Source organism: Felis catus, chromosome A2, assembly GCF_018350175.1.
Source record: "Felis catus isolate Fca126 chromosome A2, F.catus_Fca126_mat1.0, whole genome shotgun sequence".
Taxonomy (NCBI): Eukaryota; Metazoa; Chordata; class Mammalia; order Carnivora; family Felidae; genus Felis; species Felis catus.
Window position 1 is genome coordinate 124,505,367 of NC_058369.1, and position 288,358 is coordinate 124,793,724.

The 288,358-nt window shown below is 41.4% G+C and overlaps 1 protein-coding gene and 3 long non-coding RNA genes across 8 annotated transcripts in view; 3 read left to right on the forward strand and 1 right to left on the reverse strand.

Moving 5' to 3' along the window:
- Positions 1 to 4,042: 4,042 nt before the first annotated feature.
- On the forward strand, positions 4,043 to 186,695 carry LOC123383939. The gene is made up of 6 exons (XR_006594375.1): positions 4,043 to 4,103; positions 6,387 to 6,492; positions 8,314 to 8,358; positions 122,346 to 122,444; positions 166,309 to 166,406; positions 183,668 to 186,695. It is a non-coding gene; the product is annotated as an uncharacterized LOC123383939 (long non-coding RNA).
- Positions 186,696 to 215,643: 28,948 nt separating this feature from the next.
- Positions 215,644 to 219,004, forward strand: LOC123383940. Its single transcript, XR_006594376.1, has 3 exons — positions 215,644 to 217,724; positions 217,838 to 217,903; positions 218,513 to 219,004. It is a non-coding gene; the product is annotated as an uncharacterized LOC123383940 (long non-coding RNA).
- Positions 219,005 to 221,758: 2,754 nt separating this feature from the next.
- LOC111557292 lies at positions 221,759 to 225,687 on the reverse strand. The gene is made up of 2 exons (XR_002737249.2): positions 225,488 to 225,687; positions 221,759 to 221,863 (listed from the first exon to the last, which is right to left on the reverse strand). It is a non-coding gene; the product is annotated as an uncharacterized LOC111557292 (long non-coding RNA).
- Positions 225,688 to 264,278: 38,591 nt separating this feature from the next.
- The window catches only part of BMPER (BMP binding endothelial regulator), a 251,830-nt gene continuing 227,750 nt past the window's right edge, over positions 264,279 to 288,358 (forward strand). Inside the window, exons 1-2 of one of the 5 annotated variants that reach the window (XM_045052595.1) lie at positions 264,279 to 264,417; positions 268,218 to 268,303. In XM_045052595.1, the coding sequence (XP_044908530.1) occupies positions 268,289 to 268,303 (15 nt within the window). In that variant the 5' untranslated portion in view covers positions 264,279 to 264,417; positions 268,218 to 268,288. Of the gene's footprint in view, positions 264,418 to 266,894; positions 267,181 to 268,217; positions 268,304 to 288,358 lie in introns of those variants that run through there. The other 4 variants (XM_006929299.5, XM_019825682.3, XM_019825681.3 and 1 more) reach the window with 4 other exon arrangements.

Below are 288,358 nucleotides of genomic sequence, written 5' to 3' on the forward strand. Positions count from 1 at the left end.
TCTGTTTTTGTGCCAGTCCCATACTGTCTTGATGATTACAGCTTTGTAATACAGCTTGAAGCCAGGATTGTGATAATTCCTGCTTTGGTTTTCTTTTTCAAGGTTGCTTTGGCTATTTGGGGTCTTTTCTGGTTCCATACAAATTTTAGGATTGTTTGTTCAGGCTGTGTGAAGAATGCTGGTGTTATTTTCATAGGTATTGCATTGAATATGTAGATTGCTGTGAGAAGTATTGACATTTTAACAGTCTTTGTTCTTCCTATCCAGGAGCATGGAATCTTTTTCCACTCTTTTTGTGTGTGTCTTCTTCAGTGACTTTCATAAGCTTTCTATAGTTTTCAGTATATAGATTTTTCACCTCTTTGGTTAGGTTTATTCCTAGGTATTTTATAGGTTTTGGTGTACTTGTAAATGGGATCAATTTCTTGATTTCTCTTTCTGTTGCTTCATTTTTAGTGTATAGGAATGCAACCGATTTCTGTGCATTGATTTTACATCCTTCGACTTTGCTGAATTCATGGATCAGTTCTAGCAGTTTTTTGGTGGATTCTTTTGGGTTTTCCATATAGAGTATCATGTCATCTGCAAAGAGTTAAAGTTTGACCTCCTCTTGGCTGATTTGGATGCCTTTTATTTCTTTGTGTTGTCTGATTGCTGGGGCTAAGACTTCCAATACAGTGTTGAATAACAGTGGTGAGAGTGGACATCCCTGTCTTCCTGACCTTAGGGGGAAAGCTCTCAGTTTTTCCCCATTGAGGATGGTTTTAGCCTTTGGTCTTTCATATATGGCTTTTATGATCTCAAGGTATGCTCCTTCTATCCCCACTTTCTTGAGGGTTTTTATCAAGAAAGGATGTTTTATTTTGTCAAATGCTTTCTCTGCATCTATTGAGAAGATCATATGGTTCTTGTCCTTTCTTTTATTGATGTGATGAATCACACTGATTGTTTTGCAGATATTGAACCAGCCCTGCATCCCATGTATAAATCCCACTTGGTTGTGGTGAATAATTTTTTTAATGTATTGTTGGATCTGGTTGGCTAATATCTTGTTGAGCATCCATGTTCATCAGGGAAATTGGTCTATAGTTCTCCTTTTTAGTGGGGTCTTTGTCTGGTTTTGGAATCAAGGTAATACTGGCTTCATAGAAAGAGTTTGGAAGTTTTCCTTCCATTTCTATATTTTGGAACAGCTTCAAGAGAATAGGTGTTAACTCTTCCTTAAATGTTTGATAGAATTCCCCCTGGAAAGTCATCTGGCCCTGAACTCCTAGTTTTTGGGGAGATTTTTGATTACTAATTCAATTTCTTTACTGGTTATGGGTCTGTTCAAATTTTCTATTTCTTCCTGTTTCAGTTTTGGTAGTTTATATGTTTCTAGGAATTTGTCCATTTTTCCAGATTGCCCATTTTTTTGGTGTATAATTGCTCATAATATTCTCTTATTATTGTTGTTTTTTCTGCTGTGTTGGTTGTCATCTTTCCTCTTTCATTCTTCATTTATTTGGATCCTTTCTTTTTTTTTTTTTCCTCAAACTGGCTAGAGGTTTATCAATTTAGTTAATTCTTTCAGAGAACCAGCTTCTGTTTTCATTGATCTGTTCGACTGTTTTGTTTTTGTTTTTGTTTTGATAGCATTGATTTCTGCTCTAATTTTTATTTCCTGTCTTCTACTGGTTTTAGGTTTTATTTGCTGTTCTTTTTCCAGCTCATTAAGGTTTAAGGTTAGGTTGTGTATCTGAGACCTTTCTTTCTTCTTTAGAAAGGCCTGGGTTGCTACATTCTTCCCTCTTATGACCATCTTTGCTGCATCCCACTGATTTTGGGTGGTGGTATTATCATTTTAATTGGCTTCCATGTACTTTTTAATTTTCTCCTTAACTTCTTGGTTAGCCCATTCATTCTTTGGTAGGATGTTCTTTAGCCTCCAAGTATTTGTTATCTTTCTAAATTTTTTCTTGTGGTTGATTTTGAGTTTCATAGCATTGTGGTCTGAAAATATGCACAGTATGATCTCGATCTTTTTGTACTTGTTGAGGGCTGATTTGTGTCCCAGTATGTGATCTATTCTGGAGAACATTCCATGTGCACTAGAGAAAAATGTACATTCCACTGCTTTAGAATGAAATGTTCTGAATATATCTGTTAAGTCCATCTGGTGCAGTGTCATTCAAAGCCATTGTTTCCTTGTTGATTTTCTGTTTAGACGAACTGTCCATTGTTGTAAGAGGGGTATTGAAGTCCCCTACTATTATGGCATTTTTTTGATGACTTTCTTTATGTTGATGATTAATTGAGTTATATATTTGGGTGCCTCCACATTTGAAGCATAAATGTTTACACTTGTTAGGTATTCTTGGTGAATAGACCCCTTAATTATGATACAATGCCCTTCTTCATCACTTTTAGAGTCTTTATTTTAAGGTGTAGATTGTCTGATATAAGTATGGCTACTCTGGCTTTCTTTTGTTGGCCATTAGCATGATAGATGGCTCTCTATCCCCTTGCTTTCAATATTAAGGTATCTTTAGGTCTAAAGTAGGTTTCTTGTAATCAGCATATAGATGAATCTTGTTTTCTTACCAATTCAGTTACCCTGTATGTTTTGATTGGAGCATTTAGTCTGTTGATGTTTAGAGTGAGTTCTGAAAGATATGAGTTTATTGCCATTATGTTGCCTGTAGAGTTGGAGTTTCTGGTGGTGTTCTCTTGTCCTTTCTACTCTTTGTTGCTTTTCCCCCCCATCTTTTCTCCCCTCAGAGTGTCCCCCTTAAAATTTCTTGCAGGGCTGGTTTAGTGGTCACGAACCCTTTAATTTTTGTTTTTCTGGGAAACTTCTTAATCTCTCCTATTTTGAATGACAGCCTTGCTGGGTAAAGAATTCTTGGCTGCATATTTTTCAGATTCAGCGCATTGAATATATCCTGCCACTCCTTTCTGGCCTGCCAAGTTTCTGTGGATAGGTCTGCTGCAAACCTGATCTGTCTTCCCTTGTAGGTGAAGGACTTTTTTCCCCTTGCTGCTTTCATGATTCTCTCCTTGCCTGAGTATTTTGTGAATTTGACTATAATATGCCTTGTTGATGGTAGGTTTTGGTTTAATCTAATGGGAGTCCTCTGTGCTTCCTGGATTTTGATGTCTGTGTCTTTCCCCAGGTTAGGAAATTATGTGAGCTATGATTTGCTTACATAACACGTCTACCCCTTTTTCTCTCTCTTCCTCTTCTGGGACCCCTTTGGTTCTGATGTTGTTCCTTTTTAATGAGTCACTGATTTCTCTAATTCTTAAATCATGCTCTTTTGCCTTAGTCTCCCTCTTTTTTTCTGCTTCATTATTTTCCATAAGTTTTCCCTTTGTATTGCTGATTCTCTGTTCTGCCTCACCCATCCTTGCTGCTGTGGCAACCATTCAAGATTGCAGCTCAGTTATCACATTTTTTATTTCATCCTGACTAGCTTTTACCTCTTTTATCTTCGCAGAGAGGGATTCTAATCTATTTTCAATTCCAGCTAGTACTCTTATTATCATGATTCTACAATCTGGTTCAGACATCTTACTTGTATCTGTGTTAATTAAGTCCCTGGCTGTCGTTTCTTCCTACTCTTTCTTTTGGGGTGAATTCCTTCATTTCATCATTTTGAAGGAAGAAAAGGAATTGATAAGGTGAAAAAAAATAATATTAAAAAATTAAAAACAACACACACACACAAATCAAATAAGTGATGCTAGATTATAGGTGTGTTTTGATCTGGTTATTGAAAAGAACTTGATAACTTAGAGAAAAAAGGGGAAAAAAACAAAAGGAAAATGTTTGAAATTTTGAAAAAATGAATACAATGAAATAGAATAAAATGAAATGATGAAAATAAAATAGAATTTGAAAATTTTACAAAAAATAAAAATATTTTTAATAAAAATTGGAAAGAAAAATAATTTTTTTCCCTTTCTGTATTCAAGATAAAGGAAAGAAACAAAAAAGAAAAAGAAAACAAAAAGAAAATTAAATAGATGGACCAGCGAACAGCCTGAAATACGATTGAAATTACATCCGTTTCCCCTAGAAGTCAAACTATGAAGCACTTTATAGTCCATAAACTAAGCAGGTGAAGAGATTTGCTGTGTTCCTGAAGAGTGAGGTTGGCCCAGTTGGGTGGGGCTTAGTGTAAGGGCTCTGTTCTCCACTAGATGGCGCTGCTTAGCTTACTGGGGTGCATTGTTGTGGCGCTTGTAGGTGTGAATGCGCATGCGCGGGAGGAGGGAAAATGGTGTCTCCCAGATACCCAGTCTCTTGTACGGCAACTCTGTGCTCTCCATGACCAGCAATCGCGCACCCGTCCTTTGTCTCCAGCTTCTGTCTGCTCCTTGCTTCTACATTGTCTGTGATCAAGCTCTCATGTTGCCAGTCGGCACCTCCCTCCTGAGTTGTATCTCAGATGTGGCTCTGTTGCCCGACCCCTCACTTCTGAGGGACTATGGATTTGACCCATTCAGGTCCTCTGGGGGAGGATCCCTCCAAGCAGTGGCCAGGTGCTGGCCACCCCCAGGAATGTTCGCAGGACTGTGCTGCTGCTGCTGCTGCCCAGAGACTGCGGCTGGGCACCAGTCCACCCAGAAAAAGTTCACACAGTTGTGTACAGCAGCGTTTCAGAGATTATGGAAAATCACAACACACGTCTGGCACCAGGCTTTACCCTTAACGACGTTGATCAGCACCAGCGAATGTGGTTGTTCTCTGGGATCTGCTTGGACCGGGTGGCTGAACAGCCTGTACCGAATGTCCTAGCAGTGGAACTGATTCTCCCCATGTGGCCCGAGAACCTCCCGAACCCCAGTCTGCTCTTGGGGATTCGCCCTTTCTACCAGAGCACCACCAGGTATTGAGCTGCGGAGTTTTAGACTCTGCACTCCCCCTGTTTATAGAGTCTTAATGGAATTTAAACCCTCTCCTTTCTCCTTTCTCCCTTTTTAGTTCAGTCCCTGTGGCTGTTTCCACTTTTCTACTTTCTCTCCAGATGCTTTTGGGTGGGGGGGAGAGTGCTTTTCCCAAACACCCCCCCCCCATCTCTGTCCTCTCTCTGCAAGCAAAAACAGCTCCCTACCCTCTGCAGCTTCTGTCTCCCCCAGTTCACCTCTGTGCCGTGTACCCGCTGAGTTCTGTGGTTCAGGTTGTGCAGATTGTTGTGTTAATCCTCAAATCAGTTTTCTAGGTATGCAGGATGGTTTAGTGTTGATCTGACTGCATTTCATGGACGCAAGATACAAAAAAATACCTTCCATGCTGTTCCTCCATCTTGGCTCCTCCTCTGGGACATCCAATATATTTATAAGTAAAGTTGTTTGCAGTGTATTAAGGCAACAGAAAGGTGTTCTCTAGAGCTCAGAAATTTTTAGTACCCATGTATCTGATTTTAAATATTTACTTCAAGATGGCTTTAGCCAATTGAGACATGAATTAGTCAACAATTCAGGGGATTCATGATGTATTGATTTCTCCACTCACTGAATTTTGATCCCCCTCCCCCAAATTATGCCTTTGCATGGATTATTTGTTGTCAGATAGATTCTGCTCTTGCAGGGAGAAGTTGGTCCCATGGTGTCTCAAGTAAACATTTTCCTTCTACCTTTGTTTCTTTTCCCACTTGTGAGGAATGTGTTTTTCAAGCTCTGTCCTTCACCCTTGAAATTCAGAAGCAGCTTCTTTCCTCTATTAATGATTGCTTAAAACAATAATGGTGCCATTCTGTTCTAGCAGTAGCTAAAACTGGCTAAATATTTTGCAGAAAGAGAGATGGAGAGAGACAAAAATCTCCTGCCATTAGCTCTTTCTAGCAGAGTTTCCCTCTTCCCGCTTATTGCTTTAGAAGTACTTCATTATTTTCCTTCCACTTCCTTCTAGTTTGAAGTAACTTAATGCCTCTTCTGTCTCATTTTTCTTGAAGAATTTGTAGTATTTTCAGTTGACCAAAGCTAAAAACTATTTGAGAACAATGGAAGGGCTAAAGTTGTATTTTTAGTTTCTGGTACTGAGAATGTGAATAATTAAAAAAAAACACAATCTGAATTTGTTTTTAATGAGATAGATACAGTTTCGACTTTGTCCCTAGCAGAATACCAGGAGACAGAACCATGAGCCACAAAATAAGGCCTCAAGCCGAGAATAACAACGATTTTGTTATGTTGTCCACTCCATCCTCAGTGCTGCCCATTCCAGGATCTCTTCTGCTATTTTCATAACACTGGAAATGATTTCACATCTGCAAGTAATTAGTTGCAAAATAATCTATCTTGGGACTGTGGGCTAGAGAAGGGTTGAGAAATAGGAGTTCCAACTGTGGTATAACAATGTGTAAATCATGTATTCCTTCTGCTTTTGTCTACATATACAGATGTAAATATATTACATAGATATAGTCTGGTCTTGCAAAATTATGAACATGGCCCTTTGAGAAGCTCATCATTGACAAGAACAACACCAACCACCATACCTTACAGGTGTATATTATCTCTTATTTTACAAAGCTCTCTCTCTCAACATTCTTAATTCTTTTCCACAACAACCCTGAGAAATAGGAGAGGGTAAGATTTCCATCTGATACATGAGGAACTGGTGGCTGTTAAGCTAAGTAGTCAATAGGTGACATGATTTTGCCAACATGTTATTAACAATTTATTACTCTAGAAACACATGTAAAAAGAAGTAAAACAAATTGTACCATCATGGCTTGATGAATTATCACAAAGAGAATACTCATGTAATGAGTTCCCAGATCAAGAAGCACTATCAGTAGTACCTCCATACCCCTTCCAGTCACTCATTCACAAAGGTAACTACTAGTCTGACTCATAGGTAGGTGACAGGCTTATTTGGATTAATTTTGTATGGCATGTGAATCAGGACCTTGCAAACCATGGATGCATTATATATGTGTACTTGATATATTTAGAAATATGTCTTTACACGATGAAATGCAATGCACATGAGGAAATAATAAAGGAATGAGGATGATCCAACCTGAAGAAGTTTCATCTGAGTTGGAACTTCATAGCTCCAATGTATGAGGGATGAAAGTCCAGAAAAGTACAAGAAGCTTTCTCCATTTCTATCAAGAACTTAGAAAAACTCAGTTTACATAGAAAGAGAAAAATATCTTTCTTTCATTCTTAGAACTTTGTGGACAAGGAGGAATCCATTTCCTACGTATATTTAAAAATTGTAGGCTATACGTGCTAACTCCAAGTGACTTTGGTTCTATCTTAACTAGACGCAAGGAATGGACAAAGTAATTTTTCAGAAGGGTTCCTTTCCTTCCTGATATTTGGCTGAGCATTTCTATCAACATCCATGGGAGGATCAGCACTATGTTCTTTTAAAGGAAATGATGTTTTGCTGGAAAAGGGAGGGAGTGTCTAATTTGCCTCTCTCCTTTGGAGGTAGGAGAGTCTCCAGAGATGAGGTTTTTGCTTGTGAATGTGCTACATCTCCTTCAGAAGGGCAGAGCCAACGACTGACAGTAATTGCTCCAGCTGGTATCCTTCATCAGATGAATTTTGGAAGCTTCCCCTCCCATGTCCTCACCACTATTCTCTCATTTTTCTCTGCTGTCTGGAGAATTAGAAGCCAACGGGCAACCAGTGACTTGTTTGAATTGGTTTAGGGCTCACATACAGGAATACAGACTAAGACTGAACCCAGGTTCTGTGCTGCCTTGAAATGGAATCCTAGACTTTGTTTAGCAAGGGCTTTGTTGATGTGGCCTCCATTAGAAAAGATTTGCTTTCTCTTTGGAGTCTGTGTGTGTCCCTCTCCTTCACCCCCAGACCCACTGAGCTCAGAGCAGAGGAATGTTTACATGAAAAGAGACTGCCAAGGTTTTAAATTGCATCCATTAGGAAACGAATTATCCTCTTAATCGTTTTTTGTTTCATTCCTGAAAAGATTAAAATGCTTTTAATTTAATAAAGTTTTGAAAAATAGGTAAGTTTATAATTTTACAAAAATGTGTTCAGAGATGTAAGAATACCCAGGGAACTCTAGAGGATATTGAAAATGACCTATTTAGGTCTCACTCATCTGTTATTTCTATAGTACAAGGATACTGCCTAATTTTGATCTCTGTTCTCCTTTAGAAGCTCTTGGGCTATTTTTTTCCCTATCAAATCAATTAAGTCAGAGTGTTCATCAGAATTAAAAAAAAAAAAACCACAACAACTGGCATTTCTGCCCCTCAAAATGTTGATACTATTCTCTAGATAGCCATACTTGCTTAGAGAGAAATGCTATTTTTTATTCACATTCTCATTTTTATCCTGCAGATATGTGAAAATATAGACCGTATTTCTGCAGTGTGGCATTACAAGGTAAGTTCTGAAATGGATGAACATAAGAATAAGGACATATGTATTACTCTGATTTGATTATGAATAAATATTGTAAATTTGCTCAAGTTCAGAAAGAAGAATAGCAGGTCCTGGTGTTGGTGCTAACCTAATTTCTTTGTCCACAGATTTCTGGGTATGGCAGATTATTACTAATCTGAAAACAGAGAGCTTGTAGAAAAGCAAATGCTCACACACAATAACCACTTTGACCAAATAGTACAAACAATTTTTCAATAAGCCATTGTTTAATCGCCAGGAAGTAATGGTCATTTATCTCCAAAGAAAAATTTTTAGAATGCAAACCTCTCTTGTTATTACAAGATGGTACCAATGGAATGTTTGTGTCCCCCAAATTCATATGTTGAAACCCTAACTCCCAAAGGTGATGGTGTTAGGTGGGTCCCTGGGTAGGGGATTAGGTCATGAATGTACAGCCCTCGTGAATGGAATTAGTATCTGAGAAACTCCCTTGCCCCTTCCATCATGTGAAGATACAGCTAGAAGGTGCCATCTATAACCAGGAAGCAAGCTGTGACCAGACACTGAGTTTGCTGGTGCCTTGATCTTGGCCTTCCAGGCTGCAGAATGGAGAGAAAGAAATGTTTGGTGTTTATAAGCCACCCAGTCTGTGGTGTTCTGTTATAGCAGCCCAGATGGACTAAGACACAAGGTGTATGCGTAAATGTAGTGAATTACATTTGATAAGCGCTTATGTCAACCCTTCTCTGAATAACAGGAAATAGTATCTGGACACCTTGTTATAGCTTAGACTATTCATACTCTCCTGCATCTCTGAAGAGGAAAAGGAAGATTTAAACTTTACAAAATTCATAAGCATTTGAATAAGAGCTAATTAACTGAAATTTTGAAAAAGCATACAAAAGAAAGTAACAAAAGTTTCTTAGCCTGATGACTATTGCCTTAAAAAAAAAAACCCACTTTTTATTGAGGCGTGATTCAGACAGAAAAGTTAAATTGTATGTTTACAGCTCTATGAATTTTCATAAAATGAACACCCCTGTGTAACCAACATCAAGAAAGGAAACATTGCCAACCCCTCAGAAATCTCCCCCAGAAGTGCCCCTGCCTCCTGCCTGGTCCCTTCTCCATCCCACCTCCTCAGGTCATTGTTAGCATGGTTTCTCTGCTAGTTTTGTCTGTTTTTCTTTTTTCCATATTTTTTTTATTTTGAAAAATGTCAAACCCACAAGAAAGCTGAAAGAATGGTACAATAAACATTCATATTTCCATTACCCAGATTTCCTTATTGTTAACATTTTGCCATTTTTAAAAATTTCTGTGAACCATTCTAAAGTTGAAAACATCATGTTTCACCCCTAAATACTTTACCAGATATTACCTCCAAATAAAGACAATTCTCCTGTTTAACTCCAATACCGTTTTTACACTAAAAATTAAACATTGATGAAGTAATTTGAACTAATGTATCCAAATTTCCCCCGTTGTTTCAATTATTTTATAGATTTTTTAAAAATCCATGATATGTATTATATTTTAATTGAGTTACCTCTTCAGGTATCCTTTAATCTGGAATGGTCCTTTTGCTCTTTAAATGATATTGGCATTTTTCAAATGTCCAGGTTGGTTGTTTTGTAAAATGGCCTTCAGGTTGAATTTGTCTGATTGATTCCTAATGATTCTATTCAGATTAAATATTTTTAGCAAAAACATCACTACTGACATGACTTCCTCTTTGATACATCTGTCAGGAGTCACATATCAGTTATCACATTACTGATGATGCTAAATTGGAAAAATTTGGTTAAGAAGGTATCTGCCAGATTCCTTCATCGTGAAGATATTTTTTACCTTTATAATTCATAAATAATATGTAGGATAATATTTTGAGACTATGTGAATGCCCTGTTCCTCTCAGAATTTTTACTTAATGGTTTTAGCATCCACTGATGATCTTTGCCTGAATTAATTATTACATTAATGGTTGCAAAATGATGGTATTAAAAATTATATTATTCCTTCTACATCGATTCCTGCTACATCATTAGCATTCTTCCGTAAGGAATCTTTCAGTCCCCCTCTCACTCTTTTCCACTTCTCAATTTCACCATAGACTCAGATTCCTGCTTACTTTTATAATTATCATCATTTATTTTGATGCCTCCAAATCTGGCCATTGATAGTCCCTTCAAATAAGCCCATGAGTCCTTTTGATGTTCCAGAAGTTTCTGAGCACATTTTTCCTTCTGGCATGAGACACTTTTCCATTTATTTAAAAATAATTTTGCATAATTTAAGAGGATTTTAAATTTGTTCTCATAAAGCTTTTGCACATTACTTTTTAAGTTTATTCCAAAGTATATTATTGTTTTCCTCCACTATTATGCCTTCTAACTGTGTGTGTATATATGTGTATATATATCAATAGTATATATTCTGTCAATTTTTTGTATGTTAATTGTATGACTATCTATTTCATTGATTTCTTGGTTGAATTAGTCATTGATTTATTTGGACTTTCCACATATATTCTACTATCTGAAAATTAAGATTGTTTTGTATCCTTTCTAATTCTTAAGTTCTGTCTTTCTTTTTTCTAATTGCATCAATGAATACCTCTAACACAATGATGAACAGATGTTTTTCACATTGGTGAATATGCCTCTAGTGTTCCCCATGAGATACTGTCTTCAGAACTGAAGTATGTATATTATGTATTTGTGAATTGGTATGTATTATGTATGTGCGTGTGTGTGTGTGTGTGTGTGTGAGTGTGGTGTGTGTAAAATCATATAAAAAAGTATCCTTCAATTCCTACTAATGTGGGCATTTTCATCAGGAATGGGTTAGATTTCTTCAAACACCTTTCTATATCTTAAAAAAAGTTATAAAAGTTTCTTATTAATAGTAATATGGTCAATTAATAGATATCCCACTTCAGATTTAAGGACAGAGATAGTCTCAAAGTGAAGACATGGAAAAAGATATCCCATGCAAGTGGAAACCAAAAGAAAGTGGAGGTAGCTATACTTATATCAGACAAAATAGACTTTAACCCAAAAACAATAACAAAAGACAAGGGCCATCATTAAATAATGATAAAGGAATCAATCCATCAGAAAGATATAACAATTGTAAATATGTGTGCACCCAACATTGAAGCACCTAAATATATTAAGCAAATACTAATAGATATGAAAGGAGAAATAGACAACCATACAATAATAGTAGGGACTTCAATATCCCACTTGCAACATTGGATAGATTATTAAGACAAAAATCAATAAAGAAACAGTGGATTTGAACCATACATTAGACGAAATGGAGATAATGGACATCTATAGAACAGTCTATCCAACAGCTACAGAATACACATTCATCTCAAGTACACATGGGACATTTTAAAGAATAGATAAGTGATAAGATACAAGTCTTAGCAAATTTAAGAAGATTGAAATCATTCCAAATATTTTTTCTAACCACAGTAGTATGAAACTAGAAATTAATAACATGAGGAAAGTTGGAAAATCTACAAATATATATGACACTAAACAGTACACTCCTGAGTAACCAATGGGTCAAAACAGAAATTAAAATGAAACGAAAATACATCCCAAATAAAAATAGAAACACAAAATCTATGGGACATTGCAAAAGCAGTTCTAAGAGGAAACTTTATAGTGATTAATGTACATACTAAAAAAATGAGAAAGTTTGCAAATAAACAACATAAGTTTACAGTTCAGTGAAGTAGAAAAAGAAGGGCAAATTCAGAACAAAGTTAGCAGAGGGAAGGAAATAATAAATATCAGAGTGGAAATAATGAAATGGAGAATGTACAAAAAGCAATCAAAAAGATCGATGCAACTAAGAGCTATTTTTTCAAAAAGATAAAATTGACAAGTCTTTAGTGAAACTAGGGGGAAAAAAGACAACTCAAGTAAATAAAATCAGAAATAAAAGAGGAAAAACAATAACTGACACTACAGAAATACATAGGCTCATAAGAGACTACTATGAGCAACTATATGCCAATAAATTAGAAAACCTAGAAGAAATGGATAACTTACTAGAATCATACAACCTACCAAGATTGAACCAGGAAGAAATAACAAGTTGGGACAGACCAATAATGAGTAAGGAGATTGAATCAGTGATAATTAAAAAAACCCTCCTAATGCAGAAAACCCTAGGACCATATGGCTTCACAGGCGAATTCAACCAAAAATTTAAAGAAGAATTAATGCCAATCCATCTCAAACTCTTCCAAAAAATTAATGAGGAGGGAAGACTTCCAAACTCCTTCTATTAGGCCCTCATTATAGATACCAAAGCCAGATAAGGACACTACAAGAAAACTATAGACCAATACCCCTGATGAACAAAGTCAATGTAAAAATTCTCAACAAATTGTTAGGAAACCAAATTTAAGAATTCATTAAAAGGATACACACCATGACCAAGTGGAATTTATCCCTGGGATGCAAGTATGATTCAATATACACAAAATAAAAGAAAGATAAAAGTCATATGATTATTTCAATAGTTAAAGAAAAAGCATTTGACAAAATACATCTCTTCATGACAAAAACCCTCAACAGATTGATATAAGAGGAACATACCTCAACATAATAAAGGCCACATGTGATGAACCCACAGCTAACATTATACTCAATGTAGAAAAATTGAAAGTCCTCCAATACCAGGAAAAAGACAAGGGTGACCACTGTCTCCACTCTTATTTAAAATAGTGCTGGAAGTCCTAGCTAGAACAATCAGACAAGATAAAGAAATAAAATGCATCCAAATTGGAAAGGAAGAAGTAATATTGTTGTCATTTGCTGGACATGATTTTATATATCAAAAACCTCAGGCTCAACTAAAAAAAACTGTTGGATCTAATCAATGAATTGAATAAAGTTGCAGGATATAATATCAATACACAGAAATCAGTTGTTTTTCTATACACTAACAATGAAGCACCTGGAAAAAAAATAAAACCGATTCACAGTAGCATCAAGAACAATGAAATGACTCAAAATAATAATATGACTCAGAATAAAATTACCAAGGAAGTGAAAGATATGTACAATGAAAGCTACAAGATTTTGCTGAAAGAAATTAAAGAAGATGCAAGTGAAATGACATCCTGTATTCATGGGTTGAAAGAGTTCATATTGTTAAAATGTCCATAATACCCAAAGCTATCTACAGATTCAACACAATCTCTATCAAAATTCCAATGGAATTTTTCATAGAAAATAGAACAAACAATTCTAAAATTTGTGTGGAACCACAAAAGACCCTAAAATAGCCAAATAGCCAAAGCAATCATGAGAAACAACAACAAAAACTGTACACCTCACACTTTCTGATTTCAAACTGTACTACAAAACTATAGTAATTAAAACAGCATGACACTAGTATAAAAATAGACAATGGAACAGAATAGAAAGCCCAGAATTAAACATCCACATATATATATAGACAACTAATATTTGATGAGGCAGCATGGAACATCCAGTGGGGAAATGATGGTCTCTTAAAAAAATGGTATAGAGAAAACTGTATAGCCACATGCATAAAAATGACATTGGGCCTCTATCTTATACCACCCATAAAAATTAACTTAATATGGATCAAAGACTTAAACATAAGACCTGAAACCATAAAGTTCCTAGGTGAAAACATGGGGAAGAAGCTTCTTGACATTGGTTCTTGACCATCCCTTTTTTGGATATAACACCAAAAGCACAAACAAAAGAAAACATCAACAAATGGGATTACATCAAACTTAAAGGCTTCATACAACAAAAGAAACAAAATGAAAAGGCAACCTACAGAATGGGAGAACATTTTTGCAAACCATGGATCAGATAAGGGGTTAATACCCAAAATTTATTAAAAAAACTCATACAACTCAGTAACCCAAAGCCAAACAATTTGATTTAAAAATGGGCAGAGGAAAAAGAAAATGGGCAGAGGAACTACATAGACATTTTTCCAAAGAAGACCTTAAATAGTCAACAGTTACTGAAAAGTTGTCCAATATCGCTACTCATTATGAAAATGCAAATCAAAACCAAGAGGAGATATCACTTCACACCTGTAAGAAAGGCTATCATCTGGAAGATAAAAGATAAGTGTTGATAAAGGTGTGGAGAAAAGGAAACCCTTGTACAGTGTTGGCGGATTATAAACTCGTTCAGCCACTATGGAGAGTAATATGGAAACTATTCAAAAAATTGAAAATATAACTACTATATGGTCGATACAGCAACTCCACTTCTGGAGATATATATCTCCAAAGGAAATGAAAACAGGTTACCAAAGAGACATAATGCACTCTCCTGTTTGTTGCAGCATTATTCACAATAATCAAGATATAAAAACAACCTAAGTGTCCATCAGGGGATAAATACATAAAGAAAATGTGGTATTTAGGGGCTCCTGGGTGGCTCAGTCGGTTAAGCAGCCGGCTTTGGCTCAGGTCATGATCTCACAGTCCGTGAGTTCAAACCCCGTGTCGGGCTCTGTGCTGACAGCTCGGAACCTGGAGCCTGTTTCAGACTCTGTGCCTCCTTCTCTCTCTGACCCTCCCCTGTTCATGCTCTGTCTGTCTCTGTCTCAAAAATAAATAAACATTAAAAAAAAATTAAAAAAAAAAGAAAATGTGATATTTATATACAATAGAATACTATTCAGCCATGAGAATAAAAGGAAATTATGCCATTTTTAACAGCATAGATGGACCTCAAGGACATTGTGCTAAGTAAGATAAGTCAGACAGAGAAAGACAAATACTTAAACATAAGACCTTATGGAATATAAAACTGTAACCTTAAAAGCAGAGAGTAAAATAGTGGTTACCAGGGCCTGGGAGGAGGGAGAATGGGAGAGATGTTGTTTAAAGTTACATACATGCAACCAGTAGATAAATAAATCCTAGAGACCTAATACACACTGTACTGATTATACACAACAAAACTGTATTATAAAGATTAAACTTTCTAAGAGACTAGATCTTTACTCTTCCAAACACTAGAAGAAATTATATTATGGGAGAATGGTAGAGGTGTTAGCAAACACATAGACAATCATACTGCAATACAAACGTATCAAATCAATGTTGTATACCTCAAACTTACACAATGCTGTATGTCAAATATATCTCAATAAAAAAGGTTTTAAATTTCTAGATGGAAAGGCTGTTTTGTTTTAACAAATTTGTTATTAATTTATATTTTCATTGCATTGTAATGAGAGAATGTATTTTTTTAATTTCCCCTTTAAGTTCCTCTTGTGGAACTTACTGAGGCTTTCTTTGTGAACCAACATATGATCAAGTTTTGTGAATGTTTCATGTATATTCTATGAAAGTGGAGAGATCAAGAAATATACATTAAGTCTATATTACTATTTTGTTTATGTCTTCTGTATTCTTATGTTTTTTTCCATTTGATCTTGGTTTATTCCTTCTTTCCTCAAATCTCTTGAAGTTGCTAATCTGCTATTCTCTTGTTTTCTACTATTTCTACTGTCGAGAAATCTGATGCCAAACTGATTTTCTTTCCTTTGTAAATGAGTTGGTCACTTTGCTTGGAGGCCCAAAAGTTTTGTTTCTGTTTTGTTTTGTTTTTAATTTTCTTTAAAAATCTAATAGCCTTAATAGGATATGTCTTGAAGTTGACCATTCTGTCAGTCTTACTAGTTACACAGTGGATCATTTCAATATGTAAATGATGATGTAAATTTAAGTCTTTTATCTCTAGGGAGTTTTCTTGGGTTATAGTTTTAAATATTCGTTTGATTCCATTATTTTGTTTTTAATTTTTCAGTGACTTCAGTTGTCCATACATTGAATCTCTTATATTCTACCTCAATCACTTTCTCTCATTCTTGTTATATGTTGTAATTTTTTCATTCTTTTGTTTGTTTTTATGCCTTTCCTGGGCATCTTGTAATTTAGTCATAATTTCTAAGATGACTTTGTATTTTTCTTTGATTTCCTTCCTAATTTGTATCCATTTATATTTTGAGTTTCAAAATTTCTGAGTCAGGATGTTTATTCCTTCTTATCTCCAAATGCTTGTTTAAGGATACTTAATTCACATTAGGTTGTTGACATTTTCTTCTGCTTGTTGTTTGGGAAGGGAAAATATTCATCAACTAAAACATTTTGATGCTTATGTTGTATTTTCTTCTTTTTTAAATATAATTTATTGTCATATTGGCTTCCATACAACACCCAGTGCTCATCCCAATAAGTGCCCTCCTCAATGCCCATCACCCACTTTCCCTTCTCCCCACCCCCCATCAACCCTCAGTTTGTTCTCTGTATTTAAGAGTCTCTTATGGTTTGCCTCCCTCCCTCTCTAACTTTTTATTCCCCTTCCCTTCCCCCATGGTCTACCGTTAAGTTTCTCAAGATTCACATGAGTGAAAACATATGGTATCTGTCTTTCTCTGACTGACTTACTTCACTTAGCATAACACCTTCCAGTTCCATCCACGTCACTGCAAATGGCATGATTTTATTCTTTCTCATTGCCAAGTAGTATTCTATTGTAGATATAAACCACATCTTCTTTATCCATTCATCAGTTGATGGACATTTAGGCTCTTTCCATAATTTGCCTATTGAAAGCGTTGCTATAAACATTGGAGTACATGTGTCCGAATGCATCAGCAATCCTGTATCCCTTGGGTAGATTCCTAGTAGTGCTATTGCTGGGTCATAGGGTAGTTCTATTTTTAATTTTGTGAAGGACCTCCACACTGTTTTCCAAAGTGGTTTCACCAGTTTGTATATTTTCTTTTTTTTAATTTTTTAATGTTTATTTATTTTTTGAGAGAGAGTCAGAGCATGAGTGAGGGAGGGACAGAGAGAGAGGGAGACACAGAATCTGAAGTAGGCTCCAGGCCCTGAGCTGTCATCCCAGAGGCTGACATGGGACTAGAACTCACCAACAGTGAGATCATAACCTGAGCTAAAGTCGGACACTTAACCAACTGAGCCACCCAGGTGCCCCTGTATATTTTCTTCTTATAGTTACTTTGGTAGACAAAGTGAAGAGATGAAGATTTAGGCAGTGTATGAGATTTCTTAATTCAAAAGCTTCCTCTTCTGTTTGTTTATAAATTAGTTTCTGTTAAAAAATGTTTATTTTTGAGAAAGAGAGAGAGAGAGAGAGCGCACAAAAATGGGGAAGGGGCAGAGAGAGAGAGGGAGACACAGAATCAGAAGCAGGCTCCAGGCTCTGAGCTGTCAACACAAAGCCCCATGCAGGGCCCAGACTCAGAAGTGGTGAGATTACGACCTAAGCTGAAGTCAGATGCTTGACCAACTAAGCTATCCAGGAGCCCCTATAAATTATAGTTTCTTAAAAATTGCTCCCTCTTTGGAGGGTGGTGGTGGTGTGTCTTCTGATTTTGTGATTCTCTTATTTTTGAAGTGCTCTTAATTTCCAGTTCTTTCTCATTGTCTAAACACCAAATATCTGAAGGCTGCTCTTTCCTTTTCCTCCAGGACTGGTGCTTTCCCAAGATTTCCACTCCTGTTCTTGCAAACTCTGAAGCTCCTTCCTTTTGATTCATCAGTTACCATAATCTACCATGTCTCATACCTATTTTTAGTATTTAAATAGGGGAGACATTCTCTTTCTGGAGGTCATTGTACCTGTGTTTCTGTACCTAGACCCCTGATTTCCTTTTTTCTGAACTGGCTTTTCTTCTCTCTCTTTCTCTCTCTCTCTTTTTTTCTTAATACTTTATTTATTTTTGAGAGAAAGAGCCTGAGTTGGGAGGGGCAGAGAGAGGAGATGGAGGATGCAAAGCAGGCTCTGTACTGACAGCAGGGAGCCTGATGGGGGGCTTGAAATCATGAACCATGAGATCATGACCTGAGCTGAAGTCAGACGCTCAACCCACTGAACCACCCAGGCTCTTCTGAACTGGCTCTTCTGAATTGGGTCATTTATGTACCTATTTGGATATACTTTGAATTTGTAGTATTTTGCGTTTCATGGTCGTATTACAGGTGTGGGTTCAAATGGTTTTAGTGGCTCATCTTGTTGATCTCTCTGGTTTCTTGGAATATTTATGGAGAGATTCAGAATATACAATATTTCATTTTGATATTTTCTTTTCTATATTTTGTATGTGTATATGTGCATAATTTTACATGGTTACCACTTGGGTCTATTCAATTTTGTTTCTTTTTAACTTAATAATATCATCTTAATTTCTCCAGTTTCTTCCCAATCCTATAGATGCTATCATTATCTGTGAATAGACCCATAATATTTTGCCAAGTGGATATGTCATGCTATATTTCATTACTTTTTTATTGTTGGATATTTACATTGGAAAAGAAAGATTACAAGTGTGTTTGGCATGAACAAATTTAGCTCAGGCCATTTTGAGGGATGAGCACTCGGCTTAGAATAAGCATATAATCAATCTTTGTGGAATCAATGATTCAAAAGAAAAATAAAACTGGACAAAACATGCCCATATGGGAAGAAAACTGAAGTGTCCTTTAAAAAGTTCATTTAAAATATATAAATCTCATATTCTACAGAAATTTTATTAACTGCTTAGGACTTCACTTGGGGTACACCAGAAATAAATGCTCTGGGAATGTCATATTGAATAAACTTTACATTAAGTTAGGTGTGTGGTAGAGTCAAATGCAACAACTGTGCCTTAGAGTAAAGGTCATGAAAAAGTGCTTCAATCTGAGGGTAACTTATTCAGGGTGACTCCTGGGGATAAGTAACTGTATGACCTTGTCATTTTGTTCCCTCTCCTTCACATGGGTGGTGATGATTGAACAAGGGAAATGAATGAGGCTTGCAGTTCTGGATGTGGTCAGTCTCCATAAATCATTTCTTCCATTGTCTGAATACATTTGGGCATCCACAGTAGTTTATTTCCAAAGTATATAAAGAAGCAGAGGCCAAGGGTGTAATCTTGGAGCTATTTAAATAGAGTGGTTCCAGTCAAGACAAGCAGCTGTTCCCAATTATTAGTCCATATATTCTAGGTGCCAGGGAAAACCCACAAGGGTGTCACTAAATTGAATTTTAAAGTGACCTCCTGTTCAGATGAAAATCTCCTAGCTGTTGTTTTTTTCCCCAAAGACTGGTCTCCTATTGAACAAGTTAGCAACACTCTTGTTATGAATGAATCATTGCTACTGCCTATAGAGGAAATCTGAATTACTTCATAAGGCTTCCAAGGAACGTGAATATTTTTTATAAATGCTGTTAGGCTAAAAGCCTGAACACAAGGACAAGGACAAGTCAGAAATCTGCAAAAAGAGCAAACTCTAAGGATGGAGAGTGGTTGTAATATTTTAAACTTACGTGAGTTGTGCTAAAGCATGATTTCAAGGGGTGTCTGGTTCCTGACACACATCTTGATGGTCCCTGTGGGAACATGGGACTTGTGATCCATTTCTGCTTTGGGAAACAGGCCTTTCTGTCTTTCTCTCTTACCACAGGTTATAGGAGAAACTTCTGCCAGAGCAGTCCATGAGAAACATGAACCCCTACAGAATGAATGGCAAGGCACTCTTTCAGCACAAAACCTTACCACAGAATGCCTTCATATCCATTCCACCTAATTCCATAAACTCTAGGGTTAAAGAGCACAAGCTCTGGAGTCCTAGTACCTAGGTTTAAGTTTTGGCTTCCTCACTTACTATGTAGTGTGACCTTGGGCAAGTTAGTTAACCTTTTTTTTTTTTAATCTCCATTTTTGTATCTGTAAAGTGGAGGTAATAAACTACAAACTTAACAGGATTGTTGTGAGAATTTAATGAGGTTATCCATTTAAAGTGCTTGCCAAATGTTTATGGCCGATTTCCTCCTCCTCCTCTCCATTATCATTGTCTGTTGTCATCCCTCTCAAGGGATATATACTTGAAATTAAAACACTGCTTCCATTTATCTGACTCCCTTTATTGAAGTTATCCATGTGCAGAACATGGACTATTTAAGTTATTCAAAGCCAACTATTTTCCTTTTCCTCCCTCCACATGTGTAGACATTACAGAGAGAAGTCTGAGCAGCTATTTCACAATTCACAAAGCTAAAGGTGTCCTTTGTTAGGCTAATGGAAATATCTCCCAGGGTCACTGGCCAAACCAGAACATCACCCCATACAGGTTTTGAAAGTGACCTCAGGTCAATGAAAAATTCCTCATTGTGCACATTTTCCCTTGGTGATTTTAAGAATTGAAGTTTGAGGAAAACACATTTAGTGCATGTCAACGTAAAACATAAAAGCAATGTATATAATTCTATATGCCTCAGAGAGATATATCAGTAGAATATTTATTTCACAAATATGAAAAAGGACCATTTAATTAGTTGTCAGAGTTAGTGAGTTTATATTTTAAAGCACATATGAAAGCTCTTTGAACAGCAGCATGGTTTATTTAGTTGTTCTGTTTTACTGCGGTGAGGTGCCAAGTTGACTCCAGAGAAATCTTGCAATGTGGTGCCTAGGAGTCTAAGACCTAAATTGAATGCCTAGGCTGCTCTCTGTCCTTGCCATGTCAAGAGCAAGAAAGCAACCTCAAGAGCAGCGGGCCTTTTATTTCACACAAATGAATTCTTAATAGTTGATGTTTATGATTGTTTTTACATACAGTTTTTATGACTTACTTTATGTCTACAAGTTTCCTAGATTATATGTCCCCGAGTTCAATATTTCCCCCTTTATTCTCTCAGGCCTAACTGTGTTTGATATGCTGCATTTGATATGCTATCTTTTATTATGCAGAAGCTCTTTGATCTTTGCAGAGGAAAGGCGCCATATAAATGCAGAAATCCATTATAATCATGCAGAAGAGTGGCTTTATGGGTGAAGTCCAGCTTAGCGATGCTGTTGGATGGAAGAGTATATTAGGCTCTGGAATGTTAATGCCAAAGTATATATTCAGATAAGAAGGTTTGTTTAAGAAATTTATTTTTAAGTATGCTTTTTAGTGAAGTAAACATACATACACAAAAAGGTACAGATCGTAAGTGTTCAGCTTGATGAATTTCAACACGGTGAATATACCCATGTAATCAGCACCCAGATCAAGAAATAGAACATTACAGTATCCCACATGCTCCTTCTCATTCCCTACACTGCAACAAGGTTACTACTATTCTTTTTATTTAGTTTCACCTGATTCTGAACTTTACCTAGATCAAATCACGCACAATATACTCTAGGGTCTAGCTTCTTGTTCTTAGCATAGTGTCAGCAAGATTCATCCATGTAGTGATTTTTCAGTTCCGTTTATTGTACCAGTTTTATTTGTATGGCTTTTACTGTATAAATATACCACTATTCACCCATTCTGCTATTGAAGGGCATTTGAATTGTTTCTAATTTTTGGCTATTATGTGTAGTGCTGCTAGACATTCTTTCAGATGTCTTTTGATGAACATATAAATGAATACATGCTGGATGTGCACTTAGGAATGAAATTCCTGGCTCATAAAGTATGTGTGCAAATGCTTGGCTTTAGTAGATATTACCAAACCATTTTTCAAAGTGGTTGTACCAATTTTTACTTCCATAGGTGGTGTGCGAGTGCTCTGGTTGCTTCACATCCTTACTAACGTTGGCATGGTCAGTTTTGTAAAAATTTAGCCATTCTCTTGGGTGTAAACTGGCATCTTACTGTAGTTTGATTTTCTCTCCCCTGGTAACTAATAATATTGAACATCCTTACATATGTTTACTCCATTTTGTGATGTGCCTCTTCAAGTCTTTTGTCCGTCTTACTGTCAAGTTGACGTTTTTATGGGTTTATGGCTATTAGTCCTTTGTCAGATATGATATATATATTGCAAATATCTTCATCCATTCTGTGGCTTGAGTTCTCTTTCTTCATAGTGTCTTTTGATATCATCAGTTCTTAACTTTAATGTATTTCAGTTTATATATTTTTTTTTCCTAAAGGAAAAATTGTTCAATACTTTTTGTGACTTAAGAAATCTTTTCCTGTTCAAAATCATGAAGCTACTCTTCTGGGGTTTTGGTGTTTGTTTGTTTGTTTGTTTGTTTTGTTTTTGTGCTTTTGCTCAGAAGATTTGTTTTATATTTTATATTTAGATCTACAAACCATTTGGAATTAATTTTTTGTTTGTGGCTTAAGGTGGATGTCAAGATACGCGTGTTTCTCCCCCGATATAGATTTGCAATTTATCCAACATCTTTTTTTTTTTAAAAGATCATACTTTCTCCACTGAAATTCACTTTTGAATTCATGATTGGAATTCATAACAGGGGGATCACTGTCTTCTCATGCATAGGTTTTCAGGCTGTTGTGCATGGGAATCACTATTGGAATGTGGTTAAAATGTAGATTCCTAGGCCACACTTTCGGGGATTCTGATTCACTGCAGTTGATTCTCATACTTAGGGGTCTGGCCCATACTCTAAGGATTGGTGTTTCTCTCGTACCACCCCGAACTAATCAGACCCTGCATCTCTCTGCCTCATATATCCAGGTATACACATTTGTACCACCTATAGATTTCTGTGGCAGGGAAGACCAGTTAACAAATCGATTTGGGGGGATCCTATTTCTCCTACCAACTCTAATGTTTTGATTAATATTTTCTCCCTTCATTAGTCATTCATCAGTATCTATCAGTTAGTGATTGTTGATTTGAATTTCATATGGGCACACGACACCATTCTGGAGCTCTGTAAAGCTCATTGCAAAAAAAATCATTTGAGACAACAGCTTTTCTCTTAATGTAGCTTAAAACAGTTGTCTTCCTTTTGTTAGGATCCATAGCATTCAATTAGCCTTTTTTGAACACCTACTAGTTCACACCAAACATTATCTTAGAATCGACTGTTTATCCTCAAGGTTCTTATAGTCTCTAGTGGGGGTGAGGGAGGCTGACCAACTTCTTAGAAGATGTGAAGCAACTTGGGATGGTTGAAGAGCTGCATGTAATCTCATGTGTGCAGCCCCTTCAGTATCTTGTAAATTGGGTGGCAGGAGCACTGTACCATCGACTTTTAAACAAAAACCGATCCAAACTGCCAGACAAAATTACAATTTAAATTAGTGAAGTTTTGGGTAACGTGGTATGTAAGCCACAGGTGCCCATGGTCCTGGAGGTCAAAACCCATCTCCCCTCAGAGGATAGGCATAAGGACAAATATGGAAGAGGAGACCTTGACAATGAGTGTATTACTCCCTTGCTCAGTGCTTGCTGCTGATTTTCCTGGCCTGTCAGATGACACCACCCAGGATTGTAGGGTGCTGCTATCCATCTTCACCCTCCTTTGCTGAAGAGGCTCAAATACGGGGAAGGGGAGCACCCTTAATGAGCCGTGTAGGTGGTGGAGGGACACACAAGCCTCCTGATGACAGCTGCCTTACCCGATGAGATCATGAGGACCTCGATACTCTATAATATGATGGGGAAGGATATGGCTGCTTTTGTATCATAGATAGTCAAGAGGAGAAAGCCCTGCTAATTCGGTGTAAAAATAATTCAAAGTCATAAATATCCCAAACTGAAAGCAAACACCAGAAAGGCTAGTTTTGAAATTGGAGGTAATTAATTCCTCATGCAATGTGCTGAAATTCAAGCCAGACATGCCTTTTTCTTGTTTCTTTCAGACAGTTTACAGTCCGGTGGAAAGTAAAACCATGCAATCCCTTGGTGTGGTACAGTTTTACTGTGTGTCTCTTTTTATTATTTTGCTCATTTTGACCATTTTTTATGTGAACGTGCATATCATGAATTCAGCTCCTCTTGTCCATAAGATTATTTTACCCTGAGGATCTTTTTTCCTCTTAATCAGTGGTCAATGTATCCCTCTATTGTTACTACATTTCTTGATAAAAGAAAAAGATCTTGAATTTAAAGTCAGAAAAACAAGGTTTAAATTCCATTTCCAAGGAATTGTAAGCCTCAATACTGTCCTGACAGGACAGAGGTCCACTTGAACCCTCTTCTACAGTTAAGTTGAAAATCCTTTTAGTCCCTAAGTGTATTTTTCATTTTCCCAACTCTATACCTTTGTTTCCTTCATTCTCTGAGCCTGCCAGACCCTTACCACCTCTTTCTTTCTGTTTAGTGGGGCTGCCCACTGCAACTCAGATGCACGAGAGAAAATATATTTTATTTTTCTAGAACTGTCTTGCACTCCATAGGATCCTTCACCATTTTAGGTGAGAAGAAAGTAACTAAATACACAATGTACCTCAAACCTTAGACCCAATCAGTAATTTAGAGTGTCTCTAGTTAAACCTGTCTTTGGGGATGCCTTGCCCCCATGTGCTTTGCTGGCCTCATTCCCTGATGTCTGCAGCCAATAAATGTGTCATCTAGTGTTTCTCAGGTTGGCCAGTGATGGATGGCCTCTCTCTGTTGATGAGACCTTTCCTTGGTCCTGCACCCACCCTCTGACTCAGGCGCTCTGCTTAGGCTGTGCTAAGAGTCACAACCTGCTTAGGCTGTGCCAAGGTCCCAGGGCAGGCCTGGCGGCTCTCAATCAATAGTGTCTACTCTACTTAGCCTCTGGAGTAGGTACCAGCCCTCTCCACCTGACTGCATGCTCTGCCCTCTTTGCTCTGCTGGGTTGCTCCATGTTTCAGCGGGACTCCCGAATTGCATTTTGCCCCTGATTCAAACAGGGAGGAAAGCAAGAGCCCATTCTGCCCCTGGTGTTCCCTACAACTTACCTGACAGTGCCTCCTACAAATTCTCATTTGGATCATGTTTAAAATAAAATGATTTCAGAGTTTGGTCACTGCATGTAATTAGTCATTTTAACATATTTGGAGGCAAAGGGAAATCACTATTGTTAATTAAGTCTGGTGAATGAAGAACTGAGTATCCCCAAAAGTAAATTTGTGTGTCTTGTTATAGCTATTTGTTTATGTCTCTCCTGTGGACAACTTCTCAATCATTTCTGGCTGTCCATTGCCTGGCATAGTGTCTGACACTTGCATAGATGCTCCGAAAGATGCTTTTGGAATTGAACTGTATTGTGAATTCCTTTTGGTGAGCGAGTGCATACTTGGATTGGCCAATAGATGCCAATGACTGTTATTTTCTCAAAATTGTATTAAGTTCATTATTGCTGCTCTCAGAGACAGAGGGGTCTTCTGATCCCAGAAGCCTGGCTTTGTTTGTTGTTTTAACTTGCTAAACTCTCAAGTCTCTCCAATAAAACCCTCCTAGTCTGAAATGCCAGAATTCATACCTTCATGGAGTGCTGATACCTACATTTTAAGGAATGCAAAAAGAAAAAAAAATGAAAATAAAAAGTCCCCCAGGGTGGGGGCGCCTGGGTGGCGCAGTCGGTTAAGCGTCCGACTTCAGCCAGGTCACGATCTCGCGGTCCGTGAGTTCGAGCCCCACGTCAGGCTCTGGGCTGATGGCTCAGAGCCTGGAGCCTGTTTCCGATTCTGTGTCTCCCTCTCTCTCTGCCCCTCCCCCGTTCATGCTCTGTCTCTCTCTGTTCCAAAAATAAATAAACGTTGAAAAAAAAATTAAAAAAAAAAGTCCCCCAGGGTGTACCGGAGGTTTTGTTTTGTTTTGTTTGAATATATTTGGTAGGAGAGAGAAATGAGTTTATGATTTACTTACTTTCTGATTTCTCCTTCTTTGTTGTTGTCAATTGAATCTCACTACTTGTAGAAAAAGTTCCAGACAGCACTCCTATGTGGAGAAATACCTAGTTTGAAAGCCAACCCAATGAGTTATCTAGATGGTTTGAGCAGAAATTTCCAGAGACTCTGGGGAAATTAGCTTTCTCCTGCTGATTGTAAGGCAAGGTGGAAGAGATACCCTGGAGATGTGGGGATGTTGGCTAATTAACTAATTCACAAATATTTATCAAGTGCCTTGTGTGTGCCCACCACTGTTTTAGGCTCTGAGGCAGAATTATCTTCAGGAGAATGATCTCTCCAGGTGGCAAGGATGACAAAGGGAGGCTGTCATGGGGGAAGGATGAAAACAGATCCCGAATATTTGCTAAGAGGTCCACACTTTGAACTTAGACCACAATCAAGCTGACATCTTGTGACATAGCAGTCAAAAGACAAAGTGCATTGGTAGCACCATGCATGTATTAACTAAGTGTTTCTGGTTTTTGTTGTTGTTGTTGTTTTAACAGAGATTTCCTTTTAGAAGTTTTATACTCTGGCATTCTTTGTCAAGAGCAGCGTGCTCCTTTTATCCATGAGTTTCTTTCTGACTTGAGACCATGGATGGTTTGTTTTAGCATTTTGAAGTTCAGTCCTAGATAGAAAACTAATATTGAAATTGGAAGCTGATCTAGAAGAATCCTTTTGAATCATATGTGCTTTGTCACTTTTAAATTTGTGTTAGTTTCTAGTAAAGGAGGTAAACGTGATTTATCATCATCACTGGGATTCCAGACCAGGCTTGGACATTCAAAATAACGTTCAAAATTAATGATGTCCTCTCATAACAACAATGTCTTCCTGACTCTGTTTATTTTAGGGGTATTTAATTTTTAGGAATGATATTCTTTCCTGACTTTATAGCAGTTTAAGTGGCTTTAAATATGAACACTTTTATTCTTTTTCAGCATAGTATTTCAAAGTTTATAGTAAGCTGAGTTTTTAAACTTTCAATTTTTGTATGCTTAAGCTTTTTATAACCATGGTGAAGAAAGAAAATATAAACATTTATGTTTGATTTTCTTCCTGCGTAGTATTAGTATAAATTCTCACATCATTTTCATTCAGAATTATAATTTTGATTAGAAGCTCGTGTATATAGATATATCCACATATTAGTACTTTTTGAGAAAGAAAATGAAAATAAGTAGGATGGTGGAAAGATAGGGGCAAGATGGTAGGATCTTTTTTATGAGGCAAGAAGGTAGGTGGTCCAATTTGCTTCACTGTTGGTACCCCGCTAAAAAGGAATTACTATTCATGGAATAGTAGATCTTTTGTATCCATTTCATCTTTATTATTTCAATTATCTAAATGCACATGGTAAATGACACTGATTCATGAGCTTGGCATGGGCAAGAGTTCAAAGGCCTCATCAGCAAAAGACCCAGGAGCTGAAATGGAACAGCACCCCGCCCTTACCCTACCACGCATTTACTATATAATAAATTAATTGCATCAAGTAACTTCATAACTTATGGGGAGAAATCGGAAGACTCAATTAACATTGTTGTCTTCCTCCTTTGATGGAAGTCACTTTAAAGCATGGCAAGCTTAGAGATTGGGTAGATGGAATAGAATTTGTGGTTAACAAGATTGCTGCTGTTGAAGGCAAGCAGAGTTTGCAAGAGAAGTATAAATCATGATCACTTGAAAAGTCAAGGAGTAGAATTGGTTTATTTCAAGGTAGAATGATGTGGGAAAATTCTATGGAAAACTTTAATTGCCGGTGTCAAGCCCTAAATGCCCATTCCAGCTCTGCCACAGATCGACATGGCTGTCCACTCCCCACGCTGGACCTCAGGAGATAGTTTGGTAAGTTGGTTTCCAGCTCAGGACGGCTGCATCAGCAGTAGATGCATTCCATGACAGGACAGTAACCAATTGGGCACTAGATGTTATTGCCTCACAGGAAGCTTCGTGAGGGTCCCCATGTGTTGTTAGTTCTTTCGGCAGGAGGGGCCAAAGTCACGTGCTGACTGGTTGTGGACCAATCAGGTACTAGCCCCTCTCCTAACTTGGATGTCTGTTATTTGGGCCTATTACTTGTTCATAAGGGGGACTCTGGGATATAGAGTCCATCGGTCAGAATCCAGTGCACTCGAATCACTGTAAACAACATAATGCAACTGAACTGTCAACAGGCACCATCTCCCCACATGAAAGACACCATGGCAGAGTACTGGCATGGAACTTGTACCAACATCATATGATGTCAATAGACTTTAAAATCTGCGGGAAGAATTTTTTTTAACAAGAATTTATTGATATACCTTTACTAATCAGTTTAGCTGTTATATTACCTATTACAAATTTTTTTTTCCTTCAGGATTTTCTCCTTTTTTTTATTTGTGGAGTTTTGACTTCAATTATTTTAGCTGTATCTTATATTACTTGAGGTTTTTAAGAACTTTGGAAATTATTTTTAAAAAAGGGCCTTAACAATGATCTAGTCTGAATACGTATCCACTGCTTGGGTCCTGTACACACACAGCTCTGACAGGGAGTTCCTCCATCCTCTTTGAAAACCTCCAGTGAGGAAAATAGTCTCACTTTCCAGGAGGTTCACTGCATTTTTAAAAATGACTTTACTGTTTAGAGCAGTTTTAGGTTCATGGCAAAAATGAAAAGAATGTACAGAGATTTCCCATATATCCCTGCTCCTACTAATACATAGCTTGCCACATTATCAATCCCCCCCCCCACTATTATGATGCGTTTGTTACAATTGATGAACCTACACTGACACATCATTATCACCCCAAGGTCCATAGTTTACTTAGGGTTCACTCTTGGTATTGCACATTCTATGGGTTTGGACAAATGTGTAATGGCACATAACCATTTCGTGCAGAGTATAGTATCAGATGTGCATCTTGTCCTAAGACTCCTCTGTGCTCCACCTTTTCATCCCTACCCAACTTCCCCTACCCCAACCTCTGGCACCTATGGATCTTTTTACTCTTGGTTGTGCCTTTTCCAGAATGTCATATAATTGGAATCACACTACTGTATGTAGCCTTTTCAAATTGGCTTCTTTCACTTAGTAATAAACATTTAAGTTTCTTCTGTGTCTTTTTATGACTTGATAGCTCATTTTTTTTAGTATTGAATAATATTCCATTGTCTGGATATAACACTGCTACAGCTAATTCATTCACTCACCTACTGAAGGACATCTTAGTTGCTTCCAAATTTTGGCAATTAGAAATAAACCTGCTGTAAACATCCATGTGCAGGTAGCTGGAAGAATTTAAATTTGAATTTTAGCAGTTTCATTCCAGACCTTCTAATTACTTTCTTCTATTATTTTAAATCACGAAACAATAAACCTTAAGTCTCAAATTTTTCTAAAATGTTTTGGCATCTTGAGCTTGTTTTTCTCAATAAAGTTATGAGATATTCTTTGCCAAAACAGACACTGGGGTTTGTTGTGAAAGTTGTTAAAATATAATTGAAGCCTATTACTATTTTGAGTCATTTGGAATTTTTTTGCATTCCCCCCGCCGAGTGGTCTCGTTTCAAATTTAATTAACTTGGAAAACTAGGTTGCCATCACCTATGTGATCTTGAAAAATACGTTTGAAAGAAATAATTTCCTACATATCTTATACAAATAGACCACAAAATGGGGTTAATAACTCAAAAATTTAATAGGAAAATCATTCTATTTTAAGTGTTAGTTAATATACTCTGACCATTGGTAAGTAGACAGGAAAGAATATGAAACACCAGAGGGGAAAAGTCATACTGCGAGCTTCAGCTAATGCCAGAGGGGAAGATCAAACAGCAGGCTTTCAGTCTTATGCATGATCATCTCATACTGCCTCCTTTTAAAAATAGATGAGGGTGAAGATCTAAATAAAAAGGTATGAAAGGCAAAAGCAAGAGAATATAGGAATGCTGTATATTGATTTAGGTCTAACAAATACAAAACCAGTCATTGGTGAGGAAAGGATTTTGGACTGGTCTTTAGAATTCTTTTTAATATATGTTTCTGTAAAGTTGGCTGTAGAAAACTTTTTCCTGTGGAATATGGTGTTAGAGGTGTACATTTTCAAAAAGAAGGAAGGAAATGGTCCCACTATGCAATAAAAATCAGTGTTGAGATTGAAGCAACTTTTATAAATCACATATTTTAGGATATATACTATACTTTCCTGACAAATAGTCCTAATGGTCAGATAGGTAGAAATGCAGGCATGGAAACTGAAAATATTTTATAATCAGTTATATTCTCTGGAAGCTTAAGTTTTGGATTTCCTGATCTTCAATGTGACCTAGAATTTTGCTGAATTTAGTCTTTGAGATAAATAAATAGCCCCTTGTGGGGATTTCTAGCTTTTAGCTGCCTTTTGGTTCTGATAGGATTCATTTTGTACTCTTTGGGTACTATGGAGATGCGTGTGCATTAGTCTCCAGGAGCCATCCTTGCTTCCTTTTAAAGAATCGACTTATTTCTGTAAACTGAAGAAGAGGTTTCTGAAGAATGGGTTTCTCCTTTTAAGCAAGGGTCACTTCACACACAAAAACTGGCTTCTCGTATTTACTCATATTTTTCCTTTTCTCACTGCCAGGAAACAGGGAAGAGTGGTAGAGGGTCATTCATTCAACAAAAATTTGTTGAGTGCCTATTTGCACCAGGCACTGTGCTAGGTACTATCACACAGTCCTGGCACTCATGGAACCTTCTGGAAAATGTAACAGACCTTTCCCAGATGGCCTACAAAACTTAACAATTTTTCTCCTCAGAACACCAAAACAAATATTATCAGTGTAAATGGCTTAATGTTACACATAAAGCAATTTTGCCAGTTGGTCCCTAATTGTTTCGTGCAGTACACTGATATTAAACTAAATGTATTTATTTTGCCCTATTAACTGCATAATTTACCTAACATTTTTTAAAATTTAAAAACAAGAGACAATTTAATGGGGCTTATTGGATACATACTTGTTATGTTAACTGCTGTCTTTAGAGCTTCTTTGCCCACTGCAGGTAGCTATGATGTGGTGTTGGCTCTGGTCTTAGATACTTAGAATCACAAACATTTGTGGACTCTACAGTCTAATAACAAAGGAGGGAAGAGATTTCTCCCATGATGTAGAATTCTGGGCATTTCTAAATTAAGTCTCACAGCCCTTAATATGTTTTAGAGACAGGTATATGATCCAGTCAACTAAATTAATTGTAAAAAGGATAATAACAAGAGCTGCTTCATTACTAGGTGTGAATATGACCTGAGAGAACACATACCCAGAGCCTGGCCAGGCTGTGTACCCAGGGGCAGGCCCAGGAACGGTAAGGGCTGAAGCTTTTGCAATTGAGGTAAAAGCATAAGAAAAAATACAAAACTATGAATTAAAAATATATTAGAATGAAACAAATCTCAAATTAAAATTTTTTTAATCTTTATTTTTGAAAGGGAGGAAGAGAGAGACAGAATCAAGCAGAGGTGGGGCAGAGAGACAGGGAGACACAGAATCTGAAGCAGGCTCCAGGATCTGAGCTGTCAGCACAGAGCCTGATGGAGGGCTCGAACTCATGAACCATGAGTTCATGAACTGAGCTGAAGTTGAATGCTTAACCAACTGAGCCACCCAGGCACCCCTAGAAAATCTCACATTAAAAAATGTAAAAGCCAACAATTGTCATAAATAGCATAAAATCCAGAATAACATAATTTTTAAATTAATTAACTGCTGGATCTTTGACTCCATGCTACTTTTTCTTTTATTTCTTTGATCTGCATACTGTTTGGCTGCCTCTTTATATGACATTTTGTGTTACACTTTTCTGTGGAGAAAAAAGGTAGATAATTTTGTCTTTCCTCTGGCATGGTTGATCAAATTAGCCATCCTCTTTTTTTTTTTTTTTTTTTTTTGCTATTCAAAGTTTTAAAAAGTATATTTTTGGCTTCACAACTTGCTATTGGGATTGTTGTATAAAAGTTTAGAAGTGTCAAATTTAGGGAAGACACCATTAAATTTATTTTAGAGCTTTTCGAATTTTCTTTTGAAATAATGAATCCTAATTTTTTTTGAACTGACAGCACTCATTTACCAGTTGGTCACTGATGTTCTCATTTCATTTGAACATTATTAATTTTATGTGACCTTCATCCATAGCAGTAATTTCATGTGAATGGACCAAAAAGTGCAACATCTTTTTCTAATCTGATCTTCTGATTTATTCTTCATTAGATGGATTATCAAGAAATTTAAGAGCCTGTTCATTACTTTGGTTCAAAATGTATCTCTCCTTGTAAAAGAATTAATGATTTTTTGCATGTTTGGAAAAATGTTTTAATTACAATTTGCTTCTTTATGTCAGAATAGTTTCTATTTTGATGAAGCCCCAATAGTTATTTTTGCTTTTGTTTCCCTTGCCTCAGAAGACATACCTAGAAAGAAGTTGCTTTGGCTGATATGTTTAAAAGGTAACCTGTCTATGTTCTCCTCTAGAATTTTTATGGTTTTAGGCCTCACACTTAGGTCTTTAATCCATTTTAAATTTACATTTGTGTGTGGTGTAAGAAAGTGGTCCAATTTCATTCTTTTGCATGTTGCCATCCCATTTTCCCATCACCGTTTGTTAAATAACTGTCTTTTTTTTTCCATTGGATATTCTTTCCTGCTTCGTTGAAAATTAATTGGCCATATAGTTGTGGGTTCATTTCTGGGTTTTCTATTCTGTTCTACTGATCTATGTGTCTGTTTTTGTGCCAGTACCATGCTGTTTTTATAACTACAGATTTGTAATATAACTTGAAGTCCAGAATTGTGATGCCTTGAGCTTTACTTTTCTTTTTCAAGGTTGCTTTGGCTGTTTGTATGTTTGTTTGTTTTCTGGTGGTTCCATACACATTTTAGGATTGTTTATTCTAGCTCTGTGAAAAATGCTGTTGGCATTTTGATAGGGATTGCATTATTAAATGTGTAGATTGCTTTGAGGAGTATGGACATTTTAACAACATTTCATTTGTCTTCCAATCCATGAGCATGGAATGTCTTTCCATTTCTTTATGTCATCTTCAGTTTCTTTCATCAGTGTTTTATAGTTTTCAGTGTACAGGTCTTTCACCTCTTAATCAAAATAAAAAGCTTCTGCACGTGAAGGAAACCATCAACAAAACTAAAAGGCAACCTACAGAGTGGGAGAAGATATTTGCAAATGACATGTCTGATAAAGGGTTAGTATCCAAAATATAAGAAAGACATGTAAAACTCAACACCCCCAAAAATGAATAACCCAATTAAAAATGGACAGAAAACATGAATAGACATTTTCCCAAAAAATACATACAGATGGCCAACAGACACGTGAAAAGATGTTTAACATCACACTGATCATCAGGGAAATGCAAATAAAACTACAATGAAATGTCACCTCACACCTGTCAGAATGGCTAAAATCAAGAACACAAGAAACAACAGGTGTTGGTGAGAATGTGGAGAAAAGGGAACCCTCTTGCACTGTTGATGGGAATGCAAACTGGTTCAGCCACCCTGGAAAACAACATAGAGGTTCCTCAAAAAGTTAAAAATAGAACTACCCTGTGATCCAGCAATTGCACTTCTAGGTATTTACCCAAAGAATACAAAAATACTAATTCGAAGAAATACACACACCTTGGTGTTTATAGAAACATTATCTACAATAACCAAAATATGGAAACAGCTGAAGTATCCAGTGACTGATGAATGGATAAAGAAGATATGGTATTTATATACAATGGAATATTACTCAGCCATAAAAAATAATAAAATCTTCCCATTTGCAATGATATGGGTGGAGCTAGAGAGTATTATGCTAAATGAAATAAGTCAGAGAAAGACAAATGCCATGTGATTTCATTTTTCATTGTCATGACTGAAGAGGTAAGGCAGTACTAGAGACCAGGGATACTGCTAAACATCCTTCAATGCACAAAATACTTCTCACCATGAACAATTATCCAGCCCTAAATGTCAACAGTGTGGGACTAGTAAAGTCTGACTAAATGGATCCCTCAGAAGTCACAGCCATTCTAATGCCACCTGATGTGAGCACCAGTGTGACAGAGGGGAAGTCAAAGTGGAATCAACTGCTGTCATAACTGTGGTTAAAATATTTTACTTCTGTGAATGTTGGGAAACAATGACCATGTGAACACATTCCTTGGTCTTGGAAGGGGCTGGGGAAAGTGAGGTGCCCTGAAGCCTCAGCTTCATTAGTTTCATGGTAAAGTCTCCTCTTTGGTGCTTTGTGTTGGATCCTTTTTTCTCTCCTCCGTGCCCTGCAAAGGTAGGACATCTGTTTTGCAGATAAGATGGGCAAAGTCCACAAGCATTGAGCAGTGAGAGTTTGCCATTTTTCTAATCAAATAATGTTCTGCTGGAGACAGGAGGTACCAGTGGCTAGCCTTCAGTTTTCACCTGAAGTCCTGGCCGATCTCTCACTGATTTCTCATGGGCTCCACTTCTCAAGGACGATACAGGTTTCTTTGGCTGGGAAGATATTAGCACTTTATATCCTTCCCTTCACCAGATGTTTCCTCAAAGGTATTGTCTTTACTACATCTGAACCCACAGTAGCTCTTTAAAATAATGCTTTTCCCTGTCTGATGGTAAAAGCAACCCATGTGTATGGAAGAACATTAAGAAAGTACAGAAAAGATAATGAAAAATAAAACATTGAAAAACACCACAACTGCTATGACTGATCAATGTTTTGGTTTGTTTCTTTCTAGTCATTTCCTGTGGGATGTGTGTGTGCATGTGTGTGTATTTAATTAGTATATCATATAGTTTTCTATCTTTCTCATTGTCTTCTTTTATATTTTTTAATTTATTGTATCTATCATACTTTCCTTGTCAGATATTTTTGAAAATGTGTTTTTTCATGACTATAAGACATTTTATCTTATGATTACCATAATTCATAGAAGCATTTTTTTTTGTAAACATATCTACACCCACCCCTAGTGTTCCCACTTCTATAAATGATGTTGCAATGAATATCCTTGTACATAAATCTTTGCCTATATCTTGATTCTTTCTTTAAAATAGATTCCCAGCATTGGAATAACTGGGATAAAAAATGAACATGTAAGGTACTTGAATTGAAATGATCAAATTACTTTCCAGGGCGCAGTGTAATTTAAATTGTATTCCTAATGTCATCTTGATGATTAAGAGGAGGAATCTAAGCCTTCAACATCCTAGTTTAATGAGAAAATCAGATCTCAATAGAAATAGCCATTATTATATACAATGTATGAAACTGCCCTGCAGAGAGCATGTAATTTGGGCCCGAAGATGACTTTAGACACTGCCACATTTTATTGTGGGTCTGTACTGAGAGTCCTACAGAGATGAAGTTACTCACCTGAGGATGCACAGTGGATTGGTGTCGATGAGGTGAGAGTCTGTGGTGCTAATGTCAGCACTTAAAATTTATAATACATACATTTTATGTGTTTTTCAACTTAACTAATGTAAACATAGTGACCCTGTAAAACAGGACAATCAAGAGTTCTGATGGCCAATTCACAAGTGAGAAAACTGAGGCCCCAAGACATTGAGAGCCTTGTGCATAGCCCTATAGCGATTATGGTCCAGCTTGGACATTCTGTTCCACTCAGCCAGTGTTCTCAATCTTGGTGATGCATTAGAGTCACTGGAAAAATACTTATTCCTGGACTCTATCTCAGACCAGTTGATCAGAATATTGAGACTGAGCACTCATATTTTTAAAAGCTCTCCAAATGATTCCATTGTATAGCCAAGGTTGAGAATACTGCACTACCTCTAGGACAGCAAAGTTTCATCTCTCCTGCTATCTCTGATATTTTGATTATCTTGCTTCAAGCCTGTGTTAAGAAGGATTCTGAGGCCTCCTTGTCTTGGGAGCATCACTATAGTGTCTGCCATAAGCTGGGACTGGACTTGGAGGGACATCACAGATGTCCTTGCTATCCCGACATTATACCATGTTGCCATTCAACTCATAGTTTCTAGAAAGTATACTATCCATAGAGATACATGAAGATTAGGGCACAAACAAGAGTTAGTGTTAGGGTGTAAATTACAAGCAATCACAAAAGGTGTAAAGCAAATTGCTATGGCATTGTACAGGTTCAAAAGTATTTTTCTCACAATGGTTATGCCCCTGCCTGTGAAAAGAAACATGGATTATAAACAGCATTGTCCATGAGTTAACCTTTTATTCTGCTAGGCTTAGATTGGATTCTGAAACCTTCTATGGTATGTTCTAAACGAAATGGGAGAATAAGGGCAGAAAGCTCAGTGTGGCTCTTTGGAGCTCGTGTTAGTTTTCCAGGGCTGCCATAACAAAGTACCACAGACTGGATGGCTTACACAACTGAGATTTATTGTCTCATACATCTGGAGGCTGGGATTCTAAGATCAGAGTGTTGGCAGGGTTAGTTTCTTCTCCTCGGCTTGCAGATGGCCGCCTTCTTCTGTGTCCACACGCGGTCTTTCCTCTGTGCATGCATCTTTAGTGTCTCTCTGTTCCAAATTCCCTCTCTTAAAAGAACACCAGTCAAATTGGATGAGGAACCATCCTAATGGGTTCATTTAACTTAATCACCCTTTCAAAGGCCCTGTCTCCTAATACATTCACATTCTGAGGTATGAGGATTAGGATGTGGGGGGATACAATTCAGCCCATGACAGGGCTGGTCCTTATATAAAGTATTGAAAAATAATGCCTATCCTTGTTTATTGGGTGCTCAGGCTTCGAGTTGGAGCAGTCTTAACCAGGGGCAGTTCGCTTCCCAGAGGGCATTTGACAATGTCTGGAGACGTTTTTGGTTATCACACCTGGAATGAGAGGCTGCTCATGGCATCAAGCAGGTAGAGACCAGGGATGCTGCTAATTGATACAACACACAGAACACCCCTCAATAACACAGAATTATCTGCTCCCAAGTGTCAATGGTGTTGAGACTTGAGAAATCCTGAGTTAGAGAGACCTTAGTTGGAATCCCTGTTATGATATCTAGTAGATGTGTGGTCTTGTAATACGCTCCATCTTTATGAATATCCTGATCTGCACAGTCATCATAGTGGGTTAAATGAGATAATCCATTACATCTTCTAGCACAAGACCTGACTCCTGGAAGCTCTCAACAACCTTTAAGTGCTTTATAGATTTCTCCCCCAATAGATGCCTCACTGGAATTAGAACTGGGAGGTGTCCAGCGTGAGGCAAGAGGTAGGGCCACGCCAGGCACAGGTAAGTAATCAGGCCACAAGAAGGCAAAGGCCAGGACTTGCAGAAAAATATTGAATTCCATATTTTCTTTGGATGTTTTCCAGTTTCAAATATGTCTACTTATGTCTGGGCGAAATATGGCTTGAATTAGGGACAGCCTTTTCTCTGAATATAAAAGGTTACATCATGCATTTCCAGTATCTGTGCAGCCTGCTTCTTCTTCCTCGAAATCATTTAGAAAGATGTGTCGGGCACATTAGATTTCCTGCTCGCAGTGTCAGGTCTGGAAGGCCCCAGAGGGGGAGGAAGGAAAAGCAGAGGTGTCGAAAGCAGTCTTTAGAGGAGGGGACTGTTTGACCCACACCAATACCCTCAGAGTTTTCTGCAAATTAAAAAAATATTAGAATGCATTTTTATGTTAGGACCCACACTGCATTTCACGAAAAAGTTTAATTACCTGGGCACTAAAGTAATATTTTTATGCTCTTACATTAGCTTCCTCCAAACTTCTACATAGAGTGTGGTCCCTGGGCCAGCTGCATTTGCTTCACAGGGTGTTTGTTAGAAATGCAGAATCTAGGCTCTACTCCTGAGAAAACGAGTAAAGCCGAACGAACACTGTAATAAGGTCCCCAGGTGATTCTACAGTGAGAAAAGCATGTTCTAGTCTCTTTGGTATGGTTCCCTCTCCCTTTTACTGGAATTTTGTCTTTCACCCTGCTTTAGCGGCTCCACAGACCTCTTGTGCACTTGTCTTTCATTGTGAGCCACTTCAATCCTTTCTGGGCCTCAGTGGGGTATAAATATTTAGTAAATGTAAAGTGTCATCTGTCCTCCAAACCAGGGTCTGGTATAGAACTAGTCCTAACTGTTCTTCTCTCCATTTTATGGGTGAGGAACAGAGGCTCACAAAGGATAGCCCTGACTAAGGAAGGTACTGCCATGCTACGGCTTTAAGGCCTTCATTAGCTTCCTAGTATCACCCCAAGCTACTATTCAGAATTAACTAATTATAATAAAAGGGTGAAAATTGCACATAATAAATAAAGTTGTACAAACCCTGCAAATCCATTTCAAGACATTCCCCTGTCCTCCACCCCTTTCAACTCCCTCATGGTCCCTCTTGCCCTTCCAAATGGAACTTGGAGAGTGACACTGCCCCCAAAGCCACGTAACTTCACCACATTGCCCCAAGGTTTCTTCTGAAAACTAAGGAAGAAAAAGTTTTAAGTAACTTGCCAAACACTTTGAATCAGAAAGGATTTTGGAAATTTCCTGTAGCTTTATGAGGGACCTTCCAAAAGAAAAGTGTCTTAACTGGCTATTCTATAGTCCCTTCCTGTCCAGTTCCTTTAAACAGAAGGAATTTGACTGGCTGTCCTAGATCAAGTTATCCCCCTTCCACACTGTCCCACAATGTATCAGATAAAGAAATGAGGGGAAGTGCACGGTGGAGGAAGACTTAACTCTGTGTCAGCCATGAAGACAGTCCTTTAAAACATGATGCTGTCACACAGGCTTATTCTCTTTCTGTCATACTCTGAGGGTCCAGTACTAATTTCTGTGACTGAAGAGGGGCTGTGAGGATCTCAGATACCAAGAAGTCAAGGGACCAACAATGGGAGTGTAGCAAGGAATTGCGAGGAGAGCTGGGGCAGGAGTGTTGCACAGTCAGATTAGAATCCTGGTTTTGCGAGCTTACTGGAAACCAGGTCGTGGGTAAGTTAGTTCATCTCACTGAGCATTCTGTTTGCATTCATCGAGTGTGGATAGTTGTGCATTGTGGGTTTTGTGTGTTTGTGTGTGTGTGTGTGTGTGTGTGTGTGTGTGTGTGTGTGGCTGTGTAATCAAGGACCTGGCGCATAGTGCAGGCTTAGTAAATGGTAGTTCTGATGGCAACCATGAAGATGATGATGGTGGTGATGGTGGTGGTAGTAACTTGAAAATCATCTGAATTGGGGCGCCTGGGTGGCTCAGTCGCTAGGCGTCCGACTTCGGCTCAGGTCATGATCTCGCGGTCCGTGAGTTCGAGCCCCGCGTCGGGCTCTGGGCTGATGGCTCAGAACCTGGATGGAGCCTGTTTCCGATTCTGTGTCTCCCTCTCTCTCTGCCCCTCCCCCGTTCATGCTCTGTCTCTGTCTCAAAAATAAATAAACGTTAAAAAAAAAAAAAAAAAAAAAGAAAATCATCTGAATTAAGAAACATTAAAGGCCTGGGGCACCTGGGTCACTCAATGGGATAAACATCTGACTCAATTTTGGCTCACATCGTGATCTCACTGTTCATGAGATCAAGCCACACATGATAGCACAGAGCCCGCTTGGGATTCTCTTTTTCCCTTTCTCTCTGCCCCTCCCCTGCTTATGCTCTCTCTCTCTCTCTCTCTCTCTCTCTCTCTCTCCCTCTCTCTCAAAATAAATAAACAAACCTTAAAAAAATTAGGGTGCTTGGGTGGCTCAGTTGGCATCTGATTTCAGCCCAGGTCATTATCTCATGGTTCATGAGCTTGAGCCCCGCTTCAGGTGAGTCCTGCTTCTCTCTCTCTCTCTTTCTCTCTCCTCGCTCCCTCTCTTTCTCTCTCTCTGCCCCTTGTAGGACTCTCTCTCTCCTTCTCTCTCTCTCTCTTTCTGCCCCTTGCTCACTTGCGCCCTCTCTCAAAAAAGAAGAAGAACAACAACAAGAAGAAGAAGAACAACAAGAAGAAGAAGAACAAGAAGAAGAATTAAAAGCCTGTGATTCTTCATCCATGAGGAGAGAAGTGCCTTAGGAACAGTCTTAATTCAACGAATTTTCATACAGGAGTAGTGCTGGCTTTTTCCTGTGTTCTTATAGATCAAGTGTGGAGACCATGGAGACCAGCCAAATGCAGTGGATAAGAAAATGTGCCTGGAAATTAGACAGCCTGGGTTCAGTCTGGGTCAATCATACCCTAACTCCAAAAATAATCAAATTGGCCAATCCAAGTCTCAATTTCCCCATCTGTAAAATGGGGATAATAATAATAGGGGACTAAAAACTTTTTTGAGGAATGTGTTTAACACAGTGCTGGGCACAAAGTTAGATTGCTGTTATTTGCATTTTCATTTAAATACCAAGCCAGTTTTTAATGAACATTAGTGAGCATTTAATGAGCAAGGAAGGTTGTCTTAGTGTGGAATGGTTCAGATGGATTCCTAACTATAGTAGAGACTCAGAGAAAGAAGCTACCTGGCTAGCCTAGTACACCATGGAGACAGGAAGCATTTCTTTCTTGCTTTCTTGCTTTCTTTTTCTTAAGTTTATTTTTATAGAAAAGAAAGAGCAGGGGAGGGGCAGAGAGAGAGAGAGAGAGAGAAAGAGAGAGATTGAGAGAATCCCAAGCAGGCTCCACGCTATCCCATGAACTCCAAGATCATGACCTAAGCCTAAATCAAGAGTCAATGCTTAACCAACTGAGCCATCCAGGTGCCCCAGGAAGCCTTTCTTATGAGCCTGAACTGCAGGATTTATCAGCAGATCTGTTGCTAAGAAAACTGGTAATCTACTTTCTAATTTTTCTTCTTGCCAAAGGACTATACAGTGATCATTATGGGCTAATCTGGGTAATTTCCATGTACAGTATTTAAATACTTTCAAGTTGGTTTCCATTTTGATAGCATGCTGTTCCTTCATGTTTATCAGCCTGTGTAATCAGAGCTTCTTATACAGGGAGATTTAGGATGAGCTCTTACAAAACAACCCTATGAACACATAGGTATCATATGAATACTACGATTCTTTTTTGCTTTCCCCATTGTGTCAGATACAGGAATAGAAATAAGACCTTTATTACTACAATTTAATATTTTTCCTCTTTGCTTCTATGGTTTATTACCCATTTGACATGTTTTCTGGATTTGGGGGGATATTGTAATTTTCTTTCATGCCTACCAAGTAAAGACTAAGCATTCTGTTGGAGGGGGACAGATTATGATCAGAAGTAAATAAACTCTGTAGCAATTAATACCTTGTTTTTCTAAAAATAGTTTGGGAATAAAAAATAAAAAGAGAATGCGGAAAATATGATCTGTAATCTCAGATGGTTTCTAAAACAAACTGTTTTCCAAACTGTAAAGATGAATTTTTTTTCTATTATGCAATTACTCTGGCCTACATAAATCCAGTGAACACTTTCAGCTGGGCATAAAATTCCCAGTTCGTATAAGTTGCAAGAAATACTGTCTTCATTTCTTTCTGGCACAAAGGCCACTTATTCATTGATTTGTGAACTGATTCAGTCATTCATTCAACAATATCTATTGAGCATCTATTGTACAGAGATGAATGAATCCTGGACCCTACATTAAGGAATGCACACTCACAGGGAGGACAGACCTGTGCATCCACTATAACCAGTGTGGGGATTATGAAGCACAGGTTTGCAAACACGGAGTAGAGATCCCCATCTCATTTGGGACCCTCAAGGAAACTTTCTGAAAAGTGAGTGTTGAGCTCATTCTTGACGAATGAAGAATAATCAGGTAAATTTTGGTGAAGTAAATGAGAAGAGAAAGGGATTTTGAAGGGGAGAAAGAGCACATGCAAAGGCACAGAGATCAGAAAATGTGATGGGTTCATGGAGCAAAACGAAAAGCAAAGCTATTCCAGGAGGCAGTGGGTGCCCTTGAATGTCGTGAACTGAATGCTGGTTAGTGCTATTGAAAGAGAGGGAAGAAAGAAACATAGTTCTGTGACTCCTTAATAGATCCATGCTTCCACCAGATTTCAAGACATGTTTTCATATGTGTTTAATCCTATATTGAGAAGGGTCTATTGTTCTCTCTTCTCCAGGAAATGCCCATAGTCAAAACATCACTTGACATTCCATCCTCTTGCAACAAGCAGGATGACTGAAGCTATACTTTGTCTTATAGTTATGATCCATGACAATTACATTACCAAGAATAACAGTCTTTAGAGCAAGATCCACAAATTTATCACTAGTGTTTAAATCAACGGCCAGTCACTTAAATAAATATCCACTTTGCTAAATTACTTTCTCTGTCCATGTCAGGGAGAAAAAGAGTGCCTGAGAGCTTTTGTTTGATGTTAGAAATGAAGACCCAAGGAGCAGGGATGGGCAAATTGAGAAATAAATTTCTCAAATAGTTAAAATATCAATGCTATGAAGTAAGAGGAGTATTTCTGAACATCTTTGTGAAAAGTATTTGGCTCCGGGGTGTGAACGAGTGCCCTAGTCATCTGGAGGTAGAAATCAGAAAAAGAACAGTTTAAAAGCACTAAACCCATTTTGACACATGTCTGTTTGGAGCAGTTGGGAGTTTTGTGAATACCTCGCCAGGTGGCTTTTTAAGCTCTCCCTAATCTCTAATGAGTCTGCTTTCTTCTCTCACCACTGGGGCAGCTGTTGTTCCTCTCAGACTTGGCAGAAGGTATTGTGGCTAAAGGAACCAATGAGGCTGAAAGATCTTATGAGCGGCCCTTTTCTCCTCTGTCTCCTAGGACGGTCTGCCCTTTAATAAAAGGAATAGCCAACTTTATGTTGTGGCATCTCAGGCATTTTATAGATGTGATTTCATTTCATTCTGTATCAACATTATTACATAGCTATTGTCATCTCCGTCTTCACAGGAAAAAACTGTAGTTCAGAGGAGTGTAACTAACTTGCCAAAGTCACCTGGCCAATAAGTGGTAGAACTGGGCTTGAACCCAGGAGTCTGATGCCCAAACCATGTTTTCCCAACATAGCATACATCTCCCTGTGGTATCTGGACTTGTAGCGTAGGATTTGTGTCCTAACCTCTTAAATTCCTAAATCAGGTTTCTTCGAGCATACTCTTTCCCACTGAAACACGAGTTATCCGCAGGGAGAGGATTAGAGATAAAAATTTAAAGCCCTAAGACTTATGCCTAAGATGTTGTGGCTATAACAGAAAGTATCCATGAATCTTCCACTACAGACAAAGAGGTTTTGAAAAGGTCACTTAACTTCTCTGGTTCTACATCTGTAGGCTGAAGGAATGGGGTCAGATGTTCTCTGTGATTCATTTAGTCTTCAAATCTATAAATCTGATTTACTCAGCAAACAGAGGCTCTTTAGGCTGCAATTATAGAAACTCAACCTGAACTAAGCTGCTCATGTTCAAGCCATGTGATTTTATTAATTTCGTGATTGAGGAATACCATGCACTCTGAAGAGTGGGAGGCAGCTGGCCTTCAGGAAGAGACTTTGCAGTTGGAGCACTGAGAACTGCCAAGTCCCTGCCTTCTTGGCCTCTCTTCTCTGCTTCTCCTGGATACTTATTTCCTCTTTCTTGCAGAATAGTCTTCCCTGTTTAGCTGTCCAGGTGCCAGAAAATCACTGTCTTTTAGATCTGATCCAAATTTTGCAGAAACTGATTTCCCTGGCTTGGATTTCATTGGACCAATCAATAGCAGCTAGAGGGTGGAGTCACATAGAGAGACAAGTTGCTCCCATTCATTTTAGAGGGTAGAGAAGAGCTATAAGTTGATAATCAGCCAGGTTGAATCACTCCAGAGGATGAGAACCATGGCTCCCACTTATTCAAGGTGATGGCTAAGATGAAGAGATCCTGGAAGACTTACACACTCTCATATAGCAAATGACAAGATGGATGAAGACCAGAACACAGATTTTAGCTTTTAGTTCTCTCTGCCTACTTGACTGTATTTCGTTAGATCACATGACGGAATCTACTACCTTATTTGAGTTGATTCTGTAACTGCTTTGAGAGGTAATTCTAAGTACCAGAAGAAGGAATCTAAAAAATTATACCCCCTTCCCTCTCTAAAACATACGTCTTTTCTTATGCACATTCAGTTGATCCAAAGTAAAGTTAAATTGAAATTTTCCCCTTCCACAGTAAGCTTTCATTCAAACCCTAACCTTCTAAGACTGTTGGGAAAGATTTTATCAAACCATTTCAGAGGTGAGCAATAAATAGATCCCACATTTCTTATAAAGCTTGAACTTCATACCTCTTTAGTCCTCAGAGCATGACTGCAAGGTATCATTGTGGCTTTCTTGAAAGGCCTTACGTCTCTACCAGTAGGATGTGATCTTGTTTGAGGGACCCAGGCACTTGGAACTATGGAGGAATTTCCTTTGTGTGAAACTTAGCTCAAACATGCTCTGTCACGCTTGATGGAGTTGTTTATGGGCTACTTCCTTTCAACCCCAACCAGCAGGCTCATGGCTGCATTTCACAAGCTATTAAAAACATGAGCGCTCTCTTTTTTTTGTGTGTGTGGCATCTAACCATTTATTTTGAATATTACATATTCGGAAAAGCATTCAAAATAGAAAATGACGGCTTTGGGGGATTCTGACTATGCCCTAAGTAAACTAGATCTATAATCTGAAACATATTCACATTATGCAGGAATGATGACCATAGTCTGTTGCCATGATTTTTTTCAATACTTGAAAGCTTCATTTTTCTGTTTTCAGGGAATTATGTTTTGATTTCTGTTTTCCATAGACAGTAGCAGACACTCACCTCCCTTAATGATTCATGACCTTCCCTTACTGTTTTTATTTTGGCTCCAAAGAGTTTCTCCTTCTCCAAAAATACCCTCCAGAGCACTCAACATTTTTCTCAGTTATCACTTAAACCAATACAATCTTTTGTTAAATTAAATTCTTACAGTTTATGAAACACTTTTAGGAACATTTTATCATTTGATCCTCTCCTAAACCTTGTGAAATAGTTATCGTTCTCATCGCCATTTTACAGGTGAGGAAACTGAACTTCAGAGAGTCACCGAAGGTCACACAAAATGGGATCTGTGCCCAGACCAGGCCACTGTCTATAGAGCTTGTGACTCACCCATTCATTCATTCATTCATTCATTCTTAAAGCAATAGTTTAGTACCTTTAATATGTAAACAGATAAACAAGCATATCCCTGCCTCTAGATGCTCAAGGAAATTCAATGGAATACGATAGATCTTGCGGTAGGGTTAGTACATCAGGTTTGCTTAAGAGGCGTTAGCTGTGTTGTGTCTGATAGCACTGCACTTGACTATGTTGTGGGCTATTCCCACAAGTACTTGATCATGTGTTGCACTATGCCTGTTGCTTGTTTTCCAATGAGGGCTAAAACCAAGTAGATGGCTACAGAGCTGAGAGGGGAGGGGACTTGTTAGCCCTTCCGTTTGGCTCAGCTGACAGTCTTAACCACAATATCATGCTGATAACAAGACACACACTCTGCTTTCATCTTTCTCTGCCTTTCCTTCAAGCTTATTCTCAACGGCTGCTGCTTTTATTTCTCACTAGAAAGACAACGTGTTCAGCTTCTCCACATTGTAGCTAAGGGTTGACAAACTTTCTGTAAAGGGTGATAAGAGCAGGACCAGGTGAGTGAGGCACTTGACTGGGTAAAAAATATAGGAGGGAGTAAAAAAAAAACTTGGTAATTAAGATAAATAATATTTCAATACAATATTTAAAAAAATCAAAGTTCATACAAAAAATCCATGATGAACAACATATCAAAAACTTCAACAAAGATGAGATGAGTTACAGTGCTGCGCAGAGCCATGTGGGAGCCTGGGGCAAAAGGAACGATTAGTGATACAGATCCTTTGCTAGAGCATTGAAATTCTATGCAGGTTTTGGCCTTCATTTGGCCTTGTTGTGCCCAGGACACCTCAAAATTCTTCTTATGCTTTTCCTCAGTGGGTCTCCTTGGGAAATCTTTTTTCTGTTAAGCATGTCTCACTGCTCGTAACTATCTCCAATTTTGGAAAACCCAACTTGTGATTTCCAAGAAAACCTTAGAGTCTAGAAAATGTTTCTGAGGTTTTCCTATAGGAGTGGTCATTTCTGAGAACTGGAAAGACAGGAGCACCCATGGCTTCCTGAACCTTAGAAGCCTGCTAGAGATCTCATTATACTCTGGATATGGCAAAAAAGAAGGCATTTGGGCATCTATTCCCTTATGAATTCTTGTTGTTGATCCCAAAGTTAGAGTTCAAAAGGTGATCTTCATTCCCACAACTAACATTTAACCTATTTTTGATTAATGACAAATATGTTTAGTTTGTTTACAACATCCTTTTAATAGATTTTGAAAGGTATTACAGATATTATCACTGACAAAACAAGGTGAGGGTCACTTCATTGATATGTTTGCTATGGTCCCTGTTCTGTTGGTTGTTAATTAGATAGAAGAGGAGTGCTATGGTCTGAATGTTTGTATCCCCCTAAAATCCATTTGTTGAAGCCTAACCCTGAAGGTGATGGTATTAGGAGGTGGGGTTTTTGGGAAATGACTAGGTGTTGAGGGCCCTAGGATTTGTGCCTTTATAAAAGAGGCCTGAGAAAGCTTCCTTCCCCCTCCCACCATGTGAGGTTACAACTAGATGGTGCCATCTATGAACTGATGTCATAGAGAAGCGGGTCGGGTGTCCCATTTCCCAGCCAGGTGAGGTGAACAGAAGGCTACATGATATATGCAAATGAGGGCTTGGCTATTTTCCTATAAATTCACATCTTTATATGAATCTACATCTTTATGTGAATAACTCTTTTCAGCCATCCTCTCTGCCTGGCAGTAGTTTCCCGTGAACCCCACCACACTATGTGTGGCCTCTTTCATGTATCTGCTGCCTGTGCTCTGAGCCTCATGCCTGACCTTCAACATGGAAATCCACTCCAGGCATGGTGGATGTAGGGGCAAGAACTGCATTCCTGTCTTCATTCTCTAGGTTGGCTTCTCTTGGTTCATATCTGGGTGAATAGCATTTTGCCTTCTTGGGAAACCTGTGGTCCCACCGCTGCTTAGAGAGTTTCAGCTGTTATTCTATATAGAGGGACCACATTTTCTAAAATAAAAATTTGTTGAACTATAGTTCATGCACTGTGATCTTGCACACTAGAAGAGAGTGCTTTAAAGCAGGAGTCTCTAGTAAATTCAGTATGAAGCTCTATATTTTTGATAAATGTGTGGATTTAAAAATTATTTATTAATTTTTATTATGGTATTAGGACTTAAATATTGATTTTATAAATAACAGTGATATATGATACCTGCACAAATTTCCATAATCATGTTAATATATAACTCATTCGGGGGGCAAGGGGTGGGGAATAAGCATTTTTCCTTGATCCTGAATATCATATTCAATATCTTCTCCTTTAGAATTTAACTGTCTTTGAGTTATGTTTCAGAGCTAAATCTGATTGATTTTACAAAAGGAATCAGCATACAAATGTGCATTTTTAATACTTACAGGGGACTCTTTATTCTCTAAAATGTAACAGTATTATAGTTAAGCTAAGTGAATCAGATTCTGCTCATGGTTAGGATGATTTGAAGGACTGATCCAGTTAATGCCTGAGTTCTAAGGAGGTTCCCCAAGAGTAATATACCATGAGAGGGACAGGGTTACAATGGGAGGGAATGGCTTCTCCTATAGACCCTGGTCAGCCCAAAATAGCAGTGCAATAAGTACTGTCACTAGTTAAAAAAAGTAAAAACAACAACAACAACAACAACAAAAAACAAATGCTAGATCTCCTCTCAAACTCATAGCCCTTGACAGTTTCTGTCATTCTTTATTAAACCTGTGTGACTTGAAAAATAAAACCAGTGCTATCTTGTGAGATGAATCCTGGTTTTCTGTTTGCCCTTTTTTCTTTCTCTGTTAAAATAAATGTCCCTTTCAAGTTGTTTTGTACCCATCTTAAGAATGACTCCTGAAAATTGCCCACAGATAAAGCAAGAAATGGCTTTTTTTTTCCCCCAAACCAATTCTTTGGCACAGAAATCTGAATTGATATGTGTCTGGTTTGAAATGCACAGCAAACAAGGAAAGAAAAGCTACTGGACAATTCTTATGAACTCCCCCAACTGAGATGCACTGCATTTTCTCTCTGAGAATTAGGACTGGAGGGGGAAGCTGCCAGAATCAGGCAAAGAGAAGCTGTAAGAAGATCCACACTGAGTATTTCCTCCTGTGTACTGGATAGGAGAGGCAATTAGTGGGACATGTCAACGTTTGTTTAACTTTTGAAAAGGTGACCAAAGGGTAATGCAGTATCCAATCAATACAATTGAGATGGTCTTCCAAAAGGGGAAGTAGACTGGGTTCCTAGGTTTCCTCCCACTTAGGGGGGGATCATCTCAAGGAAAGACTGATGCATTTGACAAGATCGCTGCATTCACAGAGAGATGAAGTGAACTTTAGTCTTCATTCTTTGTTTTTAACATGAGTTTCCCCTTGAGTTAATTTTTCAGAGACCTTAGGGTGTTTGAGAATCAATCTTTCCTTCCTTGGGAGATGGTGCTGCATGCTAAATAGAACGGGGACTTTGGGATAGCAGACCTGGCCTCAAAGTTTGTTCGAGCACTTACTATCTGTGTGACCTTGAGCTAATTACTTCATTCCTTTGAGCCTCCACTTTTCCATCCCATCTATAATATGGGTAGAACAGTCCTCTGTTCACAAGACTGTTGTAAGACATAATGATTGACATTCACTCATTCCCTTACACCCATCCTTTTAAATGTTTCTAAATGGTATTTCTGAAGAAAAAAGATAAATTAGCCAAATATGAATTTTCAAATGAGGTTTGTTTACTAGCATTATGAACAAACACATATTTAATATTTTAAAAGAGGGAAAAAGATGGAAATAAATTAAGCCACAAATCTAACTTGCTTTATTTAAAGATATTTCAGTTTTTATTTGTCTATTTATATCTGGATTTGCTCTGTTAGCCAGTGTCTTCCTCTCTCTATCAAGCAGGTGCCATTGTGCCAAATATGTACTATGTTTTGTATTTATAACCTTCACACAGCTAGAACATTAGGGAAACGAGCTGGTTTCAATTAAAATACATTGCCGATTTTAAAAAATCTTTCTGATTTGATAAATCAAGAGGAGGTCCAAGAAACGTGGATGCAGCTTAGCCTTTTTGGAAAGAAATCCCTATTCCACTTTGGAATCGGGTATAAAGAAGACACTTATCCCAGATAACACTTCTTTTCTCATGCCTGGCCTTGACCACAAAGAAAGGTATGGCTTTGGGGGTCATATTTTCCACAATAGTCAAATCTTAATGATTTAGGATCAGGAATATGTAAGGTATAGATGAAATTTATGTAAAATCTCAAAGTTTCATTATTAACCACTGATTCCAGTTTCCTACCACATCAAGGTATTTTTAAAACTCAAAGGGAAATGAAATACTTAGGCATGAGATTTCCCCCCTTTACTTTCTCTTGATAAGCCCTCTGGAATCAGGTATTAACAGTACCAAGCAGGGAAGAAACAGAGCCAGGAGATAAACCCAGTGAGGGATAGCTGTGTCAACAAGAGTCAATGGATTCATATCCGGGCTCTGTTCTTACTAACTCTATGCCAACTGACAAGTTATGTAACCTCTCCCATCGTCAGTTTCCTCATCTGTAACCTGACAATAACAAAAGCAACAGAAACGGATTACTTACTTGCCAATTAATATGTCAAAATAATTAACTGGCTGAACATTGGTATTTTCTGCCTTTGTTCAATAATCAGTTGTTTGTAATGTTTAGTGTACTTTGAAAGCATTTTTAAAAGAATGTTTGTTTTAAAATCTTTACTTTGTGACTTCTAGGATGATTTAGCAACTTTTAATGTGCTCTAATGCTTTCTCTGCTTTAGAGATTCCTTATGTTTCTAATTTATTTTCAGTCATTTATGGAAATGAAGTTAGAAATAAAAGACAAAGCTAATAGAACAATAAAGACAAAATTAATAAAAGCAAAATTTTTAAAAAGCAATAAAAATAGAGTCCATTTTTGCCTCTTTAGCCAGTATTTCTGCACACTTTAAAAAATTTTTATAGTTTTGCACAATTTTTGCTAGGTATTACTGAGGTCACTCATGGGTTACTTTTAAAACCGGAATGTGAAATAAAAAGCTAAGGAATATTTGTTTGACTATTTCTTACTGTTGGAGCATTCTAGTAGGCCTTGTTGTGCCTTTTTCTCAAGATCATTACTATACATCTAGATGGTGCAGGTCCTTGAATTTTTTAGTTTCTAAAAAGGCAAAGTTGGCATAACGGCCTGAAAATGTGTTTAAATTATTTGTAAAGCAAAATACTTAGAAAGTGGTACAATATCTAAGGAAAATTAATTAAAAATTAAAAATCTAATTAAAATAAAATCATGGGGTGCCTGAGTGGCTCAGTCAGTTTAGTGTCCGACTTTGGCTCAGGTCATAATTTCACTGTTTGTGAGTTCAAGCCCTGTGTCAGGCTCTGTGCTGACAGCTCAGAGCCTGGAACCTGCTTCAGCTTCTATGTCTCCCTCTCTGTCTGCCCCTCCCCCAGTCATTCTCTGTCTCTCAAAAATAAGTAAACATTAAAAAAAAGAAGAAAAAAGAAAATCATTTTGGGATGCATAGACATCATCAATATATGAATTACTGATCAGATACTTTCAATCAGTTCACTTAGAATTGGACATAAAATTTTTAAACTCACAAAAAATATTGCTGGACAAATAGAGCAGACAGAATTGGGTAAAAGTAAATAAAATATTTGAAAACCAATGATCTGGATTAGACAAAAATGTAAAAATGCATGTATAACGTTGGAGTGCTCTCCAAATTAAAAAAAAAAACCTACAAAATGCATGAAAACCCATAAAAAGTACCCAAACTGCTTAATGATACACCCAAATGAATGATATATACCCAAAAAAATCTATATCTAGATTTTTACCAAATTAATCCCTTAGCCAAGTTATTTCAACCAATTCATTTTAAGCAATTCATGTATAATCCTAATTTCCTACCTTGCAAGATGGTGAATGAGAATGAAAATAGATGTTTGTAAAGTAACTGGCTCAAAATACACACATAATAAAACTTAGCTGTCCATATTTTCTGAGGCTCAAAAAGCTTAATGCCAAAAAAGTATAACAAAAGTTAGTGTAATAAATTAAAATAAGCTTTAGGATTTGAGGATTGTTGAAGAATAATTTCTCCAAATTATCTTTTATTCATCATGTGTGATGTTTGCATACTTAATGAAACTCCTCTTGGGCAGAAAGAGAAATACATATAGTTGATTCAATTTGAAAACTCACTGATTTGTCAGTTTATGCAATGAGTATTTGGTAAGCCTTGTTAGCGGAGGTATATATAACCAGAGGCCTACCAGATTCAAGGCTGTTTTCTGCATTCTCATAAGATACTTGCCTTTCTCTGACTGATTAATTTCGCTTAGCATAATACCCTCCAGTTCCATCCACATAGTTCCAAATGGCAAGATTTCATTCTTTTTGATTTCTAAGTAATACTCCATTGTATATATGTACCACATCTTCTTTATCCATTCATCCATCGATGGACATTTGGGCTCTTTCCATACTTTGGCTATTGCTTATAGTGCTGCTATAAACATGGGGGTGCATGTGCCCCTTCAAAACAGCATCCCTGTATCCCTTGGATCAATACCTAGTAGTGCAATTGCTGGGTCATAGGGTAGTTCTATTCTTAGTCTTTTGAGGAACCTCCATACTGTTTTCCAGAGTGGCTGCACCAGCTTGCATTCCCACAGCAGTACAAAAGAGATCCTCTCTCTCTGCATCCTCGCCAACATCTGTTGCTCCCTGAGTTGTTAATGTTAGCCATTCTGACAGGTGTGAGTGGTATCTCATTGTGGTTTAGATTTGTATTTCCCCAATGATGAGTGACGTTGAGCATTTTTTCATGTGTCGGTTGGCCATCTGGATGTCTTCTTTGGAGAAGTGTCTATTCATGTCTTTTGTCCATTGCTTCACTGGATTTTTTGGTTTTTGGGTGTTGAACTGGATAAGTTCTTTATAGATTTTGGATACTAACCCTTTATCTGATATGTCGTTTGCAAATATCTTCTCCCATTCCGCCGGTTGCCTTTTAGTTTTGTGATTGTTTCCTTTGCTGTGCAGAAGCTTTTTATTTTGATGAGGACCCAATAGCTCATTTTTGTGTTTGTTTCCCTTGCCTCTGGAGACGTTTTGAGAAAGAAGTTGCTGTGGCCAAGGTCAGAAAGATTTTTGCCTCCTTTCTCCTCGAGGATTTTGATGGCTTCCTGTCTTATATTTAGGTCTTTCATCCATCTTGAGTTTATTTTTGTGTATGGCGTAAGAAAGTGGTCCAGGTTCATTCTAATGCATGTCGCTGTCGAGTTTTCCCAGCACCACTTGCTGAAGAGACTGTCTTTATTCCATTGAATATTCTTTACTGCTGTGTCAAAGATTGTTGGCCATAGGTTTGTGGGTCCATTTCTGGGTTCTGTATTCTGTTCCATTGATATGAATGTCTGTTTTTGTGCCAGTCCCATACTGTCTTGATGATTACAGCTTTGTAATATATCGTGAAGTCTGGGATTATGATTCCTCCAGATTTGGTTTACTTTTTCAAGATTATTTTGGCTATTCAGGTCTTTTCTGGTTCCATACAAATTTTAGGATTGTTTGTTCAGGCTATGTGAAGAATGCTGGTGTTATTTTCATAGGTATTGCATTGAATATGTAGATTGACGTGGGAAGTATTGACATTTTAACAGTCTTTGTTCTTCCTATCCAGGAGCATGGAATATTTTTCCTTTTTTTGTGTGTGTGTCTTCTTTAATGTCTTGCGTAAGCTCTCTGTAGTTTTCAGTGTATAGATTTTTCACCTTTTTGGTTAGATTTATTCCTAGGTATTTTATGGGTTTTGGTGCAATTGTAAATGAGATCAATTCCTTGATTTCTCTTTCTGTTGCTTCATTTTTAGTGTATAGGAATGCAACCGATTTCTGTGCATTGATTATATATCCTGCGACTTTGCTGAATTCATGGCAGTTCTAGCAGTTTTTTGGTGGATTCTTTTGGGTTTTCCATAGAGAGTATCATGTCATCTGCGAAGAGTGAAAGTTTGACCTCTGCCTGGCTGATTTGGATGCCTTTTATTTCTTTGTGTTGTCTGATTGCTGAGGCTAAGACTTCCAATACTGTGTTGAATAATAGTGGTGAGAGTGGACATCCCTGTCTTGTTCCTGACCTTAGGGGGAGAGCTGTCAGTTTTTCCCCAATGAGGATGATATTGGTTTGGTCTTTCATTTATGGCTTTTATGATCTCAAAGTATGCTCCTTCTATCCCTACTTTCTTGAGGGTTTTTTATCAAGAAAGGATGCTGTATTTTGTGAAATGCTTTCTCTGCATCTACTGAGAGGATCATGTGGTTCTTGTCCTTTCTTTTATTGATGTGATGAATCACATTGATTGTTTTGCAGATATTGAGCCAACCCTGCATCCCATGTATAAATCTCACTTGGTTGTGGTGAATAATTTTTTTAATGTATTGTTGGATCCAGTTGGATAATATCTTGTTGAGGATTTTTGCATCTGTGTTCATCAGGGAAATTGGTCTATAGTTCTCCTTTTTAATGGGGTCTTTGTCTGGTTTTGGAATCAAGGTAATGCTGGCTTCATAGAAAGAGTTTGGAAGTTTTCCTTCCATTTCTATTTTTTGGAACAGCTCCAAGAGAATAGATGTTAACTCTTCCTTCAAATGTTTGGTAGAATTCCCCTGGAAAGCCATCTGGCCCTGGACTCTTGTTTTTTGGGAGATTTTTGATTACTAACTCAATTTCTTTACTGGTTATGGGTCTGTTCAAATTTTCTATTTCTTCCTGTTTCAGTTTTGGTAGTTTATATGTTTCTAGGAATTTGTCCATTTCTTCCAGATTGCCCATTTTCTTGGCATATAATTGCTCATAATATTCTCTAATTATTGTTTATATTTCTGTTGTGTTGGTTGTGTTCTCTTTCATTCTGGATTTTATTTATTTGGGTCCTTCCCTTTTTCTTTTTTATCAAACTGGCTAGAGGTTGTCAATTTAGTTAATTCTTTCAAAGAACCAGCTTCTGATTTCATTGATCTGTTCTGTTTTTTGGTTTTGATATCATTGATTTCTGTTTTCATCTTTAGTATTTCCTGTCTTCTGCTGCTTTCGGGTTTTATTTGCTGTTCTTTTCTAGATCTTTAAGGCATAAGGTTAGGTTGTGTATCTGAGATCTTTATTCCTTCTTTAGGATGGCCTGTATTGCTATATACTTCCCTCTTATGACCATCTTTGCTGCGTCCCACAGGTTTTGGGCGGTTGTGTTATCATTTTCATTGCCTTCCATAAAATGTTTAATTTTCTCTTTAATTTCTTAATTAGTCCATTCATTCTTTAGTAGGATGGTCTTTAGTCTCCAAGTATTTGTTATCTTTCCAAATTTGTTCTTGTCGTTGATTTTGAGGTTCATAGCATTGTGGTCTGAAAATATGCATGGTATGATCTCAATCTTTTTGTACTAGTTGAGGGCTGAAATGTGTCCCAATATGGGATCTATTCTGAAGAACGTTCCATATACACTGAAGAATAATGTATATTCGACTGCTTTAGGATGAAGGGTTCTGAATATATCTGTTAAGTCCATCCTGTCCAGTGTGTTATTCCTAGCCCTTGTTTCCTCGTTGATTTTATGTTTGGATGATCTGTCCATTGTTGTCAGTGGGGTGTTGAAGTCCCCTACTATTATATTATTACTATCGATGAGTTTCTTTATGTTTGTGATTAATTGATTTATATATTTGGGTGCTTTCACATTTGGCACCTAAATGTTTACAGTTGTTAGGTATTCTTGGTGGATAGACCCCTTAACTATGATATAATGCCCTTCTGCATCTCTTGATACAATCTTTATTTTAAGGTGTAGATTGTCTGATATAAGTATGGCTACTCTGGCTTTCTTTTGTTGGCCATTAGCATGATAGATGGTTCTCCATCCCCTTACTTTCAATCTGAAGGTGTCTTTAGGTCTAAAGTGTGTCTCTTGTAAACAGCATATAGATGGATCTTGTTTTCTTATCCATTCAGTTACCCTATGTCTTTTGAATGGAGCATTTAGTCTGTTGACGTTTAGAGTGAGTTCTGAAAGATATGAATTTATTGCCATTATGTTGCCTGTAGAGTTGGAGTTTCTGGTGGTGTTCTCTGGTCCTTTCTACTCTTTGTTGCTTTTTTTCCTCATCTTTTCTCCCCTCAGAGTGTCCCCCTTAAAATTTCTTGCAGGGCTGGTTTAGTGGTCACAAGCTCCTTTTATTTTTATTTGTCTGGGAAACTTTTAATCTCTCCTTCTATTTTGAATGACAGCCTTGCTGGGTAAAGAATTCTTGGCTGCATATTTTTCAGATTCAGCGCATTGAATATATCCTGCCACTCCTTTCTGGCCTGCCAATTTTCTGTGGATGGATCTGCTGCAAACCTGATCTGTATTTCCTTGTAGGTTAAGGACTTTTTTTCCCTTGCTGCTTTCATGATTCTTTCCTTGCCTGAGTATTTTGTGAATTTGACTATGATATGCCTTGTTGATGGTCAGTTTTTGTTGAATCTAATGGGAGTCCTCTGTACTTCTGACCCCTATGATTCTGATATTCCTTTTTAATGAGTCACTGATTTCTCTAATTCCTAATTTGTGGTCTTTTGCCTTAGTCTCCCTCTTTTTTTCTGCTTCATTATTATCCATAAGTTTGTCCTCTATATCTCTGATTCACTCTTCTGCCTCACCCATCCTTGCTGCTGTGGCATCCATTTGAGACTGCAGCTCAGTTGTAGCATTTTTTATTTCATCCTGACTAGCTTCTACTTCTTTTATTTCTACAGAGAGGGATTCTAATCTATTTTCAGCCCAGCTAGTATTCTTATTAGCATGATTCTAAATTCTGGTTCAGGCATCTTGCTTGTATCTGTATTGATTTAAGTCCTTGGCTGTCATTTCTTCCTGCTCTTTCTTTTGGGGTGAATTACTTCATTTCATCATTTTGAAGGAAGAAAAGGAATTAATGAGGTAAAAAAATTAAAATTAAAAAAACAACACACACACACACACACAAATCAAATAAATGATACTAGATCCTAGGTGTGTTTTTGTCTGGTTGTTGAAAGGAGCTTGATAGATTAGAGAATAAAGGGAAAGATAAGATAAAAAAAAGGAAAACATTTGAAAATTTGAAAAAATGAATACACTGAAATAGAATGAAATGAAATGATGGAAGTAAAATAGAATTTGAAAAATTTACAAAAAATAAATATAGTACAAAAAAATTAAAGAAATATTTTTAATAAAAATTGGGAATAAAAATAATTTTTTGTCTTTATTCAAGAATAAGAAAAGAAAAGGAAAATAAAAGAAAATTGAACAGATGGACCAGCAAACAGACTGAAATATGATTGAAATGACATCCATTTCCCCTAGAAGCCAAACTATGAAGCACTTTATAGTCTGTAAATTAAGCAGGTAGAGAGAGTTGTAGTGTTCCTGAAGAGTGAGGCTGGGCCAGTTGGGCAAGGCTTAGTGTAACGGCCCCATTCTGCACTAGATGGCACTACGTAGCTTACTGAAGTGGATTGTTGTGGTACTTGTAGGTGTGTATGTGCATGTGTGGGAAGGGTGAAAATGGTGTCACCTAGCTACCAAGTCTCTAGTATAGGAACTCTGCTCTCCCCGATTAGCAATTGCCCACCACCCCTTTTTCTCTGGCTTCCATCCACTCCCTGCTTCTACACTGTCCATGACCAAGCCAGTCAGTTGCCAGGCGGCCCCTCCCTCCTGAGTTTTATCTCAGATGTGGCTGTGTTTCCCAAACCCTCACTTCTGAGGAACTGCAGCTTTGACCGGCTCAGACCTTCTGGGGGAGGGTCTCACTGAGCAATGGCCAGGTGCCAGCCGCACCCAGAAACGTTCACGGGACTGTGCTGCTGCTGATGCTCAGAGACCGTGGCTCAGTACCAGCCCATCCCAGAAAATGTTGACACGATCATGTAGCAGCAGTGGTTCAGGGATTATGGTAAGTCACAACACACATCTGGCACCAGGCTTCCCCCTTAACATCTTTGTTCCAGCACCAGCGAATGTGGTTTTTTTTCCAGGGTCCCTGGGACCTTTGGCTGTGGGGTGGCCATACAACCTCTACTAAATGTCCTCCCAGCAGGGGAACTACCTCTCCCCATTTTGCCTGATGACCCCTCAGACCTCACTCTCTGCTCCTAGGGATTCGCCCTTCCCGCCAGAGCACCACCAGGTATCGAGCCACGGAGTTTCAGACTCTGAACTCCCCCTGTTTATAGAGTCTTAATGGAATTTAAACCCTTTCCTTTCTCCTTTCTCCCCCCACCCTTTTTTTTCAGTCCATGCATCTGTTTCCACTTTCCACTTTCTCCTCTGCTTTTGGGGTGGGTGTGCTCTTCCTGTACTCTCCCCCCCATCTCTGTCTTTTCTCTACAAGCAAAAACAGCTCCCTGCCCTCCACAGCTTCTCTCTCTCCCAGTTCACCTTTCCATGCCATGTACCTGCTGAGTTCTGTGGTTCAGGTTGTGCAGATCGTTGTGTTCATCCTCAAATCAGTTTTCCAGGTTTGCAGGAAGGTTTGGTGTTGATCTGTCTGTATTTCATAGAGAAGAGACACAAAAGAAACTTCCATGCTGTTCTGCCATCTTAGCCCCTTTAGCTATTGGATTTTTAGTATCGAATAACCCCTTCTTCTTCTCTGATTATTCCCCTTATATAGCAACCTGTTCTTGTTTCATGGTTTCTTTGAAATTCTTTATTGCTTCAAGCAAGGTCTCTGTTATCTCTGAGTTCCCTTTTGTTTGCTCATTTGTTTTTGTCTCCCTTGTTCTTCTTGGAAGCTTTCCTCAAATGCCTAGCATCCTTGGATGTCTTTTCATATGTTAAAGATGGGCCACTAAAATGATGATTGGAAATGTATATGCACGATGTCTCACTGTAGTCTGGTCTAGTTGCTAATTGGTCTTTTCACTGGTGACTCAGATGTGAGTAGCTATAGATCTTTTTGATGGGATGGTACCTCTGGGAAAAATCCTCTAATTTCCTACCTAAGAGTTTTAAACTTGGCTGCTGGTGATCAGAGGTGGGTGGGAAAGCTTGGGCGGGGGTGGGGGTGTATCATTATTCAGTATTCAGAGTTTCACTTAACTGCTATGTTTTTAATCTGGTATCCTTCTGAATGTCTGAGTCCTTGCTTCAGGAGCTTTTCTAGTTCAATTTCTCCAGGGACCACACGACTTATCTCTGGTAGAGGGAGGATTTCAGCCAATAATGGTGGAACCTAGAATTATAACTGACTCTAAAATAGACTTCAGATAACCTCCCTGTTCTCCCACCCTCCTTGCCCCTGCCTTCTTGGTGTTTCCAATGCCCCAGCATTTCTAAAGTTTCACAGAATGACTCAGCTTGCTTCTTATCAACAGAGCCATCTAGATGGAGGCATTTGGTCCAGCCCCCCGTTGGGGCAATCCTCTTTCTGTGTATATTATGGAATAAGGTTATAGATGTCTCCTAATACTGTTAAAGATAGTTTATGTTTCTCCTTACTTTCTGGGGGATGATTTTGAAAAAGACAATGAGATAGAAATGTCTTTATTATATCATCTTGAAACATTAAGATTCTGGTGTTAACTTCTATGTCAGAACATATTAGAACATTGCTCTCTGCAACTACAAATTAATATCTGAACACTAAAGAAACTGACCAAAATTTCTTTCTTCTTTTTATAATAATTGGGTTTGATTTTCATGGAATTTTGAACTTGTGCTGAATATTGACTCTATATTAGTTGCCTCAGATCCTCAACATCAAGTTAGCCAAATATCCCAGGCATTTCTTGGAGGAGAATTGGCAATGAGGTAAACAGAGCCTCCTGGTCAATGGGCCTTTCACTTTGTGGGTCTCTTTTTAAGACCAGTGCCACATGCTGCTTATGTCCATTTGAAAGAGTTCATGCTCTTCATCTTTGCTTCCAATTATCTTAATCTGGTGCAAAGGAAAGATAATTGGCTCTCTAATTATTTCACAGTATGAATCCTGATTGTTCCTTATGAACTCTGTGAACTTGGACAACTTAAACAATTTTACAAGCTCAGTCTCTTCTCTCATAAGCTGGGGAAACTAATACCAGAGTTCTGGATAATATTAAGCAAATTAAGAAGTTAACTCATTTATTAATTTAACAAACATTGCCTAGATTTCTTTTAAGGGTCAGGCATTATGCTTGCCATTGTGCAAAGATGCAATGATGAGTAAGCCAGAAATCTTTGATGCAGCAGAGCAGGGGAGGGAAGCACACAATTGGTTGTAGGGTGCAAAGTGGTGAGTGCTGGGATAGATTGTAGAAGCACAGATGATGAGGAAGCAGCCCAGTCCTGGGGGTGTAAGAGCATGTAGGGATTTTTCCCTATATAGTGATACCTGAGATTGAGAGGCAGATCTTAACAGAAAAGCAGTAACTACCCAGATGAAGAGGAAGTAAAAGAATATGTTACGGAGACAGCATAAACAAAGATTATAGAGGTGAGAATCAACATTGTTTGTACAGGAAAGCGAAAATGATTTAGTATTAATGAGCCACCTAACAAAGACTCCTACACTCCAGAAATGTTAGTCACCTCCCTCCCTGCAGCCCTAAATGTGGTCTTACTAAAATTTCCAGAGGTTCTCAATTCTTGGAGTCAACATATAGAGATATCTGTCATATAAATCAGGTATAGCTGCTGCAAGATGTGTGTATGTGTGCGTGTGTGTTTATACACGTGTGTGCGTGTGTCTGTGAGTGTGTGTTGTGTATGTGTGTAGGTGAGCTTGTGTTTTGTTGTGTATGGCTGGTTTCACAGAGGTTTCATTAGGGAGCCAATTTCTTCCTCTTAGCAGTTGAGTTTGACCCCTGCCATTAGTATATTAGATTAGAGTATAATCTAATATGCATGTATATATAATACACACAACATATACACTAATGTGGTCTATTAGGTTACACTCTGCTGTACTTCTCTATGAACTCTCTGTGTAATTCTCTATGAAAACAGCTGTCATGTTTGATGAAAATCCCTGTGCACAGACTGATACTACAAAGGGGACTTTTTCCTAGCACTGAGTTAGGTTTGCCTATTCCTGAATTCCCTGAAAAGGTATTCCAGCCAACGACTGCAATGGAATTGAGATATAACCCTCTCATGTAAGGCATTTGGGGAATTCCAGTTCAATATTAAAACTCTGCTGTTGAGGTTAACATGCACTTTTCTAATTAGATCATTCACCAAAGGGGTTGCATTCACCACCTATAAGTTCTCAATCTTCTCCTTAGAATCAGGGACAAGTTGACATGGACATCATACAAGTTGCTCTACTCGTTTTTATAGCTTTGCTGATATTTTATATGGGAGCATAGTGCAGCTTTACTATTGCTGAGCTTAGCTTATGTCAAGATAGTGGTTTTCTCCTATTAAATGTGTCTAGAAAGGGATGGTAAAAATCATAGAGATGAATATGGCCTCCATCGTGGTATTCCCTTGGGAAGGTGGATTCTGAAGTCAATGCTGCCTTAAGATCCTGAAGCACAGTAATTAGATATTGTCAATTAATTTCATCCTTTTAAGGAAGAATTCCACTGTGGAAACCACACAATCATGTCTTATGGATAAAGCATGGAGTATAATTTTAATTTGTGCATGTGGTGTCACTATGAAGTAATGAGAACCATTTTCTTGGATGCCTTGTAAAAATGGTTCTGAAGGTAGTTTTAAAAGAGTTTCAGAAAGAAAAATTTAGCATAATTGAATAATTTTTAGTTTATTCACTGGCTCACTTATTTATCTAATATCTGTCATGGCCTATTATTATTATTCTGATACCCTATTAGGTACTAGAAATGAAAATGATGAGACAGCCTATCCTTTGATGAGTGATCCATCCACTTTGGGTGGTGGGAATGGGGGAGGCATGCAGGAAATACAAGAAACAGAGTATGATAAATGCTATAGTGTTCATATATTCCTATGTCTTATATATATTATATGTTATTCAATAGTGAGCAGTTCCTTGGTTGTTAGAGACGGCTCCATAGAGAAAATAAGGATGTCCTCCCAAGCTGAATTCCCTGAAGAACAAGACTGTACTGGGAATATTTAAGTTCTGCCTTTCTTTTAAAAGGCAATAAATACCATCACTTTGTAGATGTATTTACAGTGACATATTTGTACTGGATATTTGATTTCAAGTGGTATACCTATGGAAAGAAAGATTTCTGAACAAATTACAACAGAAAGTCATCTGCTCTGTTTCTTTTAGAAGTAGTAAGTGCTATGATTATTTTGCTAAGACAACAATAAACATGAAAATCCTTTTCATATTGTTCAAATAAGAGTTGCAATTATTATTATTATTTCTACCCATATCCATTTGGCTTTAAATCAGCTATCAAACACAAAGTTATCAAAATGACTAACAGTGGCCCTTGAAGTCTTTTTTTCTTATGGCAAAAAATTCACGAGTTGAGATGAAAGAAGAGAGAAAGTAATAGAAATTATTGAAAAACATATTTTACCGCATATTTTGGGGGAAATGCTATTTTATTACTTTAGGGTAAGACAGAGAAGCCATAATCCATTTGCCAAGTGAAAAAAGTTTAAACCAGTTCTAAATTCTTTATTTACTTCTATTGATCTTGTTTTCATCATTTCATGTCTTTTATGCAACTTTCTTAGGAAGAGATGAGTATCTCAACCTAAGATAAATGTAACAAAATTCATAGTATATTTGTTGATCATGGCATTTTGGAGGTGAAATATTGCCTTCTAACCAACAGCAAGATAGGTTGCAGCTAGTGCAGGTCCTAGAGGCATTAAAAAGACAGATAAGGCTTAGGTCCTTTCTTAAAGAAAGAGAAGTCAAATGAGAGTCTCAATAATGTAACGATACTTCCAGATTCATGTTAAAAGCTGTGGTATACCTATGCTCTCTCATGCAAAAACTCTTAGAACTGAAACCTTGAAGCCTTTCAAGATTGACTCACGTTAGTATGACATATTCATTTATTCACTGCTAAGTACAGATCTAACATTTACCAGGCACCGAATTCTCTGAATTCTGCCCTCATGAAGCAAATGTACTAGCAGATTAAAGGAATAATTGTCTTAGTCATGGTATATACTTCTTGTTGATGAAGCAACATACATTAAAATTCAGTTTAAGAGAAGGGTGATTTCTAGGGCATGTGGCACAGAAAACAGTAAGTATAATGGTCTTAAAGTTCTAAAACTAGACTCAGTTCATCATGATGATTGGGTTTGAGTCTGGAAACCTCTTAGGAGGGGACAGCTAAGTTTGCATGTCAAAAAACTGTGTGACCACAGCTCTGGAGTCGCCTTCCGACATGTTATTGAATTTCAGGGCCTGGACTCTGGCCTGAGAAGTGAGTGTTTATAATTACATGTTTTCACATATGTTTTCCTGACTGCTGTATATTTTGGATGTTGTTTATACACACACTGCATAGGAAAAAAATACGCTTGACAAGAAAATTAACTAAAAGATTTTGATGTTAAAAATGACAGACTTGGGGCCTGAAATCTAGTGAGAGATGTGGGTAGTGAAGGGTTAACCCAGCCAGTCTTCAACATTAAGGGAAAAAAATCTCCTTAGATGTGTTCTTAGGTGTATAGACTAGTCCTTCCACAAAGCCACCACACATACGAACCTAACATTCTTTGTAAGTCCCAAACAATAGACACTCTAAGAAGATTACATCACACTGCATGTTTTTGGTCAGGAGAAGGCATATTTGTGAATAGGTTGGCCTGCAGCAGTCTTCTGCCGGTTTAGTCCTGTGATTGACATGTACAAATAATTCCTCTAGTGGCTACATAATCAGGTATCACAGCTGCTGTGTGTGGTGCGCGTGGCTGAGAGCCCAAGTGAGATATTTGTGAGGCTAGGGATTGGTGAGGCTGATTTTTAAGGTGTTCCTTCTTTTGTTCCCGTTAAACCTCTTTCAGAATCTGTCAGAAAGACAAGCTTTATATTGAGAGAGATTACGCTGAATCCCATTCAGTAAGCAACGAGGTGGTAACGTAACAGTCTTGCCACATGCTTTGGACTTAGCTTGCCGATTCCTCACTGAATGATGTTTGGTAAATACCAAGAGACCGAAAGAAGTCCAGAATGCTCCCCAAGTCAGCCTGTAACTTAACTCTGCTTGTAGCAAATCTAGATGAAAGACCCTGAGTTGTTAAATTGTTTTTCTCATGCCAAACACTCCTCAGAAGTTAAAGGTAGAAAAGTGGAAACAGGAGCATGGACCATAAAGCCCAGGAGAGCTGGAAGTTTTAATAGCAGGTAGTAGGGCCATGCCAAGGCAACCATTCAAAGAATTTTGTTGCAACTCCCTGCTATTATTTTTTTTCCTTTAAACACAGATCCAAAATTTGAATTCCTTCATAGCTACCTAAGTTACCTCTTCTGCCTTGTTTAGAATCTTCTCTCGTGGGTAAAGATTAATCTCCAGGAAAAAAGGGTGGTCATGAAGTGACTTTACCTTAGAGTTGTCTTTATTTTCTGCATGTTTGGCCTCTGACATAATTACCTTTTCTAATTTAATAAACATATGGAATTACTTTTTCTAAAAATGACTAAAGGGTCAGAGTTTATGTTGCCTTTAATAAGATTACAAAACTTCTTAAAGTTGAGAGAGAATTTTTTTCATGTGATAAAAAAATTCCTGAGAGATTCTTGATTTATTATTATTTTTTGAACGCAAAACCTTGAGCACAATGTTTTAATTCTCATTAAATGCCTGTGTATAATTTTAACTGTTCTTCATTTGATAGTTTACATCCTTAGGAGACGTTACATAGTGTGCTGGTCCCAGATCCCCAAGTTAAAGGTGGGGAACTTTATTTATAAATATTCTGGCATTTGTTTTTAGATTTTATTTTACCCAAATATCCCAATATAATTGTATATTTGAAAGTACATGTAAAAATGCAATATGAAAGTATCTCCTCAAATTTGTTTTATTAGAATAAGATAAGAATCCCAAATATGTGTGTAGAATTATAAGCCTGCAATAGCAGCTGATTTGCAGGTGATTTTTTTTTTTTTTGCAGAATTCTTTGCTTTATAAAGTAACTTTCCACAGAGTTGATTTAAGTAGCATTCCCACCCAGTTTGCTTTACCAGAGGATTATGAATATGAAAAGTTCCAAGGCACTTTGATGTACATTTAACTACTTAAGAACATTTCTATGGAGTAAAGTAAGGCATTTATATATTTGTCTTTCATTCAATGAATATTTTTTATGTACTTGCTATGTGCTGAATGCTGGACTAAGTGCTAAGTGTGCTATAATGGCACACCCTTGTATTTAGTCTGGAGGGGGAGGTTGGCATGTAGGGTGAATTTACCATTCAGCATGACAAGAGCCATGGTAAATTATGCATACGGTGTTGAGAAAGCACAAGAAAGGAGCGTCTAACTCAAACTAGAAGAGAAAGGTGGACTTCTTAAAAGTGATATTTGAAATTAGTTTCGAAGGATGAGAAGGAGTTAACCAGTTGAGAAAGGAGCAAAAACTTCTACTTACAGAGATCAGCATGTAGGAAGCCTCCTCAAGGTGTGACATATCATGACACTGACCAGGACCTTGATATGTTATTGAGAAGGTAAACATGGGAGAATGATAGAAGATAATAATAATCTTTGGGTTTTATTTCTACTCTTTGGTTACTTCTCTGTCTCCTTGACTGGTTCCTATTTTTTCCCCCTACTTCCTAACTTCAGACTTTCTGAGAGCTCAATTCTTAGTCCTCTGCTCTATCTACATTCACACCTTTAATTTCATTCAGTCTCATGGCTTTCAAAGCCATCTCTGTGCCAAGAACTCTCAAATATTTATGTCCTAGCCTCAGTGCTCTTCCAAACTAAAAAATTGCATACAAACTATCTTTCTGACATTCCTATTTGGGTGCCTAATAGACCTTTCAGAATCCACATGTCCAAAACGAAACTGTTAATCTTCCCCCTCCTAGGCTGCCACAGCCTTCCTCACCTCCACTTATGGTCACTTCATTCTTCCAGTTGCTCAAGCCAGAATACTACAAGACATTTTTCCTTTAATTGAGGTAAGATTCACAGAATATAAAATTCATCATTTTACACCACTTTAATGTGGTCAATTCCGTGGCCGTTAGTGCATTCATAATGTGCAAGCATCACCACTATTAATTCCAGAATATTTTCATCATCCACAGAAGTAATCCCTTAACCATTACCAGTCATTCCTCATTCTCTCCAGCTCCCCAGCTCCTGGCAACCACTAATCTACTTTTCTATAACAATGAATTTGCCTATTCTGGACATTTAATGCATATAAAATTATGTAATTTGTGGCCTTTTGTGTCTGGCTTCTTTCACTCAGTGTAATGTTCTCAGGGTTCATCCATATTGTAGATTAGGAGTATTTTTGATTCCTCTTTTTCTCTCATACCTCAAATCCACTCCATAAGTAAATTCTATTGGCTCTATATTCAAAATATACCTGGAATCTGAACACTTCTAAATTCTTCCAGTGCCACCACCCTGCTGTGACACACTGCCATGTCTCCTCTGCGTTATTACTATCACCCCTGTCTCCCTGCCTTACCCTTACCTCCCCTCAGTGGACTCCCCACATAGCAGTCAGAAGGATACTGTTAAAACCCAAGTCAGCCAGTGGTATCTTCTTGATCCGCTGGGGTCTTATTAGTAGTTGAAAAATAAAAAATAAATAAAATGATTGAGTGATAATATACATCTGATATTCAACTCTAATTAAAAACTACATTATTCTGTACAAATATTCAAAGATGAAGCAAATATTGAATCAGATCAATAATTAGTTTTTTCCTATAAGACATTAATTAAATTAAATTAAAATGCAAATAGTATTTATCTAGGTCACAAACTAAACAGGTGATGACTTTGAGGAGGGCACCTGTTGGGATGAGCACTGGGTGTTGTATAGAAACCAATTTAACAATAAATTATATTTAATAAAAAATAATTAAAATAAACAAGTGATGACAAAAAAAGAATCTCTGTAATTCAAGTTTAAAAGAAAAGTCTATTAATTAATGGCTGCAATTTCTTCTCTGCAGACTCTTTGTTACTGAGAAAAATTTTTCTGATAGATGAATAACTATTAAATAATTCTTGGACATGTTTTTTTCACCATTCAAAAAATTTCAGTTAATAGTGTCAGTTCTCTAAAGAGCATATCACCAAGAAAATCAGAAGTTACAAATTAGGCACTACATAGGAATGCAAGCTGGTGCAGCCACTCGACAACAGTATGAAGTTCTTCAAAAAACTAAAAATAGAACTACCCTATGACCCAGCAATTTCACTACCAGGCATTTATCCAAGGGATACAGGTGTGCTGTTGTGAAGGGACACATGCACCCCCATGTTTATACCAGCACTATAAGCAATAGCCAAAGTATGGAAAGAGCCCAAATGTCCATCGATGGATGAATGGATAAAGAAGATGTGGTGTGTGTGTGTGTATATATATACACACACACAATGGAGTATTACTCGGCAATCAAAAAGAATGAAATCTTGCCATTTGCAACTAAGTGGATAGAACTGGAGGGTATTATGGTAAGTGAAATTAGTCAGAGAAAGACAAAAATCATATGACTTCACTCATATGAGGACTTTAAGAGACAAAACAGATGAACACAAGGGAAGGCAAACAAAAATAATATAAAAACAGGGAGGGGGACAAAACAGAAGAGACTCATAAATATGGAGAACAAACTGAGGGTTACTGAAGGGGTTGTGGAAGGAGGGATGGGCTAAATGGGTAAGGGGCACTAAGGAATCTACTCCTGAAATCATTGTTGCAACATATGGTAACTAATTTGGGTGTAAATTTAAAAAAATAAAAAATAAAAAAACAAATTAGGCACTACAAAGGATCACTGTGTAAGATTTCTCAAGCTTTCGACCCTGTGATTAATCTATCTCTATATCTATCTATCTATCTATCTATCTATCTATCTATCTATCTATCACTACAAAGGATCACTGTGTAAGATTTCTCAAGCTTTCGACCCTGTGATTAATCTATCTCTATATCTATCTATCTATCTATCTATCTATCTATCTATCTATCTATCTATCACTACAAAGGATCACTGTGTAAGATTTCTCAAGCTTTTGACCCGGTGATTGATCCATATCTATATATCTATATATCTATATGTCTATATGTCTATCTCTCTCTCTCTCTCTCTATCTATCTAATTTTTCTCTGCTTTTCTATGTCTCCTGCCTATTTTCTAAGATAAATACACCAACAATAGGGGGAGGGTGCACTACATTAAAGTTTTTTGTTGTTGTTGTTGTTTTGGGTTTTTTTTTTGTAAAATTTGGTTAGAAAATGGTAAGCCATATTAGCGGCACCTGGATGGCTCAGTTGGTTAAGCACCCGACTCTTGATTTCAACTCAGGTCATGATCTCACTGTTAGTGAGACTCAGCCCCCACATCGGGCTCTGCACTACAGTGCAGAGCCTGCTTGGGATTCTCTCTATGCCCTTCCCCTGCTCTCTCTTTCTCTCTCTTTCGAAATAAATAAATAAACATTAAAAAAAAAAAGAAAATGGTAAACCATATTAAACCTGAACCAATTTGATATGGTTGAAGCTAGAGATTAGGTATAAAGATGTTTATAAAGTAACATAAAACTTCAATTTTGAGCACTATGGCAAACATGACACCTAGAAATGAATGTCTTTAACAACAACAACAACAAAATAAACAAGCCAACAAAACCCCCAAAACACACACAAAAAAATTCAGAGCATGTCACTATTTTGCGCAAAACATGGCAGTGGCCTCCATTCCATTCAGAGTAAAAGCCAAAGTCTCTACCATGTCTATGAGGCTCTTGGGATCCTTATAACTTTCCAAAGAGTTGATTTGAGTAGCATTCCCATCCAGAGTGGCTTACTCTCACCCTTTCTCCCTGGGCCATTCAGGCCTGCTTGCTGTTCCTCAAATGTGGTCTTCATCTCCCACCTTACAGACTTGGCACTCACTCTTTCCCTTTCCCTCTGCCTAGAATGTGAACTCACTCATTTCCTTCAGACCCTTGCTCATGAGTCACCTACTTCATGAGGCTTCCACTGGCCCCCACCCTTCATCTGTAATTGCAATAGGACCTCCCATTCCAGCACCCAATCGCCCTAACCTTGCTCTTGTAAATTTTTCTCAAACATGTATCACTCTCTAACTTGCCCTTTTCTTTTTTCTTTCTTTCTTTCTTTCTTTCTTTCTTCTTTCTTTCTTTCTTTCTTTCTTTCTTTCTTTCTTTCTTTCTTTCTTTCTTTCCTGCCTTTTCTTTCTTTCTTTCTTTCTTTCTTTCTTTCTTTCTTTCTTTCTTTCTTTCTTTCTTTTTCTTTCTTTCTTTCTTTCTTTCTTTCTTTCTTTCTTTCTTTCTTTCTTTCTTTCCTGCCCTTTCTTTCTTTCTTTCTTTCTTTCTTTCTTTCTTTCTTTCTTTCTTCCTCTGTCTTCGTTTCTTGTGTTTGTTTATTTCTCACCAGAATGTGAACTCTACAAGGGTGAAGTATTTGTCTTTTTTTTTTTACTGATGTATAATATTTTTAGGACTAACTACAATCTATTGGTCCTCTTTTATGTGCCAGAAACTCAGCTAAAGGCTATACTTACATTATTTATCTCATTGAATCCTCACCAGTAACTCTGTAGGATAGATGATCATTTCTCCCACTTCTAGATGGGAAAATAAAACTTATAAAGGTCAAATAACTTGCCTTTAGGTTTTGTAGCCCCTAAAAACCCATATTGCTAGACTCTGAGTATGTAGTCTCAGTAGTTACATTGAACTGCTAGAGAAGTAAGCAGGATGGGGTCATGAAGGGTGCTGGGAGTTCTTGAACTCTATCCTGAAGTACAAGGAGAGAGCTAAACATTTTTCATCAGAGGTGTGATGGAATAAACTTGTGTTTTCCATAGAGTATGGTAGAATGAATAATGGTACCCCCAAAGATGGCCATATCCAAATCCCCAGAACCTATGATTATGTTATCTTTCATGGTAAAAGGGATTTTGCATATGTAATCAAGTTAAAGATTCTTAAATGGAGAGATTATCCTTGGTTATCCATATGGGCTGTATATAAACACAAGAATGTTTTTTAAGAGGGAGGCAAGAGGATCAGAGTCCTGGAGTAAGGATGGAAACTGAGGTGGAGTGATACACTTTGAGATGGAGGAAGTAGTCATGAACCAAGGAATGTAAGCAGCTCCTGGAAGCTGGAAAAGGCAAGAAAACTGATTGTCCCCTAAAACTTTTAGATGAAATTTCAGACCTGCTGACACTTTTCATTTTAGTCTAGTGGAATTGATTTTGGACTTCTGACCTCCAAAACTGTAAGATAATAAACTGAGTTGTTTTGAGCCATTAAGTTTTTGGCAATTTGTTATAGCAGCAATAAGAAACTAATACATGGAGTTTCCCCTTATTTCTTGAATTTAATAGAGAACTGATAAAGAGTAGGTTGATCCAAAATAAAAGAATAGCTCATCTTCTTCATGGACAGAGCCTTGCTCAGTGGAATGATTTGTAGAGCTCACAACAGTATTAGTAAAGGTTAGGATAGGCTACGGGGGTTCAATGAAAGGGTGGGAGGGGGTGGTGGTCTGAAGGGGTTCAGGTCTCAGTATTCTGATTGCACATCTACTCTTGACACTATCCTCCATGGAGCAAAATAGGGATTTGTCTGTACTGCAGTGGACTAGCATGTTAAATAACAGCTGTCTTTTCTTCTCCCAAGGTGAAGGCTAGATAGCTTAGCCCCAGAACAATGCATATATGGAACCAAGTGTATGAGAGGTGAAGGGAATCCTTTTTTTCCCCTCAAGTGCTTAGAGTTCATCTGATGAAAATGCCACTGAATAAGGAAGTAATTTTGTAATGTTTCCTTTCTTCTGCAATTTGAAGAAAGTTGTCAAACTAAGACTAATTTAGACTCTTTATGCAGAGCACATCGTCATGGGATCCTGGAACACCTCTCTGAACTTCTTTCCATTGAATTTGAATTTGGATACAAAGGTAGCTCAAGAAGACACTTGAAGACAGCACTTTGGAAGGCAGTTAATTCAGAGCTGCCACAAGTTCAGCCACATGCTGAGATAGTTCAGAGATGGGAACCCAAATGGAGTCAACTTTTCCCTTCTTGGCATCACTTATAGTTGATAAGGAGTTAATATAAGTTTTCCTGTTGCTTACTGATCCAACCTTAACATGCGAGAAAATTTAGTTTCACAAAAGCAAATTTAGAGAAAACAGAATTGTGTTAATAAAATAACAGTCCCTTTAGACTTGGGTCATTTCAAAGATTCCATTTCAAGAGTGTTTTAGTGTAAACACATTTCTAAAGTTTCCTAATACCAGCTGATATAGTCCTTTTGGGAGAAACCAAATGTGCCCAAATAAAATAGGGAAAATGCCACAGAGATATTCTCATAAAAGATAAACTATTGCCAAAGATATATATATTCTTTTACTATCTGCTTTGGCCAGAGATTCAACAAAGATAGCTCAAGATAAAGGAGGACAAAGATTAAAACATACTACTTTTGATTAAAAGAGACTCAAAAACTATTTAAAAGAATCTTTCCATCTTCACAAGGGGGTCAGCTGTGGTCTGTGCTCTCTGATATGTCATTTGTGTTCCTCCCAGCAAGGGATTGGTGCAAACAGCCAGCACCAAGCCCAGGATGAAATACTTTCTGCTTATTCCCTCTGTGGTGTCTTCAGGAAAAAATGAGGACTGGCCATTCCTTTCTATAAAGTAGGGACACCCAGGTGTACACAAACTCTAGCAGAGTCTGCTATCTTAACTCAGCAGACACTTACTGAACTCCTTTCATTTAGCAAATGTTTACTGTATTCTTCTTTAAATTGTGGCTGTAGAGATTAACTATGGTCTCTTTTCCTCAAAGATTTCATAATCTTCTGAAGGAGACATGTCAGTAACCCAAGAATCATCATGCCTAAGTGACTCAGGGTGCTGGGGAGGCCAGAAGAAGGCAGGTAACTCAGCTTGGTAGTAGGCAGCAGAGGGAGGTTTCTGAGGAAAGTATCCAGAGAATGCCACATGAGACTGACTCTAATAATCTGAATTGTAAATGAATTACATAGAATAAGCCCCAAACCTTTGTTCCCGGTAGGAAATATTCATGTCTTAATAATGGATTGTGACTCCAACAGAATAATGTGTCTACATGTTATCTTACTGGTTTCCCATCCCCAGTCCTGCTGCTTCTTCCTTTTAGTTCCAGATGTTAGATACTCTCCAAAGCAAGGTAGACATCTTAAGTGTCAGGGTGCCATTTTGGAGCTCATGACTATACTGGCTGGGAGTCTGTTTGCTTAGAGGAAATAATTTGTGAAGAGATGATAGAGACAATACCACCTACTTTTGTATAATAATTAGCTCTTAGAAAGTATGTTAATGGGCATGATATTATTTGGCTAATACTTCACTCATCCTCTTAGTGACTAGAACTAACTTTTGTCAGGCAAAATTTTAGAGCCATAATTCAGTGTTATGGATTGAATTGTGTCTCCCCCAAATTCATATGTTGAATTTCTTACCCCACACTGTGATCTATTTGGAAATAGGGTAATTGCTGATGTAATTAGTTAAGGTAAGGTCATCTTGGTGGAGGTTCCTAATCTGACGCTATTCTTAAAAAAAAAGGTGACGTTTGGACGCAAACACTCCTGGGGGGAAGGCTATGTGGAGAGGCACAGGGAGAAGACGGCCATCTATAAGCCAAGGAGAGAGGTCGGGAACACATCCTTCCCCCACAGCCATTGGAGGGGATCAATCCTGCCACAACCCTTACTTTGGACTTCCAGCCTCCAGAACTGTGAGACAACACATTTGTATTGTTTAAGTCTCCCAGTGTGTGCTCCTTTGTTGTAGTAGCCCTAGTAAACTGGTATGCCCACCAACTCTGGCATCATGGCTTCCAGTAGAGGCAATGAGTCTACTGAAGGGCTGCCTCATTCGGTCAGAGCTGCTCACTTTCCTCTGCACCTGCCAGGAGGGAACTTGAGTTTTTCCCCAAGAGATGCCAAGCATGAGTTGTGAATTTAGTATGGCTCAGCATGGGGACCTTTTGTCTTTAAAAATGGGATTGGAAGAGAGTAAGACCTCACAGATTAGCTTTCTTTTATTTTGTGGAATGTTGGACAAGAAAGAAAAAGCCCTTGGGGCACTTTAATAATACTAACTTTTAACCAGCAGTGAAAAGAATTCACGAGTTATTAATGGGATAGATATTTTTAAGGAGAGAAGGTATTTTTGTGGATTTATTTTTCAAATAACCAAAAACAAAACAAACAACCAAAAAAGCCAAAAAAAAACCCCAAACCCAAACAACAACAAAAAAAACCTCATAACCCCAAACCAAAACCTTTCACTTTATTTTCTTGCAGATTTTATAGAACTCTGTGATCTTCATATCAACTCCCTGACTTGGTTTTTATTTTTTATCTGAATTTCAACCCTTAATGATGATATTCTTAATTCTGTGCTTAATTGTCACTAGTTGCTTTGAGGCACATAATTTGCTTTCCCTGATTTGCAAAAGCATGTGTATTTGTCTAAGGGACAAATTATAATATGATTCCACTTTTTAAAAATTTATTTTTAATTTTTTTAATTTTAATTTTTTATAATTTTTTTTTGAGAGAGAGAGCGAGCGAGCACATGAGCAGGAGAGAAGGGCAGAGGAAGAGAAAAAGGGGGAATCTCAAGCAGCCTCCATGCTCAGTGCAGAGCTCAACATGGGGCTCCATCCCACGGCTTTGGGATCATGACCTGAGCCAAAATCAAGAGTTGGATGCTCAACCAACTGAGCCACTCAGGCACCCCTCCACTTTTTATTTTGTAATATTATAAGCCATTATTAGTATTAATAAAGTCTACTCATACAATAATCTGAATTTTGAATATAACCAAGTAGGAATTAAGTGTCTAGAAAGAGTATGGGCTTGAAATAAGAAATTTTGAGTTTAAATACAAACTCTGACACTTCCTACTTTGCAACTGTGAGCTGATCATAGAACCTCATGGAACGTATCAAGGCTCCAAGATAGATGTCTCCTCCAAATGTTTATACTGAGAATTAAAATTAGATAATGAACATCAGATTATCTGGCATGATGCCCACACATAGGTACATCCTAAAAAATAGCTGTTGGGAATTCGTCAAATTGAAAGCTCTGTTAGAGTAATAAATGGATGCTATTTTCATTCCAGTTGTTCTGTTTTTTAAATAGCATGTTTTTGTTCAAATTTGAAAGCTTCTTAAAATAAGTAAAAAGGACCTAATCTGTAATCTATTTTTCAAGGCACCTAGTTTTAGGATGTCATTTAATATTTAATGAGGGTTTATGGTATACCAGAAACTCTTTAGTACCTATTATCTCATTTTGTCCTTATAAAAACCTGAGGAGGATGACACTAGCATTACTCCCATGAGGAAACTGAGCCTCAGAGACTGACTCTAAGTGCAGAGCCCCCCTGGGAAGGGAAAGAAGTAACTAGGAAGGGGGTTCAAACCAAGGTGGCATGGGGCCAAGACCAAGCTTTTAACCTTGGCACTCACTGCCTCCCTGTAGTGAAACAATTATCCCAACCAAGCCCTGTCCTCTCAGTATCCAGAGGACAGGTTATGGATAAAATGGTTTTCATTGAGAGAGATAACCAGCAAAAGGGATTAGATTTATTATTACCACCGCATAAAGAATGAAGACTTCTCAGAGATCACTGCTGTCTTTAATCTCTTCTTGAAAGAAAAATCTTGGGAAAGATTAAATGAAAGTGAATGATGCCCAGCCTTGGGAGAGAAATGGTTTCCCACATATGAGATGACTCACATCTTAACCTTTTTGCTCTAATTTCTCTCTTTGTACATATCCTGTGATTTACTCTCTGGATGATGGCTCTGTAGCAAATTCCCGGCCAACGTATGCAGTCATTATGCATTTCAGAAGACACATGCACTCTGCTTTTAAGTGGTCACTTTCCCCTGGCTTCCCATATTTCTTTTCCCCCAAGAATACATTGTCTATCATGAAGCAGGTTAGGAAGCAGAGCCATTTCATGCAATAAAAATGGCAGGTTGATTTTGTAGAATTTTGCAATGTTGGTTACAGCCAATTGATCCTAGGTAGCAGAGACTCTGGTAACTTCCTCCTGGGACTACAGTGGTGCTTATGTGATGCTGGTTTTGTAATGCAGCTTCGTGTGTTGTGTACCTGGGCTTGATCACTGCCTGATAATTAGGGACTTATTCCCTTGATTTTGTCTCATCAATCTGGTTCATTTTGCCTCAGACACATTTTTCTCCCTAAGATTATCTCCACAAAACGCCAGTGCTGAGAAGAATGAATTCCAATAAAACCCAATAAATCTGACAGAAAAATGTGGAGTTAGAGATCCACACAGACCATGAGGACTGTCGCATTAAAGGCTCCTGGGGATTTTTTTTATGACTTCTTTTCCCTCCCTCTAATGCTTGGTCTCTTGCTTCCATAAATTCTGCAGGCTGGCTTTTCATTAACTCAGAAAGCTGAAATAATTCTTTGTAAAGAATTCTTTAGTCACACATGATTCAAAAGTTCACCAAGATCAAAGCCAGTCGGCTTTGTGGCGGGCCCAACACCGTATATTTCATGTAAATGGTGTGGCTTGCTGCATTCTCAGCTGGAGTTGTTCCAATTTCACATCCCTTCGGCAGATAATGGGACCCTCTTATGCCGTCCCCAGCACAAGGGGCTGCTCTGTGTCTGATCCTGTCTCCCTCAGGAGCCCATACAGATGCTGTCTGTACGGGCCAGCGAAGTCATTCTGACATTCCCCTCAATATTATCTGAAATTTCACGAAGCATGGGAGTCGTTCGTGGCCCTAGGGGGTCTGGGGCAGTGGGGTGGGGGAGGTGGGGAATGGAGCAGAGAAATGCTTCATTGTTCAAGCCTCCTCTGTCTCTCTGACTTTCCCTATAGGAGGGTGGGATGTATTAAAGAGACCCAAAGGTGAGATTAAAGTAAACCAAAAACAACAAGAACAGACAGTCTTCCTTCTTGGGGATATGACTCTCTTGTTCTTAGACTGTCTTATTGTCCTTACATTTTTCATTTAAAATATATGGGCACAGGAGGAAATGATGTGTGAGAGATATGGGAGAAAGAGCTTGACAGTTGGCCTGTAACAATAATAGCCCCGGGATAATAGAAGACCTTTCAAGGGGCTGACCACTTCCATGCATACCCTCATCATGAGCAGAGAGGCTCAGAGCCATTAAAAGATTTGCTACACACTCAGGTGGAAGCAAGGATAGAGAGCCATGAGGACAGTAAATTCTTCATGTTGCAGAACAGGGAAAGGGTGTCCTGGCAGGCAAACTTCTGAGGCTTCACACAGTAAACAGGGTGCCTGTTGCCTGTTGTACTGATTAACTGATAGCCATCTAAGTCAGTTTCCAGATGAGACCATGGGAAGCATGAGCATCTGGTCTTGTGCATGGTCAGCAGTGGCTGTGGTATCTGAGAGAGCACTTCCAGGGGCTTGGTGGAGACCCAGAGATGAAGGGCAAGCACAGGAAATGATGGAGAGGCAAGGGATGTGCCTGAGACAAGGAGAGCGAGAACTCAAAGAGGAGAGATGGGAAGTCAGCCAGTGGCAGAAGGGTACAACTGACATCCACATCCAGCACATCAATCACTGTGTGCTGAGTGGAACTGGCAGTCCTGATCCATTTGGTAGTCTGGGTAATTTCTGGAGGGACTTCAGTAGCCTAGCTAATATGGCCTTTCCATGATACCACAAAATTCAAGCCCTAAAAAAATGTCAAGTTCTGGTGCATCTCTCCCTTAGTTTGCATTGACCCCTTCTGCCTTAGTTGTCACATCTCCATTATAGGATCATGGTAACTACACCTTAGCCTATTTCATCAGCATGTTAATGAACACAATAATGTAGAGAGTCATTTGAACTTGTAGACAAATGCTCTGTTTGCCAACATGATGGAAATATTGACAGTGAAGTTAGAAGAAAAAAACCTGGTGTTCGATTCCTTCAACAACAGCCCATACATCACAGAAGTTGAAAGTCAGCCTCCCCTCCTTCCTCCACAAGGAGCAAAATATATTTTCAAAAATGGAAGCATCTGGTTAAATATTAAATAGGAGAGTCATTCTTCTTGAGGTCTTGCATTGCCAGCACTTAGGTAGTAGTTAAGTAAGATGGCCGTTGGCTTTGACAGCCACGCATTTATGATGCTGTATAAATAATAACTGACAGCAACTCCATGGTACTCTTTTCACCAGGCTTGCCTCTTTGCTCTTTCTTTAGTGGTCTATGCACACACACACACATGCACACATACATACGCACACTTTGCCCGACTATCATAATAGCTATTGTCTTCTCCCCTCCCCCTTCTTTCAACAGATGTGTCCATTTTTAGTTAATGTGAAGGAAATGGCAGCTCTTAAAGGTAGCTTTTCTCACTGGGAAAGAGCTGCATTAACTGTGAAAACCTTTTAGTTGCACAGTTTTTATATTCAGACTCCCCTCCCCAGACATTGCTTCCCCAGGTCTGTATTTCCCTTTAAGCTTGCTGGCTGTCAGAAGGGGCTGCTAAGGGGCTGCAAAGGAGCAGCTCGAGGTTCCTGGGCCAGGGAATAGCAGCATTTAAAACTTCTGACAAAGTAATATTTGTGTGTTCAAAAACGTTTTATGGAAAAGTTTGTTGTGCCAACCTGTGCTCGAAATGCTAATGGTATTTGTCTAGGCCACTGGCCAGATAAAAACAGATTCACACGTCTGAAGTAGAAGGACACTTGAAATAATAACTTACATTTTCAGACTATCTCAAACTGTGGTTACTATATGGGCTCATGACACTGTGAGATCCACAGGGCCACTGTGGGGAGAAGCTTCAGCCATAAACTGACCTCAGGTGAGTCCATACAAGAGAGAAAACTTGCACACTTGCTGTGTGGGAAAATCTCCCGTTCGAGTTTTCAACTGGAGTCACTAGGAGAGAATCCACACAGGGGCAATCTCAGGTGTTTGGAATGTGGGAAATACTTTCCAGGCCACGGAGAATGACGGGTCATCGTGCCTAAGTCAGAGGTAGCAGAGAAGGCCCAAGAATGCAATTCACGTGGGAAAGATTCTGAAAAGTGATCACACTGAACCCACCTGGTATCTAAGGACTCACACTTAAGCCAACAAATGCATCTTACAGGCTTTATTCAACAGAGTAGGTCACCATAAAGACAAACGTCCCTCCCTTCCACCTTGTTCTGATAACCAAGTATTAAGAATGCACAAAGTACTGTGAGGATTCTAAAACACTCTCTGGAAATTCATAAATGCAGGAAAGCCAACTATTAGCCCACGTTGTAGAATGTCAATTCCATCATGGCTCAAGGACTTAAGGAAAAGTCTGGCCACAGACAGTCTTTCCACACTACCCTCCTCCCCATTTCTGAGAAAAACCTTCTCTGTCCTCTTAAAGGCTGCTCCCAGAAAAGGTGAGCAGGGGGCCTTTTCTTTTGTGAATGTACCTGATTCTTACATTAGGAAACTTTGCAGTGTTTCCACACTCCTCCAAGTGGAACTGAGAATCACTGACCGGATAGGATCTTCATAAACATTTTGAGCACCAACTATGTGCCCTGATAAATTCTGGGGGATACGAAAGTATTCAATACAGATTATGTCTGCACATTTCTCTGTTGAATAATCCATGTCAACAATAGAGATAAACCCATCAAAACAACCTACCAACACCTGAATATGAGTTTTTGTTCTTGAGCATTTTCTTTGAGTTCTACCAGGAAATGAAATCTTCCCCCAACTAGTCAAAGTTTATTCTACCCTCATGTCTAACCATGGTGGTTTTCAAATTTGGCTTTCACTGAAATCACTTGAGAGGTATAAAGCACATTGACTCTCACCTTCCTGAGATGTTGATGTAATTGGTCTGGGATTTGGCTGGTGAACGGGGAGTGCCTAGGTTAGTGTTGGATTCAATGCCCGGGATGAGAATCTTGGAGGACATCTTAGAATTCTGTCTACCACAGTGGTAAATTATTAGAAAGGACAGGGAACTCCTTTGTGGACAGTAATTTTCTAGAGGTCAGGGCCAGAGTCAACCAGTAGATGAATGTTTTGAAATGATTATTATTTTAGCAGTGACCATAAACATCTACAGATGATGAACCATGTAGCTCATAGAGCAAATTGGGGACAACAGACCCATGTTTATCACAGGCTTTGCAGTTAACAATGACTTTTCTAGAGTTGGCTTAGGTGTATGAATGCTGGGCTCTGTGCAGAGTGGGGTGGGAGATCTCAGAGGTGCCTCAGGGACAACTGAGATGTCTAGAGGGTTTGACTATCAGAGGTTAAACAGGCAGAGCTCTGTGCTCTTCCTTGGCACTCAAACTGGAACAGCTCTGTTCTGATGTATTTTGGGTATTAGACTAGAATACACATGACTTCTGGAGAAACGTTTCTTCATGAAATGGCCTTCAGGGTGCCTTGTGGGGCAGGTAGTTCACCTGTTAATTTCCCTGTCTTACCAGTGAGGAAACAAGTTCCCTCCATTTCACAATGTCCCCAGAACCCATTTAGCTAGTGATGCTTCATTCTGCTCAGAATATGTTGGCCCTTGCTGCCCTGAAATAGTTTGCAGGGCCCACCTGTAAGGCATGTGATAAAAATCAACTTATTTTTTCTCTAGTACAATCTAATTTTGACCCTCAAATGGTATACTCCAGGTTGATTATTTTTTTTAAGACATCAGACATGGCACTCAGCTTCTTGGACTTTTCCCACAAATCATACTATGCAATCATAAAGGATATTCAAAGAGATGAATGCAATTGCAAAGCAATTTCTCACACCAATAGATAACTGATTGTGTGTGTGTGTGTGTGTGTGTGTGTGTGTGTGTGTGTGTGTGTGTTGGGGAGGAGTGGGGAGAGAGGCTTCACTGAAATAAGTCCAAGTCCCATATAGTAATCTGCGATGAAGAGAATAAGACTTATTTGGATGCATATGCTTTTCTAGTGTACTTTTTTTTAGAAAAAAAGTTACCTAATTTTATCATATTTAGGTTTAATAAAGACCTTTGAAATCACTGGAAAAATAACAAAAAGGAAATGGAAAATACTGAGTCCGTGGCATATCATCAACCAAAATATTAAAGTTGTGCGTTGCTAAGCTTTCAGACTTTTCTCTTGCTGTTGGAAAGGGATGGGTTTTCCTCCTTGCTGCACAATTTTTACGGTGTTTTTGAGGCTGGCTAGTATTGCAGTAAGAACTCTGCTGTCTATACGAACAGCATTAGCAGCGAGAAGTCAGCGAGGTGGTTGATTTGCCAGGTATTTCCTAGAGAGAAAATCATGCTCATCTGTCTTTTCTTCCTTTGAAGTGTCCCTCGTGTGGTCTCAAAGTGGGGGGGGGGGCTTTCAGTAGGAGGGGATGCTGGTGGGAGAAAGGGAAGTCAGGCCAGGGAAACATATCTGGGAAGAGCAGCCCCGGGCTGCCGCTCTCAATCCCCTTTCCTCTTGCCGCACACACACAGACACACACACATTAGCAGTCAGTTGAGCTGCAATATTCACAGCACATTTGCTGGGGTTCAATTGATTGCTTCAAGCAAGAGATAGCATCAGCAAGGATGTGGTGCGGAGAGGCCTGGGGCTTGGGGGCTTCCGCTCTCACACATCATCAAGCCCCATTTTGAAATGGTTTGAATTAATGACACTTATTCAGACAGACAAAGTAGATAAATGGAAATGTTAGACAAGGCTTTTCACCTACTTCGCTCAACATTTCCCGTTACCTTGAGTGCTGGAAACTCTCTGTGGTCTTGCTCAGCCCGAATGGGAGCTGCATGAGCTCACACCCCACACCGCCTGAAGCTGGATGTGCATATGCCCATGCAGGGAGGGTCAGAGGAGGGTAAAGGAGGTTGACTCTGTTGGGGCAGATGGGGCCCAGCATGGAGAACATGCTTGGGACATAAATCCTTCTTCTCCAGCATCAGGGTTACCCCTTGCAGGGTGCCATTCATCCTGTAGTTTTTATAATGATTATGACAATTTCCTGGCAGTTGGCAGGAAGGTGTCTGGAGCAAGGGCACCTTTGACAAATTTGTACAAAGTGGCCTTTGAGGCTGGTGGCCGGGCTGCCGAACATCACCAGGCAAACAAAATAAGGGCTTTGGAGTCCGAGCCCAGCTCAAATCCCCACTCTGTTATTGCCTGCCTCTGTGACTTTCAGCACGCTACTTAAACACTCTGAGCTTGGATTTCACCATCTGTAATCATGGATTTTATGTGAGGCTCAAATGAGGTGAGCTGGGAAGATGCTTATCATGGTAAGAATTGTGTGAGCTCATGGTAGGTGCTCACAAATCATCAGGTCTTTGCCTTCCTGTTCTACTCTCTACTTCTTCACTAGATCAAGTAAACCACAGACCACATGACCTGACAGGGGCACCAAAGCACTGAGGCCTAAACATGACTTGTCAGGACATTGTTCATTTGCAGGGCTGGAGTTTGACAGTCTGCAAAGCCATCCTTGCGCTGGGCCCAGGAATTCGTTTCCAGGGAAGCAGCCAGCTCCCTTCTCCTGATGGAATGTTTGAAGTTATCCCATTATACCCTTTACCATAGGTGAGGGGCCAGAGGCCCCCAGTTAAGGCAGGCCAGGAGTTGAGTTGGGCAGTAAAAAACAAGTGGGATGGAGGGCCCCTTTATTTTAGAACCTTGTCGGGGTATGGATGTGGGGTTGTGAAGAGAGGGGAAAGGGAGTTGGTGAATTTTGCTTCATCTGCTCCTAGGACTTGCTCTGGGAAACTGCTCTGGGTTTCTGTTTGTCCCCTGTCTTGCCTTTTTTATTTACATGGGAAAGCAGGGTAGAGCATGATCTGGAGTCAGACACCCTGGGTTCCAAGTTAGGCTTCATGTACTTTGTGTACTTCATGTACTTAGGCTTCATGGCTTTGTGACCTTGGGCAGGTTATTTAACTGTTCTGTGCTTCAGTTTCCACATCTGTTAAATAGGATTAATAATAAAATACCCACCTCATAGGGTGGTTGCAACAATTACACAAGAAGGACTTAGTTTAGTAAGTGTTCAGTATATGTTGACATCTTTTATGTGCTATTTATTACATCATGTCGTCTTCTTGCATTTCTAATTTATGTGATTTTAAGATGCATTCAATGGATTTTACATGCAAAGTGATATTTTATGATACCAACAGATTATTCATTTGGTTCTAGCACCCGTTGTTGGGACAGCGAATAAACCCGTCTGCTAGGCTTGGGTTCCCCAAGAGCCCCCTCTGTTCCCACGTCAGTTGAAACTTTGGCTGACTTTCTTCACGCTAAAGTGTAAAACTCCTTTACAGATTGAAGGATTTTTATCCTGAAAATATTATTTTCATCCTCCTTTCCAATGGGGGTTTACTCTTCTCTAATGGAACAATCCAAGTTCTTTTTCAGATTACATGTTTTTAGTGTAACTATTCTAAGGGGGAAAATGTATGGTTAGATGAAAGAGCTCAGTCCAAGTTCCGTGTGTGTTGGTGGAGGTTTTCAAACGCAAATATTTGATAAAAATATGTGGTTTTGTTTATTTATGTAGATCTATATATTAGAAATGTTAACTTGAACTGAACCGTTTAACATGCTTAATCCAAGGCAGATGGAATGGTCAGTGAATTATTTTTGTAAACCACTTCTGTTGGCATTCAGTGCTTCCTTTCGTATTGATTCCATTCTGGCCGGCCATTCGAGGTTTCACCAGAATAAGCTGGTGCCAGACTCCACTTCAATGACATATGTGTTCATTCCCCTGAAATACAACACAATTGCAAATTTCTTCAATCCACAGAACCACTTTTGTAACTAATTAGACCAGACAGGGTGCTATGGAGAAACCCCCGGACACAGCATTGCATCCTGATAGATATTCATACAGGCCAGCCCCTTCACAAAGTGAACAATTGTCCAAATAATTATTTCCTGCTGTGGACTCCTTTTTTTAATGCTTTGTTTGTGAAATCCTATTTTTCCTTCCTACTTTCCTGTTGACTGCAGCTAAATTGAATTTGGTCCAACTCATCTCACACCAGGTCAGCAAAATGCTTCACTCTGTGGGGGAAAGGGGTTAACCCTTTGAACACTGCCTTTCCCATGGGCCCAGGATACCACCTCTGGTTATCTTTTATTCACTAGTAGAGCAGGAGGAGAGGAAGAACTGTACTGATCTGGGAAGGGGGTGGATGGGAAAGGAGGAATGAGATAGACATGAAGTATGTTTTATTAGGATCATGACCATTTTTGGTAAAGAAAGTTCATGTCACTTTCCCTATTGCCATCCAGAATATGCAATTATGAGAAGGCAGAGAAGACAGCGTGCACATATTTGTAAATACAAGGAAGGAGGACACTTTCGACCAAAGATCTTCTCTAGCTAGAAACATGGAATAAATTTGAAGTGAAGGGCAAGCTATTAAACAAAATTTAGAAAAATGGGGGTAATCATCCCTGTGTAACAAAATTAATAGAGAGTTTGAATTAAAAAGCGGGGGAGGGTGACTTTAATTTATATCACATCTTAGGCCAGTCTGTGGTGGGAGCACCTGTCTCATTTGTGTTTTTTCACCATTTGGATTCAGAGGTGCTGTGTCATGAGATTGAATAGCGGGGTCTGTGGAGAGGTGCGAGATCCTGAGGAAAGAGAACCAGCTGTGAGAAATATTCTGGCCAATATCAGCAAGTGTGATTTTGTCAGCACGTTGTGGCGCCTATCCTCCATTGTGTGAAAACTGTCCCCATCCGTTGAGAGTTTGTGGAACTTGCTGGAAGCAGAGATGGTGTCAGAGGCTGCATTTGCCTGTCAGTTCTGAAAATGTAGCTTGTTTCTGCAGGTGGAGTGTCCGGGTCAAAGCATTTTCCTGTTTGATGGGGAGACTCAAGTTTTACTGCTTAGATATTGTATGAAATTCTACCTCCACCTGTAGTATATGCAAGTACCTGTTTTTCCCAGCCCACCCCACAAAGAGTATGTACTGAAACTTGTGGATTTTTCCAATATATGTTTAAACAATGGTATTTCGCTTATGTTTTAATGTGCCTTTCTCTTATGAGCGAGGGAGCATCTGTTCCTATGTTCAAGAACCATATGTAATGTTTTTTCCGTCAGATCCTTTGGTAACTTTTCTATTGGATGTTGGTCTTTTCCTTTGTATTTACAGAAGCTTTTAAAACTCATCTCATACATTTATAAGGATATTAATTCTTGATTTATTATGTAAGTTACAAATGTTTCCCCAATTTGTCGTCATACTTTTGACTTTGCTTATAGCAATTTTTGCTATGCAAGGATTTTTTAAAAAATTCATGTGGCAGAATTTACCAATTCTTTTATTTTTTTTATTTTCAATGTTTTATTTTACATTTGAGTGGGTGGTGCACACAGGAGAGGGAGGGAGAAAGGGAGATAGAGGATCCAAAGCAGACTCTGTGCACAGAGCCTGATGTGGGGCTCAAACTCACAAACCCTGAGATCATGACCTGAGCTGAAATTGAATGCTGAACTGACTAAGCCACCCAGGTGCCCCTATATCAATTTTTTTTATGCATTCTGGATGTTAAGTCATAATTTAAAAAGTTTTTGGCTTGTACTCTAAAGTTAAAGGATTTTTCCTATTTTTCTACATAAATGTGAAATAATAAAGGAAGATAAGAGAAATAGAGCAAATATGAATCATAAAAGACTGTATTGTTCAACCATATGCAAACAATTTAGACACTGGATGAAATGGAAAATTTTCTAGGAAAATGTAATTTTCCAAAGCTGACCCTAGAAGAGAAAGAAAATCCAAACCAATCAATTTCCATAAAGTTGTCAAAGAGTAATCCCCCACAAAAGAACCATGCCTGTATGGTTCCACTGGGCAATCCTACCACATCTTTAAATAAAAATAATTCCATAGCATAGAAAAAGCATAAATCATAGAAAAAGAAGAAAAACTTCCAATTTTGTTTGATAAAATGCATTACATTGATACCAAAACCCTAAAAAGATTGCAAAAAATAGTTAAAGAATAATCTCTTATGAATATATATTCTAAAATCTTAAATTAAATATTAAGAAACATGATTCAACAGCACATTAAAACAATGATGTATCATATCTAAGTAGGTATTCTAGGAATGCAAGGTTCGTTCAATATTTAAAAATTTACAAGTCAATTCATCATATTAAATGTAAGAAAAATAATTTAAAAAATATTTTCATAGATGCTGAGAAAATCATTTGACCTGCCACTTCCATTCTTAACAAAACACTCTATAAATTAATAACAGATACTTCATTGACATATATCTCAAACCCCAAAGCTAGTACCATACTTAATGCCAAGAACATTCTCACCAAAGTCAGGAATAGTATATAGATATTGTTATTATTTATCACTGTACTGGAGGTGCAAACTGATATAATCAGACAAGAGAAAAAGGTTATAGCTACAGGGGCTCCTTGATGGCTCAGTTGGTTGAGCATCTGACTTTAGCTCTGGTCACCATCTCACAGTTTGTGAGTTAGAGCCCCGCATCAGGCTCTGTGATGACAGCTCAGAGCCTGGAGCCTGCTTCAGATTCTGTGTCTCCCTCTCTCTCTGCCCCTTCCCCGCTCATGCTCTGTCTCTCTCTGTCTCTAAAAAATGAATAAACGTTAAAAAAAACTCACAAGATTATAGCTACAAAAACTAGAAAGGAGGAAAGACAACTATCACAATTTGTGGAAAATGTTATTGTAACTCAAGAGCATAGCTGAAAAACCATTGAAAGTGAGAAAGTTTAGTAATATATCAGGGTACAAAGTTAATAAAAAGAAAAAAATAGCTTTCAAATAAAACAATACTCAGAAAGCATAATTGAAAAAATCACGTTTCATAGTAATAGAGGAGATAAAATACTTAGAAATAAACTTCATAAGAGTAACAAAAACTATATGAAGAAAACTTTACAATCACTTTTGAAGAGCATGCATGCATGCGTGGGCACATATACACCCACAAGCAAATGGGAGACTACTGGTTCTTGGATGGGAAGACAATATCATAAATATGTTAATTTTCACTAATTATAAATTTAACATGATCATAACAAAAAATAACCCATAGGACTTTAAAACAATAGCTGAGTTAATTCTAAAGAAGATCAGGAAACTTCCAGTTATAAAATAAATAACTCTCAGAGATTTTAAGTACAGCATAGGGAATATAACCAATAATATTATAATAACATTGCATGATGCTAGATGGTAACTACACTTATCTTGGTGAGCATGAATAATGTATAGAACTATGGAATCACTACGTTGTGCACCTGAAACTAATATAACACTGTGTGTCAGCTCTACTTTAATAATAAGTTTTTAAGAAAGAACAAGAAAAATCTGAAAACAATAGAGCAATAGGGGAAATTTGTCATATCAGATATTAAATTATATTATAACTACAGTAAAATCTTGGTTTGTGAGCATAACTCATTCTGGAAACATGCTTGTAATCCAAAGCACTTGTATCTCAAAGCAAATTTCAAGGACCATTGGCTCATTTGTGATCATGTGACATTTGGCATCACATACTGCTCGTATCGCAAGACATCGCTCATTTATCAAGTTAAAATTTATTAGAAATATTTGCTTATCTCGCAGAACTTTGCAGATCAAGTTTAGGGCCCGACTGGATAACCTAGGAGAATCTCCCCATCTGAAGATCCTTAATCCCATCTGCAAATTCCTTTTTTTTCCTTTTTTTTCCATATAAGGTAACATTCACAGGTTCTAGGGATTAAGACTCAGACATTTTGTTTTGGAGGGGGAGGGGGCATTATGGCATTATTTATGTTCTTAGAAGTTTGTAGATCATTTTAACCCTGGAAAAATTTTTAGCAATGTTAATTTCTATGCAAATTTTAGGCACTTGCCAAATGACTGGGCTCCTCCTTCCTCTTTCCTCCTTCTCCCTCCTCCCAGTGTCCTGCCCCAAGCCTCTCCTGTTCCTGCTCATGAAGGATGCAGGGCAGCTGAAGCCTGTCTTGGTCTTACTCTTAGGCCACCTGCTCATGCCCTGAGGGTGATTTTTCCAGGGGCTCATCATAATGTCATGTTTATCTCTTCCTTAAGAGGATTTCTTTTTGGTATTAGACGTTTCCTCCCCGCTGCCCTTGGTATGTAGCTATTCATTTTATAATCATCACTTTGCTAAATGCTCCAGTCTAATGGTACTTTATTCATTTCTCTTGCAGTTTCTAGCTAAACAAACTGTATTATCTACAGTAACAATAGCACCGTCTCTCCCTTTCCCAACTTCAGGTCTTGGCAACTTTAACAGAAAGGAAAAATAAAAACTTTTTGCAAATCATATGTCCTCCACTCCTCCAAAAAGTCTCTGGCTCTGTTTTTCATGCCAGGCAGTCCTTCTCTACTTATCACGCGTGCTCTTTTTTTGCCTCCACAAAGAGAGAGACCGGAGAGCACCCTGACCCTCCAGAGCTGAGTGCTCTGGTGGAAATCTTGCTGATCATGCTGTGGGTGCAGGTATCTGCCGGTCAACTTCCTGCTCACTCCATGTTCTGTCTTGGCAGCCTTCAGGTTTGTCAGCAGAGACGTTTGTTTAATAGGTCAGTGATGCAGTCCCCAGCCCTGGGACAGATTCTGAGAGTAAGCAAGCAGGACATTCAGTGGTAAGCCCGGTCCCAGATATTGGACGGTGGCATGCAGTACAGGTCCATGTCGCCCTGCTTTTCTGTGCAACCTCCTCCAGCATCTGTACGGAACCTTCCTTTATTTCTTCATTTCTGAATTCAATGTGCTCCAATGTAAAGAAGATGGACGTGCTTCAGACCAGCAGTGATTCAGATGCTAGACTTTCCATTGGCAGATATAATCATTTTGTCCAAATTATATGATGTGATTCAATCTCCATTTCCCAGTCAGTGAAATGGGCCCAATGAAATCATGTCAAAGATTGCCCTGGGATTCAATGAGACAAAGTATGTCATGCACCTAGCACAGTTCCTGGCCCATGGGGGCATTTCAATACATATTCCCCTTTTAACTCATGCTCAGCCTGAAGCCTTGTTTTTCACTCTGTATTTTCCCTCCTGAAGTTCAAGTTCCCCTCTTTTTCTATACTTAGGCAGCCACAGTATGCACTAAATAATTAACTGATGTTTCTATTTATTAAGCCAGTTACTATACCAAGTGCCTTTTATGCATTTTCTCACTTAATACAACCTTTTTTTAAAAAAATCATGGAAATAGTTGAACCCCCATTTGTATCCCTTTCCAATCTCACCTGCTTCCCTCAAACACAGGTTTAAAATTGATGAAGAAATTTTCTGGCCCTTTAAAAAAAATACCTTTGCTGCATTTCTGTGGATAATACATATCTATTAGATAATTAGTATTGTTTTCTATGTTTTAAAAATATACATAATTTTTAAAAATTATACTGTACATTTCCTTCTCCAACCTTGTCTTTGGAACCAACAGTGTCTTTTAGCTTTAGTTCATGAATTTTATTTAACCAGTGCAATAGCTTATTGAATGACAACACTACTATTTACCTAGACATTCCTCTATTAACGGGCAAGTAGTTTGTTTTCAAATTTATAAGCAATTCTGCAATGACTATTGTTGTGTCCGTCTCCTTGTTCTCAAATTATCATTTTTAAAGACTATTTTATTTACGTTTATTTATTTATTTTGAGAGAGAGATGGAGGGAGAGCACAAGTCAGGGAGAGGCAGAGAGACAAGTAGAGAGAGAGTCCCAGGCAGGCTCCGCACTGTCAGTGCAGAGCCTGACACAGGGCTCGTACCCATGAACCGTGAGATCGTGACCTGAGCTGAAGTCAGATGCTTAATCAACTGAGCCACCCAGACTCCCCTGAAATTCTTTTTTTAAGACAAATCCCTCATAGTCAAACTGTTTGCCACACTTTATTTTATTTTATTTTTTTTTTCAACGTTTTTATTTATTTTTGGGACAGAGAGAGACAGAGCATGAACGGGGGAGGGGCAGAGAGAGAGGGAGACACAGAATCGGAAACAGGCTCCAGGCTCTGAGCCATCAGCCAGAGCCTGATGCGGGGCTCAAACTCACGGACCGCGAGATCGTGACCTGGCTGAAGTCGGACGCTTAACCGACTGCGCCACCCAGGCGCCCCTGTTTGCCACACTTTAAAGACTTTTGTTATCTACTGTCAAATTTTACTCCATCTCCAAGCCATCATTTATGCTTTCACCAGTGGAGAATGAGAATGCCCACTTCTCTAGATTGTCACTAACATTATGTATTCTGACTCATTTAAAATTTTGCTGCTCTGATGAAAACAAAGCCAAAACAAAAAGCCATCATCTCACAGATTTAATTTTCATATCTGAATATCTTTCCATATACTTAATGGCCATTTGTTATTTTCATTTTGTGAATTGCCTATTCTTGTCTGGCCCATTATCATTATCTTCCACATACTTTGCTAATTTGTTGCCCAATTTGCCATTCATCTTTTTGCCTTTATGGTGATTTTTATTCTGTAAAACTTTAAACTCAAATGGTCAAGCTATCAACATTTTCAACCAATCCTTTCTATTTTTAAAATTATTGAGTTTTGTTCAATTAAACTTTATAATTATACCTGCTATGCGAATGACCCCAAGGGTTACAAGCTATAGTTACAATTTAGGGGGAAACTGTAATTTAGTTGTGAGACATGATACTCATAAAGCCATAGTCAATAATACAAGCTGTCTATGATGAGAGTCAAATACTTGGCACACAGAAAAGGTGACTTCCCTGAAACTGAGGGCAAAAAGCACGAGTGAGTGCTGAATCACAGTGACTTGATTAGCTTAGGTGACTCACAGAAAGGCAGCACAGTAGGGCCGGAATAGCCCTTAGGGCCATCTAATCCAAAATAAAAATATATGCCTTTCAGAGTTGACTGAATTCCCACCAAGGTGTCCCACCAGCAAACCCAACAGCAGCGCCAGCCCCCACCAAGTGTTCTCCAAAGTGCTCAAGACTGTGCCCTCTCCAGGCTTTTCCTGCTGTGTTGCCAGCTCTTGAAGCAGCTGCCACATGAGCTGCCACACGCCCCCTAGAGATCTCACCTGACTGCCATGAGTGGGGCCTGTGGGTGCTCTGGCTGCTCCCCAGCTCTTGGCCCCACAAACCACAGAGGAGCAGCACTGAAGAAGAGGTCAAGGGCGAAGGACCTGTCCCAGCCTTTGCTTCCCTGCCCTCGCTCTTTTCTCTACTGCCTGGTACTGACAGTCCTTGTGTTGATGGGTGAGTTTTCCACACAGAACTTTGTTGTATCTGAAAACTCAGTGTTCATCATGAATCCTGATTTCTTCTTTCTTTGTCTCTTACAACTCATATGACATCCTCACCATTGTCAGATTATTGCCCCCCATATAAACCTCCAAAGCCCAGGACCCTAATATGCTCCTCTTTAAGGGAAAGCAGAAATGATGAAGTGGTGAGCCAGTTAGGCAGTACTAAGGAGGCCACCTTCTTCTTGTTCTTGTTCTTCTTCTCATTCTTGCTCTCGTTCTCCTCCTCCTCCTCCTCCTTCTCCTTCTCCTCTTCCTCCTTCTTTCTTCTTTCTTCTTTCTTCTTCCTCCTTCCTTCTTTCTTCTTTCTTTTTCCTTCTTCTTCCTTCTTCTTTCTTCTTCTGTTTTTCTCTTAACTTTTTCTTTTGAAATAATTATAGACTCACAATTAATTGTAATAATAGCACAGAAAGGTCGCATGTACCCATCACCCAGCTTTCCCCAATGATGCCCTCTTACAGAACAGTACATTATAAAGCAAGGAAATTGGCTCAAAATCATCAACTAGGCCATAAATCTTATCCTATTTCACCAGTTTTTACATGGGCACCTTTTTGGGGGCTTTTTAAATTCTAATTTAATTAACACACAATGTTATATTAGCTTAAGATGTGCAACATATTGATTTAACATTTTCACGCATTACTCAGTACTCACCATAAGCATAGTCACCATCTGTCATTATACAGCATTATTATAATGTTATTGACTATACTTCCTATGCTGTACTTTTCATCTCCATGGCTTATTTATTTTATAACTGGCAGCTGGTACCCCTTAATCCTCTTTATCTATTTCACCCATCCCCCCCATCCACCTTCCCTCTGGCAACCACCAATTTGTTCTCTGCATTTGAGAGTACATGCCCACATTTTTTGTATGTCTTTGTATATAATTCTATGTTATGTTATAGATTTGAATAGATTCATACAGCCACTACCAAATCAAATTCCAGAACCGTTCTGTCACCACAAAGGAGTCACCCTCTGTAGATACAACCTCCTTCTCTTTTCTACCCACTTACCTATCTCTACAGTTTGTCACTTCAGAAGTGTTGTATCAGTGGAATCATACAGTGATATGACCTTTTGAAATTGGCTCATTTTCACACTGCATAATTCCCTAGAGATCTATCCAAATTATTGATGTATCAGTAATTTGTTTCTTTTCATTTCTGAATAGTATTTGATGGTATGGATCCTCTACAATTTGTATTAGCATTCACCTGTTGAAGGACATTGGGTTGTTTCTAGGTTTAGGGTATTACAAATAAAGCTTATCAAGTCATGTAACTGGTTGAACACATTAAATGCATAACAGTCATAGAGATATTTTAGAAATGAGCTCTCTTAATCTTTATCAATAGAAAAATATACACATTTCTAGGGCAATTCTTTCCTACCTATATGCTTCAGGACTTCTTAATGGGGTATCTAGACAAATGCCCATTTCTAGGCCACTTTTCTGATATCTACCAATGATTTTCAGATTTATGTTTGGGAAGACCAAAGCTGGTCTTCTGCCATTAGAGGTCACCTTTCTGAAAACACTAGCTGTCAAAACTTGTCGTTTACTATTCACATTCTCACTCTGGGGCCATTGTATATTTTCACCTTGTTTCATTGCCTCCCAACCATTTATCACTCTGACCTCACGATCCTTATTTATTTTTTCCCCTTGTTTGTTGACTGACCCTTCCATGAGAGCTGGACTTTGCTTTATTCTCTGCTATCCCCCAGTTTATAGCTTGAGGACCAGGAACAGAGCAGGTGTATAATAAATGCTTGTGAATGAATCATGTCTTCGACACATAAAGAAGACTTTAAAAACTCTCCTGAAAAGACTAGATTGAAGTACATATAAGTAAAGCCCTTCAAGTAAGTAGATTGAAGGAAAATCATTCCAGGGTTTGGATTTAGAAAGCTTGAGTTGGAATCTCAGCTCTTCCCCTTACTGGTTCTGAATCTATGGGCAAATGCTTTAACATCTTTGCCAAAGTCTTTTCATTTGCAGTACCATCGTCTTCATGGGATAATTGTGAAGCTCAAGTAAGATAATTTGTATGAATACTCTTTGTAAGACACTAAAGTGCTATATAAATCTAAGGGATTCTCCCCCAGTGTCATGGATATTATCTCTTCCTTCTCCCTCTTCGTCTCTTCCTCCATCTCCTTCCCCATCATCATTCTCATCATTGCCACCATCAGGACCATCTGCACCCTTGGAAGCATGAAAGCATCCAGACTACTGCAAATATGAAATCATGATGTTAATGTGACATTCCATCCAGTAGAGGGCAATAGTTCCCATCAGCTAAGCCTAACGCCTTAAAACATCAAACTGAAGTTCAATCATGGCAACTTAAAATCATTTATATTTATTGTTACAGGAAACAGACACATCCATCCTAGTAATCCTTCCTTTCAGTGATCTCTGGTATTCTTGTCTGATGCTTTGCCTTGTAGCCCAAGCTTCTTTTGGATATGTCTGTCTTCCATGAAAGTTATCTTTTAAAAAATAATAAGATTTACATTCTCTTCCTTTCTCCCTGGTTGGCTGGCCAAAATGCAGAAAAAAAATGTGGCTCAGAAATGATAACATAAGCGTGCTTCTCTTTTGAATATTTATATCCTTGGCACTGATGTTATAAGATAGAATAATTGTTTGGCTTGGTTAGGTCATCTGAGAATCCTCACACTCCTTAAGTGGGAATTTTCCCACCTGTATTCTCTGTTTGTTGGATTTTCACTGTATGTATTTCAGACAAGGATTGGTGGGGAGGGTCCTTCAAAGAAAATGACCTCTGGAATCTATCTGGTAGGTCTAGGAACTCCCTCCCATGGTGTCTGTCAATAGTAAGGTCATTGATGCAGAGGCAGGCAGGCTGGGAAATTGCTGAGGGGCTTCACTGCAGATAGTGAGTACAGTTGGGTCTTTGATATACTGCTTTAATCTGCTGCCAGGGGCACAACACTGGAATAAGGCAGGGTAGCCACCCCTGGTAAGCAGAGAGAGAGATACACAAGGTAGCTCAGTTCTTTTCAGTTAATGAGAACTAGTGAGTATAGTTCGGAATAGTTCTGGGATACCATTTCTTCTTTATGGAACTCTATTAATCTTTGCATCATACCAATCTCTTAGTAAAGGAAGCTCAAGGATATTTAAGTAAGATGGTTTTATACATTTGAGTATTATTCATTCATTCATTCATTCATTCATTCATTCATTCATCTAATGTCAATGGAAGGTCTACTGTATGCCAGGAATTGGAGATTCAAAAGGCAATAAGATCAAGACCCTTTTTTTGAGTAGTTCCCAGTCTCCAGGGGAGGCTGACGTAAATCATTAATGACCCTACAGAGGAGTGAGTGCTGTAACTGAGCTAAGGGTGCAGGGTCAGGAGAGAACAGTGGAAATGGTGATTGGCTGCATCTGCAGAAGGTTCGTAAAGAGGTGGAAATGTGTCTGAGTGCTATGTGACTTGTTTCAGGAGGTGTATTTTTCATCTTATTTCACGCTGTAAGCAAACCTTGGTTCATACCTATAGAATTCTGGATGAGAAGAATATAGTCAATTTTTACTGTTGTCAGTCCCCCTCCAAGTCTTCCCAGCCCTTCCTGGTACAAAGTTGTGGTCGGACTTGACAGTAGTGAATGGATGACCCCTGTGGGATGTGCTCACCACACACTTCCTGAGAGCTAAAGATGAGAAACCTGATCTTGGTGCCTTTGGGAAAATGTCACCTTCCTCCATCTTCCTTGTTACTTGTCCAAAGAGAAAAATAAATGGAACTTGTTTGGATTCCTTTGGCAGGGACCACACTAACTTTTCCCCAAGATGGGGCATGCCTCTCAGTATTCTGCCACAATTGCTTTTGGGTCATTTAGAAAAAATATTGACCTTAGGGAGAGGACAGTACAAGCTTTAGATGGGGGAAGAGGCCCTACTCCATAAGAAACCCCTCTCCCTCCACACTCCGTTGAAGCCTTCCATGACTGTGGGTAATTTATTCTCCCTTCTTTGGGACCATACTACCCTGTATATTGTTCTCTATATTACTTTGGTCATTTTGCCAAGTATCGCCCTCTCATTGTTAGATCTCTAAGATACCTTTAGGATATGCCTGAGGGCAGAAGTTTGGCCTTCTAGCACGTTGTATCCTCTGGAGTCCTGGTCTTTGGAGTAGTGGGTGTTGAGTGGCTGCCCCTTGGCCGAGCAGAGATGACAGTCCTACAGAATCCCCAAAGCTTCATACCTTCCAAGCTATGACCAAGGTGGGGCCAGAGCCCAGGCCCGGGGACAGTGCAGCCCACACTCCTGGGCTAGGAACATTTCGGACTCATACTGGCTCAGCTCTGGAGCTGGCTGTGGCCAGCTGGGACACTGAACCGTTTGCTTGTTCTGTCAGCAACCCTGCAGAACTGGAGTCCTTCCCCTGTGGGTGAAGTCTAAATTTAGCCCCGAAGAAGCTGCCTTCCCATTTTGCTGGAGAAAAGCTCTTTTCACTGGAATGAGCCTCTGCTTTGATTAAGTGGGAGGACCCCCATCTGGGAATACATAAACTTTATTGTCCTTGGATGACAAAACAGTTTCCTTGCCTACTGGTTTTCCGCCTTTTTAGCCTAGAGTATGATCGCCTCTGCTTACGACTGTGTTGGCCAGGGCAAGCCATTTGGCTATGGACTGGGTTCCCATAGCCCGAGTGTAGGCTGCAGTTGGCACCTGGGGACGTTGTTGTATCCCCACTTCACCTCTGGAGGCTCAGTTCTCTGCATGCAGAACAGGACAGAGCGCAGGAGGCTGGGTCTCTTGCGAGATCTTGGAAGAACATAAGGCCCAGATTTGTTCCCTTGTAGAGCAGATCCTAGGATTTCAGAGGGTCCGAAATATCCTGGGGTTTCCCTATAAGACTCCAGGGTTCAAGGTCTCGAGGGCCATTTTGGACCCACACTAAAGTGAACACGAGATTCCTATCTTGGACGGACACCAGACCTAAGGGGTTCTCTGTGCAGAGAATGGCTTCTAAGGCTTCTCCTGACCCAGAGCAGCCTCCTTAAGTGATTCCCACCATAGAAGTCCTCTGCCATTTGAGTTTTAAATGAACAGTTTGGGTCATCAACAAGTGAATGTTACTTTAAAAGTCAATTCCCCTAGTGCACGGTCACATCTCTTTTGATAAATGTCTCCCTTGCTGTCCAGTGATACAAGCTCTGGCTAATTCATCTGTGTGAGAACTTCCGAAATATAGGGCAGAGAGCACTGGACTTGGATTCAGAAAAGCTGGGTTGCTGGGTGGTCTGGTTTTACTGCTTATTAGCTATGTGACATTGGGCAAGGTACCTTCTCCAAACTTCTGTTTCCTTGTCTGGAAAATGGCAATTATAAGTCTGTACTCATAGCTCTGTTGTCAGCAAAAAGTGAGATGTGTAATATATTTTTAAAGGCTCTTTTGTACAAGTAGATTGCCTTCTCCCACCCAGTGACCTGGGCTGGTAGCAAATTGTTTGCTTGAATTTGATTGGTTCCCATGCCCCCCTCCCCCACCCCCTTGGAAATCTCTTTTCTCACAAAGAGCTCCCCACAGGACACTGGGGGTTGGTAGATGGAGGGAACTCCTGCTCAATTTAGACCCTTCTGTCCCCATTTTTGTCAGATCTCTTGAGTCTCTATCTTTTCCTGTAGAAGGATGGTGAGGAGGTCTGGGGGCAAAGCAACATGACTTCTGCATTGATTGGGCAGTTGTTTTGCTGAATGCCCACAGGCATATTGCATCTTGTCTGACTTTACCTCAGTTTCTTGGTCTGTAGCATGGATACACAAGTACCCATAAGCAGGTGTTAAACAACCGAGTGGGAACTCAAGAGGAAAATTGTTATATTTGCAATGCTGTGGTCATCATCCAAATCCACTGTATCTTCTGATCAGAGCCTAGAGGTTGGTAATTTTCCTGGGCTACCTGCTCTGCATTCAACATTAGTGCTAGAACAAGTCTCCCCATTTAATAATAATTGATAGAATGGAAAGAAATTAGACTATGTCTAAGAGAAATTAGGCTCTGGGTGAGGAAGAATTGGAAAGATACCCTCTTGCTGTAATTTTCCAGGATGCCCTGGACAGCCCCCAGAAGTCGTCAGTATGGAAAAAGCTCAGGAACATTTTACAAGCTAGTAAAGTATTGTTGGGGGTGGGGGGAGTGGTAGATTCTTTGGAATTTATCTCTATGGCTGACGTCACTTTCTCAGCACAAGGAGCCAAACTGTCTCGATGTCTGTGGCCTCTTTCTGGAATCATTTCCCAGTAGTTAATCCCAGGTGACCCTTGAGGCCACTTCCCTGTCAGAAATTGTTGGCTTGCAGTGAGAAGTGGCCCTTTTTGGGTCCCTGAAGTTGGAAAGGAAGCTCCTCCTTTAAGCCTAAGTGGAAGGGAAATTGATGGCTTCTCTGGGCTGAGGTTCTCTCTCCTGCAGACCCATGTCTGGGCTGTCCAGCCTCATATTTTAAATCTTTGACTCTTTGCCTCTGCCAGTTGTAACAACTGTCACCCTCACTAGCTAGGCACCATCCATAAAGGATCAGCACAATTTTCTGTTGCCAGGTTGGGGGACAACAATAGATTGGGCAGTATCCTGCTGTCTCTTAGGACCAAGCCAACTCCCTGGCTTTGTCGTGGAGGACAATGTCGCATCATCTTTCCTAAGCTTTAGTTACTACAAAGTGGTGTTCATTTTAATTTGGACATTTAGAAGGTGTGACAATGGATCCAGAAAAGGGAGGGGACAAAGAATAAGGGAACAAATTAACATTTATTGAGCAACTACTATGCACTAGGCACTGTGCCGAAATATTTTAATATACACAGCCACATTTAGCTCTCAGAACAACTCCCTAGGCCTGGACATTACAAATCTCATGTTATAGATGTGAGGATTCAGACTTGGAGAGCTAAAAACAAAGTGAAGGATTACATGGCTTTTTCTTGATTCTCTTAGGGTTTGGCTTCTTAATAGAGATGGTATCATCTTGTGCTGGGAAGATTAGAACAGTGATCCCAATGTCACAGTAACAGGGATCCACTGAGATCCTCTTTGACAGATCCAGTCCCCTCAAGAGGCCAACATGAAATAACCCAATAGCGTGATAGGATTTTCTAGGCAAACCACTGTCTCCTCCAACAGGAGAGTTGGGGCAGCCAAACTCCGCCATTCCTCACCTCTAGGACAGGATGACCCTTCAGAAATCAGCTGTTCCCAAGAAGGCTCTATAGGTCCCCAGTGCTGGGTGCCAACATTGTTCCAAAATCTTTATGCTGCCCAGACCAGCCTTGGGAAATAGGCATACCTCTCCAGCTGGCGAGACCCAGGCTGACTCATCTGGCGGCAGGAGCCTGGGCATCAGCACGCCCTCCTGCCCGCAGCTGCCTCTGCCATGACCACAGTGGCCAAAAGTAGTGGCAGGGGCTGGGGTCCGATGCTGCGTGCTGCTGGCTGCCCAGCCCTGAGAGGGAACATTCTGGAGGTAGTAAGCTTAGCCAGCATGCCCCTGCATTCCATGCCTGCCTTCCTTGCCTATGGCTCAATCCCCCATGAGCTAGAGTGTGGAACATGATTCCCTTCTCCAGAAGCCCCGTGCCTGAGCTGAGACAGGAGGGATCTGCAGTTCCTCTTTGGTCAGGGACAGCAAAGATGTTTATCCCCCGGAGACAGGAATCCTCTGGGTGGGCGGTGGCAAGCCTGGGGAGCGGCTGCTGCCGGCTCTGTCCTCAGGAAAGGTCTGCCACTTTCTGACCCGGTGCTGACCTTAACTCAAGTGGCAGCCAGTCCCCTGCCATTTGCTCCTGCGGTCAGAGAGTGGGACAGATGATGCCATGGCACTTTTTGGAGTGCTGAAGTGAAGTTTTGACAAATTCCAAAGAACATCAAAGTGCAGAACAACAGCCAATACATCATAGTCTGTCACCAGGGCCCCCGCCCCTGATTATCACATTAAATCAGCAATGGGCATATTTCAGCTGTAGCTCAACGGACGCCTACTGGAACTCATAGTTTCTCCTTCCAGAGTTAAATAAATATGGCAATGGTTACATTTAAAAATCTGTGCTCTGTATTCAGCAGCTGGGCCCTTCATCACACACACACACACACACACACACACACACACACACACACACACACATTCTGACAAAGAGAAGCATATTGCTAAGAATGGCAGATAATTAGGATATGCAGCCCAGTAGAACAGAATGCAGAGGTGGGTTCTAATCCTAGCCCGGCCACTTCATAGCTTGAAATTGTTAGCAAGTTAGTTAATGCCTCTGGGCCTCAGTCTTCTCAGGGTAAGATAAGGACAATGACATCTCTATTTCCAAAATGAAGAGTTTAGTTGGTAGCAAATATTCATTCCTGACTGGGAACCATGGACAGTGCTTGCTAGTCATGATGTTTTGTATTTGTTTCTTGATGTGTTTATTGGGTGTACCTTTTTGGATGTAAGAAAGATAAAAACATTCTCCTCCGCTCAAGATTTGCTGCGAAATATGAGTGAGTGAAGGGAAGGCAGGCCACTCAGGGTTTGAGTTTCAGGTTATGAAGGAAATGCTTGCTGGGTTGGTATTTCCCTGGGTACATTCTCACTGGGGGTGGGAGCGGAAGGTAACTCCAGAAAGAGCTTATGCTGATCTTTAAAACTGTTTCTCCCAAACTCTGAGGCATCCAAAGAAAGCAGAGTTATCTGCTAGAATGTCCCAGAAAGAACAACAGGCATATGAATTCTGTGCCACATGATCAGGCATAAGAAATGTCACATGTCTTTTATTACTTTAAATTAAATCTGATATGCTATTGTAGCCGTCCTGCCAGGCTGGTAGGAAATCTAGTCTCAGACTCTCCTGGAATGCCCCCTTCCTCTCAGTTCCTGTGGCTGTCCACCCAAAGCATTCAGTTAGGGCTGTCTGGTCTTTCATCCACATGGGTGACTATGGATGTATTCATTTGCAAATCCTCATCATCCTTGGAGGCTGGTGGCTCTACCTTCTCTTGGCAAAGCTTTACCATAGCTATAATTTCTCCCCGAGGCCCTGCTGTCTCCCTAGAGGGTTTTCAGGCAGGTAGAAGCTTTCTGCCTGGGAACCCAGGTCTCTAGTGCTTTCTGGTCCTGGATGAGGCCCTAGAATTCCTTTCAGCCTCCTTCTCTATCTTCTGGTGAAGATAACCAATAATCTCCCTTCAGAGAGCCTTTGGAAACACAATGACAGCCTCTGCTTCCTGGGGCTGGGGAAAGATAGGTTGTCCAGGTTAACTAGAATTAATCAGTTCTGTTGCTGAGAAAGGTAACAAGATAGGACTGGGGAATTTGGGGACTCAGTGAAGGAAATGGAAGAGAGACATTTAAAGAATCACATGTGAAACTGGATAAGATTCTGGTTCCTCTAAAATACGTGTCACTTTCCTTCCTTCCAGTTCCACCTTTACAAAGGTCACCAGGGTATGGGGGAAGGGCTGGCTGGGCAGCAGAGGAAGAAGACTTCTCCGGGGAGCTCCCAAACAGCAGAGGATACTGCCTGCCCATGACATGGCATTAAAATCCTTGTAAATTTAGAAGGTGCTTGCTGGGGGATGATCTTATCTGACAGAGCCACTCTGCAAGATAGGTGGAACAATTATTAATCTCACTTTCCAGGTAAGAAAACTGAGGTTCAGACAGAGCTGAGTGGCAGAGCAAGATGAGGCATTCAAGTTCTCTCGAGTTTTTCTTCAAGAGTCCCCTGTGTCGCTCACGATCTTAGATTAGGCTTCAGCTACATCCATCAGTGACTTGGGATATTTGCTTTTTGTCAGTGATCTTGCAATATGGAAACTTGCTGATAGACTTCTTCTAACTCTTGATCTTATGCTATTCTTTGTTACTTTCAGGAAGAGGAGCTCGAAGCAGAATGTATTTCTTATGAGAGAATCTACTCCAGACTTTGATTCATGTCTGGTGCGTCCCCAAAGTCTAGGTTATGGCAAGTTTAAGACCATGTTGCTAATTCTATGTGCATTCAATAGAGTACCTTAGTGAGGGGAGTAATTTTATAAAACTATTAATTCAAGTCTCAAAGAAGAATTGCAGGAAACGTACTTCTGACTATTTAGAAGTGACTCATTACGGGACTATTTGAAAACTATATATTATTTTTATCAGTAAATAGAATTGCCTATAGTCAATGTTATCTCGTCACATCCAGGGATTCTAGGTTCCGGTTACCCATTTCCCTCAAAACAACAGACAGCAAAGCCGGGGAAGAGAGAAACCCACTTCAGTCTCTGCAAGACTAAGCCCGCCCCCCACAAGCCCCACTGCAAACTGTAACGCCACACCCTTCCCTGCCAAATAACAGAGGGCAGATAAGATGGAAATTTTCATTCCAGTTCTCAATAATTTCCACAGCCAGTGAGATATCAGGATCGGAAGAGGTTCCATAACCAGAAAATCTTGGCTGGAGTTTCATTGTTTGGAAACAAAAAGGGAAAATTAAGGAGTGCCTCAGATAGCCTTTCTTCGGGGGCTTTGTCAGGATAGGGGCTTTTGAATATTTAGATTGAAAAAAAGGATGGCTAAGAGTTCATGTCCCAATTAAATATCAGATGGTATAAAGTGTTTTTATAGAAAGTACAGGATCTGCTTTTCATCAGCTGGTGTTTGGCGGCACCAATGTGAAGCAGGAACATTCTCCTCTATGTGTGTCAGCTGGCTCCTCTGACATAGGTATTCATTCACCACATGAAGCACTCTGGGCCCTGAACAGGTGAACACAGCTAAACTCTGCTGCTTCCAGAATAACCATCATGGAGCAGGGCTTCCAGCTGGAGAATGATGGGCCAGCCCAGGCAGTTTTCTGGGCTTGCTTCATGGGGAGGGAGGTGGTCCAGGTCTTTGTCTCCAAACAATCCCTGGTTTTGACGCTTCCTGAGAAAGCAGGGGTTGTTCCCTAGTGCACCACAACTCTGGAAAGCAGCTCTTCCTGTTAGGAGGACAATGGTCCTTATGGGAAGGCTAGGGTTGCATGGAAGAAAGATTTGAACAGCGAGGAGAAGCATGCCAGCTTTGCTGGCAAGGGAAGTGGCAGGCCCAGAGCCCTGCAGTGGGTTGAGGGAGGTGTCCCGAGGGCTAGGATTGTGTGCCTGGAGCAGAGCAGAGGTGTGGGGAGGAGGAAGTGAACAGGAGGTAAAGGAGGTTGGAAGGGTAGTGGGGGGAGGTAGGCCAGAGCGTTTAACACCCTGTTGAAGAATCTGGGACAAAGGGGCGCCTGGGAGGCTCAGTCTGTTAAGCTTAACAACTCTTGATTTTGGCTCTAGTCATGATCTCATGGTTCGTGAGTTTGAGCCCTGCATTGGGCTCTGCGCTGACAGCACTGAGCTTGCTTGGGATTCTCTCTCTGTCCCTCTCTCTCTGCCCCTCCTGTGTTGGCCCTCTCTCTCTCAAAATAAAGTAAACTGAAAAAACAAAACAAACAAACAAACAAAACTTGGGGCATACCCTATTGGTCTTTGCTACTCAAAGTGTTTTCCAAGGACCAGCAGCATCCTAGTCACCAGAAAGCTTTTAGAAATGCAGCATCCCAAGGCCCACCCCAGACCTAGGAGATCACAAACTACATTTTAACAGGAACCCCAGGAGATCTGTGTCTTCATTCAAACGCTGCTCTCGGCTAAGAGGAAGCAAGAAAGATTTTGGAGCGGGGAGGGGTGGGAGGTAATGTGATGGTGTGAAGGTGTTTGGGAATGAGTCCACTGGAGTGGGTAGAGAACTCTCACTTAGGAGCCCACGGCCACAAGCCCAGGGTGGGCAGGGAGTGAGGAGGAGGGTCAGATGAGGTAGGTCCCGTCACCAGAGCAACGACAGCAAGACAGGCCTCCACCTTCCAGTTTCCCTTCAGGCAGTAGCAATCTTGGTGATCAGCCCAGATGTCGCACAGCATTAGGAAATGTATGTTTGGGAAGTGGACATCCCCAGGATCTGTGTTTTTGAAGTCAGATTTCATCGCTGTGGCTGATTATCTGCCCGACCCTGGGGAGCTGGGATAGCGGTGAGGGCTGCCAGTGCCCTGCAGCCACACAAACACACTCCTGCTCCTGGTAGGGCCAGAGCTTCTGTGAAAGACATTTCGGAAGTTCCCTGTGGCTGCGACAAATTGTTGGGGTCTGCCCCGCAGCACCGCTGTGACCTGCTTTTCTCAGTCTTAGGGCAGCCAGCTCCTGAAACTGGACACTCCCTGGGCCTCACAGGCGGGCTCTACTTCCAATGGGACAGGAGGAGCATTGCCTATAACACCTTCCTCTCTGTTCAAGCATGGCACCCCTGCCGATTGGGCAGCACAGACTGAGTTTCCTGGGCCTCTTGCCCGAGGGAGGAGGTGGTTGGTCCTTCCCTAGACGTGGTTATGAATAAGGGAGGCAGCGGTCTAGGTCTGGGACCCGGCTAGGTCTGCATCTGCAGGGAGAAAGAGATGGTACATGGCATGGAGGGAATTCTTTTTTTTTTTTTAAGTTTACTCATTTATTATTTCAGAGAGAGAGAGAGAGAGAGAGAGAGAGAGAGAGAGAGAGAAAGCGCACAAGTGGGGGAGGGGTAGAGAGAGGAAAGGAGACACAGAATCCAAAGCAGGCTCCAGGCTCTGAGTTGTTAGCATGGAGCCTGACATAGGGCTTGAACTCACAAACTGTGAGATTATGACTTGAGCCGAAGTCAGACACTCAACTGACTAAGCCCCCCAGGCACCCCAAGAGAACTCTTTTAACTGGAGGATTCCGGGGTTCTCAACTGGCAAAGAAAGGGCGTGAACTTAGTTGTCAGTTAATTTCTGCCTTTTTCAGTTGTCTCTGAGTCTCAGTCTTCTAACAGGGGAGGATAGTAGCTTCTTGAAAGTCATGAGAGCCTGAGCATAGCACTCATGGGCATGTGGATGGCTAACCAATCTTACTCCCTTTCCTTCCCCTCTCCAGAGTTGCTACCCCTCTCCTGCTGTTTCTTGCAAATAAACTTCCCAATTAAATAGTTCCTGTCTGGTAATTCAGATCAACTAGAGGGAGTATAAGTCTTAAATACATGACATGTTGAATTTGAAGGCTACAGTTTAGAATAAATGTGACCATTTGCTGAAATCAAACCGTTTCCTAGAATGGAGTCTTTAGGGGACCTGCTTCATGAACAGAACTGTCATTAGCACATTAGTTATTTGATAGCAAATGGATTCTCTTGGGACACAAATGTAATTAAAAGCAGTTTGTTCTAGTGTCTCTGGTTTAAATGTTGCCCACCACATTCTTTTTTTTCTACTCTTGCTGAGTAAAATCCATACTTTGTGAGTTCATAACCTCCGATGAGCTTTGCTTATTCTAAATATATTCTCAAACACTGGGTCCCACAGCTGAAGGTGTTTTCTGTTCTTTGTTCTCTGGAGACTGAGAGGTTATCAAAAACCTCCCGTAAAGTTTTCTTCTATGCAGACCTTGGAAACACAGAAGACTCCTTGAATGGTCAGACTTACCTTTTCCCAAGACCATAAAGGAATATATTTTTGTTTCCTACCCCAAACACAGTACAACTCATTTCCCGTTTTTCCTGGGAGATTGTGGTAATATGGGGAGGCCTGGGGGTCTCCAGGATAAAGCAGCTTGTAAAACAACCGTGGGGGGATTCCAGATCTGACTTAATCAACATTTCTCAAGATCCGTAGACCAATAAAACTGTTTGCTTTCTTACCACAGTTCAGCCGGCTGATTTATTCCTCTCACCCTGCTGAAGCTGTCGCTGCTCAGAGCAGTTCATTTGTCAGGTTGAGAGAATTACAATTCACAGGACCCTCACTAGTGCTATCTCAGTTTATAAATTTCACGAATTACAATTTATTGCTATGCACCCTGCAGAGTCTCATATTAATAAATTGCGTCTCATCTGCAAAAGCACGTGTATATGGCTCCCTTGGACATAGGCTTATGGTCCTAGAGTTGCGGCACATCTACATGTGGCCAACACACAAACATAGCTGCTCCGACTGAACCGGGCCCCCAGTCAAGTTCCTGCTGCCTCCGTCTGATTTTCCCTTCCCTTGCAGTGACTGTTTGCGGGCCCTGATTTCTTGTTTTTATCTCCACAGGGATGCTATGTAAAGGAGGCCAGACACCATCTGTGTATGTTTGTGTTGTGGTGGGGAGGGTGTGGTGGTAGGGAGAACTTAATACCTTCCAAAATGCTCAGATTTTACCTTGCAGATTTTATCAACCTGTGGGTACCCATAAAAAAAAAACCCCAAACATTAATAATGCAAAACTTTCTTTTGCTAACTCTTGTCCTTACCAGCCACTAGAATCTCAACTGAAGCTTTCTGGTAGTCCTTGCTGGCTCCTCACATGCTCCCGGAGGCTACTGTTAACTGTCCATGTGGTCAGATGCCATAAGGCATCTTCCTTTTCCCCTGCTCTGGCCTTGTTCGCTGGGCAGGGCTGCTGTCACCTGATGAGCACCTTACAGTTTCTACCAAGTACCCCTGACTCCATCCAGCACCTTTGTTTTTTATTGAACGCCTGCTGACTACATCTGATTCCCATTGGGCGTGCCATGATTCTCATTATCTCTGTCTGCCGTGGGTATATAAGTCCTTTCATGGGCTGATTTGACTTCATATATTGAAGTCCCTAACCCCAACTACCTCAGAATGTGAGTGCACTTGGAGACGGAGTCTTCAAAGGGGTAATTAAGTTAAATGAGGTCATTAGGGCGGACCCTAATTCCATATGACTGGTGTCCTTCGAAGAGGAGGAAATTTGGACGTGGAAAGGTACAGGGGGAAGACCATGTGGAGACATGAGCTGATGACAGCCGTCTACAAGTGAGGAAGCACCCTGCCAATAACTTGATCTCAAACTTGTAGCCTCTAGGACTGGGAGAAGATGAATTTCTGTGATTTAAGCCACCTAGTCTGTGCTACTTTGTTACGGTGGCCGTAGCAAAGTAAAACAGTCCCCTGCCGGGAACTGTCTGGACACTTCATGTGACTGCGCTGGGTACCAGTGGATGTCAAGTCAGGGATCAGAACCCACAGCTTCTGTTGAGATTTTCTTGGTCAGAGCAGCCTCAAAGCTCTGCTGCTGGTGTCCTGGTGGCTTTCAGTGGATGTGGACTAGCCCAGCCCAATCTGGCATCAGCCTATCATTCTCCTTCCCCTCCCCACAAAGGCCTGTGCTCAAATCATAGTGCACTCATCATTTTTGGAAACTATTGTGACTTAGAACCAGGGGCTAAGATCACTCAGGGAGACGTGGAATCACAGAGATCCTATTTGGTGGGGATGCAAGCCAAGGCAGAGACACAGCTGCTGCAGGTACCTCTGGAGGCTGAGAGAGCAAGAAGAAATACCCTGGATGCTCCCTTCTTCACAACCCCAGTCTCCTGCCAAGTGCCTCCCATTGGCTGAGCCCCTGGAAACCACAAGAGTCTGGGAAATGCAGCCTGCAGGGCTCAGCCCCTGCCACAGAGAGCAAAGCAGGAAAAAGGTGAGGGATGGACCTTGGGGCAGGCAGGGCCGGGACCAGCCTTCTTCTCACACCTCTGCACTCATCTCCTGTGGCTGCCACAACACATTACCGCAAAGTTGGTGGCCTTAAACAACAGAAATGTGTTCTCTTACCATTCTGGAGGCCAGAAGTTCAAAATCAAGTGTCAGCAAGGCTGACAGGTTCTAGGAGAGAATCCTTCCCTGCCTCTTCCAGCTTCTCATGGTTTCTGCAGTTCCTTGGCTGTGGCTGCATCCTTCGAATATCTGCCTCCCTCTTCACATGACCCTCTCTTCTCTGAGTAGGTCTCTCCTCTATGTGTGACACTTGCCATTGGATTTGGGAACCGCTCAGATCATCCAGGATGACCTCAGCTGGAGATCCTTAACTCATTTACATCTTTTCCAAATAAGGTTGTATCCCCAGATTCCAGGGATTAGGATGGGGGTATACTTTGGGGGACAACCATTCAACCCACTGCAATCTATTTAGCTTTGTTTGAGCTCTTCCCCAGTCCTTCCGTAACTAGAAAAATCCTGCCAGTCTCCACTCTGGGGCAGCAGAGGCAGGGGGGTGGGAGGGGGTCACCTTCAGTATGATACCTTGCCTGAACTACAGTATCAGACAGACTCACAACCCCTCCTGTGCCTGATCATTCTTTGTTCACATGCATGATGCTTATTGGTTTGCTGGTCCATTCCATTAGACCATGAGCTCCTCAGGGAAGATCAGGACCTCTGTCCTCTGTTCCAACTTCACATAGCTTCTATCTTCCATGAAGACCAAGATCTTTCTGTCTGGGCCCCAGTTCTTTCTTCCTGTTCTGGGTCAGATAGATCTCCTTACTCTTGAACTGCGTATGGCTCTGTCCTCCATCTGACACGCACTTGCTGAGCACCTCATATGTCTGGAATTTGCCCCCACACTTTGCCTGAACCCCCTCTTTCCTGGACCTATATCACACAGGACTCCCAGCAGAATCCTTGTTCAAGAAGTGCTGCTGTTAAGGAAGTCTGATTAGAACCAAATAGGTCCAGGGTTAGAGGTGGGGAAAGAAACATGTTCTCATCACAGTATTTCTGGTAGAATGTGATCTGGAATTTGGGATAAAGGGGGGGTCCAGTCTTTGAAAACACATTTAAAAATAATGGGCAGGTGCTTTTCTGTAGTGAGTGATTTTTGCATTTTGTTCTGAGAAGTCTTGTAAAAACCTCCTAAAGTCCCAAAGAGAAAAACCTTGATTACCTGTAACACTTGGGAAATGGGGAGTTTTATTCTTTTAATTTAGCCTAAGCAAAACCTCTTTTAGTTTTTAATAATTAGTTTTTAAAGTTTATTTATTTTGAGAGAGAGAAATAAAAAGATCATGAGCAAGGGAAGGGCAGAGAGAGAGAGAGAGAGAGAGAGAATCCCAAGCAGGCTCCACACTGTCAGCACGGAGCTTGACGCGGGGCTCAAACCCATGAACTGTGAGATCATGACCTGAGCCAAAATCAAGATTCGGATGCTGAACTGACTGAGCCACCCAGGTGCCCCTAGCTTTTAATTCTTGATGCCATTTTGCCTAAACTACATATCTCTTTCCCATTTCAGTAGGTGAGGGAGAGGCAAATGGGACGCTCACTTTCTGCTCATAGGACAGAGGACTAGAGATGCAGGTTTGGGAATGAAGCTGAGTAATCTGGGGCATAATCTTGATAAAGTCCCATTTATCTACTTGTTTTCTGGGGATTTTGTATTTTTCTCCAAAAGTAGAGAGCAGAAAATACTCAACCAAGTAAAGGTTAGCTTTCCTTCTGCAGTGCTAAGAACATTTTGTTAGCAGTGATTAACTGCATCAATGAAGAAGGTAGAGAATATCATAAACTTTGTGACAAAGAGAAGTTTTAACCACTTTTCCAAGCTTTTCCAGCTTGCATACTCGTATTTAGGTGTGAATGTGTGTGTGTAATGGAGTGTGGGGACAACCGAGTTAGCCTAATGTGGGTAAAACTACAAAAGAATGAATGACAAAAGCAGTGGATTAAATGTCAGAAACCTGTCCGTTTTATCCCTCTCTTTGCTACGGACCAGTGCTCTGACCGTTGGCAAATAAATTTACCGAACTTATTTTCTCATCTAAAAATGAGGCTAGCTCTCACCTCTACCTTCTTGCTAGGATTGTTACGGAAATGCGATCAGATGTTTTGAAAATGCTTAATAAATAAAATACTACGCAGACTTCCCATGGCATTTCCTTGGCACTGAGCCCCGTGAAGAAGCAGTAGATGTTTTTGTAAAGGACTACGATTGTGAATTGGTATTGTTGCTGTTTTATTTGCTAACGCTGATTCTGCTTTTATCACATCTGACTTTGGGTGTGAAGGCTCATCACACAGTCATGCATCACCAGCCTGCACTGCTCTTGTACACATTCGTTATGTGCCAGGGAGAAGCTAGACTCTGCTCATTTACCCCACATGAAACCGTGAGGTCTCCCTTGTGTCAAAAAAAATGAGACAGAGAGAGAGAATGAGACGCCAGAGAGACACTATATATAGTTTTTCTTTGACTGCTGGAAAAGATAAGTGGCTGAAAAGAGACGGGAATTGTTTGCCTATAAATTGAGTGCCAGCAGGTTTATCGCTGAATGCTGTAGATTATGTTGAGTGGAATAATCAGGAGGAAGAAGGGAGGCTACAATAACACTGCGATAGGGACTATTTGGAGTCCACAATCAGACCCTCCTTGACTTATGCACCCTGTGTGGAAAGTGCTTATGTTACAAAACAGCGTGAGGTCCTGGCCCCAAGATACTTATGTGTCTCATGGGTAGTGAGGCGGCGGTTGCCAGTTTGATTGGTATGCTCCTTGGCTGGGTCCAGTGTCACTTGAGAGGGCTGGATGGGATGGTGGAGATGGCAGGGGCTTCCTCCCACGGAGGAGGGCATGGTGATGCCCCAGAGCCGGAATCCAGAGCGTTGCTGAGAAGGGCAGTAAATGCCTGGCGCAGAATAATATTTGGGCTGGGTGTTCCTTGAACCATGGGACAGTGGAGTTTTCTAGGTTTCCCTCCTCCTGCAACCCTGTAAGCTGCAGGCGATAAATAATTTCTTCAGTCCTAGTGGCGCCTGGTGTCTCTATGGAGCACCCAGGTTGGCCCCCGGATGAGGCCACTATGAGGACTGCAATCACATCATTGGAGCCCGTGATGGAGGGGAGACTCTTGACAACTTTTGTGGACCCTAAAGCTTTCCTGCTTGGTTGGTGCTATGGTCTGAATGGTGCTGTTCTACTTCCAAATCATACTGTGCAGGGTCAGGAGGCATTCCAGTGGCCAGGGACCAGTGACTGACTGGAACATGAAACGCAGTGACATTAGTGTTCTCCCGGCAAGTGTAAATCAACTCTAGGAGACTTCTCCTCTATTTTGGCAATGGGTTTGCTTTCTTGATAAATCACCCTCGGGACCAAATGGATTAAGTGTCTTACGGTCATGTAGTTTACTCACATTATTTCTCATTTGTGACTCCAGTGGGCTGGAGGACAGAAGGACAGACTCAGTCCGCAATAAAATGGATACTCGCATTCCCCATGGGAGCCCGCTGTGTGAAGAACCCCAATCCTGTAAGACTGAGTGGTCAGAAGGAGGAGCCATGGTAGATGCCTCTTCCAAAGTCCAACAGCTGAACATAATGTTTACAGACATCTCAGGTGCTTCCTGCCACCTTGAAAATTAAGCCTAATCTCCCTGGTGAGGGTCTTTCTTTCCAGCTTCATCCCTTGCCACTCTCTTATACACGCCTCCCTCCGGCAGTGCTGAAATACTTTACATTTTCCAAACAGTTTGCATGTCTATGCTCCTGAACATTACTCATGCTAACCCCCTTTGGCTCAAATGCCTATTTTTCTGGTGAGCTTTCCACTCATTCTTCAAAACCAAATTCAAGTGTGCCCTCATTACACCTTTGGGGGCCACTCTGAATAGCCTGAAATACTCCCCTGTCTGTGCTCCTCAGGGCAAAATGTTTATCCCTCTAGGGTAGGGCTTATCATCTGGCATGATTGGTATTTGTTCAAGATCTGACTCCCCCCACAAAATACTCCACTCTTCCAGGCTGAGACCTGGCCTATTTATCTTTTTAAGTACCCAATAACCAGCACATGCTAGGTCTTCAATTTCTTCCAAATTAAAATAATATACCTGCAACGTAAGTGACAAAACCAAGCGCTAATTTCTTTTTACACACTGAACAGTTATGGGAGTAAAAAGAGATCATTCTTAGAAAAGCACATCACCTTCTATCAGCTGCCTTATGACACATTATGACTGACAGCAAAGACTAAAGTAAGTTGGATCAGAGATCTGTAAGTTGGAAGCAGGGGAAAGAAGACCAGAAATCGTTTTTGTGGGAAAATCCTTTGCCCTTATTTTGGCTATTCATATCATCTTTCACTGATGCTTCTCGACTTTTATTCTTACCGCCCAGAAAGAAGTGACAGCGTGATTGCCTGGCCGCGCGTTGTGCACTCACCCGTGGTGAGGTGCTGCCTAAGTAGCAGAGTGTGATTCAGGCCTGGGTCTAAGTTCAGAGGCCAGGCAGGTATACTCTGCTCATTGTCCCCTATTTGCATTTTGGGTATAAGGATGCCAAATAGCCTGTTGTTTTTAGGCCTTGTGGAACTAGCCCACAGCCTCTGCAAAGCACCTAAAAGCCATATGGTTGCCAAATATTGTACATCTAATTATACAAACAGAAGGTTCTTTTAACTGTCCTAGGAAGTCTGTGTTTCATTTGTGTTCCCCACTATTTCCAGGGTGATCTTTTTCAAATATAACATTATCATGACTATCCCATCCTAAAAACCTTCAACGGCTCTCATTTGTCTATAAGATAAAACCAAGATTCCTAAGAAGAATTTCAAGACCCCTAATGATCCAGCTCTTACATTTATCTCCTTCTTCTTTTGTGTTTCTCTCCCCACCTCACCTACCTCCATGCCACCAATAGATGGAAGCAAAATGGAAGTGGTGGTGTTCCTTCCAACTCCCCGTGACCACCCCGTGTTGGCTCGGTGAGCTGTACATGTGTTCTGTCTACCTAAAAGGGGTCCCCCACCTGCATAGTTAGTTGCTCCATCTATCTTCCCTCCATCTCTTCTTTCTTATTTTCCATATTAGTTATCCATTGCCGTGGAATGAATTGCCTCCAAACTCATTTAAAACAATAATCGCTTAAGATGTCACACCATTTCTGAGGGTTAGGGATACAGGAGTGGCTGAGCTGGGTGGTTCTGGCTAAGGGTCTCCCATGCAACTGGAGTTAGCTTATAGGTGGGTTGCATTCATCTGAATGCTTGACTGGAGCTGGAGCACATGTGTCTAAAATGACTCCCTTGCATGGCTGGCATAATAGAGCTGATTGTTGGCAGGATGCCCTAATTCCTTATTACATAGACCTCTCCACAGGGCTGATGGAGTATCCCCAAATATGATTCTGGCTTGTCCCAGATCTTCATTTTTATTGATCTCAAATTTTCCTCAGTGTAGCGATGCACTCACCTTGCAGTCTTGAATATCTAGGCTCACTTGCACCTAAGGCAGCCCTGTGACACCATTCAGACTAGTGAAATGTAAGTGGAGCTTATACTTCCTGGGTGGCGCTTCCAGGACAGCTGTTTCTTTCTTGGTCAAAAGGGACCTTCTCACTTGGCACATGCCTTTTAAACTTTGTGTTTCCTGCCCCAAATTCATATTTGATGTCTGGATATGCACGCAGCCATCCTGCAAGCAAGATGGTGAAAGTCACAAATGAGGAATGGCAGAGGGGAATGATAAAAAGAGTTTGGTCCCGGATGGCTTCATGGAGCTTCTATGCCTGCCCTAGACTGCTTAACCTCTGCACTTCTTGTAACTTGAGAAAAGTGACCCCAATTTGCTTATGTCACTGTTCTCAGTTTCTTGTTACATGCACCTGGCCACAATTCTAACCAATACACTCCTTTGTCTTTTTCTAAACTTGTAAAATTTCTGTTACTATACACATCACACTTAATTTTCATTACTTACATAGGCTTCTCCTCAACTCTTCAGTGAACCACTTGAGGGCAAACATTGAGTTATCAATAGTTTTTTACAGTACATTTTTATTAAACTGATGAGTTTATATTAAAAAAAAACTTTAATGAATTTTTTGAGCTGTGACCTCAGAGAATAAGCTCCATCATTCTATTGGTGATCAGTGAATCTGGTCTCATCTTGACTTTCTTTCCCACCAGTGCCAAGACCTGGGTTAGAGAAGAAAGACATCAAAGGCAACAGGGGGTTGGGGGTGAGGAGGGGAAAGACCTGTTTGATGTGAAAAAAGAGGGAGAGGCCTTTCTAGGTTGACTACAAAGAAGCACTTCTGTGAAAATGGCTGCTAGCTCACCAGGTCATTATTTTTGCCATTCACCTTGCATGGGTCAGAGGACTTGAAGACAGATTCCTGCAGCCAGAGAGTCTAAGCTCGTCACGAACATGACTCCAGCCTGTCACTGGGTGCCCTCCCCCCTCTTTTTAAGGCCTCGGCCTCAAAGGATAAGGAAGGAAGAGTCAAAGTTGATTCCAGGGTGATGAGGTGACTAGGAGGGAGACTTGTCATTAAGAGAAATAGGTGGTCAGGGGTTGGGGGCTGAGTACACAGCTGGCTTGCTTCTGACGTCCAAGTGGAAATGTACAGCAGGCTAGTGGGGGTTTAACTTGGAGAGTTGTTAGGATGCAAGTGGTCCCTGAAAATGTGGGGATCAAAATGGTCCCCTAAGGGAGAGAATAGAACAAGAAGAGAAACAGGTCGGGATTGAAACTTCGGAGAATCGTTTGACTTGGGTGAAAAAAGAGAAACAGAGGGTGTTTAGGGTGGTGAAACTGTCCTGTCTGATTCTGTACCCGTGGATGCATGTCATCAGACGTTCTTCAAAACCAACAGAATGTGTGAGACAGAGTAAACCGTAATGTAAACTATGGATTTTAGTTAATAACATTACATCTATATTAGCTCATCAGTGGTAACAAAGGTATTACACTAATGCAAAATGTTAATAATAAGGGAAACTGGGGGAAGGAGTGGCATGTGAGAATTCTCTGTACTCTCTGTTCAATTTTTCTATAAACCTAAAACTGCTCTAAAACAAAGCCTATTAATTCTTTTTAATCACAAGAAAACATAGAGAAAGAAAAATGGGTAGGAGGAGAACAAAAAGAGGTCAGTGTCTTGGATACTGAAGAAGAAAAGAGAGCAGGGTAGGAAGGAACACTATGAGTTAATGGGGCTGACCCTAAATTGGGAATCAGAACAATCTATATCAAGCCATTTCCCATGTGTGACCTTGGGAAATTCACTTATTATATCTATTGTGTCTGGGATTCAGTGTCCTTATCTGTGTAACGAGTATCTAAGATATTATGAGAGTGTTTTCTTAAAACTTGGTAAACATTTTACTGGTGGTTTTGGAGATGCTGGAATGTGACCTTCGATAATATTGAATCACATGGAGAGAAAGTTATCTGCTCTCCATTTCAATTTCAGTCTTGATTTGGCCATGCAGAAAGTCTCAATTTAGGGCTAATCTGACTTTAACACCTTTCTAACATATAACTGCTGCTCTCATTTTTAAAAAAAAATGTGGTAAAATATGTATAACAGAAAATGTACCATTTTAACTGTTTTTAAGTGTAAAGTTCAGTGGCATTAAATTGATTCACATTGTTGTGCAACTGTCATTACTGTCCATCTCCAGAACTTTTCGTCATTCCGTACTGAAACTCTGTACCCATAAAAATAACTCCTCATTCCTCCCTCCCTAGAGCCCCTGGTAACCAACCTTCTACTTTCTGTCTTTATGAATTTGGCTACTCTAGGTATCTCATGTAAGTGGAATCATAGAGTATTTGTTCATTTGTGGCTGGCTTATTGTACTACACATAATGTCTTTCAGGTTCAACTATGTTGTTGCATGTATCTGAATTTTATTCTTAATTAAGGCTAAATAATGTTCCATTCTTATGTTGATGGACATTCGGACTGTTACCACCTTTTGACTATTGTGAATAATGTTGCTACAAATAGCTCTTCCAGACCCTAGTTTCCATTCTTTTGTGTAGAGGAATTGCTGGATCACATGGTGATTCTAAGCTTAATTTTTTTTGAGGAACCACCACACTGTTTTCCACAATGGCTATACCACTTTGTATTCCTAACAGTAATGCACAACAGTTTTAATTTTCCCACATCCACAAAAACCCTTGTTGCTTCTTTTCCTTTCCTTTCCTTTCCTTTCCTTTCCTTTCCTTTCCTTTCCTTTCCTTTCCTTTCCTTTCCTTTCCTTTCCTTTCCTCTTTCTTTCTTTCTTTTGTTCTTTCTTTTTTTTTTCTTTCTTTCTTTTTTCTTTCTTTCTTTCTTTCTTTCTTTCTTTCTTTCTTTCTTTCTTAATAACCATTCTAATATATGTGATAATTTCATTTTTAAACAAGATATGAATGGTCTTTGGGCTCAAAGCCTTGGCAAGTGATAGCTTCCAGCTAGAATTATAGAAGTAATGTTAACAACATGGGCATCTGAAGGGGGCCTTTACCCCAGTTCTTTGCCTCCTCTAGGGCCATGGCAGAAACCTGTGGGCAGCTGGATGTGAGTGAGGCACTGAGATCTGCTGAGATCCTTATGGGAAAACAGGTGTGGTGCTTCTTCCCCCTGGCTGGACACTGTTTAGAGAGCAGTGTCTGGTTCTAGGTCCTGGGAAAGGCCTGGTATTTGGAGAGGGAAAGGGGTAGATATTGACCCTTTGTGAACCCAGAAAGGCCATGAGGAAACTCAGTAGAGCTGGGTCTTTCTACTCCTTGGCTCCCTGGGTGGGAGCAGTGGGAAAACAGGACAGCTGACTTTCCTCAGGGGCTCAGAAGTCTACCTTTGACTAAAGGCCTACAGGCCAGAGTCGCTTTGACTTTAAACTTTAATAACATTATTTTCCATTCACTGAACTTCTTTTAATGGTTTCTCTTATTTATGACAAATGATAGTGATTCTCCACCTACATACATTTTTGTTTCAAACTAATCAAGTTAAGACAGGAGTCATTTTAAGGAAAACACTAAGGAAATAGTAATGCAGGGGCAAATATATGTGACAAAAATTGGGAAGGTGGTGCAGTAATCTAGACTGAAGTTTGGGAATCTCTGAGATATTGCATACTTCTTCCCCCCCACTCTCCGCCCCCTACAGGGTCATGATGTCCAAATGACAAAATGTGTGTGAAAGTACTTTATTAGGTGTAAAGTACCTTTGGGTGTAATATATCATCATTTTCATGACAAATGCTGTGGATTTGATTCAGGGGGGTGGTGTGGGCAGACGTCTGGTGGTGGAGGATTTTTAAAGAGTAAGTAGGAGGGAGAGAATGAGGGGAACAGGTGCAGGCAGGAGGTTTAAGAGATTTGATTGTGAAGGGAAGAAAAACCTGACACTTGTTCCTGTTCTCATGGTTGGAGGAGGAGAACAGGAACCTCACTGGGCAGTACCTGTGGGTCTAAGTTCATGTGATGGAGCAGTATCCTGGAGGAGGCTGTACAGGTGGGATAGGGGTGAGAGCAGGAAGGATACGACTCTGCCTCGGAGGCAAGGTCCCACTGGCTTGGTGGAGGTCTGGGAAAGAGCACCAACGGGTAGCTCTGGTGTTCTCAGGGCGGCAGGGGGTGAGCACGTGGGGTAGGTCTGCAGTTCATTCTTGGTTCTTGGTGGGAGGGGTGACTTCCAGGAGCAGAAACCCCAAAACAGCATTCTTTTTTTTTTTCATTTCTAAGCAGCTTTTGGGGTTTTTTGTTTGTTTGTTTTGTTTTTGTTTTTGTTTTTACAGCATTCTTCAGACTGTGCGTGGGGAAGCATCTCTTGGGCAGAGTTCTCAGAATACAGATTCCCGGGCACTTCCCTCTAACTCTGCTTCGCAATGTCTAATGAGGGGCCTTGGCATTGTGCTTTAAAAAGTACCCCGGAAATTACTTTTGATTTTCAGAGATGTGCGCTAAATAAAAATTTATTTTTTCTATGGTAAAAAATAAATAAATAAATAAATAAATAAATAAATAAATAAATAAATAAATAAATAAATAAATAAATAAAATAAAATAAAAAAATAAAAAGTACCCCGGAGATGACGATGATGCAAACAACTAAACACATTTAGGAGATACGGTAAGGAAACCAAAGGTGAACAAAAGAGACTGCTGGCTACTGGGTTAGAGTTAGAGATCATAAATGCATTATTGCATGTATTTCATCCCATCTCACCGATTCAAATTATTGTTGAGTACTGAATTACTTGCATCTGTTGAGCTCCAGGATGGCGGTCCTGTGGAAAACACAGAGGAAGGGGCAGTGGTGCTCACTAATGACCCTTACATCTATGCACTAATGGAGTGACAAATGCCAGATGATGCCGTAGAAGACATCCAGCACCCAGGATCCCGGACTGCCCCTTCCTCTGTGTTTCCTGTGGCCAGGTCTTATTCTGGGGATGAAAATGGCTCCTTCTGGTTTGGAGCTGACAGAGACCTTTCCTGGTGTTGGTGTAGCAATCTTCCAGATGAGATGTAAAACCTAAAATGCATATTTAGTGTGTCTTAGAAATATCTCACAAGCAGACCTGTCTGCTGAGCTCTGTGCTCAGTGAGCCCCCCGGGATGGAGTCTAGGGGTTTTAGGCAGAGGCAGGTGTTACATTTGGAGTTGGTGTTGAGGCTTGAAGACTAAAGCATTACAACATTCAGTTGGATGCGATTCAGAGCAAGTTCAGACAGTCTCCCCTTCAGAAATTTATGCAAATCTCAACTCTATTTGCCAGGAAGCTTGTAGGCAGTTGGCTGCTAATGTGCTCGTATGGATTTTGGACAACCATGTATCTTGCCCCTCTGGACTATCATTAAGCACACACTTCGTTTGGTTTCCTCCACTGTATTGTCTTTCCTCACTCTTTCCCTTCAGGCCACACATGGCATGCCCCTCACCATCCTTCTCTTTAGTTGTACCAGGTCAACTATTCAACTGCAGTGACTGTTGAGCAATCAGAGGCTGTCATTTCTATTGCCTTCCCAGAAAGAGGCCATGACTGTTTCAAGTAGCAAGAGCTCAGAAGTGGGAGGGGCCCGAAGCTTATGCAGGGAGAGTGGCACTGGCCCTGCCCAAACTGGTGGGTCTGGTGCATATGATGAGGCAGATGATGGAACAGTCAACCCTGGAATGGCTCCTCTTCTGGGGAGTAAGGAGTCACTGGAAGGTCAGTTTTAGAAGGAACTCTACACTGTAGCAGGGTTCCAGTGGAATAAAATTTCTGCATCCAAAGGGACTTAGAGGTAGAAACCTCACATCTGAAAGGAGCCAGTTCTTGTTCTGTTCTCAGATTTGATCTTCAGTGCTTCACCCGAGACAGATCTGTTCCACGGAGCCCCCTTGTGGAGAGTCACTATATACAGCTTAATGTTAAAGGCTCTGAGAAGTCCTGCAGCGAGGAAGCCTATTTCTATTCATTCTGCCTTCCCTAATTTTGTTAAACCAAATAACCCCCTTTGTCCACTCTTTTACCATGTACTTCCTAGAATGCTCATGTTCTACAAACTATTCTTTGGGAAACATTGTTCTAAGAGTTTGATAATCCTGAAAGCTTTCCTGCTTTAAAAAAAAAAAATCTTGTTCCTCTGTGATTAATAATAACAAGCTATAAAATGTTAGAAAGGCTTATTTTTTCTTTCTTTAGAAACAGCAAGAAAAAATGATATATTAATTAGTGTCTGCTAATTGCTATAGCAAATAATTTCCTACATCTCAGTGATCTTAAACTATAAAGGTTGATTTCCCCACCATGCCACCATCTAGTGCAGTTAGTAGGGAGCTCTGTTCCACACAGTCATTGAGGGGTCTCTACTCCTCTCACTCTGTGGCTATGCCATCTTTAGAATGGGACTTTGAAGCTTCTGTGGTATGATCCAGCCGTAGATGAGGAAAGAGAGAAAAAAAGGAGAAAACACACGCTCTTGGCTCCCTGGGCCTAGAAGTGACCTGGCCGATTCTCTCACATTTCGCGGGTGAAATGCAGTCCTGCACTGGACCTGGGTGCCTGTGTGCCAGAAAATAGAAAAGGTGGCTTTGCTGTGTGCCTAGCAAAGTGAAGCAGGTATGGTGAACATCTAATTCGCCTCTGCCACTGTGAGAGAGGAAAATAGTGAGGTCAGTTGTCTGAATCCTACTCTGATGCCAGGCTTGGTGGGAGAGCAGAGGGAGGAGACCAAGGAGATGGAAAGGTGGATACTACCGAGAAAGTCTTGAGGGAGGCGGGCAGAGTTTTGGAGCGTGCAGCAAAGAGAAAGGGATACCCAGGAGTTAGTTGAGGAGATAAAGAGCCAAAGAATTCCCGATCTCCGTGAATAGAAAATGCCAGCTTTAGGCTCTGAGAAGAGCTTGAATACTGTTAAAGGAACACGGGGGAGAAAGGAAGAAAGGATATGCAGGCACAAATTCCAGGAAGGATGGAAGGGTAGCAGCTCTCCATAGGTTGTTTCCATACTGGCGAACTGTTCTTATTGTATTTGTAGTATAGCTAAAGAATAAATATTTCTTTGGGGGAAAACATTTCTTTTTAAGTAGGCACAAAAATGGAATGATTTTTATTTTCTTCTATTAGTTTTACTCTTGTGAGGTGTTTTTTTTCCCCACCAGCCCGGTACCTCTCAACCTGTGTGCCAACAATGGGTCTTTTCTACCTTGGGAAATGGGACAGGGTAGGTATAGGACCCCCTCAGCAATGTCCTCTGCCTCTGAGCATCTTCTCCATTTACCTCAGTAATCATACCAACATCATCATTTTCAATGTTCACCATGAGGTGAAAAATTCTTGGAAGTACCACATTGGCTCAGTATCAGTGACTGCTAAGGCATTGGGCGGCACCAACCATAATGAGCCACAATCAACTCATAGATTACCATATTTTATTTATTTACACCCAGCATTGCATAAATGCCTGCCAAACAAGATGCAATCCAATTTAAAATATGAAAAAAATATGACAAAGGGAAATAAGGGTTGGAAAGATAAGAAGGAGCCAAGAGTGAGGTCTGTACACAAATAGGCATGTGGGATAAACTGGCTGGAGGTTGGGAGGAAACACTCTGAGCTTTCTAGCTGTTGATTAAAAAAAAAAAAAGACAACACAGTCAATTGCACATTGCATGTTATCAATAAGATAAAAATAAATTGGATATTCATAAGAAGCACAGCTATTCCTAGTACTAAAGTCCTAAGAAAGGGCATTATTTTTCATAATGACCCAAACCCTTCACAACATTCTTGCAGTGAATCCAAACACATGTGTTGTGGGACTTTCCTTCACAGTGTTGGCCAATGTACGTTCAGGGCAATACTCCAAAGTTCAGGCTGGGAGAAGCAGTTTGGGAAGGTAGAGCCAGGAAGGTGTCTGTGTGAGAAGTTCGACATCACTGGGAACCTACAAAAGGCAAATGCAGCACCGCTTCCCAGCGATCACACTGACAAAGGCCATAAAGAATAATTCCAAAGAATGGGAATGCCTCATGCCCAGAAGGGTGTGTAGAAACCGGCACTTTTTACGTTACTGAATTGCTACAACCTTCCTGCATGGCCATTAGGCAATACATACACACATACACAAAAACACATTAAGATGTGCAGTCTTGAGGAAGACTCTTTCTAGGAAGTTCACTGAAGGAAACAATCATGGGTGTGTCCAAAGATGTGGCTACGAGGATGTTGGTTGCTGTACTATGTCTGATACCTAAAAATGGCAAGATAGGAATCACACAAACTATAGTTCACCCATGAAATGGGATAGGCATTAAAAAGCATACTGAAGGGGCGCCTGGGTGGCGCAGTCGGTTAAGCGTCCGACTTCAGCTCAGGTCACGATCTCATGGTCGTGAGTTCGAGCCCCGCGTCAGGCTCTGGGCTGATGGCTTGGAGCCTGGAGCCTGTTTCCGATTCTGTGTCTCCCTCTCTCTCTCTGCCCCTCCCCCGTTCATGCTCTGTCTCTCTCTGTCCCAAAAATAAATAAATGTTGAAAAAAAAATTAAAAAAAAAAAAAAGCATACTGAAGAGGGGTGCCTGGGCGGCTCAGTCAGTTAAGCGACCGACTTCAGCTCAGGTCATGATCTTGCAGTTTGTGGGTTCGAGCCCCGTGTCGGGCTCTGTGCTGACAACTTGGAGCCTGGAGCCTGCTTTGGATTCTGTGTCTCCATCTCTTTCTGTCACTCCGCTGCTCACACACACTTTCTGGCTCTCTGTCTCTCTCTCTCTCTCTAAAATGTAAATAAACATTAAAAAGTTAAAAAAAAAGCATACTGAAGAAAAAAAATAAAAAATAAGTCATGTTGGATGAGTTTTCCTGATGTGAATATGTATTTGTTATTAAGTAAATGAGATAAGTGTATTACCTTATAGCATGTATAATATAATCTTATTTTCTTAAAAGAGAAGAAGATGCGCACACACACACACACACACACACACACACACACACACCCTGCTCCTACACGTGGAAAAATTCCCATAAAGTCTGTTGGATACAATGTCAGAAAGAAAAAGTATTGTAGTAACTTATGCGTATGTGTGGAAGGTGTCACAGAACCATCCCCTGGGAGGTGTTAACCTATTATTCTCATAGGCAAGTTTCCTTTCTCTTTCTCATTCTCTTAATCCATGCTTTAAAGGGCCTGACAAGTCACTGGTGGAGCTGGGGAGGGAGCTGGGTTGCAGGAATGGGGAGAAGAGCTCAGGTTCATTTTCAGGGTGGCCGAGAAGGGACTGCAGTTACCTGAGAAGGACATTAGCCTCCTTTGTCCATGGGCAGCTTCTTATGGTGTTTCCTTCCCAATTAGCATTTGTCTTCTCAGACATTAAAAACCCAAATGCAAACAGGGTAAATTGGAAGATGAGGAAGAAGGCAAAGAGGAGCAGGAAGAGGAAATTGAGAAAAAGAAGAGATTCTTTTTAAATTTTTTTTAATGTTTATTTATTTTTGAGACAGAGACAGAGCATGAATGGGGGAGGGGCAGAGAGAGAGGGAGACACAGAATCGGAAGCAGTAGAAAAAGAAGAGATTCTTAAAAAAAAAAAAAAAAAAAAAAGGAAGCTAGAAAGTCACAAGAATATAACTACCACATTGCCATCAAGGCAAGGAAAAAAAATGTAAAGGAAAAGGAATGGGGGTTAGTTAGGAATCCACTTAAAATCTTTGTAAGAAAAGATACATGAAATAAAATGGATAACATTTAAAATAAAAGATAAAAGCCTCAGCTAACAAGATAAAAGGATACAAACATGAAAGCAGAAGAGGTAAAATGTTAAGATAAAAGGCTCAGGGGTGAAAAGCTGAAAATACAAAAGCAGGTGGGGTTGGTGATTACATTCAGGAATTCAGGATTGAAACAACTAGGCTGAAAATACGAAAACTAAGATTTCAGAAGTCCTTTATAGTTGAGTGCTTCAGGGGAATGATAGGTTTCTTGGTGGCTCCCACAAATTTTCTGGTGGCTTCTGTAAGAGCTGGCTCCTGGAACCTCCCACTGTCCAGCAGCAATTGTGACAGGGGTTGGTTTCCTGCTTGTGGGTTTCTTTCTTATCTGTGCTTCGAAAGATTCTGTAACCAATTCCAATGTTGGGGGGGGGGAGAGGAGGGGTTCCCCACACACCCAAGCACAGAGCTTCCGGACCCCAGCTGGGTGTCCTACTATTCAACTCAGTTCTGACCTTACCTACTCGGACACAGCATCAGATCCCACAGATTAAGCGGCTCAGCCCTGCCAGACCCCGCTCTGTGCACCCTCAACACTTCAATTTTTTTAATGTTTATTTATTTTTTGAGACAGAAACAGAACATGAGTTGGGGTAGGGGCAGAGCGAGAGGGAGACACAGAATCTGAAGCAGGCTCCAGGCTCTGAGCTGTCAGCACAGAGCTGATGCAAGGCTCGAACCCACCAACCGTGAGATCATGACCTGAACCGAAGTCGGAGCTTAACCCACTGAACCACCCAGGCACCCCTCACCCTCAACACTTCAGGTGCCAATCTCAAATCCAGGTTGTTACCTGTGCTCCAGACCAACCAGCTGTAGATCGGAGGTTCTAACAATCCCCTCCTTCAGTTCAATTAATTTGCTACAGTGGTTCACAGACCTCAGAGAAACATTTTACTCACTAGGTTACTGGTTTATTATAAAAAGAGAGAACTCCGGAGGAGTCAGATGGAAGACTTACATTGGGCAAAGTGTGGGGAAAGGGCACAGAGCTTCCATGTCCTCTCCTGATGCCCCACTATCCCCATATCTCTATACTTTCACCATAGAGAACCTCCCTGCACCGGCTCCTTGTGGGTTTTTTATAAGGGCTTCATTACATATGCATGGTTGATTAAGTCACTGGCCATTGGCTGTGGATTCAACCTGCAGCCCATCCTCTCTACCTGGAAGTAAGTGGGGTGGGAATGAAAGTTCCAACCCTCTAATCTCCTGCTTGGCTCTCCTGCCAACCAGCCCCATCTTAAGGAGAGGCCCCCAAATCACCTCATTTACATAACATTAGCCACCTTTATCGCTCCCAGCACTTAGGAAATTCCAATAGTTTTAGGAGCTCTGAGTCAGAAATGGGGATGAATATCAGATATATAGTTCTTATTATAAGTCGCAGCATCACATCCTCCATCGTTGTCATTTGGTTTGAATTGAAGAACCCAAAGTGCCCTTGCAGGCTCTTCATAGCTCACAGCTTTCAGAGCACACGCAGGCTCCTCACGTTATCCTGCCAGACCCAGCAGGGTCGGCACGGGGCCTAAGTCTTCTGGCCTGAAAGTTGAACCACACAGAGCAGCCTGATCGGCGTGCACCAGGCCCTCACGCCTATTTGCTGCTATACGTTCCAATCCCTTCACCTGTAATGCCATCCCTCCCTTCTGTAGCCTGGCTATGTTTTACCTGTCTTATAAAACAGCTCGACTCATTTCTCCTGAGAAGCCTTTTCTGAATCTCATCACCATGTGTCTTCTCACCCCCAGTTTGGTTTGGTTTTCAATTACACTGCAGAATAATTGTTGATTTCCGTGTCTGCTTCCCCAGGAGATCAAAGGTCGGAGACACTGACTGCTAATGGAAGAACTGCTACTTGAAAAGCACTATCCGTCCATTTTCTCATCAGATCCTCAACAACTCTACAAGGTAGGCCCTGATAGCCACATTTTACAGATTAAGAAACCAAAACTTATTTATTTATTTCTTTGGCATAGCTTCATTGACCTCCTACTTTGTGCCGGTTTAAAGGGGTTAAATAACTCACCCAAGGTCACTCATTTACAAAGTTGCAAAGCCTTTTGTTGAACTCAGCTCATCAACTTCCAAGCCTGTGCTCTCACTACTGTGCTTTCTTCTCAGCATAGATGAGGTGCTCAACGAATGTTTGTCAAAAAAAAAAAACAAAAACGAATGAACGAATGATTGTAAGCTCCCCAGGCAACATGCAAATGAGAGTAAAGGCTTTGAGGGTCCATCCCCACCTTGTCTGATTCACCTCCTCTAACAATTGGCTATGATACCACTCTTTGGAGGCACTTTGTCTGCATGTTTTGATACATAATGCTTTAAAATGCAGTGCTGCTGGGCATGTGTGTTAGAAAGATATCAAAGGTAAACACATAGGTTGCAATGAAGCTTTCTTGGGAATCTTCCTTTGAGAAGGCAAACAAGACATAGGCTCTAGACTTCTCAAGTCTTTGAGATTTCTAGGGTTCATTTTTATGGTGTGGGAGTGGAATGTATGGTTTAAGTAAACACAATTAAATCCAAATTACCCGTGGCCAAGCGGCTACTTGCTGTCTTTCAGTGTGGGGAGAAGGAGGGCTTTTTAGGGCTAGGAGATATCTGTTAAAAAGCTATGAAATCGCTTTGTTCCTTTTCCTTTTCGTAAATGTGCATCTGAAACCCGCCAAATTCCTGAGGAGGCTGCCATTTTATTTGTTTATTTTTTGATTTGTTAGTGTCATAGAGCATGAAATCATATTTAAAAGGCATCTTTCTTAAGAAAGATGCCCAGGATTGTATTCTCAGAGTCCAAATCCAGAAACCAAACACAGCTTTTGCCTCTTTGGGGCATCTCTGTGCTCTTTAGAATATGCTGGTGTTTTTTTTTTTTTTTTCTGCTAAAGATTCTTCAGACACAGAGTGCAGGCAATTTGTTGTGACTCATCGTGAGTTGATTTATGTGGAGACTGTTTTAAACATAGTGTATCCCTTGGTACACAGTGTATGTGCCAGTGTGTTGTCTCCATATGGTTGGTGTGAGCCATTTGAATAAAGTACCAGATGGAAATCATCGTTCAGGTTATTCCTTTCCCATCACCTAAATGCAAACAGTAAAATGGGAAGTCATTTTCCATAGCTTCCAAAATACTACTACTACTAATAATAATGGTCTTAAAAATTCTGACAGATATCTTCAGATGGTATGGTATATAATGACCGTAACTGGTATAATGGGACTCTTACAGATGGCAGCCGAGTCAGATCAAACTCTTCATTAGTCCTTCTGAAAACTGTCATATACTTTCTCTTCTTTATGGTTCAAAACACAAAAGGCCCTTTGTGCCTTTAGAAACTTAGCTGCAATTTCAACTAAAAAGAGAAGCACATTAGCTGCTATTATGCATGAGCCATATCATCAGCATAAAAATGAATTTGTAATATTTTGCCACATGTGATGTATTATTGCTGGGCTATGTAAACAATACCGGGTCTGAAATCGAGCCTTGGGGACTCCCTTTACAACTGACAAATTGAGAAACAAGGCCATCAACTCTCACACATTGCATCCGGTGAGTAAATAACTCAGCCAAGATCCATTTCCAGCCCAGTCTGAGATAATCTCTGTCCTGTAATAATAAATCATAGTCAAGGGCGTCGGACGCCCCAGGCAGATCTATAAACCTGTAAACACTGCTATGCTACACAACTGATCTCTTGCAAAAACTCAAGCCAAACCATTCATGGGTTCAATCTTAGCATTGGTCATAATTACATTCACAGCTCCTGTCTGCCCCTTCAGACACAGCAGGGTTGCTCTTTAGAAATAGATCAAGGTAGTAGCCTTCTCTCTTTGTTGATTCTTTGGTTTTCCCCTCTACGCTTGTGAGTTCAGTGAGAGCTGGTATCTGCTCGGAGAATCAGGTCATGCAGACCCTGGACAAGCTCTATTTATTCCAGAGGAAGGAAGCAGAGGAAGATTGCATGGTGAAGTTGGATTGCTGAGGCAAATGATTCTCTGTCACAGGACCTGGAACAAAGGTTTGGGCCAGAAATGGCCTAGGGAATGGTGGGTCTGCTCAGTTCTGTCCCCTAATTGCTTTTCTTCCCTTTGCTTTCATGGCATATGTATGTGATTTCATAGGTTTAACCATCTGTTTAGTGCCTACATTGGGCACAACAGGACTGTTAATACTGGGTCGTATAGGGTCAAAGCTGATCCATAAAACTTAATGTTTGGCATTTCTCAGTCTGTATTTAGTTTCTTAACATACCCTTAAATTCACAAGAGTTTATGTATTGTTCCTTTCATACCTTTACTTATCAGCTGACTCTAATACACTCATGAGCTGAAGAGCCAAAGAGAATTTGGAGTTCTGGGGGAGGTGCCCAACTGCTTTTGTCATTAATACAGGAATTAGCATTTGTTAGACACATACAAAATTCCAGGCACTGTGCTGCTGGGCTTAAAATGTTCTCTCACTTAATCCCTACAGTATTCCTGTTGGTGGATGACACAATCCTTGTTTAAGAGAGAAAAAAGCCAGGACCCAGAGAGGCAAAGTAACTTGCCCAAGCACACACAGCTTGCTGAGTGAGAGAGTGGGGATTTGACACCAGTTTAATGTGATGGTGGGCCCATGATCCTGGGCCGTACTGCTTCCCAAGAGCGCTATCTTAAGTTTACGTGACCTCTTCATCTTTAGGCTGGGTAGGCAAGTAGAATTTCTGCTAACTTCAGTCAGTTAGTAGTAAGTGTCTGGAATGCTGCTTTGAGAGAGATCCTTGTTGGGATCTGTGGTCACTTAACAGTGTCTGCCGTGTGTGCTTGGGGGAGAACGAGCATCCCCTGGCCTTCTCCTCAGGTTGCCAGGAGACACAGCCCACCTCCTGGCAGAATTGTGCCTGTGTGAAATTTGTATTGGGTGGTAATGTGTATCAACAAGTAGCCTGATGCTTAGAAGTTGGTAGCATTGTATGGTTCACAACCGGTCGGGAAGAAACTTTGGCAAAAAGAACACTTTGCCCTCACCACTCTGGACAAACTATCAAGTTGTAGTCAATCAGCACTTCAGGGGCTCATTCTGGGAGGAAGAACACACCTGAAGGGACCCTGGAAATACCTAGGGTATCACACCCCAGAAGCATTCTATTTAGAGAACCACTACTTTCCTTTTTAAAAAAAGTTTATGTATTTTGAGGGGGGGGGGAGGGAGAGAGAGAGAGAAAGAATGAATCCCAAGTAGGCTCTGTGCTCTCAGCATCCCAACATGGGGCTCAAACACATGAGCTGTGGGATCATGACCTGAGCTGACATCAAGAGTCAGACACTTAACTGTCTGAGCCACCCCGGAACCCCTACTGTATTTTCTTTTTATACTCATGCTAGCTTTCTACCCCACTTCTTCAACCCTCCTCAGAACCAACTCACCACCCAATGGTCCAGTGAACAGACATCTGTACCAGGTACCCTTTTAAAATAATTTTTTTTCCCTTATAGGTAATGCTTCGGTCTAGCAAACAAAACTAAATTAGTAATAAAATTTATTTTTGGATGTTTTATTAATCAAAGACTGTTTATCAGAGCTTCTGCTCAGAATACAACTACTACCAGTTGAGTAGAACTTTAGATAGTTTGTCTACACAGTCTTACCAAGGATCAACATGCAGCTTCCACCGGACTTTTTGAAGTGTTGGAAATTGTTCATTGATACTCATTACTGCCTCTGAAGACTTCTGAGAAGGGACATCTTTAAACCCAGTTTGAGAACCAAATCATTAATTCCTGGGTGCCTCCCTGCAAGTAGTTAATACCTGCTTCTCTTTCTTGGCCAAGTTTGGTTGTAAATTCTAGCTCCTTGCGTAGGATTAAACTCTCTATTTCAGATGCATATGTGCATGTGAATACTATCTTTAATTCTTTTTTTTTAATGTTCACTTATTTTTGAGAGTGGGGGAGGGGCAGAGAGAGAGGGAGACACAGAATCCGAAGCAGACTCCAGGCTCCGATCTGTCAGCACAGAGCCTGACACGGGGCTCAAATCCACAAGCTGTGAGATCATGACCTGAGCCAAAGTCAGACGCTCAACAGACTGAGCTGCCCAGGCGCCCCTAACATCTTTAATTCTAAGCTCTTAGGACTCACTGGGAAAATCAGGACACATTTAGTTTACATTAAATCACCAAAGGACTTGATTGATGAGTTGCTAACAGTGAAAGAGACTAGAACCCAGGATATTAGGGATCATTCACAATTTTAACAATTAGACCACACTTCCTCCAAGATATAATTTTTAAGACTTTTAAACAAAAATAAACAGGTTTTCTGGCTGCAAGATTTCATCATTTATTTCATTCTCAGTTTGCCTGGAACCCAGCCGTCCAGATGTGTCTGGGAGAGGAAAAGATGGTAAGACCAAATGTTGCTCAAAACCTCGGAGACAAGTTTAGTTCCAGCATGAGCTGTAGTTTTGCTAGATTGGGAATCAATACAGGCCACGTTCCTCACTTCCTCTACATTACTTCTCACTGCTTTGTGAGTGCTGTGACTCAAGAGCCAATGGTGCCAATGCGTTAGACATTGACATTTGTGAATCCAGTTACAAAGCTTGCTTATTATTTGGTTTCTTTCACTGACAGGGGGACTAAGCTTAAAAGAGGTGAAAGTTTTATGGCAAAAGTGATTCCCAGCCAGTCTTTGCTAAGATTAGAAGCTAATCCTAATTAGAGTCACTTCATCATATCCACCAACTCCATCCTTGACGAAGCATCTTCCTTAATGAATTGTCCCAAATGGTTTCAGGTGGACTCATACTGGAGCACCTGGGAGACATGATTTTGTTTTATTTTCTCTGAAAATAAAGGAGCTACAAGGGACTAAAGTGTGAACTTTACCAAGAAAATTAAAGAAGACCTCCAAAACTTATAATTTGCCATTTGATCAGGGCCATGGGATTACCAATCTAATAAGAATCTTTCTTATTAGGGATTCTTGCAGGAAACCACTGAGAAGAGTCCAGGGCAAGAAATTTTAGAGCCTGGTTCATTGTATTCTCAGTGTCTAGATTTTAGAGAATTCAGGAGGACAGCAAAGTACAACTATGTCTGAAAAACCACCCAAGAAGTCCAGAGATTGTTGATGGCTCAGTCCATGCAGACCCAGAATAAATAATGGGCAGATTTCAGAGCCATTACATTTATGATCAACTGGGATTCTGAAAATGAAGAGTGTGTGAATCAGTGACATCTGGTAACCTTCAAAAAGGAAAGGAGGACCTCAGCTTCCCGGAATGGTGCCAAATATGGCCAAGATGTAGATAGGTGTCTGCCAGCTGCCATTCAGGCATTATCATGCAGGCATTATCCAGACTGAGAGCCCCATCCTGGTGCAGAAATTAGGAACACCAAACTAGAGCTTTGTGACTTTCTTTCCCAGGCCTGGAGATAAAGATGTTTGGAGGAGACCATAAATCCGTGACCCTGGCTTCAGCCCAGCACCTCTCACCTCCCTAAATCAGGTCTCAGAGCAACTCGAACATAGTGCAGAGGAAGATAATTCTTCTGATTGTGGAAAATATTAGCCAAGGAAATAGATGACAAAGATTGGCTGTAAAATCTCTCTAAGAATTAGGAAAATAATTATTTAGACCAGTCCTCTGTCTGCCTAATAATATATAAGCATAATTATCCCTATAAGCCTCAGTTTCTTCATCTATAAAATGGGGACTATAATAATATCTACCTCAAGTGGTGACTGTGAAGATAAAATGAATAGTGTGTGTAACGCCATGTTACTGTAAGTGATCCCTTAGTGACCTTATGGGAAGAGGTCTTTTCTTCCTGTCTTTGAAGTGAGACATTCTAGCTAGTCATTATTGAGTTCAAGAAGACTCTCTTGTTCTGTCACTCTGCACGTGCACACACACACACACACACACACACACACACACACACACACACATGCACGTACACCTAGGGGTGTTAAAGAAAGTGTTTCTTTAAAGCTGTATTGTGCTTAATCTTTTACGGCTTGGCAGAAAGCTATAGCCTCCCTGCTTGGACAGTTCTGAGGTTCAGAATGATCTTGAAAAGACTGAATGGTAGAGAATGAAATACTGAACCAGTTCTCCTTGTACTGCAATGTATCATTTCTTGTGCTCATTGTTAAGAGACAATGTTCTCAGTTTTATCATGCATGCTTGCCCTGAGCCTGGTCAAATGTGATGACGTTACAAGGATCATAGTTCTTAACGTTATGGTAACTTTTAAGCACTGTGCTAAGTGTTGCACACACATGAGCTCATATACCTTTTTGTAAAGACTCTAAGGTGGCCACTATTTGTCTCCTCATTTGAATAAGGAAATTGAGCTTCAGAGAGCTAAGTCATTTGGCCAAGCTCGCAGAACCAAGATGCATAGACCTAGGATTTGAACTCAGGTCTGTGAGAATCAGACCCCAAAGCTCTTAACCACTCCCTTTTCTTCACTGCTTCTCATGTGGCCATGCTGGTATGATTGGAGCAGCAGCTCTCTGATACTGACTTGTCTCCAAGTTTCAGAAGGGGGACTTGAGGAAATGGGCTGTCATATGACCTGTCAAAAGAGTTGCCTGTTCCTGTCCTTTTCCTGAAGAGAGGTGTTTTGTTGTACCAAGCTCAGCAGGGTGAAGACCCTTCTCTTTGACCTTGGCTTGCCTTCTTTCTATTTCATGACTCTAGCTGTCCCTTACTTTGTAATTTAAGAGATACCATCTAAAGTTCCTAGCATCTATCCCTCTGCCTCTTAGTAGTCAAATCAAAGGAGCCGAGATCAGATTTTCACTGTGAATTGAAAATTTGTTGAACATCTTATGTATAATAACTCTGCAATCTTGCTTACTCCATCCCTGTGATGAGGCATTATAATCACCATTCTGCAAGTGAGGAATCCAAGCTCAGACAGGTTACTAGATACATCTGAGGTCAGATATCCAGTTGGTAGACAAACTAGCATATAGATCTTAATTCTAATGGAATACAATGCTCTTGCTTTTTGCTTATGCTGCCTCTGAACACTCTAAGGCAGTGGTCCTCAACTAGTGGCAATTTGGCCCTGCAAGGGACATTTGGCAATGTCTGGAGACATTTTTGGTTGTCACAACTGGAGGCAGCTATAGTTAACTACTGGGTAGAAACCAGAGATGCTGCTAAGCATCCTACAATGCACAGGACAGCTTTCATGATGAAGAATTATCAGACTCAAATGTTAATAGTGTCAAGGTTGAGAGACCCTGACCTGAGGCTATACAGGAGAAATTGTGTGATGTAGCTGGAGAAAGAATGAGTTTATAAACACTAGACCATCCATGGAGAGCTCATCTCAACTTTTTAGGGGAGGTCTAATTACCTCTATTCACACACAGGGAAACTGAGGTTCAGAAAAGTTAAGCAACTTGCCTGAGATCACACAGTTAGCAGTTATTGGAGCTGGAATTCAAATGAAGGCCTTCTGATCAAATCCAGGGCTTTTCTCCTTTATCATAATTATACTTCCCTGGATTCTTACTTTTCTCCTTAAACTTAGACTTTTAAGTCTCCCTAAGCATGATGGCTGGGTCAGTGGTTCTCGGACCATAACATGCCACAGATTCACATGGGGGCTTGTGAAAACACAGATTGTGCAGCCCCACCACAGAGTTTCTGATTCAGTGGGGCCCTCATAGGACCTGAGGATTTGTATTTCCAACAAGCTCCTGGATGCTGCTGCTGCTGCTACTGGTCGGGGGCCACGCTCTGAAAGCCACTGTTAGGTCTGAAGTATGTTTTCCTTTCTTCTTCCCTTTGGAGTCTTCTCCTGCCTCCTCCTCACCTCTCGCTCCCCCAACTTTCCAAGGACACAGGAGTGCTGAATGTGTAGCCTGGCTCCCACAGACAAGCTGAGGCTGACAGGTCAGTGAAATATTAGTGGAGCATGTGAAGCCTACAGCTTTACGCACGCTCACTGCAGAGCTCAGCGAGATTACATGTGTTACTGGTCCAAGTGTTCCTTACAGTCTCCTGGGAGTGAATTAAAATCCTTTGCTGGTGACATAGGCGGGTAAACTGGTTCTGGGTCAAGTCTAATCTGGGTCAGAGAGCACAAGCTGATCTGTCATCTGAAACACTGAAACGTCTTCCTGGTGCCTCCTGGGGAACCATGGCTGCCCTCTTTGTACAGAGGCAAGGGGGTGGAGGTGCAGGTGGAGACCTATCCCCTGTCCTTTTGTCTGGCAGCTGCTCTCCTCACAGGGTGGCTGTTTCAGACAGCAGTAGGTGGTCTGCTTAAGAGGCTGGGAAGCCAGGCTTCCCACAGCCCTAGGGGCTCCCCCAATTTATTACCCCTGAATGCTTGGAACATCTGAGGAGCCAGAGGTCCAGGAATTTGTGATGAAGGTATAATCAAGACATATGCTGTGCTCAAACTAGCACTAAGTAGGCCAAGGAGTGGAGATAGAAACTAGTATTTACTGAGCCTGGTTATGTGCCAGGCATCGTGCTTGATGCTTTACAACAATCTCACTTAATCCTCATAACAGTTTTACACATTAGGTGCTCTTACTTGCATGAAGAAACCAGGACTTTGAGAAGCCAACTGGCTTACTCATGTCCATAAGCCTTGTAAGTGGAGTCGGGATTTGAACCCAGGGTAATCTGACTTCAACAGCCATTATCTTTCCATTTAATGAAATAGACAGAGAGAAGGGGGGGGGGGAGAGGGAGAGAAGGGAGAGAGGATGCTTGAAAATTTGAGGTTCAGAGGAGGTGAGGATGCCTTATGTCTGATGACCTACTTGGCCATTCTTAGGTCACTTTTGACTTTAGCCAACTTTTGTCGAGTAATTTTGGAAAAGAACTCCTTTTGCTTAGTGCATAGAAATTTAGAATGAGGGGGAAATAATGTGTTAGTATGTACTGTGAGGGGTTTGTTTCCATAGTTAGGTAAGTGACATGTGGAATGAAGATTTGCCTCAGAGCTTTGCAGGAGGCACAGTAAATTCCAATAATTTTAATGGAGTTTTAGAAGAGGGATAATATAAAATATTAGAGGGATAATATAAAATATTAGACTTGGTCAGGGTAGAAATGCAATTTGTTCTCCTCTAAACCAAAGTTTACCATCTTATCTTAGAAATAGACAGAATTCCACTGTTTTTTTTTTCTTTCTTATGGACAGGAAAAATAAATCAACTTGCTCCCTATAGTTTCCCTGACTTATGAGAATAAATTCAAAATAGACCTTTGTAATTTTATCCTAGCCCAGAAAAAGACAAAAGAAACACGAGCCCAAGAAATCGCCAACCCACTCTCTGTGGTCCCCAATGCCTGGGTCTTAATTTCAAGTAGGGAAGGCACTTGAATCAGTACGACATTTTTGACGTTCACTCATCTGGAGCAAATTGTGACATCCATGGGGTGGGAGGAATCAAACATTTAAACCAGTGCTGTGGATAATTGGCCTTGAGCCTCCTAATCCTATAATATGCTCAGTGGTGTCGGCAACAGGCCTGACTTCCAGCACTGCCCAATTGAAATGAGACCCAAGTCACAACATAAGTAATCATACCTTTCATTACTTAATGCCTTTCACAATCTTGCAAAGCATTTTCAGTCACATTATCTCGTATAATCCTCCGAACAACTCTATGAAGGAGATATTTTCATCTTCAATTTATGGATAGGGACACCAAGTCTTAAAAAGATCACACAGTAAGGGGCAAAGTCTCAACTCAAATCCAAACTCTTAAGTCTTATCTGAGCGCTTGTTCACTCTTTCTATCTGCCTCTTTGTTTTGTAAGTTTGACTTCATTCTTTTCATTTAGAGATTCGATGTAGTTTAAAATAGCTTTTCTCTGATATAAAATAAATCTGTGTTCTCATTGAAAATATAGAAAAAAATCAATGAAGGAATTCTATTCAACTTAATTAACACAACTACTGTCAACATTCTGGTGTATTTTTTTTCTATGCATATTGAATTAGTATCTCTTTATTTGTATTAAATTCAGCTTGTAAATACATCTTTCAAGAGCCTCTAGCACCATTTCTAGAACCTTAAAGTTGCTCTGAAAAGATCTGGAATGGCTCGAGGGATGGAAGAATGACTGCATGCATTCAGACATGTGTGGGACGCATAAGAATGAAAAGAAGTTGCCCCTGCATTTGAAATGTTTGCCATGTAAATATGACAAGACTGGACGTTTGCTCATGCAGCAAGTTTTTGGAACTAACAAAAACATAAGGAAGCACCTAAGCCCAAAGTTAATAATGTGCTCTGAGTGTTATATGTAAGTGTTGAGAATGGGATTGAGCAGCATGAATCAGGACAAGTCCAGAGGAGAGTCCCCGAGGGACATAGTCTTTAGTTAAATCTTGAGAGAAATAATATTTGTGGTTGGCAGAAAGGTGTGTGGCCGTCCAGTCTTTTCTAAAATGATGGCCCACAGAAGAGTAACTGTCCCACTATTACCTGAAAATAGGAATTCCTTGTATTCTGACAATTGTCCTTTGGTGTTCGCGCTCCTTTAGTGAGAGCATAGTACATTTGTGGGCCAAGGAAACCTATTGTTTTAATCTATTTATTGAAAATATAACTGTGGCCTGTGTTTCTAAAGAGTGCCTCTTTCTAATCACTTGGGGAAATAAGAAAAGAAGTGGAAATAGCTGCTTTACTATTTAAACTTTGGGAAAAAGAAATAGCACAAGCTGAATAATTTACAGATTAAATATCTGAGTGTTAAGGAAGAGGTCAGCTTTGTTGCTTTTAGAAGGATGATTTACGGGTCTATTTAGCTTTTAAAGTCCTGCTGTGACATTTTGGGAACATGCTTTTCCATTGATAAGTAATACTGTCGTGTGATAGATGAGGGAACAATAGCAGGAGTTTGGCCAAATAGCTGTTCTTAATGTTTGTCTAACAGATAAAGAAGTCAGGTGACATTTTCTATCTGTATGTTGTGCAATACTGCAAAACACTGCTCCAAGATTTAGGATAGAAAATGAGAAATTCCCAGGGCAACTCTGGGTTGGCAGTTTAAAAAGGCCACCCGACATCAGTTGGATTCCTTAAATATCTTTTCCTATGGTCTTCACGATTCAGTGGAAAGTGCACAGACTTTGAAGTCAGATCTTTGTTCAAATCCCAGCTCTACCACTCCTTATATGTGAAAGCCTTTGGAGATGTTACTTAACCTCCATTAGCCACTTCCTTACCTTCTAAATGGGGTTAATAATAAAGCTATGTCACAGGGTTGTTGAAAGAATGAAAGCAGTTACGTGTGTAGAATGGCTTACATAAAACTTGATGTCTAGTGGAGACTTAATACATCCATTCATTCAGCAAACATTTGGCACTATGCTAGAGGCTGTGGAGTAGAAGAATGATTAAGATGAATAGATTCTGCCATCACAGAGCTAACATTTTAGTAGGAAAACAGAAAATAAAAGTAAACAGATAAATATATATATAATCACTACAAATGTGGGCAAATGTTATTAAGACCCCAAGGGCTGAGACTGAGAATATTTGGAGTAAGTATGAAACTACTTCACATAGGGTAGGAGAGGAAATGCCTTTTGAGCATGTAACTTTACGCAGAGAGCTAAAGCATGAAAAAGAGCCAGCCACAAAAAGAGTGGGGTATAAAGCATTTTGAGCAGAATGAATAGCATGTGCAGTAGCCCTGAGGCAGGGAATACCCGGAGTGTTTCAGGAACTGAACAAGACCAATGGCTGTGGGGCACCTGGGTGGCTCAGTTGGTTAAGCACCTGATTCTCGATTTCAGCTCAGGTCATGATCTCATGGTTCATGAATTTGAGCCATGCATTAGGCTCTGCGCTGACAGCATGGAGCCTGCTTGGGATTCTCTCTCTCCCTCTCTAGAGTGGAGAGATGCCCCTCCCCTGCTCATGTTTCTAAATAAATAAATAAATTAATTAATAACTTAAAAAGAGAGAGAGAGAGAGAGAGAGAGAGAGAGAGAGAGAGAGAGAGATCAATGGTTGTGGCCTGCAGAGCAAAGAGGTGAACTGCAAGGGAGGAATGAGGCAGGAGAGGTCAGCAAAGATGGGTCACACGTGACCTTGGGAGACAGTTTGGATTTCATTCTAAGTACATTTTTATCATCAGTTCTGTTCTCTTCCTGTTGTAATTTCCACCATTATTTAGCACCAAGGACCTGCCAGCTGTCATCCAATTTTGCAGGAATTCCAAAGAGTTCATGTGCTCCACAGATTTTGGGAATAAGTACCAGGGTGGTGAGAAAGCATATCCTGCTACTAGTCCAGCATTTGTCACTAACTCATGAAGTGTCAATACAGTGGGCATAGAGTTCCTCCTGTCCTGCTCCATCATTGTATAGATGGGAAGGAATGTCTGCGCCAAGTATGACTTTAAGCTAACTGGGAGAAAGAGATGTAAATGCTAATTTATGGACAGTTTTTTGTTTTCTAGGGAGGGCACTGGTATTTTCTTCTTTAGTTACTTTAGTCTTCACGGGTACCAGTAAGGTAGTCACTTTAGTCAGATTTCCCATATGAGAAAACTGAATAAAATGGGCTAAGAAAGTGCCCCTATGGTATAACTACTTTGGAGAATAATTTGATTTTATTCTGTTAAATTGAACTTTCACATACCCTTACTGCCCCAATTTCAACTTCTTGGTATATTCCCAAAGGAAATTCCTACACATGAGCACCAGGAGACACATATAAGAATGTTCAAAGAAATATTGTTCTTAGTAGCAAAGAACTGGAAATAATCCAAATGCCCGTCCTCAGGGAAATGAATGAATAACTTATGGTATAATCATACAATGGAATATCACACAGCAGTGAAATGGAGTGACCTACAGCCACCTACAACAACATGGATTTCATTCAGTATAATATTAAATGAAAACAAGTCCCAAATGACTTCTTGGAACATTATACTCTTCTTATAAAGTTCAAAACCAAGCAAAATCAAACAATACGTTATTCAGGCATTCATATGTATGTGATCAAACTTTAAAGCAAAGGGATGATAATCATAAAATTCTGGATCCTGGTTACCTCTGGGTGGGAAGGCCAGATATAGGATAATAGGCACACAGATAAATAAAGAAAATATATTCTATGTTCATAAATAGAGTAGTGGGCTCATGAGTATTCATGGCATTGTAACTGACTGACTGAATGAGTAAATGAATGAGTAAAATAAAAGTTCACCTTACATAAACCAAAGGTGACAATGTGTTTGAACTAATATAATGAATAATTCCACTCCATTATTGCAATCCATTAAAAGACAAAAACAAAAAAAGTGACTTTTATGGGTTTGCCATTATGCTGGGATGCATTAAAAACAAATGTAACAAATATTTGACATTTAGTAGAACTCTGAACTTCTCACTTGGGATAGTTTCACTGTGTGTCTACAACCACGACTACCCATATACTCCCAACAATATCACAGTATTTTTGGATATATATTGTTTATTGCATAGATTTGGGGTTTTTAACCATTTCTGATCAAGTTGTAATCAGTAAAAAATTGGGGAGGGGGCGATCACTCCTAATATCTGTGAATTTATTGATAAATGATACACGTCCTCTGTTATTAATAGCTATGTATTTTTTCTCTTTCAAAGGTAAAATGAAATATAAAAATAACTTTGAATAATTAATTTCTTCCCTTACTCCAATGTAGTGTCCTGTGCATCCCACTGTGGAAAGATCTGCAGATCACTAAACCATATTAACAATGACTTTACTTTTGTATTTCAAAGTCTCTCCCATGTCCCCCACCATAAATTTCTTTGTTTGAGGTTCATGCTATTCCTGAGAGGCCCAAGGGGCAGACAGTGTTATTCCCATGGCTCCACCGGGCAGAGTGAGGCCCAGATAATCTCACAGCATTGCTGTGGCCCCTCCCTAAGGGCCCCTGAACCCTTAGGGGCCTAAGGCTCATCCTACTATATTTGGGAGGTTCTAGTTGAATACCAACAACATTTTGTGATTCTTAAAGTTGGACTAGCTTGGCTTCCAATGCCAGCTCCAGTGCTTGGTTGCTGTATGTGCTTGAATGGGTTACTCAATCTCTCTGAATCTCAGCTTTTTCATCTGTAAAATGGAGAGAATTCTATCTGCCTCACTGGGTGGTTTTAAGAAATAAAATAAGATCAGGGCACCTGGGTGGCTCAGTTGGTTGAGCATCCGACTGTGGCTCAGGTCACGATCTCATGGTCCGTGTCTTCGAGCCCCGCGTCGGGCTCTGTGCTGATAGCTCAGAGCCTGGAGCCTGTTTTGGATTCTGTCTCTCTCTGCCCCTCCTCCACTCACATTCTCTCTCTCTCTCTCTCTCTCTCTCTCTCTCTCTCTCTCTCTCTCTCTCAAAAATAAACAAACATTAAGGAGGAAATAAAATGAGATCAAATAGAGTAAAGCCCAATATAGAGGACAAGGCAGTCAATAAATGTTAGTCTTCTTTTCCTTCTTATTCCTGTTTTCCTAGTCCATTATGTTGGCATGTGTGATAAAACAATTTTGGGAAGGCAGGGGAAGAAGCAGTAATGGTAAACAACATATGTAATGTAGTTTTATGTATTTAATTTTAAGTGAAGAAAGTCCCATGAACAGTATTAATCTTGTGTCCAAATCTGCCTCATATTTAGATAGGACTTTGGCCTCTAGGTGGGCAGTGCTATCACAATGGAAGCAAAACAGGCTGAGGCCACTATAGAGCAATACAGTCCACACAGACCTTGTGTCTCTTCTACTTTTTTGGTATCAAACGAGATGCCGCATTGAAATGTTTCAAGTGTCCCCATTATTTAGCTAATGTCTAGCTCTTTAATTTATAATAGTTTTTCTTCCTCATCTCTATCTGAAGGAGAGGAAAAGACTTTTTGTATCTTAAACAACTATACTGGGATGGAAAGAACCCGCTAGCCTGGGCACCAGAGAATCATACAATTCATATGTGGCCTTGTCTGTGAATAAAATTCCTATAAACATAAGATATAATAACACATCTTTACAGAGCTGACCTACGGAATGCCTGCACGTGTTTCTAATTTATGTGGGATTGTTCTCTCAGGAGATTCCATTCTCCCTTAAAAAACACACATGTACAAACACAAAACTTGATTTAAATGAAACAGACACCTTAAGAATCTTAACAAGTAGGGTTGACCTTTGAACATAATTCTACAAAACTGTATTGTGCTCCTCAAGTATTGCCAGGAGGCCTCGGACAGATCAATGCATTACAACCCCCTTCCTGAACTTCCACGGGCAAAGACAGTAGATCCAGAGGGAAACAGATTCCGTGAAACCCACACACAAGTGCGACTTGGCCAAAATCAGATGGCCCTGTTTTTCCCACTGTGCCGGGCTATAATGAGAGCCCTTCTCATTAGCCTTTTCATCATGTGCTACCTCTCAGCTGATAGTAACAAAGCCTTTTAGTATAGAAACCATGGGAAGTCACCTTTCTGTGTTCACAGAACACATATGTGTCATAACATAACACATGCATATGCAGCGACATATTTAGACACGTGGAGCTGTCCATGCGTGCATGTTGTTGATCTGTGGCATCTGCAATGCCACAGATGGGTTTTAGGGAACGAGATAATAGAACAAAATACACTAAATCTACTCTGAGGGCGATTTACTGTTTTGCTGAAGACATGTTGGTATCTTAAAAAGGGTTGGGTCATCTTTTGAACTTCATTCCTCATGGTTTTGCCAAGGGTTCCACAGTGCTGCTTACGAAGGCCACTTGTCCAGAATAGGCCGATCCACAGAGACAGAAGTGGATTAGCTGTTGCCAGGGGCTGGGGGGAGCAGGGAGTGTGGAGTGGCTACTTAATGGGTATGGGGTTTCTTTGGGGGTAATGAAAATGTTCTGGAATTAGAGAGTGGTGATGGTGGCACAATATTGTGAATTTACTAAAAGCCCTTGAATTGTATACTTTAAGATGGTTAAAATGGCAAATTTTATGTTAAGTAGATTTTACCTCAATTAAAAAAAAAAAGAGAGAGAGAGAGAGGGACCATGAACTAAGAGAGTTAAGCCAGGGAACAAATGTCAAATCTCCCAACTGCAAGGGAACTGAGGACCGACGCATCCTGGAGGTAGCTAAGAGGTGCTCCCAGGGCCTGGGGCAGGGCTAGGGAAGAGGATGATTTGATTCCAGCACCAGAAAGAGGCAGGTGAGGAATCTTGGGGTCAGGACTGATGGGAACACGTTGAAGCAGCGTGCACACAGGGGTGTCCAGAAGGTACCCACTCACCTGTCCCTGTCTCACCTGCCCCAGTTTGGTGGTTTTATCTGACACTAGATTATGTTCTGGAGACTAACAGCAGGGAATGCTCCCTAAAATGCCTCGGTCTGATGTCCCAAAGTGCAGCCTCTGCTTTCCTTTGCCTGGGATAGAATCCAGCCTCAAGGGGCCCTAGTTCTGACGCCATGTGGTATCACCCTAGCCTCTGTGCAACAGCCCTGGGGTCGCTCCAGGTAGCCTGGGCCAGCAGGGAAGTGCAGGATGCCAACTCTCCCGGTTTCTGTGCCTAGAACTCTACCCACACATGTTGACATAATGTGTGTTTCTCCCTGACAAGCAAATCCAGTGTCATTTCTGAGTTCAGTTCAAGAGGAACCCAATTTATTTCTAAGGTAAATGAAATTATGCTTTTTATTTCGGTAATGAGACAGTTGAGGCTGAGTGATGAATTTTTTTTATCAGCTCTCTTACAAAACATTAATGTCCACCCTGAATTTGGAAGTGTCATGTAAAAAGTTTTTTTTATTTTGCTCGTATAGCAGGACTGAGACGGTCTCCTCTGGCATAAACTCTTTTGTCTTGAAAAATACCAGTAATGAATGCTATGAATTTCTGTGTTGGAAAATTTGAATCACCCTGGGATCCACATGAGTTCCTTGATGAAAATGTGAAATTAATTTTGTACTAAATAAAACTTGAAAATGGTTTCAATTACAGGGGGAAAAAACGTGAAATGAAGACAGTAATTCCACTGTATCGTATTCTCGTTTCATTATTCTGAATTTTTTAAAAAAAGTCATCATTTCTAGATACTATACTGTTTCATAAAGACATGGAGATTGTGAACTTTGGAGGTTGTGGTGATGCTTAGTACAAACCCTAACAAATATGTACGGAGGGCATAACAAATATGTACGGGCAGAAACAAATATATATGGATCATCCTTTATATGCCAAGCTGTGGGCTAGGAAATATCACGTATGTTCTCTCATTTAATACACATGACCATCTGAGATAAACATTGTTATCTCTGTTTGTTTCAGATGGAAAATGAAGGTTCGAAGAGGCCATATAAGATGACAAAAGTGACAGAGGTTGTAACTGGCAGAGTGGGGATTCAAGCTCAGGTGTTGCCCTCCTATTCTCAAGCCTGCTTTTCTTTGCAACCCCTAACCCATCAGTGAGGAAATCCAGACAGCAGCCTCCCCAGCCCCGCGCAGAAGGCCTTTCTCCAGACCTTCCCCCCATCAGCCTGCGCACACTCACTGACACCTTACATTTGCCTGAGTTTCTAATCGCAGTCATCATCCCTGTACTCACAGAACTGACCCTTCTGACAGAGTCCCCCTGAAATGTCAGGAACTATGGTCTGGGGACAAAAGTGAACACAGCACGGTTCCACTCTCCAGGAGCTTCATCATTTGAGCGATGAAGTCTGCAGTGTTTAACCTCAATGTCTTCACCTTAAAGTGGGGTTCCTGATCCTTGGCCCTAAGGGCTCTTGCATGGGTTAAAGTGGTGCCACGTGTCTTGCACTGGGCCTGGCTTGAAAGAAGAAATCAAAATATATCAGTTCTCTTACTACTACCTCCAGCTTTTGGCAAGAGGCAGAACAGAAACTTCCTTAGAAATGTTAAAAGGTAAGATGGAATCGGAGGTCAGGCAGCATTTGGAGGTTTTCTTCTATTAGTTGCTACCAAAGCTTGGTGTACTCATAAAATCTGAATGTAGTATAGCTTCCAACCATCGGAGAAATTTAAAGACAGCTTTGTGGTGGAATTTTATGGTTTGCAGGATGAGGCCTGAGTGGACATGGCTTCTTCGCCATGCTTTGAATATGATGCCACTTGGGGTCTAGGTCTCTCCCGGTCTGTCAAAGTGGGTCCAAATCAGAGCAGGAAAGGGGAAACATTTTCCTTACTCTAACATTCAACTCCGTTGTTGGTCAAAGGAAACCCTTTCTAAGGAGCCAGTTTTTTTGGAATGAACTGGAAGCTGCCCTGTTCAAGGCAGAACAAAGATCACCATTGCAAGTGGTGAAGGGCCCCTCTCAGAGAACCGACAAGTGAGTAAAAGACAAACAAGCCGAAGGAAGAAAGAGCGAGTGCTGGTGTGTGTGAAGATGAAGAGCTGCTCACACAGGTTGGCCACGGCCCAGTGCAGGACTTTCCCTACGCCAACCACTCACCTATTCTGAGTTTCCTGAACTATGCAGCGCGTGTCCACTCTGTCCTCTCCTGTCCCCCCTAAGGCAAGGAGAAGGAAGGACAAAAGAAATTGAATTTCTAGGGTGTGTTGGGCACTGCGGTCGAGAACTTTCTTGTGACCTTATTTCCTTTGGTCCCCAGAGCTGCTCTAGGAAATACCTGAGATTACTCTTCCCATTTGGCTGGTATGGTAAGGAGACTGAGTTTCTGGTGGATAAGGGTCTTTTATCTTTTAGGTGTGTCTGCTTATATATGTTTATAGAATATGGAGGGCAAGTTGTCCACTTTGAGACATGGGCAGATATTGGAGGAAAGCAAAGTAAAACCTTAGAACATATAAAAGAAATCTAATTTGGCATTGTGGGTGAGGGAAGACCTACTGTTTATGCTAACTACCACTCCCCAAAGAATGTGTCCCTTAATTCAGTCCTTAATTCTCAGTCACTGCTTGTGGGTCATGTAATACAGTCATCTGCCGACACAGCAGGATCATTACTTTGCAGCCTAGAAAATGCTAGGGAGCTGTAGTAATGATCCAAGTCCATTTAGTTTGGCAAATCAACAAGCTCTTCAAGCCCATTGAAAACAAATCCTGACAAAATGCAAGGGACTTGAAAATGATCATTATGATTTGGGAATGGAGGGAGAGGTTTGAGTAGACTCTTTTCATACCAAGTCTCCAGTGTCCTAGATGCAAGTTGCCTTTAGTTTCCTTATCTCAAAAAAATTTTTTTAATGTTTATTTGTGTTTGAGACAGAGAGAGAGACAAAGCATGAGTGGAGTAGGGTCAGAGAAAGAGAGAGAGGGAGACACAGAATCTGAAGCAGGCTCCAGGTTCTCAGCTGTCAGCACAGAGCCCAATGTGGGGCTTGAACTCGTGAACTGCAAAATCATGATCTGAGCTGAAGTCGGATGTTTAACTGACTGAGCCACCCAGGCACCCCTAGCTTCCTTATCTTAAAGACAATCTGAAATATTTTCCTGCCACTCTGGGCTTACTGGAAAAATGGTTTTCAGATTGTGTTCCTTGGAATCCCCGGGTTCCTTGAAGGATCCCCATGGATCCTGTCCTTGGAGAAAGGCTATGGTTAATCTGAAGGGGCTCCCAGCTGTCTCCCCATCACATACATCCTCCCTCCCCTCACCCTCCCTACACTTTAATCAGAACAACTCTGCTTTTATTGGTTCTGTGTATTGGCCTTCCCTCTTTAGTTTAGAAAGCTACATTGCAACTAATAACAATTTTAAAATCAAGGCTTTAGGAATGGTAGCTCTTGGAATCTAAGACAAAAAGCCCTCCTCTGGGGAGATTTACCTTAAGGTTAATGGCTTAGAGAGTTTCACCTGAGGGGGTATGGTCCAGAATTTAGGGAAGCACGTTCACTTTCCAAAATCATGTCAGCTCTCAGAACTGAAAAAGAACAAAACCACTGTGAATACAGAACATATCAGAGAAAGAACAAAATGTGGCAACACCACCAGTGAGATCAGACTCCCTTTAGCCCACAGACTTACTGATTGGAGTTTTCTGATGAGGCAGACAGACTCATGGAAGGCTGCCAGGAAATTCTGGACATCAAATTGCTTTTGCTAAGCCAGCCCAGCGGTATAGTAAAGAGCTAAGGAGTCCCAGGAGAGGGGTGGGAAAGGATTGGTCTCCGTTTCTCTACCCCTGATGTGGGCCTTTTTCGATTAGGAAGTGGAGTGTGAAGGAAGTTATCGGGGGTGAAATCAACTCAGCAAGAAACCTTTTTAGACCAAAGCCCAAGGAAAACTAATAAAACCAGTTGGGCCGCTTCATGCTTATCATATGTTGTGCATGTAGGTCAGCTCGCCTTACAGCAAAGACAGACACCCCCAAAACAAAACACTCAGTTCTACAAAAGGATTTCCAAGCCCCTAAAGGTTGGCCTGGTTCTTTCAAGGGGGCATTTGCTACGTGAAACTCTAGTACAAGCAAATATCTGACACACTATTTCTAAATTAATGATCGAAATGAAATGTTGCCTAGTTTATGAACTGGGGATTATGTTCGGCTGAGAGAAACAAAGCCCCCCAAAGCAGAGCCTTAAACAAATTACTGGTTCTATTTTTCTTAGACAATGAGCAGTCTGGAGGCACACAGCTGCTGATCTTGGAACCGTGGTGCAAGGGATGTTAGCGTCCAGGTTCTTGGTGATCTCTTGGCTTTCTTCCCTGCAGAGTAATGGTTATTCCCCATTCTCCTCAGGCATCTCTTTCATGTTCTAGGCAGGAGGAAGGGGGTAGACAAAGAGAGAAACCGCAGAAGATGGTTCCATCTGTGTTCCTCCTCCTTCTGCTCCCATCCCCACATCTTAAGAGGCTCTCTGGAAACGTCATCCGACGTCAGCTTACCTAAGTTGACTAGAACTATGCCATATGCCATTCCATCTGAAGAGGAGGTGTGGAAGTGTAGTCTTTTGTCTGGGCATCTTGTTCCCAACAAAATCGGGCCTTCTTTCTAAGTTAGGAGGGGAGAGGGCATACCATTCCGACAGTGGCAATGTCTACCAGACCTATGAGAAGATTCCCTCCTCTTAACTCCTTGGATGCATCCATAACTCCCCCCTGTCCTGCTCTACTCAACATTTTCTAGAAGTTTGTTCTCACTGTGGTTTTTCTTTTTCTTTTTGTAATGGGCCCTGATGTTCTTCATGACCTCAGGTTCCTCACTGGAATATCGCACTGTGTGATATCACATCATTCTCTGGCTAATGAGGGTTACAAGTGTGGCTCAAGCTGAGTCACATCTCTGTACGTGGAGAATGTTGAATTCAATCCATTGCAGATGAAGCAATTAGTGCCAGGCTTGGGAAAGCCTACCGGTGACTACAGGGCTTCCTTTCGGGTTTTGCTATCATGAGGTCAAAAGGGCACCGATGTCAAATCCAGTTTGTTCCAGTGTAACCACTGTCCATGGATGCAGCTGTGAAATGTTTCAAACTTAAACTCTGATTGTATTTTTGTCCCCTCGTTAGGAGTAGGTGACCTCAAATCCTACTTTGCCAAACAAAGATGAGGTCGTTTGGCTTAGGTCCTTTGTGCTTTAGAAATTGCTGGGATTTTTTACCCTTCTCTTTGTTTTACTTTGATTCTGAGGAATCCAGTCATTTCTTGTTCCAATGCTGGCCCTTCCCTCCCCTTCCCTCCCCCCCCCCCCCCCCCCCCCGCTGCAGCTCTTGGCCCCATCCCTCTCACCTCCTCCAGTGCCTTCTTTTACCATCTAGCCCTTTTTCCCTTGCGTTTTCAGTCTACCTCATCTCAGCTAGCATCCTTTCATTTGTACAGATGATCCGATCCTGCTACTCTGGTCTAGATAGAGCTTCACTCTGTTCCACTACTCCCTAAACTTTTGCTCTTCGTCCCCCGCCCTTTTCCAGCCAGCAGGCTGCATCTCTCCAGGGGATGTGCCATATCCTAATCTCTTGTTGGATGGCCCTCTCCGCCCAGTGCTTGCTCTCTCTCTCTCTCTCTCTCTCTCTCTCTCTCTCTCTCTGAATTCCATTACCCACTTTCTCCTCTTCACGCTTGTGAGTGGTAAATGCTCAGGAAAAGGAAAAACAAGGAAGACTAAAGATACAACCATTTGCTCTGGATTGGGAAATTATTGTGATTTTTTTAAGGAATCTCTTTCTTTATTCTTGTATATACTTTCTACTTTTTTATACCAAGTATATTACTTTTAATCAGAAAACTAGCTTAAAGTTGAATAACTATCTATCTACCTAGAAAAGCAAGTGTATCAAAGCAAGAGAGAGAATAGAATTCAAAAGAAGTGGGGTCAAACCTGATTCTTTCCTAATTCGCCAAATATCGCTGACTTGGTTTTCTCATCCATAAAATCCATAAAATGGCAACTGTAATGCTTACTCTCCATACCTTCCAGGGCTTTTGCAAGTAGAATTATTTGCAAGTAGTAATTATTTGCGGTAAGGACAAGTTTGTTTCTTTTTTCAAGAAATGAATGTATTAAAGTGCATGGTTATTTAGATTTCCTTGGTTTTTACCTAACGTCCTTTATCTGTTCTAGTATCCCGTCCAGGATACTATATTATATTTAATCGGCTTGACTCTTTAGCTCCTCTTGGCTATGGTAGTTTTTCAGACTTGCCTTTTTTTGATGACTTTGACAGTTTTAAGGAGTAGTGGTCAAGCATTTTGTAGAATGTCCCATTATTGGAATTTGTCTGGTATTTTTTCTTAAGACCGGGGTTATGAGCTATCAGGAGGAAGACCACAGAGGCCATCCTCACTACATAACATCAAGGGTACAAACTATCAATGTGGTTTATGACTATTGATGCTGACCTTGATCATCTGGCTGGAGTGTTCATTTCTTTCTGAGTTCCATTCCGTTTATATGTGGTCCTATTGTATGTAACTCAGACACATTTGGTGCCACACGCAACTCATCAGGCAAGTGCAACCAGTGAGGCGCCTTGTCACATGCTTGGGTGTCACATCCATGTCCAATTGCCAGAACTATTCTGATGCTTACTCTCAACTTTGCCTGCTTATCTCATCACAGGCCAGTAACAGTCTGGAGATGGGCCTGGGTCCATGGCAACACTTTGAGTAGTTCTGTGCTAACACATACAGCACCGGGGGTTTTAATAAATCATTTGAAATCAAACTGAGCATGATTCAGAAACAAAAGGTGAATTTGAGTTGAAATCTTGAAGTCATGGCAGTGATAAAGTGAGGGGATCTTGGAAGAGAACATTTTTGGTCCCCTGATTCTACATATGTGGAGTGTGAGCCTTAGGGAAAATGGGAGCTTGGCTTCACATGGGAATGTGGTGGCAAGCCAATGCTAAACCAGGTCTCCTGTCCCTAACCAGGGCTCTTGCCACCATCTGACTCTGGTCAGAATCATTGAATGTCCTCCCACGAGGAAGAGCAGGGAAGAAAACAGAGGTGGAATGGGGAGGGGGCTTAGATCTACAGCAAAGCTAAATTCCTCCCTGAATTTCTGACCTTCTACTACCTTGTGAAAACTTCAACCAGCAGCTGAGAAAACCAAAATGTTTAAGGACAGACAGAGGTGCTCACTTGGATATAATTGGTATCCTGATAATTGGAGGTAATTTATGCTTTCAAGATAAATAAGTTAGTCTCCCTTTGGCACTGTTCCATCTGTCCTGTCTCAGTGCAGGTCACAGAGAAAGAAATGCAGGGCTGAGGATGGAAAACAAATTAGTAAATGGCGGAGTTCCCCCCTTCCCTCCCCTGTCCACTTTTACTTCCCTTACAAAAAAAGAAAAAGGAAAAGAAAAAAAAAACAACAACGATGGAACGGAGATGTGGGTGAAGGGCTAGGGAAACAAGAAATCAGGGACATAGGAGAGGTTTACTCATTTGACTCCTTTTTCTGTGGAAATGTATTTAGGATTAAATTAGACATGACATTTAGTAGACTCCCAATGGAAAAATATTTTCTTATACCTGAAGGGGCTCTGGGAAAATGGAACAGCCTGGCAACCAGGCTTGCCCGCCCAGGGTATGGCGGGAAGATTAGGTCCCATGCAGTACAGTGTAATAATAGGCTGCACAGCGTCTGTAGTGTGGTGGACGAGGGGACTCTGGGGCCACCTAGTTGTTAGCCATCCCTCATTTGCTTTTCTCTGATTTTTGAAGTTTTATATTTAGAAGGGAAAGGGGGTATAAGAAATGGATATTATCGGACTGGGGATCATTCCTGCTTCACAGATTTCCATGACCACCCATTGCCTATGTGATGAAGTTCCCACTCCACACTTTGGCACTGGCCAACCCCCACTATATCCCTTTTCACCTCCACCCACCCTCTGCACTTGTTCTTTCTTCATTCTGGAAAGCCCTCCCTCCTCACCAGTTGTTGAAATCCCCTTCAGTCTTGAAGCTCCCGTTCAAACATTACATCCTCTGAGAAGCCTAATCCAACTCCTTAGACTCAATCAATGGTTCCAGCCCCACCCCCTGTTGCCTATTGAAAATGTCTACAGCTCAGCACTTACAACATCATTTTCAACAATCATTTATATGCAAAACATCTACAGAGTGCTAATGTGTGTCAGGCACAGTGTTAAGGGCTTTACATAATTTTCTTATTTAATCCCACCAGGATCTGTCAAGTAGGATCCAGGATTACCTTCCTTTTGCTGGTGGGGAGTAAAGCCTCTAAGAGGCCAGGTAGTTTGCTCACAGTGATATGGTCTATGGGAGAGGAGTTTAAACCCAGGACTTTCTACTATAGAATCCTCCCCTAGCCAAGCTGCCTCACTCACCACATTCAGCCCCAGGTTTGTTATCCACAGACCTCACTCAACTTCCAGGCTCCCTCTGGGCCATGGCCTTCTTGGGAGCAGGCCAAGATTGGTTAGATTGTTTTCTGAGTTCCTCTTGACTCTGGCACACAGGAGCTGGGGACCATTTGTTGGCTGATGTAAACTTGCTTGCTTGAGCTCTCTCACGAAATCTTATCACGGTAAAGGCGATAGCTTGATGCTGCTCTCATCAAGAACAGCCTAGCAGTCAGAAAAAAACTGCAGTTGAGTCTTCATGGCTAGTGTGTGATTTCCTTGATACTCAGGGCTTTCATGGTTACAAACAGAAGGCTTTTGAGTGCAAATGAAGCCTTTTTCTTAAAGACCAAACTAACCTCAGCTCTGACCATCTCAGATCTACTCCAAAACTTGAAACTTCTCACATCACTCTCTTATGCTTGGTTTGGGCAGCGGTCTGTTTTGAGTCTAAATCACCACCAAGCAATTGACAGCTTCTGCACCACCAGGGGTGAATTTGGGAGCCACTGGGGTGCCTCTTGTTTTCTCTCTTGTCCAGGGACAAATTCCAACTTCCAGACTTTTGAAGTAGCTCAAGAAATGGAAAGGCATGTCTAAAATTCAAACACAGTCTCTCTCTCTCTCTCTCTCTCTCTCTCACACACACACACACACACACACACACAACTTTCATTTGTGTGTTCATGGATATGTGCTTACCTCATCAGCTTTTATTAAGTCTCCAAATGGAGTTCTGTGTCCTTGAGAGGAAACAGAAATGGAGGTCTTTGAAGCGAAGATTCATGGCATCCTCGGAGCCAGAAGAGGCTTCGCCACCAGGCTCCAAGTGTGCTTCCCTTACCTTGGAAAAGTAGTTCTCGGCTATTCCCATGCACTTGTTTTCCCTCATGATGTTACCAAGATTTCCCCACCCGAAACCCTGCTGGGATTTTTAAGAGCAATTGCAGGACATTCATAATTTAATTTGGAGGACTGGCCTCTTGACAATGCTGATTCTTCCCATGTAGGAACATGGTGTATCTTTTCATTTTTTCATGTCCTTCGATCAGAGTTTAGGTTTGTCTCTATGCGGGACTTGTGTATTGCTTTAACTGCATTTCTCAAGGCTCAAGGTTTTGTATTGTTATGGCCATAGTTGGGATTTAACATTGATGATGCTGTTTTGTTTTTGAAAAGAGGGTGTCCTGAAATTAGGCAAGTGGGCTAGATTCCTGTTGTAGGGTTTCAGCTGCCTTACTCAGTGGGCATGTGCTTGTAGACAGCAGGGCCTGCTACATTGCAGGGATTCGGGCTCTGAGAGTGATAGGTGGGGAGAGGGGTCCTTGATCATCAGGTAAAGGTAGGCCTGCAGCAGTTGCTTCTCCAAACCCAGGGGCTTCCACAGTCACCTGTCGTTGCTCACACACCTGCAGATTGGTGGCAATTTAGCTTGTCTAGTTGGGGCTTGGTTGGAGTCCTCTGCTTCAGGCTGTGGCTGCTGGGTCGTGTTGAACTTGCTCTATCTCTTCAGTTCTGCACAAGATGACACACGTGGGCAGGTGGAACTTAAGGTCTCTTAAGTTCTGGATGTTAAACTGGTGCACCGTCAGTTCTGCCCACATACCATTGGCCAGAGCCAATGGCTGACTTCGAACTTAGCTAAGTGGCTTAGCTAAGTTGGAGCTATGTTTCTCAGAATGGTCTTTCTCACATGATTCTGGAATAGGGCTAGCCCCACAAGGGCTACACTATCTGGAAGGTGGAAGTGAAGCCATGGTCATGTCTCCGGCTGTTGCTCTCGGTTGGCTTGCCTTGTTGGTGTGGGGGAGGAGCCACCCCCCAGCTCCTTTAGTTCCACCAGACTTCTTTCTTTCTTCCTTTTTTAATTCTTTTTTAAATGTTTATTTAGTTTTGAGAGAGAGAGAGAGAAACAGAGCATGAGCAGGGGAGGAGCAGAGAGGAAGACACAGAATCTGAAGCAGGCTCTGGGCTCAGAGCTGTCAGCACAGAGCCCAACACAGGGCTGACCTTGCACTGAAGTCGGACGCTTAACTGACTGAGCCACCCAGGTGCCTCAGTTCCACCGACTTCTTTCTTCAGCGGTTCTGAACCGTGGGCCGGGCTCACGGGCAGCCCCGTGCTGGGAGGAATGCATCAACTCTTCTGCAGGTCTGCCTGAATGCTGGGGTCTTGGAGGCAGTGAGACACCCATGTAGGAACTAGCTCATCCTTGTAGGCTCCAGTTGGCCATTTCTCCCCTGCTTTGCATGCAGATTTCCTTCCCATGTGCTGGTCCTGCTGGCCTCAGGCCTGGCGCCAGATGTGAGCACAGTGCATCAATGGACTGCTTAACTCACTCCCTAGATCGCATAAGTTCTCATCCCTGTAATAAATCCAGCCTATCCCCCATCGTGATTCTGCTTCTCTGATGGAACACTTACCGATATAGCTAGGGACGTACACTTGGCCCATGACGAGGCCAGGGCAAGGGAGGGTGAAGAATTTGGGCGAGTAATTTATTCTCCCAGGATCACTATGTACTCCTTACAAAGACAGGAGCGCACGTGCAAAGCCTTTCTGGATATTTTTTGTAAGGGTTAAGGCAAATGGAACTTTTAAAACACAGCGACTTTAAAAACCAGTGTGTCACATATTGCTTAACTACAGATTTAATCCTGCTGCACTGTCCATTTTAAATGATCTGAGAGACTTCCAGACAGTGACCCCTCAAGAGAAGTTACCAATACTTCATTATAAAGGGGGTTTTTTAAAAGTAGGCTCTCTTTTCAATCAAAGCTGAAGGTCAAATCGCATTTTAACAAATGCTTCTCCAACAAAATTATGTATAATAATTGAATTTCTAAGGTCTAAATCCTGACCCACTTACTTGAAAGAATATTTGATAGGGTAATAGGGTAGAATAATTAAACAACCCTGGTCTCTTCAGAGTTCTTCTTAACAGGATTTGATCTTTAGTATAAATAATTTCTTCTCTCATTTGCCTACCTCCATCCTGGATTCCCCATTTGTTACTGGTCGAAGCTGTGGGCTTAAGTAACACTTTAAATGTGAATTTCCTAAGAAGCCTTTTGTGCCTTTATTTTTTCTTAAAACAATTTCGGCTTGCCTGGCCTGGGACAGTGGCTTTGGGGCTTTTGCGGAGATAAGACGCTTCAATGTTTTTCTGACAGCTGAACTAAAGAAAACCTCTTACACACACGTCATCTGATTTGCCTCATGTCATTTTGATCTCTCCTTCTGACAGTTCCGATCTAACTTTTCTTTCTAAAAAGGGTATCAATTTCAAGGTTTAGAGTTCTCAGGATTTAGAATCTTTGATTAAAAAAGTGAAATTTAATCTCGACTCAAGGGTAGGGAATGTGAGCACGTTTAGTAGGCTTCTCCTTCGATAGAAGACTCTTGTGACCAGTATTTATTATGGTAATGCTTTGTTATTATAAACCTCCTACGAATAATATTTTGGGGAGCCACACAACAAGGCATACATTCTAACGCCCCGGTTAGGAGGGGGGTGACATCAATGAACTGAGAAGCACAATTATCTCATGGTTATGCATGCCTACGAAGTGTGTTATTACTTTTGTTTTTTACAACTTGTGGAATATTTTCATTGGAGGTGAAGCATCAGACACATTTTTATTCAAAGGAAGAGAAACAAGACGAAGGTTGTGTGTGCTGTGCGTCCTGAATAGTACCCTGGTGGCCCCAATTCTCTAGCTGGGGAGCTAATTTATAACGGAGCGTCTCACGGGCGCCAGGACATTCTGCTTTATTGTCTGTGTCATGGTCTTCTGACATCCATGGCACAAAAGGAGTCGTTATTTGGAAATAGTGATTAGTCAGTTTCAACAGGAGGGTTTGCTGGTTTGCCTGCAGCAAATGCTGTTTTAGGTTGATTTAGTAGAACAACTTAGAAAAGCTTGGTGTTTGCTTGCTCGGTGTCCTAAAAAGCAAGTATTCATGCAGTCGGCACTTACTTCTTTGCCAGAGGTTTTAAGGCCATGCAGATAGGGCTCTAGGAGAATAATAAGGAAATACTGGGGACAGAAATTGAATTCGCGACTAAATACTTACTAAGTGTCAAGTGATTAACTTAAGGTATCTCCTTTAATCTTCATAGCAACCTACCAGGCGGATACTGCTGCCCATTCTTGCAGAGGCAACGAAACCCAGGCTGTAAGAGTTCAAATGAGCCGCGCAGGCTGCTAGAACATGGTAGGGCAGATACTCAATCTGGGGGCTGCTTGATTCTGTAGCTTAAATGTACTTTCCTTAAACTAGCACTTCTTAAAATGTACTTAGAATGGGAATACTGTGGATGATGATGTTGTGGAAAAGAAACACAAGGAAGGATGGGCCATAATCCAATGTATTTTGGGAATGTTAGATCAAAAACATTTATACCTTTTAAAAACAGCTGCAGAACTTCTCAGAGCTTTTAATATACCATAATGTACAATTATGCAGCACTTCTCAAATTTATTCGACCTGAAAATACTTTCTTCCCCCAGAAAAGATAATATTAGAGAACTTACAAATCCATTTGCCCCTCACATGCTTTTCAGTGGAGCATTTGGTGGCATTACTATTCTGAGAAACATATCCACACTTCTGCTGTTGCTAGCCTGATGTTCTTTTGCATCTGCCTAGAATGCCCTCAGTGTCGTGCTTGATTTGAATCCAGAAAGAGGATTTTTTTTTTGCCACTTAGGTTGACCTACGTCACCATTTTGCTCTGAGAAAAGAGCAGGTGAGCAAGCCTGAATCTGTATCCAAGGAGGTAAATGTGTGAACCCACCCCTTTGCTTGTCTTTTTATCTCAAAACTGAGTACTCTTTCTGGCCACTTGTGCATGCTTTCCTCTCAGGCTTCTGCCCCAAGTTGGTGTGGGAGGTAGGCCACATTCATGGATGATGCTATAATGTGATGTCTGGTGGTGGTGGACAGATGCCCAGAGTATAATGGGAACACAGGAAGGAGGGACTACACTGGAGTGGGGCAAGAAGGGCAGGAAGAGGTGCCTAGGTCTTAGGGATGGAGTAGGATTTAGTCAAGTGTGTAAGAGAAAAAGGGCATTGCATGTTGAGGGAACAGTACTAGCAAAGGTCTGGAGTATGAGACAACATGATCCGTCTGAGCAAACAGAAGCAGTCCCAGACGCACCAGAACATAAACTAGGGGGCAGGGAGGGGTAATAGCTGCGGCTGCTGGGATAGATGGCAGGCAGGCCCTCCATGGAAGACCTTGTATGTTCTTTAAGAAGGGAGATTTATCCTGTAATTTTGGGGGAGACACTGTGATGTTTGAAAGAAACAGGCAACAGGGTCAGATCTGGGTTTTGACAAATTTGCTCAATGGATAAGGCCCCAGCCCAAAGATGAGGTGACTGGTTATGCAGCAGTCAAGGTGAGGGAGGATGTCACCTGCACTGTGGCAGTGAGAACAGTGAAGAAGAGAAGAAACAGATTTGCTCCATATTTAGGAGGGCAAATGATCAGGGATTGATTGGAACTGAGAAATGGAGAAGAGGAAGAACGATAAACTTCAGCCCCAACATACTGGGAATGCCTGTTCATTCTGATCTTTTACATCAAAGGGTGTGAGATAATTCCAAATGCAAAAGCCTCTTTGTTAATATTCTCATATTCTCCTTGTTCTTTTGTTTCCTGCTGAGGCAGGGAGAAAAGTGCAAGGGCAACTTAGGAAGTGGTCTTAACTTGGGGTTGTATGCTAATCAGTCAACAACTTAACCTGGGATGTGGAAATGCCACAGGATGTGATGTCAGACCTGGGCCCAATTTCCACGTGTACCATGTCCTGGCTATGCTAACTTAGACTAGCTCTACAAATATCAATGCCATCATTAGCAGAATTGAAGATAGCCTCTGCTCTGGGGCACAGGTGTGAGGATGACTTACTTGTGGCCTTTCTCTCTGCGTGTTGGCAGGGACCGATGCAACCTATCTGGCTGGCTAGGCAGGCAGCCCCTTCCTTCCTCACCTGAAGCTTTGTGCTCAAAGAGGTCATTCTCCTTCTCAAATAAACAAGGACCATCTTTCGGACTTGAGTATGTGGGAAATTGTGCTCCTCTACTAATCCTTCCGAATGATCCCTCGAGGTCCAAGAAGAAACTTGCAGGGTGTTTGTGAGGGTTAGATGACATCACAGATATAAAACACTCTGTAAACCCTAAGGGTTTCTTCCATTTGGTTGTTATTATCCTCGACATGGATTCTGTTCTTTTTAGTCATAAAACTTATCTGGAGAGAATACCCTGGTAGGTTTTCCTTTCTGTTCCCTTTGCTTTATTCCACAATTGCTGTGGCCTTTGTGAGTTGCTGTGGTGCCTAATGATGGTGAATTACAGCAGGACTCCTGCTCATTTGATTCCATAGCAAATGAAGGAATCACATGGTCTTCATCTGACACCATAAAGGCCCTGCATTAGTTTTATTTTACTTCATAATAAATTACCCCCCCCCCCTGCAAATCTAGCATCTTAAAAAATAACAAATATTTATCTCACACTTTCTGTCGGGCAGGTGTGGCTTAGGTGGGTGTCTCTGCCTCAAGGTTGAGGCACAAGGTTGCCATCATGGTGTCAGTTGGGGCTGTGGTCTCATCTGAAGGCTGAGGGGGGACCACTCCCAAGCAGAATTAGACTCCTTGAAGCCTATGGATGGAAAGCTTTCTTTCTGTCCACTGGAGCTCTTTTTCAGTTCCTTGCCATATGGACCTCTCCACAGGGCAACTCATAAGATGGCAGCTGAATTCCATTAGAGCAAGCACATGAGAGAGCAAGAAGGGTATGCAGGACAGAAACCAGTTCTCTTTGTAATGACCTTACTTGACCTAACTTGAGTCAGGCTCCTCTAAGTCCTTAAAGCTCAGACCTTGGCTCTGTTTTTGGCTGGCTTATTCCAGTTTTAGCAAAAATCCTACTGAATCAGTTTAGCGAGAATCCCCTACCCTTGGTATCTGACCACTCTTGATACCTGATAAAATCCTCATTCCCAACCCTCCATATCTTATCACCCTGGCTTGCCTTCAGCAAGAATCCTGCTGGGTCAGGTTAGCCAGATCCCCCTCATTCCTCATGTTTCCTCTTAGTTGTTTTCTATCCACTGATCCCCACCCAGCTCTGTGGCCATAAATCCCCATTTGTCCTTCTTGGACTCAGAATCATGCCCAGTTCTATAGCGAGGCCACTCTTCCTCTATTGTAATCATTCCAGAATAAAGTTTTCCTTCACTCCTCTAACTTCTGTTTGGCTCTGGTTTACTTTGACAGTAATCTCATCTGGAAAATAGCATCCCATCACTTCTGCCATATTCTCTCAGTTAGAACTAGGTCCAGTTCACGCTCTGGGGATAGGATTGCACAAGGCTGTAATACCAGGAGGTAGGGATCATTGGAGGTCATCTTAGAGGCTGTATACCACAGGTCTCATGAATAGTGGCACGGGACTCCTCCTCAGGGGCTGTCTCACAATCTCCAAACCATTGCTCTGCCTCCAGTGGTCCCTTTCCACTGCCCCCAGTTGAGCAGATGGTCCAGGCTTTAATTTTAGCAATATTCATACAAAGCTTTCTCCCAGGACCCTGAGCCCCTTGGCTTTCACTACCCAATGCACACTTGGCCTGGGCTCCTGCCAGGTTACTCTCCTCTGTGGACCAGAGCCCCTGGCTCCTGCTTGTCTGGGAGAGGGATCAAAGAGGAACCAAACTCAGTGTAGCACCCCAAAGGGTCACATTTGATTTCCTGAGCTTGGAAGACTATGGGTTCACAATCGATCCAGACTTTCTTTCCTTTTTTTTTTTTTTTAATCTTACAGTTTATTTTTGAGAGAGAGACAGAGAGACAGAATACGAGTAGGGGAGGAGAGAGAGAGAGAGAGAGGGAGAGAAACAGACACAGAAGCAGACTCCAGGCTCTGAGCTGTCAGCACAGACCCCAATGCAGGGCTCGAACCCACAAACCAGGAGATCATGACCTGAGCTGAAGTCAGACACTTAGCCAACTGAGCTACCCCAGGAACCCCTCAATCCAGACTTTCTTGATCACCAAGGCCTCTTTGCCCCCACACAGAAATCTGTAACACGCTGTGGCAGATGTTCTCTCTTATCGTGTGGCACTTCTCTCATCCCAAATCTGTCTCCACCATCTCCGAGGAAAGTTTGCATGCAGAACCGCTAAGGCCTATGATCGCGGTAAAATTCCTAAATGAACCTTTAATGCCTTGAGAACCTGGAGTGACCTGCTGTTTCCACAACATGTAAGCAATCCTCTCTAACGAAGTTGAACATTTCCCTTGTGGGCTTGCTAAGTTGTGGAAAATAAATATGAAAGAGCTTTTAAGATGCCTCCTGATCCGGGGTGAGCACAATCGCCCTTTTGTTTACCTTAATGTAATAGGATCATTATCTGGCCGCCCCATTTGGACGAAGCCTTGAACACATATTAACCTGTTGACTTTGTTAATAGTAATTTAGGATGACCTCTCAGGCTCCAAACCCAGCTTTTTAAAGCCAAGTGTGGAGTGGTCGTTCCTTGTTTTCTCTGTTGACTCTCATTAAAGATTTGCGTAAACATAGCTGAAGGATGACTACGTTGCTTTTTGGTGCCAGCCAGTTATGGAAATTGGCTTTTGCTGGTGGAGGGTGTTTTTGATCTATAGAATCTGTAAGAGGTGGAGTCGTTTGGTGTTGGTTGATCTTGACCCTTAAAAGGGGAGGACTTACCTCTGTATCTCATGGTCCAATAACAGAGACTGCGGTGGTAAATGTGGGGGAGCCAGTGGCTTTCCACCCCGAACGTGACAGAGTCTCACCCCAGAACCACCGCAAGTGCCAAAAAGGAGGTTTTGTGCTTCTCTTCTCACTGACCCTCCGCCTGCCTCAATCTGCCCAATTAAAGCAGCGAGGCCGCGACCTGCTGGCCGCTTTCCTGGTTTCACTGAGCCGACCCACCCTCTCTGCCTTTGGAAGGCATGATGGATTGGTTTGAAACAAAACCATCTCATTCCCAAACTGAAAGGTTCCTTTTTACGTTTGGGAACAACTTGAAACCACCGGAGAAAATCATGTGCCAATTATGTATAAACTCCTTTACCACAAGGTATAAAGGAAGCCATAATTCGGGGGGCTTATGTTTGATTGAATTCATCTGTTTCCATTTTGTAAATAGAGAGCAGGGAGAATCCATAGTGGTGGACAGTTGATATAATGCAGCTTCTATTCCCCGGGCGAAAGAAGGGGTGGCCCTGTCGTTTCACTCCCTCAGAGCCAGCCTTCTTAGGTGCAAAGAATCACATGAGAGTCCTCAGCTGGAAGGGAGGTCAGCGTTTTTTTTGAGGCAGCACCAGACCCTCCCAGAACCATAGACGTAGAAGGGAAGGGACCCGGCTTCGTCAACCACCCAGCCAAGAACAACAGCCTTCAACTGGGGAAATCCCCCCACCCCCTCCCCTGGTCCAGGATGAGATTTACACTGATGGGTCTGTGTTTGCCAGCAGCTGACAAGTCAGACTTCACCCTTAACATCCCTAAGTGTGTTGGTACTAATTAGGTGAAAAATGAGATGCATTGTTAAAACTGGCTTTCCTTTCCTGCTTGGCAGCTTGACATTATGGGACACTGAAACCTCATATTGTCTCACAGAAACATGCCCAAGGGTAGCTACATTACGGGAGGGGGTGGAGAGGGAAGACCCAGTAAGGGAAAGAATAAAGGTCACTTTACCATCATTTCTATCTGTCATTAATGAAAGACTGGCTTGTTAAGGGGCATAGTAGATTAACTGATATCTCTTTCCGCATGTGTGGGTTAGTGACCTGATGTTTGGATGCACTGACTTGGAAGTCAGACACACTTGAGTGCAATCCCAGCTTTTCCACTTAACTTGTGGCCTGACTTTGGGGCCCTTCCTGAGCCTCACTCTCCTCATCTGTAAAATGGAGATACTTCATTGAGCTGCTGTTATTTACATAATACTTGAGAATCATGTAATATCTTAAAAAATGAATTGTTGGACCTTTCCTTTCCATTCTGGGCCTCTCATTTCCTGGGAAGGCTGGCTCCCGTATCGTCTATTTTAAACTCCCTCTGATGAACCAGGAGGATTCCTTGCTGGGTAGAGAGAATGGCCATGTTCAGAGACTGCCGATAAACCTTTTCTAGATCTTTCTTTCTGCCCAGGCCACTTTGAATCACTTGCCTTTATTTTGGCGACCGTGATGACTGCATTGCTACCCATCTGAAATCATTTTCTCTAATGATTGCTCATTTTTAAAATAAAAAAACCATGGGGCACCTGGGTGGCGCAGTCGGTTAAGCGTCCGACTTCAGCCAGGTCACAATCTCGCGGTCTGTGAGTTCGAGCCCCGCGTCGGGCTCTGGGCTGATGGCTCAGAGCCTGGAGCCTGCTTCCGATTCTGTGTCTCCTTCTCTCTCTGCCCCTCCCCCGTTCATGCTCTCTCTCTCTCTCTCTGTCCCAAAAATAAATAAAAGTTGAAAAAAAAATTTTTAAATAAAAAAAACCATTTTTCTCCAAAATGAAAATGAATTGCTGTTGAATAGTCACTACTGTTTTCATTAGGTCAGCTCTTGATTACCCAAGGACCAAGGGTTTAAGGCTTACGTTTCACGGATTCTGCAGAACCTTGTTCTTTCCTTCTCCTCATCCCTAGTTTATTCTTAATTCAATTCTGCAGGTTTTTTATGAGAGCTGAGTGGTTTACGTGGATGATCTAATTCAATCTTCTTGACTGCTTTCTTTTTATTCCTGAGAATAAAATTTCACTGAGGAGGGGAGGAGGTATGGAGTCATTATGCAACTTCCCTGAGACTATCCGACTGAGAAATGGCAGGGTGCAGGGTGCCTGGGTGGCTTGTTGGTTAGGTGTCCACCTTTGGCCCAGGTCATGATCTTGTGGTTTGTAGGTTCAAACCCCACATCGGACTCTGTGCTGACAGCTCAGAGCCTGGAGCCTGCTTCGGATTCTGTGTCTCCCTCTGTCTCTGCCCCTCCCCTGCTTATGCTCTCTCTCTCTCTCTCTCTCTGAAAAATAAGTAAACATTGAAAATTTTTTTTAATTAAAAAAAAAAAAAGAAGTGGCAGGGTGCAACTTGAACCCAGGCTGTCTGACCTCTGAACCCAAGCATGAAGGACTGTGCCTTCAGGTGTTGGTTCACCCCATTAGGAGAGATTGCACAAATGAAGACATGAGGGCCCAAGTCATGCAGCACAATTTGGATAAATCAAGACTTGTATGTGAACGGGAAGGACACCAGGAGATGGAACGTGGGATTCAGACACAACTGGACGATTTGCAGCAATATTTAATCCTTCAGGCGATTCTCTCCTTCCTGTCATGGTCAGTGGAGGTCTGGAGTACCCTCTACTCTCAGAAGGAATCAAGTCCCAATTTCTGGAAGATAAATGTTACTGTCTTACAAACTAGACAAAAGAAAAAGGAACTCATCCTAGCTTCCCAAGGCAAGTCATTCCTGACGTCCTAAAATAAGTGTGGTTACAAACTGCCTGCCTCTCCGCGGTGAAAATTGTATTCAGTAGTTATCAAGAGTTGTACCCGCTCCTCTGTCGTCTTCTAATTGTTTTTTTGTTCATGATGTATGCTGCAGCCGTACATCTGACATATATTTCCTGTTATTTGTTTCAGGCACCAGAATCTCTCAGGTTTTTCCTAGGCCTGAGACATAATGGCTCTATTTTGCTTTTAGGATTTCCACCCCCCTTGGGGCATTCAGACCTTCCTGGGTTCGCTTGGTGATTTGAGTGTAACCCTTCTCATGATGCAGCATCTTGGACCTTCTGGGTAACCCTGTCCTCTTCCACCACCCACTTTCTGAGCAGAGGTGGCCCATGCTTGCAGGACAGACCTAGCTTTTTGGAGGGTCAATCCTATCAGTGTTTCCAGGGTAATTTGTCTTTGTGGGGTGGGTAATGAAGGGGTCTCAGAGACTGAGTGGCACGATAATTTGTTCCTTTCCAGACAAGGTTGGTCTTATCAGGCTTGACTATCCATGCTACCGAGACGGTGGAGCTCTGACAGTATTTGCTTTTGAAAGGCTGGGAGTCAGCGAACCCCAGCGCTCTAGTTCCCTTAGAGGCAGCTGACCTAATCTTACCCTGATGTAAGCAATTTTAATTCATTGAGATTCTGCCTAATGATTCTGGTGATTTACATTGTTGTCATTCTTGAGCGTTATTATGTTTTCAAAGAAAAGGATCAGGCCTGTGGAGACATTTTCCTCTAAATGCTTCCTTTGAAGGACACTGCTCACCATGGAAGGGAGAGAAATGATACAAAGGAGAGTCTGCTCTAAGACAGCCAGGGTCTCTCCTAAGAACTCTGGAAAGAATAGTATCTATTGTACTCACGTGGCATTTAGGTATCTGTCATTCTGTGTCTCTGGTACTGAAGCCTCAGAGAAATGCTTGGGTCTGAGGGGATTTTTAGGATCCCCCTGTGCTCGTCCGGCTTGATCCAGTATTATTCTCCAAAGGCAGGGTCCCCTTGATTCCATGGAATGGGGTTCCTACCACCCTAGACATGGAGCCGGCGCTCTGCAAAGTGCTTAGATTCAGAGAGCATGCTGTGAAGGGAAATTGAATGAGCCTAGTGTTTATTTGATGACTTGGAGGAAAATTAGAACAAGGAATAGAAGATAGAGACTGTAACTATTATTTGAGCATTGTCCTTGCTGAAGGAGGGAGGTTTGATCTGACCAGATGGTAAAGAATATCACAAGTGGATGGTATAATGCCCGTGTGTGTCCTTCCTTCAACACTGATTGTTGGGGCTTGGGTTAAGAAGCCCACATCATTGTCTTTTGAATTATTGTTAGAGACCCCCAAACTGGTCTTCTTGCATCTGTCCCTCCTCTTCCCCTCGACAATCTGTTATCAACAGAATAGCCAGAGTGATCCCATGAAAATGTATGTTCAGATCACGTCACACCTTTTCCCACCACCCACCAGAGGCTTTTTCCATCCCTCAGAGTAAAAGTCTGTATAGTGGTTGACAAGGCTGCACAAAGAGCTCTCCCTGGCGCCCCATCCCCCAAGCCAGCACCTCTAAACTCTCATTTAGCTTCTGAGATGCAGCTCACATGCCGTCCCCTCGTGGAGAGGCCGTTGGACCTGTGTGTACCCCTTAGCCCTCTGCTCAGGTCTCAGTCACCTAATTTTTCTTTCATCCTTTCCGCATCCCCCCTGGTCTCTGAGGTTCTTGTGAGAGGAACTGAGTTTTACTTCTCCCAGAATCATCCCAAGACCAAGTGCTCAGTAAGTTATTGTTGAGTGAGTGAATGAATGAATGAATGAATGGACGGATGAACGAGGCTGTGAGTGCCTCTTCGGCGCAGGTGTGCATGTGGTTTGTGGCTGAGGTGCTATGTGACAGGCAGCAGACAGCCCCCACAAACGGGGCCCGTTGGTGCTTTGCACCACACCTTCTGTGCCGAGATGCTCAACAGGCTGCATCCAGTAGCAAAAGCACTTCATTGCCTCCCCTCGAGAGACACTGAGGGTCTGACCACAGTTCCATTCCCGGCTCCTGGGAAAATGAAGCATGGCCAAAGGATCCTCGCTTACTTCCTCTGTCCTGGGCTGGGCCCCAGGAGAGGGTGGGCGAGATGAGGGGAAACACCTGTGGAGTCTGTCCTGTGCCCCGCCGGCCTGCTCGGGGTCAGCCCCCCAACCCCCAAGCTCTTGTAGAGCTGGGCTTTGTAGCCTGGCCCCCCACGCTCTGTGGCTCCGTCGGCATAAATATTGTTCTTTGAGGCACTCCACTGTGGTGGGACAGGGAAGGAAAAGTCATCACTGGGGGACACGTGTCTGCGTGCCTTTTCCAGAAGACGTAGTGCATGCTGGGCAGAGCCAGCTTTGCAGTCAGGCTGCTGTAGCCTGCTCTCGAGGAGAGACACCGGGAAGGCTCTGCAGGTGCCCTCCACCCCCACCTCCTCACCCCTCATCCCCATGCACTGGTGGCACCTACTGTGGCCAGGCCTTCCTCCAGGGCAGGCACATGTTGTGTTCCTGGCATCAAAAAAGTTTGGAAAAATTAAAGGGGAAAAGCCATTTGCTCGTGGCACGCTGCCCAGGCGGATTAATCCAATCCCTCAGAGAGAGCTCTTCCTAAACAACTTGTAATTAATCTGGGGAACTCATGGCCACAGGAGTTTATGAGGCCAAATTCCTCAGTAGGTTTCAAAAAAGGGAGTTGTTGTCCATGTGTAAGAGTAGTGTCTCTCCTCAGATAAGCTGGCAGTAAGTCTGCAGGAGCTGTCAGTGTGTCCGCTGGGCCGGAGAGGAAATGCAGTCCTGGGGAAGAATAAAGGTAGTGCTCGCGTTCATCATCACAGTAGCTAAGTTTTGGCGAGTAGTTGTTATGTGCTTGACTTCCTGAGCTAAGCACTCTCTTTGCATCTGCTCCTGTAATTCTCACAAGCAGCAGATACTGGTGCCATCCCTATTTGATAGAAGAGGGTAAAGGAGCCCAGAGGCATTAAATAATGTGTCTGTGGTCACACAGCCAGGGCGTGTGGAGCTAAAATCTCAACTAAGGCACAACATCTCTGGATCAGCTCTTAATAGCTGGGTCTTAGTTCCTTCACCTCCATGGGTTGGAGTGGCCTTAGCGAGGCCACGCACGTCTTTTCCCTGTAACTTAGTGCCATGTGTCAGAGTACTGGATTTGGAAAGTGCATTTGGTCTTTAGTAGCATGACCCTACAGCAAGTCATTTAATCTGTGAGTCTGCGTCCTCATCTGATAAGGTAGGGCATAATAATACCTCTCTTGCCTATTTTGGGTGGTTAAATGTAATGATGTATCGAAATATACACAAAATATACACTTTTGTGATAAACACGAAAGTGCTAGTCAGCTGTCAGGCTTTGTTATGAAATTATCTACAGTCATGATAAAATGAGAGCGTTAGATCCAGGCTGTTCAACAGGTCTTTCGGCCGTGATGAAAATAGTCTATCTGTGCGGTCCAATATGCTAGTCACCAGCCACATGTGGCTATTAACGCCTTTGAAATGTGAGACCGAGGAACTACATTTTAAATTTCACTTAACTAATTTAAATTTAAACAGCAATGTGTGGTTAGTTGCTACTGTAGTGGGCAGCACAGGAGGTGGTTTCAGCTGGAAGCCCACTTAATCCAACCCCTTTGTTTCATAGATGAGGAGACTGCGGTCCGGTCCGTAAAGGGGCAGGAACTTGCCTAAAGTCACACAGTGAGTTAGCAGATACAAGAGGCCCAGAACCATGTCTCCTAACACCCTGATAGTCTCCACTTTTAAAAAAGTCTGAATATCATTGATTGAGACCAGGAGATCAGAAAAGAGGATTGATCATCATCAACCTGAAGCCCGTGTGAAATACGCAGCTAGTGAAATACTAGGAAGACTAGTTTTGAGGGCTCCCTGAGGTCAGAGAGAGCGCTAAGACAGGGTGCCCACACCCACTTGTGTGAAACAGCGTGTGACTGTCTACCCTGGGAACCTAACTCGGGGCTGCCTTCACCAAGTATAATTCTGACTCCTTAGAGTCAGCAGACAGGAAATGCTCTTTGCGCTCGAAGCCCATCCTGACAGTGACGGAGACGCCTCTGGCTTGGTCCATCTCGCTGAGGAGTGGCTTTGCCAGTAACGGAGGGCTCGGGGCTCCCGTGGACTGTAACGGTATATCTGTGGAAAGAAAGAAAAGGCCTGTGGTGAGCCTGCAACCCCAGTGCCAAATCACAATGCATAATTGGCCCTGATTTTTTCCATATGTATCAACAAAAACAGCGTTGCTTTCATGAGAGATGAAAGCAACCCTTTTCTTTGGTCATATTTCCTCTTTGTGTATAGTTCCCAGGTCTCCACTGGGTTCATCATTCTCTGTGTAAAGCAAACCTAAAAGAGAAAAAAATCAGAAATTAGGGATATGGAAGGACTTATGGAGAAAATACCTTTCTTTATGTTTTCTATGGCAAAGAGGCTGTTTTCTTCCTTTTCTTAGCCAAAATGAAATTAATTTGTCAGAGTTTTGGTAAAATCATACTCTCAGTGTAGTGAAAGCATGTAAGTGCTTAAGAGCAGGGGATCAACGGATATGTGTGAACTCTCTCTCTTAAAGGACACTTATTCATTCATTCAGCCCTCCTTTTGTGTTAATCTGCTCAGGCTTCCACAACAAAATGCCACAGGCTGGGAGGCTTAAGCAACAGAATTTTTTTTTCTCACAGTTGTGGAGGCTGGATGTCCAAGATCAAGATGCCATCAAGCTTGGTTTCTCCCGAAGTCTCTCTCCCTGGCTTGCAGATGACTGCCTTCTCTCTGTGTTGTCACATGGCCTTTGCTCTGTAACAATGGTATCTCTTCCTCTCCTTATAAGCACACCAGCCCTATTGGCTTAGGACTCACCCTATGACCTCATTTAACCTTTTTAAAAAAAATGTTTATTTTTGACGGGGGAGCAGAAGAATGGGGGGCAGGGGTGGCCGAAAGAGAGAGAATCCCAAGCAAGCTCCATGCTGTCACCCTGTCAGCACAGGACCCGACCTGGAGCTCAGTCTCACGAACCGTGATATCATGACCTGAGGTCGAAATCAAGAGTCAGACACCTAATCAGCTGAGCCACCCCAGTGACCCTGACCTCATTTAACCTTAACTGCATCTTTAAAGGCTCCATCTCCAAATACAGTCACGTTAGGGTTCAAGGGTACAGCATATAAACTTTGAAGGGACACAGTTCAGTCCTTGACACGTTTACTGAATACTGTTGTGCTGGGTACTGGAGATACAGAAAAAAAATTATATAACAAGCTGGACTCTGGGAAGCTGGGAGTCATATAGACTTGTAAAAAAAACGCATGAAACATGATACGCAATTTGTATACACCAAAGGCATCAAGGGAGAAATTCTACTTTGTTTCGGTGAATGGAAGAGGAGAAGAAGCCTTCAAAGACAAGAAGCAGAGTGAACTGAGTTTTGAAGGAGAGCCTGGCATAGGCAGGATGACAGGGAAAAGAATAAAGAATATGGGTACAATAAGCCAAATCTCTCTCCTGTCCTCTGGAAGCTTCTAAAAATACTCTCTCAACTTCAAAGGCCTAAACTTCTATAATTAGGGATAATTTCTTTCATTAAGGCATTCCTTCTTGAGAAAAAACAAAAACAAAAACAAAACTGTATTGGTTGGAATGATCTCGGTTACAAACAGCATAAAACCGTGATACAGGGTGGCTTGAACAGTAGGGACATGAGTTATTTTGCATGAGCAGAAAAGATCAGTGGAGGGATGTCTTCCAGACATAGTTTGAAGTGTGGCATGAAGTGTGGCATGAAGGACTCAGGCTTTTTCTGTCTCTCCAAATTGCCTTCCTTACCACTGACCTTCGCCACAGGCGGGATCTTCTCCTGGTTATAATGGCTGCCAGTGGAAATTGGGTTTATGTGATTACTTATTCGCACCCTGCAGGAGAGAAAAAGAAAACCTTGCCCCCAGTCATTGGTGTGCTGGTGTTGGCTTGTATGGGCTTGTGAGTACCAATTGCCAAATTTTTAGGAATTTTGCATGCTAGTTGTTAAACATAGTTGTTACTAAAAATTAAATTATATAAATGTAAAATGAAATGAATTATATAAAAAAAACAAAGATAATAAAGAGTCAAGGCTCATCACTTCCTAATTATTTCGCTACTTTCACTATTACCTATGCCCTTGACATAGTTTACATCTATCCTACCTGTATGAGGGTGACGGTAGGTAGCGATGTACCATTGTACTTCCCTCTCCGACCCCACATCAGTGGCTTGAAATTAGCCATGGTGGGAGTATTTATAGCTCAGAAATTGGCAAATGCTTTAAATCAGGTCGTGATTTATTGTGTTTTGGTTGTCTACTAAGAAAGTGATGGAGAAAGGCAAACAATGAAGATTAAACTTTAAACAGTATTGTTCTAAAGCTGTTACATTGTGAATAGTACAAAAACTCCAGGGCTATTCTTCCAGTGTTATCTGATTCAGCAAAGAAGTCATTCACATCATGCACAAATGAGTGGAGTTCTGACTATGTTTCTTCATCGTCTTCTTAACATATACGAAAGCAGCCAACACTCGTGTCAGTATTACACTCGCTCACCTGTTCGTTGTAAACATAGGCTGGTTATAGATGTAAGAGTGGCAAGGCCGATTAAAATATTTTCTAAAAATCAATTGGCTGTGTGGAATTGAAACTAAAGAGCAATGCATATTTTATGTTTGTGTGTGTGCCTATTGGCTTCCACACATCCATTAGATGAGTAAATACTTGTAATAAATGTATATAGGTATACATATAGGTGTATATGCATACAGGTCTCTAGGCATAGGTGTCTACCTGTATGTATGAACACACTTTTCTTTGAACAGCCTATTGTTAACATTCATTGGTACTACTCTCCAGTCCTTTAGTTTGCTTGGGCCAATATAGTTTCCATGTGCACCCCGAAACCTGTATTGCCATGTATTAATTACCCTTTGTGTCTGGGAATGGGTGGTTTTCTGAAGTAAACAGAAGGTTTGCTAGGAAAAAGGAAGTGGAAGATAGATTTTGGACAGGCAACCAAAAGTACCATCAGCAAACATGACACATTAATGTCAGTCGTCATAGTGTGAATTAATGAATGACACCTTTTCCAGTAGAATAGGTGTATCAGAGCATGTTGTATAGAACTATTGGCAATTTGTGCTGTTTAATTCTTTGTTGCAGGTCCTATACATTATTGGATGTTTAGTAGCATCTCTGACCTCTACTCACTAAATGCTAGTACCCTACCTCCAGTTGTGACAACCAAAAAATGTTTCCAGGCATTGCCAAAGATCTGCTGGGGAGCAAAATAGACCCTGGTTGAGGACTGGTGGCTTAACCCCAAGACTTACTGGTTCCAAACCTGAAAGTTTTTCATTTCCTTTTCCATTCTCTCTAAGGTAAAGCTGTCTGCAATTGAATGTTAAGTTGATGGTTCAAAGGCAGCACCAGAAGATGAGGCACATTCCTGAGAGCTGGAACCCTGGGCTCCATAAAAGTAAGTCTGGGGGCAAACCTTCTGGGCTTAGGAGAGAGGGTTGTTCCACTTGGGGAAGTCAAAGACTCCAGATGCTAACCTCTCCTCAACTTGGCAGATTTCACTATGCCTTTTCCCACCTTTGGAACTCAAAGGATATGAAGCTCTTGACATGAAGATCTACACGTAAAGATCTTTAAAAGGCCTTGGTACATTTTTGGAAACCTTAAGAAGATTTTTACATGGAGTTAGAAGGGGCATTTCATTTTGCTTGCATTTGGGTTCCAGAAGCATCAACCTTTCAGACCATAGCAATGATGTACATTCCAAAGGAAGCAAACAAAGGCTTCTGAGTGATTTGCAAACTGTCCAAAGTCTGGGAAATGTCCTCATGCCAGTCTATTGACATTTGTGTAAAATAAGCTTACCCTCTCCTCAAGAAAGCCCTCCTTAGACCTGCTTCCCCTTCCATCTGGTCTTCATCTTTCCTTAATTGCTAAAGATCTCAAAGGATTAGTCTTCATTTGCTGTCACAATTTGTTCTTCTGTTAATTCCTTGGGTTCTGTCTGCAAATACCAACAGTGATGTTCTGATGTGTTCAGTCACCTCCTCCCAAACATCATAATTCTGTTTGACTTTTAGGACAGCTTTTGATTCTGCTGGCCATCCTCTCTCTCCCATACGTCTTTTGCCATCTGTTAGTTCCGTAATGCCATGATATTCCTCCTACTCTCCTGTTGAATTCTTCACTGGTTCTCTTTTCTCTGTGTGCTGCTTATGTTGACATGTCCTTCCCAAGTTTCTGTGTGTTCCTGTTCTCTCCTTTCCTCTCTCTTTGGTCCATCATCTTCTTATCCCCTCTCAACTCCAGGAGAATGGCTCCCAAGTCTACGTGTCCAGTTGAGATGTCTCTCTTTGGCTCCAGAGACGATGAATCTATTCGTCTTCACATGTATGCGCCACAGGGTCTCAAAAACAACACGTCACTCCTTACCTTTTTGCCTAGCTTGTCTTCTTCTCATCCCTATCTCAGTAAAATTGGTTTCCTTTATGTCTCCCAGGCTAGAGAGCCTAAAGACACCTTGAATTAACTTCCCATGTCAATGAATCCCATGGTGCCATCAGTCTCTGAACCCTGTGCATTTCACTTCCATCATTTCCCTGGTGTGCATTCCACCCTTCCTGCTCTTACCACTCTAGACCACAGGTTGGTGACCTTTTTCCTAAGACCACTTTTTCTTAAAAGAGCTAGATAATAAATATTTTGGGCTTTGTATGTCATACTGTCTTTATTGCAACTATTTAACTCTGTCCTTGTACAGTGAAAGCAGCCATAGATAATATGTGAATGGGAAGGTAGGCATGACTGTTTCAATAAAGTTTTAGTTACAAAAATGGACTGTTGGTCCCAAATAGCCCATGGGACAGTTTGCTATCTCCTGGCTTAGAGGGTTATCACTCACTTAGTTTATCTAATTATTCTAGGAGCTGATCTCCCTGTTCCAGTTTCATTTTCCTCTAACCAATTATTTTTATCTTGCTGTCCAAAGTAAATATTTGTTGATGAGTTCATCTTCCTAAAATGCGGGTTTGATTAGACACATCAGACATTAAGACACTAGATAACTTAACTTTCTTTGAATATGCCACACACTCAAGCTCTGTAATTCTCCCTTAAGTGTGTTTCCTACCCTGGAGTGCTCTTCTCTGTTCCTAAATCCTTATAATTGCCAATGCATTAGACTCAGCTACAAGTTACTTCTTCTAAGGTGCCCTCAATACCTCCATTCCCAACTCAGAACTCTTCTTTCTCCAATACCGTCAATAATATACCACTCTCACAGTGATATCACCTTACAAGTCTCATAGTAAAGTTACTTCTACCTTTGTTTGTCTACCTCCCTCGATCAAAAGGACAGAAAGTGTCTTTTTAAAAGATCATTTTTACTCCCCAACATATTACTCTGTTCAAGTAGACTAGTTTCGCTACTTACACACTCTCCAATCTCAGATACAAAATATATACGTTTCCAACCTACAGATGCAAAAAAGTTACATTCCAGAGCCAAAGCAAGTCCATTCCACCCACCACCACCAATCTCAACCACTGCCTCTTCACCAGCCATAGTTTACATACTGAGTCTACGATTAGTGTTTAGGTTTGTTTTAAAAAAAACTTTTAAATGCTTATTTTTGAGACAGAGAGAGAGAGAGAGAGAGAGAGAATGAGAGGGGGAGGGGCACAGAGAGAGGGGAAACAGAATCCAAAGTAGGCTCCAGGCTCTGAGCTGTCAGCACAGAGGTGGATGTGGGGCTCAAACTCACGAACTGGGAGATCATGACCTGAGCCAAAGGCAGACACTTAACCGATCGAGCCACCCAGACGCCCCAGTGTTTAGTTTTTTTTTAATTAAAAAAAAAAACCATGAAATTATGTTGCAAAAATGAATATGTTGAAAGGTCTAGGGAAATGAGGCTATGATGGAAATAAAAAGAAAAAATTATTAAAAAATGAAAATGGCAGGAAAATGGAGAGTGCTGAATGCATGGATTGAATCATTTGTCTATAAACATAATTTTAAAGGACCAAGAGTGAAGCAGATAATGTGTGAAGAGTACAAAGTCAATGTGATGCCAATGCAATTAACCAAAAGCAGTAATAGGGGAAGGTATATACTGAAAAAAATGGAAACATATTTTGAGGGTTTATCTAGAGCTGGCACTATTCAGTATGATAATTACTAACTACAGCATGGCTGTTTAAGTTTGAAAAATTGAAATTAAATAAAATTTAAAATGCTGTTCCTCAGGGTCATTAGCCATATCTCAAATGTTCCCAGCCACTTATGATCACCATTTTGAAGAGTGCAGGCATAGAACTTTACTATCAACACAGAAAGTTCTATTGAATAGTGCTGGTCTAGGATCAGCAAATTAAAGTGCCTCTTAGCTGGAAGTTGAGTGAAAAAAGGGTGGGGCTTTGAGAAGGTAAAGGCCAAACACAGTAAACGAGCTGGTGGTGAAAATTCTTTCAAAAGCGACATCTGGTTCCACAGAGTTGAGTCCTACTGGAATCTGCTCAGTGTCCATGTGAAATGAGAGATAATCAGCCCTGAATTGATGACCTCAGAAATTCAATAGTTCTCTATATTGTTGAGAGCGTCAAAGTATTACCAATGTTATTTGCTTTCCTCAATGTAGGTTGAAATGTATATTTTAGGAAGGGATGCTCTGCAATACTATTTGCCAAACTGTGGGTCAAAATCAATTAGTGGGTCATGAGTCATTTAGAAGGATACAAGCAGACCTTTCTTAATGAAATAGAACAGACTGGGAAATATCAGGCATGTTGCACGCTGTAAGGGCAAATGGTGTTTTGTGAGACTTTTGTTTCAGTAATATTTGTATTTTTTAGTGTGAGTCGGGCCCCCAAAGTTCGCAAGCCAGTGCTTTTCAGAACATAGATTAGCAAGGGAGGAAAAAGGATGTTTAGACAGACCCATGCTTCGTGTAGGACCTGTGTGTGAAGAATACAGGCTTGGACCCTTCTCAGTTACTTGGGCTTATGAAAAAGTCACACCTAGAAAACAGCCTGGTAGAATCCAACTGGTTTATTCTTTCCTCTCACTTCTGGAAATGGGTAGATTGTTACCAATTCCTACATTATCCCTTATCCCGGAAGAAAGATTTTTTTTTTTTCCTACCATAAGAGGTAGCTAGCTGCTGAGCTGGCCTGCCAGAAGTGGACTGACCCCATGAGTCAGGGTTAGCTACTTAGAAAGTGGGTGTAACCTGGGCATGCACAGGAGAGGCAAGACCAGAAAGTCCGAGATATGTTCCCTAGCCACACAGCTCAACAGTTACCTTCCTGCTTGGCAAAAACAAAAGCTCTATTAAATTTTGAAAGAAGAGAATAATGCTTGTCTTATTCACATATTAATATGATTTATTTAAAAACCCTGATCCTGTTGCCTCAGAACGACTTATAATATTCTGTTTATCTCTTGGAACGTTGACAATGAGAGTTCAGATTTCTCCCTCTGGCCTTCTAAATGATCTCTTTCGGAGCTGGTGGGAGCCCAGCGTACTTGCTACCCTATACATTACATAGTAACATGGAAACCTTGATTGCTGACTTAGGCCAATTTAATTAAAAATTAAAAGGAAAAAAAAAACCCTAGCTTAGTGAAAATTCCTATGGATGGCCACCCAAATTTGCAGAAAGCCTGCAAACTTGATTAGTCACTTGAAAAATTGCATTGATTACTTATAATTGTCATTAAAAGTTCAGTTTCAAAATTCTTTCCTCAGGTTAAACATCAAATCAGTTCTGACTGAAATATATACATCTCCTTGTTCTAAATTATCTACATTTTCATAGGCAAGAACTTTTTGCTCCGATGGGGGTAGATATTAACTAAAATTTTGGAAGTAAATTTTCTCAGGGCATTTGGATGGATGAGATATTCCCAAATTCTTTGCCCCTGAATTTTTACTATACATACATGTATGTTTTTAAATGTTTAACAAAACTGACTTCAGAATGTTTCTATATATCCGCACTTAACTCTTTAGTTTTCTCTATGAGACACTGTTTTATTAGCAGGACTCAGCTGCCAACTACATGCATTATTCACAGATCACATCGATCACAAAGTCATATCTCCTAATGGATTTAGACTCCTGGGTCCTATATTCTGAAGACCATCTCCATGAGCACCTCAAGTTCAACATGTCCAAATCTGAGCTCGTCATTCTTCTGCCTCTAAGCTTATCACCTCCAGCTGTATTCCCTGTCTTGGGGAATGGTATCACATTTGCCTCATTTCTTTTTTTTTTTTTAATTGTTTTTAAAATATAATTTATTGTCAAATTGGCTTACATACAATACCTAGTGCTCATCCCAACAAGTGCCCTCCTCAATGCCATCACCCATTTTCCCCGCTCCCCCAACCCCCCACCCACCCTCATTTGTTCTCTGTATTTAAGAGTCTCTCATGGTTTGCCTCCCTCCCTCTCTGTAACTATTTTTCCCCCTTCCCTTCCCCCATGGTCTTCTGTTAGGTTTCTCAAGAGCCACATATGAGTGAAAACATATGGCCTCAGTCTTTCTCTGACTGACTTATTTCACTCGGCATAATACCTTCCAATTCCATCCATGTTGCTGCAAATGGTATAATTTTATTCTTTGTCATCGCCAAGTAGTATTCCATTGTATATGTAAGCCACATCTTCTTTAACCACTCATCAGTGATGGACATTTAGGCTCTTTCCATAATTTGGCTATTGTTGAAAATGCTGCTATAAACACTGGGGTACATGTGCCCCTATGCATCAGCACTTCTGTATCCCTTGGATGAATTCCTAGTAGTGCTATTGCTGGGTTGTAGGGTAGTTCTATTTTTAATTTTGTGAGGAACCTCCAAACTGTTTTCCAGAGCTTGCCTCATTTCTTAAACTAGCAGTCTTGAAGTGGTCTTGAAGATTTCCAAGTCACCAGCCCCTCATTAATTAAAAACATTAATAATTTTAATGAAAAAACATTAGGGTTTTATCAGTTCTTCCTCAGAAATGCCTCTTATGTCTCAGACTTCCCTGGCAGGCCTGAGGCAGGCTCACTGTCTCTCACCTAAATTACAGCTACAGCCTCTTAGCAGGCCTCCCTCTCCATTCCAGTTCCTCATCCATGCTTCCTCTGTGTTATCTTTCTAAAAAACAAACAAACATACTCCTGACACTCCACTGCATGACTCTCCCCTGTAGGATACTCTCTGTTTTCTGCTGTTGCCTACAGGTTGAAACCAAACTCCCCTGAAAGGCAAAGTATCCTCTACAATTGGCCTCTTGCCCTCTGCCACCTCTCCTCTCCCTCTGCCCCTCCCAAATATGGTGCTTCAGCCACACTGAATTTCCCTCCACTCTTCAGATGAAAGGTGTTTTCCTATTCTCTGCCTTCATAATTCCTCTTTTCCTAGAATGCTCATATCCTAGCTCCCCAGAAAGGTACCTTTCATCCTTCAACACTAAACTCAAATGCTACCTCCTATAGGAACTTTTTGTAATTACTCCATAAAGGTTGTTAGTTTATTGGTCCCTCTTTTTTCCGTTTCTCTATTATAACACTTTTCACATTGTATCACAATTATCTGCTAACGCGTATGGACTATTCTTTAAAAAATATTTTTTTAATGTTTTATTTATTCTTGAGAGAGAGACAGAGACAGAGCATTAGCAGGGGAGGAACAGAGCAAGAGAGGGACACAGAATCCGAATCAGGCTCCAGGCTCCGAGCCGTCAGCACAGAGCCCGATGCGGGGCTCGAGCTCACAGACCATGAGATCGTGACCTGAGCTGAAGTCAGACGCTCAACCGACTGAGCCACCCAGGCACCCCAAGGACTATTCTTAAATGTTTCCGGATCTTCCCAAATCTAACTGTAAGGTAGAATTGCCCTTCCTGGTTTCCTTGTGGTTGGGTGAGACCAATGACTAGTTCTGGACAATGAATTGAGAGTGGAAGAGAGGAGTGTCATTTCTGGAATGGACCATTTCATTGCTTCTGCAAGTCTCATCAGACATTTTTCTTCTAGCATATTGACTGGCAATGTTAAAGATGGTGACTGCTTCATCAACCGAGGCAAGTGCTGACCCACAATGGGCATGTAACATAAGTGAGAATCTTTGCTAATTTTGGCCAGTGAGATATTAGGGTTGTTTGTTTCTGCAGCATAAGCTGGCTAATCTTTCCTGCTACAGTGTGTCATCCCTATGGGACAGTGAACTCATCGGGCCTCAGTGTATTATCTAGGCATTCCTGTTGTCTTGCAAGTGCACAGTAGTTGTTCAATGAAATAATTGAATGAAGGCATACATAAATAAGGTATTTAAATCCCAGAGATAAATAGAAAGCCATTAATAAAAATATAGTATTTCCACGCCTGTTAAAAAAATAATGGCCACTCGAGAAATGTACTTAAATGCAATTCAAAACCGCTCTCTTTGATAACAGTTTTCATTAAGTTTCCTATGCAGTTTTGTATTCTGGCTCTGGACTCTACACTGCAATGAGGTGAATGTTTGTTAAAGAAACGGCATAGGAATAACATGTTTCATTTGTAACTCTCTGTATGGTTGGGTGCTTGGTCCTAATGGACCGTCAGTGCTTTTTAGAAAACAGCCCTCAGTAATGTGCACATTGCCTTGATTAGTTGAGCTCCCAGGCTGTCCTGAATGCTGTGGAGATCCAGTAACCGCCTTCAGATGTCTGTCTCGTCATCCCCACAGAAGTTAAGGGACTAGATGTTTTGAAGCAACCAGTTACTGGTATTTGCATTTTTTCAGTGATGGAAAATGACAAGCCACTGCCCGTGAGCCAGCTGTGTGTTTGCCTTTGTAAGTGACCAAAACTTTGTGTCAAAGCCCCACACACAAGCTAATCACTTGCACTTGGAGCCGCTTCCTCTGTCTTCTGGCAGAAGCTCAACATTAGGAAATTGTGACTAATGGCAAGGGGAAAGAACCCTGGGAGGCTTATCTAGCGGGGGAGGGCTTCAAGGAGATCTTTATAGGAGCCAGAGAAAAGTAAAAGATGGCTTGATTAACCAAGATAAGATAGGAACGGGCAAAGTGGACAATCTTTCGAAAGGGGACAAGCATAGACACAAGGGACTCCTGAAACGAGTCATGGTTATTATTAGCATCAGGGTTATTATTTTATTGCATTGGAGCATGCACAGTTTATGATTCTCCAAACCTGTAATCCAGGCTTCCAAAGCCTTTGCAAGCTATGAAACTTGTCTCAGTATGACCTCTTTCCATAGACTAAGAAGGGGCAAGGGAAGCAGGGCACTTAATAGAAGAGGATTTGGTCTTGAAATCAGACCCACCTGGCTGGAGGTCAAATCCCACAGCTACCACCTTTCTAACTGTGTGATGTTAGGCAAGGCACGTCTCCTTATTATACCTCAATTTCTTCATCTATAAAACGCTGTGTTTATGACGCCAGAGTGTTGTGAAGATTCAATGAGGTTATGCATGTAAAACTTTTACTTTTATTAAGCTTATAGTAAATGCTCCAATAAGTGTTAGTAGTCATCCAGTTCTGAAATAGCTTTGGGAAGTCCGTTTCTTACAAATGTTCCTTATAATGATCAGAGTGGAGAGCTTTATGTGACAGGGATGAGGACCAGAAAGGTGAGGCATTGGAGGTGAAAGACCCTTTTTGGACAACTCATGCTTCTAGTTTCCTATGAGGAAACTGTCCTGTTGTCTCCGCAGCAGGCAGTAGCAGCTCAGAATTGCAAGCCTCCCGCTGACGGTAACAGCCTGGTAATCGAACAAAGCCCCACAGTCTTTGCCTTCACAAAGCAGAGGCCCAGGAGTTGCTGTTTTTTCAAAGGCTGTGTTTGAGCTTTGTCAGCTGGCTGGGCTGAAGTTTATCCTGTGTCCACTTCCCTTATCAGCCGCCCATGGCAGGCACACGTTTCTTTGCTCAGTGAATGGCAGGACTTTAGGACTCCCTGTTGACAGAGGCAATCCATCTTTCTCCTGCTGCCATCTTGAAATAACTTTGGAGCAGCTTGTCCAAGGAAATGGAAGCAGCCATGACGACTAGGAAGTTTTCTCAGGAATGAGGAGCACTTACTCCTAACGGCCTTTTTCCGTACAGAAACTCTGATGAGGCTATATTAAAGAGGTGCCCAAAACATCTGGGCTCATTTACGGGGCGAGTGGGAGGCATTTTCATAAGACAGGCCAGAGTACCTGACTCATAAACCATCTTCACACAGTGTCTTTAAAGGAGGTTTGATGAGGAGGAGACAAAGTCTGACAAAGTCAAGACTGACAAAGGCAAGACACTCTGCATCCCTCTCAGCCTCTTGGAGCTACTTATTGCTCAGGTCACACACTGTCACCAGAGCAGAGGCAGGGCTACCTGCTGTCCCTAGAATGTGCCTCTGGCACTGCCCCCACCTCAGAACCCCCATGACTCCGGCACCTGCCAGGTGTTTGGCAAGTGCTGTGCTATCCGGTCCTTCCCATGTGATTGGCCCTAGACTTTGATTACTGTTTTCCTTTGACAACAGAAAACAAGGGGGTGGAGACATCCCTCATCATCTTTAGTTTTCCCTCCTGTACAGATGGATTGTACTCTGTATTAAAGATCTCAGGCTCATAAGAAACCAAGTTATCCTAAAGACTGATTAGGGTGAAAACCAGCATCCCTGTTTTTCTCTTCTTCCCTACAAAGTCAGAAAGTCAGGTTAGGGGACTACTTGTGAAAAACAGTCCGTGTAGTTTGGCCACAAGGAAGGTTGTAGGGTGGAAGTTTAGTCTGGTCAAAGCAGGTGTGTGAGAAGTTCCAAACTTGTTTTAAAGTCCAACTTGGGCAGGCTCATCTCATTACACAACCCCAGGGGGCATCGTTCACATCACAGACTATGTGAATGGCACCCTCTGGAGCTGTGTAGTTTACAACCTGCAAGGCAGGATGCAGCAACCTGAACTTGAGCCTCCGTTCCCACATGACCAATGAATCGTAGCCTCATGTTAGGTTCCGTGTGCTGCTGTGTCAATACACTAGTTGGTGGTTGCAAGTCACTGCCGTCTAATAATAAAGTACAAACATTTTCAAACATGTTCCTTCTTTGTTATGAGTTAAAGAAAGCCAAGATCATCATTGCTAGTTCACTGTTACTGTGAGTGAGCTATGCTGGTTTTGCTTTCCTTATTCCAACATATACACATCTGAGAGAGATAGAGATAGAGATAGGGATAGAGATAGGGATAGGGATAGGGATAGAGACAGAGACAGAGACAGAGACAGAGATAGAGATAGAGATAGAGATAGGGATAGGGATAGGGATAGAGACAGAGACAGAGACAGAGATAGAGATAGAGATAGAGACAGAGATAGAGAAAGTGATGGAGGTATAATTCCCAGAATGTGAATTGGGTATAACTGAACATTGCAATCACTTATCTTAGTGTGCCAGGGATATGAAAGTCATTGACCATGTGTGTTTTGATAGAAACAGAGTCAAAGGTCTCCAGAAAAGACCAGGAGCTCTTGGGGGTAAGGACTATATCTTGGGCATCTTTTGTCTTAAAGTTAACAAACTGCCTGGCACAGATTAAATGGTCAGTGGACACTGAATTTAAATATTTATCACCAATACTCCTGGCACCACCTTGCCTTTGGAGGCTAGGGACTCTAGCTCCCATACTTGAAAGATAGAGATTGTGAAGCACCCAACCCATTCCTTATCCTTTGCTTTGGATTGGATTTCTCTGCTTCGTACTTAGTGATCAGCATTTTTAAAAGAATACTTTCAAAGAGTGGTGATAACCTTGCTAGATTTGGCAAAATAGTTTATTCCCTGCTTTTTCTCATGACATTATAATCAATCTTCATTTTTTGTTTAGTTATAAATATGCCTCTCAGGAATGTAGGATATATTTGGAGAGAAGCAAGTGGTAGGCTTGGCACGGATTCCTTTTTTTTTTTTGAAATGGGAAAATCAAAGCTGTTAATTCGGACTTATATCAGAGGTGGAATAATAAAGGCAGTTTTCTCTACCTAAGCGGTTTTGTGAAACCAGCCCCATCTTGGCTTAAAAATCACATTAAGCCTCTGGCAGTCCTAGAATTTACAGGGTCCTTGGAGATCACCTCATACAGCCTTCCCTTCACAATGAAGGTCCTGGGAGCGCAAGTGAAATTGATCCTTGAGGAAAATTAATTTAGGCAAAAATTATCTGCCTTCTGCAATATGGGATAGTAGAAATGTGGCTGGGCCTGTGAGCTGACAAGTTGGTGGTCACATCTTGACTCTTCGGCTTGCTGTTTGAGTTCTGGCAAGTTCCTGAACTCCATTCTTCTCATATACTAAGTGGGGTACAGTCCTTCCCGGTCTGGGGGGGGGTGTAAGGAGAATTAGAGGAGTGTGTCTTTCACTGTGCTGGCCACAAGAAAGTACTCTCTACAAGTATCTCTAAGGCTATTCCTCACCCCTGATGAAATCAATAACTCTATATTCTCTGTAAGAATCTTTCCTGCATAGCCAAAAATTGGCAAAGCTCTTTCCCTATCACTGCTACCTATGTACTTGTGGAAAAACTTTCTGGACTTACTTAGGGACTGACCAAAATCCAAAACACTGACAATACCAAATGCTTTTGAGGATGTGAAACAACAGGAATTCTCTCTCATTCATGGTTTGTGAGAACACAAAATTGAACAGCCACTAAGGAAGGCAGTTTGGCAGTTTCTTGCCAAACTAAACATATCCTTACCATACAATCCAGCAGTTGCATGTGTTGGTATTTCCTAAAATGAATAGAAAATCTATGTCCACACAAAAACCTGCACATAGATGTTTATAGCAGCTTTATTCGTAATTGCTAAAGCTTGGAAGCAACCAAGATGTCCTTCAGTAGGTGAATGGAAAAATGAACTGTGGTACATCCAGGCATAGAATAGCATTCAGCACTTGGAAAGAAATGAGCTATCAAGCCTTGAAAAGACATAGAGGAATCTTAAATGCATATTTCTAAGTGAAAGGAGTCCATCTGAAAAGGCTACATACTGTATTATTTCATTTATATGCCATTCTGAAAAAGGAAAATCTATGGAGACAGTGAAAAGATCAGTGGTTGCCAGGGGCTGGTGGGAAGGGAGAGATGAATAGTGGGAGCACAGAAGATTTTTAGGGCAGCGAAAGCAATCTGTATGTGCTATAATGGCGATGTGCGTCATTATACGTTTGTCAAAACCCAGAGCATGTACATCAAGAGTAAACCCTAATGTAAACTATGAATTTGGGGTAATGAGGATGTGTCAGTGTAGGCTCATCAGTTGAACGAATGTACCACTCTGGTGGGAGATATTAATAGAAGGGGAGACTGTGCATATGTGGTGGCAGGGGAGAGTACATGGGAACTCTCTACTTTCTGCTTGATCTTTCTGTGAATCTAAAACTCCTCTAAAAAATAAAATCTATTTCTTATAAAGTCTAAAATTCCAATTTTTTTCTAATTCAAATTGCTCTGTCTCCTCATAATTGCCTTAGAGATTTGCAGCTTTTTGATACGAAACGGGTGGATGCCATATATCACTTGATAATAATTCTCACCTTTCATATCCATGGTACCATAGATCCTCCCCCTCTGGCAAACCTTAGATGAGATTGGCCTTGAAGATAGTTGGTTTGTAGCCTGTGGATAAGACAGACCTCATAGTGAATGAAAAGAAGCCCCCATCTGTGGTACATAGTTTGTACTAAGGTGGAAATGCCAAACACAGAAAAGTCTTAACCACCAGAGCATTTTCCACCAAAGGCTTGCATCCAGGTGGACCTGTTGACTTGTTCCCTAATTTTGTCCTGTGGTTGTTTTGAATCCTCTATTTGAGTCAACCATTATGAAGAGCTTCATCTGGGCCTTTGAGGATGAAGTCACTGCACCCTAAAATCCTTGGTGGAGTAAGTCAGGCTATAAATGCATCTCTATGTGAACACACATTTCACTAGCTCTTCTTGCTCATTTTCTTAGGCTGTTCTCATTGCTACCGAGAAAAATTGAGTTGCCACAAGTTCACTCAAGGCCTGGGGGGAGCTGTAAGGGTGGGGTACTAGGACTCTGCATGGGACCCTATAAGACTTGGTCATTTGTTTCTTATACCTGTCTCTTTCCACACCCAAGAGCTCTCCCCTGAGCACCACGATGGTCGGGACAGGGCAGGATTAGGTAGGAGAAGGTATGCCCCTGTGTCCCCTCCTGTCCTGTTGAATAAGGACACTCAGTTCCTGGGGCATTCCTTACCAAGTGATGAAATCATAGCAATCAGGAAGGAAAGATAGTGTTGACACCACCATGGCCCCACTTTTATTCTCATGAGTGCTCCATGTGTTCTTGTGGAGGATTTTTCATACTGAGTACATCCAAGAAAAAATTCTTGCATTTGCATCCTTAGTCAGTGGGCATTTAAATGCTCTCAGCGCCTTCCCCCAGAATTTGGGTCCTCAGTGGGAGAAATAGTGCATCGGGTACAAGAATCCTTTCTTTTCTATCTCCTTTGCATTCACTCAATAACGTGGAACCTTATGAACCCAGATGCTTCCCTAACAGTTAAAGCTTTAGAAGCATCACTAATACCCTCTCCCCTAAATGCCTGATGCCCAGTTGGCTTGGTGTCACTGTAAGGGAACTGGGTTTTCCAGAGAGATTTGCCCTGCCTTCATTTTGAATGCACTAAGAAAATGGGACCTATATAAAAATGAAAGCAGCCCCTTTTCCACAGGAAATCAGGTCTTCTGAAATTTGAGTGTCTTCGTTTGTGTTGGCGTTGAGTTTTGGGTGAAGGTTCAGCTAGATTTTTGTTTTCCTTAAAATGTTCCTGTCCATAGATATACTGGCTAGTGAAGCCGAGTCATGTGATCCAAGTTGGCAGATGTTTTGCTTAAGTCACTAGAGTTTGGCATGAATAAAGATTGAACAAGGATTTAGGATTAACTTCCTTGGTCCCAAAAGATGAACTAAGTTTTTGAGACCCTTGTTTAAGGGATTAGCATCCAAATTGCCATCCACCATCTGGGTATTTGACAAAAAAAAGTTTGGAGTTTTTTTTGTTTTGTTTTGTTTTGTTTTTTCTAGTTCTCCCTTTGGTCCACTTCTAAACCCACATAAAAGCATTTTGGGACTGGTCAGAGCCCCACAGAAAGAAATAGGAGACTGCGATTTTTGGATAAACGTTTTTCCTTTTTATGGAGATAATTTGCAATAATACTGACTTTCAGCATAGTCTCCATAGCCTTTATCTTGATCAGAAAACATTTTGAATAGGGTGATGGGGAGGGGGTGAGCTCATTGCCTGCAGTGACTCCCGCACAGGGACCCTGAATAAGACATTCATTGGCGGAAAAGCAGTGGTAACCGTAAAGGGTTGGGGGGAAGGGTGGAGAGAAGGCTGAGTAGGGCTGGGGTTCCTTCCTCCTCAGGGGAGCTATTTTTTGCTTTACATGCAAAGAATTGCTTTGTACAGCCAAGTTGGTCCTGATCTTGTTTACATAAAAGAAATCGAACATTTATTTTGTGCCGGGTAATTTTTTTCTTCTTTTGCCAGTCAGAGGGTCCTAGGCAAATCAATAAACAAAGACCCTGCTCTGTTTTCACTTTGTGGCTGGGGGTTGAGACGGGGTAACCCTTGAGTGACTGGATTAGCTACTTCTGTGGGTACTGAGTCTTTGGGCCTTGGTTGGGTGGGTTGTCAATGACACACTGGCCCTGCTGGGAACCTGGAACCCCACAAGACAGTGGGGGGACCTCTGGATTCTTGGGTTCTGTGACAGATGGCAAAAGTGACAGAAAGAAGAAAATTCCCTCTTGGGCCTCAGCAGAAACCAGCTGAAGCCCCGAAGCGCATGACTTGGTTACTCTAATCTTTGCCCAGTCAACAGCCAGCATTGGTGTTGGGCATTAAATCAAACCAAATGCCTTTAAAAACTATAACTCTGAAATTTGGCTCTGCAGATATGGAATTCCATAGAGAGGCTCCATGCTGAGAGGAAAAAATATTTTTTTTTTTCCGAAATTTACCTGCCATGAACTTGGACTGACCCTTTGTTCTCTTGTTTTGGGACAACATGAAAAATAAAAGGAAAAAATGTATTTGTTGTAAAAGCATTCCCTTAACCAATGTTCAACTGGCTAGCTTTCCCCCTTTTAAAGTGCACAACAGTGAATTTTTATGGTGGTTCATCATCTATAAATCCTAACCATTTAATTTCTTCTTTAATTTCTGTTAGCTTTGGTTGAAGCAGCATGGTTGAGGAGGGGAGAATAAGAGCTTTGGAATTAGACCCGGACTTGGATATTCATTTCATCTCTTACTAGTAGGTTGACCTGCAAGAAGCCATACAACCTCCCTAGGCCCCATTTTTCCTCTTTGTAAAACCGGAGTGATGAGACTTAACTTAGAGATAATATTTATAAAGAGCTTAGCATACCATAGGCTCCCACTAAATGGTACTCATTATTGGTTTCATCCTTCAGACTTGGGAGTTTGTACAAGAGGGCCTGTGCCGTTAACTGGTTGTGGGGACTCTTCACTCTTCCTAGTGGCCCTAGAATAGCTTTTAGTGGTATGATCAGTAACATGTCAGTCATACACAATAATGTATTTGTGTGTATGTATGTGTGTGTGTGTACAATTATATTAAACATGCCCCACAGAAAGCCTGCACTAATGAAATAAATTAAATTAAGCAGTCTTTGCTTTTTGCCAAATATATATTGTTACCCAAACTGGACATAGCTCATTACCTTGAGTATACACATGTTTGAGCAAAGATAAAATAGTAGACACGATTTTGAATTGGTCAAGAAGCCTATGAGTCTAAGTTCAGCCACTTACCAGCTGTATGTATTTGAGTAAATTATCTAACTACTTAACCAGATGGAAAATTATGTGGAGTGCTAATTAAAATTAATAGCTACAGTGTTCTGAACTTTTCACATATATCAAACTCTTTTAACAATTACCTAAACACAATTTCATGGGAGAGATATTATTCTTAGCCCCATTTTACAGATGGGATCCCTGAAGCTCAGAGGGATTAAGTATTTTGCCCAAGATCACACAGATGAAACCTGGTAGAGCTAAGATTTGAACACAGAGAGCTTGAGTTTAGAGTCCATTATTTTAGCCACTGTATTATTCCCCCTCCAGTAGTGATGGAACAGTCTGTGGACAATAGATATGAGTGTGAGTCCCAGCTACATCCTTTCCATCTATGTGATCTGTGTGAAATTTCTACCTAGAGCTCTTTCTAAGGCTGAGCTCAGATAATGGGATTATGGCAACTTGAGTGTAATGAAATGACATGATAAAAACTATGTGAAAGGACCAAGTTAGAGTGAAGTTGTGTCATGAAAGAATTAGAACATGGAAGTCATTGCCAAGGGCGAAAATCATGCAGAGTCAAGATTACCCTTGAAAATCCCTTGAATTGCTCACCATGTTCTATGTACATATCTGTGCACACAGCCTGTTACAACAATGATAAACCATGAGGGGAGGGTTCTCTACAGATTGCGCTGAGCAGTCCACACATTCTGTCCCCATGACAATCCTATTTAAATTGATATTTTTCTTTTCTGCTGGCTGCACAGAAGTGAAGTCATGTTCTCAAATACAAACGATGGGGCTCAAATGAGCTGTGCAAATTTTGGATGAATTAGAGCCACTCTTCACTGGTGGGAGCATTCTAGCATTTTCTACCCTCATAATTGCTACAAGGATCAAATAAGGTGACTTAAAACCTGCATTTGTGCATTTGTGTTCACCTTAAGTCATCATTAGATAATGTTTGGCAATATTTGCTTACACTCAGAACCATCCTACCCACTGGTTTGCTTATTTGTTGCTTTGTTTTACCTGCTTCCTCTTCTGACTCTAGTTTTCCTTCTGTCCTGTAAATAAAGTATTCAACAAGATTTAGGGACGCTCCGTGAATATTCCCTCTTCTGCAACATGGTTTTCAGCTCCCACATCCTATCAAACTTACCGCTTATTCAGTTCAACGTCATACATTTATCAAGGGTTTCCTGTGCACCAGGTTCTCTGTTTTCTGCAATTCTCACTCTCAGGAAGGGTCTATAATCACCTTCAGAACATTTCCACATAGAAGTCACACCATCTCTTGATCTCAGCCTGTTTAAACCTGAGTTGGGCATCTCCCTTGCCTTTTAGGAGCTATTTCCTGACTTCCTGGTTTCTGTTGGTGGCAGCGGCTTCTCCCTGTCAGAGGAGCCTGACAGATCCGCAATCTCGCAAGAGCCTCCTTTCTCTCTCCTCACACCTGCAGAGAGGCCCCAGGTCCCCACTTCTGCGATCCTTTTATTCCTTTTGCCTCGAAACCAGTGCAAGAGCACCCCCCTCCGCCACCCCCCCCACCGTCAATCTCTTGCATCCTGTGTCTCTCCAGTTTCATTAGTGTATGTGCATTTGTGAGACTAACTTTCCTTAAAAGTGCTTTGTACTGCTTCCAAGAGAAATCTAAATGCTGTCTGGCCACAGCCTAATGGGGCAGTATCATCTGTCTCTCTGCTTCTACAGGATTCTACAGGAATACTTTCCATCAGTCGCACAGGTGTGTTTGTTACCGTTTCCCCAGATACTCAGCATTTCTGTTCCTGAATACTCTGTCTTTATTAAGAAGATGGCAGCTCTCCACAAAATTAATCTACAGTAGTACCCTCTTATCTGTGTTTCACTTTCCATAGTTTCAGTTTCCCACCATCAACTGCGGTCCCAGAAGCAGACGATCCTCCTTCTGATGAATCATCAGACAGTCAGTAGTCACCGAACTTATGCCACGATACCTACATCATCTGCCCAGCTTCACCTCATCTCGTAGGCATTTTATCAGCTTACCTCATGGCAAGAAGGGTGAGTACAGTACTATAAGACATATTGAGAGGGAGAGAAGCAGCATTTTCACATAACCTTTATTATAGCATATTGTTATAACTGTTCTATCTTATTAGTTATTGCTGTTCATCTTGTACTGTGCCAAATTCATAAATGTAACTCATCAAAGGTCTGTATGTATAGGAAAAAGCAGTATACATAGGGCTCATCACTATCCATGGGTTCAGGCACCCACTAGGGGTTTGGAACATATCCACCTCAGATGAGGGGACAATTGAAATGCAAATAGATTTGTTTTTGTAACTTCTAAAGTTTATCCGCAAGAATAGGTGCACATGAATAACAAAAACATATTTAAAAGGAAGAAATTGGAGGGGAACCTTACAGTGAAAGATAGTAAATTGTAACATAAAGTTGCATTCAAATAAACATGCAGAACCTGAAACAGAATAGATGGAATAACTAAATGGACCCCCAAAGCAAGGATATGTCTATTTTCTGTACCTGGGGAAAAAAACCGAGCATTTAAAAATAATGTGAATGAAGGATTATCCAATAAATGATGCTAGAATAATATTTACTTAAAAAAGTAAGTTAATCCTTTACCTCTCACCATACACTGAAAGAAATCCCAGGAAGATCAAAAATCAAAAAGATAAGCACACCATAAAAGCACTAGAGGAAACCTTAGTTAACTATTCATGTAATCTGGGTATGTGGTGGGTCTTTTCAGGCAGTACCCCAAGACAGAAACCATGAAAAATGTTTAGATATGGAACTACATGAATATCAAATTATGCATAAAAAGTTATCATAAACAGAATGAAAAGCAAATAGTAAAACTGAGAAAAATATTTATAACATATCAGACAAATAGGAAATTACTATCTTCAATATGTAAAGAATCATCACAAGTTTATAAGAAAAAAATAAACACTATAATAGAAATAAAGGGGCAAAGGCTATTAATAGGCAGTTTACAGTGAAGAAATAGAAATGGCAATACAAATATGAAAATGTATTTAATATTCCTTATAATCAAAGAAGTGAAAGTTTAAATAAGTTACCCCAAGGAATAAGATATTTTTTTACTTTATAAATGTCTATATTCCTGAATAAATTTAAAGAAGGACATTCAACTAAAATAACAAGAATAAAGCATGTTACTGTGAAATCTGTGTAAATCTGTAAAGCACTTACCATCTTTTTGATGGTAAGGCAGCCTAGGATTTTTCTATCTTGTGCCTTGAGAGTGACCTATAGGAGTATATTTATTGGAAAAATTATCTGCCAATAAATACATCGTTAAGAGAAAAAAGTAGCCAATAGATCAGAATGTGTGATAAGACATTTCACATTTTGGCAAAAATATATGTAGAAATATAAAAAACCATGTAGAAGAAAATCTTAATACATATAAAATAAAATGTTGACAGGTGTTGTCTCTAGGTATTAGAAATATGGGTAGTGAAAATTTTTTAAATTTAAATTTAAACATTTTTCTTACTTGTGCTTGTCTATTTCCTAATTTTTCAGTCATGAGTTCGTATTGCCCTTTAAAAAAATGTAAGTGTAATGCATGTACATAAAAGTATATAACTTGTAAGCACCAGCTTGATGAGTACATTGCAAAGCGAGCACAGCATGCCTGTTGTGTTAGTTCCTATGGAGACACCAAGAACCTCTCGCATCATCAGGTGCTGCGTAGCGGTTCCTTTCCCCAATTTATCCCTTTCCTCTTGAATGTCACTATAAGCAGCAAGGAATGACCAGGCTGCACCTTCTACACTTTGCCTGGAGATTTCCTCTGCTAACTAAATATCCAAGTTCACAGCTCACAAGTTCTACCCTCCACCCAACAGCAGAACTCCATTCAGCCAACTTTTTTCATACTTTATACATGGGTTGCTTTTTCTCCGGTTTCTAAAGACATGTCCCTCCCCAGAAGTACCTTTAATGTTTGCCTTTCGTTCGAGACTCTATTTATGATAACATACGTAGTTTTAAGAGGTTAGAGATTTCCCTTTCTTGACCTTCACTTCTCTCTGAGCTTTAACCAGAATCACCTTTAAAGCCCATATTTCCACCATCTCTTCAAGACAACCTAGGTTTTTTCTATCTTTTGCCTCAAAACTCTTCTAGCTTACACCTATTATCCAATTACAAAGCCACTTCCATATTTGTAGGCATTGGCTACAGCACCACCCCACCCCTTAGTACCAAAATCTGTACTTGTTTCTCTAGAGCTGCAATAACAAATTACCACAAACACGATGGTGTGAAACAACAGGAAGGTATTGCCTCACAGATCTGGAAGACTGAAGTCTGAAATCCAGGTCCTCAGCAGGACCATGCTTCCTCTGAAGGCTCTCGGACTGAATCCTTCCTTGCCTCTTCCAGCTTCTGTGGCTGCAGGCATTTCTTGGCTGGTGGCGGCATCCCTTCAGTCTCTGACTCTGTCTTCACAGGAGTCTTCCCATGACCCTCTCCACTCTGTGTCTGTGTGTCTTCTCCTTTTCCGTTTCTTACAAGGACATCCATCGTGGGCTTCAGGGCCCACCCTAATCCAGGTGATTTCTCGTCAGATCCTTACCTTAATTACATCTGCAAAGACCCTTATTCCAAATAAGGTTGGGGTTCCAGGTGGATATCTTTTGGGGGATACAATCCAGCCCGTATTACCAATATGGCTGCCATCCAGGTCAAGAAATAGAATGTCCTCATGTCCCCTGCCAGTCTCTACCCCTCTCTGATCTCCACAGATAATTATTATCCCTCCTAAGAGGAGAGGTCATTTTTAACCTATTTAAAAATTATATAAATAGAATCATACACTATGTTGTCCTTTTTTTTTAAAGTTGTTAATGTTTTATTTTTGAGAGAGAGAGAGACAGAGTGAGAGCAGGGCAGGAGCAGAGAGAGAGGGAGACACAGAATCCGAAGCAGGCTCCAGGCTCTGAGATGTTAGCACAGAGCCCGATGTGGGGCTTGAACTCACGAACTGTGAAACATGACCTGAGTCAAAGTCAGACGCTCAACTGACTGAGCCACCTAGGCGTCCCCACTGTGTTGTCTTTTACATCTGGTGTCTTTTATTCAACATCATATTTAAATACACCCATGTTGTTGCATGTAGAGTATCTTGTTAATTTTAGTTGACATATGGTATATTTCATCATGTATCGTATACTTTATTCATCCATTCTACTGTTGATGGAAATTTATGTTGTTTCCAATTTGGAGTTATTACGAATAATGTTGTTTTGAAAATTCTTGTACATCTTATTTGGTGGTGCACATATGTAAGCATTTTTGAGAGGTGTATACTGAGGAGGAAAACTGTTGGATCGTAGGGTGTGTGTATGCTCAGATTTAACAGTTACTGCCAGACAGTTTGCTAAAATGGTTGTATAAATTTGCACTTCCACTGGGATGTGCTTGACAATTCCAGTTGCTTTACATTTTCACCTTCACTTATTACTGTCAGTCTTTCTTATTTTAGCCAATCTGCTGGGTGTGCCGCAGTATCTCATTGTGGTTTTAACTGACATTTCCCTGAAGACTATTGAGAGTGAGCCCTTTTTCATATGTTTATCTATTACTTTTTCTATTATAAATACAAGAGTGAAAATTGTATTGAGAAATTGCTCTCTTGTCATAAGCATTTCAGTTGAACCATCCAGGAGTGCTTCCAGTCAGATGATACCTCAAAAGCAAGCTGGTGAGAGAAGGCTCACTTTAGTCTGAGATAAGTCACTTTTTCTTCTTTGCCAATTTGCCAATTTTCTCCTCATTTCCAGTTGGGAAAAAGTCATCTAGGCGATAATATGGGGCTTTTTTTTTTAAACCTGTTAGTGGCAAAATTCTCCTGAAAAATTCTTTTTTTAAAAAAATGTTTATTTCGGGGCACCTGGGTGGCTCAGTCGGTTGAGCGTCCGACTTCGGCTCAGGTCACAATCTCGTGGTCCATGAGTTCAAGCCCTGTGTCGGGCTCTGTGCTGACTGCTCAGAGCCTGGAGCCTGTTTCAGATTCTGTGTCTCCCTCTCTCTCTGACCCTCCCCCATCCACGCTCTGTCTCAAAAATAAATAAACGTTAAAAAAAGTTCTTTAAAAAAATATTTATTTATTTTGAGAGAGAAATGGCATGAGCGGGGGAAGGGCAGAGAGAGAGGGAGAGAGAATCCCAAGCAGGCTCCATTCTGCCAGTGCAGAGCCCAACACAGGGCTCGATTCCACAAACTGTGAGATCATGACCTGAGCAGAAATCAGGAGTCGGACGCTCCATCAACTGAGCCACTGAGGCACCTCTCTTCTGAAAAATTCTTAAAGTTCTCAAAAGTCTGCCCTTTCTCCCTGATGCCCATCCTACTTCTGCAAGAAGGGGTCTTCGATGTCGCAGAAGCCTAAGGGAGGCATGGTTGCCTCATGTAGTCTCTGCCTATTTGGGGCTGGCTGTTCTTTACCACTGCTTATTTCCCCAGGCTCCTGGCAGCGGGGCACCTTTTCTGCATCAGACTGCAATGAATTATATCAGTGGCAAAGAATTTGCCAGTTAAAGAGGACAGGTGTGGCTCTGAATGACCTAAATCTGGAAAGACTGGTGAGAATGTTGGGTGACAGCTTGGGAACAAACAGTGATGATGGCTAATACTTACCTCACGTTGACTCTGCGGGGCACTGTGCTGAGCCCTTCACAGACCTGACCTGGGTATTCCCTACAATAGGCCAATGAAGGTAATGATGGAAAATAAGACGATACTTCCCAATTCCTCCCTCTCTTCTGGTTATAAAATTATACATCCTTCCCCTTGCCATGTGACTTTGCAGTATTAGTGTAGGCAGAGTGTGAGCTCCCACCCCACCAATGTTTGCTTTGGCCAAGAGACTTGCTGTGACCAATGGGATGTTAGCAGACATCAAAGGAACAGTTTATGTGACTTTGGGGCATTTGGCTTGGTTTCTTTCACTGCTGTGATCTGCATATGAAGAGCAAGCCCCAGATAGTCTCTAGCCCTTTAGCCTACGCACCAGTTTGGACTTCAGGTAAAGCAGATACGAATGCAACTGGGAGCCTGAGTCCAGCCCTGGTTGCCAGATCACAGCCAATCTGTGGACCCATGACTGTAAAAATAAATGGGTTGCTGTATGCCATTGAAATTTGGAGAATGTTTGTTATTATTCAACAGAAACTGACTAAGAGGGCAGTACTCTTTTTCCACCCATCTCCTCAATGAGTAAATTTAGGTTTAGAGAACTTAAAACAATACCCACAAATCACACACCTAATAAGAGAAGGAGCCAGGACTGGAGCCAGGACTGTCTGCTTTCTGAGCCCCTGCCTCTTCACCACTACAAGGTATCTCCTTTCAAACTTGCAACAGGCTGGGGCAATGGGCCAAACGCAATAGGATGGAATTTAATTGGAATGAATACAAGGCCCAACATGCCAGTTAAAACAACAACAACAAAAATAGCAGTAACTAGGATACAAGCAGAGAATGAGCAAGGTGTCTTTGACTCCAGAACTGGTGCTGTGGCTCTAAGACTTGAAGCGCATCCGGGAAGGAAATGGTGGTTCAGTACTAGGGCCATGTTGGTGGAATATGCTGTCTGGAAGAGGGAATTGACAATTCTTTCTACTCTGGCTGGTCAGAGGATACCTGGACTATTGCATACAGTTCCAGGAAACACATGTTAAGACGAATATTGACAAGCTAACTCTGCAGATGAGCGTGAACAGAAGGCTCTTGAAGGAGCTCAAGTATTTAACTTGAAGAGAAGGCTTCAGAGGCGGGCAACTACTATCTTGGAACATTGAAAGAACTAACAGGGAACAAGGAGGCCAAGTTAACATCACCTCTCACCTGGACCACTGCCATTGCCTTCAGCACCCCATTCCACTCACCATATGCGGCCACATGTGACCTTTACAAAACATGAATGTTTTGACTCTGCATGACTTTGTCATGGTCCCATCTCCTTCTCTTCTCACCAGATACACTGGATGCATACACATGTACATACACACACACGCCTACATAACACAATTTCTCCAGAACACAGAGCCTGAGGCAGAACTTTGTTGGAGGTCTGGAACAAAGAGCCAGGTAGAAGAGAAGTAAGGTATGGAAAAAAGGAAGGAAATAGGAGATGATGGTGTGATTATGAGGCTAGTACAGCTCCACAAAGAGACCCAGGTAGTGGCTCAATCAGCTGGGCATCTCCAGACAAGCCATGTGGAACCAGCAGGACTCTGACATTCCATAAGAGGAAGGATAAGCAGGGTGAAAGAATTTCTTTGTTGATTCCTTCCCATCTCCTCTGGATGCAGCTCCTACAGAAGTCAGACCCCAGTCCTAAGACATGGAGTTTCCTCTGGTCCCAGAAGTGGCGGGAGGAGGCAAAGCCTCCATAGGGGCCAACTGGCAGGACTAAGCCAGCCAGGGCCATTGCTGGAGCCTATGCTGGAGCCTGACATGCATGCAGTGGGGGGCAGGGGGAGCTTAGAAAGTGGCTGGTGCTAGGGGTGAGGTGGCAGCTCCCATGGCTGTGTCATCTAAGGCTCCCCAAAAGTAAGTAGCCAGGGGTCGGGGAGAGAGTTGAGGCAGGAATATGAGTAGGTGCATATATTGCATCCAACACACACACACACACACACACACACACACACACACACACACACACCCCTTGAATTGTTCCCACCACTTAGCGAATAAAGACAAAATCCTTTGGATGGCCTACTGGCTCTTTCACTTGCCTTACATTGAAGTCATGTGGGCTATCTGTTGCTTCCTTGAGTGCATCACGATCCCTCCTGCCACCAAGAACGAGCTGTTTTTTTCTGGCATGTCCTTGGTCCCTACCCCCATTCAAGGGTTAACTCCTATTTTTAAAAAATGTTTTTTTTAACATTCATTTATGTTTTTGAAAGACAAAGAGACAGAGCACAAGTTGGGGAGAGAGAGAGAGAGAGAGAGAGAGAGAGGGAGACACAGAATCTGAAGCAGGCTCCAGGCTCCGAGCTGTCAGCACAGAGCCCGTGGGATACAGGGCTCGAATCCACGAACTGTGAGATCATGACCTGAGCCAAAGTTGGAAGCTTAACCGACTGAGCCACCCACGTGCCCCCAGGGTAATGCTCTAACAGAGAGCACTTCCAGCTACCTCTCCCCTGTCCCCTTCCCTACAGCCTAAGTGCCATGGAACTATCCTTTCTCCTTCCTTCAGAGTACTTATCCCATGCCCATCAGTCAAGTTTGAGTAATGTCTGTCTCCCCATCTAGACTGTAAGCTTCACGAGGACAGGGAATGTGTCTCTTGTTTCAGAATTCCCCATTGCACCCCCTTTGCTCAAAGCACAACACCGCAACAGGTGCTCATTAAATACAGAGATAGTTTCAATATGAAAGAGGAACTGCAGGCCAGTTTGTATAGTTCTTACAAAAGGGGTGTGGGCTGCCTCTCAGGCAGGTTTCATTTCTCTGCTAGTGAAAATTTTCTGAGATTGATTTATCTACCAAATCAGGGCTGGCCCAAACAACCTTTAAGAGTCAGCTCTGCGAATTTGTGCTTGAAGGCTCCACATATTCAAATCATACCCTGGAACCGAACTTATTTGGAGGTGCTCTGCCATTCTGCTTCCTGGCGCTCTCCTTTGCCTCTTTGAATCTCTAGCCTGGAGCATTTCAGAAGCATTTTGATGCTTCCAGCTGGTGATTCAGGAGCCTTGACCTTATTGATCTTCCTTGTTGGTCTCTGTTTCTGGTGGTGGAATCTGTGATCTCAAGAATGAGGCTAACTTTGTAACCAGTTCTGTTTATCCTGCCTCTTTCAGCACCTAAATTTGGAGAGGGTGATGTGGTGGGAAAGCTCACAGAATATCAAATTCAGTCAGGGGAGGATGATGAATGGAGACAGGAAGGAAGTGAGCGGGAGGTGAGAGGGACAGAACAAGGCGACGTGTCCTTAGCTAACAAAATCTGAGAGGTATCTGCAAAAAGCAAGAAACACCAAAGGCTGGCCTGGGTAGCAGCGTATCTCTTTAAGAGTTTATTATTTTTGCAAAGTTCTAATGTTCCTCGCCTATGGTTTACCCTGGTGAATGCTTGTTAATGCAGTTTCATTGTTGCCTGGGGAAAAAGAACCCCAGTGACCCACTATAATAACCGCTTTAATGTGGGGCCTCTGCTTTGGGCCTGCGTAGTATCCTTTAACAAATGAGCAAAAGTGGCCAAAGTTATATTAGACAACGCTGCCAGAGGTTTATGATAAAATCTCCAGTCACTGCCAGGGACAGTGTGAACCCTGTCAGTCTGAGGATTAACTTTTCTGTAGTAACAACTAAGACCTTTTTTTTTTTTTTAAGGTCTCACTCTATGCCAAGCACTGTGCAGGGGGGTGAGGCTGGGGGTGGGGGTGGGGGAGATGCTTTCATATGCGTGATTTTAATTAGTGTTCCTAATAACTCTCTAAGGTGGATATTATTATTCCTTCTTTACCAATGAGCAAATAGAGACTCAAACTGTTTAGATGACATACCAAGGTGACACTGGTGACAAACATTGGGGCTGAGAGTCCATTCCAAACCCATCACCTGCCCTGTACCAGGCTGCCATTAGGTAACTTGAGAATGTAAGACTGCATGTCCTAAGCCACATTATTTGTCACCTGTTGATCAACAGGACCTACTGTTGGCTGTTTCCTACTTTACCCGAGATCATGTGACTAGAGTGAATTAGGGGTGGGAGCCATGAAACTTTCAGTTGGGTATTCTCCACCTTTCCTAGGTAATATATAGAAGGTGTTGACAAATGTTGAAATAAATTAGGAAATTGTGAACCAGTCATTTCTATGTTTGTTCAGCTGTCTCTTGTCTTAAATTCCCATTCCAGTGCTGAACCAGAAGTTCTCTTTTGTCTGACAGATTCCAACATGAACTTTAAATCCCCTAAATAATACCCACTTCACTTGTAAGGAGAAATTGAAAGTTATAATGAAATATACAAATGATCTTATTCTCACCTATCATCTTGTTACGGTACACAAACAGTTAAGATCTGGAAAATGCAGTAAGTTAAAATGTGAATACGTAGACAGAAGAGTCTTACACAATTTTTAATACTGAACAACAAATTTGGCAATTAGTTGCCTGCTGGTCAAAATAAGAAGGGAAACAACATTAGGTATATAATACTAATTTTTATAAAATATAGTTTCTCAAGGGAGACAGAAAGTTTCCTGGCACTTAAATCTGAAATAAATTCTCTAGAAGATTAAGGATGACACTGGAATAGTGTCAATATAGTGACCATTGTCCTCATCACTCCCCTCCTCCCTGCTAAATTCAATAGTATCGTTACTGTGTCTTCACTATTACAGAAGGGCAAAATACCAAAGCCCATCCCCTGAAAAGAATTACGTGAAAGCACTAAAAAATTTCATCTATTGGTACGTATTTGTAGAGCTCCAATGAATCCAGGATTAAAAGCTAAAATTTAAAAATGAATAAAACGCATATGTTTTAATCCATTTTCTATAAATGGCATTTTTTATCAGTGGAGCTTCAATCAACAGTTGGGCAAAAGACAGTGTGACGTTATATAAGGAAAATAGTGGCCTCAGAATTTCTTCATGGGGTGGAGGCTTAAGAGGGACAGTCTGGTTGATAGTGTGGATGCTGGGTAGAGTAAGCAACTATTTCCAGTTTGCCCAGAACTTTCTCAGTTTAGGGGCTGAAAATCCCACATCCCCAGGTGCACCTTGGTCCCAGGCAAACCTGCATAATTGGACAGCCTCGTGCTAGGCCAGGAGTTTCAAAGCTGCTGTTACACAGCAAGTGCTCTGCTCTTACTTGGATTGTATGTTTATTTAGAAGTGGCTTTGGGGATACTGATGGATGCGTGTGTTCTGCGTGGCCAAATCCGAATGCTTTTGCAGACTAATGATTGGGTGGTAGAATCAGATCCTTCTGTGAAAACTGAGAAACCTCAAAAAGACCAGTGACTCAACCTTGCCTCAGGGTGGGTGTAAAAAAGCTAGTGAAAACACACACAGTGGGGCTGGGGGGTTCTTCTCTGAAGTTCTTTACAAATTAGAGAGAACAGCCAAGTAGAGTGAAAAAGCCATGAGCTCTCGAGTTGGACTGACTGACCCAAGTTAAGTGTCCTGGCTTTGCCACAGATTGGTTGTGGGATTTTGAGCTGTTCATTTAACTCTCTGAGACTTAGTTTTCTCATCTGGAAAGTGGTTGCAGGGACGTTATGAAAATTAACTGAGACCATTGAAAGCCCCTGGCAGAGCGCCTAGTTCAATGTCTCTTTCCTCCCCCTTCCCTTGTTCTGTCTATAATGAGGCGTTCTGGGGTGCCTGAGTGGCTTGGTTAAGCTTCTGACTTAAGCTCAGGTCAGGGTCTCACAGTTCATGAGTTCAAGCCCCGCATCAGGCTCTGTGCTGACAGCTCAGAACCTGGAGCCTGCTTCGAATTCTGGGTCTCCTTTCTCTCTGCCCCTTCCCTGTTTGTGCTCTCTCTCTCTCTCAAAAATAAACACTTAAAAATTAAAAAAAAAGAAAGAAAGAATGAGGAGTTCCGCTGCACGTGGGAGAGTTGACTCCAAGTAGTAATTGCTCTTTAGATGAACCTCAGCAGTTAGGATATTCCCATGGCACCGAAACGATGAATGGACAGATGGACCTCTTAGAGGCCATTCCTATATGCAGACTGTCTACTTGAAAAAGAGATATTATTTGCAAAGTACTTTTTAGATATAAAATATTAGTTCAGGTTTATCTAAACATATTTGGATTCTAATCTTTTGTTCGACAGTAAAATGTGTAGATATCGTTCCTCCTTCCCTTCCTTCTCTCTTCCTTTCTTTTTCTTTTTCAATTTTTTTCTTTTTGGCCAGAACTGCTTTTTCTCCACACTAGATATGTTTGCTTTTTTATGCTGATCACCTCTCCTGTCTCCTATGGTCTTAGATTTAGGAACTGTGGGCTCTCAGGTAAGCGATTTCCCTTCAGCAGGCTCAGACCCCTCCTCTGTGAAACAAAGGATGAAAGCATGTAGTTTATAAGTCTCCTTACCGCTCTAGCATCCTGTGATATGAGGAATACTATTCTTCTCCTTATTCAGCAGATATTTATTGAGCACTTAGTAAGTCACATGTAGTAACTGAGGACGCAGCAATAAACAAAACAAGAAAAGCCTCTGCTCTTGTGGAGCTTACACATTGGTGAGAGAGACAGACAATAAACAAATGCAAATGAATATATAACATACAAGAATGTATAACTGCTGGGAATTAAAGCAAAGTAGGGTAAAAGGCGAAGGAGTGAAAGTGATGGGGGGGGGGGCAGGTGAGGTCTGATGGTGCTATCTGAGATGCAGTGATTGGGAAAGATCTTTCCAGGAAGTTGACATAGGAGCAGAAACCCGAATGATGTGAAGAACAAGCCATGAAGGTAACTGGGGAAGAGTGTTCTGAGTAGAGGAAACAGTAAGTACAAAGGCCCTGGGGTTGGAACATGCATGCATTTTCAAGGAATATCACGGAGGCCAGTTGGCTCTGGATTGTGTGAAGCCAGGGGAGAGTAGGAAGAGACGAAGTCAAGCAGGCATTTTGGTGTCGGATTCTGTAAGGTAACAAGAATAACTCTCAAAAATTGGCCCAGCACAGGTGCTCATGTGAACCTTGGCAGAGGATCAAAGGCCATCTGGAACTCTTATCTAATTTCTAGGTGCTGGCTTCTCACAGTCTCTCTTTACATGACACTGTGTCATTTAACCTCATCGGGGTCATAAGGAGGACCATCTTCAAAGACCAGCAGGCAAGTTAGGGAACCAGAGGCCCTGAAGTCTGAATGTCTGGCTTGTTATTCCCAGTACTTAGGGGGACCAGGGCTTGCCCCAAGTCCTTCCTTTTACCCACTCCTCGTCTAGACTGGTCCTCAGAGATTTGGAATATAAACAATGTATTTAGTAAGAAACGTAACACGTGGTATTCTCTGTCACATTAAAAATGGAATAGTGTGATGGAAAGCAAACTTTGGGCTAAAGTAAGCCTCAATTTTGTTAATACCTACACGAAATTTCCTCTAATCTATTTGTCCCTCCCCTAAGCTGGATATCCACTGTGCCCAGCCCTCTCAGCTCATTTTTCTGTTTTATAAGAGACAAAGTATCCAGAAAATCTGACTGAGCACTTGCTATGACAGGCTGAGAACCCCCAAACCTTTGTGTTTTCCATTCTCTCTTGAGGCACAAAGGACTGTGGCTAAGGCCTCCTACATCCTGCTAAAGTGACATTATGTCCTACAGCGGGATGTGGAAAGTGAAGCCCCTATTTGTCAGAGCAACTGTGAAGGTATTAGAATATTTCTCTCCTTGGGGTCGAGTGCCTTTTTCTTATACTCCATGGATCTGGTAGAGTCTAGGACTCTGGTCTCACTGTCCCTACTCATTTCGTGTTCTGGGAATTCTCTGTGTTCAGGAAGAGGATGTTAATAGCATATTTTCGAGTGGCTACAAAGTTCTAGAAACACTGCCAGGTCCTGTTTACATAAATCATCTCCTTCCATCTTCACTAGACTAAAGTGGTAGACATGATGATCTTCACTCTCCAGGTGAGGCAAGAGGCCCGATGAAGCTCCTAACATCACAGAGCTGGTGCATGAGAGGAGTTTTTCCTTTCATTGCCTCCCTGTCATTCTTCTAGCCATAATCAACCTTGACTCCCGGGAACACTGGCTTCTTGACCCAATCCATTTTGCCATTTTGCCTCCAAATGCCAGCCGGGTGGGAATGGTGGCTTTTAGGAAGATGTGGTGGGGCAGAACTGGTGTCTTAGATGATGCCATTTATTTATGTATACATGTGTATTTATTTTTAAGAGAGTGATAGAGACTGTGCACAAGTGGGAGAGGGGCAGAGAGGGAGGAGACAGAGGATCCAAAGTGGGCTCGGTGCTGACAGCAGAGAGCCCAACGTGGGGCTCGAACTCACAACTGCAAGATCATGACCTGAGTCGAAGTCAGACACTTAACCGACTGAGCCACCCGGGTGCCCCTAGATGATGGTTTTCAAATAGAGATAAGCCAAGTGTGGCGCCTCCCCTGACCTGGACATTCCCAGCCCAAGCAGAGAGAGAGGTGTGTAGCCCTCAGTCAGGGAAGGGCCACCAAGCAGTGCGTTCTGCTTTCTCACCTTGCAAGCCAGCTCCAGGAGTTGCAGGAGCCATACCAGGGACATTTGTGTCCTTTGCTTCCCTTAGCCTCACTAAACCCCCCAGCAGTTGTTCTCCATACAGAGCAGTGGGAGGCTGAGACAGTTATGTGGTTGCTCTGGCTCAAACAGCAGGGGAGGTGGTTTTTGATGTTGGTTTCCAAGCACCCAGATGTTTCAAAAGCCAACACGTCCTCCTGTTAGATTTCACCTGTATGGGAACTTGTCTGGTGAAGTATGAGTTAAGCGAGCCCTGCTGTTTTGGAGATCAGGTCCGCCGAATTGTTCTCTCTGGGCTCTTGGGCCCATTACTTTGTGTTGCAACACGAATTTCCCCCGCAGCTGCCTGCAGAGAGCTCAGCTGGTGTCATCGCTGTGCTCCTGGCTCCTCAGCATTCACTGACACACAGGGAAACTGGATCCATGTTGGACACAAATGTTACTCAGTTATGTACTTTGTCTCTCTGTAATCCCTCTGGTATTGACACATAGAACTTGGGGACACGGGCGGCGGTGACAGCTCCCGCAGACAGCATGTATTAGCATCGGCATTACTGTCCTTGGCCCTGACACCCTGGGCGCTAGCAAGAGGATTAAGGGATTAGTGTGTGTATGTTACAACGTCTTTTTATTCCTTGTGACTTTTCAGTTTTGCTCACTTCATAGAGAGGTAAAAGGGGGCTCTGAGTAAAAACAGATGCATTTATACATTTTTGGGGGGTCTGATGGGTAGCATATGTCTCAGACATTTGGGCAGTGTTGAAACATTATCAAATTTCTCCATGCACAGAGCAAATTATCTTGCCTTTGCAGCGAATATTGGTTTAAAAGGGGCTTTGGGGTATTTTGTATATATTTAGAGAATAAAGATCTGTTTGAATCTCTAACTTATTATATTTGATGGCTTGGTGTATGTAGGTTAGATAATCTTTAATGGACTTTGTTCCCTGGACATTTAGTAGAAGGTAGATAGATCTCAGAGGATTATGCCCCTGAAATGAGATTAATATGATAGTTAAATATAGCTTTTTTTTGCATTTATTTTGGATTTGACCAAATTCTCTGAAATATTAATCCACAAGAAATAGCCCAAAGGAATGTCAATCATATATCTCAACATCATTTCTATGAGTGATAGCATTTTATGCATTTATAGGGTAGAAAAGTTTAGTATAGTAATAATAAATTAGGGCCTTTGGTCTTTATCATTGAGTGTGATTCTTAGATTGTAAAATGCTGACCTCTTATATCCTATACATTAAAACCTTGGATTGTGAGTAACTTATTCTGTGAGGGTTCTGCAAGACAAGGAAACATTTCTAATAAATTTTAAACTGACAGATGAGTAATGTCTTGCAATACGAGTAGTATGTGACACCGAATGTCACATGATCACAACTGAGCCAGTGGTTCTTGAATTTCGCTTTGATATACAAGTGCTCTGGATACCAAGCATGTTTCTGGAATGAATTATGCTCTCAAACCAAGGTTTTACTGTATTTTAATGTCTCTCCATTTATTCATTCAACAAACTTTTTATTGAGCATCTACTATGTGGAAGTGGCAGAAATCTAGAACAGTCTAAAATATAGTCTTTGCTCCCCAAAAGCCCACTGACCATAGAGCATAGTTATAGTTTATAACTAAGTGCCAAATGAGCTATGGCAATAGTAAGCAGAGTTTATTTGTTGTAGGGATGGGTCAGTAGTGATGGAAAGGTAGACAAGACTTTATAGAGGAAAGGAAATTAAGATGGCCCCTGGAGAAGGAAAGGTATGCAGCAGAGAAGGGGGTGGCTCTTGGTGGGTTATGGGAGGCAATTAGTGATTCATATTTGGGGCTCAAGGTAAGGTTGGAAAGGGAGATGAGAGTAGATTGTGTCAGATGTTGAATTGTCACATTTGAGGGATTTGGGTTTTATCTGGTGGGAAGAGAGAGACTTTAAAGGTGTTTTCGAAGAGATGTGAATGAAATGCTGGTTTACAAAGACATTCAGTAGGTGTTCACAGGACAGATAGGCAGGCAGGATGAGACAGGTGGCATGGAAACTAGATAGGAGACCACTGCCACAATCCAGGGGTGCAGCAAAGAGGCCCTGAACACAAGCTATCACCGAAGGAGAGAAGGGGGAGGTTGTACGGGAGGGGAAGTAACTATGCTGAGTTGTCAGGGGTAGGAGTAAGAGCCAACCTTTTTGGACTGCTTGCCGTGTGCCTGCCAAACTGCTAAGTATTCTGCATGCATTTCATCTTTACAGAAACTCTGTGAAGTGGGAACTGTCACCAGTCCCATTTTCAGATGAGGAAACTGAAACTCAGAGGGGTCAAGTAACTTGATCAATGTCACATTGTAAGAAGTGGAAGAACTGGGATCTGAACTTATGCTCCTAACTCCTAACAGTGTGTGCCTGATATTGGAGGAGATTGGAGAAGGGGAGGAAAAAGGGGAAGAAACTTCTAAAAAGTATTGGATATGTAGCATTTCAAAAGGGTTATTAAGTTATTATTATTTTCTTGGCCTGGAAAAAATAGCCTGAAATAGAAATGAATAAATTACATTTTCATATAGAAAAAAAGACTCTATGGAGTGAAAGCAAAGTTCATCCAAAATGTCCTGTCTTAAAATAGATGCAAAATTCAGAAATGCAATGCATGATGTTTATCTTAATCTCTTTATTTATATGTTCTCATACACAGAGTACTGTATAGCGTGAGTCTGCCTACGTGTACATGTGTGTAAATGTCACAGAGGGACGCAAATGAATTGAAACTGGATGCAAGCTTGAAGTGAAAAACGACTGTAGTTTTGACTTTTAAAAAATTATCTGTTTATTTCCCTTTCTCTGCCGATAACTCCTGGTTGAAATGCTGAAATCTTATAAATACGGCACAGTTAACTTGCAAAATGAGCTTAGTGTTCTCAGAGCAGTGCAAGTTGAACAACACATAATTTGGCACAATTTGGTGGGCCGGAGTTTAAGACAAATACAAGACTGAGAGAGCATAGAGGCTTTATTATTTCTAAGTAAGTTCATGTAGTGTACATGGGTTGAACTGATCAGAAACCCCCACGTGGCCCTTTGCCACATCCAAGGCATTCAGTCTTTATGCTTTCATAAGCCGTATTCACAGCACAACATTTCTCCTTCCCAAATAGGAATGTTGTTGTTTCAAATTACCATCTGTGCTTTCGGCAGAATAGTGAATGCCATCCCCCCACCGACCCCCACCCTGCCAGCCCTGTTGGTATCACAGAAAGGTTGGAAGGGCAGTGCGAGCAAGGCAGGGTGCATGGAATCACATAGCTCTAGTGTTCTGTAGTATTAGGAAAGGACTGGTGGAGGGAAGTGTTACCTAGAGCTAGTAAATGGGGGCCTCACTGTCCAATCAGAGTGCTTGAATGACCAATTGGAGTACAATTGGAGTATATTTAGAAACGAAAGAAAAGGGCCTTCCTGTAGAATTGCTTGAATTCTTGAGAAAAAGGAAGAGAAAGAAAACTAAGCTTTGTCAAGTATCTTTGTGCCACGCACCCATGTTGTATAACTTGGGTGGCCATACACCATATCCCTGATTTTGCTTATTGGTTCTAGCATAAGTAATAATGGAACTCTCTTTACTTTCAGAAGTATCCTGGTTTGGACAATAAATTACATGGTCACCCTATGCATAATCTGAGTAAGAGCTCTCTAGGGAAAATTTCATTATTTCCATTGTTCACATCTGGAAACTTTGTCTCTGACCACTAGTTCAACACACACAACTCAACAAAACACAAAAAGGATCCGACAACATAGATTATTTCTGCTTCATCATGATACCTCTCAAAGACTTTTATCTATGTCGAAACAATGGTACTCATCTAATAATAGGGCAAATTAGTTTATTATCAAAGCTGTTTGAAAGAGGAGCATATTCTTTCAGTTGTTTTCCAGTGGTGAGGAGTTGGATTTATCCCATACTTCCATATGCTCTCTCTCACCTTGTCTTCTTGTGACTAGGGGTAAAGTTTGGGAAATAGATAAGAAATTGATGATCATAGTTTAGGATGTAATATGGGCTCATGAACTACAAGAAAGGTAACAGATCTGTACAGGAATTAGACCCAGAACTGCTTCTCTCTACCATGAAATAAGTGGGTGACCCAACCCAGGGATGAGAAACAAGGAAGCTAGTATTTATAGTATCATGTTTGTATATCATTTTGTGTGAATAAGTAATAAAGTATTCTCGGGGTGCCTGGGTGGCTCAGTCGGTTAAGCGGCCGACTTTGGCTCAGGTCACGATCTCGCGGTCCGTGGGTTCGAGCCCCGCATCAGGCTATGTGCTGATGGCTCGGAGCCTGGAGCCTGTTTCAGATTCTGTGTCTCCCTCTCTCTGCCCCTCCCCCGTTCATGCTCTGTCTCTCTCTGTCTCAAAAATAAATAAACGTTAAAAAAAATTAAAAAAAAAATAAAGTATTCCCATTCGGTGGGTGTTTGATAGATCTTAGCCAGTCACAGGCACCTAAGAGATTCTTTCAGGCCTTTTGGGTATAAGCTTTCACTCTAGAAAAATAGCACAGAGAATAAAGAGCTCTATGAAGGGAGTCTGGAAACCCTGATTCCTCCTCCATATCTGTTATTAGCCATGGGACCTTGTGCAAGTCAAATCCCTTTCTGGGATTCTGTTTCCTAAAGCAAAGAGAAGCGAAGCGAAGGAAAGGAAAGGAAAGGAAAGGAAAGGAAAGGAAAGGAAAGGAAAGGAAAGGAAAGGAAAGGAAAGGAAAGGAAAGGAAAAGAAAAATGAAAAGAAGAAAGAAAGAAAAAGAAAATGAGGATATTAGATTATAAGGAGTCCTGCCTTTGGGTAGGTCCTGCCTATTGCTAGTTTTTACGAATAAAGTTTTATTAGAACATAGCCATACCCATTTGTTTACATATTGTCTGAGCCAGTTTTCCAGCTACAGGAGCAGAGGTGAGTAGTTGCAAAAGAATGTATAACCTGTTAAGCATAAAATATTTACTGTCTGGCCGTTTGCAGAAAAAGCTTGCTGATGCCTGGTGTAAATGACCTCCGAGGACATCTTTACTTTTTAAAGTAGTCTCTAACCCCAGGAAAGAGGAGAAAGAGAATGAGAAAGGGAGGAAGGAGAAGTTAGAGGTATAGGTCTGAGTCAATGAATAAGAAAGCAACTTATGAACAATCCACAAGCCAATTGTCCTAACAGTGACAGATTGCAATGCCCCTTGCTGGCCAGGAGGACCTTTTGCATATAATGTACACTCAAGGACCACAGGAATCAGACTGGTGGACTCCTTTTCAATATGTTGGTCACAGGCGGTCAGCAGAAAAGTTTCCGTTTGCTCCCAAGTCCTTTGAATTCATAAAACACATGCTTTAATTGGGGAAACAAGGGGAATTTGGGTCTTTAAACTAGGGTGTAAAGCTCCTTTAGAGAGAAGTAAAACCAAGAGAGGACAGGAAAAGCATGCTTGAAAATAACTTGATCATGGTATATGAAGCCAAAGGTAATAAATAGTGCTGGATGGGCTCTGGTGGCCTCAGACAGTAGGTGAGGATGGTTATTGTTGTGATTGCATTAAATCATGCTAATCCTAATGCCAAAAGCCACTTTGAATGATGAAGTTAAGTCACTTGCAGTGGTGACCAAGAGGCTCTCCACTGCTGTTCCAGCTGGGCAGGGCTGCTGTCAACCCTCTCAGGCAAGCTCTGCATCCTGTCTTAGCGGCCCAACTCAGTGTTCAGAGGAGACTTGCAGAATTGGCAGATTTCAGTTTGGTTTGGAGTTTTGTTGTGTGTTTCTTGGCAGGAGGGGACCATCCTCCATCCATGGAGCGCCCCGGATTAATGGCTAAAGTAACACCTACTGGCGGGATCAACCCAGGATGGGGGCAGCCTTTCAGCTGTTGACTCATGACTTCTCTTGACTCACAGTCTCACTCCATTTTGTTGGCTGCTTGTGGCTCCTGCCCTAAAGTTCAAATTGATTGTTTCATGATGTGGAAAACATACAAAAAAAGTACATGTGACTTCCTCTCCAGAGTGAAGCATGTGCTCCTTGATGGGCAAAACTTGGGGGAGTCAAGGGGAAGTTGTTTTGCACTATGGTGAATCCCAAGGCAAAAAATATATTAGCTTTGACCCACAAAATCTTGACTTGATTGCTTTCATGTTAAGTTTCCTTGAACTTCTGCTCACAATCTTGGAAGATGGTTGAGATAAAGTCCTAAGAACCCAAATCCAAATAGAGGCTTGGGTCTTTCCTTTTAACCTCAGTGAATTGACATGGAAGTTGCCATAATCTTGGTGCGTTTTCTTCTCCTCCATGGTAAGTCCTTTCAGGAACAAGGTAGGATACACAAATCTATGGCTGTATGTTTCTGTGCTTACTTTTTTTTTCTTGGCCTTTCTCTGAACCCAAGTTGTGCCAAAATGTGCTATTTTTTTATGCTTTGTAGCAGGGTGGAGATATTTATTTTCTCAATCTTTCTCTCTTGGGATTCTAAAGAAAATCAACATGTTTCCAGTAAAGTTTTAAAATGGGTTAATTTAACTTAGAGTATGGCAATTATACTCTACTACACATAAAACATTTATTTATATCATGGGTAGACATTGAGTAATGCAAATTTTCTTCATTTTTGAAGGGATATAATACACAAAACAAAGGAATGGTGAAGCATCTGTTGAATCGCCTTAGTCTCCCCGTTAAAGTGACGCTAACACATAGAAAAACTAGGAATGAAAAATGAACTGAATTTCAGGAAAACTAAACAATAAGTTCCTATGCAAAAGGGCATGTAAAAAGGACCTGCTGGGCATATGACTCATTGTGTGTGGGTGTGTGTGTATGTGCACACATGAGCTTGTGCAGTGGCATGAGAAGCAGGGGAAATCTGACTGAGGGCACCAGTACTGGCACAAGGAAAGAGGATTCTGGGATTCCAGAAAATGGAAGTGGATACCATGTCTGCCAGAGTGGGCCATGCCTGCTCCCTTATGTAAGAGAGCATCACCTCTGATTTTCCAGGTACCAAATCTGACCTGGTCTGCATGTCCCCCTAAGAAAAGAGACCAAAGTTTGGAACACACAGGGGAATAAAATGGACAAGCATGATAGATCTCTGAGAAAAGGAAGGCAGTGGGATCCAGCTCAAAAGCCAGCCCCATCCCACCACCTCTTACCTCTTGGCCAAGAATGGCTGACACTGGAATATGCTCTAGATTCCCAAATAAAGCCTTACCTGATGAGTTGCTTGATTGCCCTTGTCTGGGGGAAAATTCTTTTTTCTGAAGCAACTTATTTCAACTGAAATTTTCCTTTTATGGGTCACCTGAAAGCCAGGATTTCAAAGATGTCAAAACCACCTGCTAAAGTTAATTATTTTCCAAGTGACACAGACCTCAAAGAAAGAGATTTGTTTTCATCTCACCATCTCACCCTCCGTGAGTGGCAGCCATATATGGACTATGGGAACTTATGCAAAGTTGCCATTCTGGGAGGAAAGTCTAACTGAAGTGGTGACCTTGTCATTGGAATTCATTTCAAAATTGACACTCCAGGGGAACTTTCCATATGTCCCACCTCCCAGGCACAGTGCACACTTCTAAAATCTCCAAAGACATTATTTATAACAGTGTCTGACAAATGGTGGCATTGCACCAAAATGTGTAGCTGTGTGGTTTCCTCTTATTGGCTGTATTTGTAATGCTGAGCTTCCCAGGCACGTGGAAAAGTCTTACTTATGACATGAGCCAAGAAATTTCATCAAGCTGGTACAGCCTAAAGGAACTGAGAATTGAGGAGCTTGTTTACACAAGCAGATGGTCAATACATGTTTATTCAAGCAAATATTTTTGCTTTTAAGTAGAAGTTGAGGAACTTATGGGGAGGTATTATTTTAAGAGAAAGTGATTGGCAGATGGGTCCACTCTCTTTAATTGGATTGTTTAATTTTGAGCAGTACGTTATGAAGTTGATGTTTTTTTAAAAAGATAGCACCCGACATTAGTGAGGGGTTTGGAAATGTTCATACTTCTAAATTGCCGATAAGAGTGTAGATTGTTATGGGTTTTTGGATTAAAGTATTTGTACACTGCCACTCGGCAATGCGTCTTTTAATAATTTATCTTAGGGACATAATTAGTACTATACATAGAGGTATATATACAAGGATTTTCATCACACTATTTTAAAAAAAATTTTTTAATGTTTATTTATTTTTGAGAGAGAGAGTGAGACAGAATGTGAGCGGGGGAGGACCAGAGAGGGAGACACAGAATCGGAAGCAGCCTCCAGGCTCTGAGCAGTCAGCACAGAGCCCGACGTGGGGCTCGAACTCATGGACCGGGAGATCATGACCTGAGCTGAAGTCGGACGCCCAACCGACTGAGCCACCCAGGCACCCCTCATCACGCTATTCTTAAAAAAATGTTTATTTTATTATTTACGTATTTGTTTATTTATTTAGAGAGAGGCAGAGACAAAGGGAGAGAGAGAGAATCTATGCACTGTCAGCACAGAGCCTGATGTGGGGGCTCCATCTCAGGAACCACAAGATCATGACCTGAGCTGAAATCAAGAAAATGGCACTTAACCAGCTGAGCCACCAAGGTGCCCCTACATCACACCATTTTAATGAAAAGTTTGCAAATAATGAAATTCCCAGTAAAAGAGGGTAGTTAAATAAAGTTTGATATACATATTCTGAAGACACAAACATCATTTTGAAAGACTTTTTAGGGATGGAAAAAGGAATATTCTCCCAATATAATGTTAAGTGGAAAAAAGCAGGGAATGAAATGAATTAATTAAATAACTTTGGTAAATAATATACGTATAAGAAAAATACCAGAAGTACATAATCAGTAATATGTTTTGGTTTATATCTGGCTGGTGGGATTATGATAGGGTTTTTTTTTTCCCTCTACTTTTCCATATTCACCACAGGAAACAATGTTATCCACAAGAAATATGCCTTACTCTTATAATTTAAAAGTTTATAATTGTGGGGGGTTTTTTGGAAGAATTGAGCAGTTCATTAAAGAGTATGACAAGAGTGACATTATTCAATTTAGCTACACCCCAATTTATCCACAAAAGATTTGAGGCTAATTACAAGAAATGCGTATGTTAAAATGATTAAACACAATTAAAAAATCGGGATTGAGGGACACTTGGGTGGCTGAGTTGGTTAAGCATCTGATTCTTGATATCAGCTCAGGTCTTGATCTCAGGGTAGTGAGTTGGGCTCCACGCTGTGTGTGAAGCCTACTTAAAAAGAAAAAAAAAGCAGGATCGAGGAAGAAATAAATATGAATACAGTGTCAAGACTAAAGATAAAAATAGAACTCACATCTACAGGCCATACTGTCCTACTTAATTGCATTAGCCAAGCTAGAGATTGGATGATATTTCCTAGTGGCTGAAGCAAAGCCCCTCGGTGGCATAACAGGCAAAGTTCTGGAGCCCTCACCTGAGAGACATTAACGTGGGACTTTAACTGACAGACATCAAGAGATAAGGCAAACATATGTCCTGGCAATATCTCCAACTGCAGGAACTGCCATATGACTGTTTTTATAGCATCCTCAATGAATGTCAGTGGAGGAACTAAAAATGTGACTCAGTGAGCAATTATACGGGATCTGTCTTAGTTTAGGTTCTGCTTAAAGCAGAACTCAACATGGACTTGGGTGAAGGTAGTTTATTTGGGAAGTGATCTCAGGAAGCAGGAGTATGAAGCAGGGAAAACCCATATAGAGTCAGGTGTTTTTTGGTGTGTGTGAATAGCTTTATTGAGATATAATTGGAACATATAAAGAGAAGCTTCTTTCTCTTACATTCTTAAGTGAATACCATAGAATTCACCCACTTAAAGCATACAATGAAATGGTTTTTAGTACATTAAAGAGTGTAATCTCAGAGGTTTCATCATGCTGGGATCTCTGAGGAACTAGATAGAAAACTCTTCAGAATTGACCCCCAAAGGATAGGAGCCTGGGGCATCGTCTTCCTCTGGTTGAGGGAAGCCTGTGTGTTGTTAACTCTCCTGCCCTCTGGCCATGCCTGGGAACTACACCGTCAGTCACTTCTCTACTAGCTCTGAATTTTCCTCCTTTAAGACACTTTTCTATTCTAAATATAATTAGCTCTGTTTGTGACTTTTTAATCACTGTTAATACCTTTATTTAAGCTCTTTCCATATTGAATTGTAATTTTCTGTTTATTTATATATCTCTCTACTATTAGAGGATGAGCACTTCAGGGACAGGGACAGATTCATTTCTGTCACTTTGGCACCTAGCCCAGTCCTGACACACAGGTTCTTTGGAAATATTTATTGAATTGATGAATAATTAATTGCTTTACAAGACAATGTAAAGAAATCAACAGTTCAATTCTGAAATTTTTATTGGTGTCTGCCATGTGGCATCTACTGGGCCAGATGCCAGGGATGCAAACATGAATAAATCAGTGTTTCTTGCCATAAAGTTGCCAGCATCTAGAAGAGGAGATTGAAACATGAAAAAGAATGACAACACAGAGTAGTAAACAATATCAAAGAGGTGTTAAGTTGAACCATATGGAATGGTCATCTTTATAGGTCAGAAAAAAATGAATATGGGCCATGCCATGTGTTTAAACCTATTAAATATCATGCTGCCAGAACAGAAGGTAGAATGATTAATGAACTTGACATGGTCTTGACCTGCGAGGGCTTTAATTCTAGGGCTTGGGAAAATGGAAAAGGCACTTGAATCCTTAGAAGACAGAGGATACTTTGAGAAGATAAACTCAAGAACAGATTACGTTGTGAACAAGCAGGGTGGTTGGTACATCAGTAGAGATGGGGAGTAAACAAGGATGAGGTTTGAGGCTGCCCACTTCTGAAAAAAGCGTTTTCCTTTTCAGCATCTTACTTCCCTAAGCTAGTTATCAAAATAAACTGTAAAAAGTTCTCCTGTGAAATTCTGAACTCAACACCCCAAATTGTGGATGCTCAGATTTCAGCTGAAATTGAACTTCAAAATCTGGGAAATGTGGAATGGTTTTAGAAAGCCAAAGGCTCACTTTCATTTTCCTACATACCACTCAGAACGGATAAAGTTAAGAGGACCGATGGTCTCTTTGCCACGTGGGCCTATGTCAGTGTGATCCAATCTGTTGGTGACATTAGATTGTGTAGACATAAGTGTCAGGCTAGATTGACCCCAGAGTTATACAGGCAAGGGCAGCCAACTAGGAACAAGCCTCATGCTCCCTCATTCTGAAACCTGGAGATCTCAGTCTGAGCCATGAGGCAGGGAGGAGAGCCCTGATTCCAAGCCAGTTGCTTTTCTATGTCTAGCACCTTTCTGCTCTGCCATATTTGCCTGAATGTGCTGCCTTCTCTCTGTCCACTGTAGCAGCAGCCATCTTCTCCCTCCTATAACTGCTTGTGGGCTATCATTGACCTTTGAAGGACTGGAGCCTTGTTCATGTTGGATATGTTTCCACACATTCTCACTCAGATTATCTGGGTGACTGACTCTCTCTTGCCAGCTGCTATAAGTATTACATCCTGTGTTCAGCAAAAGATATGTCAACATGGGGAAACCTTTCTATTGTGATGGACCCAATGAAGTGCCAATCATTGATTCCAGCCTGCTCTGTCATTTGCCCCCAGTTTCTGTGTGGCCTCTCATAATTAAGGATCATAAAAGAAAGGTCCATATGGGAAGGGAAGTTCAGGTCCTTTCTGGGTTCCAGGCAGCACAGATTTGAGAATAGGTAGCCCATGGACTCTTTTACGCTACTGATGTGCTTAAAAATGATTGTGTCAGGCTGCTGGTGTTTAGATGTGGTCTTGAGCCCTATATCTGTATCTTGCACAGCCACAACGACAGCATGAAATCTGAGATTAAACGCTTTGCTTGGGGCAGAATGACAGCACATGCTGAGGGTCTTTTAAATTTTCTGTAAAAGTCTACTTGACTTTATGTTCCTGTTCTCACTATTTCTCCCTTGCGCATGCACGCGCGCGCACACACACACACACACACACACACACGATCAGGATTAAAGTGAAGTGAGAGAAATACTTGCCCTGGGCACAGAACTTAAAGGAATACCAAAAAACACAGTCATCAACATAAATAATATTTTCATGCAATATTTTTAAAAATCAAAATTAATGCAAAAAAAACCCCATCATGAACAGAATATAAAAAACTACAAGTAGAAGCAGGGTCAATTTTATTGATTTTTCCTTTGCCTCAGGTTCCAAAATAGTTCAGCAGGGTATGGCACTATAACTGATCCTGTATTCTTTTAAAATTTTGATATTTAGTCTATTATGCATTTTTGTATTAATTTTTATTTTTCAAATATTGCATTAAAGGATTATTTTTATTTTAATTTTAAAACAATATATAAATATTATTTTAATTAATATATAAATATTAATATATAAAATTTTAATTTTAATATTTAAAATAATTGTCTATCTTGACTACTGTGGTTTTGGGGCCCTCTTCTAGTCCTGGCCCTAAAGCTACATGTGGACAGATAGATATACACACACACATACATATACACACACATACACACCTTTCTATAGTTCACAAGGAACAAAATATTCTTTGCCTAAAACCTTATGATGTCCATTATTTTGTAATCTCTTTCTCATGCTCTGATGAGCTCATATAGCAGTTCTTGTATGAGAACTGCTTTGCCAGGAAAATATATGATATTGTTTTCTTTGTATTGATACCATATTATCAACTTATAACCAAATTGTGCTTTGACTCCAAGTAGGAATCTCTGATGATGTAAACATTTTCCAAGCTCTTCTGTCCAAAACTCACCTTTAGAAGTCTGCAGTGGGGGCCCTCCGGGGCGTTGAAGGTAACATGTCCCAAAACAAACTCATTACCCATTGTGCCAAACCTCCAGCAGAGCTAAAGCCTTCAACATTCACACGTTAACCCAAATTACACACTTGGGATTCACGTTTCCTGCTCTCTTTCCCCATGAGACCCTTTCCATTCTGCTTTTGCAGGGTCTCCTGATTGCTACCCTCTTTCCCATTACCAATGCCACTACCCCATTTGGGCACTCCAGTCAGTTCTCCTTCTGACAGCATGATGCCTCTGTGCTCCCCCTCTCCAAACCATCCTTCCCTTTGCAGCCAGGGTGGCATCTTTAAAAATCAAGTTGAAAGAGTCCCCTGTGCTGGTTGACTCTTCCTTTGCCATGATTGTTGGAGGGGTGGTTGAGCTGTTTGTGTTTATTGGATGTCTTCATATGGGCAGTTTAGGGCAGGGAATGCAGAAAGCCCGGCTGACTGCATTCACCTCTCCTCCATGCACCATGTGGTGGAGCCACACTGCAGTCACCAGCTGTGGTGGCGATGTCCTGTTCAGGGTGAACAGGAAGGTGAAGTTCAGAAATCACTGTTCTCTTGACTTTAGTGAACAGTTCTCCAAATACTACTCCAATGATTGGGGGCTGTATTTAGCTTCATTGTTTCCTAAAGCTGATCATTTCTACCTACAACTGTTTGGTTTGGTGCAACTACAGATTAGCTTAGGTTTTAGGATAGGAAGAAGATCTAGTAGGAAGAGAGAAGTAAAGGAAGATATTAAGAATGATTTGTCCAGGAGAACTTGTTGGGGCCAGGGCTAGAGCTGGTGTTTTGTTTGTTTGTTTGTTTGTTTTCTTCAGACTATAAAGGACAACTCAACTAAGAATTAAATGAAACTAAGAAAAGGCTTAGGGAGAGGAGGAACTTGAAGCCTAAATCTTCAGAACAGGAAGCTGGAGAGTTGCTGACCAAAAGGTGTCACATGTAGATATAAGAGCATAAGTAATAGAGCCAGAAATCCAGGAACAAATGGGATAAAAGCAAATGCAAGGACATCAAGAGTGGTCTGAAAGAGGCATTGAGATTATTGCCCAGGTTGGGGAGGCCACAGGTTTTACCTACTGTCTGGGGCAGCTGTGGGCCAGCCATATCCAAAATCTGGAAATAGGGTGTCTCAGTTATGATCCAAAGTCATAGAAGTCCACTTGTTAGTGGGCCAGAAGGAAAGATACGCAGTTGGCTTGGGCTGCTTATCTACTACCTGTACCCTTGGCCCATCAGTTTTCTGCAGCTGTCTTCCTTGGACCCTTCCGAGATGCACTATTGATAAAATATCATTGCCTACTAAAATGGCTTCAGGGGCGCCTGGGTGGCACAGTCGATTGAGTGCCCAACTCTTGATCTTGGCTCAGGTCATGATTTCGTGGTTTGTGGTTTCAAGCCCCGCATTGGGCTCTGCACTGATGGTGTGGAGCCTGCTTGGGATTCTGTCCTTCTTTCTAACCCTCCCCTACTTTTGATCTCTCTCTCTCTCTCTCCCTCTCTCCCTCTCTCTCTCTCTCTCTCTCTCAAAATAAATAAATAAACTTAAAAAAAAATTAAATGGCTCCAGAAGCTTCTCTTGGGAAGAAAGAGGGAATTTGAATGATTTGACATACTGTGTTTAGCACGTTGTGTAAATTCCATAGAGTTGGATGAAAGAGAAAGTGGAAGTTACAGTAATACTACTTTTCAACACATTTTGTTATTCTCTACATTCCAGTAGACCAAGAACCAAATCTCATCCCTGAAAACATAACTATACATCATAGACATTTCTACATTTTGGGTTAGTCTTGAAAGATGGACAAGGAAGCGATATTGATTCTAAGTACCACATTTAAGCACCAGGGTTGTTTCTCTTCCAGCATTTTTCAAGTCTGTTTATTGCCTGGCGAATGACCCAGTGATATCAGAAAGAGCAAGGGCTTCATAGCTAGACACAATGGACTGTACAGTGTGGCTGGTGACCTGAACTCCATCCCCCCTTGAAGGTAGAGGTAAGGAGCCTGAAGTCCTGGCCACACCACGCTAAGAGATGCTTAAACCATTCATATGGATGTGTCCAGCCATCTTCCCCTAGAAGAAATCTATAGGCTCAGTTTTTCTTCTGTGGTTGGGCAGACTCTTTAGGGGCCTGCAGGGGAGTTATTTGATAAGGGGTGGAGATCCTGCAAGGGATAGGGAAATGGCAAGACATGGAGCCAGGCGTGTTGGGAGAGAGGAGAACCTGTCCATCTGGCTTACAATTGCATCCCAGGATCCCACACAGCACTTAGCACACAGTAGCTGCTTAGAAAATATTTGTTGAATGAATGGATGGGAACTCTTTACCTGTCTAGTGAACCTAGGCATATTTAGCCATATAAGACTCAGTTTAATCACAGATAAAATAGGGACATTAATGCCTTCCTGCCTTTATTACAGATTATTGTCAGAAAATGCTTTTTAACCATGTACAAATGTAAGTTATTATAATTAGACTTTCTCCATAAAAGCAGTATATTGATTATACAAATGAAGCAGATGTAAGAAGAGAAAAATTGCCCAAGAATAGGACAGTAAAGCCTTGACTAACAAGAACCCTCAGAGAATGAGGTGTTCCAGTTAACTGAATTACTGTTTAAGTAGGAGATAAACAGAACAACCTTTGTTTCAACTCCCAACGAGTCTGTAATTCCTTGCCCTAGGAAGAACAAACTGATTAAGTGTTCCATTAACAGTTAAGGATACGGCTGCATCTTTTGGTCATTGTTCTGTATACCACCGCTTCTATAGTGCTAAAAGTCACTGACTTCAGGACATAGTTGAGATGTGGCTCTGTTATCCTGGGGGCATGTATGGGTGTGATACATTGTAGATATTAGAAACACAAAGTGTTGAGGAAGGTGGAACTAGGCAGGGTGGAATATTCTCATTGGTAAGTAGTTCATATACAATATTAAGGCATCCCATACTCAAAGTCCAAAGAGCATCATTGCTGTTTTATTTATTTTTTTGCTGGCAAACATTTATTGGGTGCCTACCACATGTGAAGCATTGGGCTGGGTTCTGCATGCTACGTGGTCATGACAAATCAACATCACATATTATGGTTAGTGATACGACAGGACTGATCACAGGATGCCAGGTGAGCACAGAGGCAAGATTGCTCAGGTGGACTTCTGGCAGGAAAGAGAAGACAGACCTGTCAGGTATGGTTCATCCTGCAGTTGCTGAATGATACTCAGGTGGGCTAAAATAGTGTGGCTCTGGTGGTTGGCTGGATTCCACAATAAAGCCTATTAAGTTTCGAGTCAGTTGCTCTGGGATTTGGAGAAGGGCTACAAGCCCTAAGAGGTAGCAGAGTTGTGGGCAGAGAAGCCAAGGCATGCGACGTTCTCTAGATTTGGCTAGGGACATGGTGACCAGGTTTGGCCAAGCATGTAGACCCTTGGACACATCAGATACCATGACCCCTTAACTCTATACAGCATCACTTTTATTCATTTGGTGGTTTAAATTTTTGAATGTCTGTTGTCTGTGATTTGGAGATAATAATATGATAAGCACATACTGTGTCTGGCACATAGCAGATACCCAACGGTAGCTGGATACCAACCAGTTTCCATCTCTACCTTCACCTGTTTTCCTTTTTCTCTTCTGGCAGCTCCCCTTCCTCTCCTTCTAATCCTCAAAGGAAGATTTCTTATTGCCTTATGGCCAGAGTGTTGTTCCTTTTGAAGCATCACTGTGTGGTACATTTTCTCCTTCTCAGTTAGAAACCAGAGGAGAATGAGGATGAGGTGAGAGATATGCCTGTGACATGCTTTTGTTAATAAGAGTGTGACATCTTAACTTGATTTAAAAAAATTATCTTAGAAAGGAAGTAGAGGCTTGAATCTAGCATGTTCTTGATTAACTTTATTAGGGAAAGTACTCTGAAAGAGATTCCCCAACTTGAGAGAAGTTTTAAAATACATACACAATTTTAAATTAAGTTGACACCACACCAGTTTCAGAGTGAAGAGGTACACTCCTATTGTCATGGGCAATTCTAGTGGATATTTCTTGTCTCTTGGCTTCTAATGTCCAAACCCCCGATCTTCCTACTGGCATTCCAACCTTCCATTCTTGCGGGGAATGCCCTTTTGAAAGTGGGTTAACATGAGAGCAATTCTAAGACTGTGCCTCATGTTATGGAATCTAGGAGTCCAGATTCTTCCTCTCTACTACCCATTGTCATGTTCAAGGGCCAGGAATGTGACCTAAAGGCCAAGCATGTGATCTTAGGGCCAGGCACATGACTTGGGCTTGACTAGTCAGAAACTATTGCTGGGACTTTGAATATCCAATAAATACCACAATAGAGAAGAAAATACTTCAAAGTTAGTTTCATTGCTGAGCCAGCAGGGGTATTTGGTGGTCCCAGCCACATGACTCTTCTCACCCAGTTCTCCATGCTCCATTGGTTCTTGCCATTGCCTAGACCTAGTTTCAGCATCCATTTGATCTTAAGACTTCTCCCAATTTCTTTCCAAAATGTCTTATTTCTGCTTGAGTTAATAAGAGTTGGACTGCTATACCATTACTGTTTAGGTGTTCTATTGGTGATAAGGAAAAATCAGGTGGAAAGGTTAGCCTTTCTTTCATGTCTCTCTTTAAGCAATATTTCTTAAACTCTCCTGGATTGTATCAGCTCAGTGATTTGGTTGAAGAAGGTGAAGAGGTGATCCTGTTTCAGGATATGAGTCAGTGGGAATGTTGGTTATAGAGACGTCTGGAATCCAGAGCATTCTATATTTTATTTATTATATTTCTGAAATTCTCAGTCTCTTTTGAGGCACTTAGTGTGAATCTTTGCATTGGCTTTATTGACATTTTAATTATTTCATGTTTCTTCTGCTGAGTAAGATCTAAATAGAGCTTATTTAAGTAAATATTTTAAAAATAAGTGTAAAGTGCCAAGATACTGAAGTTCACAAAATGATATGAGTCGGTCCACAGATGGAGGTTATTATGAACATGCATTTATGTCTTATGAATCAGTCCATTGCAGAGGAGAGAGTAGGAGGAAGAAGTCTCAGCAAAGGAAGAAACATTGGTCAGCATTTGCTCTTTTAATGGCATTTGGCTCCCTTCTATTCCAAGCCCTGTCATTCTTGGATTATGTTGTTTCTGAGAATAAAATATAGTAATATGTAACTGAGATGGTAGTGGATGGGTCCCAGTCACAATTCCTGTGGTTTTTTTTTTTAATAAAATATTTAAAAAAATGTTTTTTTGGATTTGAGTACAGTTGATCCAATGTTACGTTAGTTTCACCAGGTGTACAACATAGTGATTCAACGTCTCTGTACATTATGCTGTGTTCACCACAAATGTCGTTACCACCTATCACCATACCACACTATTATACTATCACTGACTATATCCGCTGTGCTGTGCCTTTTATTCCTGTGACTAATTCATCCCACAACTGGATGTCTGTATCTCCCACTTCCTTTCACTCATTTTGCCCATCCCCCACCCTCCTCCCTTTAGCAACCTTCAGACTGTTCTCTGTATTTATAGGTCTGATTCTGGTTTTTGTTTGTCTATTCATTTGTTTTGTTTTTTAGATTCCACATATGAGTGGAACCATGTGGTATTTGTCTTTCTTAGTCTGACTTACTTCACTTAGTGTAATACCCTCTAAGTCCATCCGTGTCGTTGCAAATGACAAGATCTCATCCTTTTTGTGGCTGTGTAATATTCCGTTACACATAAATTATATATATGTGTATATACTTTATACAGTATAATACCACAGCATCTTTATTCATCTACCGATGGATGCTTAGGTTGCTCCCATATCTTGGTTATTGTAAATAATGCTACAATAAACATAAGGACGCATGTATTCTTCCAAATTAGTGTTTTCATTTTTCAATCACAATTCTTTTGAAATCTCTTTGGCTGAAGGAGGTCGGGGATCAGAAGGAAAAAATGATTATAATTAAGGTGAATGAATGAATAATCATTCAACATACATAAATTCAACAGGAAATTATCGAAGCCCTACTCTGGGCCGGAGACTGTGTCATGCCAGAGGATACGGAGAAGGAAGACAACTAATTCCTATCCTCAGAGAGCTTAGAATCTCATATAACTTCCAAGTGTGGATAGAGTAAATTTATTTCACATAAATAACTTCAGACCAGATGCTTGCAGGACTTGAGGTGCCTCTATACAGAGGCAGGAATTGTTTTCCCACTCCAGACCTGGCATGCCCTTCAACTCTGATCACAATTGTTTGTCTACCACCCATGGATCCTGTGGGGTCAGCTAAATTTGTGGGCAAAAGAGACAAAAGGACAGGAGGAAGACACAGTGAGAAGATTATTGCAGAGCCAGCTTTAAAATAGAACCAACTCTAAAAAGGAGAAAAAGGAAGAACAGACTAAGAGGCCATTTCAAAATTCTAATCAATGGATTGGTGCCATCTTGGTAATATTTTATAACCTGTGGCAAAATGACTGTAGTAATTTACCATATGCCAGTTTAAGGTTGGCGAAGGCCCTTTGTGAGGCAGACTTATTTATTTTAGGAATATCTTCTCCCAAATTTAAAATGTCCCCTCTTTTATGGCAGAATGTACTCAACGGACAGTTCTGAGAATCCTTCAGAATACATTTCTTAGTCCGCAAAATCTGGAGGTCAGGAATCACGGAGAAATTAGAGCATAGTTCCCACGACATGAGATACTTCAGCTCTTCAGTAGACAAAGGCATTTCTCAGAGTGAAGTTTCTCAGGGAACAACCCTGCCTTTTGAATGTAGAAAATGAAGAAGAATGATGGATAGGATTCTAGAACCAAAGCTTGCCTCACAGTCTGCAGGTGGAATACATCTGGCCCCTCAGAGGTTTGAATTTCAGAAGAAGCTGGCTTGGAGGCACAGACCAGCATTTACAGGGCTGGATAGAAGTGAGGGACACAGGAATAGATGAGTTAAGATCCATCATACTGGAATGAATGTCAGTCTTCCTCAGCTACATCATTGACCAACTAGCTACATCAAGACTAGGAAATCCCTCCAACAGCTGAGATGCCAGATGGGATGGCAGTTAATTTTCCAAAAAGGAGTTAATATCCTTTTTATCTCTTCTTCATGTAAAGCAAGGAAGACTCCTGAAATCAGAAACCTCTCCTGATGTAAAACTAGAAGCCACTCCCAAAAGCACAAGCCTCTAAAACAGTGAGCAGTCACCTCAGCACTTCCTCTTGGAGCCTGCAGAAGTGACCTGTGCTTTTCTCTGGGCATGAACGAAGGCCTCAAAGAAACTGCTGATCTGCCTGAGGGAGTAGATTCACTGTGCTTCTCTTATTATACTGGGGAGGGCTCATCTTGCCCTCTTCTTTCTCTGTATGTTCAACTCAACTGCAGGCTAAAAGCACAGAATTAATTTTCTCCACAGGAATAAACTATTGTTTTGTTAACGTTATTTATCAGTGCCATGGACTGAAATGTGTCCTCAAATTCAGATGTGGAAGCCCTAACCCCCCCCCCCACATGACTGTATTTGGCCTATACAGGGCCAAACAGGACATATAAGGAAGTAATTTCAATTAAATGAGGTCATAAAGGCAAGACCCTGATCGGATAGGATTAGAGTCATTATAGGAAGAGGCAACAGAAAGCCTACCCTCTCTTTCTCTCTTCCTGCCCTGCCCCCTGAAGGACACAGCAAGAGGGTGGCCATCTCCAAGCCAGGAAGAGAGCTCTCACCCGAAACTGAACCAGCTGGCATCTTGATCTTGGATTTCTAGCCCCCAGAAGAGTGAGAAATTAATATCTGTTGCTTAAGCTAACAGCCTGTGGTATTTTGAATTAGCAGCCAGAGGAGACCGATATAATCAGTAATTATCATGTAAATTGACCTTTGTTTCTTAGGAATGTTTACCCAGAGGAAGTGATTTAAGTCTCTTTGGGCACCACATTGTCATTAGAAGGAGAAAGGTACTAACATTATTTGTGTCTTTACCTATTTGCTGGGCATGCGCTAATCATTTTCTGTGCCCTAGATAAGAAGCTGTGGGTTAAAGGGGTTGTATCACTTGCCCAAGGACACAGAGCTAGTAAGTTGGAGGCCCCAGTGGTTTGTTACAGGTTTGCTGGGCTCAGAAGCCAGGCTGTGCCTGTTTGCTCTGCCTTCTGCAGAGCCTACATCAGATTGTGTTCTCACCTTTGTCATTTAACATTGCACTTTTGCTGTAAAGATTAAAACCACTTAATAAACTGGGAAATGTTCTTTTGGAGATTTACCAAGATCCAGTGTTTACATGATCCAGTTTTGCAAGGATATAGAAAGAACAAAAGAAAATATGTATGGTATATGTTGCATTGCAAAGCCTGGAAGAATGGCATCAAATGGTGATAGTTGTTTTTTTTTTTTTTTTTTTTTTTCCTGAATGGTAAGATAATGACTAATTTTATTTTGCTTTTATACTTTTTTGGAAGCCTTCATTTTTCACTCACGACTTTTAAAATCAGAAAAGTAATTTTTAACAATGCAAAACAAGACACCCTGTCCTCCTCCTTCTATGACACTTGTGTTCTCTGCCACAGCACAGGGGTGCCGAATGGCTCCTGGTCTGAAAGCCTGGGCACCAAGTTCAAGGCTGGGAAGAAGCACAGAAAGAAGTAAATGACAGAAGCTGACCCCAAATAATCCCATTACAGAGAAATGGGATTTTCAAGAGTGTCTGCTCTTAGAATTAAGAATGCTGACACTGGTTCAGTTCCAAACCTAACTGGGAAAACATGAAAATGGTTACCATCTGTAGCTGTCTGGTGTCAGGAGGTGAGGTGGGGAGGCGGTCTGTGGCCAGGGCGCCTACGCCTGTGACTCCAACACGGGCGTTGCTTTCTCCCTACCCCTGCCTTCCTCTGTACACCGGAGAAGGAATTACACCTCTCGGTGACCTTTAGGTGACCTAATGACTCAAACAGGGTGGCCACTGTTACAGTGACATTTCCAAATAATGGAGTGTTCCATAGAAGCCAGACCGTATCCTTGTAAATCTGTCTTTATCGAATAGTAAAGAAATGAAAAGCAAATCCTCTGCTTGTGTTCTAGAGTGTGTGGCCTAGATGGGTGGTATTATCCATGAATATCTTGGCAATAATCAGTTCTTGTTCCTTTCTTACATCTTACATTTTTGGCAAAAGAGCACAGGAGAAATATTCTATTCTGAGGGCAGGGAAACAATGGGGTTCTCATCCCCAGTTCTCCCCTCAGTTTAATGAGGAAAAGTAGTGAATAGTATGGAGCTAGAATTTCTTTAGGGGGAAATCATGGTGAATGAAAGCTTCTTGTAAGTGCTAGAATGTTCTGGAGGGGACCTTGCTAATTAGAAAGTAAAAGGGCTATTGTGTTTTCTCTAGGGAGACTTTGGAGACAGGCAGTGACCTGAGCACAGCAGTACTTCTAGAAGGATTTGCAGCTTTACCAAAGCTGGGCTCTTTTTTGGGTAACTACTTGTGGAGGTGTGTTGTGAAAGAACGAAGTATTTTGCAAGGGTCTAATTCTATATGAATTTGTCCACATTTGCCATTAATATTTATGACTTTAGAAGTCAGGGGTCCTTTCCTAGTTACCTATTTGCTCCTTCAGAAACCGTCACTGACCATCTGTTATGTGAACAGCTCTATGCTACACACTGAAGATATATATGTACAAATGCATTATACATATACTCTTTAATTTGTATTATGTATGTACATAGGAGAGGGCTGAGTGGGAATTTGTGAGAACATATGAGACAGATTTAATCTCAGGTCTGGCGAGGCTTTCCTAAGGAGGGGTCATTTAAACTGAAAGTGCAAGGACAATAAAAGGAGTTGACATTTATTGAGTATTTGCTTTGCACCAGACGATGTGTTAAGGGCATTATATAAGTTATCTCATTTAATCCTTTAAGGTAGGGGCCACTATTATGACCATTTTACAGGTAAGGAAACTGAAGCCTAGAGAATAAATTACTCAAAATTGCATACTTAGCAGGTGTTAGGATATGGACCTACCATATATATTGTACATATATTGTACATATATTGTACATATATGTATATATGTATGGATAAGTGTGCACTAGTTTCTCCAGTACTCCGACTCTGGAGCCTTAGTTTTTCACCTTTTTTCTTAAGTTTATTTATTTATTTTGAGAGAGAGAGTGAGTGAGTAAGTGAGTGAGCAGGGGGAGGGGCAGAGGGCTTGAGAGAGAGAGGTACAGAGAGAATCCCAACCAAGTAGGCTCTATGCTGTCAGTGCAGAGCCCAACTCAGGGTTCATTTCCACAAACTGTGAGATCTCTCCTCCCTGTGTACCTTTTGGAAGGATTTACTTTGGTCTTCATAAGATTGAATGTGAACGTGGGTCCTCTTTGTGTGGAAAATTGTTGCCAAACCCTCCTGAAGGAGGACCTGAAAGTGAGGGGATGGGGGTCGGAGGGAAATGGATCTCTTTGCTCACTCATGCTGGTGGCAAAGGTCTCTTTCTCAGGGAAATAGGGCCCCATTGAAATGAATTATCGGAGGAAGGAGGGAGGGAAATGTGTTCTTTACCCATCCAAGAACTCTCAACATCCATAGAGAGAAGGTCATTTAAGAAACCTCAAAGGAATTTCTGGAAGAAGAGATATAACCACATCTCTGTAATCCCTGCTAAGGATAAAATGAAATAAACGCCACATTTTTGGAAGCAGTAGCAGAAGTGAGCAGCTTCAGAGGTTGATTCCCAAAATGGGGCAAGGAATTCCTGGGAGGTGTTGAAGGTTTAAGTTGTCTGAATGTCACAGTGTTGCCTAGTGAGGGTGGTGGCTCTGGGACGAGCTGCCCTTGCAGTGGAGTGGGGATTGGCAGATACGGCACAGGGAAAAGGTGGTGGGGAAACAGAGGGTTATGGGAGCCTTCTGGGAGAACTGTAAACAAAACAACTAGAGACATGCTGTTCTCACCTGGTGAGAGAAGATGTCTAGGATGTCAAGATTATGTAAATAAGTGTTTAATAATAGTTATAAAGTGTATTCATAGAAAGTTTGAGGTATGGTCAGGTCGACAGATCAGGACGAAGATTGTCATTGAAAGGACAGTTTCTCACTCACAGTTCCCAAGAGGAAGGGGTTTGCCACATAGGGGGTGGGGGTGGGGCAGGGGGGCATTTGGAGAAGAACTGATCAGTTGGAAGGCAGAGGGAGAGAGAGAACCTCAGACAAGAGCTTTTGTTGTGGTTTCTGTGATAAGGAACAAGCAAGTTAGGGTAAGCAGATTTAAGATTGGCCAGACTAAATAATTTCAGTGGACTGAAGGGCAGAGGAGCTGTCCCTAGTTGTCTGGTACCTGGCCCTGAGGTGACCAGATGTACTGTGGCCTGGAGTGTGAGAGCCTGATAAAGGAGGTGGTTGGAGTATGGGCTCCGGAATACTTGGTGTGCGTTTGAAAAATGTGCTCATGGGTGGGTTGTTCCTATCTAGGAATTAGCTAACCCTGGGATGGGCAGTCTCTCCAGGGTCAGTAAGGCCCCAGAGGTCAAAGCATCAGAATACAGAAAATAAAAGACATGGTTAATACAACAAGCCAGCTGGGAGATGGTGAGCACCATTTTTTCCTTTTTCTTTTTCAACTTTTCACAAGAGGTTAAAATACTTTACATTTTAAGTCATGGCCCCTAATGGCCACATAGACCGGCTCTAGTGTATCTACTCATGAAGGGAGATGGTTATGTTTGTCCCAGGCCTCATTTAGAAAGGAATTTGAAATCCTTCTCTGGAGAAGGCCTCATATGCATAAATACAAAACCTTATTCATTAATAATAAACTTCAATGGAAACTTTTAATCATGTTTTTAAGGGCTGCTGTTTCAAAGCAATCCAGTAGAACCAAAGCCTTCATTATTTGAGAGATGTTTTTATGCAGAATCTGTTGAAAGAGAATTAATGATGAGCTTGGGTGAGTTGGGTATTCGAAAAGATGTCAGGGAGAGTTCCCCATTGGAAATACGGGACACAGTGTGGTATTATATGGGGTTCCTGTACCAGCCCAACATGTTGCAGCTCTGAACTCTGGTTCCCCTCCTCTTTTTCTCTCTTGCGTTGCCCTGCCGATAAGAAACCAGTCAGGGAATTACACAGAACACTGTATTTAACTATATGGCCTGATTGTTACTTCCATTTGCATGTTAACTTTCTGGAATCAGATAGCAGTGCAACTGCATACATAACACCAGGGAGTGTATGAAGAAGGGGTGCCTCGTGTACTATAACACATAGATTCCTGTGTTTGACCTTAAAAAAAAAAAGCAATGACTACAAAATGTTTTTAAGTTGGGGGAACTTGAAACCTCAATAGACCTTGGTTCTTCATCCCGTTAGGACAGTTTGGTCTCAGAATCGCTGAGCGAGCTGAGCTGAGCTCTTGGAAGCAGGAGCACAGGCATGTCAAAGCCAGTGTTGGCTCTGGGAGCTAAGGGTATCCTGGTGTGGGGCAGCATCCAGGAAACATAGCCAATACTTTGCTGGTGTCCAAAAGCCTAATGCTCACATTGGGAAAGTCCTCTCGGGTCACCTAGTGCAAAGCAGCCCTCTTCATCTCCAGGCTCTTGGACACTGGCTACTCCCACCAATTTTAGCCTCTGTCCGAGAGCTGCTGATATGGAGACTCAACTCTCGGCAGACTGTGCCTCATGGGGACAGTTGCACTTTTTTACTCCCCCATAGTGGCTCTCTACCCCCATCCCTGGACTTGCTGCGGGCTCCCAGTACTGGTCAACAGTGTTTCTATGAGTGCAGAGTTGACTCTGGTGTGATGCGGTAAGAGGGACAATGTATGCCACTGGCAGAAGAAAATACTCTCATCGTCACTTTTTCAAAGGCAGGCATTGTGGGGTGAGTAGAGGGAGAACAGTAAGAAGTGTTGCTCCACTCTGCTTAGGCCTTTTTCAGCCAGCCCAAGTGACCCAAATACCCACAGACCAGAAATACAGGCCATAATCACTGCTGAGTATTCTTCACGGTGTCATTCTTTAGGAAAGCAAAAAATAAGCCGTAGGGCATATGGGGTTGCTAACATTTTAATTTTGCCATACAGAAATTAAAAGAAAAATTCTTTTCTATTCTTCCTGTCATTTCACAATAAAAGGGCATTATAACATCCAAAAATATGAATACAGTGTCCTAAGTTTTCTCATTTACTCACAGTCTAGAGAAAATGTTGGCACATTGCTAGGCTAGGTAGAACTATTTGACTCCTGTTTATTGAGTGTTTACCAGGTACCAGGGACTCTTCTAAGCCCTTACATATATTCTCATTTTTTTCCTTTTTAAAGTTCTTTGATGGCTTCATATGGTCTCTTGCAGTGATGGCAAATTGTCATTTCCAGATCCATTGATAAGGCCTTGTCTAGGGCATTGTGTAGATAGGAATCCAAAGATTAACAAAAGCTCAGCTGGAAAGAGTAGTTTATTGGTTAACAGTACCTGACATGGAAATGTGGGGTTGAGTGGGTGAGTAGATAGGAAGGGTATTTTTCACCCCACAGCCTTGCAAAAATAAGGTTTCAAAGTCCTCAAGGGGAAAGCCAAATGCTTTACAGTCCTTGGGATACCTTTCCAGACTTGCATCCTGTCCCTTTCTTTAAATTCAGTGCCTTTGCTTCTCTAACTACATTATGCACATGAATCTCCAGGGATTCTTGTGAAAATGCAGATGCTTATTCAGTAGGTCTGAGGTGTGGTCTGAGACTTACATCTCTATCAAGTTCCCAGATGTTGCTGGTCTCCAAGGACCACACTGTGGGTACCCAGAGTGTGGGTACTTCCCATTCATTCCTAAAACCTGCCTTGTGCTTTTACTTGTCAGTTAATAAGGGGTTAGCACTCATTATTTACTAGGTGTGAAACCCTATGCTAAGTACTTTTTTTGTTTTACGTTTTTTAAAAATTTTTTTATCTTTATTTATTTTTTTTAATATGAAATTTATTGTCAAATTGGTTTCCGTACAACCCCCAGTGCTCTGTGCTAAATACTTTACATGAATCATCTTATTTAACCTTAACAACAAACCTCTCACGTAGCTAATGGTATTATCATCCCATTTTAAAAATGACTAAAACCAGGGGCGCCTGGGTGGCTCAGTTGGTTGAGTGACTCTGGATTTCGGCTCAGGTCATGATCCCAGGGTCATGGGACTGAGTCCTGCATTGGGCTCCATGCTGAGCATGGAGGCTGCTTGAGATTCTCTCTCCCTTTCTCTCTCCCTCTCTCCCTCTGTCCCTGTCCCCCACTGGCACTCTCTCTAAACTAATATTAAAAAAAAATAAAGAAACTGTCTCTCATTAAATAAATAGATAGATAGATAGATAAATAAATAAATAAATAAATAAATAAATAAATATTTTTAAAAATGACTAAAACCAGACTCAGAGCTTAGTAAGTTCCTCAAATTTAGAGAACAGCAAGGGTCTTGAACTCCAGCATGCAGGACCACAAAGCATGTATTCTATGGCCTTGCTACTCACTCTGTAGATTAGCAGTGTTAGTTTCATCTGAGAGCTTGTTAGAAAAGCAGAGTATCAGGCCCCGCCCCAGAGCCACTGAATCAGAATCTGCCTTTTACCAAGACCACAGGTGATTTGTGTGCATACTAAAGTAGAAGAAGTACAACTTTTCATACTTTTCTCATGCATCTCTCCCAAAATACAAATCACAATTTTTACCACACCAAAATCAAAAATATTTTGCAGTTTTGATCCCACAAATTTGACCCAAAGGACATTTTTACTCGGTTGCTGGGGAAATTTTTGGCTCAGCAGAAATAATCAACACAAAATAAGTTGAAAATGCCTAAAGATGCAAGTGGTAAAATTTAATATACTTGAAAACCTGCTTAAAGGGTCATATGTTGGTCATGTCGGATACTGCAGAAATGGGCTCAGGAAAAAAATTACACTTGGTAGAAATAATCAACATGAAATAAAACTGTCAACAGCTAAAATTGCACATGGCAAGATACAGATTACAAAAAAAAAAAAAAAAACCTGATAGAAGAATCAAGTCTTCTTAAAAAATAAATTAAATCTCAAAATTGGACCCAGAAACACTGAACTTGTTAGAAATAGTGATTTCAAAAAGAAAGTTTACAAAAGTATAGGTTATTACTCTGAAATTATTTCTAGACAAGTACTGATTAATGATTCAGTATTAAGTTCCATGAATGCAGGAATTAATATCTGCCTCATTTACTATGTATTCCCAGCATTTAAAACATTGTCCAGCATATAACGGTACCTCAGTTAAAGATGTATTGCGTAAGATCGTAAAACATATAAGGAATATAATCTGATAAAAAAAATTCAGTAGGACAAAATGAAAATGGGAAAAATATTCAAAATGTGTAAATGTGTGGTATAGAATTTGATCAAAGAAGTAAAGGATGCCTTGCATCTGAGAAAGACTGCATGAGAAGATGGTTAATCAGTGTTCGCACAATTAGGGTAACAGATTCATAAACAGGAGTCAAAGTAGGCTGGAAGGGTTAGCTCATACCTTCCACCTGTTCCAATGGTGGAGTGAAAACGATGGGGCAGAGCAGCTGCCCGAAGACCATCTGTATTCCTTCCCTCTGGCAGCAAAGCTTAATTATCCTTCAATGCCCAACTGAAATGTAATGTCTTCCATTTGGCCTTTGCTGATCCAAAGTAGGACATTTTGCCCCATTGTTTTTATCCCTACCATTCTGACCCAAGGATGTGCTGATGATGCCATACAACCTATTGTGATTCATCAAAGTTGAAAGAAGACTTTTGAAAATAAGGAATGTATTTTCATAATGGAACAACCTTCTGATATGTCAGAATTACTTACAATTTTATCATAGGTTAGCCCAGAAATAAATACAAACTATCAGACTGCTATTCAATTCATAATATATATTACTAAGGAAAATATATAAAATATAAAGTGTTATATGTGTTATGATTCACTGCCTGAAAAGTCACCTCTTGTTTATAATATTGAAAACTACAAAAGTTCGCCAAATAAAGAATTTGTAGAAATATTCAATATAAAATAAAATGTTCATGGCTGAACTATATACATGGTAACATTAAAATTGATGGGAAAATAAAACGGCTTTCAAAATTTAGATCTGAATAATTAAACATGGGAAATTGGACTTGATGAAAATAATCACAGGATAAAGTTTACAGCGGGATTCAGTATGTATGCTTTTAAGTATGTTCCACAAAGATATAAACTAAATATGAAAGAGTTATGTACTATAATTTTCATTAAAATGTTGCTTATAATAGAGGAAAATTAGCAAATACTGTTAAATATGGAGTATATTAGGGGAATAAAGCAAACTACATCACTGTCTCTTGATGGTCAATGGCTGTATCTCAGAGCAGCATCTCTGTGTTTATATCCGCTCATTTTTATTCGTATGGAAGTGAAAATAATATTTTCCCCATTCTCCTTAACACTTCTGCAAGTTGGCCTTTTTGTGGATGGATGTCACTAAGAGTGAGAGCCTTGGAAACACAGAGGCTGCTGCTACTATTGTTTCACGCCAAATACCAAAGTGGTGTCAGGGGCTTGAGTTGGGCAGTACTGAAGGATGAAAATGTAATCGTGGTAACTGCCTAGCATCCTGGGATCTAGAGGCTGAGAATGGAAGAGCAAGATCAAGAAATATAAAATACATCCCACAACCTCAAGTGAAAACCCAACATCTTGTCTTTCTTGATTCATTTCCTAAGTCATTCAACAAATATTCATGGAGTGGCTACTTGGCACCAGGAATTGTCCTGGACAATGTTCTAGATTTAGGACACCAAATCTAGAGACTGAATCATGAACAGAAGAGACAAAAGTTTCTGCCCTCGGAGTAGAGAGAGATAGTGATAAAACAAATGAGTAAATTATACAGTATGTTACTTGAGATGTGATATGGAAAAAATAAAGCAGAATAGGGGCATAGGGAGTGCTTGCAAGTGGGACTGTAATTTTGAATTGGGTAGTAAGAGGGGGATCTAGTCAGGAGATGCCATTTGAAAAAACTTGAGGGAAGCTGGCAAGCCATGCAGGTATTTGGGAGAAGAGGTACCAGGTGTAGGAAAGAACTTCGCTCTGATAGTCTCTAGCTTTAGACTTCATGTCTGGTTCGGTCTATCGTGTTAATAAGCCAGACCTTGGAAATGGACTCTAGATTAATGAAGTTCTGGAATTTTGGAGAAGGAAACCTCAGGGTACAAAAGTACCTTAACCCTTGTTAGAAATTATTTCGAGTCTGTGGCTTTTCAACTGGGCTAGGAGCTTTTGAGTCCCCGCGAACCCAATCTCTGCCATTAGAATTTATGTTAGTGTTTCCAAAATGTGTTCTTCATCCTGAGTGATAGCTGCTGGGTGACAAGGGGTCTCATTCTTAAATAAACTTGGGAAACACAAGGTACTGTCTTCCCAGTTTGAAAAGCCCTGCAATAAAGAAACCTGTTGACTTTGGTTTAACCCTGAGCTTCCCTAACTTATTCTCATGCCATGGCTATTAATATACCACAGAACAGATGCTCAGTAGAACACCCTGGCCCACACAGTAGTGTTCCAGCTGGTTGCGGACTGTCTGGTAATTGTTCTTTCCCTTTTCCAGATAGTCCGTGTTGTTGAATTGTAAGGCAGGGCTAGGTGATAAAATTCTCTTGCATAACCACTTGGTCCTGGACACAGACCAAATAACACAAAATCTTTCTGGATGAGATTGACTTGCTGGCTAACTATTGCTTTAAAAGGAGTCATTGATGATTGGAAATGTGGCCCTATGAAAGAGGTCAGTCAGGGTCCTCTTAAAGAAGTCTAAAGACTCCAACAGAAACAATATACTCCAATGTATTGAATACAGAAGCAGAGAGAATCTAGCTAACTTTATTGAACCAGACATTAAAGAAATTTGCAAATATGTAAAACAATGTCACCATTTTCTCTCTCTTTTTTTTTGGTTTTGAAAAATATAGTTGTTTTTCATAAAAATGTCATTTATGCTAACATGTATTATTTTTAATTTAGGTAACTAATATTTAAACATTTTCTCAGTTTCAGTTTCTAATTCTATAAATATTGCCAGCTATAACCCACATAAACTAAAGCTCTTTGGGGTCCTCAATTACCTTTAATAATGTAAAGTCCTGGAACTGAAAAACTTGAGAACTGCTGAACTAGGCAATCCTTTTTTCATTTCTAAGAAGTCAGACTACTGGTTTGAGACTCGTGAATGCAAGGCATTGAAGGCCACTCAGAAGACCCTCTCTACTCCCAGCCCATTCTGAAACAGGGAAAAAAGTGATTTTGATTTTTGCCAATAAAAGTCTTTTTAGTAAGTCTTTTTATCATGTACTTGCCCTTCCCCACATGAGAACTCTGCTTCTTTCTGTTGTCGATATAGAATGTTTGAATTGCCATGAGCTTACTGTCTAATCCCAATGGAATTTAGTTTTCTGTCTTTGGCAAAGTCTCATGCATCCCTGTGTTGTTTTTACCTTAAGGCTGTACGCATGTTTATTGAGTGCCTCCTATGTACAAGGCACTTTTCTCGTGAGTGGGGAGACAATAATAATGAAAGAGGTGCTATCCTGCTCTTGTGAGTTGACAGCCCAGTGAGAGACTGGGTAATATTTAATCAAACACTTAGCCTGTGTCAAGATCTGTGCATTTTGCATGTGGTGTCACCATTTCGTGGTCACAACGATTCTCTGAGGTTAGTTGCTAGTGTCGCCATTTTACATGGAAAGGATATAGACTCAGAGAAGGTGAGAAGTTTGCCCGGTCACAGCAGTGGCCACTCTTGGTACACCCATCAAATCCTCTCAGTTTCCACTAGTGCTGTGCATCCGTCCCTCAGTTCGGTGAATCTTGCTGCTAGTGGATTATAGCTGCAAAATTCTTCAGAGAATCGCCCATGGGCTACCACAGCCATCCAACCTGTGTCCAAGTGCTACTAGCTGATGACTGATGCCCAAGTACAAAAGCTCATCTTCCTTTGCCTCTGGATAAACTCTGGATGTAATTTACCCTGCAGATCTTTTGCAGGGATCAGGCTGATGCTGGTCTTTAAGTAAAATTAGACCTTTGTTTAGCTTCTTTTTCCCAGGTCTCCCTCTCGAACTTTTACCATTTTTTCCCTGGGAGCTCTTTGTTGATAATAAACCACTTGAATTTGAATCTTTGGCTTAGGGTCTGGTTTTGGAAGAATCTGACTGAAGACAATAACCCACCTAAGTGGCAGAAGTCAAGAATTGAACCCAAGCCCATTTAACTTGAGCACATGTGTTTTTTTAACCAGCAGGCTTGAATGTGGGTTTTCAGTTTATTGGTGTGGGCTAGTGGTGAGTTCGTCCATCCACATGGCAATTGTATATAACCACATTTCTTATTTTGCCACACACAAGGGTGTTTCTTTTTACCTTGAGGGTATGTGTTCTTCACCTTCTTGAAAAAAATTCTGCACAGAGGACAAAGTAACATCCAGGGAGGCTGTCATACTTATTTAAAACCAGGCAACTGGTTTTAAATACTAGCTTCTTCCTTCCCCAACCAAAGTAAACATAAAGGAAATATTGATAAACTCTTATTTCCTACCCTCCCCCCCCCCATGATGGCAAAATATAAAGCAAATGGAAAAATAGTAGGTTGGTAATAGCATACTATGGGCTCCTTCCATAGGATCAGCATCAGTAGCTAAAATGTCATCGGCTGTTAGCACCTCAAGAGAGAAGCAGTAGCCTGGTGTTTGGGTGGCAGTCACACCATCACTGTGTTGAGCTCTGCCTTTTGTGTTGGATGGAAGGGCTATTACTCCCCAGTGCCCTAGCCACCCCTTGGTGTGTTTCCCCTAAACTGGAATCAGAGTGACTGTAATCACCCATCCATTCCCTTTACAGAAAACACTTCTGTTCTTGACTATTGGTAGCCCCCTTGTATTGTGGGGTCCTTGAATTTGGTGTTAAAATTCACAGGCGGCATGGGGACACATATCCTTGCAGCAGCCTTAGCATCAAAGACATTTGTGTAAAAAGGGCCCTTCTCCATTACTACAGAACTGTTTATTTTTTCAATTAACGAAGGATAAGGTGGTCCACTGGGGAATTTTGGCTTAGAGTCCCAGAATTTAAATATGTATGCTCAGTGGGAGGCTAGAAAGACCTTAGATTAATCCAGTTCTTTCGACATCTGGGGCTGGGCTTGCAGTGGGGGTGGCTAGTTTAAGTGCTGACTTTGGAAGGAGCCATTCTGTCCAAGTTTGGAGCCATGGGCTCAGGTCGCAGCTGCAGGCTTGGAATATTTCACCGACTTACACTGAGTTGAAAAGTTGATAGTACACCCTTTGACATGCCTTGGTATCTACTCTCATACCTCTGTTTTACCTTTTCTCTCCTCCTCAACAAATATACCTTATATCTAACTTGATATTTGGGGCACACAGACTTTATTTAAGATCCAGTCTGGGGTTTTTTTTGATTTAAGAAAGAATGAGCCCCAATGTGAGACTTAGGGGGAGCAGGGGACCCCTCAGTGATCCATACATGCCCCTTTTAGGTTAGGCTGAATGCAGAGGTTTTCTTCCTTCTCTCTGCTAGCTGATCTATTAAATTTTAAAGCAAATATATATGTAGAAATTCAATAAATTGCATAGGTCTGCTCTGGGAAATTTTCAATTTCAGGAATTGGCAGGACAAGAAAAAGGTGGGAGAGCTTATCAGGAACTGCTAAGATTACAAATGAAGGCAGAGTGAGAGGCCACACTCTGAACACTTTTTATTTCCTTCTTTACCCTATGTCTTCCCTCCTCCAGTCTGGAAATACAGATGCTTCAAACTTCCCTAGGGTAAGGATGACCAATGGTCAATCTGATCATGGGAGAGACCAGACTTTGCCATGGCCTTCAGCAGGGAGCCCCAATAAGATTTTTAAAATTTACCCTCGAATTCATGAAACTGAGAAACATTTACATCAGTTAGTGATTTGTAGATTTGTGTATGTCAAGTCTTTCAGAGGAGATACTTCCCTCCATTGTGGCATTGATCCAATTTATAATGGATGGCATCCAGTCCGACTTTGCCTCCTCCCTTCTACTTCCATTGGTGTGAAGGAATGGTCTCCTGAACAAAAAGTGTGTGATGATCTTAACACCACTGAACACACTGTAGTCTTCTTACGAGCATGGCATGTCTCTCTTGGGCATTGTGGATTCAGGTTTACATAATGAAATTTAAAGAAACGGAGGGGGAAAGCTTCTGGCTTAAAATTCAGTTTTAGGATTTGCATTACCCATAAAATACCAACCGCCTCCAGAAGGTGGCTTTCCATCTCAGCTCAGAAAATGCACAAGTAGACGGGGACTAGGAAAAATGGAAAGGTGGGAAGACTTGGTTTGCTTCCCAAAGCCTCCCTCCTTCCCAGCAAGAGTCCTGATTACTTCTCTTCCTCATTTCACTTCATCTCTTTCTGCTGCCCTCAAGCCCATCAATTCTGATATTAGATACAGTTGGGTTTTCAGCCCAGTGCCAGTGAATTTAGTTCAACATGTTAACTTCCCTCTGCATTTGTCTTGTCTTTAATTATGAAAGGAAGGGTTCTATCCTTTTAAAGGCATTGTGGGGAGTCTAGGGGGTATAGTAGACCCGGAAAGGAAACATCTTCAGGAACTTTTGACCAAGAGAAACGCCATCTGAAAATGCCTAAGCTAACAAAACTGGGTTTAGGACATCTGCTTTTGGCCCATTCTCATTAACCACCATATCCCTGGAGACTGGTTTTCCTCCTAATATGGTGAAATATGCCAAAAGCAAGTAAATTCTCCTGTGGGATTTAAAGGATTTAACTGAATCACATGGAAAGTTACCAGATCTTCTGAATGATTTATGTGGTGGAGGCATGGTTCTATTTGGATGAACTTCTTGCTGTATCACAGGAAAAAGAAAGTGAAATATTCAATATATACTCACCGAGTGGTTCCAAGGACCTTGCCTTGAAAAAAAGACAGTTTGTTTTAAAAGTTAGTTTAGAAATGTTAAAAAAAATTACATTTTTAAAGTAAGGGTTATCACATTGCCAATCCTTTTCATCAGTGCTGTAAATAAAGTCACTCTTTTTTGTTGTCGCATCATTTCACTGCTCGTAAGTAAGAAAAAGGTGTATAAGTTTGGTCTTAATCTAAATCTTAACACATTGGATAGAAATGTGAAGTCTCATAAAATTTATACCAAACACTTAAAACACATGAGATAAATTTTAGAAGCTGGAAACCACATGGGAATCCTGGGTCCCAGATATGTGTCCTCATTCCCTCAAAAATCTACAGCATCTCTTAAAAGTTGAAGCTCGGTTCCACTTAAAAAGTGATCGTTTCCATTCTCAGCCTTATTTTAAAATGGAACTGCCTTTTAAATGGGTTTTAAAATGGGTTCTATTCACATCTCAGTGACTCTAGGAAAGTCCACAGAAAGCACACTTCTCAAAACATTTAGTTGACCATGTACTACAAAGACCTCAGAAAGTGTGTGGTATTTTTCAACATTGCAGCAAAACGTATTGCTAGAGAGTTAGGAAAAAATAAACAACTTAAGTCTTGCTCTTCAAAGACATCTTCTAGTGGACAGGCAAGAATTACCAAAGATTCTTACAACATAATAAAGAAAAGAATGATCTGGGTTTTTTTTTTTAATTTTTTTAACGTTTATTCATTTTTGAGAGACAGAGCACAAGCAGGGGAGGAACAGAGAGAAAGGGAGACACAGAATCTGAAGCAGGGTCCAGGCTCTGAGCTGTCAGCACAGATCCTGACATGGGGCTTGAACTCACAGACTGTGAGATCATGACCTGAGCCAATGACCTGATGCTTAATCGACTGAGCCAGCCAGGCACCCCATAGAATGATCTGTTTTTTTTTAAAAAAAGAATAGAGTGTGGGGGTCCAAATGGAATTCGGGTCATTGCGGTTATGTTCTGCACTCCAATATGTACTGCATGTCTCAGATGCGTTGGGAACACTGTAGGACCACTCAGTGTGCCAGCTGTATATGTTTTACCTGGCAAGTCTCTACTCAGCAGTGTCCCTCATACCGTACAGAAAACAGCAGTGGTCCAAGAAAGGCATTTGGATGCTTCTTTAGAGTAAGTGACTAATCTTGGTTTAGAAATGTGGTTTTTATTTTTTGAAGTTTATTTCTTTATTTTGAGAGAGAGAGAAAGCACGTGCATGTGAGTGGGGAGGGGGCAGAAAGAGAGGGAGAGAGAATCCAAAGCACGCTGAGAGTGCAGAGCCAGATGTGGGGTTCAAACCCACAAATTGTGAGATCATGACCTGCACCGAAATCAAGAGTGGGATGCTTAACCAACTGAGCCACGCAGGTGCCCCAGAAATGTGTTTTTTAAAGTCTTAGGTGTATAGATCATTTTGAGAAACTATGACTAGAGTCAAGAAAAAGGGAACATACATATCACATACATGTTATATTTTGCATTTAGTTCTAGGGTTCCAAAAACATCAAGGCTAGAAGATCATTATGGGAGAAATTTCACTAGGTCTACTTAAAGAACATCAATGATAGGCAGGAAGAAAGAGGAAGGGTTCTGACCTTGGACAAGGATGTAATTCCTTGTACTAGTGACCAGTTAATTCCACCCATCAGAATAACCTTTGCCCTTGCTTTTCAGTGGTTTATAAAAAGGAGTAACGGGAAATGGCACTGGTAGGAGATTTTCAGAACTGGAAATACAATTCAATTGGCTCCCCAAACAGATAAAAATAATATACACCTAATTCAAGTTTTAAATGCCATTTAAGCCAGAGAGCCAAAGGATGGAATGCTGATTATTTGGGGGAGAAATAGTGGGGAGTGGGGTGGGGAGGGAAATAGAAAGGGAAGGCCAGATGTTCAATTTTCAACATCAATGTTTCTGAAGCCAAGAATATATTGCTGACCCAGGCATGATAAAATGTGCAGGGATTTCCAGCAATCCAGAGTCAGCTGACTTGTTTAAGGAGGAAAACAACAATTTTAAAATAATAAAGTTAGGCTGTAAATATAATTTTCTTATCTGGGATTCTAGTTATTTATACCACAAAATGAATAGCCACATAAAGATCTTATTGTTTCTCATCAGAGCGAGCAAGCTTCATGCTCAGAGAATGCCTTGACTTCGCGAGGTTATCAGAAGAAAATGTTGTATTTTTATGTGATAGACGGACATGAATTGTATTTAATAGCCAATCTGATGTGAATCAAAATACTATCAATTATATCAAAAACAATAGAAATCTTCATCTTATTGCTGGTTATATGGCAGTACTGTTCTCCTTCCAAAAGCCGATGGGAACAATTTCTTTCGCTTTTCATTTGAGCCACTTTACAAGTTTGTTATTGTTGTTAGAATAAAATATTTTACCAATAACACTGAGTGACCTGTACATTGCCTTAATAATGTGACGTTTTATAGGTTTGGCCGCCTAATGACACCATTTGGAAGTTTGCGCTCTGCCCACTGTTGATTTGCCTTTGCAATTACCAAACTGAAGAAAAATGGCTTTTATAAATACATGAATCCAATTGAAACTTTGCAAGGTTGGAATCATTTAATTTTTGGAGTCTGTATCGCATCCAAAAGCCTTCTGTGGTTTGTGCACCCCAAGAATGATTTTCTATCCAAGTCATATTTGAATAAAGCAATGGATAACAACATGTCCTGTGTTTCCAAGAAACCTAATCTGGTGCAGGGGTGGGAGTTCATTATCTTCTCTTGTACCACCCTTCAGAGTACAGGCTGGTAAGAAGTTTGTTTGAAAGCTTGTCTGCAGAAAGATAATTTTATTGCATTAAAGTCATACAACAGAAGTTATCAATTCTATGTCAGGAATTAAAAATTACATCACAAATAAGTATATTTTCTTTCTTGTCAAAATATATAGTTTGTATTTCTCAATACCCAAGAAAAAGTAGACTATTTTCAGCAGAAATAATCCTGCTATCCTTTTTTTCTTCTCTACTCAAGACAGACAAACATACTTTGGCTTTTTTCTTCGAAATAATGGCCTGAATAACAACTGTTTGTTCCCAGACACAACTTTGGTAACTTCAATAAATGCATGGTAACTTTGCTTTGCCGTTCATTGTTGGTGTAAACCTTTTATAATACTAAAAAATCCCAATTTTCTAAGACTTGGACCTATTTAGTTCTGCATCTTAACCTGCCCTGACTTTCCTCCAGACAAACTTAAGTCCTAAGGCTTCTAGAACTGATCTGCTAAATAAAATGGCCAGTGATCATAGAGAACTTATATGAAGAAATAAAATGATTTTCAGTAAAAATCTGGAAAAATATGGTTTGTGTCAGGTAAAGAGGGTGGTAGTGCTTGGTATATTGTTTACAATTGATTTTAAAATATTTCAACGTGGACTTTAAGGTGGTAAATACTTGTGTTAATTTCCTTCTCTACTACTTACTACTTACTAATTGAAGCTATCTAACCAGGGGTGGTTGGTTAACATTTGAAAAAAGTCTAATCAGGAGTGATGGGTGGCTCAGTCAGTTAGGCATCTGACTCTTGATTTTAGCTCAGGTCATGACTTCAAGGTTGTGAGATCGAGCCCCACGTGGGGCTCCGTGCTAGGTGTGGAGTATGCTTGGGATTCTCTCTCTCCTTCTCCCTCTGCCCCTCTCCCGTTTGTTTTCTTCCTCTCTCTCTCTGTCTAAAAACAAAAAACTCTAATCGAAAGCCTCCAGGAAGTTAACACAGGATGTGGTAGGCAGCTTCCCAGTATTCTTCTTATACAACCTTCTCCCCTTAAATGTGGGCTAGACCAAACAAGTTGCTTTAACAAAGAGAATGCAGCAAAAAGGATGAGATATCACTTGTGAGATAAGCTTAGCAAAGGCTGTGACTTCCATTTTGCTAGCATTCTCTGTCTTGCTGGCTTTGATGAAACAGCTGTCATGTTGGAGAGGTACACATGGCAAGGAACTAAGAGTGGCCCCCAGACACAGAAACTGAGACCCTCAGTCCAAGAACCCATGAAGAACTGAATCCTACCAACCAGAACCTGAGTGAACCGGAGGGAGCTACTCCTTCCTAGTTAGAGCTATAAGGTAGATACAGACCCAGCCAACACCTTGACTGCATCTTGTGAGAGGACCTGAAGCAGAATCCCCCACTGAACTGTGTCTGGAATCCTGACCCAACCAAAACTTAGGAACTCACAAATGTTCTTCTAAGCCATCAAGTTTTGGGGTAGTTTGTTATACAGCAGTAGATAAGCTAGATAAGTAGATAAGTAGACAAGAACTACAAGGATCCTGTTTTAATCTATACTAGCTGATCTAATTATTTACAATTGAATTATACCTCAATAAAGCTATTTACAAATGCAGACTAGAGCATTTGTTAAATATCATAATATTAGAAACACATGTACATATATCTATAAAAGGAGTGGTGTACAAAATATATATATTGGCTAGAAATAGTGTAGAGTACCTCTGCCTTTGCATGTAAGAGGCATAAGAATATGGTAAGCTCAGAGCCCAATACTCTTCTCAATAGTACCCTAGCCCTAGGATTCTTGTTCAGCCCTGGATCTGGCCATCACGTGGAGGGATTATGTGGCTTGATTTGACTCACGTTAGCTAGGATCTATTGCTAGAACATTGTGGCCTTTGTCTCAAGTAAAACCTTCTAGTAAGCTACTTGCCAAAGAGTCTGAAGTGTGGAGTTTATACTCTTCTGAGCTTACAAGAGTGGATTCCAAGGCCTCTTTATGCCTGCATGTTAATAATTGCTTGTGGATGAGGCAGAATTTGATGGGAGACTTGCTTTCATTGTAATGTGCTGCTCCTGAGGATATGAGAGATCTGTAGTTCCCACCTTTTTCTAATAGAGGCTAAAGAAATCGACCAAAACAAAAGGGATGACTGTGAATGACCAAATTGACTTGGGCAGTTCTGTAACAGTGCTGATGTGCCAAGAGGTTAAAGCATCAGACAACTGACTGACTCCCATGCATGATAAGGTGGCCCCTGTGTGTCCTCTAGCATCTTTCTTTGTTATGGCAAATAACTGACTAAACTGGTCCCTCAGCAGATCCATAAGTTAATTTGAGCAAACTTAGAAAACTAATGTAACCGTTATTTTCTCACTCAGAAACCTTCCATGGCATCCTGTTTCCCCCCAAACTAAGTCCAACTCCTTTTCTTGAATACAAGGTTCTTATAACTTTTGTTTTCTACCATCTTTCATACAAAATTGGAAAACTTAAATGTGAGTCATTCTTGTACTTTCCTGCTTCTCTGTCTTTGCTCATTTAATTCCAACAGTCTGAATGATCTTCCCACCCGTTAGCTTTGGACAAACGGTATTTATTGTATCTCAGGCCCTTGGATACAAAGATAAATAAGGTATGTTATGCCCATAAAAAGCTTATTCTGTATTGTATGAATTGAATGTATCAACAAGCAATTTTAATATAATTTGGTGAGTGACATGATTGGTTTCCGGGGGTGGATTAAATGTAGCCTGCAATCCTTTTGTGGCTCCTATTAAAAAGTGGACTCTTGAGGCGCCTGGGTGGCGCAGTCGGTTAAGCTTCCGACTTCAGCCAGGTCACGATCTCGCGGTCCGTGAGTTTGAGCCCCGCGTCAGGCTCTGGGCTGATGGCTCAGAGCCTGGAGCCTGCTTCCGATTCTGTGTCTCCCTCTCTCTCTGCCCCTCCCCCATTCATGCTCTGTCTCTCTCTGTCCCAAAAATAAATAAACGTTGAAAAAAAAAAAAAGTGGACTCTTCTTCCCCAACTCTTGAGCCTGGGCTATCCTTGTGTCTTGTTTTGACCTATTGAATGCAGTGGAAGTGACATCACGTCATTGCTGAGCCTTGGTTTCTAGAGATCTGCCTTCCCTCTTGGAGCCAGCCACCGTGTAGGAAAGCCCAGTGTGCCTGCTGGAGAATGAGAGGCCACGTGGAGTAGAACTGAGGAAACTCAGTGGATGGCAGCACTGTATCAATCATGTTTTTTTTCTTTTTTGTATCTTGTAATGTTTTGACACCTCAGGGGCTTTCAGACCTGGGGAGACGCTGCCTCTCCCATGGCCAGCTGACTCCTAGAGGTGGTGGTCAGCTTGCCCGGAGCATGCGTTTTCTTTGCAGATCGCTTGATTCAGTGCCAAGTCTCCATCTACCTGCTTATCTCACCCCCACACTCCAAGCCAGTATTTCCCCTGCTCCAAATCACCCCAGGGCCAGCTATCAGACAGCTAGGGACAGCACCCCAGGCCCCAGAGCCTATCGAAAATATTCAAACTCGACAATCCTAAACCTCAATAAAGGCTCTGGCACAGGCTTGTCTTTTGCCCCTGCTTTTGCCTCCTGACTAAAAGTTCGAACTTCCCCATGTAGCCATGCGTGGTGTGGCATGCCCCCTTCTCTTACGAAATGTGAGTAGGGAAATTCTTTCGGTGGTATTAGTCTTCCTGTGTCATGACTCAGTTACCACCATACATTAAAATCCTGCAGGTACAAATTTTAGAACAAGCAGCAACTGGCTGGGTTCTCCAGCTTCAGTCAAGCCTTCAGATGATGGCAGCACCAGGAATGACCTCAGGTGAACCCAGCAGAGCCCCCTGCCCAGCTGAGTCCAGTTCAAATGATTAAGTTATGAGAAACTCAGGGTTTGTGGTACAGGGAAAAAATGTGCTGTGGTGGAAAATGACATTGTATGGAGTATACTCTTTCAAGTTACCAGATTCTGGTTCCTTGGGAGCAGTTTAAGAATTTCTCAATCCAGGGGCGCCTGGGTGGCGCAGTCGGTTAAGCGTCCGACTTCAGCCAGGTCACGATCTCGCGGTCCGTGAGTTCGAGCCCCGCGTCAGGCTCTGGGCTGATGGCTCAGAGCCTGGAGCCTGTTTCCGATTCTGTGTCTCCCTCTCTCTCTGCCCCTCCCCCGTTCATGCTCTGTCTCTCTCTGTCCCAAAAATAAATAAACGTTGAAAATAAAAAAATTAAAAAAAAAAAAAGAATTTCTCAATCCAAAATAACTCTTATTATAGACATGCAAATGAATTCTGTCCAGTGGATGGACCAGCCTTCCTTTCTGCCCCCCCCCCCCGCCAAATTTAATGTTATCTCCATTTTCATCTTCATTTCAACATTCCTTTCCCCTATATAAATTTATGTTTCTTTGTCTTCTCTTTTGAATCAGTTATAACATTTACTATTTCCCTCATTTAATTGATGAGTTAAATAAAATCCAACACATGTTCATTTTATATCTGTATGAGGGTGATGAGTTCGCCATATTTTGAAAAGTACCCCTTAACATAACAACCATGAAAATTTGAGGTAGAGCAATAGATAAGTAAAAGCGACTATAGGCAACTGAATTGATTGCTGATACCCTGTTTGCCTAGATTTCTTTGCTACCCATATGACTAATAGAAAATGCTATTTTTTGTGGTATAAATGCTGATAAACATTTATAAAGGAAAATATTGGGATCATAGCCCTGTAACATTCCAACTAAATGGAAGTGGTAAAGTGATGAGGTTAAGGGTTTTCACCATTTAATATGCTTGAGTTCAAACCCAGACTTCACTATGTATCAGCTGCATAAACTTGGGCATATTTGTTAATAACTCTAAGCCTCAATTTCTTCATGAATCAAAATCATCCTTAAGGCATAGGGTCATAGTAAATGTTAAATAAGATTGTGTAGCAGACACCTTTCATTGCCCACCTGACATCCACTTCCTCATTTCTGAACAGAGTCCCAAGTTAGTCTAGGGGTCCACATTATCTCCAACTCCAGAGAAATGTCCTGACCTGTATAAACCAAGGAGTCCATGGCCTTTCCCTGGCATCTGAATTTGTTTAGAAGAGGGCAAAAGATTGACGTGACCCAGTCATGCAAACAGGAATGATTTACATCCAGGATGGGAGAGATCATTTCCTTTTTTCCTTCTTTCTTCTGCTGGGTGTGAATGAGGAAGCATATGAACACTTACTGCTGTTGGCAACCATCTTGTAACCAAGAAGCAAAACAGCCTTGGAATAGAGCCTCTGCTGACAGAAGAACAGAAGGATCAAAGCTGTAAGCTTAAAACGTGACCTTAGTCAGGGTTCAGTGCGTGGGATCTAAGCAGCAACCTAGGTTCTATTGAGTTGGAGAGGAACCCTCATTTGAATCTGCACCAAAAGGACTCTGGAGTGTTGGCCAGTGAGGATTGGAAGAGATACTCTATTTCCCGTATATTGTGTAAGGAAAGTGCAGTTTTATCATCTAACCATCCCTAAATGATTGTTCCCTTCAAAACCAAAATTCAAGTACAATTGGGACATTGGCCTCTGTATTCATTGCCTATAGTCATAATTTATTTGTGTCAAAAATATGGCCTTTTTTTTTGCCAAATTGTTGAAATTACAATTTTTAAGAGTCTGGCAAAGAAGCTTTTTCCCATCAGAGATAGCATTTTTACTGCGATTTTTGCCCATTACATTATAAAATAATAATAGTCAAAGGCTTGCTTCTGGTAATAGTGTATCCTTAGAGTATCTGTTAGCACCACCACAAAGTGACATTTCCAATTCAAGCCCTCTTTTGGGGATGTGATAACAGAGTTGGAAATTTTTGCTGCTGGCTAACACTTAGCATATTAGATTTAAGCTTCCAAACATTCTTCTGAATACAGTTTTGCCAAAATGCAGGCATGCACGCATCCACACATACAGGCACACACATGCGGTCTTTCTCTCTTTCTTTCTTTTCCTTTTTTGAGAAAATAAAGACAAATGAACAAAAATGCATGACGGAGGACGAAGCACACTCTTTGACAAGGCACAAAATCTTGTTTGATTCCAGCCTCTTACAAGCAACAATCTACTTTTAAGATGTGGAATGAGGGGTGCCTGGGTGGCTCAGTCAGTTAAACATCCGACCTTAGCTCAGGTCATGATCTCCAATTTGTGAGTTTGAGCCTCGCATTGGGCTCTGTGCTGACAGCTCGGAGCCTGGAGCTTGCTTTGGATTCTGTGTCTCCCTCTCTCTGACCCTCCCCTGCTCATGCTCTCTTGCTCTCTCTCTAATGAATAAACATTAAGAAAAAAAAGTTGTGGGATGAGACAGAGGCGTCAGCTAAAGTGATGCCTTTTAAAATTTTTTTTTAACGTTTATTTATTTTTGAGACAGAGACAGAGCATGAACGGGGGAGGGTCAGAGAGAGAGGGAGACACAGAATCGGAAGCAGGCTCCAGGCTCTGAGCCATCAGCCCAGAGCCTGACGCGGGGCTCAAACTCACGGACCGTGAGATCGTGACTTGAGCCGAAGTCGGACGCTCAACCGACTGAGCCACCCAGGCGCCCCAAGTGATGCCTTTTTAGATGTTGCTGGAGTTTTGAAATATAGAGACCAAATTGAAAACAATGTGTAAATTTTGGGGAAATGGCATTAACATGCTTTTGAGTCACAACACTGATTCTTGTCACAGGATTCCTGTGATTTTTATGATGATCTGCTTCCTCTCCTAATGAGATACTATTCTGCAATTTCACTTGGGTGTGTTTTAGCACTCCTCCACAGTATCTAGGAAAATCACCACAGTCAATTGTCAGCTTGGATTCTGCACTAGAATCTAGGCCTTCTACGATCAGTCAGTGCCTAGAAAGTCAAAGACCCAGTCAGAGTTAAATGTAAAATCCTGTCTGTTGGTACAATTCATTAAGAGACAATTTGCCTGTAATAGCTACTTAATGTGTCTGCAGTATATTTTCACCCTAGACAAAATCAATAGAGATAATCGATAAAAAGAATTATCACAAATTTCCTGACAACTCCAGGGTGGTAGCAGCTGGGAAGCCACGGCAAAAGGGCGGGTTGCTTTATTAGCCTGCACTTGGGGGGGGGGGTGTCTCCCAGCCATTGGAACACAGTCTAGACTGGTTATCACATAGTGATAGTCTTGTGGCTCCCCAAGAGAGCTCACAGTTCTCTCTCTGGTTTGTCCACTAGACCAATACCTTGATCTCCTCCTACTTTCTGCGCTGGCTCTAAGCCCTTCTCTGGGTGGAGATGGGTTGGGGTGAGGCCCTGAGCCTGAATTGTTTTGATTTTCATTCTTGTTAGCTCTATCTAGGAAGCTCTTAAGAACAAGGAGAGTCAACGGATAATTCAAGGTGAGGGAGGTTGCTACATGGAGTTACAGCAGAATGAACATACTCTTTTATTCCTGAATTCTCCATATTGTTCAGGGTGTGTGTGTGTGTGTGTGTGTGTGTGTGTGTGTGTGTGTCTGTATACCTACTTTTATCCATGTTCAAAGATTTGAACCACCTTATAGTAATGACAGCACATATAAGACAATATAAATAGAATAGGAAGTCAAGGTCCTGGACTAGGACATATGGACTATTTAGTGGCTACAGCTGAGTTACACAAAAGGGCACGAGGAAAAAACAAAAACAAAAACAAAACAAAAACCAAAAAACACACAAACCTTGCTACATGGTTCTTGACTAAGAGGAAAAACGTACCTGTTTCCCCGTCTTGCCTGGCTTCTTCTTCCTTGCTCACTGAGTCAAGTTATTCAGATAGGGAAGATGTCCAGGTCTCAGGGAAATCCTTTTTAAAAGCCCCACCGGAAGCCTACCATGGACTTGAGTTTCCGTTCTCCTGGGAGCATTTGCTTCAGTCCTTTGCAGAGGGGGTTGACTGTGTTCAGATCAGTGACATGTACGGTGAGGTCTCCCAAGGTAGCATTAACAGAAACCCTTGTGGGAAGAGCTTAGTGCAGCGACTCTTTCCTTTCTTCTTGTGCCCTTTGTGTGGAAGCTTGAGTGTTTTTGATGCCATCTTGCAACTTTGGAGGAAGGGCTGGCGGGAGTGCAAAGCTGCAGAACCAGACCGCTCTGGGATTACCCGCTCCAGCCTTCTGGTTATGTGAGAGGACCAAATGCTCTTATTACCGAAAACACTACTGGGAATTCTGCTTACTGCAGCTGACCATATCCTACTGATGCAGGTAGGTACTATCATTATCTCGATCTCATAGGACAGTTGAGGCTTCCCTGGGTGACATGCTAGTGAGTAGCAATGCCTGGGTTGGAAGGCTCCTTGTCTGACTAGTCTGACTCCCTTCCCTGGTAATTCTTTAACTTCACCTGAAACCCCATCAAAGATGGCGGCTCTTGACTTCACTCCCAAAGATTCTACTTAGTAACTCTGAAATGGGGTTGAAGGAATGTCTGTTCTGAGCGAGCAGCATGGGCACTTCTGATGCAAGGGCTTCCTGAACCCCAGTTTAAGACTCACTGCTCTATGCTACCTAACTGCTCAGTCAAGCTCACCTCTTTCCCAAGCCTACTCTTCTTCCCACCACTTTGGGCTGACTTCACTACAGCATCGTCACCCCCACTCCTACCCCTCACCCCCCCAGCACATGAGTACATTCAGAGACAGGTCTACCTCAGCATGAAAACATCGGGTCTCAATTGGAGATCTGAGGCTGGAAAGAAAGAACAATCAGAATCAAAGATATTGTAATAGTGTTGTATGGTGACAGATGATAGCTATATTTGTGGTGAACACAGCATCACTTATAAAGTTGCTCAATCACTGTCTTTGTACACCTGAAACTAATGTAACATTGCATGTCAACCATACTCAAAAAAGAAAAAGGGTGAGACATCTCTTCCTTTCTCTTTTTTTAAAAAATTTTTTATGTTTTATTTATTTTTGAGAGAGAAAGCATGGGAGGGACAGAGAGAGAGAGGGAGACACAGAATCCGAAGACAGACTCCAGGGGGCGCCTGGGTGGCTTGGTCGGTTAAGCGTCTGACTTCGGCTCAGGTCATGATCTCATGGTCCGGGAGTTCGAGCCCCGCGTCGGGCTCTGTGCTGCCGGCTCGGAGCCTGGAGCCTGTTTCAGATTCTATGTCTCCCTCTCTCTCTGCCCCTCCCCTGTTCATGCTCTGTCTCAAAAATAAATAAACGTTAAAAAAAATTAAAAAAAAAAAAGACAGACTCCAGGCTCTGAGCTAGCTGTCAGCACAGAACCCGACGCGAACCCACAAACTGTGAGATCATAACCTGAGCCAAAGTCGGCCGCTTAACCAACTGAGCCACACAGGTGCCCCACTTCCCTTCTCTGTTTAAGCAGAATTTTCTCATTTGTTAAACTGGACATCCTGGGTGATCACGGACAGAAACAACCAGCTCTAAGCCTTACTTATTCCACCAGTGGCCAGCTCACTACTTGGATGTCCTCTTCTTGAACAGTATAAAAATGAAATCATCGTGAGTCTTTCTTTTGGGAAAACACATACGGAAGGGGTGAGGGAAGTAATGCACACATTCATTTTGTTTTGTTTTGAAGAAACCCATGTGGTTCATTGTCATTCACTATAGATTAGTCCCTTCTGGCTTTGCCTGAGAGACACAGAATCCAAACTTAATATTGTAGGAAGCTGTGAAACCAAAGTTTTGAATTTTTCTCAAGAATTTTATTTTTAATAATAATAATAAAAACCCTGAGCCCATGTGTCCCATAAAAATAAATGAATGTTTTCACTCTTGAACCAATAAAGCAGAAGAAAGTTGGAAGCCACATAATGCTCTCTGTGTAGCCCATCCTGGCCATGGAAAGACTTGGAGAAGCAATGATTTTATGTTTTGCAGACGGGGGAAACTGAGGAAACACCAGGTTCATGTCCCCGGGTGCGACTGTCAGCAAGTTGCCGGCCAGGTGTTCTAATTTGGAAGAGCAGCTGTCTTGAGAGTTGGAGAAAAGCCCAGATTGCGTAGCATGGCAGGTTCCAGCCTAGCCAGTGAGTTCAGCTACATTTCCGGCTAAGTCCTTCTTGCACCTAATGACCTGTGGTTCTTCACAGGGTCAGGTTGCATCATGCCTTTGCACATGCCGCCCTTTGCTGAAACGCTCTCTTGCTCCTTTCCCACACAGCAAACATCAAACACCCATTCATCCATTGCTCATTCGTCACCAGAAGCTGTTGATGCTCCCGCGTGGCTGCTCGAATACCTGATGACATTTACTTGTTCTCCTGTATCTGGCCATCCCATCATCTCCTACCAGAGCACACAAGGCCCATCTTGAAGGCTGGATCCTGTTCAGTTCATTTTTATGTGACCAAGGTACATAGCCAGGCACTGAATAGATGTTCATTAAATGCTCATTGAAGGCATAAGTCAATGAACTGATGTAGACAGGGGGTAATGTGGGGGGGGGGGGGGGGGGGGGGGGGGGGGGGGGGGGGGGGGGGGGGGGGGGGGGGGGGGGGAGATGACACCTGCAACCAAATAGTGTTTCCTAAAAGAAGGCGGAGGAAGAAACAGGAAAGAGGATGCCCCTTTAACTTTCTGGCCAGCTTTTTCTTAGGGGCTGTTCCTTTCTCTTGGTCTAAGGAATGTAAACATTCAGATTCCTTTCATTGAAAATAACTTCTTCTTCTATTTGAAAAAAAAAAAGGAAGGAAAACTGACAGTTACTTGGGGGAATGATTTCTGCTGGGCTGCCAGGGACCATGTTTGTGGCTATGATGGGTATTTGAGCAAAGACACTATTAGGAGGGCTGGGATCACTTAAGGCCTACCCCATTTGGTGGGGAGAAATTTTTAAGGCTTTTTTTTTTCCCTTGGGAGGAAGTCACACCCCAGCAGCTGCTGTCACGCTATGCTCTGTTTAGTCCTGCATGAGAAAACCCTGGGCTTTGGTAACATTGCCCTTCTTGCTGCTTCAGTACAAAGGCTGGGAATTGAGTAACAGTCATCCAGCAAGAGGGATTTTCCCTTTAGCCCGCGGGTGTCAGCCTCCCCACCAGGGGGCTGGAGTCAGGCCTGGTTAACATATTTACCCAGGCCTCCAGGCAAGGTAGCCCACTGTGATATGGGTTGTCCCGTGGACTTTCTTCTCCGGGATCCCCTAGGTCATTCTATCTCTAAGCAACCTCCCGTTGCAAAAGATTCAGGTATTTGAATTTTCCTAGTGGGAGACTGGGAAATTGAGAAAGATTACTGATAAAAGAGGCTCATGAGATGGAGTTGGGAAGAAAGTTCTGAATCTTTAAGAGTGAACTTTGCCCACTTCAGTGAGGCACAGCGGTACCAAAGTAAAAAAAAAAAAATGGGGGTGCTGTAGGGGATGAAATGGGACAGAGAATGGAATTAGCCTTCACAAGAGCCTGGTCTTGTGGTGCTGCTTTTATATGTACAGTTTCACTTTATATACCCAAATACCCTTGAGGTCTGTATTATTATCCATTGTACACAGATGACAAACTGAGGCTAAGGGGATCAAGGGACAGCCGAGGCCACCTACCTAGTAGAAGTGGGGGTCAGGATGTGAATATGGTCTGGGGTGCAGACCACGAGTGAAGTATAAGGAGTAGGAAAATCGTTAACAAAAAAGAGAATTATGTTTGGCAGTTTAAGCCCGGGTCAGTTTACAATTCTTGAGTGGTTATTCTCTGCCAACCATCATCCCTTTTAATCCTTATAAAACTCCCATTTTGTCAGTGAGGAAACTGAGACTCAGTGAGGTCATGCCTCTTGTCCAAAGTCAAATGACTAAATATTTCTGGAGTCAGGACTCAAACTCAGGTCACCTGAAATTCTAATCATTGTGGTAAGGCAAGGAGCAAGAGAATATAAGAGTGAGTTTGCAGATTCTGATGAACCATTAGGAAAATAATATCCTCCCAAAGCCACCAAGTTAGGTAGGGCAGAATCCATGTGGTTTCAGAGAATAAGTAAGGGGGAGCAACGGCCAGTGGGGAAGGAGCAGAGAACAGATAGAAGCACTTCCTGCTGCAGACAGACACCCCTGCAGGTCGTAGCACCCTCCCCTCTCCTCCCAGATCTTGGGATAAGTGCAGGCTTACCAAATGCCAGGATATTTAAAGCTCCTCTGTGGTGGTTTTAAACATGCAAACAAATTCTTAGATATTTGTCCTTCACCCTTTGGTCTGGGTGGGCTTGGGATTTGCTTATAACTAGTAAAATGCAGGAAAATTGACGGCAAGAATTTTGAGGCTGGGTCATTAAAGGCAACCCCGCTGCCACCTTTGTTGCTGGGACACTCACCTTTGGAGGCTTGAGCTTCCATACATGAAATCTGACTCTCAGGCGGCTGCCATGCTCTGAGGGAGCCCAGGTCATGTGTTCTGGCCAACAGTCCTAAGTGAAGTCCCAACCAATAGCCATTATTTTGTACTAGATATATGAGTGAAGACCCTTCCAGATGACTTTAGTCTACAACTTGCAAATCACCTTGCCCCCCAATCTTTGTATAGTCTTAGGAAGACCCCAGATGTTGTGGAGCAAAGGTAAGCTGTGCCCACTGTAACCTGTCACAATTCCCAATACATGGAATCCATATGCATGATAAAGTCATTGTTTTATGCCACCAAATTCTGGGGCGGATTGTTGTGCAGCAATAGAACACCTTCTCATTACTTATTTTTAGAAGCAGCCCATGTCTCCTTCCTTTTTTTAAGTGTATTTATTTTGAGAGAGAGCGAGAGAGAGCATATGCATGCATGTGAGGGAGGAGTGCAGAGCCTGATGTGGGGCTCGATCCCACAAACAGTGAGATCATGACCTGAGCTGAGATCAAGAGTCGGATGCTTAACTGACTGAGCCACCCAGGCACCTGTTCCATGTCTCCTTCCTTGTCTTCCACACCAAGCTCTTAATTTCCGATAAACTGTAGATACACATGATGGCAATCCTCCAAGTACGTGAACTGATCGCATTCTTTGATGAGGGCCCTGTTAGAACGGGGAAGATGAGCCAGCTACTTTACAACTGCCTCTCCTAAGGAGGCTCCCAGGCCTCATTCCCAGCCCCCTTTCCATCATTCACTTCTAGTCGACAGCTCCTCAACCCCTTCCATCCCCATCTGGATGGCAGATACCTTTCAGTCCATTGGGGCCCCAGGGTGAAAGCTTCCCATCAACTGGAGAGCCATTTATGTAGTCCATGCCTCCCATTGCTCACAACCCCAGGGGCAACTATGGGCTTTTTGTGAAAGTGGCTGGTAGGAAGCCACCTTAGTGGGTATCTCTCTGTCTCAGGTTCTACCCTACTGGCATAATCCCATGGTTGTTAAAGTTCCTCAAAGAACGAGATGAGCTCATTTCTCTTCAATTAGTGCCTGGTAGGAGATCTCTCATTTTCCCAGCACAAAATTCATTGTGATGCTGCAGTGCTAACACACCATTAGCAACCCTTTCGGTTAATAAACAGAGAAGAAAGTTCAGAGTCCAAATACGACTTTTCTCATGCTCTTTTGTTTTATTTTTTTCCGAGTTGACTCTGAAATCTAGTATCTATCCAGTACAGTGTTCTGGGACTGACATAAATCAATGTCTGCTCTACTTACCAGATAGTGTCCTTAGCAAGTTACGTAAATCCTCTGAGTCCCATTTCCTCATCTGCAAAATGGAGATAATAACTCTTGCCCAGGCTTATTGTGAAGATGGACTGAGTTCACGCTGGTAGCCAAGTTGGCCAGAAGTTAGGCTTGTTGAAGGATATGGTCTAAGATCTTGTTAATATTTTTGTCATGGTTATTGTTACTATTTGTGGTTACCCTTCAGCAAATCCCGTCAGCTCTACCTTCCAAATAAATTTCAAATCCGGCCACTTCTCATCACCTCCAGTGCCGGGCATCTGGTGCAAGCCATGAGCATCTCTCTTTGCATGGTTGCCATACTCTCCTAACTGGTCTCCTGGTTTCACCCTACTTGCCGTTTGCCCTTCCAGAAGAGTCCTATTCCATCCTGTCCTGTCACTTCTAGGCTCGAAACTTTTCCATCACTTCCCTTCCTGCTCAGACTAAACTTTTTTCAGCAATCTATAAATCTGTGTAAAATCAGGCTCCTATGACTCGATGCCTTCATCTTCTCCTCCTTTCTCACTCTCTCTCTCCCTTGTTGCTATTCCTCCAACAGCGCACACCTGCCCTAGAGTCTTTACACCTTCTGCTTCTCAGCCTATGAGTGCATGACCTGAACCTTTATTTCCTTCAAAGCGTGGCTCACGCGGCATCTTCTTTTGAGTTCTTCCCCGACCATCCTATTTAAAACATCTCCACTGCCTTTTCTTTCTGCTTTATTTTCCTAGAGTCAGTCCCTTTCTCATGTGTAATTGACTTAATTAATCATTTTATTTATTATCTATTTCAACTAAACTAGAAGCCCATTGAAAGCAAAGACTATGATCTCCTGCTAATTGCTACCTCCGGTGTCAAACACAGTGCCTGGCATTACATACTGAAGTGACCACAGACCACAGAAACAGATTACGTGGCTGCTTGCTGATATTTTATATGAATGAAGACGACTATGTGCATTTACTGCATCATCAGTGTGGTTGTTTAAGGTGCCGCCTTTATCTGGTTGGGAAATATGCTGATGGTAAAAACCTTGAGTGAAAAACCAGTTGAAGTCAAAGGATGTAGGAATAAGACCTAGGTCTTCTGCGTGTTGATTTAGAAGGCTCCCAAGAATCAAGTGTGGATCTCACTCTCTGGCCCAACCATACAATTGGCAGGGCCTAGTGCAAAATAAAAATGCAGAATGGCCCCTTGTTCAAAATTATTAAGAATTCCAAGACCTCAACGGGAGAGCATTAAACCAAGAGTGGGGCCCTCCTGGGCACAGCTTGCACAAGTATGATTCTGCCCCCCCCCCCTCACTTTCTACAACCTTGTATCTTTTTGCAACCAATTGAAACAAACCTTAGGTGTACTGAGTGAACTTTATCCACACTAGTATCTATTTAAATTGCCATGATGCTAGGGCAGCTAAGGGTGTCCATTCTGCCTGAGGTCCACTGGCATTCAAGCTTCAAAATAATCCCTTTTGTTTTGTACTAGATTGTATGACAACCTCAGTTTTAGAGCAAGGAGATTGAAAGATACCTAAATTGTTACCCCTACCCTTTGAGTAGGTTACGATCTTACTGTGAAGACGGTGCTAAAAGCTGGGGTCAGGCTGGAAGTGCCCTGGGGCCAGGCAAACAGGAATTGCTGCCTCTGAAAGAGAGCGGGTCATTTCCGTTCCATCTTCACTGTCATCCAGTGGTCTGACCATCAGCAGCAATCTCTGGCTTAATGGGTTGCAAATATGGACCAGCCTGAGGGATGGTCTGAAGAGAGAATGGCACTGGGGCCTGAGATATGGTCCAGGCTGGAGGCAGGACCCCAGGCCTCCAGGTGCCATCAGGTAACTAGTGAATGAGGAGGACACCTGCTAGAATTCACTAAGGCCTTGCTGGCCAAGTCAGATCCTTTCCTTGGGATTTATTTTTTCATCTTTCAAAAGACGACTATATGGTTCAGAGGTTATTTTTGAATATCAACCAGACTTTAAACATTCACTTGGGTTTTTTGGGGTTGGATATTATAAAAAAAAAAACACAACAAAAACCAATAAAACAAAACACAAACTGCTGGCCCCTTTTATTCATATTTTCTTAAAAACCAAAAAGAAGCCTTTTGCGTAGTTTCATTACAGGACCATCTCAACCTCTCAAATATTTTTAATGATCTGTTCTTTGGCTAGGAATATGGGTTAGTTGATTGAGGCTGCTTCTAGGCCCTCCTGTGAGTATTTTTTTTTAAAAAACCAAATTACAAACATCACAGTTGAAATAAAAAAAATGTAATAGAAATGTATTACTTAAATTCCAAAATTATTTCTAGACTTTTAGAAATTTCCAAAGATGAGCTGATTTGGCTACAAGGTTTAAAAACTATTAAATGAAATGAACAAAAACATCAGTTCCACATTTCAAGGCCAATTTATCACTAAGCAAATGGATTTGAACCTCTGGAGATCTTTCTTACAAGACTTGAAAGTCTTCTTGTAAAGATAGCTAAAGTAAACATCATACACTATTTTAAAAATTGTATGTACACTTATATCTTAGTGTGAGTTGTTTCTGGTGGGTCAGAAGTAACCCATTTGTGTAGGAAGACATGTGACCATAGTTACAAGGGTAGACTTTTCTTCACTTTTATTTCTGTCTTTGGTAGGGGCTGTTAACATTTGAAGGTAGTTTGGCTTGTGGTGGTTGTTTAAATGTGTCCGTTAAACTGTGGGTATCAGTTTAATAGGGAGTGAAATGTCACAAGGTACTAGCCTCTGGCACAGACATAAAAATTTAGCCAAACACATTTGGAATCATAGATTCTTCCCCTTAACATAAATATTCTGGGGATTTAACTTTCTCTCTGGTTCTACACCAGGTTCTCACACAAGTAAGACCAACCTTCATTTTGACCCTTCTGATTCAGAATATTGTTCAGGGCAAGAGACTGGAAGAGAGGGCATCCATTGAAGAGGAAGAGACTGGGGTATGAATTGCCTTGTTTCTCTGCCACCTTAACAACACTGCTGCATTTTTAGGGATGGCTAGCAGACAACAAGGAATTCCTTCCCCCTCCAGAAAAATCCCCAAAGAAAGCCAGGGTTACAAGGGAGCTGAGCTGGCTTATCTTAATGGCATTGTTGTCCTTCTATCTCCACTAGGAGAGATATCCCTGCAAGCCAGGAAGACAGGGCTAGCTTCTGTCTCCCTTTTCCAAGCCCCGCCCTCAAGACTCCCCTTTTGATATCCACATTCTTTCCTTAGATATGTTAATGTCCTCAGCTAGGAGCTACCTGGGGCCACCTCTCTGGCTCCTTGAGAGGATTTTTATATCTCTAGATGATTTATGGCTCCCATAGAGTTGAAGGCTCAGAAAGCAGCCTGGTTTCCCAGTTTTCAAGTTCTGGAGGGCTGTAGGCAAAGGGAACCACTTCTGTGCCCCAGATATGTCTGACAGGGGTTTTCAAAGCTTTCATACTTGGATTGAGCTAAATTCAGGGCTAGACTCCTCAATAGCCATTGTTTCTAATTGATAACAATTGAGAGTAAAATTGATAAACTAATTGATAATTGATAAAAAATTATTAGGTTGAACCATAGGAAAATGCCAGTATGCAACCATTTTGACTCAACAAATGTAGCAATTTCCTATGGTTCTACGTAATACTGTAAATTGTTTTCACACATCAATGAAGAGATATTGAAAGATTTTTTTTTTGTTTTTTGTTTTCACTGTTTCACATCCCCTAACTTCTTTTCCTGTACCCTGCATACCTGTAATAAGACTGCACAGGCACACACACACACACACACATACACACACACACACTATGACTTAATCGTCCTCTTCTGGGACTTCAAAGAATTAAGAAATGAGATGAGAATGAGGTAACACATTTACATGAAAAAAAGGCTTGGACAGTTCTACTCCTGATACTCTTCTTCTTTGTTCAGGAATATCCACCCTCTTTTTACCCCTTCTTCCTTAGCTCTGCCTGCAATCATCTTTTTAGCTTGAAAGCAATGAAGACAACCTTGCAACAGGCTTGGGGGCAGGCTGCTTGTGTATGGAACAAGCCCCAACTTTGAGTTACAAAGATCTGGAGTCTGCATTTGGCTTGATTATTCCCTGGGAGTGAGCATATGCATCCCTAAAATGCTAGCATCCCTAAAAATGAAGCATACCATACATTGGGCAACTTTCTTAACCACAGTGTTCTTCGGTTTCTCATCTGTAGGTTAGGGATAATGCTATCTGCTTGAGACAGTTGAAGGAGTCGAATAAGATAGTGTGTATAAACTTCCTAAAACTGCTGATGGAACAGGTGCTCCAAACTTATGTAAAACCAAGATTAAATGTCCTATCCCTTGGTGTTTCCAGCCTCCATGCCCACCTGTCTACCACACGTGGCTCAGAAACCAAAGAGCCTCTTTAGCTGAAATGACATGTGGCCTGGGACATTGGCTGTCTCAGTGGTAACCAGTCAGCCGGGTGACTCATGGCTAGCAGAATCTCTACCGCTTTGGGAAGGATAACTTGCAGCTGGGGAGGCACATAAGTGGCTTTGTGGCGTCAGTGACATTTGGGTTGGTCCCTAAGGATGGTTAGGATTTAGACATTCACTCTAGGCTAGCAAGGTCTCGTGAAGCCTTCTGCAATGATGGAAATGTGCTATAATCTGTGCTGTCTAAAATGTGTGGCTACAGAGCCCTGGCAATGAGGCCAGTGTGACTGAGGAGAGAACTTCAAATTTAATTTTAATTAATTTAAACAGCCATGTGTGGCTAGTGGCTATGGTATTGGACAGGACAGGACTCCCAGGAGTAGGCAGAGGAAACAGAAAAGTGAAGTGATGGAAGAGGAAAACCATGGGGGCAAGCGGGTGTGCAGCCCATCCTTCAGTTGGCTGGAGCCCAAGCTGTGTGAAGGACACTGGTTGTATCGACAATTGGAGAGGGACGCGCAGTAAACTCTGATAGTCAGTGTAAAGAGTTCAAATGTTCTTTTCTGAGCCATGGGAGCTGGTGAAGGTCTGTGAACAACATGCAGAAATGACACCATGCTGCTCTACATCAGAGCAATTGATCTGGCAGGCGGTAGGGGAGTGGGGTCTCTGTTTTGACCAGATAGAAGCTGGAAATAGAAGTCCTTGAGACTGTTACTGCAAAAGCCCAGGAGAAGCTCTCACTGCATCTGGGTACCATGTGAACAGCTCCATCTGGATTATCCTGTGTTATTCTGGGGCAGGTGCTAGCAAGAGATCCATTTTACAGACAAAGAAATGCATTTACTATCAGTGAAGTTACATACTCATGTAAGCCCAGAAATACAAATTGGAACCCTGGTCTATTGGAGTCCAAAGACCATAAAAGAATTGAACTCCACTCTACCTCTATTTTAGATCTCCCTGGGAAAATAAGAAAAGGGTCTCCCCGCAGCAGTGTGATGAGATTGAGGATACAGAGTCGACGTCAGGACTTGACATTAATCAGACTGGGTGTGGCTTTACTCCTGACCTGTGAAAAGGAAACTTCTTGTTTTTCCAAACACTTGTGAATGGGACTCACTGTTTTGTTGCCACACCCGGCCTCTCTCATCTCCCTGCTGCCTTGGTTAAAGCCCAAATTAAGCCATTGCCGAGCCCATTAGCTTGTGTATTTGTGGGCCAGAAGAGTTATTATCTGCATTTGGGGCACTCTCTGGAAGAATAGAGACTTAAGTCCTTTTTGAGATCTCTTCAATTTGCAGGTAGTTACCTGATGGCTTGAAAATTTTCTTTTACAATCTTTACATAAGAGGCAGCTCAGTGTGATGTTAAAAACACCAATTCAAGAACCAGGATGCCTGTGTTTGAACCCTGGTTTGCAGACTGACTTTGAGCAAGTTACTGACGATACCACCTCTCTCGTGGCCTGGCTTTAAGGATTGAATGAGCAAAGGTACCTAACGTGCCTAGAATGGTGCATGACGTTTATTGTATACGGTTTACAATTTATTATACACGGTTTGCCAAAAACTGGGTGGGGATGGGGGCAGGCGTGTCTCAAGATGGTCAGGAGGAAGAAGCCACTCTCAAAAGACCACTCCAAAGTATTTGGGTTTTAATTCAAAAGGAACCGGTCGGAAAGAGAATGGAATGCCAATTTTCTGAGTTAAGTTTAGACTCAACCTAATAGAGAAGCCAATCAAATGTAAACACAGAAAGAGAAATTAGGCTGCTCCAGAGAGAACGGAAAAGGAAATCTTGACAGGTAGTGGAAAGAACAGTTTCTCCATACGTGGGAGCAAACTCTGCACTTTCGGGGTCTGGGCAGATGACCCGGCTGAACCACTCACTAGGTCTAGGCTGGCGGGCGCTTCTGGAATCGCTACGCGCTGGGCTGCGGACTCCGGCAGTCTCAGTGCTGCCACCTACAGGGCCTTTGAGGCAAAGCGCTCAGTCCTTGGTTCCGGGCGGCTGGGCGCTGTGTCTCCGCGCAGGATCCATAGCCGCCTCACCAGCAATCATTAGCTCCTCGCTCTTACAGGTTTTAAATGCGTCTGCCCTAGATAAAACAGTTCTGAAACACTGTTTATTTCTCAAAGGGGTTTAATGAAAAATAAACTATGACAAACTCCACACACAGATATGTACAAATGTCACACTGAGGCTGCACCATGTGCCGGGCACTTAGTGGCTTGGGATATGCTACTGCATTTAATCCACGTAAAAGATAGCATCAGCATTATTATCCCCATTGCAAAGTATGTTAGGAAATCAAATACACAATAGTTCAGAATCTGTGCCACTCACATTCCACAGTCTCATAACACACTATCCCACAAATTATCTTTCCATCTTTCCCAAGTATAAAAGCGTAGACAATGGAGCTGACCAAACAGGAACAAGTCACAAAGAGCTTCTGTTTGCACACGGCAAATGCTGCTTACCTTGAGCTATTGTTTTGAAAATCTGGGCTCCTCAAATGAAGATGCTATAGCAGAAATGTTCACTTATGTAAGTGAGTCAGGTCTTCACTACCAGGGCCCAAATCTTTGTCCATTTGTAAATTAAGTTCTTTCTATGCAAGCCAAACTTAATGAATTAGTATTGTAAACTACAAAGCAAAGTGCCGCGCCTTGCTTTTACCAACTAAAACTCTATTAATTCATTACAATTTGGGTACGCTTACGCTATATTTATGCTACAAAGATCGTGTTTAAATTGACCATCCCGGGGCACCTGGGTGGCTCATTTGGTTGAGCCTCCGACTTTGGCTCAGGTCATAATTTCATGGTTCATGAGCTGTGCTGACAGCTCGGAGCCTGGAGCCTGCTTCAGATTCTGTGTCTCCCTCTCTTTCTGCCTCTCCCTCGCTAGCACTCTGTCTCTGTCTCAAAAATAAATAAATGTTAAAAAAAATTTTTTTAATTGATCATCCTGTGGTACTAACAGTGCTTCTCAAACTTCTGTGTATATACTTTTCACCTGGGGACCTTGTTGAAAGGCAGATTCGAATTCAGTAAATCTGGGATGGGGTCTTCGATTCGATTATTTCTAACTATCTCCCGGGTGATACAGATGTTGCTGGTTCAGCAACCACACTTTGAGTTTCAAGGAATTTAAAGATTTGAAGTTCCTTTGAATCATCAAAATGAAAATTTAATTCATGGCATATTAATTATATTTTATTGTTTCCCAATGCTTTGAGAATCGGTATGCTATATATTTCAACTAAAATATTTTATCAACTAGAACACCGAATGTACCAGAATATTCTATTCCTTCATCCAGGCTGGATTATAAAGTGTTTACTGCAAGATAAACCTGAAGGAATTTTGCTTTCAATCAAAGAGTAATTTACGCTCCAGGAGAATTATTTTCCAAACTCTAAGGGAAAGTAATGATGATATTAACTTAAGAAAAACGTGTTAAAGTTACACTTACCACTTTTTCAGGTTTTTATACTGACTCTTCTGTCATCTAGGGAATTCATTATGTGGAAGAGTAGAGCAGGAGACCCAATGACACACTTCAGAATGAAAAAGCATCTTTTCACATCATTCGCATCTGGGAATTCATTTATGCTTATGCTTATCAGAGTGTCCAGACATGGAGTAGCAAAAAGTAACACATTCACATGTGATACAGAGCAAAGACTTCTTATAAGGCCCAAAGACAAGCTATTTATAGCAGTAGAGACTAAAGTGACCCATAAATAGACTGCCATTTACTTGTTTGTTTTGTCTGGGGTCCATTTAATGGCATCTGTCAGTAGTACAATAGCTAATGCCCAGCAATTATTTCCATCATAAACCTCACCGGGAATGAGAAATGCAGTGGAACTAGATCCTCTGGAATTGATTTTTTTCCCCCACATCAGTTAAAATATTCAGTGAAGGTGTTGGGTTCTCCCCTACTCCTGTCTACACAAATAAAGTATACACATTTCGATAGCTAAATATAGGGGTGGCTGCAGTCAGGTAAGCATCCAACTTTGGCTCAGGTCATGACCTCGCGGTTTGTGGGTTCAAGCCCCCCGTCAGGCTCTGTGCTGGCAGCTCGGAGCCTGGAGCCTGCTGCGGATTCTGTGTCTCCCTCTCTCTCTGCCCCTCCTCCGCTCATGCTCTCTCTCTGTCTCTCAAAAATAAATAAACATTAAAAAAATTTTAACTAGCTAACTATGAATGACAGCTTTATATGTCTCTATATTCTAGAGAATATAACGTCTCAGAGTAGTGGAAATTATGGCAACTTGAACGAGAAGAAAATGAAAGAAACTATGATAACTTCAATGGGAACAGAGCACCTGTTACCCACACAGTAGTTTTTCAATAAATGTGGATTTACTGCCTTGAACAGCCTTAAGACTGATTTCTAGCCTTGCAAAGACTGACGGGGATTGTGAAGATAAGGGTAGGCTAAGAGTGGGGAAGCAGGTTCCTGGTATCTCCATCCTGGATCTTAGGGGTCCTGCAAGACCAGTCTCCTTCCTCCTCTGCAGATCTTTCTCTAATGTCCCAAATTATCTACCTTTAGTTTTAGTGCTTTAGGTTCAGGCATTGATGATAGCGGGTGCTGTAGTACTTAGATATTGGTATATTAACTTTGAGATTATTATCGTTAATAACATCTATGTTGGCCAACATTTATTCAAGGCCAACTATGTGGCAGATTTCAAACAGAGAACAAAAGGTACTTTCCCCTCAGCTGAAGTTTGAAAAATCCGGAAGAGCTGGGGTCATGTTTTCAGTTCCTGACCAATGAATGTGGTCAGAGGGATGAGAAGTTATAATTGGCCCAGTTTGGGCCACATGATCTCCCTGTTTGCAGGGAGGGTGTGTGGGGAGGGTGGGGAGAAGAGGCTAATAAAGTTCAGCAGACCTCAGTAAAACCATATGTTTTGAAGAATGTTTCCCAAAGAAGGTCCTCGCTTTTCTGAAAAAAAAAAAAATAATAATAATAATAATCATGTCCAGCATAGCTTTGGGCAATTTACTTTATTTATTTGAACCTCAGTGGAAGAGTTTGTATGATGGAGTAGAATTAGATGCTTTCTGAGGGTCCTTTCATATCCCAAATCTCTAGTTTTCAGTTCCTTTTTTTAATGTAGCGCTTTATAAAATGATTTCATACCCAATCCTGACGGGCAAGCCGAGGTGATGCTATTTCACCCACATATTCGGTGGAGAAACTGAGCCTTACAAGGTTAATTAATTTGCTGCAAAATCATTCAAATGTCAAGTGGCAGAACTAGGACCAGATATTAAGTCACTGGATTAGTTTCAAAGAATTCCCTTTGAATGCTTCCCACATTAGTGAAATTAATTTTCTTCATTCCGTAATGACCACTAACTAATCTCATGGGTAGCAAACTACTATAAATTAAGCTCGAGTTAATGGGATAGTTTTGATGGATTAAATCTTGGGCACTGGAAATTTTTACTTTGTTGCCTTCTCAGAGATGCTGCAACTGTTCATTAAATATGATTCCTGTCTTTCCGGCGGGAGGTACTGGAAAGTATGGCTTGGGGAAGGAAAAGCCACTGCAAATTCAAGTTGAAAGAGGATGCTTTTAGGAAGGGATTGAGGAGAAAACTGGGAGGAACTGATCTTTATCTTCCAGCTCACAGGCACTTGATATTGTGCCTGGAAGCTGATAGTTGTTAAATAAGTCACTATTGTTTGTTTTAAGATTTCCTTAAATAAATATTTGCACCACGCAATCAATGGAGTCTAGAAAGTCAATGGGATGTGTTTTATTTTTAACAAGCCTTAAATTAATTGTATATCCTCTGCATCTACAAACATCTATTAAGATAACACTGAGAAACAGCTCAGAGCTCCTGATGCTCCTACAGAAGCACGTCAGTCTGGCTGATTTCTAAGACTGAAGGGGAAAAGAATCCTTGATTAAGAATGTGTAAAAATGGGATTCAAAAGTCTTAATGCACATGCCTTTGGTCTGCCAGTTAATGAAATTTATCCTCAAGGAAATAAATATGAATAGTAAGAGGATGTTCACTCAAGCATCTCTTATAGTAGGAAAAAACTGGGAACAACTTAGATGGAAGATGATTTAAGAGAAATATAGTACTTTCATAAAATAGAATATTATGTAATTACTTAAAATGATGTAGCCAAAGAATGCTTAGTGACAAAAACATCCACAATAGCATAATTAGTAAGAGCAAGGGCTCCAGAGTTGGCCTGCGTGGATACTAGTTGTAGCTCAACCAACTCCCTGTTGCATGACCTTGAACAATTTATTTGACCTTTGGTGCTTAATGGCACTTAAACGTAAAATGGGGCTAACAATAGTACCTGCCTCATAAGCTTGTTGGGTGAACTGAATGAGGTAATATGTAAACTGCTTAGCACAAAGCCAGTCACTTTCATACGATTATAAAACAGGACAATGTTTTCTTTCTTTGATCATCTGTATTTCCTACTTTGGGGGCCCGCCATTATGTTGATTTGGTAATGAAGAAGAAAATATAAAAGTTATCTTTTAAAAAAATTATCTTGAACATTTTAATTGTGGTATGATAGACATAGCATAAAATTTGCCATTTAACCAGTTTCTTGCTTCCTTCCTTTCTTTCTTTCTCTCTTTCTTTCTTTTTTTTTTTTTGAATGAGAGGGAAAGAAAGAGAGGAGAAAGTGAGAGTGTACAAGCCTGTGCTAGGTGGGGAGGGACAGAGGGAGAGGGAAAGAGAGAATCCCAAGCAGGCTCCCCTGCTCAGCGAGGAGCAAAACAACGGGCCTCGATCTCACAACCCTGGTGGCATCATGACCCGAGCTGAAACCAAGCGTCAGGTGCTTAGCTGACTGAGCCCCCCGGGCACCCCATCTTAACCATTTTTAACTGTACAGTTTAGTAGTGTTACGTGCATTCACGTTGTTGTGTAACTAATCTCCAGAACTCTTTCTGTCTTGCAAAACTAAAACGCTGCCCATTAAACAACTCCCCTCAGCCCCTGGCAATTACCACTGTAAACTTTCTGTCTCTATAAGTTTGACTGCTCTAGTTACTTCTTAGAAGGGGAATGTATGGTGCTAGTCTTTGTGACAGGCTTACTTCACCTCGCATAATCACCTGGAGGTTCATCCATGTTGTAGCACATGTCAGGATTTCCTTCCTTTTTAAGGCTGAATAATATTCTAGTGTATGTACCTGCTACATTTTTGCTTATCCATTCATCCGTTGATGAGCACGTAGGGTGCTTCTACTTTTTGGCCATTGTGAATAATGCTGCTATGAGTATAAATATTTAAAAGTTGTTTTTTAGAAGAAAGAATAAGTTCCCCCTGAATTTCCTGAAACTCATTAGAAGTAAGTAAACAGGCACCACAGGTGATTGACATCCTAGATCTGTTCTTTGGCTCTGAAAGTGCTTCAATCTTTAAATCATAGATTAATCAATGAATACAGTTGACTTTTTGTTGGGTACTTCTTCTTCAGTTCTAAATATTTCAGAAGATTTTATGCTTAGTTGCAAGTAACAAGGAAATAGAAAACTAAGAAGACAGATTCTGCTTTTCCTCTCAGATTCAGGAAAGTCAGAGGGAGTCAGCCCAGGGCTCATTTCGCAGTTCTTGTCAGAGTTCAGTCTTCTGTCTTCTTTCTTGCTCTTCTTTGTCCTTAAAGCTCCCCCCCCCCCATTAAAGCTCTTTTCACGGGACAAGGTGGTAAGGTGGTTGCTGGAGTTCCAGCGGCATTATTTATACTTATACTTCAGCCATCAGGAGGAGGGAAGGGAAGGAGGAAGAGCATGTCCCTCCTCTAAAGACGATTTCCATTCTATCCTACGGTTACAAGTTCCTCACGGGGTCACTATCTGTGAGAGGCTGAGGAAAGTGGTGTTTATTGCTGATAAGCCGTACATGCACTGCACAGATTTGGGGTTCTGTATTGAGGAAGAATGGGTACTGGAGGACAGCCAGCCTGTGTACATGTTACCTAGCATCCTGGTGGTATACATTGTTACGTAGGTAGTGTTGAACAGTTTTTCTCTGAGTCTATAGATCATCTCAGAAAACAGTTCTGAGGCAATGGCGACATTCTCTGCTATGCTGATGTTTGAACGGATTTGAACAATTCAATGAGACTGATTTAAAATCTTATAGGAGGGCTCATGCAATCTAGGACAAAATGAGCACGGCATTAGCTTACTATTCTGGTGCCTAAGGTTTGTGTCGTGCTTCCTTCAACTATCCCCCACTTCGGATAGACAGGGCTGCGGCTATGGTGCCCATGAAGCTGGTGATTGGGCAAAGTTGGTTTGGGGAGTGACTTCCCAGATAGAATGTGGGGTAAAGGACCCTTTCTCAAAGTTATTCTCTATAAATGAGCAACATGGTGCCTTCCTAGTGATGGAGTCAAATTTATGTCTGATGTTTATAATCTCCAGTATCAAAATGACTTATTTATTAAATATTTTAGATATTGATGGAGATTAAAAAACATCTTTGAACAATAGCCACTTTTGTTGTACTTGTAGAACTGGAGAATCTATGACACTCCAAAGCAGGTGTGTTGGCTCATGGACGTTTAAATGAACAAATGCTACGTGAAACAGGTGAACCTTATCTCATTACTCATGAGGTACCATCATCCTTGAGGCAAGAAATGAGTAAAGTCGGAGGTGGGTGAGAGCCAGGGAAGAGTAACAGGGAGTTTATGTACTACGACATTATTTCAAAAATTAAAAAAGGGGTGCCTAGGCGGCTCAATTGGTTAAACGTCTGACTTTTGATTTTGGCTCAGTTTCCGGAGTTCAAGACTTGAGGAGTCTGGCTCTGTAGCTGGCTGGGCAGCTCGCTTGGGATTCTCCCTCTCTCTCCGCCCCTCCCTCGCTCGCACTCTCTCTGTCTCTCTCAAAATAAATAAATAAACTTAAAAAAAAAACACCTAAAAATAAAGAAAAGTGATTTTGTTATTTTGATAACAAAATAACAGCAACTGTGTCTCAAAATGCCTCGGTTCTATCATCTTGATCAAAATGCCCTGCTTTAGAAATGGATAAACTCTTTTAGTGAGTATAGTCGTACGAAAAGAAGCTTAAGGTTACAAATAATGAAGAAAATGATTAATTGAGAAAAGATCAGGTTAATCACTTAGCAGTTCAATCTTAATAATGATCATTTAAGTAAAATAGAACAATGACACTGAAAGGATGCTTTTGTCATTGTCCCCACTCTCCCCACCGGCCACAAAAAAGTAATTTCAGAGACTCTGACTTCTTGGAATGACAGGAGAGCCCTCTGGCAGAATCTGGAGGACTTCTCACCGGCTACAATGGTGCCCACCCCTTTCTGAAGGAACAGAAATGAAGCAAACCAGTAGCAAAGCCCAGAAGAGAGTACAGTTAGTTCTTTAACATTTTAGTCTGGTGATCTAAGAGTATATTCACTGTACAGCTGCTAAGCTAAGTCGTGGTCTGCTTTTTATGGTCTTAGAATTTGTGTCTTTGCTGCCAGTTCGGTTCAATAGATTTTTGAGTATTGCATCAACTCTGTAATTTTAATTTTCATTGTATATAAAACATCCAGTGGTGCTTTCCTATAATTCCTATGACTTAAGAAGGCAGAACATTTGTAATGGAAAGCACCATGTCTGAGAACCGGAGGAACTTTGTTGAAATGGGCTATGCCATTAACTAGCTGTGTGACCTCGGGAAAGTCATTTATCTCGTAGCTCTCAGATTCTCATTTTTAAAGTGAAAGGGCAGGAAGTTGGTTTGTATGATGTCTAAGATCTCCAGTGCTTAAAAAAATAGTTAAAAGCAACATTTGTACTTTCATTCCAAGCAGAATTATGTAGCCATTGCTAAAATGTTGAGAAACGGATTCACGTGTATTATGCATTGTATCGTCCAAACCCTTTCAAAAAGATGTAGTGGAAATGGTGCTCCCCCCTATGATTAATAATGACTACATGTGCAGATTGCTGAACATACCTGCAGAAATAATTTCCTTTCTCCAGAAATGTAGTTTGGTTGTTTTATTTTATTTAGTTTTTATTTATTTACTTATTTTTTTTTTTCATCTCGTGGTTTCAAAGAAGAATTAGGCACTTACTCCATGGTAAACTTTATATTGCTCATCAGGGGTGGATTCTGTAAGTGCTGCCGGTGGATTCCTCATGATTTCCCAGGTTTCCCACAGCTCCTGCTCTACCAACAAATAGAGCCAACTGGGTGGCTGCTCCCCATTCTCTATCAACCACGTGACTCCTGGCTGTTACTCTCTGCTCTTGCCAGATTGCGCTTCCCCTACTAAAGCTTCCCCTTTTTTCAAGGCTCAGCTCCTGTGCCACTTCCTCCAGAAAGCTCAATTTCTTCTTTCTTTAAACTTCCACAGCAGGGCGTGTTATCGCCTCCTTTTACACAGTCATGCCCCTTGATCTGTGGTTTCGCTCTCTGCAGGTTCATTTGCCAGTGGTCAATTGAGATCCTGAAGCAGATGATCCCTCCTTCTGAGGAATCATCAGATGGTCAGTAGTTGCCTAACTCAAGTCATGAAGCCTGCGTCATTCACCTAGCTTCATCTCATCGCATAGGTGTTTTATCAGCCCGCCTCAGCAAAAGAAGGGTGCATATAGTACCATAAGATATTGAGAGAGAGCATATTCACAGAATTTTATGATAGTATACTGTTATACTTGTCTGATTTTATTATTAGTTATGGTTAATCTCTTACTGTGCCTAATGTAAATTAAACATTATCATAGTGTGTGTAGGAAAAAACATAGTATATATAGGGTTTAGTACTATATGTGGTTTTAGGCACCCACTGAGAGTCTGCAGACAAGGGGAAACTTCCACATTCATTCCTACTTTGTACTGCCTTCATTTACAAACATGCTTTATCTCCTTCACTAGATGGTAAACTCCTTAGGAGCGCCACCCCTTATCCTTATCAAGTCTAAAAGGCGTAGCCTGATGTCTTTTATAAAGCAAAACCTTCACACATTTATGGAATACTTTCGGCCCTCCTTAGTGGTTGGTATCACTATCCCTTTACCCTGCTGCCTTTTTGATGGATCTATTTGTTTCTATTTTTAGGATGCTGGTTGATATCATCTCTTTGGCTAAATTATATATTAGTTGGATTTTTCACTGCAACTTCAGTATCACAGTTTTGCAAGAGATGAGGAGAATTTCTCCTACCACAGGCCTGATTTCCTTTTAGTAAGACTAGGTGATATGTTTTATTGTAAAGAGGACGAGACAGCACTTTATCTGAGAATGGAATGGGTCATGAGTTAAGCAATAGTCTTTGAGCCCCATTACCTCCTTTCCTTGAAAAATGCTATAAACAAAGCCAAACATTCATTGTCTTCTTTCGATTTCCCTCAAGAGCATTTTGGGATTTGGGTGGTACCACCATTTGTTTTAATTGTGAAAGCAGATTTATGTGTCATTCAATGAGGCCTTCTTTTCTTTCTTTTTGGACCCTGGAATATCTCAGCTTTGGGTAGATAGAGACCAACTGGCAGCTGATAGACCTTCACTTGAAGGGGTAGCAGCAGCAGCAGCAGCAGCAGCAATGAATGTGTGCAGGAACATTCTGGTAAGTCCTCTGGGGAGTCAGATGCTTTGGGGAGTAGGGTTTGCCAAAGGCTTCTGTACATCTTTCACATTCATAAGCTTCCGGACAGATGAAAATGTTTTTCAGGTGGTTTTTGGATTTGTACCTACAGAGAGGGTTTCAATGCATCCCAAATCACCACGCCCCTTGTTAGACAAAGGCCACACACACCTAGATTCCATCATGAAGAATTTCGTCATGCAAACCTTTGAGGGTGTGTGGCTGGTGCCAGAGAAGGCACATCAGAGCAACTCACAGGCCTTCTTCAAATTTCCTCTGGTTCCTTAATATGTGTTTATCCAAATCTACTGCTTAAGTCTGCAGCAATAAAAGGTCTCTCAGTCTCCCCATTATTCTGTTTTTCCCTAGTTAAGTTGTGATTAACATCTTTTTCTAAAAACCCCATGCAGAGATAATCTTTTTAGATTGAGAAGATAGTGGTTTCAACGGATTGTGCTTATCTAGTAATAAAAGTTTTTATTTTATTTTTTAATCAGTCACTATGGATTGGGAGGTAAGATTGGGTTTGGAGGGTTTTTGTTTCTTACAGTTTCCCTCTTTATGGTTAAATACGTTAAACACATTCTGATTTTCAAGAAGCTGCCTGGCCACGGCCGGTTTTTTGGTGAGGGAGGGGGGACCCCCAAAAGAGCCACACATCATCTTTCTTTTCTTTTAACTTTTATACTAAAAACCTGTTTTGAGAGGGAAATGGAGCGTGCTAGGCTAATGACAGCTCTCCCTTCCCTTATTTTTTCCCTGTCGGAGCAGTGTGCTCCAATCAGCTCCTTGATGTGCGGGACGTGGGCAATGCTGCATTAAAACATGAAAACACATAAACAGCACCCCTCACTCCCGCCCCAAGCGCGGAGGGGATAAGATGGAACTAGACTAAATGTATTAGCAAACAGACTAATTCATTTTCAAAGATTTGGTTTCTGGGGCTGCAGACAACCCACTTCGCCGGGAGACTAAGTGCGTCCCGCTAAGAAAAGTGCTTGGCTAGGCAAAGATTGTCTTGGGGATCCTCCCAGGCGGGTCTGCCAGGAGGATGGGCGCGCGGGACCCGGTTTCCATTCTTGGGGGGAGGAAGCCGGCAACCCACGGTGAACTCCGAAGACAGCTGATTATCAGATTCCAGCCCAAGCTAAATGTGCCCTAACTCCCACCCCGCGCCTTCACAATTTGGTTACAAAAATTCTTCTCCATTGCAACCCCTCTTTGAGCAGAGGCTGGGTGCTACTGCTTGGGCAGGAGGCCGCGATTCGGGCGGAGGTATCCGCGGGGCGTGCCGCACTCGCCGACACCCAGGGCTGCAGAGGCAAGAAGGGCGCCGCGAGGCTGCGGCGGCGACAGAGCTGCGAGCTGCGGAGTCCCCGGTGGCGCCCCCCGCCAGAGATAAGCCGCCCGGCGCGTCCCTCCCTCTTTCGCGGCTGAATGAATGATTAGTCAAACGGCACCTCCCCGCCCCTGTGCGCCAGAGGTTGGAAGGGAGGAGTCTTGGAGCGACTGTTCTTTTTTAAGGGCGAAAAGCGTTCGCCTCTGTGCTTTTATTAATCGACCTTGCCTGTCGTTTCAACTTCTGTCCTCCCTAATGTCACCACGAGCAGACACTTAAGCACTGAACACTGATGTCGGAGGTGCCTCGCCCCTGTGTCCGCTCAGCCCGGCAGTCCACTGCCGCGCCCCCGCCAGAGGGAAGCAAAGCCGGGAGTGAAAAGTTGCTGGGCCCCTCCTGCGCCCCGTTTGTCGCTCCTTCCCAAAGCTGGGGCACCTGGGAGACAGCAGGGTGGTGAGGCGCCCCTTCGCCCCATTTTCTGCTCTCTCATAAGGTTGGGGCACCCGGGCGTGAGCAGAAGCGGTGTGGCATTCCCGGTTAAGGGAGGGTTTCCCCGGGAAAGGGAGGAGGCACCGAGCGCGCCGGGCCGTGGAGACACGCCTGCCCGGCTCGGATCCGCGACCCGGGGCCGGCGGCCTCCCTGGAGGGGCTGGGGAGCGGGCTGGACGCCCGGCTGAGACGTGTCCGGGGCGCGGGGTTCCTGCACCCGGGCGCCCCCAGCGGGTTCCGGGAGGCGGCCGGTGCGCCCCCGTCTTGGGCACGGGAGCGTGCGCGCGCGCCGGCCGGCCAGAGAGCCGGCGGGGCCGGCGAGAGGTGGGGAGTGCAGGAGTGGAAGACGCGGCTGCGGCGGCAGCGCCCGGGGCAGTAGCTGCAGCCCGGGCGGCGGCGGCGGCGGCGGCGGCGGAGCGGTGGTGCGCAGTCGGCAGCGCAGCCTCTCCTCTCGGCCTATCTCCGGCTGCTCCGCCGTCCCCTCCTCCCGGCCCCATCTCTGGCGTAGGGGGGCCGACGACTAAGCCACTGTGAGCAACTCCCTAAAAAAAAAAAAAAAAAAAACCGCATTGGAGGAGCCTGGCCGCAGGACCCCTCCTCCCTGGCGCCCCTCACCCCTCGCTTCCCCCCCCCCCGAGCCCCCCCTCCCGGGCGCCCGCCTCCCTCCTTCGCGGACTGTCTCCCGACTCGCCGGCTGAGAGCCCTTTTTGACTGCGAGCGGCGGTAGCGGAGCAGAGGCGGCGGCGCGGGACCTGCAGTCGCCCGGGATTCCCTCCAGGTGACGATGCTCTGGTTCTCCGGCGTCAGGGCTCTGGCTGAGCGTCCCTGCCGGCGCTCGCCCGGGATTACCTGCTGCGTCTTGCTGCTGCTCAATTGCTCGGGGGTCCCCATGTCTCTGGCTTCCTCCTTCTTGACAGGTAGGGGAGGGGGCGGGAGGGACCGGCCCTCCCGGACGCAGGCTTGGTACCTGGGAGCCGAGGCACTGTCTCGCCCGGGGGACCGGAGGGTGGGGAGCGAGCACCTTGGCGCCTGCCACTCGCTGGCCGGTGGGGATGAAGCGAAGCCCGCCGTGTTAAGGGGTGGGAAGGCAGTGAGTAGGTTAAGGGGTGGAGGACTGAGAAGCTGTTAGCATCAAGAGAAATTCTATTGGAATTTGAGAAATTTCTTTATTTTTATTGTTTGCCTCAACCCTTGTTTTGATCTCTTCCCTTCATGTACGTATCAAGGAAAAACATTTGCGCCGTTTTCCACATACCCTTCTTTCTCACTCTACAAGGTTCCGACATAGCTTCTGTGTAAGGAGTGCTTTTTAAAACACTGGCACTCCAGACTTTGAATTTAAAGAAACTGTCATATTTTAAAAGGGTAATACCAGCAGGATATAATAATGATATGCTTTCAGGCAGGTGAAGACCTCAGCTACTATTCTGAAGGACATACTTTACTGACACCTGGTGCAGAAAAGAAAATATTGAGTCCGTTTCTAAGAGAGGAGGAAAGAAGATTGTTTCAAAAAGTGATTTAAACTCAAGATTATATGAGGCAGATTCATAGAAAGGCCTGTTCATTGCCACAGTCCTGAATTTTGTTCTGCCCTAATGTCCACTTTGAATTTTTTTTTTTTTTTTTTTTTTTGCGCATATGGGGATATGTGTTTAGTTGAAATACCTTCATCAAGGAGGAGTATTAAAGAGTCAGTGAAATACTTGGATTTGTACTTAAGTCATCTGAGAGCAGAAAATCTGTTTATATATGACAGGCTTTTTTTTTAAACCTCAAATAAAATCATTTAAAATAATTATTTCTGGGGGGATTTGGTTTTGTTGAGTTTGATAATTTAAAACTCATTAGAGATTTCTGAATCTGGGTAGTTGCTTCAAAAAGGATTAGGGTAAAAATTTAAATGTTTGCAATAATGCCATTCAGTGAGATTGAATTTTCCCCTTCACTTCAGGTTCTGTTGCGAAATGTGAAAATGAAGGTGAAGTCCTCCAGATCCCATTCATCACAGACAACCCTTGTATAATGTGTGTCTGCTTGGTAAGTATGGAAATCAGGTAATGTGAAGCCCATTGCTCCATTAGACAAGGTGAATCCATTAGATGTAATAATATAACCAGATCTTAAAAATGGTTTTTAGTCATTACAAAACTGCACATAGCTGGCAAATTGAATTCAGTTGAGTTTCTTTGGGATTCTTCTTTTTGACATCATCCTTATAGAAATAAAATTAAGATGGGCTTTGTGAGGCATCGTCTCAGTGATAAAATTACCGTTGGCACTGTCTGTTCCCGGAATGGCTGTTGCCACCAAATCATAGGTGCCACCACACTTTCTGCCTTGATTCTGTCATCTTAGTGGGAAGATGAGATAACGTTTAAGTGTAAAAGTCGGGGATAAGATATCCCTGACAAGGGGAAAGAGAGGTGACAGTCACAGAGAACAAACATGAGGATGAGGTGTAATCTTGGATTTCTTTGCCTGTGATACCCTAAGATCTCCAGAACAGTCTTTATATTTCTGATCTGGGAGCATGAGTCAGAAGGGACATTCTATCCTTAACAGAGAATGACACTTGGCCGTCAGCTGCTTCGTTAACACTGGCAGTGGTTAATAGACTAAAAAAAAATTTGTTTCCATTTATTTTGGTTTAATACTTAATGATAAGATCTAATGAGTAACCACATGGGGGAGATTAAGTTATATGAACACGAATTTCTGAGATGAAATATAGACTCACAAAGAGCAACATATTTGCTGGACAGTGTTTTACATGCCAATCACTTTTGGCAAAACTTGGTTAAGAACTACACATCACAAAACCCTGTTGGAAAAACATTAAGGCAGTCAAATGCAAAGCCCAAAAGTGATAGATGACTGCTAGTTAACAGATCAACATGCTGTATGGAACCGTAGAAGGGATTCTTCTCAATTTAGGTGAAAGCCAAGCCATCTGGGTTTAAACTACCCAAACTTTCTCATGACAAGGGATGAGGTCAATGTTGCAAAATGATAAATGAGTGAAGGTGAATGTCTGTATCAAATGATTATCAGGTTCTGAAGACTAAGGGAATCAACAGAAACAGAGGTAAAAATACATTACATTTGCTGAGATGGTAAATGTTGTTACCTTAATAAAAGAGAGCCAGGAAAGGGGCTCTTTAGATTTTGTTTACCAGTTGCCGAGTCAGTTAGTGATCCTTGACCTGTTGAAGTTTTGCATTTAAATTTTGTCTCCATTGTATATTTACAAATGTAGTGGGGGGTGGAGGGTGGGTTGGGGGAGTGATAACCTTCCCTTTTCACTGATCTTATCTGTATAAAATGAGTAAATTATTTTATCTTAATCTCTTAAGATTTTAGGGGACATTACTGAATAACATTTAAATGTGCTCGGAGCTCCACATGTGAAAATAGTGTTTTTCTCTTTGGCAGTGTTACTACTTATAAAGTTTAAATATACAGTTTGCAAACTGTTCCCGAATAACATTATGAAAAATTCTACACAGAGCAATCCCCCTTTTCAGTATTCTCGTCAGGGTGGAAAATAGTGCTTTTCTTTGAGAGCACAGCCTTACTGAAAATAAGAGAGTTGTTAGAATCCTGCTGTTTTGAAGCTAAAAGAATGAATCAGAAGAGAAAAGAAGCCTCAGTTGGGATTCGAGTGGGAATGATTATTTATTCTAAAAAGTATTGATTAAGCTCCGAAGGATAGCAAGTTCATTTATATCTTCAACATTTGAAGGTATCTCCCTTGAGTGAGAGCTGTTAGATATCCTTTTATAAACACGTGAAGTCCTGACTCTGGCAATCCCATTCACTTGTTATTCGTAAGATGTCTTGAGCTCCTTCAGGAGCTGAAAGGTTCAGTGATACGTTCTCCTGACCTTTGCAGAGGTTTAGGATTATGGGACCCAAGCTGTCATAGTCGGTGCTCCCAAACATTTGTAATGACTTGATAAAATTGAGAAGGAATCGATGGATGGCCACTTCTCTATTTGTGTATGTTCTTGTAAGTTTCTGAGGGATCTACTGCAGTCCTTGGATTTCAGAGCACCCCAGACTGCAGTGAGGCTGGTTGGCATTGTATACTTAGGTTGGAAGGTAGCCATTTTTAGCAGATAGATAATAGCAGTGACAGCAACAGTTACGAAACACTTTATTTGCTGGCACTTACCTAAGCCCGCATTATTTAATTTAGCCATCACAAAAGTCCTTCGAGACCTTTTACTACCCCCATTTTACAGGCAACGAAACTGAGGCTAAAGAGTCTTGTAGCTTGTGAAGTTCATATGGTAGTAGATAGAGCTGGAATTCGCTCTTGGTTTCATCTGCCTCTAGGGCACCTACCTATAATCAAGTGGAACAGGCTATTTGCTTAATTAAAGGTGTGAAAAAGCAAGGAAAAAATACGAAGATTGTTGAATCATTTTACTTCTCGGTGCTGCTTGAGTTATTTTGTTTTTTTCTTTTGAGTCTTTTTGGAGTTCAGTTAGCTAACATTTGTTAATCACATTATATGAAAGGAAAATCTCGTTATGATTTCAGCTGACCTGCAGGGAGCTTTAGTTGTGAGCCGGTTTTATGTATGTACATTAAGAGGGTATGTAATAGTCAAAACTGTACTTTGGATAAAGAAAATAGTCATATTTAGTTTGTGTTGGTCCAGCCTTTTGGCAGAAAGGTACCTAAAGCTGAGCACAAGTTCATATCTTATTTCATAACATGTAGAAAAAAAAAAAGGCTAACCTCAACGTATGCTTAAAAAAGACGTAAAATGTTACAGTTGGGAGGAAGTAGGTGGCATGAAGTCCTGTATGTAATTACAGTGTAAAAGCCTGAAAAACCCCACAAAATCAACTTGGCCTGATTTAAACCTTTAAGCTCCGAGATGTTTTAAAGTGGAATGAGCTCATTTCTGTGGGAATTTTGAGGATGACAGCGGGCACGGTGGCCACGGCAAGCAGAACTGAATAATCGTATTCTCATTTATCCTCGTCTGCTTCGGCCCAGCATCTTGCCAGAATCCGCTGTGATCCAAGAATAACCTGTCTGTTACTGGTGATGGATATAGTTTTAAAGTGTAGGAGTCAGAACAGCTTCAGTTCGTCTATTCAAGGGGAAGGTGAAAGTTGGACCACTGTCATGAAATTGAGGGAATCCGGTAGGCAGTTTAGATCAAAGATGCCAGTGCTCCATTGTTTAGTCAGAAAGCAAAGCGTGGCTTTCCTCCGCCTTAAAAAACGGGCTTTTATGGGGCTGAGGAAGGAAGGCTCAGACTCACTGCTGTTTTGTATGATTTTTCTCCCCCTGCTTGCTGGAATTTTTTTTTTTTTCCCCCAGAATGCCTAGGAAAACACATTGGTGCCTTTCCTGAAGTACAGCTGATAAGAGCCAGCCATGCTCGGATAATGAATCTAAAACAATTCTCTGGATCTTTCGGGCATCGCCACGTCCACCAAGTGTGACTTAGAGGTGGCACTCCTACTTCTTGTCCCTTTTCCACCTAAGTGTCACATAGGAGGAAATGGCACCAGCCAATGAGTTCGGCCCAGTCCTGGAAACCTGAGAAAAGTTTGGAGGCCGGGACTCAGAAAACCAGAAGTCAGTCAGAGCTTAGTTTGGCATACGTTTTGTTCGGCAAAAAACATTATTCTGAGGTTTAAATTTCCTCTTTTAAATCCGGAGGTGCAATGTAGAAATGGACCCTCTGCTCATAAAAAGCAACGTGAAATTTGCTGTTACAAGAAGCGGGCTCCACCTGTCTTAGAGTCAACCAAGTGGTGAGAACAGGGGAGACTTTGTCTGCTGTCTTCTACCTTTTAATCACAAGAGTTCTCTGTCACCAAAGAAGTAGCTACCGGCATCTTCGGTTCTGTGGGATGCCTTATCTCCATAACATCCTCATGTGTTTTTTTTTTTTTTTTTATTGTTGAAATTAACTGGCTAGAGAAGAGATATCTATTATCTGAGCAAGTGTTAGGCACATGTTGAGCATGAGAGAGATAATGTTACATCAGGATTTCATTTGTGTGTGTGTGTGTGAGAGAGACAGAGACAGAGAGAGAGACAGAGAGAACTGGGGGTGGGGAGAGAGAGAGAAAGGAAATATGAAGTAGTCCAGATGTGTTCAGAGAGATACTGCCCTTGGTATATGCACATATACATAGATTTGCCTAAGTTTTTGAAAATTGTTTCGTATCGCATTTATCACAGGTGTTTCGAGCACTTTGGATGCTCACTAAGGAAGCGATCAGGATTTGTTTGTTTGTTTATTTTCTGTTTAGAAGGTGTTGTGATCAATTGCCTTTCCATAGAACAATGTATTCAATAGAACAGTTTTAAGGGAAGTAACTTATTTCTAGCATTGTGCTAGCAAGTTCACCAGTACTACCTCTGAAGCAATTATTTCTACCCATGCTTTACTGAGGCTAAGAGAGGCAGAGCAAATGTCCTGAGGTTACATAGTTACTAAGAGTCAGAACTGGGATGTGAAGCCAGTTTCGTCTCCACTAAACCAATTTGCTCTTACTACTTTTTTACTTTTTCTTTGTTTACTATTTAAAGACCTCTTTAAGTACTTCTAAGAGCTCCAAAAAGTTACTTCAACCGCTGTGAAGCTGACATAGGCTCTCTTCAGGGGTGGTTCAAGTGATTTTGGTCTGGAATTTGGAAGACCCTTTCAAAGGAAGACCTGCAATGCAGTGAGCTTTTTTGTCTGGCATTGCATCATATTTTGGCAAAGAGCTTTGAATCTGGCATCAGATGGGCTTGGGTTCAAATCTAGGCTCTGTCTCTAACTGGTGGTGAACCTGGGAAGGCTATCTTACATTTCCAAGGCTTGGTTTCCTTATCTGGAGAGTGGGATGAATGTCAATACCAAGCTCAGAGATCTGCTGTGAGAATCAAGTGAACAACAGCATTTAAGGCTTAGCCCTGGGTTTGGCATCCAGCAAGCTCTCTAGAATGATTCATTGTTGTTGTTGTTGATGATGACGTTATTGTTTAAATTCTTATTTCCTCACATGGAATAGGATGCAAAGTTTCATCAGAAAAGGGGGAAAAAAAAATAGAAGCAGCATGGGGATAATGATGCCAAGCCCACCCATCGCTATGAATGAACGGGGCTAAGTCAGGAACATTTGTGGGGTTTTCTATCCCTCCAGACTTGGACTGGGCTGATCTAGGCTGCTTCCTTATTGGTCCAGTGGTCTGTGAGCCCTGGTATAAGTTTTCCCCTTGCTCTCCATTAAACACTAAAAAAACTTTCCATGGAAGAGGGGCCTCGTTTTTCTGCAGAGTATTTACATCTCTATGCCTGTGGGGTCACCTTCACTTGTACTTTTATTGGCAGAGGGATAGAGTTGGGACTCAGGAGCGCTGTAATTCTGGAAAAACTGCCTAGTGGTCTGGCAACATGGGGATTTTCCTGGCCCGCCTCGTGGAAGTCTCTCAACCCCGTTCCAGACCCGAGTGGGTTTTTGCCGCCCATTTAGTCGTGTGCTCCCCTACCTCATTCCCATCTCGTCCACATCCCATTTTAAACATAGTCTCTGGTCTTTCAACTGCGCATCAACAGTCAACTGTGTTTTAAGTCTAGAAAATAATGCTGAAGAAGGGGAGCCCTTCTGTAGACTGGGGTACAGCTATGGCGAAGGCCGGAGAATCAGAAAAGCCAGGCAAGGCAAAACAATGGAAAAAAAGGTCCGTTCATAAAAAATTTGTTGAACAAATAAAGGATATCACTTTTTCGCACCCTCTTCTGTGGCACTTCTGTCCAGCTGATGGTATATTGACTCTTTTGTGATAAAAAGAATACGAATAACACCACCTTTCACGGTACCGGGAGGTCAAGTGTGCTTGTTGAACTTAGTTAAGATCAGCAAATGAGCTGAGTGTGTATTTTAAGACCTCTCGATTCCCAGTCCTAATTCTATAAAACAGTATTCAAAGCACTAGGGATAGCAGGTTATAATTTCAATAATATTATTCTTTCTTCCTTCTCTCCACACTTCATTCTCCCCTTCCATTTTATTTTATTAGTTTTAGCCTTTTCTGTGTTTGAAGCATTGTGTTGGTTGGGCACCTTGGGGAGGCAAAGACCAATAGGACAGACCCTTGCCCACAGTCTAATGGGGGAGAAAGACACATGCATAAATAAGTTCCACAGGAGTGACAGAAAAGCACTATCATAGACGTGAACCCGAGCTGAGGCAGCTGTAATTGAAATCTGACTGGACTATCTGGGACCTCGATGGGTAGAGGAAAGCTTGTTGTGGCAAGGCATTGTTGAAGGAAAGGCGCAGAGGAGTGTGTGCCTGGGAATTGTGGAAATGGCCGAGTCCTGAGGGCCCGAAGCTCTGACAGAAGCTGAAGCTAGAAAGCCTGGTGGGAACCAGCCAGGGGAGAACCTTGAGGGCAATAATGAGGAGGTCGGTTTCACTCATGTAATCGGGGGGGTGGGGGGTGGGATTTCTATATTGGTGCAGCCACATGACACAGTAAGATGTGTTTTTTATAAATGCCTCTAGGGGCTTTTGTGGGGATGTTTCCGGCGTGGCAAGGCTGGAGTTTGGACAGCAGACTCTAGGGATCTGTGTTGGTCAGTCGAGAGCAAGCAGCCTGGAGTAGAAGGGGCAGTGAGAATGGAAGAAGATGTTGGGGTAAACCAACGTCGCTTGTTCTTCTGAATTTCTTTAACCACCTTCCAGTTCTGGAATATGTGGATTAAAAGACTCCAAGCCACGCCCAGCAAGACAGTAATAAAATACAGTGCCATTAAAGTGGCATGAAATGCTATGGTGTCTCTGTAGCAGTCACTTTGCTAATCACTTACCGTCTTGAGAGCAGGGTGCAGTCACCTGAATGGAATAGTGTGTTTCCCAGAGCTTACTTTCAAAATTCCATTTTTACTCTACCCTGTTGCTTGACCCGTTTGGCAAATTACTGCATCTGGTAGATATTACCATGATAGTATCTACTGTCAGTGGTAGCACAAATTTCAGGCAATAATCAAAATTGGGTAGCTCACCTTAAAAAAAGCGCACCAGTGTGCTGAGACCCCAAGACTTGCAGAGGAAGTTTAGAGCCCATGTTGCTAGCACTTGGCAGTAAAACAGAAGTGGGGGGTGGGGTGAATTAAAGGGAATTTTGAGAGTTCTAGTCAGTGGCATAGACCATGTAGAAGAGACGAGGTTACTGACATGGGTGCATGTCTTGAGTTTAGACCTGATGAGTTGGCCTGGATATGGATTTTCCAAGTGGAAAAGCCCAGTAGGCTCAGAAGAGAAATCCGGACCAGAGAACAGCAATTCTGCATTGAATTCTACATTGAACAGCTGTCTACATTGAAATACACTTCAAAACTTTGGTAATAAATTATTTGTCTACGCCGAGCTTTCCATAAAGGGGCCTATAAGAGTAATTAGAAGAAGGGTTGTATTTAAGAGAAGGGTAGGCAAGGGATACAAGAGCGCTGATGCATAGGGGCACTTGTACCCCAATGTTTATAGCAGCACTTTCAACAATAGCCAAATTATGGAAAGAGCCTAAACGCCCATCAACTGATGAATGATAAAGAAATTGTGGTTTATGTACACAATGGAATACTACGTGGCAATGAGAAAGAATGAAATATGGCCTTTGTAGCAATGTGGATGGAACTGGAGAATGTTATGCTAAGTGAAGTAAGTCATACAGAGAAAGACAGATACCATATGTTTTCACTCTTATGTGGATCCTGAGAAATGTAACAGAAGACCATGGGGGAAGGGAAGGAAAAAAAAAAAAAGGTTAGAGAGGGAGGGAGCCAAAACATAAGAGACTCTTAAAAACTGAGAACAAACTGAGGGTTGATGGGGGGTGGGAGGGAGGACAGGATGGGTGATGGGCACTGAGGAGGGTACCTGTTGGGATGAGCACTGGGTGTTGTATGGAAACCAATTTGACAGTAAATTTCATATTAAAAAAAAAAATAAGAGAAGGGTAAAGAAGTGTAGAAACCCATGGCAGAGACTGAGTAGTTATAGAAGAAGGAGCAGAAAGCAAAGTGCAGGCCAAGGCAGAAGAGGTTTGAAGAACAGAAAGACCAGGGGTATTAAATTTTGCAATGTTAGTCTGAAGATTCTAGGAGAATATCGAAGAAGGACCTTTCTCATCATCTTACCGAACTATTTGAAACAGTCAGTGATGGTGCGCACCTCTCTGGTACCTGTTGCACATTTCACATGGAATCGAATTCATCATAGATGGAATTTGGTGGAACCCCATTTGATAGAAATCCAAAGCTAAGATTGCTGTAGCGATTCTGAAAATTTACTGCAAAAATCACAAATTTTCCAAACTTTGATTTGGAAAGATCTTAGCAAAAGTGTTAAATACCACAAGAAATTTTAAAAGGTACCAAAACAAAACTAATTTCGTGGATAAAAGTAATATACTTTTCCAAACATCTTTGGAATGTTTCTATAGTTAAGGGCAAAATGGACAAGACCACACTGAGGCTTTTTTTTTTTTTTCTTTTTTTTTAACGAATAAGAGCAACAATATAAAAGAGCCTGGCTAATATAAAATCTTACCATTATGAACTTTCAAGTTTACTCTATTAAACTGTTAATGGTGCTTTAAAAATATTATGATATAATTTAATCCCTAAGCTAGGTCTTCAGGAAAAATATTTTCTTTCTTCATTGAATTTTCAATATCTGCTTTGTCATTGAAGTATAGCTGTGGAGTGGCGGCCCTGGTGTCTGAAATCCCGGGTTCAAGCCTCACGGGGGCCACCTGGTAGCTGTGCATCACTAAACAGGTGACTTGTACTCTCTGAGCCTTAGTCGTGAGTTCTGGGCAAATCGCAATGGTCTGTGTACCCAGCAGCTTCATCTCTAAAGAGGAATAATAACGCAGGCCCGAATCTGTTGACTGGAGCCATTATCTGAGGTGATACCTGTGGGTTAGACGTACTGATGTTTGTGAAAGGCCTTTGCATAACAGTGTGAATGGAATTATTAAGGGTAAGAACCTGAATAGAAGAAAGTGAAGTGTGTGCCATAAACCAGCTTTTAGCAGATGATTTAATGCGTATATATTTTAGGAACAATAGTGTAGGGATTCCTAAGTCTACTCCTACTGTTGGCTTGTAAGACTTTGTGCGAGTTGCCTAATTTTCTGTGTCTCTTTGTGTTCATCATAGGGCCTTGGTCAGAACTGTGGGCTAAAACATGTAAAGTTCTTAAAACAGGGTTTGGAATATGGTAAGCACCTCCAAAATGATACTGCCACTATCTAAGTGCTGTGCAATCACTCCCTCTACAGTGCTTTTAAGAAGCGATTAAATGGACTGTTTTTATTTCATTTTTTTTTAGTTTTTAATCTTAATTTATTTTGAAAGAGAGAGAGAGGGAGAGGGAGAGAGAGAATCTTAAGCAGGCCCCATGCCCGGCACAGGGCCTGAAGACGCGGGGCTCCATCTCCCAACTGTGAGATCATGACCTGAGCTGAAATAAATCAAAAGTTGGACGCTCACCCAGCTGAGCACCCCAGGCACCCCTTTATTTAAATTTTTGTCTACACTTATGTAATATGTTTACTGTGAATTACTGTCAGGTAGACAGTGGAACTTCAGTAGAGGTGACTGCTATCTTTTCTGATAAAAGATGGAAAATGCTGGACGTATTCGGGGCTTAGGAAGACGAGTTGCTTCTCTGTTTTTCATCTTCAAAAGTTCACCTCCTTGATTGGTGCCCGTCTACAGACAACTAATCACAATGTGGCCTTCACGGTGAGGCCTAGTTGTCCTTTTTCGACACTTGCCGTTGAGTCAGGAGGTGGCAGGTGGGAGGCAAAAATGTAAACTTAATTACTGAGTGGACCCTCTGAGCCTGGCACTCCTGAGTCCCCTCCAATTGAGAGTGTGACTCTGACCAAGCACAGTCACTCATGCATGCCCGTGGTGGGGGGCCTCATCCTTTACAGGCTAATCCCAGATTCACTGATATGACTGGATTTGACACGTGGGCCCTACAAATCCACGCAGCTTTGTAGTTTGCAGCCAGTGGTCCCATCAACTCCGTGGACCGTGCTTGTTGTCTTCTCTTCAACAGCATGCTCTGTGTTGTAGTGCGGTTACCTGGGTGAATTTATGTCTTAGGAGATGAAGTCTGCAAGTCTAAGAACCTTGTCCAGTCATCTCTGCAAGCCCCATAGCTTCAGCGAGAGGTCCGCAACCTTGGGACTTAAGTAGGAGTCAGGCTGGAGTTTCCTGTTTATAGTTTGGGTTGTTAACACTTGGGCTAGTTCCCCCCCACCCCCAAGAATGGAACTCCAAGTTCCAGAACATGATTCTCCCAGAGAGTTTGTCACAGAAGGTCAGCCCTCTCTATAAAAGACATCCTAAATAATCATTACAAAAACACACTTTTCCCTTTGAAAGAATGTACTCACACTTGAAAATTTAGAGTCCTATAGACATTAAGACCTGCTTTTCTTTGTGACAAAAGGAACATTCTCTCTTATAGAAATATCCTGCTGTCAAAGGCAGCAATGTGTGTGACAATACAGGAGGTGTGAGAGGGAAGGATCTGGGATTATCTCACTCCTGCTCTCAAAAGTCACAATGAAAAATGCTTCCCCCATCCTTGTAGCTGCTGGTCTGGGTCATTTCCTCCCCTTTTAGTGAGGCTGGAGCTCCGAAACCCTGACACAAGCCCTAATGTTTATATTGGGTTTTGGATGTTAGCTCCCTTGGCTTCTGGGAGCTGACTCTGTTGAAAATTATGTTTTTCTTTTAAGGACAAAGGCCTTATTGTACGTACATGTTGTGTAGTGTAATGAGGTTTTTTTTTTCTTTTTCTTTTTTTAAATGTTAGGTAATGGGTGGTACTAACCCAGATCTGCCAAATGAGAAGTTCAAAGGTAGGTCTGTAACCTGAATGGCAGTTAGAAGGTTTCACGAAGGTAACTTAACAAGAGAAAATGAGGGGGCGGGACAAGTGACATCTTCACTGACCACAGTGTGTGCCCCCAAAGCCCCCCTTTGATGGAATAACCATAAAATCACTCTGGGAAAGGACCTGCAGCCTGAGTGATGGTACCCCAGAGACACTTCAAAGAGAATGATAGAGATAATAATAAAAATAATAGAGATAACAGCCATTCCATTTGACTTAAAAAAACAGGCATTTCCCAAATAACTCTTGTGTTCTTGGTCAGCTAAATGGATTTTGGCTAGATGGTTCTTCATGGCCGCCTAGGCCATCAGGCCTAGGCTGAGCGTCTTATTTTTCAAGCCTGTGCGGTGGGCCTTTTTGGTTGTGTTGCTTGGTCCTTTTCATCTGGGGGTGACCTCAGGAAACTATTCCGAGAGAGCCTGGGCCTGGACCACAGAAAAAAAGGCATGACAACCAGAAGGGCCAAAGCTGTTCTTGTATTTCTTTGGGCCTCGGTGAGAGGCATTTTTGGCATCTTTATCTTAATTCTTTTCCTCTTTCTCTGTAAACATCGCTTTTTTTTTTTTTAAACCTATCTTTCCTAGGTTCCTCTTTGAGAAATCTGTGGACCCCAGCAATGGCATTAAGATTCCTTTAACCCCTCACTGCTTTCTTTTTAGCGAGCAAAGTAATGACATCTGCATTCTTTTTCGCATTTATTCTTAGAGCTTCTTACTGGACAAAACCGGAATGGGGTGGGGGGGGGGGAATTCCTTTTCTATTTCATTTTCTCCTTAAGCAGAACTATTTGAGGGGAGATATGACAGTTGCTCCCTCTTGGGTCAGATGCACCTGCATTGTGTCTGTGGTCTGTGGTGCTTGAAGCTTCTGTCTCCGGGAAAGCCTTGCTGTGCCGAATTTGACTGCTTCATTCCATCCCTTTACCTTTCAGAAATTCACAAATCCTAGAGGCCCTCACAGCCTGCTGGCTGTCTCCTGCCTTGTGGATTTATAGTATAAAAGCAGTAGCATCAAGACATCTCACATAGCAGTGTTTCTTGGTCTCGGTGGGGATACTATTTTCCTGAATGAGAGGACGTGAAAGATTAATCAGATATTCTCCCACTCGAGAGCGGCCGCGTACCTGTGTTCATGCTCCTTGGGGGGAATGGGGGCTATTGGAATTGCAATTGCGATGTGGTGATTTCCTGTTTTCAAGCACATGTGAAACGGTGGTTCCGTGCCCACTGGGACCCACCAGAGGTTGGCTCACAGTCCCATTAGCACATAGGTGAGCACTGGGATGGAAATTCCTTTTCCCCTAAGAGGGAATTTGGGGAAGAGCTGAATGGCTGGGATGGGGGCAAGAATGTGCCATTTTTTCCAAGTCTTATTAGTCCAGGGGTGGTTTCTGTTGGAGGAAGTAGCCCTTCTTCTTCCTTACTGGGATGTGCTGGGAATGTATATACCAGAGAGCAGTGGCTTCCTTTTTGTTGTGAATGCTTGTGTGTGTGCATGTAGGGGAATAGTTGGGATTTATTAAAAAAAAAAAAAAATATATATATATATATGTATGTATGTGTGTATACATATATATGTGTGTATATATACATATATACATATATATATTTGTTTTATATAAAGCATACACTGGACAAGGGCAAAGAGAAACTTGCTTAAAGTAATTTACACACTATTTGGTCAAGTTACAGACATACAGGGTTCTCAGATTTTGGTGTTTGATTGAAGCATATGAAAATTTTGATCCTTGGTGTTGACCTTCAGAAACAGCAATTTTTGTGGTTCAACGTAATATATACTTTGAACATCTTAAGGCTTTTTCACTGGAGATAGTTACCCCGACAGGTTATTGCAATATATCTTAATAACGCAGCCTTTAAATTAAGGGTGAATTTATACTGGGTTCATAAACTAAACATAAAATGGGATGGTATAGTGAAACTAACACCTCCAATCTCTGAACCCCCAGCTCTGAATTAATGGCTCTTGTGTACATCCTCAAACCCCTTCTGATGGTGGTAGGGGTAGAAAGAGAAGCAGTATTCATTTACCTTAGTACCAGTGAGAGGGAATACATGGTATTCCCTGAAGGAGGAAAATGATTGATGGTCATTAAACTCAGCACATATTTATTGAGCATTTATGTTAATAATGGCCTGAGGCACTATGAGATTGGAAAAACACTTTTTAAAAAAAATGAACAAAAAATTAAATTATGTTCCAGATGGTTTTGAAGTTAGATGTCTTATATTGCTCTGGAGTTCTTTGAAAATTGATGAACTTCTGCTAGCCATGGGTATTAACTCTTGGCTGGAATATTTGATTAATTAGAACAAATTATTATTCCTTGACTGTGGTAGGTTACACACACACACACACACACACACACACACATATAATATGTATGTATGTATTTAATATAATATTTAGATAATGGATCTAGTTTGCAGACTATTTTCTATTACTAGAGTCTAAAAGAGAGGTGTGAATGTGGGATTGAACCCGTGGTCATGTGCAGGTGGGCGAGGCCCTTCAAGTGGAGTTTGGGGCACTGGTGACAAGGAACAGACGATTGTATTTCCCATGGCTAGTGGCCTTTCCCTCTTCCTGGCCCCCCACCCCCCACCCCCCCACTTCCACCCGGCTACTGGTCTTATCTCACACTGACAAGTCAGTGCTAAGGATTTTGCCTTTGGCTCTCAGTTTGTAATATGCATAAGAACCACGAGGAAGCTTGTTGAAAATGCAGACTCAGAGATCCTCCAGAGATTCTGAGGGTCTGGTGGGGACCAGAGAGTCTCTATTTTTAATCAACTCTTCCAGGGACTCTATGCAAGGGCCAATTTTTGAAAAACTCTTCCCAGCTGAGGTTAACAGAAAGGGAAGGATGTATAAATATAAACATAAATATAGGTAAATCCCCCAATGAAGCAACACGTTAAACAGGGGATAGGTACAACTGAAGTTCTCTTTTTGGTACAAAGCTTAACAAGAGGTCATGTGTCGTTTACAGAATATTATTTTTCTGGGCCTTTCACGCAGTCATCTTGCACGCTAATGGTATTTGCTGAAGTGCCTCTTTTTCTCTTCATGTCCTTTCATCTCTTTTTTTTTTAATTTTTTCATGTTTTATTTTATTTTTGACAGAGAGCACCTGAGCAGGGGAGGGGTAGAGAGAGAGGGGGAGACACAGAATCCAAAGCAGGCTCCAGGCTCTGAGCTGCCAGCCCAGAGCCTGATGCGGGGCTCAAACCCATGAACTGTGAGATCATGACCTGAGTCGAAGTTGGACGCTTTACTGACTGAGCCACCCAGGCACCCCATGTCCTTTCATCTCTTAAGCCTCCTTTTGTCACCCAATCAAAATGAGTCATTTGTTCTTTGAAGACTTATGTTGGTCACTTGTATTATAACCCTTACTCCTGCCTACCCTGAAGTTTTATTAATTCTTTTCATGGCCGTCTCTCCTGCTGGACTTCAAGCTTCTTCAGGGCAGGAATAGTGTCTGACTTCTCACTCCCACTCAAAGCATCTAGAATAGCACCTCTTAACAACTGTTTTATGAATAAATACTGTGTTCGTAAGTTGGGGGGGTGGGTAGCCTGATCTTCATTTTCCTCAAAGCCAGACTTCATTTCTGAGGTAGCTCAGGTTTTCTCAAGAAACCTATTTCCTAGGTGAGATAATTAAGGCCCAGAAAAGTGAAGCAAGACAAAGCTCACCCTGCAAATGAGCGAGAGTTGGGACTGTGATTCAAGGACGGGAATCCTGGGCCATCCCGGGTAGACTCCACAGAGTTATCAATCAGAGAATGTTTCCTGACCACAAGGATTGAGAAAGCACCCCGAGGGGGTGAGTGAGACCCAGCAAATAACTTCCCCAAGGATTAGGTTTTTAACAGTCCTTGTGGTCCAGTTAGGTAGAGCCCTGACTGGCGCCTTTGGGTGGGGCAGGCTGACCCTCTGGGCTGCTGCCAGCCCTTTCGTGTGATGGATTCTCACAGGGACACACTCTGTTTTCTGTGGTCTCTCTGTGATGGGCAGCAGCTGCACGATGAAGCTGATGTGACGTATGTTTGTTGCTTCTTCAACATGAGCCAACTAGATGTAGCAATTTGACAAAACAGCCAGGGTTTTCGGACTGATTTGCTGGAATCCTGCAGCATCTGGAGGAAACAGGCAATCGATAAAGAGCTGAGGGCCAGGTGAGGGGCGTTTAGAGACGCCCCAGCCCTTCCATTCCCAAACCTCCATAATAGAAGCTGTTTCCTTCTGCTAACAATTTCCATCCAGCAGGTACCTTCCTCATCCAGAACAGAACTATTCTGGGAAATTTTAGTTCTTTTCTCTCTCTTTATGCCACTCCATTTCTGCCCACATTTTCCTTTCCTTAATCAGGGAGAATGTAAAGTCAAGATGTTGCCTTCACATTAATTCTGGTCACGTTGCTAAACTATTTCCCATACTTTTAATGGGAATCCTTAAAAATTTTTTTTTCCTTTTAAATTGGCCTGGCATTCCATTGTTCCAGGGTTTCACCTTTATCATCTCCATCTTTATTAGTTTTTACCATATTATTTTCTCTCTCTGTTATTAGCTCAGCATTTCCATGATGTCACCACTCCTCAAGTTTTCTGCCTTGTTTTTCTCAGTTTCAGTTTCTAATTCTTGGTTTCAGCCTGATAATGAAATGTACAAACAAAATTACAGTGGGGTGGTTGTTCCTCCTACACTCAACACCATGGCGGCCAAACATCTGAGGGATGGAGTGTCCGGTGGGGAGCTCTCTGGCATAGGTGGAGTTGGAAGAGCCGGTGGAAGGCCAGAAGGTAGGCCATTTGCTATAAGGATTAAGGAGTCAAGAAAAGGATAGCTAGCAAGAACGGAAGGGCTAGCTTAGAGCAGTGCCGAGTGCCCAGGTGGGAGTTGAGTAAATATTTTCCGCTAATGATGATGGGCTGATACAATTTGGCCTGGTGGAGAGAATGCCCAGGGGAACTTTAACAGCCTTCCAATATGTGGGAAGGAAATTCTTTGTTGAAAGGACAGAGAGGAGTACACATCCCAAAGTTGCAACATATCTTTAGCTCTAGCTTCTCCGCTGGCCTCTCTGCCTCTTGCTTACTTCCAGAGTGAGCCCCAAAGTGGTTGTGGGGTGTTGGCTTCCCTGTTTCTTGGCCAGTGGCTGCCTGTGAGTGCAGGCCTCTTCCCTAGATCCCTCTATCCTAGTTACCCTGCTGTAGATGAGATCACCCTCTCAGCTTAGAGCCACATTTGTTGGGATCAGAAATTGAAAGCAGGGTCTGACTGTGGACTCTATTCATCTCAGGGTTTTGGCTCTAGGTCTTAGTATAACCAAGAAGGAAAATTCTAAATAAAGGATTCCCCCCCTTTTTCTTTCCATTACTCCTAAGGGTTAATATTCTCTGCCTCCTGCACTCTTCCTTAATACTCAACTAGCCTTTGGTTACTAGGCTCTGGTGGGTCTGAGCCTTGTTGGTTGGGGATATTGGTCCTAGAATTTTCCCCTGGCATTCTCGGCTCTTCTAGCGAGTCAGAATTTTCCTAAACTGCATCTATTCCCTCAGCGATGTAGCTTGGCAGGCACGCTGTTTATTAGCAATAGGGGCAAGGAGCGCCCAGCAGTGGCCAAGACAACATCTCTGTGAGCCTCAACTGACAGAGACAGTTCCATCCTGAAGCTTCTGGGTCCCTAGGTATCTGGCATGGTGGCAGGTGCTGAGAGAAGGTGACCTCTGGTGGTCACTGGATTAATGTGATCATCTGAGCCAGTGATTTTGTACAGGTGTGTGTGTGTGTGTGTGTGTGTGTGTGTGTAAGTAACACTTATGCGTATAGTATTCTCTTAGCACTTGTATGATGGATTTATAAGAATTTTGTTTCTTTGGCTATTCTTTCTTAGCCCTTTTTTGTTTTTGCTGGGCCTTTCATCTCTTCTTAAACATTAGAAATTGGAGGGCCCCAAGATCCAATCAAGATACTTTCTCTGTTTACATTTTTTTCTAGGTGACTTCATAGAGATTCATGGCTTAAAACCCATCCATACGCTGGAAGTTCCCACATTTATGGTCCCAGCTCTCTCACCCTTCAAGTGCAGACTCCTATCCAAATGTGCACATGGATGTCCCGGAAACATCTCCAAGTTAAAATGGCCCAGACAGAGATCTTTCTCCCACCTGTCCCCCAAATCTAGTCTTTTCCAGCCAGCAGGGTCTGCTACATTGCTGCATTTTCTCAGGCCGTCAGCCCTGGGCTTTTTGATTCTTCTTCCTCTTACAGCCTATGTGCAGTCTATTAGCAAATCTTGACAGCAAATCCTTGAAAATATATCTGAGAATTTCTGACTACCTCCACGATCATTTTTGCCTCTGGACAATATATTATCAACCAGTGACTATTTAAAAGTACATATCCAATTATTTCACTTATTTATGAAAAACCCTCCGGTGGTTTTCATCTCACTCACAACACAGTCTGAAATATAACTGTGGTCTGCAAGGCCCTACATGATCTGGCTCCTGATGCCGCCTCTGGCCTTCCCTCCCCATCAGAGCCATCCTTGGCTCCCAGCGCACGTGATACCCAGCACCCCCTCAGCAAGGGTATTTGTTCTCTCTGGAACACACTTATCCAATATATTACGTATTCTCATCCCCTCACTCTGGTCTCTGAGTAAAAATGTTCCCTTATCGAGGGTCTTTCTCTCCCCAGTACACATCGTCCTTCTGTGCCCTTGTCCTGCTTCATTGTTTCCAAAGTCCTTGTCAGTGCCTGTTATCAGGCAGATAGTTGCTTCCTGTATGTCTCCCAATTAGAATATCAGCTCCATGAGGATGTGGGCTCTGCCCTTCACGCTGTACCCCCAGGGCCTGAGACAGTGCTGGCCCGGGACAGTGCTTATCTGTCGGATAAATGAGTATCTGCTATTTGTGTTTAACTTTTTGATTCAATAATTTGATGATCTAGCTAATTCCAACCACCAAAATTAAATTATGAAATTTGATTTCTACCGTAAATCTGCTTTTTCTGTATGATAACTTGCCTTTTTCAGAGTTCACATTACATTGTGTATCAAATCTGATAGAAGGAAATTGTACAAATTCACCAAAAGATGGAAAGTTGTGTCCCATGAACAATAACATAATCAGAGTAAGATATATATAATAAGCAATGATAATTATAAAACAAAATTTATCCTATAGAAAATTATTTTTTAAAATATATATTACTGCTTATACTTGGTAGCATTGTAAGTATTGGTTTCGGTATTTAAATCAAAATTCAATATGTTGGTATTTTACATTTTGCCTAAAACATTTTATAGATGCAAGACCAGCAAAGTGTGTTAAATCTTAAAATTTCCTAGAGCAAGAATAATGTGGCACACAATATTTTCCCATGATATGCATAAAACAGACAGTTCCAGGGCTCACAATGCTGAGCCATGTTGCTGCACGTAAGTTGGAGTGTGCTGGGATGTCCTCGTCAAAGGAGATTCCTTTTGTGGGTTGTCACATCCCAAGGTGCTGACATATGTCGGTCAAATTCTGTCTCAGTGATTTAACTGTGTAACAAAACCTTTTAGTCTCCTTCAGTGGCCCACATAGTGGCTAAGGAACCAAGATGAGTTGGATGATCTCAGGGAGATTGCGGCAGTGGACTTTGGTTGAAACTGACCTTTGCCTCCTCTGAACTCATGAACAGCACCATGGGCCACTCGTGTTGCAACATATGAGGTGCTTTTGCTGTGTTCATGCTCTGGTCCCTCTCCCTCTTGGACTGTAAGCTCTTCTAGGGCAGAAGATGTATCTGATTCATATTTTCTGTTCCCAGCAAAACCTGGCACAGTGCCTGGACGACAGCAGGGGCTCAAAAAATATTTATTAACCAGACTCACAGATTTTTAGTCAGATAGTTTTGACTTCTGCAGTGCAAATGTTTAACCCACAGAAAAACCCAGGTTTATAACAAAGATGTCACATTTCCTAAAGGCCATTTGTTTTCTGCTGACAGTTTTATCTTATTTTAGATGTTAAAGACTTCAATAAGCTGTTTTATGGTGAAACTCTTTTAAAAATCAACTATTAAGGGTAATAATCAGGGTTGGCCCTTTGTTTTTAAAAATGGGTCATGGGGCACCTGGGTGGTTCAGTCGGTTAAGCTTCCAACTTTGGCTCAGGTCACGATCTCATGGTTTGTGAGTTCAAGCCCCGCATCGGGCTCTGTGCTGACAGCACGGAGCCTGCTTTGGATTCTCTGTCTCTGTCTGTCTGTCTGTCTCTCTCTCTCTCTCTGCCCCTCCCTGCTTGTTCTTTCTCTCTCTCAAAAATAAAAACAAACAGTAAAAAGGGCACATGTGGTGAATCCCTTTAGCAGCAAGTTTATGTAATGTTTGGTGGGTACCTAGTCATTTCTTTGTAACACCTTAATCTGATATGGATTATATACAAAATTTACATTTGTTGATTGTTTGATGAGTTTGAAAATGAAAGCTCGTGGATTAAAATTACATTCTAAACCTATGAAATAAATCTGTGGCTTCTTCAGTGCTTTCTGACATCTGCATGTGGCCCTTGGGAAAGTCTTGGTGAAGGGAACATGCTGCTAATGGCCCTGGTGAATGAGTCAGACCAACCCTAGCTCACAGAATTGCCTTCATATGGGAAGTCTGGAGCTGGCTTTTCCAGTTTCAGCCAGCTAGAGGGCCCCTGCTTTCCCTTGCTCTCCTGCCTGATGCTCCTCAGGCTAACTGGACCCTGTCTGCAGTCAGTATGGATGGGAAGACGATCCGGGAGCAGGGATCTTTCCAGCATCTAATGCCTCACATCGCCTTTACCGTTATTCAGAGGCAGGACAGTAGGAATCAGCTCTACAGCCTGCCATCCCAGGGGTCCCTTTGAAAGCCTCTGTGATTGCTGGTGGTCAGGGTCAATTGTGCAGATGTCTTTAAAAGTGTCTCACTAGTGACCAGAAAGTTACTTTGTCAAGATGACAGATGGACTGCGAGCAGCCCCTCCACCCTGCCTGTGTTCCCTGTGATGTCAGCTCCATTTACTTGTCAAGAGCAGGTATTTTTGTAGCTCCCAACAGTGCGCAAGCTTTCACGGGCAACCTGAGAAAACTCTTCT